This window comes from Urocitellus parryii, chromosome 5 (assembly GCF_045843805.1).
Source record: "Urocitellus parryii isolate mUroPar1 chromosome 5, mUroPar1.hap1, whole genome shotgun sequence".
In the NCBI taxonomy this organism is placed as follows: domain Eukaryota; kingdom Metazoa; phylum Chordata; class Mammalia; order Rodentia; family Sciuridae; genus Urocitellus; species Urocitellus parryii.
The window spans coordinates 155,959,395-156,224,343 of record NC_135535.1 but is presented as its reverse complement, the minus strand read 5'-3'; the positions used below and the strand labels follow the sequence as shown (position 1 = coordinate 156,224,343).

General features: G+C 35.5%; 3 protein-coding genes, 1 non-coding gene and 1 pseudogene across 9 annotated transcripts; 2 read left to right on the top strand and 3 right to left on the bottom strand.

Annotated features, from left to right (window-relative positions):
• The first annotated feature begins 29,387 nt into the window (after window positions 1-29,387).
• On the top strand, window positions 29,388-144,966 carry Herc4 (HECT and RLD domain containing E3 ubiquitin protein ligase 4). 5 transcript variants are annotated; one of them, XM_077799307.1, is made up of 26 exons: window positions 29,388-29,516; window positions 30,986-31,016; window positions 31,481-31,784; window positions 54,395-54,554; window positions 66,646-66,722; window positions 70,190-70,411; window positions 71,562-71,653; window positions 74,490-74,620; window positions 92,759-92,919; window positions 98,863-98,939; window positions 99,620-99,744; window positions 101,385-101,444; window positions 101,560-101,671; window positions 102,155-102,344; window positions 103,712-103,884; window positions 114,404-114,523; window positions 121,553-121,576; window positions 123,849-123,947; window positions 125,359-125,526; window positions 125,754-125,897; window positions 132,498-132,664; window positions 133,329-133,395; window positions 135,676-135,758; window positions 139,687-139,870; window positions 142,615-142,717; window positions 144,322-144,966. In XM_077799307.1, the coding sequence occupies exons 3-26, from the start codon at window positions 31,559-31,561 to the stop codon at window positions 144,528-144,530; spliced, it is 3,174 nt and encodes a 1,057-aa protein (XP_077655433.1). In that variant the 5' UTR covers window positions 29,388-29,516; window positions 30,986-31,016; window positions 31,481-31,558; the 3' UTR covers window positions 144,531-144,966. The 5 variants fall into 5 exon arrangements, 4 of the variants coding, with proteins under 4 accessions (XP_077655433.1, XP_077655432.1, XP_026250439.1 ...); XM_077799306.1 differs by having other exon boundaries at window positions 29,388-29,709; XM_026394654.2 differs by having other exon boundaries at window positions 29,388-29,725.
• A 4,837-nt stretch (window positions 144,967-149,803) lies between these two features.
• Window positions 149,804-177,723, bottom strand: Sirt1 (sirtuin 1). 2 transcript variants are annotated; one of them, XM_026394652.2, is made up of 9 exons: window positions 177,265-177,723; window positions 175,145-175,261; window positions 172,557-172,798; window positions 169,622-169,774; window positions 157,394-157,541; window positions 156,606-156,685; window positions 155,732-155,918; window positions 152,757-153,305; window positions 149,804-150,430 (listed from the first exon to the last, which is right to left on the bottom strand). In XM_026394652.2, the coding sequence occupies exons 1-9, from the start codon at window positions 177,674-177,676 to the stop codon at window positions 150,102-150,104; spliced, it is 2,217 nt and encodes a 738-aa protein (XP_026250437.1). In that variant the 5' UTR covers window positions 177,677-177,723; the 3' UTR covers window positions 149,804-150,101. The 2 variants fall into 2 exon arrangements, with proteins under 2 accessions (XP_026250437.1, XP_026250438.1); XM_026394653.2 differs by lacking the exons at window positions 169,622-169,774; window positions 172,557-172,798; window positions 175,145-175,261; window positions 177,265-177,723 and adding an exon at window positions 158,036-158,130.
• On the bottom strand, window positions 167,146-167,255 carry LOC113187038 (U6 spliceosomal RNA). The gene has a single exon (XR_003301375.2). It is a non-coding gene; the product is annotated as a U6 spliceosomal RNA (small nuclear RNA).
• A 6,454-nt stretch (window positions 177,724-184,177) lies between the features above and the next one.
• Window positions 184,178-184,944, bottom strand: LOC113187017 (histone deacetylase complex subunit SAP18 pseudogene; annotated as a pseudogene).
• Window positions 184,945-219,846: 34,902 nt separating this feature from the next.
• Dnajc12 (DnaJ heat shock protein family (Hsp40) member C12) lies at window positions 219,847-263,952 on the top strand. The gene is made up of 5 exons (XM_026394657.2): window positions 219,847-220,088; window positions 230,736-230,814; window positions 244,188-244,327; window positions 255,069-255,273; window positions 261,658-263,952. Exons 1-5 carry the CDS (start codon window positions 220,011-220,013, stop codon window positions 261,750-261,752), a joined length of 597 nt encoding a protein of 198 aa, XP_026250442.2. The 5' UTR covers window positions 219,847-220,010; the 3' UTR covers window positions 261,753-263,952.
• Window positions 263,953-264,949: the final 997 nt, after the last annotated feature.

The following is a 264,949-nucleotide window of genomic DNA, read 5'->3' as shown; positions in this document are numbered from 1 at the left end:
AAAAAAAAAAAAAAAAAGGACAACAATCTATGAAGTGGGTACTGTTAAAATTCTCATTTTACATATAAGAACTCAGGGCTGGAAAGAGGTTAAAAACTTTCCCAAAGTGGGCTGGGGTTATAGTTCAGTTGGTAGAATCCTTGCCTCACATGCGCAAGGCCCTGGGTTTAATCTTCCCAATACTACAAAAAAAAAAAAAAAAAAAAACCTTTCCCAAAGTCACATAGCAAGTAGGTGCCCGAGTCAGAATTTAGCCCTGAGTCTAATGTTGTGCTGCAAATATTTAAATGCATTTATAAAAAAAATAAGGATAAAAGTGGATATAAAACATACTCCCTCTTGAGTAAGTATTTCCAAAGGAACACTTTAGGACTTTTCAGTTTTTAATTTCTCTGATCAAAATCAATCCTGGAATTCTTTGGTATGACAAAACAACAAAAAATAAGAGAAAATTTAGGAGAGACAAAAAAGGCAAATATACTTTTTCTGTGATATTTTACCTGGGAGTGTGACTTGCTATACAGACAAGCATCAGGCATTAATACTCTAAGGTAGGACACCGGAAGGCAGTATGAATGCTTTTGAAGACTTTTTTGTTTGTTTGTTTCTGTTTATTACAGTCATTGTGCTGAAACAATTTAAGAGCTTCATTCATTTGAAACTAGATTTAAATGCCTTAAATGTTATTTCTGAGCAAATCAACACAGGGCAGTAATGTTTTTGAAAGTTAGGGTTAGGAAAATGAGTTTGAATTCTCCTTTCATAATGTTAGTTAGCATGGAATATGCCAGTGTGCCAGGCTCTAGGTGATTTCACTCAGATTCTATTTTTGGGCTGCACAGACATCTCAGAAAGCTGAAAACAAAATTCAGGCGTTCTTACTCATGATCAAATAATCACACCAACGCTAATAATGTGAGGAAAAGGAAAAGGAAACTAACTTTTCTTGCAGGTATACTCTGGGGTGGGGAGTAGCCTGAGTTATTCTTATTTAATTCCCGAAATCCTGCAAAGTACTGTTATCTGTATGATATTGGGAAGAAATTAGGTTTAACGAAGTGTAGCTTTCCCAAAGGCACCAACCAGTGGGCTGCAAAGCTGGGTGGATTCAAACTTAGGTCTTCTAGTTTAGAAGACTTAGATCTTGTAATTTACTTTCTTTTCATTGATCCCCACTACCTTCTCATAAAAACTAATTAATCATTCAGTTCAGTAAAAAAATCAGAAATAACACCGGGCATGGTGGCACACGCCTGTAATCCTAGCGGCTTGGGAGGCTAAGGCAGGAGGATCACGAGTTCAAAGCTAGTCTCAGCAAAAGCGAGGCACTAAGCAACTCAATGAGACTCTGTCACTAACTAAAACCAAAATAGGGCTGACATTATTACTTTGGTTTTATGGAGTTGGTGTCTATTTGACAAAAACAAGAAGAGACCAGAAGAATAGCATATGACCAAGCCTAGAGTCATTTTCACAAGGAAGACTCAATAAAATTAGTTGACTGAAACAGCAAGAGCTAACACACATTTTTGAGAAGTCATCATCTTATTACATACAATGTGTCACAAAATTTGCAAATACCAAACGGAATGAACTTGTTGCCAAGGAGGGAAGTGTACAGAGTAAAATCTTGGAGAAGGTAAGTTGTGAAAAATTCAAAAGGAATTTGTAGTTTAGATCCCTATCCATGCTCACATTTCTTTCTTTTCTTTTTCTTTTTCTTTTTTTTTTTTACTTGTTGGTATTTTCTTGATTTAGCAAACTTCCTATTGAATAAAGGCAGCATACCTTAATGTAGGAGATGTGCAAAATCTTTTTGTTTTGCTTTTTAAACATCCATTCTATTCATCTTCAAATTGTTCTTCATTCCAATTTGGGAATGAGTTATTTAAAGTCTAGTCTAAACAAAGTCTCCTAGTCCAAGGTAATTGCTATGTGTGTTAATGTCTTAGAGCTCTTTTTCTTTCATCTTCTAGCCTAGGCAGTAAGCTTTAATTCAAAGTGTGAGTGATAGTGTCACTAAAAGGGATAAATAAGCAGACAACATTACAGAAAATATTTATTTATTTATTTGGTATTCGGAACTGAACCCAGGGACGCTTAACCACTGAGTCACATTCCCAGCTCTTTTTATTTTTAATTTTGAGCCAAGTCCCCGCGAAGTTGCTGAGGATCTCATTAAATTGCCAAGGCTGGCTTCAAACTTCTGATCCTCTTGTCTCAGTCTCCCAAATCACTGGGATTAAAGGTGTGTGCCACCATGCCCAGCTGTTACAGAAAATTTAAACACAGAAATTTATCAAGTGTAAAGTGAGATCGAAATAAATCTTTTTTTAAATAGTCTACTGGGCTGAAAATATTGTACAAATTTTAATCAAGATTAACAACTCAGCAAAAGTGAGGCGCTAGGCAACTCAGCGAGACCCTGTCTCTAAATAAAATAGAAAAAAGGGCTGGGGATATGACTCAGTGGTTGAGTTTAATCCCCAGTACCCTCCCCTCCAAAAAAAAAAAAAAGAATAACAAAAGACACATTGAAATATCACACTATATCCCACAAATATATGTAATTATTATGTGTCAATTAATTTTTAAAATTTTTTTAATTTTAAAAAAGAATAAGAATAAGAAAAACCTTGGTATAATCCACAATGCAATCATCCCAAACCTATAAAATAGAAACAATCTTTCTGGTCTTATTGGCTGCTCTTCTGCTCAAATCCTTATCTCCAATCCAAAAGTTCCACCACCTATTTCCTTGTCTTCTCTTTTCCCTATGCCTTTGTTCATTATTTCTTTCACTTATTGTGTCAACAACAAGTAGTTGTAATATTTCTTATATTGTTGAATTAAACTAACTTCTCATTTGTATATTTATGGGGTGTTTTTTTGTTAGGTCTTTTTTTTTTTTTTTGGTACCAGAGATTGAACCCAGAGGTGCTTTATTACTGAGGCCCGTCCCAGTCCATTTTATGCTTTATTTTGAGATGGGATCTCGCTGAGTTGCTTAATGCCTCGATAAATTGCTGAGGCTGGCTTTGAACTTGAGATCCTCCTGCCTCAGCCTCCTGAGTTGCTGGGATTACAGGCATGCACCACTTTACCCAGCTGTATATTTGTTTTTCTACCAAACTAGATAAACTCTTTGAGAATCAGAGCTATAAAAAAAATTTTAGACAGACAATTCTAATCTCAAGGCATGTCATAAAGTAGGCATGTTATAAATACTTGTCTGTGGCATACCATAAAAATTATGTATAAATTGTTGAGTAGTCCTAAATTATTCTCTCAATTCAATGCATATTTACTTAACTTTTAATTGTGTCCAGAAGAGAGCAAACCAAAATTAACATTGATTGAATTATCATTAATGTTATGATACTATCAAGAATTACCATCAGAAATACCATCAAGAATTAAATCAAGGTGCTGGAGATGTAGCTCAGTGGTAGAGTGCTTGCCTAGCATGTGCAAAGCCCTGGTTTTGATCCACAGCAAAACACACACACACACACACACACACACACACACACATACAAATAATAATAATAATCATCATCATAATCATCAAGCTGGTTGAGATGACACAAGCCTGTGTAATCCTACTACTCAGGAGGCTGAGACACGATGATTGCAAACTTGAGGCTAGTTTGGGCAATTTGGTGAGAGGTTATCTCAAAAATAAAGTAAGAAGGGTTCAGGATGTAGCTCCATGATAATGAGTTTGCTCAGCATGTACAAGCCCTGGATTCAATCCCAGGTACTGGGGGTGGGAGGGCGGTGTGGAAACTATTGCTAGGCATGGTGGCACATGCCTATAATCCCAGTGGCTCTAGAGGCTGAGGTAGGAGGATCTCCAGTTCAAAGCCAGTTTCAGCAATTTAATCAGACCCTGTCTCTGAATAAAAAATAAAAAGGGCCAGGGATGTGGTTCAGTGGTTAAGAGCCTCTGGGTTCCATCCCTGGTATTAAAAAAAAAAAAGTATTAAGTCAAATGAGGACAGAGCCTAAAAAGATTGGATATTCACTGCACACCAGTGAAGAACTAACTGTGTATACTTTTGGCTCAATGGATATTTACAATTCCTGAGATAATTGGAAAGGTGGATCCTTGTTTCAGAAAAGGCTTGGTGCTTTTTACCTTTTTTCCCCCTGTGGTACTGGGCCTAGGCATGCTAGGCAAGCATCCTACTACCACTGAGTTCCATTCTCAGTTGGTGCTGGTTATCATGCACACATTGCTGAAGAGTTCTTCTAAAGGGGTCCTATAAGAGTACTTTCACATCTTTGCATCCTCATGAACTAGCTTTCTACTATTTTTCCTGACCACCTTTCTACAACCTTATGTTTTATCTCAAGGACTTTCTCTCCACCCCCAAAAGATCATACTCATATTTTGCTTCTATTGCTATTTCTCTTGAATTTTATACTTCATGACCCTAATTCCACAGGTGATGGACAGGGCTCTGTTCATTCGCATGTACTGGATTATGGGATCCCAGATCAAGCCAGCACTGAGCTTTCTGTTTGCCTAGAAATAAAGAATATACTTATCACACACATAATATTCTATATTTCAATTAAGATTTCAACCATTTGTAACCAGGCACTGTGGTGCATGCCTGTAATCCCAGTGACTTGGGAGGCTGAAGTAGGAGGATCACAAGTTTGAGACCAGCCTCAGCAACTTATTGAGGTCCTAAGCAACTTAGCGAGAACCTGTCTCAAAATAAAAAATACAACAAGGGGTGAGGATGTTACTCAGGGTTTAAGCACCCCTGGGTTCAACCTCTAGTACTAAAACAAAACAAAAAATTATTTCAACCATTTGACTGATTTCATATTGTACTTACTTCCTATAAAGCAGATAAACACAATGAATTACTTAGCTGTAGCTGACCCCAGCCAAGTTTCCACATCAAAACCAAGCCTTGTTGTTTGTATTTAATATGTAATTTAACTTAATTCAACAACCCAAGAAGTATAGATCATTATCTTCATTATCTCCATTTTATGGAGTATAAAACTGAAAAGATTATATGCTACTGTGGTTTTTGTGAACTTGGTGATCTGAAAAAGTCTCAGGAAGTCCACCTTGAGATTGTCCAAGGTATACTGTGTCATTATCCTCTTTTTATGGAGGAGGAAACTAAAGATCAGAGAAGAAATTTGCACAAAGCCACTCAGAGCTGTGATTCACAGCCAAGGCCCATGTGAGACTGAAGTCCAAGCTGTTCTCTCCTACACCACGCCACCTTTCAGATGCATCCATGCTCATTAGTATTCAATTTAGAATCAATTTTTTTGTGTGTGGGGGGCGGGCCCCTCAGAAGAGGTAGAGTAACAGGAAAGAGAGACATCTTGTTATATTGGGATTATGTTGATTTGGTAACTCTCTTCAAAGTGCTTCCAAGTCCTTGGAAATTCAGATGATTTACTACCCCTGACTGGTCAAAGAAATAAAAGAACCAAAGTAACAATAAATAACAGGTAATCCTTGCCATGTATCTCTATCTGCAAATTATTACGCATAGTAAACTCAGGCATGAGAGACCATATGGCTAATATATTTTCAGTAGACATCTGGTTAGCATGTCATTTTAAAAGTTATTTATGGGGCTGGAGTTGCAGCTCAGTGGTAGAGCGTTTGCCTAGCATGTGTGAGGCACTAGTTCAATTCTCAGCACCATGTATAAATAAATAAATAAATAAAAATGAATAAAGAACCATTGACAACTAAAAAAATTTTTTAAAAGTTATTTACAATCATGTGTTGATTATTATAGTCCAATAAAAGCAACAACAAGCTGAGCATAGTAGCTAATGCCTATGGTTCCAGCAAAGTTCAGGAGCTCAAGGCCGGCCTAGGTAGGCAACATAGAAAAGCTGCATCTTAATAAAACACAACAACAATAACAAAGCAACATTAGGTCCTTGAGTTTGATCTTTTCAATGATTATTTTGTATGTAGGAAAAGTTAAGCACTAGAAGAGTGCTGGCCTTGAACTTGAGATCCTTTTGCCCGAGCCTCTTGAGTGGGATTATAGGTGTGTGCCACCATACCCAGCATTACTTGCTTCTTAATTTTCCATGAATGGTAGGTAGAAAGAATCTTATTACTATATTAACAGATATGACTGGACTGCCTATTTGCTGATTGTTCACTATGTTTGTGTTGGGATAGAGGGTTGAATGGTTTTATTTTATTTTATTCTCTCTTCTCTATTAATTTAGAAAGCAAAGAACAGAGGATGTTTCCAAACCCTGATAATGTCTAACTCAAAATAACAAAAAGAAGCAGATGAGCTAAAAGTCATAGTAAAATCAAGACCTTGAAGGTCCTAACATTCAGAATAATGCTCATAAATCAAATTTAAGTAATTTACATCATCTATTTTGGAAACAAATAACAACAACGAGCTATATAGGAAGATGTTAAAATAAGAAATTTAAAAATGCTATAATTAGGCAGATAATAACTGTACTTGGAATTGGATTCCAACTCTAACACTTTTTTTTTTTAACCAGGGATTAAACTCAGGGTGCTTAACCACTGAGCCACATTTCCAACTCTTCTTTCTTTATTTTCTAATTGCTCTGAGTTGCTTAGGGCCTTGCTAAGTTGCTGAGACTGGCTTTGAATTTGCACTCCTCCTTCCTCTGCCTCCCAAGTCGCTGGGATTACAGGTGTGTGCCATTGTGCCCCACTCCAACTCTGCCACTTATTATCTGAGAAACTTTAAGCAAGTTATTGAAACTCTATGTCTACACTTGCTCATCTCTAAAAAAGAGGAGCCAGAATTATGAGCCTGCAGTCCCAGCACTGGGGAAGCTGAGACAGGGGAGTCACTTGAGCTCAGAAGTTCTCTACTAGCCAGAGCAATGTAGCGAGACCCCAACATCCCATCAAAAAATAAATAAGACTAGTAGCTGTCTCTTAGGAATGCTGTAAGAATTAAGTGAGTTAATGTGCTCAGAACAATGTCCGGCTTCTGGCAAGTAGTCAATAAATTCTAACCACCATTATTTCCATCATTATTCTTCTAAAAATGTTTTTTTAAATAAACACCATTTGTACACAGTTGCGCTGAGCTGTAAACTTAAGGAAAGGCCAAAGGCTGAATGGGCCTCCTAGACTGATGACTCAGTCCCAACAGCAGTTCAGGTTTCCCGACTGATTCAGTCCTTGGCTTCTTTCCTGAGACTGACAACAAGAATGTCAATTAGTGCCAAGAGTGATGAGTTTTTGTAACATGGGGTGCTGTCCATTAGAGATGTGAAATAGATCACTTACATCTTGTATAGAACACTGAGAGTGATCTACCAAGTTCAGATTCAACCCAATGACATATAGGTAACATGCTTCTTGTTAACCATGCTCCTGAACCATCTGCTTCTGAATTCTAAATTCTCAACTCACTCACTGCCAATGGGCTAAACATAGCTAAAGGATTTAAATTATAATTTGATCTGACAACCCAGGTATCAAACAAGACTTCTTCAGCCAAATAAGTAGAGTGGTGACAAATATCAGAACAGTATATCTACTCTACAGTATGTGCTTTATGACAAGAAAATAATAATTGAGGGTATTGGTGAATATCTATCTTATTTCTCATCTAATCTAAAAAAAATGATGTCAACATAAGTATGGTATTTAACACAGACCAACAAAGCTATTGCTAAGGTTAAGTGATTTAGAGGAGAGAAATCTAGGAAAATGGGAAATATCTTAGTCTTTCTGTGATCCTGAATTGTCTAATAGATTAATGTTGAATACATACTAACATCCCATGTGGAATAAGACAAGGTAAATTTAGACCTAATAAGGAAACACTCCTAATGATAATGATGGTGAACTGGGGCAGATATTAAATACAAAGAACAATGATGACACATTATTTACATGATGAAGTGTTAACATTGTGTTTGAAAAAATGTTTTATTGGTTTGTTTTTATTAGCTATTTCTCATCAGAATCCTGTCAACAGATGTGCTTTAATACTCATGTTTTACCTATGAGGAAACTGACATATGAAAATAACAATTAGAGTTACGTGGACATTCAATACCAGAAAAAATTTTAGGAGTTTTTATTTGCATAACTGGGATTTAGTGGCTCACACCTGTAATCCTAGGGTCTCAGGAGCCTGAGGTGGGAAGATTTCGAATTAAGGCCAGCTTCAGCAATTTAGCAAGATACTCAGCAACTTAGTGAGACCATGTTTCAAAATAAAAAGGGCTGGAGATGGAGTTCAGGAGGAGAGTGTCCCTGAACCCATCCCCAGAAACACCAGAAATACGATAACAAAAACAAAAACACCAGAGGTATTATTGAGTAGACCATAGTTTATCTTTTAAGTTGTGGTAAATGTGATTTGTGCCTACATACCTAGAATGATATGATTTAGGAATTATTAGAAGTATTAGTTGATTTTTGTTGTTGTTATTGTTGCTAGAGATTGGACCTAGGGACACTTTACCACTGAACTGCAGTCCCAGCTCTTTTTATTCTTTGACTGAGGGTCTTGCCAGGTTGCTCAGGCTGGTCTTGAACTTGTGATCCTCCTGCCTCAGCCTCCTGAGTCACTGGGATTATAGGTGTGTGCCACCAGGCCCAGCTCAATTGATTTGTATACATTATCACTTATCCATCCAATTTATACCAAAAGATGAGATGTCTTGGCATCATAACTCCATTTTGATTCAATTTTGCAAGCAAAGATACTGATCAAAAATCTATTTTAGAATATCGGGATGCATAGTGGTAGTAAGCTTGTGTAGCATGTGTGAGGCCCTATGATCCCAAGTAACACACACACACACACACACACACACACACACACACACAATCTCTTTTAAATTTTATTTTCTGATAACACATTTTTTCCATTTTGGCTTGTGGTAAGATAAAATTTACCATTTTAACCATTCTTCAGTGTATGGATTGGCATTAAGTATGTTCATACTGTTATGCTACCAATCATCTCCAGAACTGTTTTCATCTTGCAAAACTGAAACTCTATACCCATAGAACAGAAATTCTCCAAACCTCTCATCCCCCTAACCCTGGCTTTCATCATTCCTCTTTCTGTCCCAATGAATTTGACTACTCTTAACTCTATATAACCTATTCTCAATAAACATTAAATAATATTTAATTTCTTCAATTATTCACTTCTGTTCTGTCTCTAAAGTGTTGGTAAGGCACTGTCTTCAGGGTCCACAAAAGACTAGTCCTGGGTGCTCTGAGTTTGTTAAGTTGTGAAATGGCAGGTACTTCAAATGGGTGTAAGGGGAACTTTGGGTATTTGGTTTAGGATTGGCTCTCTCATCTTGCCAGTGCTGGGATGCTTCTGCAAACTATGATGAGAAAGAATTATTCATATGCACTGACTTTCACGTCTTCCATCTTTCAGTTACAAATACCCAGTTTCTGTTTTCTTTGAATGTGTTTAAATGTAAGACCTAGTAAGATTATTTCAGAGAAGCATAATTTACACATCACGAGGAAAATTTTGTGATAAAACACTGTTAGCCAGGGGCTGGGAATATAGCTCAGTGATAGAACATTGTGCCAGGCCCTCAGTTTGATCCCCAGGGGGGAAAATTACTTCTAGCTACATTTTTAGAACATGGTTTTGTCAATTTCTAATTTCTCTAATACTTGAGAAAAATACAATGAACCTCAGCAAGACCAAAAGCACTGGTTCTTAATCTTTTCAAGGATGAGGACTCCTTTTCCAACATTAAAAAAATATGTGGCTCTCTCAAGTGATGATAATTGTTATTTTTTAAAAATCCACCAATTTGGAAAATACCTAATGACAAAAAGAAACCATAAATTTAATACTTATTACTTCAAACATATTTGTATTTCATTGATTGTAACACTATCAAACAATATTATTTATTCTGTTTTCAGATAATCCTTAATGTACACATGGATTTTTGGATCCATTATAATTACTTCATGGTTCTCCAGGGTTCTTCCTCACAAGTTAGAAATCACAGATCAAAGGGAAAAAGCAGGTTTCAGCCCCAACTGTCTTCTCACTAGCTGTGCAATCTTGGGCAAATCATTCTATATACTTTAGTTACCTCATCTTTTCAGGGACTGCAAAATGAAGGAAATCTTTGTTTTGCTAACATTAGGAAACAACAATGAGTACAAAATTGAGATAATATATAACATTTAAAATCTAAATGTGATATACAAAATACAGTGAGATATATAATTGAATTGGATATTGTAGAAAACACAGAGAAGCATCATAGAGCCCTCCTACACTCTGAAAATTAAAGTAGAAAATCAAAATATAATGAATAATACATGTAAATTTAGGTACTTTAAGAAAACAGCACATGTGTGCAAACCTATAATCCCAGTGGCTAGGAGGCTGAGGTAGTATGATCACAAGTTCAAAGCCAGCCTCAGCAATTTAGCTCAGCAAATTAGTTACGGTTTACGTGAAAGCCATTTAAAATTAGAATTCTGGCTGAAGCAATATTCTCTTGGGAATTTGGTTAATGTAAGTGCTTAAAATAACTGGATCACTTTTTAAGAATGTTTGGAGGAAAAAAAAACACTTACATTTCTAAGTTTGGAAAGCTGAAAACCAGCAAGTGGAACTGGGTAATTTCATCAAGTAATTACAAGCTATAAATTCTTATGACAGGTAACCAAATGGACTTCTCTAAGAAGTAATCTTATAATTCAATGTATAACATTTAGCATGAAATAAACACAAGGCAGGTGTTTCTTGGAGAACTTGCCATAAAATATTTCCACAGTATAAACAATGGGTATGACATTTGACCTATGATCTGGTGTTATTCTATTCCTCTCCTCTCCTCTCTCTCTTTTTCTCTCTCGGTACTGGGGATTAAATCCAGGGTGCTTTTTACTTACCCTTTTTACTTTTTACTTTGAGATGATAGGGTCTCACTGAGTTGCTTAGAACCTTGCTTAATTGCAGGCTGGGGATGTGGCTCAAGCGGTAGCGCGCTCGCCTGGCATGCGTGCAGCCTGGGTTCGATCCTCAGCACCACATACAAAACAAAGATGTTGTGTCCGCTGATAACTAAAAAATAAACATTAAAATTCTCTCTCACTCTCTTTAAAAAAAAAAAAGAACCTTGATAAATTGCTGAGGCTGGTTTTGAATTTGCAATCCTCCTGCCTCAATTCAGTCTCCTGAGTCATTGGGATATATAGGCATATGCCACCATGCCTGTCTCAGTGTTACTATTTCTAATCTGGAGATGTAGATAAATTGAGGACCAGAGAAAATAAATAAGTTATTTAAGACCATAATTGTTATCAATTCAAACTTGAAATTATAATTATGTGCCACCTGGTCTAGCATACGAAACTATTTTCTATGGCCTTTATGAAATAATATCACGGTTATATAATGTGCATATCCATGACTGTATCTCCCCTTTCTGTTTTTATAAGCACTTACTTATTGAGCAATCAAAGGATTCTACTAGGTTAAGATTTTCTTTAAATCTGCTCTTTAAGTTTTATAATATGAATAATGCTTAGGAAGGACAGAAATATGGCCATTTACTAAGAGTCTAATACCTGTCTACTGTCTAGATACACTATATCTTACTTCATTTATTATTCACTAAAATGTCAGAATGTATACCATATACATTCTTTATAAATGCATATACTTCATTCCATCAAGTTGTATCAAAGATTATCATCAAATAAAAGTCATCATTATTGCAAATAACTTATTAATCATTTAATCACATATAACATTGACTTGCCACTAAAACTAAATAATGTTAGAGTAATGGTTGTTAAGTATTCACAAAAAATGAAGAAATGGAGGCAATAATGGTTCCCCTTTAGGATGAATCAACAGGTGATACTACAATAGAAGAGGTTTCTCTTTTCTCTTGCCAACACTTGTTATTTTATTTTTTTTAATTTTTAAAATATTTATTTTTAGTTGTAGTTGGACACAATACCTTTATTTTATTTATTTATTTTTATGTGGTGCTGAGAATCGAACCCAGGGCCTCACACATGCTAGGTGAGTGTTCTACTGCTGAGCCACAACCTCAGCCCCACTTGTTACTTTAAAAAGAAAAAGAACCACAAAAGACTACTGTATAATTCCATTTGTATGAAATGCCTAGGATAGGCAAATCTACAGAAGCAGAAAGTAAATTAGTGGTCGCCCAGGGCTGTAGGTGGGAAGATACAGGAGGAAAAGAGTGACAGAGATTTGGAGAGAGTAGTGGGTGATGAAATGTTCTAAAATTGATTGTGGCAATTTTTTTGCACAACTCTGATAGTATTCTAAAATCCACCAGGGTGTATATTCTAAATAGGTGAGTTGTATGGAAGGTGAATTATATCTCAATAAAGTTATTATTTTTAATTCTAAATTTCTGCCATTCAATTTCATAATCTCTCACCTGCAACCCACGAAGGCGATGGAATTGGGGTTCCTCTATGTGAGATAGGCTAGCTGAGGAATAAAAGCTAATGAAGGGAAAATCACAGTACATGGGAAGTAATTTGTTAAAGCAGGGGTAGGACGGCTGGTCAGTCTTAGGGATGGAGCTTCCACCCTGGAAAGAAAGCGAGCTGGGTCCTGCACTTGCTTTATTTATATGGTGGGAACATCAAAGCTTTTAGATGGAATGTTCTTTGCCAAATAAGGTAGAGGATGGGCTGTCCAGTTCCCAGTGGGTTACTCTGGAGCTCCTAGAGCTGTCTCATTAGTAGAGTGGGTCAGAGATCTTATGCCCTGGGCAGTCTGATACACATGGGAAAGCTGGGATCATTCCCAAGGGGAGACCTAAGTCCCCCATGGCTCAGTACCCTCAAGTAGCTTTACAGGAGGCTTCCCCCAATAATCCCTTCAGATTAACCCAGTGAGTATCAAGAACCCCATTTTGGGGGAGGGGGTACAAGGAATTGAACTCAAGGGCACTTAACCAGTGAGTCACATCCCTAGCCCTTTTTATTATTTTGAGACAGGGTCTCACTAAATTGCTGAGCCTGGCTAAATTGCTGAGGCTGACTTTCAACTTGAGTTCCTACTGTCTCAGCCTCCAGAGCTGCTGGGATTATAGGTAGGCACCACCATGCCTGGCCCTTTTTTTTTTTTTTTTCTTTTTAAATTGGTACATCTCAAATATAAAGAATGGTGGGTTTCATTGTGGCAATGTTCACATTTACATAAAAACAATTTGATCAACTTTACTCCCCGATACCCTCTTTCCTCCTGAGAAACCCTCTTGATATCCAAAAGGGTTTTAACATTAACAAGTTTTAACTTCAAAAACCAAAAGGTAAACTGGGCATGGTTATGCACCCATGTAGTCCCCAGTGATTTGGAAAATTGAGGCAGGAGAATAGCAAGTTTGAAGCCAGTAACTCTAAAATTAAGCAAAATTAAATAAAAAGATCTGGGGATGTTGTTCAGTGGTAAAGCACCCCTGGGTTCAATCCCCAGTAACAAAAAAAAAAAAAAAAGGCAATAAAAAATGAATTCCAGCTCAGGAGACAGAAACTTATAGAAGTAATGGAGAGGGACTGTGGCTATAGCTCAGAGGTAGATCACTTGCCTAGCATGAACAAGCATGTCCTGGGTTCAATCCCCAGCAGCAGAAAAACAACAACAACAAAAACCAATAGAGAATGATGGAAGAATACCCTGATGGGATGGTTCATATAAAATCAACCATTATAACTTTATCAAATAATATCAGAAAATTCTAATGCTTCACAGGAGTTTATCATCTGTTCCCAATTAATTCAACTGCTTTGTACTTCATCTATGAAAAAAACCCACTGTTGCCCATTGAGTCCTATTTGTTTTATCTCTAATCTTCCTTTCTGGCTCTGCAGTATCTCATCCTTTTCCTCTAATCATTTGCTGGTGCCCCTTATTCCTCTTTCCCATGTGATTTTACATATTTTCTGACATCACCCCTATTTATTCCAGCACTTGAAGCAGTACTTACATACCCCAAAGAACTCCAATTTAATGAGCTGTATGAATGAATACCATGGGTAAGGATGCATATAATTCTTTTTTGCTCTCTTAACTGTCAGATTCCTGGAGGCATCTCTTTACTGGGCAATATTCAATCTTTGAATTCTCTGGACATTCCTTTAAGAAATCTCTTGCTTTGCCTCTCAAGTTGAGCTCTGAGAGTGGGCCTTACCTGGCACAAACAGCAGTGGAGCTCCAAAGGCTAAGGAAGTTTCCACAGGGACTCCCGGCCCCTCACCTCATTTGTTGAGGGCAATGGGAAGGCTGCCGTGGCTGTCCCTTCCTGGGCTTGCCCATCCTTCTAATTTTAGGCTGCTTCCTCATGCTGCTGCCATGGGTATCAAAGCATGTGGCTCCCCTTGGAGGAGCTATTTTCTCCTATGAGCCTCACTTGTTTGTTTCCAACTTCTCTCTCTCTCCTTTCAGCCCCCCTCTGTGGGGCTGAGCTATCTCTTTATTTCTCCCCTACTCCTTCCCATTAAACCCAGGAACTTGCACATGCTAGGCAAGTGCTCTTGCACTGAACTACATCCCCAGCAACTTTTTACATTTTATTTTATTTTATTTATTTTTTGGTACTGGGGATCCAACACAGGGGCACTCAACTACTAAGCCACATCTCTAGACCTATTTTGTATATTATTTAGAGACAGGGCCTCACTGAGTTGCTTAGCATCTCGCCATTGCTGAGGCTGGCTTTGAACTCCTGATCCCCCGTCTCAGCCTCCCGAGCCTCTGGGATTACAGGTGTGCCACATTTTATTTTGAGAGTTTCGATAAATTGTTGAGGCTGGCCTGAAACTTGAAATCATCCTGCCTCAGCCTTCCAAGTAGCTGGGATTACAGGCCTATGCCACTCATGTCTGACTGTGTAGAATTATTTCATACTTAAAAATTAAAAAAGAAAATCTTTCAGGGCCTGGGAATGTGATTCAGTGGTAGAGTGCCTGCTTAGCCTGTGCAAGAACCTGGGTCTCATCCCCAGCTCCAAACAAAAACAAAACAACAACAGACAAAATAAAACAAAAACAAACAAACAAAAAACCCTTTCAGAATTATACTCAGTCTGATCTGAATTTACCTTCAAATCCAAGAGATCAAGGGAAAATTTTTACATTCGATTTTTTTTTTTTTTTTTTTTGGTACCAGGGATTGAACTCAGGGGCGCTTAACCACTGAGCTACATCCTCAGCCCTTTTTTATTTTTTATTTTGAGACAAGTTCTCACTAAGTTGCTTAGGGCCTTGCTAAATTGCTGAGACTGACTTTGTACTTGTGATCTTCCTGCCTCAGCCTCCCAAACACTGGGATTATAGGCATGCACCACCGTGTCCTGCTTCACATTACATTTTATTTGTACCTGCTGAAAGCTAGAGTTCCAGATCATGTTTATCTAACAAATTTACTGGATTCCTATTACGGTTAATATGTTGTCCTAGGTCACAGAGATGCAATGATGAGCAAGGTAGACATGTATTTCACTGATGAAATCTTTTTTTAAAAAATGTTTTAGTTATAGATGGACACAATACCTTTATTTTGACTTATTGATTTTTTTTAATGTGGTGCCAAAGATCGAACCCAGTGCCCCACACATGCTAGGCAAGTGCTCTACTGCTGAGCTACAACCCTAGCCTCTCACTGATGAAATCTTGATAACAGATTTAATAATTTCTACTATGTTCTGTGTCCTCTATTAAAATCTCGAAATAGGGGCTCAGGTTGTAGCTCAATGGTAAAGCACTTGCCTAGCATATGTGAGACATTGGGTTTTATCCTCAGTACCACATAAAATAAATAAATTGGGAGCAGTGGTACACACCTGTAATCCCAGCAGCTAGGGAGGCTGAGATAGGAGGATCTCAAGTTCATAGCTAGCCTCAGCAAAAGCAAGGTGCTGAGAAAGTCAGTGAGATCCTAAATAAAATACAAAATAGGGCTGGGGATGTGGCTCAGTGGTTGAGTGCCCTGAGTTCAATCCCTGGTACCCAAAATAAACGAACAAATAAAATAAAGATACCGTGTCTATCTACAACTAAAAATAAAATTAAAAAGATTTGGCATATAGTTAGACTTGGTAGTGCATGCCTGTAATCCCAGCTTGGGAGACTGAGTCAGAAGGACTGAAAGTTTGAGGCCAGCCTCAGCAATTTAGCAAAAACCTATCTTACAATAAAAAATAAATAGGTTGGGGATATAGTCAGGTGGTAAAGCACCCCTGGGTTCAATACCTAGTACTAGAAGAAGAAATAAAAGAAAAAGAAGAAAGAAAACAATCTTGAAATATTAAAATCATGAGTAGAGCCTCTTTCCTCAGAGAGGTCACAGGTATTTCAATACATAGAGTGTGATTCAGAGAAACAGGTCTTATAAATTCCTGTTGAAATTTAGCGCTGTGAAAATGAACAGATTCACTTATTCAGTTAATCAGTCAAAATAGACTTGAGGTGTTCTTTGAAAATGTTATCCTGCTAGACACTGGAGGTAATAAACAAAAATACATATGCTATAGATCCCTCCCTTAGAAAGACTACAATGTAAACAAGAAACAATTGTTCAATTCACAAAAAATTAATGGATGTTTAGTAAATATGTGTCAATTGTTTGTGTGTGCGTGCAACACTAAGAATTGAAACCAGAGGAGCTCTATCATTGAGCTTAATTCCAGCCCTTTTTATTTTGGGACAAGGTCTTGCCAGTTTGCTGAGGATCTTGTTAAACTGCCTAGGTTGGTCTTGAATTTGCAATCCTCCTGCCTCAGCCTCCCAATTTGCTGGGATTACAGATGTGTGCCACTGTGCCCAGCATGTTCACAGTCTTCCCTAAGGTCTTCTTAATTATCTTTTTCCCTGGAAATATATATATATATATATATATTTATATATATAAATATATATATATATATATATATAAATATATATATATATAATATATATATATATTTTTTTTTTTTTTTTTTTTTTTGGTACCAGGAATTAAACTCAGGGGTACTCCACCACTGAGCTACATCCCAGCCCTATTTTGTATTTTATTTAGAGACAGGGTCTCACTGAGTTGCTTAGTGCCTTGCCTTTGCTAAGGCTGGCTTTGAACTCATGATCCTCCTATCTCAGCCTCTGGAGCCACCAGGATTACAAGCAAGCACCACTGCGCCTGGCTCTAGAAATATTTTTGAAAGATTTTTATAAACTAAATAAAGTTTGCTAATAATTTATTTCTCATATTTTAGTAATTAAAAATAAAAAATGGGGCTGGGGATGTGGCTCAAGCTGTAGCGCGCTCGTCTGGCATGTGTGCGGCCCGGGTTCGATCCTCAGCACCACATACAAACAATGATGTTGTTGTGTCCGCCGATAACTAAAAAATAAATATTAAAAATTCTCTCTCTCTCTCCCCCTTAAAACTCTCTCTTTAAAAAAAAATAATAAAAAAAATAAAAAATGGGGTGCTGGAGTTGTGGCTCAGTGGTAGAGTGCTCACCTAGCACGTGTGAGGCCCTGGCTTTGATCCTCAGCACAACATAAAAATAAATAAATAAAACAAAGGTATTAAAAAATAAAAAAAATTTCCAGCTAGAGCTTCTGACAAATATGAAACAACTTGTATTCACTTATTCTTAGGGAAACATATCTAAAAAGATCCAAGTTCCTTACCTTCAGCTAGCAATCCAGTGATGGAGAATATAGGCAATTGATTATGCTGCAATGTGGTAAGCTCTATAGCAGAGGATGGCACCAAAGAGGAGGGTGTTTCATAATTGGCACAGATAGGGCAAGTCTTCATAAAGGAAGGACTGCTTAAGTGAGTATTGAAAAATTAGAATCTTATTAGGTTGAAGAGGCAATATGAACATGTAAGGCAATGGGGTGAGAATTGGGGTTGTATACCTACAATCCCAGCAACTTGGGAGGCTAAGGCAGGAAGATTTTAAATTCAAGGCCAGCCTTAGCAACTTAAAGGGATGTGGTTGCTGGGGCTGTAGTTCATTGGTAGAGCACTTCTGGGTTCAATCCCCAGTAACTTCTCCCAAAGATATTTTTAAAAAATGTAGGGAGATGAGAAAAAGTGTACTTGATAATTCATAAAACACGGATAATTTGTGATTTGGGGAATGTGGTCAGGGATAAGGTTGTAGAGGAGGATAAAGACTTGATTATGAAGGACTTTGAATGCTGATGATAAAGATTTTAAAGAACTATGATCAAATCAGCATTTAAGAAAGATCATCTCAGTGACTGGGAGGTGAACCCAAGAGTCAAGACTATAGGTAGCTGGGGCAGAAATTCAGGGTTGAATTAATGACAACCTGAACTGAGACCATGGCAGGAGAGATGAGGGTTGAAATAATTAAAATCCAAAAGCAAAAGCATACATTGTCTTCATATATTATTGATATAAACAAAAAGTTGTTTATTAATTTAAAGGATCTAAATATGCAAGTGCAGTAGACAATATGGAAGCTCTATGCAATATTTTGAGATTTTCCTTTATACCCCCCTGAACATTTTGTTATTCTATGGAGACAGAGGAATTGAAAAACCTAGAGAAAGCATTCTAGGATTTCAAAGTACAGATGATGACTATCAAGATAACAAGACATTTGGAAAGAGTAGTTGGGAAGAGATCCTGAGTAAAAATGAGTTACAAAACCCCAAGATTCACTGAGTAAAATTATTTTGACCTCTATATGTGTTCAATACACTTTGGAGTAAACTTGGTATATACTATACCATATACTTGAAAAAATACCAGAATGATGTTCAATGTTATGTTAGCAGTATGCATCTCTTGGGTGGTATTTTTATTGTTATTTTCTTCTTTATACTTTATTAAGTTGTTAACAATAAGCATTAATATCTTTAAATAAAAGCTATTTTAATGTTTGAAAATGGGAATTCCCTGAACTAAGCAAATTGAAATTTAAAACAGAAGAATTTTATACCAAATAAGAGAAACCATTTTACCCAGTCTATTGGTAACTGAGTGAGAAAAGGATAGGATGTTTCACACTTACTATAGATTAATTTCAGTATATAATTAAATTATCTGACTTGCAATACTTTTAAAAAATGCTTCAAACTAAGAATAATTCTAACAGGTACAATTCCATAAGATTTTTAAAAATATATAGTTTTTAGACATTGATGGACCTGTATTTTATATGTGGCACTGAGAATCGAACACAATGCCTTAACATATGCTAGGTAGTTAAGGGCTCTACCAGTGAGCACAACCCCAGCCCAACCATAGGACTTTTATTTTATTGTGAACACCTGTCAGACTTGTGAATGGGAGCAATTTGAAAGCTACTGTTTAGAATTTAGCTTGCTGGGTAATACTTTCTTTTAAAGGTTGAACAGATGAAGTTTTGTGTTGTTTGTTAAAAGGAAACTGTACATGATACTTCAATTTACTTCTTAAGATTCCATGTTTACAAAGAGTAATGTTTCTTGTTTGGCTTCATATATATTTACATATATATATATACACACACACACACATACATATTTTAAAAACATCTTGGATTATGTAGTGTTTTTCTTGGGCAAGCATTTCTGTCATTTTCAATATGGTTAAACTGTATTTAGTCAACATGGAGGTGGCAACTATAATTTATCTTCTAGGAACATTCTGTCCTTCTAGTGACTACTGCTCAATTGTTCCTTCAGGCTATCAGATCTTACAGCAAGATTATAAGAACACATTTTAAAAACTCTAATAAAAACTGTCCATAAAAATGTCAGTGCTTTATTTATTTCTGGATACCAGCTATTAGGACAAAAAAAGCACAAGTAACAGTAAACATATTTTTCCAAAAAAAGCATAAGTAACAATAAACATTTTTTTAAAAAATTGCATTTAATATGCATAAAAATATCTGTATGCTAAAGGCAACTAACAGTTGGCTCTATAAACATAGAATGTATAGTTAACAAGAAAAATTCTGGGGGATGGGACTAAAAAGTTTTTCTATTTCTTTGCTTTTATGGTCCTTTGTTTTGCTTTCATAAAATTTTCAATGCTTAACTAAGAATTTGAATGTGTCAATTCTATTTATAAAAAAGTGATGATCAAATAAGATGCTTAGCAAGGCTGTTTCCTTTATAACATTATTTTGAAAGTTATTAATAAAGGATTCAATAGATGAAGGTATACATGCTCTGGCTAATTTCTGTTAAAAAAAAAAAAAAGCAATACTGGGGCTGGGGATGTGGCTCAGTGGTAAAGCACTTGCCTGGCATGCAGGAGTGCCTGGGTTCCATCCCCAACACTGGAGAAAGGGAAAAAAGCAATATTGTTAATTTTACAAAGACTTGTAGTTACAATTAATTTCATTCCTGATCCTATTTGATGGCAGAGAGGCATGCCATTTAAAAAATATACATTAAAAATAAAGGGAGCTGGGGGCTGGGGATGTGGCTCAAGCAATAGCGCTCTCGCCTGGCATGTGCAGGGTGCTGGGTTCGATCCTCAGCACCACATAAAAATAAAGATGTTATGTCCACTGAAAACTAAAAATATCAATAAATAAAATTTTAAAAAAAGGGAGCTGGTAATTTAGCTTTGTGGTGGAATGCTTGCCTAGCATTCAAGAGGCTTTGGGTTTGATCCTCAGCACTTGGAAAAAAAGGAAGAATAAAAAATGAAAATATACATAAACATTCTTCCCAGACTGTATATATCTGACAGCTAATTAGAACTTTCCCACTTCAACTATCTTTTTGGTTCTGGGGTTTGATCCCAGGGCACATACACATAATCACTGAGCTATACTTCCACCAGCCTCCAACTTCAAATATCTTTTTTGAAAGGTCTCATGACTTTTATGAAAGTGTGACTGATTAGCTCTAAAATTTGAGATTCCTCCTTATTATTGCCATCTTAATTTTTTTTAAAAGAAAACACATACATTTAAAAGATTCACAGTAGGCGCAGTGGTGCATGCTTGTTGTCCTAGTGTCTCAATTGGTTGAGGCAGGAGGATTGCCAGTTTGATGCCAACCTCAGCAATTTAATGAGCCCCTGTCTCAAAATAAAAAAGGCAGGGGCTGTAACTCAGTGGTAAAGTGCCCCTGGATTCAATATCAAATAGCCAAATAAATAAATGGATTCATATAAGTCTGGATCCCACACTTAATATTCTATTACTTTAGTAATGCTCAGTATTAATTAGAACTCATAGAATCCTCATGATTACTGTGAGATAGTTAATTTGAAAGTATATTTTTTTCATGCAGTTTTATTCTTTACTGCCATTAAAAACAAAGTAGTTTGAGAACATTTTCTGATGAGAAAGAGTAGTAACTAGAGCAATCGCATTATGATTTCAAATGCATGAATACATCCCCACATACTGGTCAAGGTCCACATTACATGTGATTTTTCAAGTTTATGTCTGTTTTAATGTCATTTCAATTCCTGTAATTAGAGGATGGAAAACAAACACAAATAATCACAGAGTAATAAAAAGAGAGCATTTAAACATATTTCTAATATTCAAAATTGAAAGATACTATTGTCTTATACTGAGACACTGAGAAGGAAACTGAAGCCAGAAAATAAATTTGGAGTGACAAAGGAGGTTGGGATGATTGTGAGAGTGAAAGTTGAGAAGGATTCCTACAGTTAATGCTCAGAATTATTATTATTTATGTTTAGATTAAGTGACATATTTCATAGCATATAATATAATCAATACAATTCTTTTGCTTGCATATATTAAAATAAAGGCCCATATATTCCATTCTGCTTTCTCGTTTATGTGGCAGGAGAGTTATTTCTCCTGTTTCACTTATTCCTGGGACTGGCCCATACCCATCAAGCGTAACAGTAAAAATATTTTTTATTTTTTTTGTTGTAGATGGACAGAACACTTTTATTTATTTTTATGTGGTGCTTTTGAGGATTGAACCCAGTGCTTCACACATGCTAGGCAAGAACTCTGCTACTGAACTACAACCCCAGCCCCTGAAAAGATTTTTTATTGATAAAATTCAGAAGAAAGATGAAAAAAAAACTGCTATGGGCAGAATTATATCCCCATAGAACTCATATGCTAAAATCCTATCCCCCAGTACCTTGGAAAGTGACTATAGTTGGAGATAGATCATTTAAAGAAGCAATTAAGGCAAAATGAGGTCACAAGAATAGGCCATAATCCAATATGACTGATGACTTTATAAGGAAAAAGACAGGGTTAGGACACAGAGAACACACAGACCAAAGGAAGACCTCTTGAACACACAGTGAGGAGGTGGCCATTTACAAGCCTAGGGTAGAGACCTTTAGAAAAAAATCAAACAGACTAACATCTTGATCTTGGACTTCTGGACTCCAGAACCATGAGGAAATAAATCACTTTATTTAAGTTGCCCCTCTGTGGTGTTTTGTTATGGCTGCCATAGCAAATTAACACAGAAACACATTGTTGATTTTTTTAAACTTAAAGACAAAACAGAACATTTGGCTGGACACAGTAGCATATGTAATTCTGGTAATTCCACAGGCTGAAGCAGGAGTATTGTAAGTTTGAGACCAGTAGGACAATTTGGCAAGACCCTGTCTCAGAATTAAAAATAAAAGGCATGGGGGGTGTGTGTGTGGTTTGGTGGTAGAAGGTCCCTAGGTTCAATCCCCAGTACCAGAAAATAACAACAACAAAAAACAAAACACTTGATTTTTCTTAGTCAAAACTTATCTGTAAATATCACTACTATTCATCAATTGCACAAGTCAAAAAGTTACCATATTATAACCTTGTTGATCCTATCCCAAAAATGTGTTCTGAATCTACCATCTTCATTTCCATTATTACCATCTTAGTCTCCACCATTATTATCTCCCATTTGGATTTTTGCAAAAGCCTTCTAAATAACTTCTTCCATTTTCACTCTTCTAATTCAGCAATCCTGTCCTGTTCAGCATCAGAAGTTATCTGTTCTCTTAGCATATACACTAACTATCCTGCTTGGAATAGAACTCTTGGGCATGCCTACTTGATCCATCCTATTTCCAAGCATATTTAGTATACCTGTGCTTGACCTCCACTAATTTTCTCAGTTCCTAGAAAATGTCAAGTTCTTTTCTGCCTCAAGGGCTTCATTTGTTCCCCTTACCTACAGGGTTTTCTCATCTCTTCATAGTGCTTGATCCTTCTTTCCTTATTTTCATATTTAATGGCAACTCCTCCACTGAGACCTTCACTGCCCATCCTATTTCAAGGATTCACTATTCTCATTTCTACTCTCTTTTTTTTTGTATTACAACTTATAATATACTTTTTCTTGCCCACCTGATTGATTTTGTCTGTCTCTACTAAAATCGGAGAGCAGCACAGCTTAAGTGCTCAGTAAAAACTTGTTGAACGAATCTGGTGAAACATTCGCCTTGTGTATGTTTTAGGCTGATGCCATAATGCTAGAAAAAAAGCCAAGAAAAAAGATAACCTTGGAATTTTAAAGACAGGATGAAAAGAAGGAAACTCTCCAGATTAGAGGGACTCATTGAGGGACCAAACAAGATATGGCTGAACAATTCCTTAATTGAATAGACCTAAACTTGGAAAGCAGGAATGGATAAAAGAGACTAGAGGAGACTTTCCAGTTGCACACTCAAGATGGAACCTGTGATGTGACAATTGGTGACAAGTTCTTTTGTATGCTTAACAAATGTCCAAAATTCCAGGCTAAAAAGATTATCTACAGGCAGAAGATATATAGATAATGTTGGTCTTCCACTCATCTGAAGAGATTTTCAAAATATATTTACCCCATAGGTCACCAGAAGGTAGGTGAGAGTCCACATTAAGGTTACAGAAAATTAGGAAAATGGAAGAACAGATATGACTTCTTTTTTTTTTTAATATTTTTTAGTTGTTGATAGACCTTTATTTACTTATTTATATGTGGTGTGAGGCACCCAGTGCCTCACACATGCTAGCAAGTGGTCTCTACTGCTGAACTACAACTCCAGTCCTCAGATATGACTTCTTGACAAAGGATTGTAGTGGGTTGAATAGTGTTCCTCTCCAATGTCCACTTGGAAATTCAGAATATGACTTTATTTTGAAATGCTTTTGCAGATTTTTCTTTGCAAATTATGGCTTTAAAGATGAAATTAAGTTATAGATCTAAATTAGGCAGACCCTAAATCCAAAGACTGGTGTCCTTATAAGGGAAAGGAGAGGCAGATCATAGAAACACAGGGAAGAAGCCTGTATGAAACTGGAAGTTTTAGTTATACTGCCCAAGGCAAAGGATGCCATAGCCATCAAAACCTAGAAGGATCAAGGAAAGATTTTTTTCTAAAACCCTTGGAGGGCATATGGCACTACCGACATCTTGATTTTCAACATCTGGACTTAAGAACTGTGAGAAATATTTCTATTGTTATAAGTGACCCAATTTGTGAGAGCAGCCCTAGGAAGTTAAAACACAAAAATCAAAAGAAAATCAAGGAGTAATTTAATTTTTGTGCCATTTATTTGTTCCGTTCCTTCAGTGGTACAAATAAACCCAAATTTGCAATCTTAGATACTTAGCCCTAAAATGTTTGCCGTTTCTCAAACTATGTTTATCAAAACAGAAACTTCTAATCCACTCTAGGGGACCAAATAATTTGGTATGTAATTGATAAAATGGGGATCCTCCAAGCATTAATATTTTAAAAGTTTCATAAAAAATGAATAGCTTGACTTAAACCATATATAAACACGGATATATATTTTGCAGATGAAAGGAATATTTGATTAGCTAAAATTTCTACATTGAATTTTAGGTGAATATAATAATTATGTACTTCTACATTTTGAACCTATTTTGTTTTGGAAGCAAATAATATTTCTCTTACCAATGACATTTCATTTTATATCCAGGACTGAACCCAGTGGACTGAACTCACGTTTTCACTAAGCTACATCCCCATTTTTTACATTTTTATTCTTTATTTTGAGACAGAATTTAAGTTGCTGAGGGTCTTCCTAAACTGCTGAGGTTGGCCTCTAACTTAAATCTTCCTGCCTCAGTCTCCTGAGTCTCTGGGATTACAGGCCATTGTGCCTAGCTATCATTGCAATTTTAAAACCATAAGATTAATATTGTTTATAGACATTTGGAAAATAGAGAAAAAACCTGCTCCAATCTCCAATGTAATGATTTCTACTATTTTAGCACATTTCTTTTTCTTTCTTTTCTTTTTTTTTTGTGGTATTGGGGATTGGATTGATGGGTATTCTATCACTGATACACCCCTAGTCACTTTTCTTTTTTCTTTTTTGGTATTGGGGATTGAACCCAGGAGCATTTTACCTTTGAGCCAGGATCTTTCTAAATTGCTTAGAGCCTCACTAAATTGCTGATGCTGGCCATGAATTTACAATCTTCCAGTCTCAGCTACCAGTCATGGGGTTACATGCCTATCACCTGCTCAGCCCTAGACCTGCCCCTGTACTCCCCTGCAGGCCTCAGTTTTTTTTTTTTTGTTTGTTTTTTACCAGTCTTTAAATTGCCAGGCTGTCTTCAAATTTGCAGTCCTCCTGCCTCAGCCCTCCAAGTGGTTGAGATTAAAGGCATATGCCACTGTGACTGGGTTCTTTTGCATTTTTTAAAAAAACATGGCTACAAGTAGGACATATAATTTTGTAGCCTCATTAAAAAATTGAATCATATACATTTTGTATTTGTATTTAAAATCACAATTTTATCAGCCACATATCAAAATTTGCTTATTCAGTTCCCTAATATTGTAATTCAGGTTGCTTTTCATTTTTGCTATTTGAAATAATGCTACAATAAAAATCTTATTCATATTTTTGTTTGCTGCCTTTTTGTTTTTATCTCTCCTAATAGAATTGAGAGGGTGTCATATACTTGATGCTCAATAAAATTTTGTTAAATGCATCTTCTATTTTGTTAGGCTGGAACTCAGAAGTGATATAATACAGGTAAACAGTTTACTTGTGCAATATCTCACAATAAATATTGTTATTATCATGAAAAATATTAAGGAAAAATTTTTGGCTCTTAAAATATACTGTCAAATATATTATTTATTAAAAGAATTGTGATAATTTACAATGCTATCAGCACCATTAATTAATTCACTATTTCTTTTTTGTTGTTGTTGTTACCAGAGAATTGAACCCAGGGGTGCTTTACTACTGAGCCACATCCTCAACCCTTTTTATTTTTTGAGATAAGCTCTCATTAAGTTGTTTAAAGAGGGTCTAGGGCTGAGCAGGTGATGCGCATGTAAATTGCTGAGACCGGCCTTGAATTTATAATCCTCCTCCCTCAGCTTCCTGAGCCACTGGGTAACAGGTGTGGACCACCATGCCTGGCTAATTCAACATTTCTTGAGGACATACTGTAGTCCAGGAACAGTTCAAGATACTAAAGGACAGAGCCCTGAACAAAATAGACAAAATTCCTGCATTTATGGAATTTTCAGTATAGTGTAGGAGACAAAGTTATACATCTATTTACATAATATACAGAATATAATGTATGGATTAAATGTAATTGCTCATCTATTTCTTATTTATCTATATGTTACAACTAATAAATGTAATGTTGTACAGTTATGTGTTATATAATAAAAATGTCATATGACTAAGAAGGAAAATAAAGCAGGATAAGGTAACAGGGAACAAGAAAGTGATTTTCTTGTGCAGGTTGATCAGGGAAGTTTGTGAGTAGAGACCTGAATGAAGTGAGACAAGATACAGCAGGAACAGTATGGGTGGATGGAAATGAACAAGAACAGTGAGACAAGAATAAATAACTCTTTCAACGATCTCTCAACCATCTGAACATTATCTTTTTAATTTGAAAATGGTCTGTAAAAAAATCACTGTACTCATAAAAAAAAAAAAAAAAGAAACGAAACTCCTATACTCTTGTTCTAATTTTTTCCCCCTGGTACTATGGAATGCATTTCCCAATATTTTCTTACCACTTCTAGTTTGGGAGAGACTACTAGTAATGGTAAAAGCTAGCATTTACAAGATTCTTGACATGTACAAGGCACTACATGTGATTTTATTATTGTCTTTTGCACTATTGGGAATTGTACCCAGCTACATTTTACTACTGAGTATCCACGGACCTTTTGATTTTTTGAGACAAGGTTTCACTAAATTGCCCAGGCTGTCCTCAAACTTGCTATCCTCCTGCCTAAGCTTCCCAAGTAACTGGGATTATAAGTGGGGCCATTGAGCCTATCATTTTATCTTATTAAATTCACACAACAATCCACTTAGATACGTACTATTAACATAGGAATTATGACTAAGTAATTTTCTGAAATGCAGAACGTAAGTAAATGTGTTTGGGGAGCTAGAAGGATAGAAGTCTGAATTGAGTTGTAAGGTTTAGGCTCTGAATCCAGATAAACCAACACTAGCTATAGTCCCAGCTATTCTGGAGGTGGAAGCTGGACAATCTCAAGTTTGAAACCTGACTGGGTAACACAGGCAATAGTGAGACTGAAAACAAAGTCCCACAAGAAAAGAGGCTGTTAAGATAAGAATAAAGTATGTTTTGTGGGTAGTCCCTCCATTCCTAATGTTGAAATTACACTTTCTTTGCTAAGCATCTTTTTTATACTTATTTTTGTAACATACTGTTATCAGTTAAATTGGTTCCTCCACAGGTTTAACCTAACCTCAGGTACCTGTGAGTGTGCCTTTATTGGGAAACAAGGTCTTTGTAGACGCAATCAAGTTATAAGCTCATAATGGATTATAGGGTGGATCCTATCCAATAGCTGGTATCCTTATAGAAAGAGGGATATTGGGACTCAGAGGCACAGAGGAAACACCAAGAGAAGATGGAGGCAGGATTAAAGCGATGCTTCCACAAATACTGTCAAGAAAACTAGAAGAGGCATGGGAAAACTTTTCTACCTGAAACTCCAAGAGGGAACCACCCAGCTGTCACTTTTTGTTCTTCTGATCTCCAGAACTGTGAGACAATAAATACTGCTGTTTTAATATACTGATTTGTGGTAATTTGTTATAGCAGCCCCAGGAAACTAACACATATTTAAACATATTCTAATATAGACACTTCGTAGTTTGAAATATATTTCTCAGTAAAAGATATACAGCCTTGTGGATTCCTTCTAGGTTCTCAACATTCACTCTAAAGTCACAAGTCTTGGTAAATCTTAACTTCAAAATGCCTTGTTGCAAGTTCTCCAGTTTTAAAAGCGATTGTAGCCACTCCCCTGGTTATCCTTTGTTCGAAAGGCCTGTGTATCCTTGAGCATACATCTCTCGTTAATCATTTAAACTTGAGGCACAGGGATGATTTGCATGAGATTTTGTTGGTCTTCCTCCTTTCAGGACTGACGCTGATCAGATTACCAGTTACCAAGTTTCCTCAACTATTTCCTCCTAAGGATAAAAGAAAGTTGATAGCGGTATTAATGGTTTCTCAGGAAGAGAGTTTGCCATTTTTCTTGATTATTGTCGGCTTACCTTTTCTCCCCCACTCAGGTCTCTCTATGTTGCCCAGACCGATTTCCAACTGGACTCAAAGAATCTTCCTGCCTCAGCCTCCTGAGCGTGGGATTGGCTCTACATATACATATACAAGGCACTTGTACAGGCGCAGGCCACCATATCTGGTTCTGAACAAATCCTTTTTTCTTGCCGTCCACTCCATAGGACCTTTTCATGTTGTGAGTAAATGGCCTCGGTTTTGGTAACAAGATGGTGTTAACACTGGCCCGTGAAAGCCAGCTTTTTTGAAGCAGGAACTCTAGCTCTATGCCTTATTTACTTTTCCGATTGAGCTCTCCCAGGGAGAACTCAAAAAGTCTGAGCCAACGCTATATCAGGAACCTGAATTGGTGGTGTTGACATTTAACGCGATAAGTTTCAGCCATTGCTATCAATATATCTCCCATCTTCAGATTAGCTCTAATAGAGTCTAGACCCGTCCGCCTTTATATAAAATGCAACCCCATGGGGTTGCATCTGATTATTCAAAATCTCCTTAGGGAAGGGGAAAGGCAGAATAAAACAACGAAAATACTAATGTGAAGCAGAAAGACTAAAGAGTTTTTTTTTTTTCATAAAATGGCCCTTGTGCACGCAGAGCGTTAATAAAAACACATACACCTTCTCTTGTCTTCACAAACTCCAGCTTCTGTATTTGGCGCTTTTCCCATTAGTCAAAGGAACGCAAAGCTGCCCACCGCGCAGGCGCATGTGTATCCTAGAAGGGTTCTGGCGCAGGCGCGCGTGCAGGGAAGTGGGCGGGCTCGCGCGCGTGCTCCGCGGTTCACTTCCGGCAGGCCCCTCCCCCTCCCCCGCGTAGCCACCTCCTCCTCTCCCTTCTCTCTGGCCTCTCCCTCAACTCTCCACCCCTTACGCTCTCCTCCCTGCTCGCTTTCAGTTCTTCCCCTCCCGCTCCATCCGGGTCGCTGACGGCTGTCTCCGGACTGGACAGTGGTGGCGGCTGCTTTTCTCTGAGGAACCTGGTAAAGTTTCACAGGGACCTGACAGGGGAGCAGCGGAGCAGCGGCCCGAAGCCGGAGGAGCCTTGGTGATCGCCGCCACTGGCTGAAAGAGGGTCCCAGGAGCTGGAGACGTGCTTTAGCAGCCGTGCAGCCTCGCTATTTGGGGAGGGGCCGTCCTCGGTCGCCTTGGGCTTTCCCTGCCCTGAGGGGCCGGGTGAGTCGTTGCCCGGGTGGGTTCGGGGGGCGTGTGGTGGCGTTAGGGAGGGGGCAGGCTGGGCTGGGCGGATACAGGCCGGCCTGGCGAAGGGCGCTTTCTCAGCGCTTCCTGGGGGTGAGGGGCGGGGGGTGAGGGAAGGGTCGGTGCTCCGTGGCCCTGGGGCTGGAATGTCGCACCTCCCTGGGGAAGACCTCCTTTGGGTTGAGGCCGCCGGGTCCCCGGACTGGTCTACTGGCCTCTGCGTCTGGGAAGCTGCGGTAGTTGACTGGTCGGTCCGCGAGGTTGGGAGTGTGCAGACGATTTCCCTTCCCCGACCCGCGTGAGCTGGTGTAGGTGCCTGTTAAGGGAAAGGATGGGAGTAAACTGCTTCTCATTCTCCTACCTGTTGCTGGAGAGAGAACGCTTTTCCCGTATCCCTTTAGGACTTTTAAGAGAAAAGAGTGGCTAAATCTAGTCGCGCTGAAATCGAGGATATTTTCCCGTCCTCCTCTTAAAACAAACGGGGGGGCAAAAATACGGGAAGACAGTGCAGAACTCTCGGTAACTGTAGAGTTCTGATGCCCCAAAAGAATGAAATCAAACTTCTTTTAATGGATGGGTCATGGAATGGGACACCTTCGGCACTTGCTAGCCGTAATGTGGAAAAATTGGGTTTTGAAACTTTGAAGTTTTGGTGTAAGAAATGTAGGTGATTACAACAGGAATAATGTAGTAGTACCGGTATTATTTAATAACGTAGTGCATTTGAAAATCTGTGCAGGTTTAAACTAAGTAGACTATTTGTTATTTATTTCTTTGCAAGCGAAGAAATATTCAGTCAATGTACTGGAAAGTTCTACAGATTTCGCCACCAAACTATCAGTGTCCCAGCCCCCATTTCTATTCTTGAAAAATCAGCAGTCCTGGTGGGGTGATTTTACAATTATTTTCCCCCGTCTCCAAATAGTTGTCCCAGAGGTACACATACACATAGACGTGGATTGCCCAGGGAGAATTTTTGAGTCAACTGCCGCTCCTAATAGAAAATGTTGAATTTTAGGGAGGTCTTGATATTGAAATTGCTCATTTATTATAATCACATTAGTTTAGTGTTTAATTTGCAGTGAGGTTGGAATGTTAGTATTTTGACTAAGATCTCTGGAGGTGATTGTTTTAAAGTTAGGGCTTAATAGAATTCTAATTTTTTGTATGGCCTATTAGTATGAATAACTGAAAGTCATTTGAATTATCGGAAACTTAAATTTTTCCATTATTGGTTTTATTTCTTTTACAGAAAAGAACTTCAGTTTTCTGTTGATGTGGAGGTAGGTGTTGTATTATTTAATTATGGTATGATTTGAGGAAGATTGCAAGGTTATGCTTCTGCAGTTGGCTGTATACTTGACTTTGGAGGGGCATTAGAAAGACGTCTTATTTCCTGCTCTTATTGAAATTATTTAAAGTAAAAACAAATAACTGATTAATTTCATCCACAGTTATTTTCATAAGTTTAATCTATCACAAGGCAACAGAAAGCCAAAACCAGTTAGTGTTTTAAATTTTGCAAAGAGTCATAGAAAGTGACGAATTTTCCCAAAGCATTTTTGTATGGTGCATTTAAAAGTAAAACAACTAATTGGTTTTAGAAGCTAAATGATACTTATGTAGCATAGTTTAAAATGTCTAGTGTTTACTGTATAGTGATTATTGTAGCCTATCACTTGATTAAAGAGCAGTTATATATCTTGTTTCCTTTTGAAGTCATGTTAACTTTTTTCTGTCTCCTCAGACATAGGGTACCTCCAACTTACCAGTGTTTCAGAAGTGAGTTTTGTATTGAAACTGGAAGACCAAAATAATTACAAGCATGTTGTGCTGGGGAAATGCATCTTTTGGACAACTAGGTTTGGGTGGAATTGATGAAGAAATTGTATTAGAGCCCAGAAAAAGTGACTTTTTTGTAAATAAAAAGGTCCGGGATGTAGGATGTGGACTCAGACATACTGTATTTGTTCTGGATGATGGAACTGTGTATACGTGTGGATGTAATGATCTAGGACAGCTAGGCCATGAAAAATCCAGAAAAAAACCAGGTAAGTGGAAACATTTTCATTTGCTATTTCTAATAATTATTTTTAAGTTTGAAGTATTGTATTTCTGTAGCCTTAAATCTATATTCTTTGTCAAACTTTAAAAGCAAAGCAGGAGTTAATTATATCCTTGACATTTGCTTGCTTCTTTTTGGTTTCTTTTTTTACTGTTATTATAAACCTTTATAGTATGGTGTGTAAAAAGTGAAATAGAGAAAACCAGCCTGCAGTGTATATACATCTTCTTTGGTATAAAGGTATATAGAACTCTTTAATAAGCTCAGTCTCCCTTAACAGATTTTAATTTTGTAATTTATTTTGATGTTTTTGTATATCTGGGGGGGGGGACCCCATAAGATAATTTTATTTGGTTTAATCAGAAGTATCATTTTTACTACCATAATTAGCTACTTTCAAGTATCAATGCTGTCTATGATGATTTCATGAATATGAGGTATTCTGAGTTTTCAGTAGCTGATCAAGCAGAATTTAAAATAATTTTTTTAAGAAAATGAGAAATTTGAGGAATTTGATAACATTTCATGTTCTGTTTTCCTGGATATCTTAAATATTTCCATATTTAGGAATATTACTATGTTTTGCTTTTGATTATAACAAAAGTTACTATCTTAAGGTGGTAAGAATGCAACTATATTGACTTGGTTTTTTTAGACTTTAGCAGTAATGACACTTAAGTATTTTCTATTTTCTATGGCAGTTATTTTTTATAAGTTCACTTTTTAAGTGGTTTCTGTTGTTAGTTACTTTTGAGAGTTAATACAGTTATAATATATTTAGGCACCTTTCAGCTTTCATATCATCTCAACACCATGCCAAACTTCAATCTTCCGATAATGAAAATTGTAAATAATGTAGTTTTTTATCCTTTGTGGTGAGGGTCTTAATCTCTCTTGTCTCTTCTGCTTTAATTTGTAATTTAGTTTTAATGAATGATAATGGTACTTAATGTAGTTGGTTTAATTATTGTAGAACTCAAGGTAAATGGTAAGTTCCTTGTTTCTCACTAAGAATATTTCATGGAATCTTACCAGATTTTCATAATTTCAGGCATTGAGGTGTCACTTGGTAGAAATGAATGAATGGTACTTTCTGATAATGGCTTTGATTTTTATCTGTGCTGTAGAGGCTAATGGGCCCTTTACTTTTTTTGTTTAGCTTTGGAATGTTGCCTCAGATTGAAATTTTCATGGTATTGGGACTTCTGCTGTTCTTTGTATTTACCATGCTCCATAGAAATAACTGAACTTTGTATATCTATAATTTTGGAAAGAATGGAGGGCAAGTAGAAAATACAAAGCCAGCACATAAAAATTGTCAATACAGTTACTGCAGTTTTCTAAGATTAAGAAGATTTAATGTTATTAAACACTTGTTCTGCGTCCAGGACAAGGGTAGACACTATATGCATAGCATGATGATAATGCCTGAAATAGCTTCTAACTTTATAGGTGAGATTCTGAGAAACTTAACTAGCCACTTCTTTGTGGTCTTATTGACATTGTATTGATTGCATCGTGACATCTATATCATCCTATACTTTCATCCTGAAGAATTATGTGATAATACGAAGTTAGGAGTATGGATTTCCTTAACTTAGGAAACCTCTTTAGGATTACCTCATTGTTGTCCAGGGTATGTACCACAGTCTGGAATAGAAACATGATAAAATGAGCTTTTTCTTTCAGAAATTGAGCCTGGGTTGGGAGTTAAAAGCAAACATAAATGAAACAACTGGATAGAATTAAAATTTTAAATGATGTGCTGAATACTTTCAGTTCAGGAAATTTAAATAATGAGAAATGTCACTGTGGGATAGAATTAAAATAAGATTTCAGGGAGAAAATGAGGGCTTAAGTTTAATATTGTCAACAATAGCTGAAAAATAAGTCTGGTATGATGGTGCATGTGCATGCCTATAATCTTAGTGGCTGGGGGAGGGAGGCATGAGGAACAAAAGTTTGAGGCCAGCCTCAGCAAGAGGCCCTAAGCAACTTGGTGAGACCCTGTCTCAGTAAAAAAATAAAAAGGTTGGGGATGTGCCTCAGAGGTTAAGCACCCCTGGATTCAATCCTGGGCACATCCCACCCCCAAAAAAAAATAAAAGTCTGGAGCTGAAATTGCTTAGTTTTATACAGGGAGGATTCTGATCCTGAAGAAAGTCTTTTATTATTAGAAGTCCTGGTTCAGTGATGATATATTGAAGTATTCTTAGGGTTCAGAGGTAGGAAAAAGTGAAAGTTCAAGGACAGTTGATTGTGATAGGGATTTCATTTTTTAACCTCAGTCTTGGTTTAAGCTGCTTTAGTAGTAAATTTTAATGTTTTTAACTAAATTACGTGTTTGAAATAATTCCTAAATGTGCCCCTTTCCTAATCCTTATTTAAATTTATGAGTTCGAGGAATGGATTAGAAGATAAGAAGTTGTTGGATCTTACTGGATTTTAAAGTCTTCTAGTAATTGAACAGTCTGGTTGTATTTCTAGGATCATGTAGTAAGTAAGCATGGTTCATTTCATCAGAGCTTTAAATTTGTCAGAGAAATCAGAAAGAATGGAACTAAGAATTATTTCTAACATAGTTTGACTTTATAACAAATATCCTATAACTAATAAGGAGTGAAAGAGAAAGAGTAAACCTCATTAATGATAAGTTGTTCTTGAGTCACAATAATTTACTAGAGTACTTGGCCTTATAGTTTAGTAAGTAGATTTGGCCTGTGGTCTGTTAGGAGAGTGTTTCCATTCTGGACATTTTCTGATCCACATAGAAAAGTTTTAACTGATTTATTATACTAAGAATGTAGATTAAGTTCACATTCATCTCATTTCTCTTGTACGTGTATTCCCCTTGCTATGACTACTAGCTTTTTCTGAATTACTTACAGAGAGAGACTTTCTGTTTCATTTACATGTATTTTTCCTGTGTAAGAACTTTTTTGGGGGAGGTGGGGAGTGTTAGGGCCTATATTCAGAACTTTCTAATTAATCTTTTTAAGCTAGTGTCTCAATTTCCTTTTCCTTTTTAATTTTTTTTTTTTTAAGTACTGTCTAAATTTCTTTTCTTCTTTTTTTGTACTGGGAATTGAACCTAGGGACACTCTACCACTGAGCTATATCCTCATTTTATTTTTTATTTTGAGACAGAGTCTTCTAAGGTGTTGCTAGTCTACTAGATGCCAAAGTTGTCCTCGAATTTGTGATTTTGTGATCCTTTTATCTCAGGTTCCCAAGTCTCTGGGATTACATGCATGAGCCACTGTGCATCTTGGTTTCTTTATCTTTTTCTTTTGGTACTGGGGATTGAACACTGGTACTTTACCACTGAGCTACATTCCTAGCCCTTTTTATTTTTATTTTGTGATGGATCTTACTAAGTTGCCCAGGCTGGCCTCAAACTTAACAATCTTTCTGCCATTCTCCTGCCTCAGCCTCCCAAATCCCTGTGATTGTAGGTGTGTGCCACCATGCCCTGCTGTGCCCCTCAATTTCTTAATTCATAACAAGTAAAAAATTTAACTTTCAGCAAGCCATATAAGTCCATTTAAATGAATTGTTTTTATACTTTCTTCCAAATTCACTTCTGAAAATTTTAAGAAAATTTGTAGGAAGTATACTTAACAAGTTTCTTTATGGAGTATATATATCCAGTCATAGCCATAACTTGGTGACAATGGTCCTAAATGTTTTGTACATCTATTTCCATTTATTTCATTTTAGAAGTGATATTAAACTTTTATGACCATAATTTGTAAATGCTGTGTCATAATTCTATTTCAGTAGTTTTTTGTGCTTTGCAGAGTTCTTTCAGATGGTTTATCTCATTTAATTCTCTCAATAGTCTTTTAGGTAGTGCAAGTGTTGTGTTGCTCATTTTACAGAAGAGGAAACTAAAGTTAAAAAAAATTGAGACTAACAACAGGGTTACTAGACTAGCAGATATTAAGACACCACTCTAAATCCTGTAGTTTTACTTTTATCCACAAAGATTTTATCCTGCCATAGTGAAAAGGTAGAATATTTGTTCACCTAGGAAGAAAATAGTTGTCATTGATATTTTAAAGTAATTCTGAAGGTAGGAAAAAAATTTTTTAATTACTATTTTGTAACTAAGATTATACAATTAAGACACCATGTTCTATTACCCCTTGTTGCATAAATTCAAGTCATTTTAAGAACCACATAAGATTGAGAGTTGTTTTCAAGATGTAATATCGTGCCATCACAAACTAAAAATCCAAGTATGTATAGTTTATTCTTGGATGGAAGACTAACTTGATTAGCGAAGCCAGCAGTAGGTAAAGTTTTGAATAATGTGATAAAATTAATTATAGTTTATACTTAGCATTTATAGAAGATAAAAGATAATGAATATTGATTCTGTTTCCTATATTACTGTAACAGTAATTTCTGTTGATCAGTCCAGTAATTAAATCTCACAGCAGTAATAACTTTCTGCCTTCATTTTCTGTTCTGTTCTTTCTATTCACAAAACAAAAATCTGCAAATCAACTGTTCTATAAAATACAGTTGAATTAAAAAGTATAAGCATGGGAAATTATTTACTGGAGAGTGGGTTAAAAAATATCAACTATTTCTTACTGAACCAAAGTATATAAAACCAAAGAAATTCATTATGTTTTATAACTTATAAATTTCACAATATCTTCTAAGGAAGAGAAAGGTGTAGGTGATATGATGACTTGAAAAAAAGTAATTACTGGGGTCAGGACTGCAGGCTTGCTTTGGACACTCGAGAAACATTAGTAGGCAAGAATCTGTCAAGTGTAGGGAAAAGAAAAACCCATAATGCAAACAGATACTACTGTTAGAGAGATGTATAATAATACTTTACTTTGTGTAGGACCCTACATCTGAGGAATTTCAAGAGCATTACACAATAATTCATGGTTCCTTTCAAAATGCTTGTGACACAATTTGCAAGAATTATCCTCATCTTAGGGGATAAATTTACGGAGAAATGGCAGCACAAGTTGGTAAGTAACTTGTCGAATAGCAGGTGACTGGTGAACAGCTGTAAATTGAGTCTGAAAGTTAAACCTACCAGTCCTCCTACCTTATTCTAAATTATACTTATGTTTAGAATTATTTGAGGCAGATCAAATATTAATGCACAGGTTGTTTTCCTTGCCATTTTGCTTGATGGCCTATCAAAATAAATTGTTGAGATGATAGCATTATGGTCATGACTCTGTATGGTATGAGGAATACTGAATTTAGGTGCTGAGAATCAAACCCAGGGCTTCTTGCACATGAAGTAGGTACTCTACCAATGAGCTACATCCCTCAGCCCAAGAATATTTAGATAAAACATAAACTTACTGTGGTAACATCTAGTCTTTTCTCATTTCTCTTATGTGCGTATTTCCCTTTGTTGTCTTAACTGCTACGCTGTTAAGCTTTTTGTCCAAGGTCTATAGAAATTGCTGTGCAGGATTGATTTGGTGGCTGACATTGGAACTTGGATTTGTCACTTATGTTGTATCAAGGCTATCATGTATATATATTTATCTGTCTTTGGGATGTATTGATTTGGTGATGCTTTATGAAACTCAAACCAAACAAAAAATAGTAATAACAGTAGATGCCTGATCTGAGCAGATTTTAACAACTGGCGCTTCTTTAGATGGTTTTCTCTTTGTGTTTTTGTAGGATTGGATGTGAATCACTTTCCTTAATAACAGGAATATCATAGATTTCTGTTTCAGGGTTTAGGCAGTTATCAAGGATTCTTGTTGGAAGGGACAGCCTAGGTGGTCCAGTGTCCATCATCTTAGGAGGTTCTTAGCATTCCATGTCCTTAGTATGTTATATGAATGTATTGCTGTTAAGTTCATTCTCACAAACCCCATTTATTTTTAAAATTACTTTTTTAAACTATAAAACATATTAGTACTTGGATGACATATTAAAAAACTTACAGAGGACATGTACTCAATGAACTCATAGATTAAAATTGTGTTAGTAAAATGGATAGTGTTTATGAAGAAACCACATAATGAGCCCATGGCTTGTTTCATTTCTGCTTCTCTGGGCTTGTTTTTCATGTTGATGGAATTAAAAAGCAGTAATTTTAAGATATTAATGAATTATAACAGTTTTTTATGTGCATTAAAGGCTATACTGTATAATCAATGTACAAAAATTTATTCAAGTTACTATAGGCAAAAGAAATTTCTATCATTCTTTAAACCGTATGTTATATATGTGTGTGTGTGTGTGTGTGTGTGTGTGTGTGTGTGTGTATATATATATATATATATATAAATATAATTTTTTTTTAATCTGCGTATACTCTTTTGTCTTTTTAGCACAGTAGGATTTCAGTTTAGCCTTCCTTGATGGTGAGGAAAATATTCTGGAAGCCTTTAGTAATGTTTTCCACAAATTAATTGGAACAGTCCTAATTAATTTTATTTTTAAATTTTTTTGCAATGCTGGAGATTGAACCATAAGGACTTAAGCTTGCTAGGCAAGTGCTCTACATGTGTGCTGCATCTCCAGTTCTACTTTCTTATTAATATCAAGTTTAGCCTCATTTTATTCCTTTGCTCTAGGTGTCATTATTCTGAAATACACATTTTTAGGTTTTTTTTTTAATAATTTTTTGTTTTTATTATAAAAGTATAACATGTTCTTCTTGCCTAGTATACCCTGGGTTGGTTCCTTAGTACCACAATCAAGTCAAAACAAAACAAAACAAATAAAAATAGTTCATGTTTGTGATAGAAAAATTGGAAAACATTTGAATATAAAAATTGACCCTAATGCCATCATGCATAGATAATAAAATTTTGGGACCTTTTCTATACTCATGTTTCTGATTATAGTCTGAGAGTGTGTAATTCTAATGCAACTTTTTTTAAATAAAAAGTATTTTTTCAATTTTCAAATATCATTGAGGGATATTGTGAATGATCATTTAACATTTCATTACTTAGATATACCAAAAATGGGTTTCTTTAATTTATTTTCAAATTTTTGTTATAAGTAATGCTGCCATGAATGTATATATTAATTTAGTGTTTATTTGCATCTGTTTATTTCTTTAGGAAAGAAAGTCTTAATTTTAGCTAGTCTAGAAGAAACAATAACTGAATTTAATTTAATGTATGTATGTGTTGCTAGGGATTGAATCCCAGGATCTTATGCATGCTAGCTAAGTGTTCTGTCACTGAGTTACTTCCTTGGCCCTGTTTGAGATAGGTGTTGCTAAATTGTCCAAGCTGGTCTTGAATTTGCGATTTTTCTGCCTCAGTCTCATTGCTGGGCTTATATATGTGCATCACCATGCCCCTTAACATGCCAGGCATGGTGGCACATACCTGTAGTCTCAGTGACTTGGAAGGCTCAAATAGGAGGATCTCAAGTTCAGGCCAGTCTGGGCCACATAGTGAGAACCTGTCTTAAAATAAGCAGGGTTGGGGATGTAGTACCTCAGGTTCAATACTCAGTACAGGGTGAGGGGAGGGAGGTAAAAAAGACAAAATTGAGGTCAGATTATAGAATTAAATTTAGGAGCTTGAATTTAATTTGGTTAATATCCACATAGATAGTTGGTCATGGGAATTAATATGGGTTACAAAAGGAAGGATTAGAAAGGAGAGAATTTGGGGTAAAGAAATTAGGCTGTGATAGTAGTCCTTCAAAACAAGAAAGGAGCAGGTGAATGGAGGGAGATTTGGGAAGCAGAAAGAATGGACAGGTTTTGATTTAAAAGTGAGTAGTAAGATGGGTGATGTGGTTCACGCCTTTAATCTCCTGACTTGGGAGGTTTGAACTGTGCTTCAAAGCCAGCTTCAGCAGTTTTAGCAAGGCCCTAAGTAACTTAATGAGACCCTGTTTCAAAATAAAATATAAAAAGGCTGGGATGTGGCTCAGTGGCTAAATGCCCCTGGGTTCGATCCTTGCTATAAAAAGAAAAGGAAAAAAGAATAGTAAGTGTTAAGAACCAGATATGATTCCAGGTGTAATCATTAATAAAAATGAGAATCCAGGAAGAGAAGAAATATGAACTAGTTTTATTTTAGGAGGGGAGAGAAGATTCTGGTGACTAAATTTTGTTGTAAATTTGGTAGCAATATTCAGTAGGTAGTAAGGAATTTAGTACCATATGTGAGGAGAATATTAGGGCTAAAGGCACAAAATATTTCATTTCCAGTTTTGCTTTTCAAGTTTGGAGTAGGCTAACAATTCCAATTGTAGATTTCTCTCCTTGATCCAGTGTATCAAGTAACTAATAATCCATTAACAATATTTAATTTTGCGCTTTTGAGAAGCTGTTAAAAATGCCTGGCAAATAGGATGTCTTTGTAAATTTAAGGTTACCTGAATTATTGCCTTTTATGCTTCATCTGTTTTGCAATTTTTATATACAGATGAATGAAAATGTCGGTTTGCCAGGTGCCTTCTGATATGATCATTTGGTTTTTGTTAATAGGTTTATTTGCTTATTCTTTAATGGATACAACCTGTTAATTACTATGTTTGCATTACTTCCAGGTTTTTCTAGGGAAAAAAGCTTTTTGAAGTTACAAACATAGATACAAGTTGTTTTGGTTGACTAATAGAAATAATTTTAACTATAAATTGGATATGTGCTGGCAGTTTAAGCAAGATCTCTTGGGAAATATGTTCTCTGAGGCAGTGCTATTTTTGTGATAGGGAAATGGAAGGCAGGGAAGGAATAGGCTATAAAAGAGGTCCTAAGGAGCAGCATTAGGAGTAATCCGAAAACAACTGGAAAAAAGTGTTTTATTTCACCTGTTAGTTATTAGAAGTCTGATTTTGTTAATTTTAAGGATGGCATGATGAGAATAAAGTAGAGCTAAGATTGCTTCCTACAGTTGATTCCATCTATTTACAGATAGTGCAAGTATACTTTCTGATCCAAGGATAACTCGACTGTGGATTTCATAACCAGGCTCTCTTAACAGGAATGAACTTTATGAATTTTTCAAGAGTAATTAGGTAAAATGCTGATTGGGTGTTACCAGAACATAGGTTTATTCAGTTCAAAAGTTGAGTTAGTCCCTTTAACTGTGAATAAGGAGGAAAGTGTGTATATTTAGAAGTTGGTATGAGAAGAAATATACAAACCGTAGTATCGGAGAAAAATTTAGTAATTAATTATTATTTATAATATTGAGAAACTATACTGCTGATATTAAGAAACATGTCAGGTACTATGATGAATTAATTATATCCTATCTAAAAGTCTTATAACCCTTGCAAAGTATGCATTTGCGCAGATTTATTTATCTATTTATTTATTTATTTATAGTACTGGAAATTGAACCCAGGAATGCTTTACCACTAAGCTATAACCCCAGTCCTTTTTATTTTTTAATTTCAAGAGAGGGTCTCACAAAGTTATTGAGACTGGCCTCAAATTTTCCATCCTCCTTCCTCAGCTTCCGGAGTCACTGGGATTATAAGCATGTACCACCACACCCAGCTTTATTTGCTCAGTTTTATAGGTGAGGAATATAATACTTTGATAGTTTATGTAACTCATCCAAAGTTAAAATTAACACTTAGTAGAAACAATAGGAAGTTATATGGAAGTTGCTGGGAAAACTCTGAAAAATAGAGCAGTAATACGTTAAATTCAATATCAACATGTTTTAATTTTAAAACTGTAATAGTTAAAAATTATTCCAAATAGATGTATTAAACCAACAACCAAATATTAAAGCTAAGACATAAACCTATATCACCTTAAATCAATAGGGAATAGATTTAGGTGGGCACTATTCAGTAAATGGAATTGGAATGTAGGAATGACATCTAGAGAATAAAAATTCTGGGTTAATTTCTCATTCCATGTACATATTTAGATAAATTCCCAATAAGCCAAATATTTAAATGTAAAGACTAATAAAAGTACTAGAAGAAAACAGACAAATTTATTTTGGGGTCAGGGAAGCCTTTCTAACTAAAATGCGAATAGACATAAAAAAAACTAAACTATTATTATAAAAGAAAAATAATAAGCTAAGCTGAAATTACTGTATACAAAGTTAAAAAGACAATTAGAAGGACATTGATGACTTTTGTTAAAGAAGTAAAGCAGTCTTGGAAACTAATGGGATAAAAACAACCCAATAGCAAAATGGACAAAGGATGACTTTTGTTAAAGAAGTAAGCAGTCCTGGAAACTAATGGGATAAAAACAACCCAATAGCAAAATGGACAAAGGATATGAAACAGGCAGTTTTACAGAAAGGAGATACAATTTTTTTCTTTTATTTTTCCATTTTTTATTGGTACGTTATTATAGATAATGGATATGTTATGCTATGTTTATACATGCACATAACATAATTTGATCAGTCTCACCCCCTAGTACTTTCCCTTTCCCTCCACTCTTCTTCCCCTTGTCTGCTTGCTGTACTCTAAAAATATTTTTTTTTTTTTTTTTTGGAGAGAGAGAGAGAGAGAGAGAGAGAGAATTTTTAATATTTATTTATTTTTTAGTTCTCGGCGGACACAACATCTTTGTTGGTATGTGGTGCTGAGGATCGAACCCGGGCCGCACGCATGCTAGGCGAGCGCGCTACCGCTTGAGCCACATCCCCAGCCCTAAAAATATTTTTAATTTTTAATTTTTTGATTTTTATATTTTTGGTACCGGGGATTGAACCCATGGGTGCTTAATCACCAAGCCACATCCCCAGCATTTTTTATTTTGTCACAGGGCCTCACTAAATTGCTTAAGAGTTTTGCTAAACTGCTGAGGCTGTTCTGGAATTTGTGATCCTCCTGCCTAGGCCTCCAGAGCTGCTGGAATTATAGACAAGGACCACCACGCCCAGCTACTAATGGTTTTTTAATGAGTACAGTTTAACCTCATTCACATTAAGAGACTTAAGGTAACCATTGTTTCCATATATGAGGTTAACAGAAATCCTTAGTTTTAAAAGAACACTGTCAGAATTGTCAGTATACAAGTATTTATATGTTTGTGTTAATGTAAATTGAGAAATTGTAAAATAACACGTACTACAACATTGTTTATAATGACAAGACATTAGAAACAATCTTAATGTCTTTTTGGAATTGGTAAAATAAATTATGGTCCACCTAATCAGTGTAATGCTGTCTAAGTTTTGAAAAGGATGAAAGAGTTCTTGGACTGACACAGGAAGAATTCTCATATACATTAAAAAGAGCAAAGTGTGGAACATTGTATAGAAAACTGTATTTTGGGTAAGTCAAAAAGAAAAGTATACATTTATATTTATTTAGATACATTAAATAAAAACTCTGGAAGGATACATATAATTAATAACTGGTTACTATTGGTGGAGAGATAGGAAAAAAATTGAGAACTATGTTGATGGAGGACATAAATGAATTACTATCAATATATATATATTTTATTTCATTTATTTACTTTTTTTGTAAGGGGTGGGTCTGGAATTAAAGTGCTTATATACAAATCCTGCTCTTTTGCTTTTTAGGTTTGTTATCTTTTAGCATATTGCTTATTCTCTGTGTGCCTATGTGTCCTCCTCTGTAAAATTAGGATAATCGTACTAACTCCTAGGGTGGTTGTAAGGATTAAGATAGCATGATAGTACAAAGAATAATGTCTGGCATATGGTAAGTATTCAATAAATGTTTCCTTTAAAAAAAAAGAAGCTATTGGAGTGAGAATTTAAATTTAGGTGTGCCATATACTAAAAACAGTATTATTATATTTACCTAATGCCTGTTATATATAGAAACAATGCCTGTTCAGTATAGACTATGCTATTTACATGCTTGCCACTAGATAGACAATGCCTGTCTTTTCATTCAGTAGCTATAGTTCAGGCTTTTACTCAACAAACAAGTTCCAGGCATGAAAGAACTTTGCATTTAGAGTTTAAATACCTTAATTGAGTTATTTTTCAAAGATTATACCAAATTAAAACAAACAAACAAACTTGTGATGGTATTTTGGAGCAAGGCTTTACCTTCAGACTTAAAAAATGATACAGAACAAGAAAAGATGCCATTTTTCTTGTGAGAAGAACATAAGTAATGGAAATTAGGTTGGTTATTGATTTTAATAGATTATTTCATGATGACTAATTATAAAGTATGGTTGGTGTGCTGATATTTTCAGGTACATGGGTACTGAATACACTTTTAAACCCAGCCCTGCCCCTCCCAAAATGTTGAATTGACCTTAAAATTTAAAATAAATGCATTTGCTGGGTACAGTGGCCACTTTGGGAAGCTGAGGCAGGAGGATCTCAAGTTCAAGGCCAGCTTCTGCAACTTAGCGAGACTGTGTCTCAAAATGAAAAGGACAGGATGTAGCTCAATGGTAAGGTGCTTGGGGGGCAAGCATTATATTTAATAAATAAATGCATTAATTAATTAATTAAATAAATGCATTTGATTACACCTTCTTACTCTTAATTTGCATTTGTAGTTATTTCCATATGAATCTAAGTAAATTTTTTGCTTTGTGTGTGAATTTATTAATACAGACTGGGAGAAATTTAAACATCAAGAAAATAAAAAAGATAGTTATAAATGAAATTAAAATTAATAAATTTGGAGAACAAATAAGGAACATTTGAAATAGAAACCATTGTGAGAAATGGAAAAGATAATGAAAACCATCTAGGTTCTCCAGTCTCCTTCTCTTCAAAACTGCAAAAACAACTTATCTTTCGGGTGTTAGATCAGTGGTAGAACTCTTGCCTAGCATGTGTGAGGTCCTAGATTTGAACCCAGTACTAATATAAAATAACAACAAAAAAGTCACTCATCCTTTTTTGTTTTTGTTGTTAGTGCTTCTTGAACTCACCTAGGTTTAAACCTTAGATTCACTTTGTGGTCTGCTTCTTTGCCTATAACGCCAACATTAAATCAATTGCTAAAATGTTATCACTTATTTTCTTAGTAACTCTTTTGTTTTTATTATTTTTGCAAATGGTTAACTCTGAATTCGAGCTAGTTGAACTCTTGGGCCCTATCTCTGTCTAATATTCTTTGTTTTCATTCTACTTATATCATTTGTAGTCTATGCAAAAAATGTGGCAACAGTTCTGATTTCCCTGCTCCAATTTATCCTTCTTATTATTCCAAGTTAGTCTTTCTTATGGCATATTTTCATTTCTGTCTCTTGAAATTTCTCAGTTAAAATACCATCTCCTTTATACTACCTAGTCACTCTTATAAGTACTTAAAAGAAAAAATAAACAATGACCTATGTATTTATAAAATAAGCATATTATGAAAACAAGTTATTAAAACATAATCTTATATTTGCATATTAGCAAAAGGCTGTCAGGTCAGTAAATAGGGAAATGTTTATAACTGTGTTTTTCTGTGAATTAGGCATGGGGCACACTCATGGTATTATGAGGATTAAATTATTAGTCTTTAGTACTGTACTAGCACATAATCTATATGTATGTTAACTGTCTTTTGTAAATAGAATATGTAATAGGAGTTTGAACTTGTGAATATATCAGTTGTGAATTTCATAATTCAGATGTTTCTCCATATAAAGTTTTTTTAAAATTTTTGCTGTAAACTAACATATGTAAGTTATTTTAAATTAACTTTAAATTAAAATTTTTTTGTGGTGCTGGGGATCATGCCTTGTGCATGCTAGGCAAGTGCTCTACCACTGAACCATACCATTCTCCCCTAACTTTAAATTTTATAAGGAAATTTATTAAAATATTTTTTTGGGTATGGGTCATGCCATTCCAAATTACTTTTGGTAACTATTGGTAATTTCAGAGAACAGAAGTTTTCATTTAATTTTTGAGATTTTAGTTTTCCTTTAATTCTGAATTTGTTTTGCAGTATAGCTTATGGTCATTATAAGCTGAATATTAGAGGTTCTTTCAAATGTGTCAAATAATTTTTACTTCATCTCACTTAAACAATATTTTTTTTCCTTTTCAGTAACAGAAAAATTTGAGTATTCAGTGAAATATCTTTTGTTAATTTGTTTTTGAAATAAAATTAGCAATATGATTCTTCAAGGGAAAATAAATCTGACTATACTCCTTTTTTTATCTATAGAAAATAAGACTGTGTGTAACATCTTTTTTTAAAAAAATGGAATTTAGTAATACTTCAAATTTCATGATGGTATCTTGTGAACCTTAAAAGTTAAAATTTTTAGATGTGAATCTTAAGGGCACTTTACATTGCTCCATTTGGAGTTTTGAGTTGTTCAGAGAGAAAGGAAGAGGATATCTATTTTTAGCAACTATTGAGGCATGGTAGGATAAGATTTTGAAACTTACTGTCTGGCAGAATTAAGCTCTGAACACCTCAAAAAAACCAAACCAAACCAAAACAAAGCAAAACAAAAAAACATAACATAGGTATTTAACAAAGTATATTCTTTTGACTTTTAGTGTTGTAGTTATCATCAAGATGGTTGTTTGTTACTATTCATAGCAATAATGTTTTCTATATCCCCATAATTTGAATATAGAATCAACAGTGTCTTTGATTATTGTTCATACATTGTTGGAGTTTAGAGTCCCTCCTCCTTTCTTTGTGCAAGTGTTCTACCTGTAGCTCATCAAGATAATTTCTTTTCCTTCTTTTTTTTTCCCTTGCTTTGCTGGGGATTCAATCCAGAGCTTAACACGTTAGGCAAGTGCTATAGCACTGAGCTGTACCCCCAGCCCCAGAGAGTTTTTTGTTTGTTTGTTTTTAATTAAAAAACAAAACAAACAACCAAAATATCCCTAGGACTTCATGAAATTTATTGATTACACTAAGTTAAGATTAACTATGGACTATGGACTAACTATGGATAGTCCCTGTTTAATGAACTGATTATGTTTTTAGAAAACTTTGGCTTGATTTCCTCTTAATTTTTTCAGATTTTATTGTGTATATTTGAAGTTTACAACATGATATTTTGAGTTACATAGAGTATCTATCTATCTATCTATCTATCTATAGAAATTAACCTACCTATCTCACGTAGTTACTTTTTGTGTATGACAAAGAGAAGTTAAAAATCCACTTAACAAAAATCCTTAATATAATAGAATTTTTATTACCTTTAGTCCTTATTTGGTACATATAATCTCTAGACTTTTCTTCTTTCTACCTATCTGCTGTTATATCCTTTAACCTACATCTCCCTATCTACCTCTTCCATGGTAATCTCTTTCATTCTCTTGTGTTTTAAGCCCTGTTTTTGTAAAAAAAGAAGTTATTCCCACATGTAAGTGAGATTGTGACATGTTTTCTGTGTCTGGCTTATTTCATTTGGCATAATGTCCTCTAGGTCTGTCCATATTGAGGTAAATGGGATAACTGCATAACAGCTTTTTTGAGGTCAAATAATATTCATTGTGTGTTTGTGTGTGTGTGTATGAGTGTATGTGTGTGTGTGTGTGTTCCATTTTTAAAAATCTGCTTGTCAGTAGGCATTTAGGATTTTTCCATATCATAATGATTATTGTGAATAATGCTGCAGTAAACATGAGGGTGTAGATATCTTTATGAGGTGATTTCATCTCTTTTGGGTATTTTCAAAGAAGAGGTATTTCTAGATCATACAATAGGTACATTTTAAAAATTTCTTCAGCAACCTTCTTATTGTTTTCCATAATGCTCGTACCATATATATTCCTACCGACAATAAATAGAATGCACTTTTCTTCACACCCTTGCCAACATTTGTTATTTTATTTTTCAAAAATATTTTTTAATTGTTGATGGACCTTTATTTTATTTATTTGTATGTGGTGCTTAGAATTATACCCAGTGCCTCACACATGCAAAGTAAGTGCTCTACCACTGAGCTACAACCCCAGCCCCATTTTTTTTTTTTTTTAAATAATATCCACCTGTACAGGAGTGAAGTGATGTTGCGGAGTGATTTTAATTGCATTTCCTGTATGATTAGTCATCTTCAACACCTTTTCATTATATCTGTTAGCCATTTTTGTGTCATCTTTGGAGAAATATCTGTTCAAGTACTTTTCCCATTTTTAGTCAGGTTATTGGTTTTTCTGCTTTTGAGTTGTAAGAGTTCTTTATAAAATTGTGATCTTAACTGTCTATCAGATATGTGATTTGCAATTATTTCTCCCAGTCCATGTTTTTGATTGTATCCTTTGCAGTGCAGAAGTTTTATAGTTAGATATAGTCTCATTTACTTATATTTGTTTCTGTAGTATGAATTTTTGGTATGATGTCAAATTCAATATCAAGGAATTTTTCTCTTCTAGGAGTTTTTTTTTAGGGGGTTAGAAGGGTTGGACTCAGGGATAGTCAACCACTGAGCCACATCACCAGTCCTGTTTTGTATTTTATTTAGAGACAGAGTCTCACTGTCTCTAAATAAAATAGCTTAGCACTTCATTGTTGCTGAGGCTGGCTTTGAACTTGCAATCCTCTAGCCTCAGCCTCCCAAGCTGCTAGGATTACAGGTGTATGCTACCGTGCCCAGCTCTTTTAGGAGTTTTATGGTTTCAGTACTTATATCTCTTACACCATTTTGACTTGTTTTTTCTGTGTGGTATAAAATAAGGCTCCAATTTTATTCTTTTACATGTAGAAATCCAGTTTTCCCTCCACCATTTATCAGAGATGTCTGTTCCTTTAGGTCTTCTTGGTGGCCTTGTTAAGAATTGGTTGACTGTGTATGTTTGGATTTATTTATGGGTTCTCTGTTCCGTAGGTTTATGTTTCTATGCCAGAACCATACTGTTTTGATTGCTATAGTTTTGTAACAATTTTTCCCCAGGTGTTAGGTTTGAACCCATGGGCACTTTACTACTAAGCTACAGCCCTCCACACCCCCTTTTAAATTAATTAATTAATTAGGTATATATAACAGAATGCATTTTGATTCATTGTACACAATTGCAGCACAGCTTTTCATTTCTTTGGTTGTACATGATATAGTGTTACACCATATTTTCAGTCATACATGTACCTAGGGTAATGATGTCCATCTCATTCCACCATCTTTCCTGCTCCCATGTCCCCTCCCTCCCTTTTGCACAAAGTTCCTCCATTTTTCCCATATCCCCCTCCCCCATTTATGGATCAGCATCCACTTATTAGAACATTCGGCCCACTTTTGTTTATTATTATTATTTTTTCAGTATAAAATACTCATTTTTATTTTATTTCTTTATCCATTTACTTATTTTGTGGTGCTGGGAATTGGACTCAGGGCCTTGTGCATGCTAGGTAAGCATGCTACCACTGATGGCCAAGTTGCAGAGCCTGGCCTCACACTTGTGATCCTCAAGTCTCATTCTCCAAGTAGCTGGGATTATAGGTGTGCACCACAGTGCCTGATTGGTAATGTAATTTTAAATCAGAAAGTGTGATGCTACCAACTTTGTTTTTTCTTTTTCAGTATTATTTTGACATTTATGTGTATGTCTTCATATGAATTTTAAGGTTGTTTCTTCTATTTCTGTAAAGAATGCCACTGGATTTTGGTTAAGGATTTCTTTTGATAGTATGGGCATTCTTTTCTATTAATATGGGATATTTTTCTGTTTATTTTTTCTATGTTCAGTTTTTTTTTAATCAGTGTTTTATATTTCAATGGACAATTTTTTTTACTTCCTTGGTTAAATTCTGTGGCATTTTATTAATAATTTTGATGCTACCATAAATGGGATTGTTTTCTTGATTTCTTTTTCAACTAGGTCATTTTGGGGGGGCGAATATTGGGGATTGAACCCAGGGGTGCTTAACCACTGAACCATATCCCCAGACCTTTTTATTTTGAGACAGGGCCCTGCTAAGTTGCTGAGCCTGGCTTTGAACTTGCGATCCTCCTGCCTTAGCCTCCCAAGTTGCTGGAATTATAGGCATGTACCACCATGCCTGTCTTCATTATTCAGCTAGGTCATAATCATTTTAAAAAAAATTTGTTTTAGTACTAGGGATTGAACCCAGATGTACTTCGCTTACTAAGCTACTTTTCCAGCCCTTTTTATTTTGAGATAGGTGCTTGATAAATTGCCTAGGGCCTTACTAAGTTGCTAGTGCTGGCCTCAAACTTGTGATACTTCTGCCTTTGTCTTCCAAGTTGCTGGGATTGCAGGCATGTACCACTGAGCCTGGCTTAGGTCATTATTTTTGTATAGAAATGGTGCTGATTTTTGTATCCTTCAACTGGACTGGGTCATTTATTATGTCTTAATGGGGGTTTTGGTTTTTTTGTTTTGTTTTGTTTTGTTTGTATGATTTTTTGGGGGGGGGTTCTACATGTAGAATCAAATCATCTGCAAATAAAGATGTTTAACTTCTTCCTTTCCAATATGGATACCTTTTAATTCTTCTAATCTTATTTCTTTTCCTAGTTTTTGAATTTCTGAAGCAGTTATCTGTTTTCAAAGTTGGTATCGGTAATTTAATGGGGCTAGTATTCTGGAAGAACAAAAATTGTTTTGGCTTTTTTAGTATGCAGAAAAGGATATTGAGCTCAGAACAGTTCAAAAGTGGAAATATTGATTTTTAATACGTTGTTTTAAGTATTTCTCTAAGGCTCTAATTTTAAAAAGTATTTTAAAATTTTAATTTAATTTCTGAGTGTTAGAGCTCAAACCTAGAGCCTCACACATGCTATGGAAGTGCTCTACCACTGAGTTTATACCCATAGCCCAAATGTTTTTAAAATTAAATTGTTTTGAATAGGCAGTATATTCACAGGTTCAGATCAAAGTAAAATATATTGAGAAGCTTTTGCATTTGACTGTTAAAATTTCCCCTCTGCCTGTATCCTCTATAGAACTGTCTTTGTTAATTTTTAAATTTATCTTTCCAAAGTTTCTTCATGTAGACATAAGCAAATATATATTCTTATTCCTCCTTACCTTATACAAAAAAAAAAAAAGCAAATTGTGTATTCTCTGTTGACATCTTGCCACCCCTATCTTGTTAATATACCCTGGGAGAGCTTTCCATATCAGAATGCAAAGTAAAGTTTGCATTACTTTAGTATACCCTACCAGTATACTATTCAATGTGTACATGGAATCCTTTTACGGATATTTAGAAAATTTTTAGGCTTTTACTCTTATGTAGTGTTGCAAATTAAATTAAATTGTTTTGAATAGGCAGTGTATTCACATGCATTCGCACATACTCATGTTCAGTGTATCTGTAGAATAAATTCCTGAACATGGAATTATTAGGTGGAAAGGGAAAACTCCTGTTTTGTTAGATAATGCCATGGCTGTTTTCTCCATAGAAGTTGTTTTGTTTTGTACTCCCACTAACAGTATGCAACTGTGCCTTTTCCAGAAGTGAAAACTGGTACCTAGGTATGTGGTTCTTTTTTTTTTTTTTTTTTAAATAAGCCTTATTTTATAGCAATTTTAGGTTCACAGCAACATTGAATGTTCTCAATTCCCCTATACCCAAACCCATACATGGATTACCTCTTCACCATTGATATTGTGCATCACAATGTGCATTTGTTAAAATCAATAAACCTACATCAACATGTTGTTATCACTAAATTCCATAGTTTACTCTTCGTGTGACTTATTCTAAGGGTTTTAACAAGCATATAATGGTGTGTATCCACCATTGCAGTATCATGAGGTATAGTTTTGACTGCCCTAAAAATACTCAGGGCTCTACCTGTTCATCCCTTCCTTGCCCAAACTTTGGCAGTCAGTCTTTTTACTGTCTCCATAGTTTTGCCTTTTCCAGAATGTCATCTATTTGGAATCTCATGGTATGTGGTCTTTTCAGATTAGTTTCTTTCACTTAGCAATATGTATTTTAAGTTTCTTACATATCTTTTTGTGGCTTGATAGCCCATTCGTTTTTAACATTGAATAATATTCAATTTTCAGGCTGTACCAATTTTGTTATCCATTTAACTAGTGAAGGTCATGCTTGTATGCTTCCAAGTCTCAGAAATTATGATTAAAGCTGCTATAAACATCCATGTGTGGACATAGTTAAGTACCAAGGAATGCGATTGTTGGAATACAGGATCATGTATTTGATTATAGTTTGTAAGAATCCACCAAATTATCTTCCAATTACACTGAGCTATATCCCCAACCCTTTTTATTTCTTATATTGAGACAAGAGCTTGCCTAGTTGCTAAGGGTCTCACTAAATTGTTGAGATTGGCCCCCACCGATGAGAGAACTCAAGTTGTTTCATATCCTTGCCAGCATTTGGTGTTGTCAGTGTTATAGATTTTGGCCATTCTAATAGGTGTGTAATTTGTTATCTTCTTGTTTTAATTTGCAATGCCCAGATGGCATCCAGTATTGTGCCATCTGATCTTATGCCTACTTGCCATCTGTACATCTTCCTTGGTGAGATAGATACCTGTCTGAATCTTTTGCTATTTTGTAATTGAGTTGGTTTGTATTCTTAACTGTTGAATTTCAAAAATTCTGTGTATATTTTGGATAAATCCTTTATCAACTGTCTTTGTAAATATTTTCCTCTGCTCTGGGACTTACCTCATTCTGTTGATAAAACTTTATTGATGGTTAGCCCATATAGAAAAGTATATTTTTGGCTTTTCAGTGTAGTTTGAATGTATATTTCTTTCATTAGTGAAGTTGAACAATTTTGATATGATTAAGTGCTGTTTCTATTTTTCTGTGAACTTTCATTCAGTTCACATCTTTTACCCACTGATGTAAATTATGAATCTTTTTTTTTTTTTTTGCCTCTCAGAAGTCTTTAAAAATTGTGGAGGTTAGTTTTGCCCAGATGAGAAACATTTTTCCCCTCATTTTTTAAAATCTGGTTCTCAACTTTGCTTTTATATTTAGTTTTGCTATAACAAGTAATTTTAATTCCCTCAAATTGGATACATGGGAATCTCTTCTCTTCAGCTAATGATCTAGCTTAAGAATTATTGCCTTCCAAAAGTCTTCCTAATGTTTTTAAGGATAACATAAGTATCTGTTGTTCCTATTGTCTTTTTTCTGTCTTACCATTAACTATATCCTTATTTCACCTGTTTATGCACAAATTGTAAACTCCTTGAGGATCAGAACTGTTTTATTCATTTTTGTGTATTTAGTGTCTGAAGCACTCGAAGTAGAAAACAATGTTAATATTTGATATAAATGATTGTTCTTTTTTTTCTGGACTTTGATTTTTGTAGCCATTGCTATCTAATTTAAATACTCTTACTTTGTTATTGATGAACATTAGTCTTACCTGTCTTTTTTTTTTTTTTTTGCTACTTCCTTTTAGGGTTGTTCTGGAGAGAAATTGATTTATTTTGGGAGCCTTTGTGAGATATAAGATCTTTTCTAAGTTTCACTTTTTTATTCATAATTAGATTTGTAGGAGTGTTTTGATGGAAGCAGATCCAAGTCCTTTTTCTTTCTTCATTTTTTTTTTTTTGTGGTGGTGGTGGTAGGGAAACCGGTGTTTTATATCTTTTTTTCCTTTTTTGTGTTTCTACAATGTAATTTTATAAAAACATTTAGATTACATACAAAAATGAGATTAAGTGTAAGCTTTCAGTTATTAACTTAATACTTTAAGGTAAGTGACTACAATAATAAATCATTATAGAGTTGTGCAGTTTCTTAGAGGAGATATCTAGGGCTAACCTCTCACGACAAAAATGAAAATTTTAGTAATCTAGAAACAATTTGAATTTCTCTACATGAAAGAATGTGAACCTCCTGTTGCAGTTTTTTCCATTATTGAATTGCTACATTTGTAAATGGAGCTAAAATGTGCCAAGAAACCCTAATTGATCCAGTTTTAATCACTTTTGACACTAGGCTTTTAGTTTACTGAAATCAGTAATTATAAATTTCTTACTAAACTAAAAAATATTAATTTAAATGGTATTTTTAAAAACCCCAAGTGTTTTAATGGTACTAGTGAAACACTCACAAACATTGCACATCTCAAGGAAACTAAGGAGACTAGAGAAACAATTTCCATACTGATAATGTCAGTGGCTGGCTCCTTTACAGTCTGTTGAAGTCCAATATTTTAAATGAATTTCTGGCTTAAAACTTGAACACATTTTAACCACATATGGAGTTTCATATTTGTTGATGTTAAAATGGCAGTCCACAAAAGAACCTATCAGTTATGATCATGTTGCCTTTCTGTTCTTTACTCAGCATATCCAACAGATGCCCTTTTTTTTAAATGAGATATGTAAAGAAGTTATTTTTCATTCAAAAATTACCAATTCATATAACATTAATTTCAGAATCATTTCACTGCAGTGTCTGTATGGTATGTGTGGGTCAATTATGGTTTTATTGTTAAAATCAAACAGCCAAGTTGTTTAAATGATTCTTTTTTTTACTTGGACCCTTCTTTTATTGATAATGGTTTTGAATAGAGTGTACATTATGAGAGAATCTTTATGAACTCTTCTTGACATTATATATCCACTCAGAAAATTATCTGTATTTTACCACAACAATTATTACACATGGAGCATGAATTTGTTAGATTTTTCAAAATAACTGATTATTTTTAGTGTGTATTTAAACGTTACCTTAGCTTTTTTTAAATGTAAAATGAAGATTGAATATATTATCATTGGAAGTTCAAAATTAGAATGTAACATCTCTCTTCTTGACTTCTGTTCTGTAGAGCAGGTTGTTGCCCTGGATGCCCAAAATATCGTAGCTGTTTCATGTGGAGAAGCTCATACTTTAGCACTTAATGACAAGGGCCAGGTGTATGCTTGGGGTCTCGATTCTGATGGACAACTTGGCCTACTAGGATCAGAGGAATGTATCAGAGTACCCAGGTAACAAAGGTGACCACAAAGAGGTCCTTAATCTTTTAAAATGTGTTTGTTTATTTAAATCATTCTGCTTACTGTGAGCATGTAAGCATTGTCATCTAATTATTTCTTTCCTTTGAATCCTTTAAGAATTTTCTAGGTAAATTAAATTTGAGTTGACCTATTTAATTTGGGCTGAACTATTCAGCTACTATTTAAAATATATTCTTATATTCTTCACATTCAACAGATTTTATGTTCATAAAGAAAAGGGACAGGGAATTCCTACTTTAAAATAACTTTTATCTTAGTAGCACAGACTGATTGAAGCTAAATATACTGTCTTGAATATCCCAGCTGATGAAATATTTACTAAATATCAGTTGGTTCATGATACTCATTTTTTCAGTGTGGTTTTTATTGACTATGGCAGCCTAAACTTGCTTATTATAAAAAGAATTTGCTTTCCACTTTTTTGTTTTACTTAACAGTGATCACAATTTAATTTATATTATTAACGTAGAATTGCAGAATTATTTCACAATTTAAAAATGATGCCTGATCAGTATTATAGTCTTACAGAATTGTATAGAACATAATCATTTTTTTAATATTAAAAACTGAGCATAAACAAATCTAGATAAAAATATAAAGATTTTAAAAGAAGTATTTATTTCTTAAGATACCTAAGTATACTAACTTGTACTTAGATTTTTATATTATACAAATTCTGGTCTCTTTAAACCCTTTTGTTCTTTGGTGGTAATAGTTTTAGGGACAAAAGAACTCTCCAGGGAACCCCAAGATATTCTAATAACTATTTTTAGATTTATTCTAGGTAAAAAAGAAAATTTTTTTTCTTTTTTTGCACACATTTATGTGTTCTATTTTTGACATTGATAAGGTTTGTTTTGATTTAAGGAAAATTTTGTGATAGGACTGGGGATGTAGCTCAGTGGTAAAGCACTAGCCTAGGAGGTCTGAGGCCCTGGGTTCAATCCCCAGTGCATCAAAAAGAAAAAAAAAAAGGTTGCAACTACTAGGGTAAAGTAGAACACAGGAGAAGATATATTTCAGAACAGGAATTTGCAGTTTGAAATTTAATGCTTGTTCTATTATTGAACTATCCATTGAGACATTTGGATACATCATATTCATATGTTTTCCTTAATCAACATATAACCAAATCCTGCAAAACTCCTCAAATTTGGTTCCTGTTGTTTCTTCTGCAATAACAACTAAATAACGTAATTCCCAGTTTGCTTATGATGTCCCTTAATGATGGTGCTGTTGGGAGAAGAATATTTTTCCTTAAGCTGAGTAAATTAAATTTCTTCAGACAGTTTAGTTTTGACTTCTTTCAGAAAATGGTAATTTTTAACTAGATGGTTATTGACTAGATAATATAGAGCAACCATAGAAACAGTGACCTTAAATTTAACCTACCCTTTACTACTTTCATTGCTTCTTCCAAGTAATTTTTATAGAACAGGATTTTTAAGATAAGTTTTAAAAAATATTTGTATTTTTCAGATGAAAAAGGACTTATATATTAATCATCTTAATTGATTCATGGCAGAGCTTTCTAGTTTCCCTTATTTTTACTCTACCAGTTGCATAATCCTCATTTTGTTGTGGTTCACTTCTGGCATTTCAGTACTATGTAGGTGAAATAGTAAACAGAAAGAAAGGTAATTAAAAGGAGATAGTTTTATTGTGTGAGAATTTTATTTGATTTTGCAGTGCTGGAGATCAAACTCAAGACCTCATGCATGTTAGTCAAGGACTCTACTACTGAGCCACCTGAAAAAGAACTGAGTTTTTTGTTGTTGTTGTTTAAATATCTGATTTTGTATGTTAAACATCTGTATTAGGTATTATACTGTTTATCCTTCTCAGGTTTTCAAATTTTTATGTATTGGATCTGATTTGTATGAATATATATACATAGTTTTCACTGATTCTATGTTTTATAAAAGATTACCAGAGATTTTCTTTTTAATTTTAGTACCAAATCATTTTTTAGATATAAGACTTTTTCTAAGTGCCATCGTACTTAAACCAGTTTTGTAAGTTTCATACACATTATCTATAAGGGGATTTCTAAAAATTAGTGTTGATAAATTTTCATATGAACAATCAGAAAACTGAAGATTCACATTAGGCTATTTCTCCTCCCCCTCCACTACAGGGATTGAATCCAGGGACTCATGAATGCTAGGGAAGCCCTGTACCACTGAGCTACATCTCTACCCCTTTTTTTTTATTTTGAGAGTGACTCACTAAGTTGCCCAAGCTGATCTTGAACTTGCTACCCTGCTGCCTCAGCCTCATGAAAAGCTGGGATTACAGGTGTGTGCCACCATACCTGGCAGGATATTACTTTCTTGACACAATTTTGGTTTGTTTTTTGGCTTGGTGCTGGTGATTGTTCTCAAGGCCTCATGTGTGATGGTCAAGTGCTTTACCACTGGGCTACATTTCCAGCCCCCAAAACCATTTTCATGCTTGCAGATAAGAACATGAAAATTAAGCAAAATTAAGCAACATTTCAAAATTAAAGAATGTGACAATAATAAATAGGTTATATCTGAAATTCTTACTAGTTGGCTAATTTTTTCCTACTTATAATTTTGTGTGGTTTTGAAGTCACTACTATTTGGGGAAGGTGTGGAATTAGTCAATTATATCATCTATAGATTTGATTTCTGGCTAGATTTTTTTTAAAAAAATGGAGAACATAATACTTGTATATAGAAAAAAGCTTAAATTTAACTTTACCTTCCTTCCTTTCTTTCTTTCTTTTTTTTTTTTTTTTAGGGGGGAGAGGTACTAAATATTTAACCCAGGGGCACTTTGTCACTGAGCTATATTCCCAGTCCTTTTTATATTTTATTTTGAGACAGTCTCATTAAATTGCAGAGGCTGGTCTTTTAAGTCCAGTCTCTCAGACTTTCAGCAAAAAATTATAGCAGAATGATAGTAATGATAATCCTCATGAGTATATAAAACTATTTCTGGACTAATTAAACGTTAAAATTGTCATCTTGTTCAAAAATTTTATTTTCTTGACTCTTTTAAATATTTTATATCTTTGCCTGATTTTAATATTTGAAAATTCAGAAACACTTTAGATTAAAGGGAAAAATTGTTTTTTTGTTTTGTTTTGGCATACTGGGGATTGAGCCTGCCTTTTGTATGCTAGGTAAGGTACCATTTAGCTATTCCCACAGTCCAGTGTATATCTTAATGATAGAAACTAGATTAGTTGTTAGTCTAAATTTTTCAAAGTTGAAAAAAAGTTGGTGTTAAGGTTTAAAAAAATTTTTTGACAATCTGGGAATTGAACACAGGGCATCAGATATTTCTTCTGTTCCTCAGATACACCTTCTCTAGCCCCAACGTTAAGATTTTTCTTAAACCTAAAATTACTAGGAAAGTTGCCTGAGAAAAAGAAAATTGTTCATTTGTGTAATTTTGTAGATGGAGACAATACCTTTATTTTACTTATTCATTTTTGTGTGGTGCTGAGAATCTAACCCAGTGCCTCACACATGCTAGGCAAGTTCTCTAACCACTGAGCTACAACCCCAGTTCCCCCCCCCCCCCCCCGCCCCAGTCATGTGTTTTATGGGAAAAATATTTAATGCTTTGGTTCCTCAACTTTTAAAATTTTTTTCCTTTTTTGATACTAGGGGTTGAATTCAGGGCCGCGCTCCACCTGAGTTCTACCTTTGACATTCCCAACCCTTTTATTTGAGAAAAGATCTTACAAAGTTTCCTGGGCTGGCCTTAAACTTGTGATCAGTCTCAGTCTCCTGAACCACTAGGATTATAGGCATGTGCTACCCGGTCCTCCTGGCTCAGCCTCCCAAGCTGCCAGGATTATAGGTGTGCACTACTGTGCCTGGCTTCTTCAACATTTTAATAATATAATGTAGAACTTTGTACTAGTCTTTGTTAGCAGTGGTTGGAATTTTGTCTTTAGAAACCCAGCTAGTAGCAATGTTTAGTTGCTGTCTATATTGCCATTGTACAACCGTTGGACAAATGGAAAAATACGGCAGTACTAAACATATTAAGTATGCTAGAGCATATTGTCATATTTAGCAAACTGTCAAGAAAATTTTACTTTGGACCAAGATGGCAATTCAGATGTGTTTAATAAATCCAAAAATACCCATACCCCAAGACAAGGATGTATAAATCTGATTTCTAAGATTTAATCTTTTCTTTAAAATTTCAAACCACTTCAAAATTCATTCAATAATTCACTCAGTTCTTTACAGTAGATTATTTTAGTGATATCATTTAAAATGTTTGATGTGCTCTAAGCTTTAGTTACTTGAAATTTATAAGCAGTATAAAATATTTGCTCTAGAGGTCTGAGTTCTTAATGTCTTTTCAGAGATGATTATTTGGGAATCTTCATGTTGTGTGTTTGCATACATATGTATACATTTAGACTTATTTATAAATTTTATTATTTTATTTTCCTATTAAGTGCATTTAACTTCTTTTGAAAATTGAAAACATTAAGCATATCTTTTGTCCTTGATAAAGAATTTTTTAAAAGTTTATTTTTAAAATCAATACATAGAAACAAAATTGTACATATTAATGAGGTATTGCGGTGTTTTGGTACGTTAGGTTAACCATTTCTCCCCAAACATTTATCACTTCTTTATGGCAGAAACATTAAAATCCTTCTAGGTTTTTTCTTTTTTCTTTCTTTCTTTTTTTTTTAATGTATGTGTGTGGTGCTGGGGTTTGTAAACTAGGGCCTTGTGCATGCTGGGCAAATGCTCTACCACTGAGCTAATCCTCAGCCCCTCTTTTTAGCTTTTTGAGATAGACATTATATAGTTACTATCTATGATTACTCTACTATCCAGTAACACACTGAAACTATAATGTACTCATTGACCAACCTTTCCCAATTCTTCTATTTCCTCTTATTTCCCCAGTCTGTAACCATCAGTCTACTTCTCAATTTCTATGAAATCAGCTTTTTATATTCCACATGAGTGAATCATGAAATACTTGTCTTTCTATGCCTGGCTTACTTTATTTAACATTAATGATCTCCAGTTCCATTCATATTTTCACAGATAACAGGATTTCCTTCCTCTTTTTTTAAATAGCTGAATCGTATTCCATTGTGTGTATGTACTACCTTTTCTTTATTCATTAGCTGATGGACACTTAGAATATTTCACTTCCTTGGCTGTTGTGATAACCCTTAGACATAATGATTTAATTTCCTTTGGATATATACCCAGAAGTAGGATTGTTGGATTATGTGATAGTTCATTTTTAAAATTTTTAAATCCTTATTGCTTTTCATAATGGCTATACTAATTTGCATGTATACCAACAGTGTGCAAGTGTTCACCTTATTCCACATCCTTGTCAGTACTTCTCATTTCAATAATAGTCATTTTAAAAAATATTTTTTAGTTGTTGATGGACCTTTATTTTATTTATTTGTATGTGGTGCTGAGAATTGAACCCAACGTGTCATACATGCTAGGCAAGTGTGCTACCACTGAGCCAGAACCCCAGCCCCGATACTCATTCTTAATAAAGTGAGGTGATGGCTCATTGTGGTTTTGATTTCCTTTTCCCTGATGATTAGTGAGTTGAGCTTTTTTTTTTTTTTACATAAGTGGTGGTCATTTTTAAGTCTTCTTATCTATTGCCTGTTTTTAAATCAGGTTATTTGCCTTTGAATTTTATATGTTCTGGGTAGTAACCCTTTGTCAGATATTTTCTCCCATTCCAGTGTCCTAAAGCATTTTCCCTATGTTTTCTTATATAGTACTATATTATATTGGGTTTTATATTTAAGTATTTTTAAATGTTTTTATTTGTGCAGTATAGTTATCTGTGAGAGAGGATTTCATTTAATATAATCATACATGCATGGATTATGGTTAAATCTTTAACTCATTTTGAGTTGATCCCCCTCACCGTAACTGGTGAGATAGAGGGCTAGTCAGTCTCATTCTTTTGCATGTGGATGTCCAATTTTTTTAGCACCTATTTAATGAAAAGTCTTTTTGTTTAATGTATATTTTTAGCACCTTTGTTGAATGTTGATTGTAGCTTTCTATCCTGCTTCATTGGCCTCTGTGTCTGTTTTATGTCAGAAACATGCTATTGGGATTATTATGGCTTTGTTTGTAATATACTTTGACAATAGGTAGTGTAATAGCTCCTTTTTTGTTGCTTTTGCTGAAGATTGCTTTGCTATTTGTTTTTGTTTTTGTTGTTCCATACACATTTTAGCTTTTTTTAAAAAGTTCTTTGAAGAATGTCATTGATATTTTGATATAATGAATGCATAGATCACTTTGAATGGCCTGGAGATTTTAACAATATTTTGTTTTTTCCTCAATCATGAATTCAAATGTCCTTAACTTTGTGGGGGGGGGCAGGGAATGGAATTGCTTTCTTGATACCCATTTCAGGTAGTTTGTTGGCATGTATAGCAGTGCTACTGTTTTTATTTTTTAATTTTTTTTTCTGGTACTAGGGATGGAACCCAGGGGTTCTCTCCCACTGAGAGACATTCCCAGCTCTCTTATAATTTCTACTTTTTATTTTTCATTTTGAGACAGGGTCTTGCTAAGTTGCTGAGCCTGGCCTCAAACTTGTAATTCTGTGCCTTAGCTTCCCCAGTCTCTGGGATTAAAGGTGTGTGCCACCATGCCCAGCTAGCACTACTGATTTTTATATGTTGATTTTGTATCCTGCAACTTTGCTGAATTCTTTAATTATAATAGTTTCTTGTTGGACTCCTTGGAGGTCTTTATATCATAAGATCATGTCGTCTACAGTTACAAATTGACTTCCTTCTTTCCAATTTGGATGCCTCTATTTCTTTCTCTTGCCTGATTGTTCTGGCTAGAATTTCTAGTACTATTGTTGAGTAAAAGTGGTGAAAAGAGGGCATCCTTGTTTTGAGTTCTTAGTAAGCTTTCAGGTTTTCTATATTCAGTATAATGATAGTTTGTTTTTGTTTTTTGGTGCCGTGCTGTGGATCAAACACAGGGTCTTGTGCATATACAAGGCAAGTACTGTACCACTTAGTTATATCCTGAGCCCAGCTTTTTATACATGATCTTTATTATACTGAGGTATGTTTTTTCCATATCTCTTAGATTTAACAATTTTATCATGAAGGGATGTTGGATTTTATCAAATGAGTTCTCTGCATCTATTGAGATGATCATATAGCTTTTGTCCTTCTTTCTGTTAATGTGGTATATCACATTTATCAAATTGTATATGTTGACCCTGTCTTGCATCCCTGGGATGAATCTTTTTGATGTGCCGTTATCTTCAGTTTGTTAATATTTTGTTGAGGATTTTTTCATCTATGCTCCTCAAAGTTATTGTCCTGTAGTATTTTTGTTATTGTTGTTGTGTCCGTGTCTGATTTTAGTGTCAGGGTAATGTGTATTTGGATTAATTCCCTTCTCTTCAAATTTTTGGAATAATTTAAGAATTGTTGGGATGTAGTTTAGTGATACAGAGCTATCTAGCATGCATTAGTCCCTGAGTTCAGTCCCCAGCACTGCCATAAAAAAACAAAAACAAAAAAACAAGAATTGGCAGTAGTTTACTCACCAGTGAAACCATCTGTTCCTGGCTTTCCTTTCTGGGAGACTTTTCTTTTGGGCGTGCTAAGGATTGAACCCAGGGCCCTGCCCCTGCTTGGCAAGCACTCTACCACTGTGTTCCAGCCCTACTGATTGAATATCAGTACTTGTTATTGATCTGTTCAGGTTTTCTGTCTTCATGGTTTAATCTTGGTAAGCTGTATGTATCCAAGAATTTGTCCATTTCTGCTAGGTTATCGAATTTTGTTGGTAAAGACTCATTCATAATAATCTCTTTTGAGCCACTGAGTTGTAATGTCTCCCTTTTTTTTTTTTTTTTTAAATTTGTCTTCTCTTTGTTATTTTGACTAAGGGTTTGTTAGCTTTGTTTTTTTCAAAAAACCAATTCTTCATTTTTTTTTATTATCTCTGCTCAGCCTTTTTTTTTTTTTTTTTTAAGTTTTAGATGGGCACAGTACCTTTATCTTACTTATTTATTTTTATATGGTGTTGAGGATTGAACCCAGTGCCTCACACATGCTAGGCAAGCACTTCACCACAGAGCTACAACCCTGGCCCAGCTTTTTTTTTTTTACCCCTCTTGTTCTTAATGTGTAAGATGCAATGATGGGTTATTTGAGTTCTTCTGCTTTTTAAATATAGATGTTGATTGCTTAAAAACTCACCTTTTAGTACTGTTTTTATTGTCTTACATAGATTTTGACATGTTGTGTTTTGATTTTCATTTGTTTAAAGAGATTTTTGATTTCTGTCTTGTTGTTCAAGAATAAATTGTGCACTGGGAATATAGTTCAGTGGTAGAGTGCTTGCCTAGTATGTGCAAGGCCCCGGATTCAATCCCCCATGTTGCATCCCACCCCGAAAAGTTCCTTAATTTCTGTGTGTTTATATAGGTTCCAAATTATTTTACTTCATACATGTTTTCCAGTGCATTATAATTGTACATAATGTTGGGATTTATTTTTACTTGTTTGAGTTTTTAAAGTTTTTCTGGTTATTGATTTCTAGGTGTTTGTTTGTTTATTTTTGTTTTTGGTACCAGGGATTGAACCCAAGGGCACTTAACCACTGAGTCACATCCACAGCCCTCTTTTGCATTTTATTTAGAGACAGGGTCTCACTAAGTTGTTTAGGCCCTTGCTAAGTTTCTGAGGTAGCTTTGACCTTGTAGTCTTCCTGTCTCAGCCTCTTGAGCTGCTGGGATTACAGGTATATGCCACCGTGCTTAGCTTGATTTCGGTTTTGAAAAAAAAAAATTGAGACCTGTTTTATAGCCAATTATATAATCTGCTCTGTAAGCTGTTCCACCTAGTGATAAGAAGAATGTATTCTGAATGTGTTGTTTGGAATGTCCTGTAGAAGTCTTTTAGGTCTGGTCCATTTGGTCTGTGGTGCAATTTAATTCTGCTCTTTCTCTGTTGACTTTTTGTCTGAATGAGATATCCGTTGTGTGGGATAATAAAGTCCCTTACTATTATTTTATTGGAGTCTGTCTTTCCCTTTTAATACTTGATTTACATTTAGTGCCCCTATATTGTGCACATATATATTTAGAATCATTATTTCCTCTTGATGAGTTGACACCTTTATCATTGTACAATGACTTTCTTTGCCTCTATTGCTTTTGATTTAAAGTCTGTTTTTATCTGATAGGATTATGGCTGCTGCTCCTTCTGGATTTAATTTGTGTAATATCTTACTATATTCCCTTACTTTCATTGTATGTGTGTCCTCTGAGGTAAAGTTTTTTTTTTTTTTTTTACAAACATTTAATTGGGTTTTATTTTTTCCTTTTTTTAAAAAAATCCATTCAATCACTTTGTATCTTTTAATTGGAGAATTTTTTATCATTGACATTGAAGGTAGTTATTGATAGGTGGCAAGATCTTAGTACAACCATATTGTAATTTGTTTTCTGGTGTTACTGTAGTTCTTTTTCTTTTTCTTTTTTTTTTTGCTTTCTTACTCTTACAGTTTTCCTTTGTGATTTTGTCATTTACTCTGGTAGTATGTTTTGATTCCTTATTAATTGTGTTTGTCTCTGCAGATTTTTGTGGATACCATAAGGCTTACAAAAAAAATCTTTTGATATAGCAACTATGCTGAAATAATAGCACCTTAACAAGATTGTAAAGATAAAAACAACAACAAAACAAAAAACCACTACTAAAAAATACTACACTTGACTCCATTCCTCTGCACATTTTGAATTTTTCATATCTCATTTTACATCTTTATTTATTGACATTAATATGGTCATTATGGTTTTGGTTTTCATCTTCATATTAAAAATATGAAAAGTTTACTTGTGATGAATTCTGTAACATTCTGTTGTGATTAAGTATTTTCTAATTTGTTATCTGTGAAAAAATGGAACTTGGGAAAACAATGTAGTAAATTGTTACCACTCAGTATAATTTTTTTTAATTTCTGAAAGCTGAGGAAACAAAGCAGATCCCTATCTCTGTTGTTAGTGTTTAATAATCTACTGGAAGATGAAAGGAGATACTTTTTTCTTCAACATAGTAATGCCACAGTAGAATGTATTTCTTTGTGTAATATGTACTCAAGAAATTAGCATTTGTGGGCTGGAGATGTGGCTCAGCGGTAGCGCGCTCGCCTGGCATGCGTGCGGCCCGGGTTCGATCCTCAGCACCACATACCAACAAAGATGTTGTGTCCGCCGAGAACTAAAAAAAAAATATATATATATTAAAAAAATTCTCTCTCTCTCTCTCTCTCTCTCTCTCTCTCTCTCTCTCTCTCTCTCTCACTCTCTCTTTAAAAAAAAAAAAAAGAAATTAGCATTTGTGTTATAGGGCAGTATTTTGGAAAGGAGAGTCACTGAGTTTAAATTACTTTGCAAATTTAGAAGATTTTTGGTAAACTTTATGACTAATTTAATACTAAAGCTTCTAAGACTTTACAGATTCATTTATCCTTTAACAGTGCATTCCTTACATAGTATTTGCCAAGCACTATGGTAGGTATTAGGGATTCTAATGCATATAAGTTACATAGTCGGCCTTTATGGAACTTATTATTTAGCAGAGGAGATTAACATTAAATGAATACTATGTACACTGGTAATTAGTAATAACATGCTGTGAAGAAGAAAAGCATAGTGTTTTATGAGAATGTAGTATTTTGAAATGTTTGGTTTTGCAAGTTCAAGTAGATAACTGAAATAGTTTTTTCCCCAAAATATTAAATATAGTGAACAGATGAATGAAAGATGTGTTTAGTGCACATAATAATAGTAAGTTTACTATTTACTAAGAATAAACGGCATAGTTGTAATTTCCATGTTTTTTCATTCCTAATTCTTTCTGCATTACCAGTGTTTAATTTTGCTATTGAAAAAAAAAAAGCATTTTATTACATTTGAAAATTTGAAGGTACGTTGGATCCTGCTAATTTGTTGGATTCTGCTAAATTTTAGCACTACAGACTCTCAAGCTTTGTAGTTAAGAACATAAATCCACTAAATAAAAATATATCTAATAAAACAATATGGAATTAGAGTAACTCTCCTTTTTCCTGCTCACAATTTGATTTGCTGAAGCTGCTTCCCGAAAATCATGGGTATCGACACTCTATTCAGAACTTGCTCTGGACTCTCATTTGGCAGAATCAGGTCAGATGGCAGTATCAGGTAAAGGGAAATAAGAAACATGTTTTTTTTTTTTTTTTTCTCCCCACCCCCCCTTTTTTTCCTTGAAAGCATTCACTCAGGAAAAACAGAAAGACCAGGAAAGGGGGAAGTATTATATAACATGATTTGGGATGGTTTGAAGCACAAGGTTAATAGATAACTTGTAGTGTTTTTTTTTTTTTCCTCCCCCAGTTAGCCTTTAGAATTGCATTGCAATTAAGCAAACATTAGAAAGAGAGGTGGGATTATAGAAGTATTAGAACAAAACACAGATGACAGACAGAAAATATGATTTAACATATCCGTGATAATCATAAATGTGAGTTAATTTAATTTCCCTAGTAAGAAAGTTAGATGTCACTGATTGATTGATATGTAAACAAAAGGATGACCTAAAAGGAATAGATTTCATAATTTGTGAATTGGTAGAAAATATGATAGGAATCCTTATTGGTTCTAAGGAATCTAATAGAGAAGAACATGTATTAAACTAGACCAAACACCAATTTAAATCATGTACATTTATTTTACAAATATATTGCCTAGTTTCTGAATTGTCAGAGCACTATGAAGAGTATTTGACATGTGAACATTGTTCACTTTGCTTAAGTATTTTCTTTGAGGGTTTTTTCTTTCATAGCTTTTGCTTTTTTTATATTTAGATCTTGATTACTGATTTTTTTTAATATAAATTTTTTGGTAAATTGGCCTTAATTGAGGTCAGTATGAAACCCTGCACATAGTACGTATTCAGTAAATAGCATGAGTAAGTGACATTCAAGATCCATTTGTTAAATGGAATGAATTGATCCTGCTCTTTCTTCTTTTCTAGAAATATTAAAAGTTTGTCAGATATCCAGATAGTACAGGTTGCTTGCGGTTACTATCATTCACTTGCACTTTCTAAAGGTAAGCATTGTTTTTATTTTCTTCCAATTTATTACTGATGCTTTGAGCAGAAAGGGCTCTGACTTTTTAATCTTTTCCAAGATTGTCCTGGTTCTTCTTGATCCTTTTCATCCAATATAAATTTTAGTATTAGCTTGTCAGTTTTTTTAGACAAAGAACTTGATGGAATTTTGATATTTTGTTGTCTGTAAATGAATTTGAGAAAAATCTTTACAGTATTGAGTCTTGGGATATTGAATATCTCTCTGTTTTTTAAGTCTTTTAACATTTTTCTTAGTATTTTGTTTTATGTGGAGAGATCTTATACGTTGTTGTTTAATTAGTTTTTTTTTAACCTTTGTATAATTTATTTTTATGTGGTGCTGAGGATTGAACCCAGTGCCTCATATGTGCTAGGCAAGCACTCTACCACTAAGCCAGCACCCCAGCCTAGATTTTTTTTCCCTCTTAGGTATGCATTTTTTTTCTGTTTGTGAATGGTGTCGTTTTTAGTTGTTTATTATAGTGATGAAATTTATTTTTGTTTTTAACTTTTCACTTCATAATTAAAAACTATTTTTTCATAGCTGGGAAAGAATGGCCTCCAATCTCATTTTAAGCTCACAGATAAACTTTTTGTGACTAAAAGTAGAGAAAGTATTTAAACATACTGTTAGCTTTGTGTTCCTGTTTTACTAATTTTTTAAAAAAAATATTTTTTTAGTTGTTGATAGGCTTTATTCATTTATATGTGGTGCTGAGAATCACACATGCCAGGCAAGTGTACTACCACTGAGCCATAGCCCCTGCTCTTTTACTGATTTAATTTAATCTTTATATTCCAGCTGAGAACTAGGACATAGGTTAGTAAAGAACCTGCCATTCTTTTTCTTTTCTTTTTTAAGACCATTTATGAAAATAAGTTCCTGGGTCTTTTTTTTAATCATCATCATTATATTATTAAATTAAGTGAATGTCTAGGGTGAGCTACTATGAATAAAACACTGGGATAGAATTGTGAGGAAACAAACAAACCAAGACAGTTTTAATATTTTAATATCTAAAGTATAGTGGGAGAGGCAGATATCCAAATAGTTTGAGGAAGGAAAAAAATAGTTAATATTTTGATCAAGATAGAAGTAAAATCCTTTGAGGTAAATAAAAAGTCATTGGTTCTGATTAATAGAATGGTAGCATAAAGAGAAGATTGCTATTTGGTATGAGTCTTCAAAGATAAATAGAATATAAGAAATATAGAATTATTAAGTGGTTGGGGTGTTGACAAAGTAAAGACATACTAGTAAAGACATGGAGCCAAGAAGGTGTTGTAATTGAGTATTGGCATATGGTTTTATGAATTGTGAAGGTTATAGGAGATATATTTCAGTTGAGGCTGAAATACAAACAAAAATGTATTACAAAAAAGGACCTTTAATGTTGTATTAAGGAATTTGGATTTCTGTAGGCATCAAGGAACGAGGCATCTCTGTATTCTTTGCTGTTGCTCTGCTGCCTTCTTTTTTGATATTTTGGTAGTTAGATCCAGCATATATTTGGACCCCAAGAATATACAAATGAGGGCAGTTTTCCATCTTGACCTTGTGTTTTTTTTTTTTTTTTTTTTGGTATGTGTGTGTCTTACACAACTTTTTGCTTTAGCTAGTATCACATTCATCTAACAATTTGTTGAACATTTAGTGTGAACTAGGTACACTGTAGTATATGGTGATAGGCAATACATAGGCCCTCATGATACAGCCATACAATGATACATACTACCATAGGGTTGTAAAAAAAAAAAAAAAAAAAAGTTTGAAGTATCTAGAACATTTAATAGGGAGGACTGTCCTTAATCTGGGTAATCAGGGAATGAAGACTTCTCCTGATAGAAAGTAGAAGGGTACCAGATAAAGATGAGGGGAAGGTTTAAACAGAGGGAACAACAAATGTGTGAGGAGCAGCTATTGAAAAATTCAAAGGAAGACAACTAGGATTGGAGTACAGTGAGTGAAGGAAAGTATGAAATGAGATTGGAAACATGTAGATCATACAAAGCCTTACATTCTTCAAAGTGTTGTCCCCAAAGCAATTAGTAAACACCAAATTTTTTTTCCAGGCAAACAAAATTACCAAATCTGCCTTTTTATAATATTGCTATCCAAATATGTAAATGTCTTCTTGTATGCATATAGAACATTTCTGAGAGGCTGAGAGGACTTACTAGTAAAAGGTAGAAATAGTTGTCTTAGAAGAAGAATTTAGGGACTTAAGTTATGGAGGGAAGCTTACTTTTTTTAAAATTTGATACTGGGACTTGAACCCCAGGGTCTCTTTACCTCTGAGCTACATTTCCAGTCCTTTTTCCAGTTTTTATTTTGAGACAAGATCTAAGTTGCTTAGGGCCTCATGTAAGTTGCTAAGGCTGTCTGAAAGTTATGATCCTCCTGCCTCAGCCTCCCCAGTTGTTGGAACTATAGGCACATGCTGCTGTACCTCATAGATGCTTGCTTTTTTAAGTGTGTACGATTTTGTAGTAGGAATTTTTTTAAAAATGCTTGTGTACTGTGCTTGGGTTGTGACTCAGTGGTAGAGCATTTGCCTAGCACTTGAGGCACTGGGTTTAATCCTCAGCACCACGTATAAACACGTATAAACAAACAAAAAAATAAATATTTTTGCACTGAAGCACTTAACTAGTTTAATGCCAGTTGTTGGTTTAATAAAGATAAAAAGATGTCTGAAGTTATGAAATAGTCTGGCACTGGGGGAGTAAAACAAACTGGGGAAATTTACATAACCAGGTACAATGGTGAAGAACAGATCTGTCATTTTTCTTTAGAAAGGAAATTATATATAATCTATTGATATGGATATGTATAAGAGAGGAGGGATTATTAATGATGGTTCCCTAGTGTGTTACTGAATAAGTTACTATGTTATTTACTGAAACAGGTGTGGAAGATAGAGTGGAGATCATGAATTCAGTTTGGAACATGCTGAGTTAGAAGTGCATTTGACATATCCAAGTATGAACGTCAGGTCAACACTGGGTTATATGGATTTTGCTCAGGAGAGATTTGGGCTAATGATAGATTTTGAATGTGATCAGCATACAATTGATAACTGAAGTTTTGAGCTTTAGATGAGTACCTCTTGGGAGATATTGAGGAATATTAAAATAGAAGAATATTAAAAAGAGCTAGCTATTGTGAAGGATCGTAAGGACAAGATTATCCTTACTTAGATAATTCTCAATCGGTGTAATTAATCAAAATAAAATGTAAAATGTTCTTATAGATAATACTCTAGGTAGTAAAAATATTTTTTATGTTTATATGAAATAAACCTAAATGCTACAAAGATCATGAATGTTTCCATCTACTGAGAGGAGTAATGTCCCCAAATAGCAGATGATCTTCAAATCAATTTTTTTTGTATGTTAATAATAATTTTGTGATTTTGTTATTTGTTTTATTTTTGTTTTACAGCAAGCGAAGTTTTTTGTTGGGGACAGAATAAATATGGCCAGTTGGGTTTAGGCATTGAATGTAAAAAGCAAGCTTCACCACAATTGATTAAGTCTTTGCTTGGAATTCCGTTCATGCAAGTTGCAGCTGGAGGAGCCCATAGTTTTGTACTTACCCTTTCTGGAGCTATCTTTGGATGGGGACGCAACAAATTTGGTCAGCTAGGTCTTAATGATGAAAATGGTAGGTTCTCATTATAGTTCAAATGTACTTTTTAAAAGACATGCTCTTTCGAGTTGAATGATTTTTATTGTGTCAGAGAAAAATGTGTTCATATTTTCAGAGGATAAGACTGATATGTTAATTTAAAAATATCTTTTGATAGCATTTTGAAGGAATGGTGGGAGGCCAAAAAAAAAGGTTTTATTGTAAATTATAGAAATTATATCTGAGCAACATTTTTGGATGTTCCTTAAAAGACAGTTGAAGAGCATTCCTTCAAATTGGTAATTAGCATGTTTCATTATTGGCCACCATCAATTGAAAGAAGCCGTAAAATTATTTTGAGAAGGGGCTGGGTGCTTGCCAGAATACTGCCCCTCGAGAAAGGAAAACAAAACAAAAACTTCTGTAACCTGAAGTTTTAAATCTGTATTTCAGAGAAATACTTACATGATCTGGGTCAGTTAAATTAATTTTTTGGTTGCTTTCTCTTCTGACAGCGATACTAGAGTCTTGACAATAAAATACTTTGAATCATAAGAAATTTTAACTATCTTAAACAATCAGGATCTTGGATGTGATTTTTCATAACTGCAGTTGATTAGCCAATATGGTACATAACAAAAATGGTAATTTCATAAAGTTCAGCATAATTGTGATGACTGAAATGTACAAAAGTGAGTTTTTGATCGAGTAACAACAATGATAAACAAATAATATTCTCAAAGAATTAACTAATAAATCTATATAAGAAAAATGTGCCATGATACAATAGTATATATCATTACTGCTACAAAAATAGCAGAAAATAGAGTTTTCAATCTACTAAGTAGAATCCTGTGAGCATAATCACAAGGTAAATATATAAAGAATGATGTGTATATAGAAAATTAGAAGCAGTTAAATAAATTTTTTAACTTCCTTGATTGCTCAGTCTTGTGCTTATTGGCATATAGGTTGCTGTTAAGTATTTAAATCCTTACTTTATCACAGTGTAATGGGTAGATAGGCCTGGGAACCTAAGTTTGTAGGCTCGTACTGTAAAATCATTGACTCATAGTTAAAATTATTCAGTCATCACTGTGTTGAGCTTGGGAAGCTGTATAGAAAACACATTTAAAAGAATTTCAATTTAAAGAATATTGTTAACATCTCTTATTGGAATTTTCAGATAGGTATGTTCCTAATTTACTAAAGTCACTAAGATCTCAGAAAATAGTTTATATTTGTTGCGGAGAAGATCATACAGCTGCGCTAACCAAGGTATTGTACTCCTAAAACTTTATTATTACTCATAATAGTTCTTTCATAATTAGTGAATGTTTCATGATATTTATATTAAAACTTTAGGTTGAAATTGATGTTTCAAAAATAACTAGTAAAAAGACCTAGGTTATTATTTATTCTTAAAAACAATTTGCATTAATTTTCAGTCTTAACATTATAAAATATGAATTATGATATACTTCTTACATGTTATGTATATTGTGTTTCTCAACAGTTACATGAAATAACTGGTTGAATAATATTTTTGAAAAAATTATCCCATTTTAGTTCATCAGAATTGCCATGCTATGTGTATCAGTCCCATTTATATTACATAGCTTTATCTAATTTGAAGTTACCTTCTATTTACTTATAAACATTTTAGAACATGTAGTAGAGGAAACTTAATTTCTGTTATTTATAGCCTGAGTATTGGACAATTATAGTGAACTTTCAACACAGTTTGTCTATGGCTTTAACATTTTCATCTCTCAATTTCTTGGGTGTGTGCCAATTCACTATTAGTACTGCTTAGTTTTCTAGTGTCTCAAGTTAAATGAAAATGAAAATATTCAGGCTGCAGATGTAGCTCAGTGTTAGAGTTCTTCCCCAGCATGAGAGAGCACCAATCCCCAGCATCAAAACCCAAAGCAACAGCAAAAAACTCCATTCTATTAACCTTAACTGAAAAAGTATTTATTATAGTCATTCATGTGAACATAAAGAATTTGGCAAGGTTTTCATTGACTAAATTAGAAAATGGTGTTTTTATTTCTTTATGTTTGTCCTGCAAGTAGATAAAATTAAGAAGGAAATTATCTTTTAATAGACTTTTAAAATTCTGTACTTTTATTCTCTCATATTGAGAATTTTGGCATGACAAAGATTGTTTTTAGTCATTGTCAAATTTAGTGAATTTTAAAAAATGACCAATTATAGAAGTTAATGTTTAAATATTTAATCTTACTTGCTGTTAGTAAGGAAGTCTTTACTGTAAGTACTTACCAATCCTGTTATGTTTTGTTGTTTTTTTATCATGCAAATTACAATTGTAATTACTAAAGTCATATTTTTAATCACTTTGTTTTATAAATTTTAGTCATTCTGTCTTTGATATTTGAAAGAAATAATTCTATATAGAAATAACAAAAATATTTTGTGTCAAAATATGTTTCATATGGTATCTAATTTTGTGTGGTAATTTGTAATAGACTAATAATACTTTTCAGATTGAATCTATCGAATAACCATTTACTATCCCAGGATAGTAACTGTATCCATTGAAAGTTTTAAAAAATGTTTTCTACCAATCTTCTGCATTTATCTTTCAGAAGACAATAATTGGTGATATTTGTTTACTAGAATTTTTGGCATACATTATTTTAAAGAAAACTAGATTTTAAAATTCCAAAAGTAAATATTTATTTTCCTTTAAGTTAGAGTATATGCCTCATATCTATATATCTTCTACTTTTGTTGAAGAATTTCTTGTGCATAGATTAGCATTGCTTTATGAAGCAGCTTCCTTATGTAAATACCTACATTAGGCTAACTGCATTAAGGTTTAAAAGCTGATTTTTAAAATACAATAAATGGAAAGACATGTAGTATTAGTGAGTATGGAGATACCACCAAAACATTCAGATTTTTTAAAGTTCATTTGCAAATTAATTATGTAAATCACATATAAATATGCCTTTTGACGTAGCAATCCCACTTTTAAGAATCTACCCCAGAAAATGAAATTTTACATCAAAGGTCATAGTTTTGCTATTAAAACAATTCTGCAATAGCACACCTGTAATCCCAGCTAGGTAGGAGACTGAGGCAGAAGGATAATATGTTTGAAGCCATCCTGGGCAACTTTGTGAGAACTTGTCTGAAAATAGATATTAAAAAGGACTGAGCTACAACTCAGTTGTGGAGTAGTTGCCTAGTATCCATGAGGCTCCAGGAATGAGCCCCATTACTGCAAAAAGCAAAAATTCAAAACAAAGCATGGCCTGGGTTTTAGATGACTTAAGAAGTTAGTATTAATTTTGTGAGTGTGGTAATAGTATTAAGATTCTGTATTTTTGTTAGAGACTTGAGCCATCAAATATATATACACTTTGATGTGGGAATTGACTTGATGACCACAATTTACTTCAAAGCATTCCAGTGCTTTTTAAAATTTTCACATAAAGTACTTCTCAAAAAGGTAAAGAGGAGGCATAAATATAATAAGATGTCCATTCTTTTGCCAGTTACTTTTGCCAGTTAGTGTAACTGAGCGGTGGCTGTATAATAATTGTATTTTCTTTCTACTTTTGTACATTTGGTGCTTTCTATAAATTTTAAAAAGAAAAAAAATTGTTTATAAAGAACATTTACATTGCACTATCTGCTTAAAATCACTATTTGTGCACTCTGGTTGCATGTACTTTATGCAGAGATTTATTTTCAAAGCATAATTAGCTTGCAAAATTTTATTATGGTACTATCTTTAGGTATATGTGAAATTTTATAAATGTGTACTTCAAATTCAAGAATATAATGAGGTTAAAGGCAATTCAAATAAGTAATCATTTAGCAAAAAAATCAGCAACAACAAAAAATCCCCAAAACATTAAGTCTTTCAATGTAAAATATGTGAAAATTATATACTTTTTGGACTGGAATTCTCTTATTTTGAAGACATTTTTTCTTCAATGAATCATCTATTAACTGTTAAATTTTGAAGACAATTATAAGAGACAAAATTGAGTCCATATTTAATATCAGCTTATTTTTCTGAAAATCAGTTATTTTATTGATTTAGGCCTTCTAATAAATGGTTTTGTCTTTTTTTTAGGAAGGTGGAGTGTTTACTTTTGGAGCTGGAGGATATGGTCAGTTGGGTCATAACTCTACCAGTCATGAAATAAACCCAAGGAAAGTTTTTGAACTTATGGGAAGCATCGTCACTCAGATTGCTTGTGGAAGGTAAGGTGTTCTAGAAAAGAGCATTTTGGTCGTGATGCTGTTATTATTTAGGGTTTGTTTAGTAAATTGTTTTAGGTATCTAATAATCTGAAATGAAACATTTCCTGCTAAATGCTTAATTTGCTGCTAAGGAATCATCAGTATAGGAAAACCATCTTTTATGTAGTGGTTATAATTTTTTTTTTTTTTTTTTAAGGGAGTGCTCTCCTTTTTTTCATAGTGGCTGTATCATCTTATATTTCCACCAATAGTGCACAGGTTTCCATTTTCTTCATATTCTTAATAACACTTGTTAGTTATTTGTTCTTTTTGGTTATACATGACAGTAGAATATATTTTGACATACATACATGGAGAATAACTTCCCACTTTAGTGATTATACATGATATGGTGTTACTCTGGTCGCGTATTCATATTTGAATATAGGAAAGTTATGTCTGATTCATTCTACAGTCTTTCCCATTTCTCCCCTTTCCTTCCTCCCACTCCCCCAGTTGTTTTTTGTTTTTTGTTTTTCCAAGTAGCCACCCTGGTAGGTGTGAGGTGGTATGTCAGTGTGGTTTTTCTTTGCATTTCTCTGATGTTTAGTGATGCTGAGTATCTTTTCATGTGCTTACTGACTATATGTACACCTTTGGGGAAATGTTTGTCCAAATTCTATTCCCATTTTTGAACCTAGGTTTGGATTTTGTTTAAAAGTTCTGTATTCTAGATGTTAATCCTCTCTCATGATTCAGAGCTATTTTCTTCTTTTTTGGGGGGGGGTTGCCCTTGTATTATGTTGATAGCGTCTCCTCCCATCCCTTTGGCTAAATTGTTTCCTTATTATCTTGTGTGTGTGTGTGTGTGTGTGTGAGAGTGAGAGAGAGAGAGAAGATAAACTTTGTTTTTATTCATCTATCTATTTATCTATTTATTTAATAGATTATGACAGTGGAATGCATTACAATTCTTTTTTTTTCCTTCTCAGTTTGGGTTTTTATTTATGTATTTATTTTTTAATACATGACAGCGGAATGCATTACAATTCTTTGTGTGTGTGTGTGTATGTGTGTGTGTGTGTGTGTGTGCTGGGGATTGAACTCAGGGCCTTGTGCATGCAAAGCAAGCACTCTACCAATTGAGCTATACCCCAGCCCCTACAATTCTTATTACACATATAGAGCACAGTTTTTCATATCTGGTATATAAAGTATGTTCATGCCAATTCATGTCTTTATACATGTATTTTGTGGGTTTTTTTTGCATTACAATTCTTATTACACATATATACCACAAATTTTCATATTTCTGTTTGTATATAAAGTGTGTTGACACCCAGTTGAGTCTTCATACGTGTACTTTGGATAATGATGCCCATCATATTCTACCATCCTTGCTAATCCCCTGCCCCCTCCATTTCCTTCCCACCCCTCTTCCCTATCTAGAATTCATCTAATCCTCTCATTCTCCCCCTCCCTACTGTGCTATGAGTCAGCCTCCTTATATCAGAGAAAACATTCAGGATTTGTTTTTACAATTCTTATTATACATATTGAGCACTGTTTTTCATATCTCTGGTTGTATACTATTATCTTTACAGTATATATTTTATGAGGGTGTTGCTGTATTGTCTGGGCTGACTCCAGGTTTCTGTCCTCAACTTCTTGAGTAGATAGGTACGGGCATGCACCCCTACACCTAATAATGTCTTTTTTTTTTTTTTTAAATCTTGCTTTCTTTCTTTATTTATTTATTTATATGTGGTGCTGAGGATCAAACTCCTTGCCTCACATGTGCTAGGCAAGCACTGTACCTCTGAGCCACAACCTAATAGTGTCTTTTGGTGCACAAAATTTTTTAGTTTTCATGAAGTCCTGTTCATCTACTTTGTTCTTTTGTTGCCTGGGTCTTTTGTGTCATATCCAAGAAATGATCACCAAATCCAGTTTTGCACTGTTTCCTTCTAAGTTTTATAAGTTTACCTTTTAGATTTAGATGGATGACTCATTAGAATTTAATTTTTGTGTGTGGTATAAAATAAGGGTTCACCTTCATTCTTCAGTATGTAGATGTCTAATTTTCCCTGACCATTTATATAAAAAAGAATGTTCTTTCCCCCAGTGAATGTTTGTGGCATACTTGTTAAAAATCATTTGAACATATTAAGCTAGAATTTATTTCTGGGATGTCTATTCTGCTCCATTGGTTTATATGCCAGCACACTCTGTTTTCATTACTAGACCTTTGTAATAAATTTTGAAATCAGGAAGTGTGAATTCACCAGTTTTTTTATATTTTTTTCAAAATCATCTTAACTAATTGCAGTCTCTTGATGCCATAGGAATTTTAGGGTGGGCTTTTCTAATTCTGCAAAAAAAATTGGAATTTTAATAGTATTTATACAGACTCTGAACATTGCTTTGTGTGTCATAAACATATCTTAATACGGTCTTCTGTCCAGGAACATGGTATGCTTATTTTTTTAAGCTTTCATTCTGCTGCTTTGCAGAACTTTCTTTATTGTAACAGATGGTTTGTGTGTGTGTGTGCACACTTTAGTGTGTTCTACATATACAGTGATTTCATCTACCTCACATATAATTTTACTTCTCCCTTTCCAGTTTTCCTTTTATTTACTGTCAAATTGTTCTGGCTTGAACATCAGGACTGTGTTGAATAGAAGTAGTGAAAGAGAGCATCTTTACCTTGTTTGTGATCTTAGAGAAGATCACAATCTTTGATCATTGAATATGATGTTCACTGTTAGGCCCCCCCGACCCCCACATTTTTTATTGGTGCATTATAGTTTTACATATTTATGGGATTTGTCATTACATATATGATTATGCACACAATATTATAATATAATTTGGCCAGCATCACTCCCCAGCACTTACTCTTCTGTTCTCCATCTCGCCAATTCCATGGTTCCTTTCTTTTACTAATCTCTCTTTGATTTTTAGGAGATCCACTTCCACCTTTCTTTTACTTTTTCCTCTCAAGCTTCCACATATGAAAGAAAATACACAATCTTCTGAGTTTGACTTATTTTACTTGACATGATGGTTTTTAGTTCCGTCCATTTTCCTGCAAATTTCATGATTTCATTTTTCTTTATGGCTGAATAAAATTCTATTGTATATGTACGACATTTTCTTTTATCTATTCATGGATACCTAGGCTGGTTCCATAGTTTGGCAATTGTAAATTGTGCTGCTACAAACATGGGTGTGCATGTATCATGTAGTAAGATGATTTTAATTCTTTAAAATAAATACTGAGGAGTGCTATAGCTGAGTTATATTGTGGTTCCATGCCTAGTTTTTTGAGGATTCTTTATACTGATTTCCATAGTGATTGTACTAATTGAGTCTTACCAACAGTGTAAAAGTGTTTCTTATTCTCCACATCTTCTTTAACATTTATTGTTATTTGTATTCTGTATTCTTGATGATTGCTATTCTTATTGGCCTGAGATAGTGTTGATTTGCATTTCTCTAGTTGCTAATTTTGTTGAACATTTTTTCAGGTATATCTTCTTTTGAGAATTGCCTGTTAAATTCATTTGCCCATTTATTAATTGGGCATTTGATTTTTTTTGATGTAAAGTTTTTGAACTCTTTATGCATTCTAGATATTTGTCCTCTGTGTCAGAACAATAGCTCGCAAGGATTTTCTCTCATTCTGAAGATTTTCTCTTGACATTCCTAATTGTTTTCTTTAGTCTGTGCAGAAGCTTTTTAACTTGATGCCATCCCATTTGTTAACTCTTGACATCATTTCCTTAGTTTTAGGGGTCTTATTGAGAAATTCAATGACTGTGTCTAAAAATTGGAATGTTGACCCTACATTTTCTTCTAGGAGTTGGATAGTTCCTGGTTTAATTCCACCGTCTTTGATCCATTTGTCGTTGATTCTTGTGCAAGGCAAGAGATAGGGTCTAGTTTTATTCTTCTATATATGGATGATCAGTTGCCCCAGCACCATTTGTTTAAAAAAAGGCTGTCTTTTCTCTATAGTGTTTTTGGCACCTTTGTTAGGGATCAGATTACTATAGCTGTGTATTTGTCTCTTTACCTTTATTCTGTACCATTTGTCTGTATGTTTGTTTCTGTGCCAGTACTGTGTAGTTTTTGTTTCTGTAGCTCTGTAGTATATTTTAAAGTCATGTGTTGTGATACCTCCAGTATTACTTTTTTGGCTTAGAATTGCTTTTGCTCTTATGTGTTTCTTATTTTTTCTAATGAATTTTAGACCTTTTTTTCTAGTTTTATGAAGCATGTTGTTGGTATTTTGATGGGGATTGCATTGAATCGGTATATTGCTTTTGGTAGTATGGCAATTTTAACAATATTAATTCTGCCCATTCATGAACATGGGAGATCTTCAGTCTTCTGAGGTTTTCTTCAGTGTTCTGTAGGTTTTTTTAGCAGGGGGAGGGGTGGGATTTAGCAACAATTTATTGGATAAAACACCTGGACCTGGGTCCTGCGCAAGATGTTATGGGCGGATCTGGGCTGGGCCTGGGCTCCCTCCTTAGTCTGCTAGTGTGAACCTTTTACGGAGGCTGGGCTCCAGCTGATGCCTGCTGGTGGAGGGATGGACTTTATCATCATTCAAAAGAGTATTTGTTCAGTCTCCATATGTTCATATGGTTTCTTTAAGGGTTTGTCATATTTATTTATAATTTCATTCCATTGTGATCTGATAAGATTTAAGGAATTGTACCAGTGTTTTGTATTTGCTAAGAGTTGCTTTGTGGCGTAAACATATGGTCTGTTTTGGAGAAGGTTTCATGAGCTTTTGAGATTAAAATGTATTAAGCTTTTGTTGGATGGAATATTCTGTAGATGTCTGTTAGGTCCATTTGATTTATAATATTTTTCAGGTACAGAGATTCTTTACTGGGTTTATGTCTGGATGACCTATCTAAGGGTGAGAGAAGTGTTTTGAATTCACCCAGTATTATTGTACTGGTGTCAGATATATCTGAGACTTTTGAGTGTTCTCTCTTTTATGTAATTAGTTATACCCATGTTTGGGACATAAATATTTGTTATTGTTTTATCTAGTTGGATTGTTCCCTTTACCAATATGAAGTGAACATGTTTGTCTCTTCTGATGAATTTTGGTGTGAAATCTGCTTTATCCAATATGAGAGTAGCTATTTTGGCTTGTTTGGGCGTTCCATTTTCATGATATATCAATTTTCATCCTTTTACTTTCAGTTTGTGACTGTCTTTGCTTCTAAGTTGCATATCTTGCAAACAAATAGTTGGGTCTATTTTTTAAATCTATTCTGCCAACCTGTGTCTTTTATTTGGAGGGTTAAGACCATTTGCATTCACTGTTATATTAGAGAGATGTTTATTAATTCCTGCCATTTTGGTTTATTTATCATGTTTAATTTTGTCCTATTTTTCACTTGCTTAGCTACCCTTCCAATGAAATTTGTTCTTTTGTGAGCTCTGATGTTTGGTTTTTATTTCATTTGTGTTCAGTATTTCTTACTGCAATGCTGATTCCATAGCCATAAATTCTTCTAGTTTCTTTTCATCTTGGAAGGTTTTTATTTCATCTTTTATTTTTGAAGGATAGTTATGTTGTATGTAGCAGTCTTAGTTGATAGTTATTTTCTCTCAGGATTTGGAATATATTGTTCCAAGCCCTTCTGGCTTGTCCAGTTCATGCTGAGAAATCTGAATTGATTTTGATTGACTTGCTTCTAAATGTGACCTAATAGTTTTCTCTTGAGGATTTTAAAATTTTGTCCTTGTTCTGTATGTTAGGGATTTTATTATGATCTGTTGTGGTTCTTTTTAGATCTTGTCTCTTTGGGGTTCTGAATGCCTCTTGTATCTGTATGGTCCATCTAATTCTGAAGGTTTGGAAAATTTTCTGTTAATATTTCCCTGAAGAGTTTGTCCATTTCATTAGCCCAAATCTCACAACCTTCCTAAATTCCAGTGATTCTTAAATTTCATCTATTAATGTTGTCCCAGAGTTCTCATATAGTCTGATCACAGTTTCTCTCTCTCCCTCTTTCGAATACTGTCCGAATGTTTATTGCTGGCCACTGTGTCTTCCAGCTCTGAGATTCTGTCTTCAGTATGGACTACTCCGTTGGAGAGACTTTCAGCTGAACATTTTATTTGAATTATTGTGTCTTTCATTCATTTCCAATATTTCTGTTTGGTTCTTTTTCAATATTTCTATCTCCTTATTGAATTTCTCATTCATATTCTGTACTTTCTTTTTTTTTAATTTTTGTAGATGTAGATGGACAGCATGCCTTTATTTTATTTATGTTTGTATGTGGTGCTAAGGTTTGAACCCAGTGCCTCACACATACTAGCCAAGCACTCTGCCACTGAGCCACAGCCACAATCCCTGTACTGACTTTAACTCGGTGATTTTTCTCTGTTCCCTTGGAATTTATTGATCATTTTTATAATGATTCTTTGAATATCTTATCTGATATTTTCTCAACTTGGTCTCACTGAGTTGCTTAGACCTTGCTGTTGTTGAGACTGTCTTTGAACTCATGATCCTCCTGTCTCAGCCTCCTTAGCTGCTGGGATTACAGGTGTGTGCCACCGCACCTGGCTTGGCACAGTTTTTACTTGCTGTAGTGTCCTAGAGTAATCTACATTGAGACCCATTTGTAGGTGTGATATCCAAAGTCTTTGTTTATTTCTGTTTTTGCTATAGCTGTAGCATTGGCTATCTGTAGGTCAGACCTGGTGGCCCACCCCTAGACATTTGTACTTGGGGCCTGGTTGTCAGTTTGGGTTTGTCTCTTCTGTTTTTTTTTTTTTTTTAAGTATAGCTGAAGAACGAGTATCATTAATTTGTGTGTGAAGCAAGGTGCGCCGACTTCATTGAGTTCAGCAGAAGAGTTACTACCTTGTGAACTTGTGATATCCCTGTAGGTTTCAGTACTTCATAGAGTAGGGGTAAACAATCAATAGCAATAACTAATGCAAACAACATATGACATTAAACTAAATACTTGGTTCCTATCATAATATCTACAATGTTAATTGCCACAAAAAACAAATGGTAGGGGCAGCAGTTGCCAACAGCAAACACAGTAAAAACAGCAAAAACAGTAAGTAACCATTAACTATCTAGCATGAAAGCAAATAGCAGGTGTCAACTATAGTCATCCATAGGAACAGTATTAATGGTGGGGGCAGGAGTTATATAAATCAATTAGTGCTAAAAGTGGTAAGAATACAGTTAATTAACAGAAAAGAAAATGAGACAGAATGGTAGAAAAGAGTTTATAATTGCAGAAAGTGATAACAAAAATGCAGAAAACAGCATTTGATGGTTATAAGGAAGTAGAAAAAATACAAGTAACAAAGTGAAGGGTGAGCGAAAGAATAATAGAATTTGGCTATTACCATAAGAAGAGAGAGGTAAACAAGAGAAAGAGACAAATAAAAACAATAGAAAACAAAATCAAAATATACTAATCAAAAATCCTAATCCTCAAAAGACAAAGCAAAGAAAAATAATTAGTTTTAAAAATGCTAAAAACAAGGAAAAAACAAAAAACATGTAATATATATCTATTAACCAATCAGCACAGCAACACACACACAAAAATAAAAAAGAAAAAGAAAATAGATTCTTAATGAAAAATTAAGGAATCATTTCCACTGAGGTGGTCAAAAATAGTGGACAAGAATAGATGGTCACTGTGCCTTACTTTCTTTCCATTTCTTCTTCAGCTGTGTACTTAGAGTGAGAACAAGGATTGAACATTATTAACCCCTTCCTCTTTTTGTGGTGCTCACCAAGTTTCTACTTGGAGTGATATAAGACCATAGCTGTTTCAAATAATTCTCAGTTCCTCTTCTCCCAGTATGAGGTAGGATGAAAGGGATAGGATAAAAGGGATGGGAAGTATTGTCAGGTGGTGTTTTATCTACAGAGACCAGATGGATGCACTCCCAGGGTGAGTCTGCTGCAGAAATTTTTTTTTTTTTTGAACCAGGGATTGAACTCAGAGGCACTTAACCAATGAGCCCTATTTTGTGTTTTATTTTGAGACAGGGTCTCAACTGAGTTGCTTAGCACTTCATCATTGCTGAGGCTGATTTTGAACTTGCAATCCTCCTGCCTCAACCTCCGAGCCACTGGGCAAATTGTGGCAGCTGCAGTAAAACAGGCTTTAGATGCCAGAGACATTAATGAACAAGGGCAAATTGTGGCAGCTGCAGTAAAACAGGCTTTAGATGCCAGAGACATTAATGAACAAGGGCAAATTGTGGCAGCTGCAGTAAAACAGGCTTTAGATGCCAGAGACATTAATGAACAAGGGCAAATTGTGGCAGCTGCAGTAAAACAGGCTTTAGATGCCGGGCCAAGAACATGCTACAATTGTCAACAAGCAGGACATTTTAAAAGGAATTGCCCCATAGGAGGAGGGTTTAACAATACTAGGTATCAAAGGAATAGAATACCGGGTATTTGCCCACGATGCCGTAGAGGGAGACATTGGGCTAATGAATGCCGTTCTCAAACCACCATAGAGGGTACTCCATTATCAAAAAACGAGCAAGGACAAGGTTTTTATCCACAATATCGTGGACAAAGGCATCAGGCTCCGTTGCCAAAAAACGGACAGGGGGCCCCAATGCTCCGGGGCCCCAAACCACAAATATACGGAGCTCTGGAGGAACCCAGCAACCCCAGCAACCCCATCAGGGTAGTGCCCAGGGCATCAGATCCCTCGTCAGACAGACTAGAGGGAGCGCAGGGTTGGACATCTGCGCCTCCGTCAAATCAGTACTAACTCCAGAGATGGGAGTTCAAATCATTCCCACAGGGGTGAAAGGACCTCTTCCCAAAGGAACAGTAGGCTTATTATTGGGACGCAGCTCTTCTACTCTAAAAGGACTTTTGATAAGTCCTGGAGTAATTGATCCCGATTATGAAGGTGAAATAAAAATCATAGCCAGTTCTCCAAAAGGTATATCAGTAATGTCACCAGGAGATAGAATAGCACAGTTACTAATAATACCATGCCTACATGATAAATTTTCCAGTCATGCTGTAGAAAGAGGTTCCAAGGGATTAGGCTCCACAGGTGTAGATTGGGCTATGCTTTCTTTAAATTTAGATTCTCGCCCCATGCTAAAACTAAATATTCAAGGACATGAATTTAATGGGTTACTGGATACAGGTGCAGACCTTAGCATTATCTCTCGTCAAGAATGGCCAAAACATTGGCCATTACAACAAGCCACTCAAACGCTTCGAGGCCTAGGAGTGGCGAATAATCCCGATAAAAGTGCAATGGTATTAGATTGGAAGGATCCTGAAGGATGTGAAGGAACTATACAGCCATATGTATTGGATCATCTTCCTATAAATTTATGGGGACGAGATGTCTTAGATCAATTAGGTTTAACATTAACAAATAATATCAATCAAAATGCACCCACTATTATGGCTAGACAAGGTTTTAGGAAAGGAAAAAGATTAGAAAAACAAGAACAAGGTATAGCAGCACCAATACAAATAAATCAAGGAACAGACAGACATGGGTTGGATTTTCACAAAGGGCCACTGAGACAATAAAAATTACCTGGAAATCAGAAAGACCAGTATGGGTTCCTCAGTGGCCCTTGACTAAAGAAAAGATACAAGTAGCCCATGATCTGGTCAAACAACAATTAGTGGAAGGACATATACAACCTTCTGTATCTCCCCATAATACTCCCATTTTTGTCATCAAAAAGAAATCTGGTAAATGGAGATTATTGCAAGATTTAAGAGCCATTAATAATGAAATGGTCATTATGGGACCTGCTCAATCGGGGATTCCTCAGTTGTCTGCTTTGCCAAAAACTTGGTATGTTTTAGTTATAGATATTAAAGATTGTTTTTTTTCAATTCCAATTCATCCTGAGGATAGTCCACGTTTTGCATTTACTATCCCTGCACTAAATCATGAAGGTCCTGATCAGAGATATGAATGGAAAGTACTCCCTCAAGGGATGGCTAACAGCCCAACTATGTGTCAAATTTATGTTAACAAAGTAATCCAGCCACTTAGAAATCAAAATCCTGAGCTACAAATATTTCACTATATGGATGACATATTATTAGCACACAAAGCTAAAAACACATTGCTAGAATGTTATGCCACACTTACAAACTTATTAAAAAATTATAATCTAGAGATAGCAATAGATAAAGTACAATTAAATTTTCCAATTAATTATTTGGGAGTTCTATTATCCTCAACCATGGTCCGTCCACCAAAAATTCAAATACGAGTAGATCAACTCAAATCACTTAATGACTTTCAAAAGTTATTAGGAGACATAAATTGGATAAGGCCTTATCTAGGTATTCCAACAGGAGAATTGGGACCTTTATTTGATATCCTAAAAGGTCCATCAGATCCAAATTCACCCCGAATGTTGACGCCTGAAGCAAGAAAGGCATTAAAAATCATTGAAACATATATGGAAAATATGCATTTGGATAGAATTGATATAAGTTTGCCTTTATTATTTATTGTACTATCAACAAAAAATATTCCTACAGGAGTATTTTGGCAAGAAGGTCCATTATTATGGATACATTTATCTTATTCTCCTAACACTATTCTTACTAGGTATCCTGAGGCTGTAGGACAATTAATACTCAAAGGAATAAAAACAGCAAAGGCAGTGTTTGGAATTTCTCCTAATAAAATTATTACTCCATATACTATGAATCAAATTGATGAATTAGCTAATGAGTTAAATACTTGGGCAATAATCATGTGCAAATCTAATGTTTCATTTGATAACCACTTACCATCTAATCCTTTATTGTCTTTTTGGTCATTGCATCCTGTAATTTTTCCAAAAATGACAAGAAAAACACCTATCATTGTTGAGAGCCACAGCCAAAGGGGCCCCAGCAAACTTCCAGCTGCCAGCAAACTTCCAGCTGCCGGCTGATGATTGGCTCACAGTGGCCCCAGCAACATCTAGCTGATTGGCTCCTCTGCGGTGATGTTCATTGGGCTGTTTCCCTGCCCTTCAAGCTGCCAGCTGATGATTGGCTCACAGTGGCCCCAGCAACATCTAGCTGATTGGCTCCTCTGCAGTCATGTTCATTGGGCTGTTTCCCTGCCCTTCAAGCTGCCAGCTGATGATTGGCTCACAGTGGCCCCAGCAACATCTAGCTGATTGGCTCCTCTGCGGTCATGTTCATTGGGCTGTTTCCCTGCCCTTCAGACTACGGAACTGCTCATTGGGGGACTTCTTTGGCTCCGCCCACGCGACCTAGCCAATCGGCCTCAAGAGCAGGAGGATTGGGGGAGGTGGTGGTTGGTGTGTGGGAGAGGCTTGTGGAAGCCGGTGGTGGCAGTTGGGCTCTGAGGGTTTTTCCTGAGGAGCTGTTTTGTTTGGCGTTTGTAGTTTTAAAAATAAAGTTTGTTTCTTTTGACAAGTGGCTCCTGAATTGTGCCCAGCCAGACTGCGGCATTATTTTTTTTTTTTATGAGCGCTCAATCATATATGATATATGGACATATGTACATTCAAACATATAACACAAAACACAAGTGTGCACACATAATATAATACATACAACACATAACATAATAGTAAAGGCCTTATAACTTTTTACAGGTGAAATCTCCATTGCAATGTTTAAAAACTCAATAGTCAAAAAAGAAAACAAATAGAACTGATCAGCAAAACATTAACCTAGGTCTGTATGAGCTCAAAAAACAAAATAGAACTTCATGATATGGGAAAGGGCAATAATAAAACAGATATTGAAAAAAGCATCCTGGTTCTGTCGCAGATGTAAGGATAGCCAAATTGGAGTTTTGGATATCAGCTATTATTGATTTGAGCCAAATCATCTTCTTTTTGGTCTGTAGAATTCGCTTTAGTTAATCTCTCTGGAATCCAAATTGGCCGCTGTTCTCCCTGTGGAAACACACAAACAGACCCCCGACTTGGTGCTGATAACGCCAAGGTCGCGGGTTCGTTCCCCGTACGGGCCACCAAATGCCGCAGTCTGGCTGGGCACAATTCAGGAGCCACTTGTCAAAAGAAACAAACTTTATTTTTAAAACTACAAACGCCAAACAAAACAGCTCCTCAGGAAAAACCCTCAGAGCCCAACTGCCACCACCGGCTTCCACAAGCCTCTCCCACACACCAACCACCACCTCCCCCAATCCTCCTGCTCTTGAGGCCGATTGGCTAGGTCGCGTGGGCGGAGCCAAAGAAGTCCCCCAATGAGCAGTTCCGTAGTCTGAAGGGCAGGGAAACAGCCCAATGAACATGACCGCAGAGGAGCCAATCAGCTAGATGTTGCTGGGGCCACTGTGAGCCAATCATCAGCTGGCAGCTTGAAGGGCAGGGAAACAGCCCAATGAACATGACTGCAGAGGAGCCAATCAGCTAGATGTTGCTGGGGCCACTGTGAGCCAATCATCAGCTGGCAGCTTGAAGGGCAGGGAAACAGCCCAATGAACATCACCGCAGAGGAGCCAATCAGCTAGATGTTGCTGGGGCCACTGTGAGCCAATCATCAGCCGGCAGCTGGAAGTTTGCTGGCAGCTGGAAGTTTGCTGGGGCCCCTTTGGCTGTGGCTCTCAACAGTGCGCCACAATGCCTTGCTCTGCTGCAGAATTCTATGAGGGGAATTCTGTGGTGGGGCTTAGGTCTAATCAGGCCTCAGGTGTTTTGTTGGGTGGTGTCTGCTCTGGAGAGATGTGATCAACATATCCCTAGGGCTTGGTGATTGCTGATATCTGCTGGGAGTCTGGATCTCTGGAGCCTCCCAAGGATTCTTCTCCTAGAGTATGAGCACCAGTCTTTCAACCCTTTCCCAGGCTTAGTTCCTGAGTGTATTCACACCTACCTGTTCAAATTCCTGACCCTGTTTCAGCTGGTTGTGTTATCTGCCAGACTCAAAGCGAAGCAAATTGGGCTTCCTTTGCTTTTCCAACTTGAATCTTCCTGGGCAATACATTATCTGTACCTGTTTTGTTTCTGTTCTGTGAGGTACACCCCAGGCCACACAATAGGTGCTTGCCAGGACAGTATAGGCATGTTTGCTAAGATCTTCCGGTTTCCACAGCAGCAGCTGCAGTATGGCTGCTGCAGGATGGCTCTTGCCTCAGCTCTCCATGTCCATTTGGGAAACACTGGGCACTTTTTAACCACCAGTACATGGTGCAGCCTCTGAATCCACTAAGGGCAGACTGCCTTTCTGATATCAGGTTTCTCCGTACTGTTACTGTTCTCTCTGTGCTGAAGCAGCATAGCTACTGCTACCGCTGCTGCTGGCTAATGTGATTTTTCTTCTTTGTTTAAAGTACCCAAATTTCTGAGTCTCTTAAGACACTGTGTCCCATATTGAGTTTTAGTGAAATCCTGCATTCACCCTCCTCTCTGAGAAGCAGTACTCCTTCTGCTTGAATCCTGAGCCACAGAGCAATGAGGAATGCAACTTTCCTCTAGCCCCTACCTTCGACAGTCCACCATTGGGTTTTCTTTTGACTTTCCTTATTTTGGGTAGTTTTTCCTCCTTCCCAGTTTGTCAGGTTTTTGTTGTTTTGTTTATTTTATTGTTTAAGTTTGTCAAGTGCTCTTTCTGTAGCTATTTGAATTATAATGTGTTGTTTTTCTCCTTCATTCTGTTAATAAGGTATACCACATTGTTTTTCTCCATTTTGAACCATCCTTGCATTCTAGGAGTAAATCTTGTTTGGTCATGGTGTATAATCGTCTTAATGTGCTGGTGTTTTTTATTGAAGATTTTATTGTACTTTATTGAAGGTTTTGTTTGTCTTCTGCAGTACTAGGGATTGAACACAGGAGATCCCCTGCCCTTTGTATTTTTTATCTTAAGACAGGATATCACTTTTTTGCTGAGGCTGTCTTAGAACTTGAAAGTCGCCTGCATCATCTCTCACATCGCTGGAGTTACAGACGTTCACCACTGTTCCAAACTATTGAGTTAACAAGGAATAATGATCTATAGTTTTCTTGTAGTCTTTGGCTTTGTTATGAGGACGGTGCTGACCTCATTGAATTAGTTAGGAGATGTTTGGAGAAATCTGAGAAGGATCCCCCCCCCCCAAAATATCCAATCTCAGATGCTCTGTTTAAGCAACAAAAAAAACATTCTCAGACATTCATAATAACCCTTTCTGTCACATTACTTTTTTTTTTTTTTAGTTTATATTTTTTTCTGTTAACAGAGCCTTCCTTGCCCCTTTCCTGTGATGTTAGGGATCCTGCTGAAGGCCTTGTATATGCCAGGCATGTGCTACTGAGCCACGCCTCAAGCCCTGTCCTGGTCTCTTTGGGTTATTTGCATGAAATATTTTTTCTAGCCTTTTCATTTTCAGTTAGTTTATGTTTCAGATCTAAAATGAGTATCTTGAAGAGAATGTGTATAGCCACATGTAACAGCAATGTTCTAGTCTTAATGGTCCACATGTATGATATAGTCCAAAAGATTATGATAGAACTAAAAAAATTGCTTTGTCACCTGTAACAGTATAGCCATCAAGACATGAAGCATAATAAATTATTCCTGTGTTTGTGGTGATACTTGTGTAAACAAATCTGTTGCACTGCCAGTCATATAGAAATATAGCACATACAATTATGTATAGTATGTAAGACTATACAACTATGTGGCTTATGTATTTACTATGAGTTCTATAGTATAGTGTGCTCCTATTATTTATTAAGTAAAAATATTTAATGAAAAAAACTATGCCATGTTACTCTAGCAGGAGCCTCATACATCTCATGTTTACTGAACCTCTTGGTTTTGTCATCTTTCTATTGTGCTTGATTTAATTTTTGTTCGTTATGACTCCTATGTGTACAAAATCCACTGCAACTATTGAATGAATGACCTGGAAAAAAATATAAGTAAGGACTACAAAAATGGAAATTCAGTGATGGCTCTTCCTTGTAGTCAGACATAACCAATTCCATCATAACTATGATTTTTGAAGAACAGGGACAAAGTGATAGCAGTGGGATATTAAGTGAAATCATGCAGGTACAGAAAGACAAATTGTACATGCTCTCATATGAAAACTAAAAATGTTGACCTTATAGAGGACTAGAATAGTGGTTACTAGAGGCTAGGAAGGGTAGAGGTAAGGGGAAGTAGGAAAGAGTTGATAAATGAGGGGGGTGGAAACATACAATTAGGAAGTTTAAGTCTTGTATTCTTTAACATAGTGAGGTGATTAGTGATTAATTTATTATATATTTCAAGAAACTGTTTTGTGAATGCTTACAATACAGAAATAATAAATGGTTGAGATGATAGATATACTCATTTCCATGTTTAATGTATTTAATGTGTTGTATGTATGTGTCAAAATAGCATACTGTACCCAATCACTACATATGATCATTATGTGTCTGTTTAAAAAAAGAATAAAGGACTAGAAGTTGTTAAGGATCTGCTTCATTAAACACAAAAAGATTAATAGAAATTTAAAAAGTGTATGTATTTGTGATTGGAGAAACATCTAATGACCTGGATTGAAGACCAAACACAGAAGCATAACTCTCTCAGCACCATGAGGATCATGAGTGAAGCAAAGTTTGTTTGTATTACTGAAAGAAAAGGCTAGACCTGACTATAATAAATTTATTTCTAGCTCTGTGTGGTTTACATTATTCAATCATCATTATTTATTACGTCACGTGAAAGTAGTTAAGTGTGAGTGCTGATGTGAAGGCAGCTGAAGAATTTTTTGCAACTCTAGATAATTTGGTTATACAAGAAAATTACAATCCTGTACCTTTCCTTGGGTGTGTAATTGTGACTTATATCCCTCCATATATGTGGTTGCTTTTGAATGTCCTAGACCTCCCAACAGGGGAAGAAGGAAAAAAGTGAAGGAAGGATAAAAGGGGTGAGGGGAAGAAGAAAGAAAAGAAAAGACTGCACCAGCCTTATAAGTCTTCAGCCAGAATGAGAAGGGTACAACAATAGCTATCTACCTTTCTGCATCTTGGCAGTCAGAAATGATAATAAGTGATCAAAACTCTATTCCCAGTATCTGGATAAGGTCCTTATTGCCCACCCAGGCACCTGTAAGCTATTCCTGGAACATGTTCATTGATGTGTGATGCAGAGAAGCCAGATGAGTAGCTACTGCTGTGCTGAGAGCTGAGATTTCCTTGAATTAGCTACAATTTTCCATCTAACCCATCTCCAAGAAGTTGCAAGCTTCGAATAGGCTAAATAATTCAAAAATGGGTATATCAGATAGACTCTGCCAGTGTAATTGTTACGTAGGTGGGAAAACAGATTCTTGGTGTGTCCTAGGCTATCATTTTCTTAGAATTCTCCTGTCTAGCTACAGTTTTGAAAATCCTTCACCCTCCTGCTCTATCATGCCACTGTTGCCATAAATTAAGTACTGTATGTACTTGCAACTTGAATACCATCCCCTTACTAAACTCCTACTAATAACTTATTTATGTATATAATCATATCTGTTAATCAGTTTGGTTGTTTCTTTCCGTTTTTTTTACTTAACATTTATATAATTGTCTTGCCTTAATGTGTTGGTTGGGACACTAGTATAATGTTAACTAGAAGTTCTGAAGATAAAAGAAACATCATGTCCTGTTTCTTTGTGGGAAAGCTTCCAGTATTTCACAATTGTTTGTTACAAGATTTTTGTAGATAACCTTTATCAGATTAAGAAACTTTCCTTTATTACTACTTTTTATTGTGAACAGATGCTAAGTTCTCAGCTTATTTCAGGATGATTATGATTTTTCCCTTTTAATCTGTTAAATTTCTATAAATTATGGCAAATTATGTTAATGAAATTTTCTAGTAAACAGCTTTGTTTTTCTGGAGTAACTGATTTGGTTATCAAGTTTAGTCTGACAAATTGAGAAATGTATCCTTATTTTCTATTTTTTAAAAGTAAAACCAAAAGGTTGGTAGAACTTGTCATTAAAGCCAGCTGGGCTTGACATTTTTGTTTTTAAAAATATAAAGACATTCTTTTATTTCTTTGGCTTCAAAGGTTGCTTTTGTTATTTCTTCTTAAGTCAGTTATTTGGAAGTAGTGTTTTTTTCTAAGAATTTTAACTTTTTAGTTAAATTTTAAGCTCACTAAACATTTTATGTCTGAGCTGGGTACAGAGAGGCACATGCCTATAATCCTAGTGACTTGGGAGACTGAGGCAGGAGGATTACAAGTTCAAGACCAACCTCAGCTACTTAGCAAGGCTCTCAGCAATTTATGAGACCCTGTCTAAAAAAATAAAAAGGGCTACATAACAGTTACACTGGCAGAGTCTATCTGATATACCCATTTTTGAATTATGTGGCTCAGTGGTAAAGTGCCTCTGGATTAAATCCTCAGTACCAAAACCAGCAAAATAAAAAGGTAGGATATATTTTGGGAAGAGCCAACATTTGTTTAATTCTGCTCTAGAAGAATAGGAATGACTAAGTGAAAGACTACAGAAATAATGGTTGAGAATTTTCCAGACCTGACTAAAGACATAAAACCCAAGACCATAAGGCCTACTTAACAATATTTAACTTATTTGTAAACATAGTTAAAATATCAGAGTTGTACAGATTCGTGAAGAGTACATTGGTTTTCATTCTGTAGTTTCTTAAGTTTGTTTTGACCATAGTACCTCCATAGGGGTCTGGAGTAATAAATATATTGATGGGTTTCCTTAGAAGAAGGAAACATTATTGCTGTTGTGATGGATGCCAGATTACTTGCTTAGTTCTTAGCCTAAAACTTTTTTTGAGTGGTGCCCAAAGACAAACAGGGAAAGTGGAGGAAGGACCTCCTTGGACATCTTAGTTGGATGCTACTCCTGTGCCGAATCATCTGTTGTAAGGGATTTTAGTATAAACCTTTGAACATTTAAAATTTGAATATTTTAAACTTGAGCATTTTCTGAACCATGCTTCTGCAACCTACCTGTGTGATACTGAATTGATTTGTTATAGATTAAGGTTGTTGATATTGTACAAAAGTTTTATAACAATTGTTTTTATTTATTTTTGAAGAGAAAAATTAATTTCAGTTATTATATTTTTCTTAATGTAAATTGTTTGGAATGTAATACTAAGTCTGAGGTTTTCTATCATTTTAGGCAGCATACTTCTGCTTTTGTCCCTTCATCGGGACGAATTTATTCTTTTGGTCTTGGTGGTAATGGGCAGCTGGGAACTGGTTCAACAAGCAACAGGAAAAGTCCTTTCACTGTAAAAGGAAATTGGTTTCCATATAATGGGCAATGTTCGCTAGATAGTGGTAAGTAATATATTACAGCTGTGTTACACATACTAAGGTTTTCAATAAAATGTTGTTCTTAAGTGATGAAGCTTTTTATGTTTTTAAGTTAAAATAGCAAGTTTAAGAACAATGCATATGGTTGCTTAATTTGTTTATTATATATAGTTAAGGAAATTCTTGATAAAGTAAAAGTGGTTTCTAGAAGGTGGGTCATATAAGAACTAAGTGGTGGCTAGAAATCAATGAGACGGAGTTTTTGTTTTTAAATTGGTAAAGTTAAAAATAACTAAACTAACCAACTTAACCATTTTTAAGTTCAACAGTATACAATTACTAAATACATTAATATTTTATATAATCGTTCTCCAGGACTCTTCATCTTGTAGAATTAAAGCTCTGTGTCCATTAAACACCAGCTCTTTATTACACCCCCACCACTATCATTGTGCTTTCTTTCTCTGAATTAGATTTGACTCTTAATGGAATGGAATCATATGGTATTGTTTTTTTCTAACTGGTTTACTTAGCATAATGTTATCAAGGTTCATCCATGTTGTAGCATGTGTCAGAATTTTTTATTTTTGAAGACTTAATGTTCCATTTTATGTTTATATCACATCTAATTTTACTTATAGGCTTTACTTATTTCCACCATTTAGGCTATTGTGAATAATACTGTTGTGAACATGGGTGTACAAATATCTGAGATTCTGCTTTTAATTATTTTGGGTGTACACAGGAATTTAAATTGTATATCAGAAACTAATTTTTTAAAGTTTAAAGTATATAAGTCTACCTATTCAAGATAGTAAATTTTTAATTTTCTTTTTATTCCCTTTTTGTTTTAGCCAAATGTGTATTTCTTTATTTTTATTTCTCTTTTTGCAGTAGATCTGGGTTTTCTTATTGACATATAATATGAAATATTAGAAATATTTGATGCTATTTTTGCATTCATTTGGTTACATGCTATAATGAAGATGTACTTCCTTTTTATGTTTTCTTTACCATCCTAAATTGTTGAACCCAGTGTCCCACGAATGTGAGGCAAGCACTCTACCACTGAGCCACAACCCCAGCCCTCTTTTAAAGATCTTAATAATCAGATATGGTCACACTCTGAGGTATTGGGAGTTAGGATTTTAGATGTGAACTTTTTTTTTTTTTTTTTTTTTTTTTTTTTTAACCAGGGATCAAACACTGAGCCACATCCCTAGCTCTATTTTGTATTTTATTTAGAGACAGGGTCTCACAGAGTTGCTTAGTGCCTCGCCTTTGCTGAGGCTGGCTTTGAACTCGTGATCCTCCCTCCTCAGCCTTCCAAATGGCTGGGATTACAGGCATGTGCCACCATGCCCACTAGATGTGAACTTTTTGTGGAGACAATTCAGCACATCACAGGAAGGCAAAAATCAGTGTGAGAGGAAATTTGCACATTTCATTAAGATACATACAACCACAGTCCATTTGCTGTACAGGGGCAGAGAGATAAGGAAAGTACTGGGAGATGAGATTGTTTAAATTACGTAATGTCATGTATGAATATGGAATAATGATCCCACTATTATGTGTAATTATAATGCCCCTATTAAAAATAAATTAAAAACTTAATGGAAAAAAATGGTTTTAGATTTAGAAATCAAATTCCAGTTAAAACTTTCAAAGTAGATGGGCAGACCTGAAGTAGGTGAAATGATTTTTACCTTTACAAAATTTCTTGTTTTTCTTTTGTTTCCTGTCTTATTTCATATTCTCTTTCTTTCTTGAAACAATAGTAATTAAATGGTTTTGCAAAAAAACAGTTAATAACTGAAGTATGAATTATAAAGGAAAAAATAATCATGGGTACTTAAAAAATTGTACTTGCTTACCTTTTTTACTAAAGTGACAATAAAATGGTTCAAAAAATACATAATATGGTTGAAAGTAATTTTAGCACTCTCATAAGTGAAAAACTTTGTTGTTTTCCTCCTTAAATAGTGAAAAGCAACATGAAGCATAGGAAATTATTCTAGTAAGACAGAATATGTGCTACCTAGAAGATTCCACAAAAGTGTACAACAACATTTTATAGGCATGTATCGGTAAAAAAACAAAACAAAACAAAAAACAGACTTCATGAAATTTGCTAAAATTTTAAACCATTTTAAAATCTTAGAGTCACATATAAACTCTAAGGCAAATAAAATCCAGTTACCTAATTGTGTTTTTAAACTTTTATGTTCTAGAAAAAAGTGATACTTTGGCTTTGTGAGTGTTCATGAGGCCAAAATAGTCTCTGTATTTTTAAGTTTTCTGGTTGTAGATGTATACAATGCCTTTGGTGCTGAGGATCGAACTTAGTGTCTTACATGTGCCAGGCAAGTGCTCCACACTGAGTCACAACCCCAGCCCCAAAGATGTTTTTTATGTTAACATGTAGTGAATTCATTATTGATGATCTTCAAATAAATCAGTATTAAAATTTTTTTTAAGTTGCAATATGTTTAAGTATTAATGGTTTCAGCTTACATAAATAAAAGCCATTTGGGATACTGAATTAAGTCCTAAGGGAGTAGGTTGTTTCAGAGACCATCAAAATGCCCCCTTTTCTTTTTAAAAAATTTCTGCAGTACTGGAGATTGAAACTGGGTACTCTACCACTGAGGTGTACCTCAACCTTTTTGGTTTTTTTGAGACAGGGTGCCTCTGAGTTGCCCAGACTGGGCTTGAACTTGTGAACCTCTTGTGTCATTGGAATTACAGGCATGTGTCACAGTGCCTGACCAAAGCTGTTCTCTTTTTGGGCTTGAGGTGTTGCTCATTGGAGCACATTCTAAGATTACATGAGGCCCTGGATTTGATTCCTAGCTCTTCAAAGAAAAAAAGAACTGTTTGTTTGTTTGTTTCAAAAGTTTATAGTTTTCTCTGATAGTAAATTTTGAAAAGTGTAAGGAGAGAATGAATTAGCCCTTCTAAATGTGGCATCATATACTATAAAACTAAGAGTTAAATCAGATTATTGGTACACATGTAGACATTCAGTGAATCCTTGTATATGTGTTATATGTTGGACTTATTTCAAGTTCAAACTCCAGTTCAATGGCTGTTTGGAGTAAGTGTCAAACAACAGTTTGGGGATAGAGGTAAAGTGCCATAATTGTTTAGATTGTGTGTTGTAGTGGAGGGAGGAAATGCCTTTTCATTAAGACAAGGCATCACTAAATTTAGAAAATGAGGAAAAATTACTCAATACATGAAAATAGCAGGGACAGAAAAGTCAAGTCAGGTCCTAATCTCACAGTTTACATTAAAATATATTTGGGCTGGGGTTGTGGCTGAGAGGTAAAAGTGCTCACCTGGCATGTGCAAGGTCCAGGGTTCGATCCTTAGCACCACATACAAATAAATAAATAAAATAAAGGTATTGTGTCCAACTACCACTAAAAAATATTAAAAAATAAATATAATATAATCAAGAGTAAAGTTCTTTTGTTGTTTTGTGGAACCCAGGGGCTTTCATTAGCCATCAGTACCATTGTACCATCAATAGCTACCATTGAACTACATCTCCAGTTCTTTTTCATTTTTTATTTTGAGATTGGATCTGACAAAGTTACTGAGGTTGGCTTTAAAGTTGGGGTCATCCTGCCTCAGTATGGGTATATTAGTTTGTTTTTGCACCTCTGTGAACGAAAGAACCTAACAGGAACAACTTAGAGGAGGGAACATTTTTTTGGAGCTCACCATTTCAGAGGTCTCAGTCCATAGACAGCCAAAGATAGCAAGGCTGAAGAGCAGGTTGGAGAAAAACACCTCATAGTGGCTTTGGGGACAGAGGAAAGGAGGGGAAGAGAGAAAGGGGAAAGGGCCAGGTCACAGGGAAGATGGATCTTTCCAGGGCATTCCCCCAGTAACCCATCTCTTTCATCTCCTCCCTACTTGCCTACAGTTATCAACCAGTCAGTCCCATTCAAACTAGGATGGACTGATTATGTTACAGCTCTTAAATTCCAGTCATTTCAACTTTAAACATTACTACATTAACAAAGGAGCTTTTAGAAAAAAAAGTTTGTAATAATTACAACCTAAGGTTAGTATCGTAAATATCAAAAGTGTTTTTTCATGTTGATGAGGAAGACATTGAAATATTCAGCAGATAAATAAGACATTAATAAGATACCCAATAGATAAAGGAAATTAATGTTAATAAAAAATACAGAAATTTATTACCTCTTTAGTATCAAAGAAATGCAAATTTAAAAAACAAATGGATAGTTAATAAATGCACATGATTGTGTACTAACATTCCCTTTCCTATTACAGGGTTACTGTATAGTAGATTGGGGGAAGCTAATTGTCCAGCTAAAATATGAAGAAATAATGGAGCCTATATTACCATTTTAAACGCACAATGAATTAATGTTCTAAGCATTGAGCACGAGTGCTTCCAGGAATCACAAAAAAAGGAACTGAACCAGACATTGTGTTTCCTGATGGAAGAATACCCCCAAACCCCCAGTATAGTAGTTTTACTGAAATAAGGTGTGATTGAAGCCTTTTTTTTTTTTTTTTAGAGAGAGGGAGAGAGAGAGAGAATTTTTTTTTTAATATTTATTTTTTAGTTTTCGACTGACACAACATCTTTGTTTGTATGTGATGCTGAGGATCAAACCCGGGCTGCACGCATGCCAGGCGAGTGTGCTACCGCTTGAGCCACATCCCCCAGTAATATTGGGAGAAACCATAAATATAGTCAGCAAATCCAATCTCCAGCAAGTTGTACATGATAAATGACTAGATTTCTCAGACTTTTTGGAGTAACAGTTGGAAGGAAATTAAGGAAACTAATTTCTAGTGCCTAACCTAGCTCCTATCCCGTTCATGTATTCTAGATTAGTTATCCATCTTCTAGGGAATTTTTAGTGGGCAGAATCACTTAGGGACAAATAAGCAACATATTAATAAATCTTTTTGGGAAAGGAACAATTTCATGTATACTTGTGAGAATGATGTGATTTTTTTAAATTAAACAATCAGCTTAATCTGTTCTTGAAATATATTTTGGTCATAGGGCATTCTTGTGACTTGTGAAAACTTTTTTATTAATGTTTTGAACTCTGAAGCTTTTATTACTATGTGCTAAGCTAGATGAAATTTATTTTATATTGTTTATTCATATTGCCAAATATTCACTTAGTTATTTTACAAATGAAACACTTTACTTGATAGTAGGGAATAATAAAGAAACTTAAGATGTGGTCCTTGAAGAGAATTTGTAATTCTGTGTAGCAGGTATGGTAACTAATAATATAAGGTGAAGAAATAGAAAACTAAAGAGATGGAGGTCATGTATTATATTTAGAAATAACTAGCTTTAATTTATAGTAGCTGTGTGTCATCTTTTAAGCAGATAAATTGAAAGAGGAACTGATTTTGCATTATGAAGTATTCACTCAAGTTTTAATTTTTACTATGTGTATATATGTGTGTGTGTACACAGCGCGCACACACACACACACACACACACATAGATAGATTTTCTAGTTGTCAATGGACCTTTATTTTTTATTATGTATATGTGGTGCTGAGAATCGAACCCAATACCTCACACATGCTAGGCAAACACTCTACTACTGAGCCACAACCCCAGCTGAGTATCCTTTGTTTAATTTTAAGCTATCTTGCAGCTTTCATTCTGTTTTTATATTATCTTTAGTTTAAATTGAAATGTAATGAGGTAGACTAATTCTTGCATGTATGCCAGAAGGATGAATTGTAAACTTATTAAATGCTGCTTATGCTTGTGGAATCATTAAACATTCATCCTTTGGTCTGTCTCATCTTCAGAGCAATCAGAATATTTCATGAGTGGGAGGTCTAATTAAATTAGATGAGTATGACAAATTCAGTAGTAATGTGATGTTCTGGAAAATATGTTGTGTTTTGGATTCTAATTTTTACATTTTATTTGTATTATAGATTCTGAAGAATATTTCTGTGTAAAAAGAATTTTCTCAGGTGGAGATCAAAGCTTTTCACATTACTCTAGTCCCCAGGTAATAATAGTCATGTAAATTATTTAACTACATAATTAAAAAAAATTTTTTTTCATTTGTTCTTCTTAGTTATACATGACAGTAGAATATATTTTGACATACTATACATACACAGAGTTGTATATGATGTGGAGTTAACATTGGTTGTATATTTATATAGAAGAACATAGGAATGTAATGTCCAATTTATTCATATGAATGTAATGTCCAATTTATTCTAATGTCTTTCCTATTCTCATCCCCTCTCCCTTCCCTTCATTCCCTTTTGTCTAATCCAGTGAACTTCTGTTCTCCCTTTCCCTCTTGTTGTGTGTTAGCATTCACATATGAGATCATTTGGGATTTGTTTTTTTGGGGATTGGCTTATTTCACTTGGCATGATAGTCTCCAGTTCCATCCATTTACCAGCAAATGCCAAAATTTCATTCTTTTATGGCTGTAGCTCAATAATTTCGAGGAAGTTTTAAAACACTTTATGTTCTTTACATGTTACAGAGTAATTGCTTTAATTTTTATCCAAGTCTACAAAATTTATATTTTTATCTATAAGCTAAATTTTTTGTTTCATGTGTTTACTGGAGATTAACTTTTGTTAAAAAAAATATAATAGGAGGTTCTTAGATTTGAATTATAGATAACACCCCTTCCCTTTGACTAATCTCCTTAATTTTATAATTTAGACTTGTGGGCCACCAGATGACTTCAGATGTCCAGATCCTTCAAAGCAGATCTGGACAGTGAATGAAGCCCTGATTCAAAAATGGCTAAGCTATCCCTCTGGAAGGTTTCCTGTGGAGATAGCCAAGTAAGGAAAGCATATTACCTACACAAAGACAAACGCAACTTCTCAACCTTGTGGTAGAGTAACCTTTACTGGGAATTTTCATTTCAGTTTTAATTTCATTGAAGTTCACTCACTGCATGGTTTATATGTATAAAAATTTAAATATTTATAATTTTCATAATGAGTATTTTTTTAAGAATTTAAACTTTGTTTATTGTTTATTTGTTTTTTTATGTGGTGCTGAAGATTGAACTCGGGGCCTCACCCATCCCTAGGCAAGCACTCTACTACTGAGCTACAACCACAGCCCATAATGAATCTTTTTAAAGATCTCATTTAAATTTGTACAAGTTTCAATTCTACCGTAGATATGTTAAATGATAAACTGTGGAATTAGCTATTTTGGGATTTGAAATATGTCCCCTTTGACGACATAATAATCACTCTTAATTTTTATACTCTCTGAAAGACTTGAATACTCCTTTTTTCTTGAATATTGTGCTTATAAATTAATTTGTCTAGTAGCGGTCAATGACAGACCTCTGTTATTTGGTCAGTGTACTGCCCTGGTCCCATGAGATTATAATGGAGCTAAAAAATTTCTGTTGTCTAGTGACATTGTAGCTGTCATAACACAATGCATCACTTGTGTTTGTGGTGATGTTGGTGTAAACACTGCATTGCCAGTTACGTACAAGTATAGCACATTTACTTATGTACAGTGGATAATAACTTGATAATAAATGACTGTTATTAGTGTATATGTTTACTATACTGTGCCTTTTATTGTTACTTTAGAGTTTACAGTACAACACTATGTTATGCTACATTGTCAGCAGTTTCATACATCTTGTATTTGCTGAGTATCTAGAGTGCATCACTCTTTCTTGTGCTTTATTTAATCTTGAGTGGTTTTGTCAATCATAGTCCTAAGAGCAATAGGCTATGGATATACACTATATAGCCTAGGTATGTAGTAGGCTATGATGAATTGTTGAATGCCCCATTTCTCAGAACATGCCCTTTTGTTAAATGATGTATGACTATTTAAGCTGTTTTGTTATTTTAGATGTCTAAAAATTTTCTGAAAATCCCAGTGTAGGCCTGAAAAATAGCACCCACGGTTACCAAATATCCAGGGTTATCCAGTGACCAAGATTATCATTATACCATGTAGAATTTTACAAATTAAATGTGCATGCTTAAAAAAAACACTTAAGAACATTGGCCAGGGACAGTGGCATATACCTTCAATTCAAGCTACTCTGGAGGATAAGGCAGGAGGATTGTAAACTTGAGGCCAGCAGGGAAGTTCAGGGAGATCCTATATCAAAAGAACTAGGGAGTGGAATTCATGCTTAGCACAGGTGAGGCCCTGGGTTCAAACCCCAGTTTTGCAAAAAATAATGTAAGAATATCATATTTGTTTGATAAATTAGAAGATGAAAAGCACATTTGAGAAAATTAGGGCATACGATTATACCTTTTCAAACATTACATAATCTTCAGTAAGTTACATAATTCTGATTCATTTTAATTGGGTGTTGTTTAGAGGAGTACTCTGTACCGTTAAATATTAGATTGACTGTTCATTTTCATTTCTGTAAAAAATGACAAACAAAAATCATTTTTTGTGACTTTTAAAAAAAATTTCTTTTTAGTGAGATAGATGGAACATTTTCTTCATCTGGTTGCCTAAATGGAAGTTTTCTAGCTGTTAGGTAAGTGGCAATTCCTTAGTTTGCTGAAACTTTTTAAATTCTTTGTATTAAATATATATTATGGTGAATGATGTTAAAAAAGTTTTTTTTTTATTGTCATTTTTTTCTTCTTTAGCAATGATGATCACTATAGAACAGGTACCAGGTTTCCAGGGGTTGATATGAATGCTGCTAGGCTTTTGTTCCACAAACTTATACAACCTGATCATCCTCAGATATCTCAACAGGTTTGTTATTAAAGTATTTCATTTTTATAATATTTAGCTGAGGTTTTGATTCCATGTTATTTTATGTGTTGTAACCTAATTAACTTCACTGTTTCATGGACTCCTTATGATGTCCTTCATGTAATTTTATTACATGCACTAATAGAAAAATTCAAATTGGACTTCATTTTATAGCATTTGTAATTTCGCTGTGAGAGATCTGTGTATCTTTCCAAATGTTAATAGATTCTGAATTAATATCATTGTTTTGGTTGAGTCTGTTTATGATTATAGAGGTAGAATATTTATTATACTTTCACACAAGATTTTTAAAGTTATCTTGGCAGTGCTTAGGCATTAATTTTCATTGTGCTCCATGGTACATTTATTGTATGATATTGTCTTATCTTTTTATTTCTTCACCTTTTCATGTTTGCTATAATACCATTTTTTTAAGTGAATTCATTTTAAATGAAGTAGGTTTTACTTTTTGTCAAAATATAGGTGGCAGCTAGTTTGGAAAAGAATCTTATACCTAAACTGACTAGCTCATTACCTGATGTTGAAGCATTGAGGTTTTATCTTACTCTACCAGAATGTCCTCTGATGAGTGATTCCAACAATTTCACAACAATAGCAATTCCCTTTGGTACAGCTCTTGTGAACCTAGAAAAGGCACCACTGAAAGTACTCGGTAAGAATTTCAGTATTTTTTCTTTTGAAACCTTTTCTCTTTAAATGAAAAATGCTGATAAGTTCTTTTTGCTGTTTGACATTTTGCTACCTTTCTTTTTTGACATAGTTCTACAGGGAAAAATAAAGCTATTTTTCCTTTTGTCGATTTTTTTTCCTAGTCATTTGCTTCTAATTGTTGGAGTTGCTGAAAGCAAAACTTGATAGATACAGAATTTTAATTAAACATAACAGCAGAATTGGTATCAAGAAAGAAAAATTGTTATCTTTATTTCTCTCCCTCATTGCCTTGAGAGTGATCTTGCTATTAAAGAAGTAAACGAGGAAGAAACAATTAAAACTGAATAAACATGGGTTTTATATCATCCTTGAACCCTGATGGTCAACCCTTTGCCTCATGTTTTCTTTGCTTGCTGATTTCCTAATGTTTGATTTTATTTTTCTGCTTGTAGACAAGATTTTATTCCTCATCTAATCTAGCAGTTCTGTCTCTATTTGCTGTTTTTTTTTTTTTTTTGGCCTAACCTTTTCTCACTTTAATCTTTCTAAATTATATGGATTTCATTTCTGACTCCTAATCTTTATAGTTTGCTTGCTACATTTAATCCATTGCTTTCCTTTCTGATAGTATTTGCTAAATATATGGAGTGGAAATAAATGAGTAATAAGTACAAGAGCTTTTAAGATGGCGGGTGAGCAGAGGAAGCAACAAGCAAGGGATGGAATACTGGAATCTGAGGAAATTAGGTAGTAATAGAAGAGTGAAGCAGGAATTCATATTATTTCCCTATTTCAGAAGATTTCTTTTTCCCTACTTGATTCATGAGATTGTAATATTTATAGTTAGGAACAACAAATTGTGAATGTGGAAAACGACATACATGTTACAACTTTACATTATTAAGTTTCCAGGAGTTTCTTGCATTGTAAAATTGGTGCTATACAACATTTCAGCTTTATAGTAAGCTGAGAGAGAAAATGTGGAAAGATCCATAAATATTAGAGCAAAATCATTTTAAACATCAAAATTCTGATAATAAAAACACTGTAATAACTGGTTTTAATATTAGTTACAGATATATGGTGGATTTTAAAACATAATGTAGGAAACCAATAGTGTAAATTCATAGGCTTTTTATACTTTATTTTTTCTTTGAGCACTTTTATGGACAGTATATTTTAACTTGGTGGTGTTTGGGTTGGGGGGTGTTGGACACTGTAGACATGTTATATAAAATATTGCTATGTGCACCTTCTTGGAATTTTCAAAGGGTTAAAGAATCCCTGCTTTAGAAGAAAGTCAGTATGGTTTTGAAAATTGTGAATTTTTTTATTCATTTTATTTGCATGTTCACCCTTTAATAACAGAAAACTGGTGGTCAATACTTGAACCTCCACTATTCTTCAAGATAGTAGAACTTTTTAAGGAAGTTGTGGTACATCTTTTGAAACTCTACAAGATCGGCATTCCCCCTTCTGAAAGAAGAATTTTCAACAGTTTTCTTCATACTGCATTAAAGGTTTTAGAAATATTACATAGGGTATGTCCAATAGTTCCTTTATTTTTCTCTTTTCCCATTCCTACTAACAGATTGATAATGTTCATTTTAACATTAATATATTACATATTTAGATTGGCATAAAATATAAAAATTTGGAAACATTTGTAGTTTGTTTTAAATGAAATAGTATATCTGTACTTCAGAGTTTTGGTCTTACTTCAATAGGCATTTATAAATAACTTGTTTATAGTTGGGCAGAACAATAGCATACTAATGAATTAGAATTCTTATATTTTTCTTGTGAAGAACATAATTTGTTTAATAATACTTTTTTTGTTAGTTATAAGTGGTTCTCATATGAAAAAGAGTGGGCCTAGTTCTTTTTATGAATATTTAAGCTTATGGTTCTTTTGCTATTAGATACTAAAGGCCTCAAAGTAGAATGTTTCATTTGAAACAAATGACTAATTTGAAATTGGAACCATATGTAATTCATTAATTTGCCTATTGTTCTTTCCTGCCCTTCTTCCCAGTGTAAGAAATAGTACCCTTTACACTTGTAGCAGTACAGTTATATGAAGAAGTAGAATCTCAGCTGTTTCATTAAAGATGGATTTGAGTCATCCCTGACAGTTGGTAGGTATATCTTTGTTATGCCATTTGGTATTTTTGAGTTATTATTTATATGAGACATGACCTAAGGGAGAAGCATTTGTTTCTAGCCTATAGAGTGACTGAAAACCTCAGATGAATCTTTAATCTTTAGTTTCTTTTCCTTAACAGCTTCTTTGTATTTCCAGATTCTTCTTGCCTAGTGATGAGGTAAATAATAAGGGGATAAAGGAGATAGTCCTTTTGTTCTCTGTAAGAAAAAAGCCTTATGGATAATTTATTTTCCTTTTTATTCTTTTAGTGAAGCTCCCGAGTATTTTTCTCAACTGCTTAACTTTCTGAACTTTTTCCTTTTTTAGTATGTCTGAGATTCCTAGAGAAAACTAATTTCTCATTATAATTAAAGAAATGAAAGCCATTTCTTTCCTAGAGAACAGGTCATTGCCCAGAACACAGCTTTCTTGCAGCATATCAGGGTCTGGGTCTGCAGCAAACTGCTGTAATGAGGATACTCTTAACTTCATGGGATGGGTCTCTCCCTTTCCATATACCTTTTGCCTAGGATTCAAGACATTAATTAGATTTTTTTTTTCTTTCCTCTGAGCAACTTCTTCCTACTATATCCGCAAACCATTTCTTTTCAGGTGGACCTATTCATAAGTGATTACTCAGTCTGTTTGTCTTCGTTGTTTACTCATCTTTATTCCCCCTTTTAAAGATACTATTTTTCCTTAGCTGTGGCTTTTTCCACAAGAAAAAGAGAAGGGAGGATCAGGGGAGGAAATCAAACATTTTGTCTTTCATAACTACAGAAGGGACTTGAATAAGTAACTTATTTGCCTAGCTCAGAAACCTCAATCTCTACCAAGGAAGAAAGATACAGAGTTCTATTTCTAAAGGCTTTTTTTTGGCGGGGGGGGGGGGGGGGGGTAAGATTAAAATCTGGAGTCAGGCAGCACTTTATTCCATGGAATAGAATAAGTATTCCTCAGTAACCTTTTTGATGGAACCCATATTAGGATTCCGTTTTTTGTTAGGTTAATTTTCCCTTCACCTTCAACTAACATTTATTGCTTACTAACAATGTCCAGAATTGGAACCTCTTCTGTGTGAGCACTTTGTATATATTACTCATTTAACTTTTGAAAACCCCATAGTGTTGGTATTTTGCCCATTTTTAGATTGGAAAATGAATCTAAACATTAAAGATCATGAACCATTGAGTAGCACAATTGAAATATAAATCCGTATCTACTTCCAGTGTCCCTGCTGGATCCAATGTTTCTCTGTGTTAGCATATACAGTAACATGTTTAGGAAGGGGATTTGCTTTTATGTTAAACCTCTCAATCTTCTGGATGGCAGATACTATGGTATTATGTTATGGGAGCTGGATTAGGAATCAGAAGATCAAGGTTTTAATCCTTTTTTATGCTGCTTCATACCAGTGTGATTTTTGAACAAGTATTTCTCTTCATCATATATGTAAATGAACAGTTATATACAAAGTAATTAAAATACCAACCCCAATAGTTTTCTAGGATTGATGTATGGTTTAAATATTATATGTATGTTGTTGTACATTCCAAAGTCAGTGATTTCATTATCACACATCACTATTTGGGTGGAAAACCACTTATTTTGATTGATTTATTGGGTTAAAAGGAAAATGGGTTCTTGTTATTAAATACTTTAAAGCAGAATAATACTGGTTGAATCAGAGTCTTTCTCTCTCCACCCCCCCTCCCTCTCCCTCTCCCTCTCCCTCTCCCTCCCCCCACCCTCTGTCTTTGGTATTGGGGATTGACCCCAGGGATGCTTTGCTATTGAGCTATATTCCCACCCCTTTTTATATTTTGAGACAGGGTCTCACTAAGATGCTGATGCTGGCCTCAAAGTTGTAATCCTCCTGCCTCAGCTTCCTGAATTGCTGTGATTGCAGTTGTGTGCTACCATGCCTGGCTGGGATGAATCTCTTAAGCATCTCCTTCTGGATGTCCTTAATGCAGTCAGTTAGTTATCTTTTACCTCTTACTTTAGAGAAAACTTGGCTTCATCCTATTCTACCATAAATAAATACCTATGGATAATTAGCCACCAGGGATGATTTATTTTCATCTTTAAAGAAACCCAAGTTACTTATCAGAAACTTTTTTTTTAAGACACTCTCTGACAACCGTATACATTATGTTTGACAACCGTATACATTCTTCTTTCTGCTCCATGGTTAAGAATTAGGGAAAAATTCCATTGTTTCCTTCTTGACCTAACCCTGGAGCAGGATTAGAAACTAGAAACTGCATATTGTGTTTCCTGTTCATTATAGGTTATGTGGATGTTCTTGTTCCTCCCATATGTCATGTCCTTTGGAAAGCTTTTGAATTAAAAATCATTTCCTGTGCTCCAAATGGCATCATAAGAAAAATACCTTTGGTACCTGCTGTCAGGAATGGACATATCAGAAATAAGTTTACTGGCAAGTAATTGTGTTATTTCTGAGTTTTCACACAGGACATTGTAGTGATACTAGTATGACAAAAGAAAAGCCTTATACTATCTGTCCAGCTTAGTTGCTATATATTGTGCTGATCTTCTAAATCAGTGATTTTTTTTCAAACTTTTTTTTTCTTTTGCAAGGACCTCTTAAATAATATATGTACTCAATATACCACCCCTGAACTGAAGTTTGTAAACCAGGATTCTAAATTGTAATAAAAATAAAAGTATTATAATAAAACATATACAGATTTTATGTATTTTAAGTAGTAATTCTGAATGTATAGATTGTTTTGAACTTCTGCCATGTGATCTCTTCTGTTTTTATTTTGTGAATATTTATTGAGTGCCTACTGTATGCTTATTATTATATTAGATAATAGGGATGCAATGATAACTAAAAGATGTGATTTCTGCCCTTGTTGAGCTTATAAAATCAAGGGGAGTTGTACATATACAAGTAAATAAACATTTATGGTATACATGGTAAGTGCTTGATTAGGAAAAATGTAGGTTGCTAACTCTGAATGGTTAAGGAAGACTTCTTGGGGCAAAGGATGTCTTGTTAATCATCTACCTATAGATTTTTATTCTATTTTTTGAAACTCTTGATTTTTATGTGTTAATTTGTAATGTATGTCTTCTGGGATTAATCTTATGTTCCATATCTGATTTTCCTATTTTAAAAGCAGTGTTAATTAGTTTTCTCTTTAGTTATCAAATCAGTGGATCTGAATTAACTACCAGCCAGAAGCTTTTCACAAGTCTTAAGTTTGAAATTAATCTGTTTTTGAAGCAAACCTGTTTTTTTCATCATTAATTTTAATTCTAGTATATTAGCATTTCTCTTAAGAAAACTTACATAGCCAATATCCACAAGATATGCAGACTGCCAATTACAGCATAGTTTCTTTCCTTTTAGGATAAAATATTAAAATATTAAGGATAAAATATATATACTAGTTCAATGGAACGTGAATGATCCAGGGTCATTAAATTTTAGAGTGACTAATGTGATTTAAATGTGATTAGAAGCATATATTTATAAATTTGAATATGGGGAGGGAAACCATCGTGTTTTGTATAATTGTGGGGGGTCTTATTTTTATTTTTTTGAAAAGGAGTTTGGCTAATGATTTTAGTTATTTAAAGCAAAATACTAAAACCTCTAGGGCCTGATAGTAAATATTTTATGCTTTGCAAGACATACAGTTTTTGTGTCTCAACTCTGCTGTAGACAGCATGTAAGTGGATGGGTATGGATGTTTTTCAGTAAAACATTATTTATGAAAACAGTGGGTGATATGTAGGCCACAAATGGTTGTTTGCTGAACTCTTGCTCTACGATGAAGATTTTGATCATAAAGTAGGTGCCTTTGTTTTATTTGAAAAACCAGTGATAGAAGTTTCACTCTAGTCTCTTTCTTCCAGATGAGTACCTTAGCCACAGTAAAAAATTAGTCAAAACAGTGAACAAAAAAAAAGCTCAAAGTGCTTTTGTCACCGAATAGAGTGGTGACAAAAATCAACTTTGTACTAAAAATAGTATTATTAAGTCTGTTCTTAAATTGGGTTATCTGTACTTAAAAGAGTAAGCCAAAGAAGCAACCATTTTAAACATTCATAAAAAGAAGAAATGTGCTAAATATATATTATATGCATTTATATATGCAGATATGGACATATTTTAGCAATTAGAGAGTATGAATTAAGAATGCATTGTATGAGAGATGCTAATATATTTCAGTCATAGATTGTGTACTTATTATGAAACACTCAGCTTCAGCCCCCAGCATTGAGGGTATGGGGAACGCTTGATGTTAGAGAGGCTTGTGACTCTTCTTTATGTGACCTAGGTTGACTTGATTGAATTCTAAGTCTTAGTATACTCATCTATATGATAATAATAATAGTTTCTATTTCATGGGATTATTTACATGAGTTTGGGTACAGAAGATGTATTTCATAATGACAGCTATCATTATTGGAACATAAAGTTTGAGTGAATTTCAAGTAAAGTTTAATTTCATTCAAAATTTTAGCTTGCCATCTTGATATGAAGGGTAAAGACCTGACATTCCTCCTACCCTCTCCAGGCAGGAAGTGGTAGTGGTATAAGGTATATGTGTTCTTATTTTCCTTTGGACTTCAGAACAAAAGGTTGAAAAACATGGAAATTTTATAAGCTGTTCTCTTTACCAAAAACTTGGACAACACATTTCAATAAAAATGCAATAAAAATGCATAGACATACAGATGGGTAAACTATATACATATTTCTTATTTGTCCAAATGTTCTTTTCATATTTATTGAGCTCTGTTTGGACACTGGCATTGTCTGGTTAGATTTACACCTCTACTAGATAATTTCTTTGGTTCCTGTTCAGACATTGCTTAGTTGATTTAGTTAGTATGTATGTGAATTTCGGGAAAAAAAATGTAAAGTTGCTTTTGTTATTTCCCATAGGAAACTCAGCTAGTTTAGTTTGATGTTAGATCAACTTTCTTTATTTCTTTTGATAATTTATTTTTCTTTTCCTGAGTAAAACATCTCTCATGTTAGTATTTGAATCATTGTTTTACTCCTTACCTCACTTTAAGCTGCTAATACCACAGTGAGGTAAGGAGTAAAACAAAATGATTCAAATACTAACATGAATCATTTTGCTGTCTCCTTTAAGGAAAAGGGTGCTCAGTTAGGTCTTTGAGGTAAATTTTTCTCTTGAGCGATTTTGATACCCTCCAATTACTTAAAAACAGTTTGATACCAAATTCCTTATCCTTCCCAGCTCCTACTCTTGCCCCACCAAGATTGACTTCTTTCCTGGCCTGTGTAATTGTATGTGTATTACCAGCTTCCGCTGCCCCTTTATTGAAGGGTTAAAATATTAAAGTTGTCTTTAACCCTTCACTTGACTTTTCTATTCATTTAACTACCATCACTTCTCCATTTTTAAAAATTTATTTATTTATTTGGTATTGGGGGTTGAGGCAGGGGCATTCACCACACTGAGTTATGTCTTTGGTCCTTTTTCTGTTTTTTACTTTGAGACAGGGTTTCACTAAATTACTGAGGCTGGCCTCGAACTTATAATCTTCTTGCCTCAGTCTCCCCAGTAGTTGGAATTATAGGAATGTGCCATCACACCTGGCTTCCATTCATTCTATCACTTGACTCAAACCTTATTTCCCCATGTATTGGTTCTTGCCACAATATGCTCTACAACAAACATGCCCAAACTCAATGAATAGTGAGCATTTATTCTAATTCTTACTAGAGTGGACTGTGTTTTGGCCTGAAACCTAGACTGTTTAGCTCATCCTAGCTTCTTGCAGCACTTTTGGTCCAGTTTTGAACCATGTAGTTTTCCTGTTCCGTGGACCAGCAGTTCATCTGTGGCAAATATATATAAATTTTGTCTCCTTTAGTTCATGTTATTCTCTGCCTAAAATGGTCTCCATCAAACTTTACTTCTTGACATCCTTTTTATTTTCCCTCTTCATTTATTTATATTTCATTTTATTTCAAGTTAGTATTTTGTAATAAAATATTAAAAGACAAATAAATTAACATCTGTATGCTTCCTTTCTAGATTTAGCAGTTAACTTGCTGTCAAATTTGTTTTTCTCTATTATATATACATTTTCATAAATCATTTTAAAGTATAAAGCAGATATCACCCTTTAATACTTCAGCATTTGCTAAGAATACAGGCATTTTTCTAAAAATAGTGATATCATTCAAGGAATTTATAGTCCTAGAATATCATCTATCCAGGGATATTTAAATTTTCTCATTTGTAATAAGTTTTTTTCAATCAATTGTTTAAAAACTAGAGTCTGGTTAATTTCATTGTTTGCATTTGTTTATTCAATCTTGTTATGCTCTTTTCCAATCCACAAGCGTGTATATATCTCTTCATTTGTTTAGGTCTCTTTATTTTCTCTCAACAATGTATTGTAGTTTTCAGAGGTCTTTTACATTTTTTAAAAAGTCACTCCTAAGCTGAGCGTGGTAGTATATACCTATAATCCTAAACACCTGAGAGACCGAGGCAGTAAAATCGCAAGTTTGAGGCCAGCCTTGTTAACTTAGTATGAGACCATCTCAAAATAAAAAGTAAAAAAGGGTAAAGGTTGTAGCTGGGTGGTAAAGTACTGTGGTACTGCAAATACATAAATAATTTAAATATATAAATAATCCCCAGTATTGCAAATACATAAATAATTTAAAAATTAAAAATTATTTGTAAATGTTTTATGTTCTTGACTGTATTGTAAATAATTGTTTTTATTTTCAGTTGCTTATTGCTAGTATGGAGATATTCAGTTGAATTTTTGAATATTGAATTTTCACCCTGTGGTATGGTTAAATAATTATTTCCTTATAGATTGATTTGAATTTGAGCACACAGTCATGTTATCTTCTTGCCATATATATATTTTGTGGGGGGAGATGGTTGGATTCTGCTCCATCCACCCCAACCCTTACCATAATTACCAGGGATTCTAATACAATATGAATTACTGATTACAGTGGTCATCCTTGCCTATTTCCCATATCTTTGAAATAATTAAATACTTTACCTGTATTTCGAATACTTTAACTGTAGGGGTTTTGTTTTTTGATTTTTGGTAGGTGGCTTTGACTGTTTGAAGAAGTTTCCTTCTGTTCTGGTTTGCTGGATGTGTTTATTATGAATGCATAATATTGAATTTTATCAGATGCTTTTTCTGCATCAAGATGGTTAAATCATCCTTGCCCTATAGAAATGAATTCCACTTTAGCATTATGTGTTATACTTTATTGTTGGATTTAATTTGCTAATATTTTGTGACACACTGTCTATGTTCATGAGGGATGTTGATCAGTAATTTTTATTTCTCCTATTGTCAGTTTTTGCTTTCAAAGTTATTCTGGCTTCAAAAAATGAATTAAGAAATGATCCCTCTTAAATAAAGAAAATATTGATATTATTTGTTCCTGACATGTTTGGTAGAGGACCAGTAGTTTAGCTTAGTAGTAGAGGCTTGCCTAGCATACATACGCCTTGGGTTTGATCCCCAGCACTGAAAGAAAAAAAAAAAAACTGATTCACTAGTGAAATCATATTGGTTCTAGAGTTTTCTTTCAGGAAAATTTTATATTAAAATATAGGGCATTTCTTCTTCAGTCAGTTTTTTGTTGTTGTTGTTTTAATATTTTTTTAGTTGTAGTTGGGCACAATATCTTTATTTTATTTATTTATTTTTATGTGATAAGATCTTTTTTATGCCTGATAGTAGTAATTTGTGTCTCCTCTTTTTGTCAGTCTGGCCAGAGGCATATCATCTTTTGTAAAAACCTATTTACTTTTTTTCCTCTGTTTTCTGTTTTCTCTTTCATTGATTTATGTTTTCTTTCACTTGATTTGTCCTTAATTTTTTTTTTTTTTTTTATGTCCTGCTTTACCAGCAACCCACAAATTTTGGTATGTTTTAGTTTTCAGTTCAAAATATTTTCCCAATATTCTTATCTTCTGGTTTCATCATCTGGGTCATCTCTGAATCTGACTCTGTTGATTGTTTTGTTTCTAGACACTTTTTGTTTTGTTCTTTGTTTACTTGCTTTTTGGTATGTTTCATAAGTTTGAGCTGCAATAAAGTACGAGCTGAAGTAAATTCAAAGCCTGTAAATGGGTATACCTGGTCTTTCTGGCTATTAGTGTGGCAATTAAGTCAGTCTAATCAGGAGTTAAGCTGGAATTGAGTATTTATTTGTTTGTTTGTTTGTTTGTTTGTTTGTTTATTTTAGTTACTGTAATTGCACCACAAGCCTCAGATTCCCCAGATACTGCTTTGGGTTTAGAGTAAAAGTGGGTGTTAAAGAGTTCTTTTCTAGTTCTGCTTGCCTGCTCCATAGAGGGATTTCTCTTCTCACTCTTCTCCCTCATCAGTAGTATACTTGAGTTGATTGTTACTTGGTGCTTTCAAGATTGATAGAGGGGAGGGGAAAGAAAGTCTTCTTTTTCTTGCTCTTATTTAAATTATGTGTACCTGAATCTTAAGATGGGACTTAAGAGTTGTGCCCCTCTTCCCTCTAGGAGCCAGATTCTTCTTTGCATCTTTAGTGTGTCTTGTGTGGAAGTAAGGTTATGAGGAATTTCCAAATATATTTTTTCTTACCGATTTTTAATTCCATTATGGACAGGGAACATATTTTATATACTTTGGATTGCTTTCTTTTGTTTGTTGGAGGGTATCTTCCCCACCCCGAAGTCTCACCATATGTATTCATGTTTTAAGAGTTTGCCAAAGAGGTGAGGGGAAACTACATGCAGATTTGGGGGCTTTCCCCTCTGGATTCCTTTCTATGATTTTTTTTCCTTCCTCATTCTCTGGCCAGGCCAGCAGTCCCTATCTCTCTGACGTATGTATGGCTCCTCTCTGGTAAGATGTCTGTTTTCTGCCTGATCTCTTATCTCCTACTGCTCATGCTGATTTGGGAGTAAAATATGTTTTCTGTAGGTAATTAATTGTTTCCATGCCCTTTTTTTTTTTTTTTTTTTGCCTTATTTGGGCTGCTCTCCAGTATTTTTATATATTTGCTTTATTATATATGGTCCAGAGTTTGTAAATTGTTTTTGTCAGATGGATTAATTACAAATTATTCTGCCATATCTACCCCCAGAATTCCTCTACTCTCGTTTAATTTGAAACAACTCTCTCCTTTCTATCCCCATTATCTTGACTTTTTACAAGTCCTGGCAAATAGTAAAAGTCCCACAATCTGGATTTCTCTGGTTGTTTTTTCATGGATGTAATTCCTTACATCTCCTCTGAACTGGAATTTAGATCACAAGAGTTGATTAAATTCAAGTTTTCTTTTCCTTTTTTGCACTATTATTAGAAACACAGCATTTAATTATCCCAGTATTGTTAATGATTACTTTGATCGCTTGGTTAAGGTCATTCTCTACATTGTAAAGAGTTATTTCTCCCTTTGTAATTATCAGGTAATCTGTGGGGTGATAATCTGTACCCTCTTCATTTTTCACATCTTATCTATATGTCACCACTTAAAGTTTATTCTAATGAGATGTTAGATAGATTATGACACTTAACAAGCATTAGCTATTAGTACTGTTATTTAAGTCCCTTACTCTAACCTGAAGTCCTTATAGTTTCTAGTTTATTCTAATATACCTTAATTATATATATTTTGTTCCATCTTATGGTTATAAAGATATTTACATCCCTCTTTTCTATTAGTTTTGTGTACTGAATACAGTTGTCACATCTATGAATATGGTAGCACTTAACTAGCATATTGCATATAGTAGGCACTCAGTAATTATTTTTTTACAGGAAGTGAAAATTAGCTAAGAAATCACCAAAGGCTTTTTCTAATTAAACATTTTTCAGTCTCTGTCATTGATTTTAAACTTAATTATACTTTTTTTTTTTTTTAGGTAAATGAGAAGGCAGGACAGATTATACAGTATGATAAATTTTATATCCATGAAGTACAAGAATTGATAGACATAAGGAATGATTATATCAATTGGGTCCAGCAGCAGGCCTATGGAATGGTATGTTTCCCATGCATTGTGTGATTTCATTTTTGTATGTCATTTGCTCTAATATGAAAGTAACGAGTGTTTTTGAAACACTCAAGTTTTTTCAGAGCTTATTTTTCAAATAAAAACACATTACAGTGGAGTAGCTATATTTGTAAGCAAACATCCTCCTCTTCTACCAAAGACAAAACAGAGACAGATTACATTTTTCTAAAGAAAAATGCAAATGTGACATGAATTTTCAACTCTTATTTGTTTTCTATGAGCTTCTTGTTTCTCTAATGCTGAGAATACTAGAGTCTCTGATAATAGAACTCTAAGAAGGTGTTATTGTTGTGGGACCAGTGCTTCAAAATCAGAAGAAAACTCTAGGATTCTGTTTTCGATTTTTCCTTTTATGTGTTTAATTTTATTTTAGATTATTTATGTATATTCATATATTGCATACTTCTTTGCATCTAGCTAAGTGTTTAATAAATAGTGTTCCATTAAAATAGTAGCTTAACTTTATAAAACTTTAATTAGGCACATGTAATTTTAATTTAGAAATGGGTAAATAGCTAGATACAAAGAAGCTTTAATATTTATGTTTACTAGCCATTTTAATATACTTGAAGTCAACTTTTCTGCTTCCAGAGCAGGTAATTTGTATCCAGTGGTTATAGAAGTGGTTTTTGTTGCTTGCTGGGCACCACCTATAAGCTTTTGTATTAAACATTCTTGGCAGTTTATTCACCAGCAATTCTGGTAGTGTCTGGAATGTGTCAGGTAGAGATTTTTTAAAAAGGACAGTACTTTTTGAACTTGGTTTGCATGTTATTTTTAGGATACTCTCACTTTTAAGAATTAAAACACTGGTAGAACATCTCTCCTTTCCTTGGTACTTGACTAGGAGAGACTCATTGGGTTTTTGTTTGTTTGTTTGTTTTCTTCTCTAGAATCACTGGAAGATGAGATCAGGTTTATGGCCATTTTTTAGATTTAGATCTATTTATTTGTCATTCAACAAATACTTATTGAGAATCTCCTGTGTAAGAGGTACTAACTATTTGAAATACATTGGTAAACCAGACACATAAGGGCCCAAGTTTTCATGGAACTCATAATCTAATGGGCAAGATTAACATTAATCAAAGCAAAAAATATCAGTGAATAATATATACTATGCAGAGAATTAAAATCAAGGGAACATTGTGAAGAATATTTTTGAGGTTGGGCCATCAGAAAATACTTGTCTGCCAAAGTATGAGTAATAGTCTGATGAGAAGGATCAACTTTGTTAGATCAGAGTAGGGAGAATTTCAAGAAAATGAAAATCTAGTGGAAAACAATAGGTGCGAATAAACTTAACATGTTTAAAAGACAAAGTCAGTATATACAGCTAAAATATTGGGTGAAGGGGAGTCAGAGAAATGAAAAGAGACCAGATCATGAAGAGTTTAGTAAATTGGGATTAGGAATTGGAATTTTATCTAATAAAATTTACTATGATAAATCATTGGTAAGCAGTGGGAAGTATAATCTGATTTATATTTTTGATCATTTCATGGGCAGTGTAGAGAATGAAGTATGGGAAATAGGGCAAAAGTGGGAGACCAGTGAAAAGGCTATTTTAGAAAACTAGGGGAGAGAGAATGGTGGGTTTGACTAAAATAGCAGTTGTGTAGACTAAAGAAGGAAATGGATTTGGAATACTTCTTGAAGGTAAATGGGACAAGTGTCAGGACAAAAATCACTGATAAATTGGCTATAAGGTGAGGAAAGAAGAGAAATCTACTAGGGGATTAAAAAGGAGTGGCAGGTGAGGTAGGAGAAAAAATAGGAGTGTTTTGAAAACCAAAACTAAAAAGTAATGAGAGCCTGTGTTGAATGCTGCTCAGAAAGAGAACAAAACTGTAGAATTAAGCAGTGAATTTGGTTACAAGGTTATTAGTAATCTTGATAATGGCATTCTAGAGTTGGGGTATTGCTAAAAAAGAAAATTGGAATATAGAAAGCAGTATCAACAACCATGGGAAGGTCTGCTTTGAAGATGAGCAAAAAAGTCAACTGGTACCTGGAAGGGATAGTTTTTTAAACAAGAAAATAACTAACCTCAGAAAAGTTTTGAACAAGTATTTCCTTTTTCCTTTCCTATTTTAATAAAATCTCTACCCTAGGCAAAACTCTTCTTTCAAAGCACCTGTGAGAGAAGTAGAAATAACTTATTTCTTGAGTTTTTTAACCTTTCCTCAGCAAGACTTGTTTGGGGGCTCATATTTTATCTTTGAATATACTGAAATGGCATTCTACAGGACATAACAGATGCTTAACTACAGTGTAAAAGTAATTAAATTTGTTTACCACTGAGAAAAATTGTTGCCCATGATATACTACGTAGGGCACCATAGGTCTTTGAACAGCATTTTTGAAGCTGTAGTGACAAACCTTTTTAGAGAAAAACAACTTCTTAAGAAGCCCTATGTTTACTTACATATTTGTATGATTATCTTAAATAAATATTTACACACATTAAACTAGTTCTAAACTCTATTCCTAAGCTCTTAAAAGAACTATAAAATCATAACAAATTTATAACTGTAAATAACACTACATATTTTTATTTCAAATTAATTTGATGTGGAGAATTATTATCTTCTGATTAGGAATTCCAGCTCACAACATAAACATTGGTAGAAAGCAGTGTAATCTAAGAGTGTCTAAGTTCAAATTCTACCTAAGCATTCATTCAGTTCTGTGTCCATCATCTGATTTCTTTAAGGTAATAGTACCTACTATATATATATATATATATACAGTTGAGATAAGTGACCTGATCTCTCTGAAGTATTTAAGGTAGTTCCTGGCATATAGTTAAGTCTTACTAAATGGTGCTTATTACTACTGGCAGGCTGACACAGGTTGTTCATTTGGCAGTAGTCTTTTTTTGAAGTGTCTGATAACTGTCCTCTTGCTGCATTTTTGTGTCTGTACAATAAAGAAACATTTGCCTTTAGAATGAGATGTGATATTCATTTGTCTTTTCTTCATAGATTGCATCATTTAAGTATAAAGTCTTACACAATTACATCTTGTTGGATGATAGAACCATTGCAGGCATTGAAATTTCATGCAGTACTGGCTTTTTATAATTCTGGGATGTTTATAATATTTATAGGATATAAGTTTAAAGGATATATATTTATAGGATATAAATTGTCTTAGTTTTAAGTTTGACTAAAATTTTTTGTTATTGATCCAAAAAACCACTAAATTTAAAACCATCCCAGAGCACTCATAAACTCTCTAAGCATATATCTCCTGGGCATCTACAAACCCAGTTTGAGAAACCATGTCTTGGAAACACTGAGAAAAATTGTTGCCCATGACATACTACCTAGGGCACCATAGGTCTTTGAGCAGCCAAGATCACTGTGAATTATATCACTTGTCCTTTAACCAAAATTTATATCTGTTAATATAAATCATAAACAACATGCATTTGACCAAGTTAATAGAAATGATACCTGTGATACTTTTTTTTTAAAGTAATTGTACTGTGGGGAAAAGGTATTGTTTGAATGTTCACTTTTCAGTTTGATAGTTCTGTCATCCAAATTCACTGTAGTATATAGTGATAGTGATTATCATATCAAATTGAATTTCATTAGGGAGCTATTTCAGCACTACTGTTTTCCGATAAGAGCAAGGCATTAAGGTCTACCTTTTTGTTCCTGGGTCCTCTTTGCCTTCTCATTCTCTTAAATCTATTATATGGTTAACATACTTGAGAATTACCCACACACTTTTCCTTCTCTCCATTTACTGACAGACATGAATTTAAATAGGTGGTTGTGGCAGTGAAAGCTTGTTCTTTATTTAATTTTCAAAGTGGATTTAATAGAAATCAGAATCCAGAATCCATGACTTTGGTTTGTTTTGATCTCTCTTTGGGAATGAAGGACTGACAACCTACTTTAAAGGTCTTCATACAATTTTTAAATAATTTTTTAATCTATAGTATGACATCTGACCTCAGAGAACTACTTTTTTTTGAGAGTGCAACATACTTTAACACAGAACTCTTAATGATCTCTCTTTCCAAATAAGATTATACTTTCATTACTAGTCTTAATACTGGGTTGAATGCCATGTTGACCCTATAAATCAAGTTTTAAAGAATCTGTTTTGTGATAATATAGTGTATATGTATTTGAATATACATATGAATATCTATACATATGTGCACATATGTACTTACGTACTTATACACACAAATTTGTGTACTGTTACAGTTATGGTCTTGAAATAATTTCATTGCTTCAGTGAGAAAAAGTTTAAAATATTCTTTGATAGAACATAATGACGAACAATAGTAAGAAACTTGTTTCTCTTAGTAACCATTTTATTATGTATGCATACACACATCTTGTATATGTTAAATATAATAAAATTTATTTTTAAAGTCATAATTTTATATACATATATAAATATAAAGCTTTATCTTGTGCTAAATACTACAAGAAAATTATTTTGTCTTTATGCCATAATTTGTTGGGATTCTCCCCCCCCCCCATTACCTTTCTTTTCCAGTCAAGGACTTTTAAGAATCCATCAAGAATCCATTATGATTCCTAAATCTTAATAACTAAGTTCTTGACTTTCCTTAAACAGGTTGATCATCGTTAATTTCAGAATCCAAAGATGCTCAAAAAGTTTTGGACTTTGGAGTACTTTGGATTTTGGACTCTCAAATTAGGTTTACTCAATCAGTAAAGTGTATGCAATATTCCCAAATCTGGTCCCAAACATTTCAGCTAAGGGATATGTCCTTTTGTTTTGCTGAGATTTCCTAATTTTCCACCTCATCCCCTTCCATTCTCCTGTCCTATCTAGTCTGTGGTTTTGTTCCCAAGGTTCTGATTTTGATGTGTGAAAATACACAATTGGGTTCCTTTGCTTTTTATCTCCCTCTGCTTGTGACCCTTTGGCAACATAAAAGGAGCATGTATGTTTTGTCTTTTTCTCTTTTTTTATCTTCTGCTATTTGATGGTTTTTCTCTACTTCCTTGATTCTGTACTGACTTGCACATCTCATACCCTCATTTAACTTTGCTCTTCAATTGCTTATGAAAACACCTTCATTAGTAGGTAACTACCAAACTCTGCCATTTTTCTTCCCCTTTTATACATTTCATTACTATACATGCATATCAATATATAGCAAATAAAAATTGACACATTCAGCATAAAATATAGAAGGGTCTAAATTGGGTCTATCATGTTTGAATTACAGTGAGATTCAAGTTGTTTTTTTAAGATTTATTTTTTTTCAAAAACTGGAATATACTTAGGTGAGACACGTACCAGATCCAAATGACTTTAGACTTTGTTTTGTTTTGTACCAGAGATTGAACTCAGGAGAGCTTAACCACTGAGCCACATCTCTAGCCCCCCCCCCCTTTTTTTGGTACCAGGAATCTAATTCAGGGGCACTTGACCACTGAGCAACATTCCCAGCCCTATTTTGTATTTTATTTAAAGACAGGTCTCAGTAAGTTGCTTAGCGCCTCGCCATTGCTGAGGCTGGCTTTGAACTCGAGATCCTCCTGTTTTAGCCTCCAGAGCCCCTGGGATTATGGGCATGTGCTACTTCGCCCATCCTTTAGCCCTTTAAAAGTTGCCGAGGCTGGCTTTGAACTTGCATTCCTCCTGCCTCAGCCTCCCAAATCGTTAGGATTATAGGTGTGTGTTCTGCACCCAACTGCCTTGGACCATTTGTACTAACAAAAATAATGGGTAAATTTGTGAGAATTTTAGCCTTTGATACCACATAATATATGTCACAAATCTTACTTATTCAATATTAATGGTGCTATGCCTGAATCATCACTGTATTTGTGCTATGGAATTAAGTTGTTGCATATTGTCTGTGGATAGCTGCTGAAATAGCAACATGACCTGCTCACCAGCAAAATAAATAAAAAGATAGACTTGTGGAACAGCTGAATAGAGGAGCTTTGGGAAGATATACCAGTATTTAACTTGCCTAGGTTGAGTTTCTTCCCCCTTTAATAAAATAAGGATGTTGACTAAAGTATATTTGTACTCCCTTGTAGCTGTAGTATTTCCCAGAAAAATCCATCATTTACAACACTAATGTTTATTTTGCTTTTTTTAAAGCTCCCTTATCATTTTTAAAGACATTAATGTGTTGCAGGAATTCTTGGAGTGATCATAATGTCATATTCTTGCTCTATGCATTAGATCATCAAACATAATTTAGAAACATTTATTTCTCTTTTGACTGCCAAGACCACCCTTTTTATTTGAGTTGCCTTAATGTTCAGTATTTTTTCTTTATATCGTCTCAGAGTAATTCTGTATTATGCCCCTTTTTACAAAAACTAAAATAAAAAATCATTGATGTTTAAAGCATCCTTAGTGAAGTCCAGTTTAGATCATGAAATCCTAACACTTCATCTGTGTTTGGTTTTTTAAAATACATAATATAAAATATCTTGTTTTTTTTAACATTCAATAAATACCTCAAGATAAAAAAAAATCTTGTATTTTTTTTAACTTGTTTTTGGCAAATAAAAACGAGTGGTGGCTTATTATCCTTCAGGTTGTCTCCATGTAGCATTTTAATGTGTTAAACACTTGACTTTGTCCAGATTAACCAAGGCTTTTAAAGTCAGAGATATTTTCTCAGTAAAGAATCTGAGCCATAAAATTATTTCTTCAAGATGATATCAGGTTTAGGACTAGTTTCCTTGTTCTACCTAAATTCTACAAATGGGGATACTTATTTGCTGAAACCAAATTTTATTATATTCAGGCTTTGATAATTTTAGGATCACAGGATACCTAAAACAAACTGTTACACTTACATAAGGGGCATATAGGAAGGGTAAGTTTTGTTGTAGATGTATTTTCTACCTTGTTAATTCAATATTCAACTGTAGCAAAGCATATGAAATGCTACTTTGAATAGAAGTAAATTTGGACACTAATATTGCTCTTTCCTCATTATTGTTGCATTCTGCACTGCTGTTTTAGGATGTCAGCCATGGATTAACTGAGGTAAGTTTGGTGTAATAGTCTTGTGTTCAGAATAGATACACTGTTTTTCCAAAGATTGCCCTTTGTGTGATTTAAAAAAAAAAAAGTGTGTGTGTGTATGTGTTTTTAAAAGTTGTCTATACAGATTGTTCTGTATAACATTTCAGAAGAATTTTCTGAATATTTAAACTTACTTTAGTTAACATTACTCTGCATGATGCCTTTCAATAAGATTGCTTTAAAAAATAGTTGCTCTTCTCCTTATCTTCCAGTAAAATGCAATGTGCCCTTAGGGAGGAAAAAAAACTTTTAAAATTTGCCAAGTGGCTACCTAATAAAGCAAAGAATACTTTAGAGATGTAAAATGATTATTTCTAAAACTAATAATTGATATTTGAAATGGTCACTAAATTAAACTTTGAATAATCATCTTTTTTACTTTGTTTCATGTATTTTCTTAATGTATCAAGTTTGACTTAAGTAATCAGTAGCCCTGAACCACCTTTTAACTCTTGGGAACATTATAGCACTTCTTTTCTCTGTTATAGATGTTAGGTTTTGCTTTGCTTTTTTGTTTATTTATTTGATAGTCTTTTCCCAGCATTTGAACCAACGAAGTACTTTGAGTTAGATTGAAATTACAGGTTTGATATTGTTTGCTTCCTCATTCTCAAACAGAAGTACATAAATCAGTTGAAAACAGGGCTGGAAATACAGCTCAATGGTAGGGTGCTTGCCTGGCATGCACAAAACCCTGAGTTCCATCCTAGCACTGCAAAACAAAAAAGAGAAAAAGGAAGTTATTTTGAAGCCAAAGGGCACTTTAGAAATATCTAAATCTTTTTGAGTTTCAGAGAAGTAAAATGACTCCATGATCTGTAGCTAAGTTAAAACAAATACAGGATAGAGGCAAACTTTGTCACATACAAATATTGAAGAGTGATCATTGACTGTAAAATGCATGTAACTTAGCATGTGTCTTATATATTGAGAACAAAGTTGAAAGTGATTAGACAATATTTGATTAGTTTGGTTTGGGTGGCCCAAGGTGAGAGAGAGAAATAAAAATAATACAGATATAGGATAGGAAAGAGCTGGAAACAGTATTATTTTAAGAATTGTTAGGCTGGGCACAGTGGGGCACACCTGTAATTCCAGTGGCTCTGGAGGCTGAGGCAAGAGGATTGCAAGTTCAGAGCCAGCCTTAGCAAAAGTGAGGTGCTGTAAGCCAACTCAGTGAGTCCCTATCTTTAAGTAACATTCAAAATAAAGCTGGGGATGTGGCTCAGTGGTTAGGGGCCCCCAAGTTCAATTCCTGGTTACACCTCTGCCCCCCAAAAAAAGAATGGTCAGAAAAATTGGGAATGTTTAGCACAGAATAAAGACAATTGAGGGAAAGCATGGTTAGAACCTCAAATATTTAAACCATGTACACTTGCCTACAGAGGCAAAACAAAAGCAAGTGATATATAGAAATACAGGTTCAGACAATATAAAGAACTTTCTAGTCACTTAAAAAGAAGGGTATTGTTTCATATTCTTTTTTGAAAGCCTCATAGCAGAGATTATCTCAGGGCTGACACAAAAATATTACCTTGTTGGTTAGATGGTAGAAATAGTCATCCTTTAACTGCGAGAATGTGTGACTGCTGATTATAATTCTTTGTATTTTTATGTACTGTTAGAATAGCATTCAGTCACTGTGTTAGGATAAATAAATGTAAAGTGTCTTAATGCCTGTTAATGGTACTCTGAGATCAGCTCTCATAACTTTAACAGCCAACAGAATAATAACACTAATGAAAAATTATCTTGAATGTTAAATGTGTGAAAATGTTCTTTGGTTCATAATTTTGGCAATGCCACTCACTATGTATCTGCTATATGAAGGATGGGGTGATTAATTTTCTGTGGCTTCAGTTGCTAGGATAGTTGTCTTAACATGTTAGAGCTGGACATAGTATTTAACATGGAAGCTCTCAATTGTAGAATAAACCTAATTCATTGAAACTTAGAGTTAACATATGCTAAGTAAAAGATACTTGTTATTTATGATTTTACAGGCTCTTAACTATATAGTTACCTCCTAAAATTAGGAATTAGACTTATTCAAGTAATTTATGTAATTATCAGTAAAAATTCTATATTCAGAAATAAGCAACGTTTTCTTCGTAATTCCCGAACTAGATGACTAAATAAACCAAGAATGTGATCATCTTTACAAGATATTACAGCACCCACAGTAAATATATCGCAAATCACTTGAACTAATATATTAATTTTTTATTTCCAGTTGGCAGATATCCCTGTTACAATCTGTACATATCCATTTGTATTTGATGCCCAAGCAAAAACTACTCTGTTACAAACAGATGCAGTTTTACAGATGCAGGTAAAATATTGTATAATAATCTGATTTGACAATATTTTAAAAATTGTTTCTGTGATGTTTTTAAAAAATAAATATTTGATACTTGCTCATAATCAGTAATCTTCGGGGACATTTGATAACATTGTAGTGTGTCATTTACAGAGTACCTTGAGTAGCTAGCCAGAAAGAAGACTTGTGTACCTATGAGAACTACTTACAAAAAAGTGCTCTGATGGAGATAGAATAATTTATCCTTAAAAGATTATATGTCATTTTTTTCATTATATAAATATGTAATTTTTCTTACTAGTTTACTTGATATTGTTAACTTGTTTCAAAATCTTTGTTCTCTGTCATTTATATACATAGTAAAAAATATAAATAACTAGAGATGAGTTGATATTCAAGTGGGAAGCATCTGTTTACTTGTTAGGAGGATATGAAATTTCCTTGAATAAAGTTTTAGTAATAAAATCTTTTCCTGAGGTTGGTAATCGTAATCTTTTATTCCGCTCTCCTGTTTCTTTCTTCCTGATTTTTCCTGTTTTTGAGCATTTTTTTCATTCCTAATGAAGATTTTTAGTTTATATTACATTTAATTTTAGTTTACATTATGACTTTGAAGAGTTACAGTAGATTTGCTTTATCACTTGTAAATAAAAAAGATGTTGAATTTACTCAGGTATAGAATATATGACTATAAATGCTAAGGATTAAGGAAACTATTTAAAAAGAGATTTGAACATTTAATATTCTAAAAAGACTTTTAAAAAATCAAAAACACCCAAATTTTTATTCTTTTCAGATAAATGCATTTGTTTTTCTAAGCCCTTCCAAACATTTTAATAATAAATAGTAGGGATTATTTTAGAGATGTGCTCATTTTCATCACCAGATAAAATATTTTGTAGGGTTGTATATATTAACAGCTAGTAAACCAGTATTTTTTTTAAAAAATTCTTTCTTAAAATAAGTTAATGACTTGTGCTTTAAATATGGTATATTTTGTTTTAGAACAAGATACAATGTACTTCCTTGGCCAAATTGTTTTATAGTCTCTTTAAAGGTTTGTTTTATTCTGGGTTTGTTTTTTTTTTTTTTCTTCTCTCTCCATCCTGACCCTGCAGTTATTATTTTACATCTTTAGGAAAAAACAGTGCTCAGATTTAGCAATATTCGTATAGTTCTGTGCTTGCTTACCTTAATAATTTTGTGAGTTCTGCATTAATATAAAAAATTTCAAAAGGGTATGCTTTATGGTCAGTTTACTAAATTCTTATGCTATAACTAGATGCTGTGTGAATTCAATAATTTAGGAATTATTCCTGAAATTATAGCATACCATCTAACTGATAGGTAGATGTTAGCCTATACAGTCACAGTAGCTTCTTCATAGCATTGCTATTAAAATTTTTAATCTTTTGTTTTCTAGATGGCTATTGACCAGGCCCACAGACAGAACGTCTCTTCTCTTTTTCTCCCAGTGATTGAATCTGTGAATCCCTGCTTAATTCTAGTGGTGCGTAGAGAAAATATTGTAGGAGATGCAATGGAAGTCCTTAGGAAAACAAAGAACATAGATTATAAAAAGCCACTCAAGGTAATTTGCCAGATTCTTTTGTGTAATTGGGACTTTTATTTAGAAGCTGTTTCAAGTTTTCTTGTTTTTAGTGTATCTTTGAGACTTAATAAATAAAATAATTACAAAATGTATAAAAACCTGTAAATTGCTGAACTCTTATTAGTAATATATAGCATGTTACAAGGCCTCCACAATTTACCATATTTTCTTACAGTTTATTCAGTGTTTGCATTTTGCTATTTTAGGTTATATTTGTTGGAGAAGATGCTGTGGATGCAGGAGGGGTACGCAAAGAATTTTTTTTGCTCATCATGAGGGAATTATTGGATCCTAAATATGGCATGTTTAGATATTATGAAGATTCCAGGCTCATTTGGTTTTCAGATAAGGTAAAATATCCAACCATCTAATTTACTACTTTGTATATATGCGTAGATTAATCAAATTACCCCAGAAACAGTTATTACTGAATTCCTGACATATTTTGTTCAGAGATCTGCTTTAATACAGTTTGAAAAATTTTAAACCATTAGATTAAGAGTTGTCAAACACATTAATGCTTACCACGTATGTCAGATTACACAAAATTTAATAAGGAATGGTCACCCTGAAAGTAATGTTGACCTTTTCCTTCTGTTTACTTCAGTTTGGAAATTGAATCATAATTTTTAGAATAACTTTTCTTCTGGGAAGAGCTAATTTATCATCAGAAGTTATTTATGTTTCTTTTTGGGAAGAGTTGGCAAACTATGGTATATGAGCCAAAAATCTTGCCACCATATATTTTTGTAGGTAAAGTCACACTCATTTACCTATTATCTGTGTCTGCTTTTGAGCTATAACAACAGAAGAGTTCAGCAGTTATAACCCAACAGAGCCTAAAATAATTACATTTGGCTCTTTTCAGAAAAAAAATTTGCTGACTTATGATTAAGTAAAATGAATGGTTTAGTTTGCCACAGCTCAGTTAAAAGGTATTTTAATTGAATATTTATGTCATTTATAAAAATCTTTATTATTTAGTTTTTCTTTCACTGGCTGTCTTTTGTGATAATAACAGTCATTGATGCTCAGTACCTTAGCTTTAATTTGTTAGAGGTTGCAAATATTGCTACTGTGATTCTAATATTTCTTTTTTATTTCCTAGTTTGGATATTTCTTTATAGAGAATTTTCCCTACACTGTTTGATTCCTTAGTTCCAGTAGGTTGAGTTGATTCTCAAGTTGGTATGGAAAAGGGTTCTATTTAGTTACTAATCTTTTAAAAGAATAAGTCTGGGGGCTGGTGTTGTGGCTCAGTGGTAGAGCGCCTGCCTAGCATGTGTGAGGTACTGGGTTCGGTTCTCAACACCACATATAAATAAATAAAATAAAGATCCATTGACAACTAAACAATATTAAAAAAAAATAAGTCTGTTCATTAGGGATCTCAGTGTTGATAATTCATTTTTTGGTTTATTTTCAAGTACTACTTTGTTTTCATGGATTTCAATATATTTGGTATTTTTTAATACATTGTATGTTATTTTTATTAATGCTCATATTTTCCTGTCTTTGTCCATGAAGAGTCATCAAATTGTTGCTTAGTTCCCTTGAAGTAATTTTAGTACTTCTCGGCAGCCCCTTGATGCAGGGTGTACTTGTTGGACAAGCTGTTCCAGACTTACACATTTATTATCTAACAATACTGCCAATATTATGATTAGCGAAAATATTTTTTTAAATTGTTCTTTTTGTCCTTATCCTATGTGCTAATAGATACACAGCTAAATAATGTTTTGATATCACTTGAAATTCTTATATACTGGTTATTCCACCAATAAAAACATTTAAATTAACTTGTGTTTTATTTTCAGGGATTCCTTGTTTAATTTAGTTTAGAAGAATATAAAATATTTATTTAGTTCCAAAGTTAAATCTATAAAATAAGATATTAAAGAAGTTAAAATTTAACTTATTTACTCCCTATAAACTAGTTTAAAACTATAACTTAGTTTTAAAATAAATTTTGTGAATTAGCCCTTCTTTTTAACAAATAAAAGTAGGCTGCAATATATTATATACCAAAGTCAGTTTTATTGTTTTGTCTATGGTCATGTAAGCTGTTGTCGTTGCTGAAACCTAGGTGAAGGATATGTGGAAACTCCAGTATTGCAATTCTTGAATCTTTAAAGTGTTTTAAAATTGGTATTTTTAAAAATCAGGGTATAGTGTACATATTTTATCAAGAAGAGACCTTTTAGCTTGGTATGGTGGCACATGCCAGTACTCAAGAGGATTTGACAGTAAAATTGACTAGTTCAAGGCTGGCTTAGGCAACATAATGAGACCCTGTCTCAAAATAAAACTTTAAAAAGAGCTGAGTTTAGCTCAGTGGTAGAGTGCTTTCCTAGCATGCACAGATCCTGGGTTCATTTCCAAGTACTGCTAAGTAAATAAACAATTTGGGTGGGAGATTGTAGCATGTTTGCATGTTGTGATTAATTACTGAGAAAGAAACACTGCTGTCAATTGTAGGAGCAAGATCCTTTAGTTGCAAAGAAAGGATAGGTTTATGTAGTAGCGGAGGATTGACTATAATTAGATATATAGATCTGTATTAGGAGGGAAGGCTCAAGAGGGGTTGGGGGAGAGTGTGGGAGAGAGAGAGTGTATGTGTGTGTGTGTGAGTGTACAGATGACTTGATAATTTTGATAGGAGGTTGTCAAAATTCTTGGAACTGATTCTGGTTTACAATGAAATAATACACAGAGTCTTTAAAGAGTTAAGATACAGAAAATGTATAGAAGATTTGAGGAAGGAGAAGGTGTGAAGTTATCCTGAAGGAATGGAAAAATAAGTTAACCATATAAATAAATGTAGGATTAGACTGGCAATCTTCAAGACTCACTTGAAGCTTAATGTTACTAAATTTAAAATGAAACCAGTTTGCATGGATAGAGGTAAAGACAAAGACTGTTGATTTGAACAAGGTTGTGGTTTTTAGCAAGTGAGTATGACAAAAGAGAATGATTATATTAATGTATCATGGAATTTAAGCTTTAAGAGGACTTGATGTGGAGATAATATCAGTAAGTAATTGTTGAAGTCAATAGCTTGTAGATATTGGTAGAATCAAATTGTAAGGGGAACTGAGAAAGTTAGAGGTAGTGATAAATTAGAGAAAGCTTGCATTTGAGATTTGGAGTGTTCCATGTAACCATGGGAATGAGATGTGATGAAGACATGATTATTAGAAATAAAAGCAAGTCTGGGATCTAAGAAGCTACTGTGTGTAATTGCTGATGTTTCAATCTCCTGTTGTACCCTCTAGCTGAAAGATTTGTAAATTTTGTTGATCTTTTAGTTAGAAGAAACAACTTCTGGCTTTCTTGCTTCTATGTATTTACCTATTCTATATATTTTATCTCCACTTTAATCTTTTATTTTTATTTTCTTTCTTCTACAGATTGTTCTTCCTAGCTCCTTAGGATGTAAAGTTAGTTGTTAACTTGAGGTTCTTTTTTAAGTTATTTACAATTAATTCCTTCTAAACACTGCTTTCTTTGTATCCCATAAGTTTTCAAATATTATATTTTCATCTTTCTAGTCTAAGTATTTTTTAATTTTCTTTTTGATTTCTTCTTTGTTGGTTGTTTTAAAGAGTGTATTGCTTAATTTCCACATTTTTCAACTTCCCAGATTTCCTTCTGATACTAATTTCTAATTTCATTGCACTGTGGTTGGAGATTTTTTAAAAATCATTCTAGTCTTTTTTAAATTATTGAGATTTGTTTTCTGACACAATATATTGTTTAGCCTGGAGAGTGTTCCATGTACACTTTTAAAGAATGTGTATTCTAGCTGGGCGTGGTGGCATAGGCCTGTAATCCTAATGGCTCTGAGGGTCGGGCATTCAAGACCAGCCTCAGCAACTTAGTAAGGTACTAAGCAACTCAGTGAGAACCTGATACAAAATAGGGCTGCGGATGTGGCTCAGTGGTTGAGTGCCCCTGAGTTTAATCCCCAGTACTCCCCGGCCCCCACCAAAAAAAAAAGAATGTGTATTCTTCTATATTGGGTAGAGTGTTTTATGTATGTCTGTTAGGTCTCAATTTATAATATTTTTCTTTTTTCTTTTTTTCCTGACTTATCTGTCTAGCTGTTTTAGTCATTATTGCAAGTGGGATCTTTTTTTTTTTTTTTTTTTTTTTTTTGAGAGAGAGAGAGAGAATTTTTCAATATTTAGTTATTTATTTTAGTTTTCGGCAGACACGACATCTTTGTTTGTATGTGGTGCTGAAGATCGAACCCGGGCCGCACGCATGCCAGGCGAGCACGCTACCGCTTGAGCCATATCCCCAGCCCCTGCAAGTGGGATCTTAAAGCCACTGACTCTAATTATAGAATAACATTTCTCCCTTCAGTGTATTTTGTAGTTGTGTTGTTAATACATGTTTGTAGTTGTTACAACTTCTTGATGAATTCTTTTCTCAGCATGCCTTTGTTTTTTCTAACAATTTTGTCTGGTATTAGTCTATTTTGTCTATTATTAGCATATTCACTCCAACTCTGTTTTATTAATATCATGAAATATCTTTCTTCCAAGCTTTCATTTTCATTTTACATGTATCTGTGGATCTAAGATAAGTCAGTAGACCGTATATAGTTGGATCTTGTTTGTTTAAAACATTCTGCCAGTCTTTGATTGCAGAGTTTAATCATTTACATTTAAAGTAATTGATAAAGAAATGCTTTTATTTTGCTCTTTTTTAATATATATCATACGTTTTTCTGTTAATTCCTCTATTACTGCCCTTTTGGTGTTTGTTTTTTTATGTACTTACTTTGATTTCCTGCTTATTTCCTTTTCTGTTTAGTTATTTTCTTACTATTGCCTTGGAGTTATAATTAACATCTTAAATTTATAATAGTTTATATTTATCTATATAGCTACCTTTGCCAGAATTCTTTTTCTATGACTTTGTATTACTGTGATGCATCCTTTCATCAGCCTGATGAAGATTTTAGCATTTCTTGTAGGAAGTTACACTAAGCTACATCTCCAGCCTTTTTATTTCATTTATTTATCTTAGAAACAGGGTCTTGCTAAATTGTGAAACTGGTCTCAAACATGCAGTCCTTCCTGCCTCAATGTCCTGAGTCTCTGGGATTATAGGAATGCACCATCACATCCTGGCATTCCACTATTTTTTGACAATCATGGTTTTTGGTGGGAAATCCCCCCAAAATAAGTGGGCTTAGTACAAGAAATTTCATGAGTTCAATATCATTAATAGTGAAAAATGTATACTAAAGTAAATTGTCATTTTAAAACCCATGACAAAAAAAGCATTTGTTGTGTATATAGTATGTATGACATTGTGTATATATAGTATGTATGACATTGTGTATATATAGTATGTATGACATTGTATATGTAGTATGTATGTGTGACATTTTTCTGGACTGAAGTGGCAGAAGAAACTAGAACAGAATAATTAGTAAATGTTTTAACTATCTTTTGAATTAGAAATTCTTCCTTAAGAAGCAAAGCTATGTGTGGTAGTATGTGCCAGTAGTCATAGTTACTTTGGAAGCTGAGGTAGGAGGATAAATTAAATCCATGAATTTGAGACCAGTCTGGGCAACAAAACAAGACCCCTTTCAGTAAAAAAGGATGCTCTTGCCCTACCCCAGTTTTTCTGATGCTGAGAATTTAACACTTTTTGAGTGTCGCTAAATTGCCTGAGCTGGCCTTGACTTATGATCTTATGCCCTCGCCTCCTGACTAATTGGGATTGCTGTTGTGTGTTATCATGCATGACTATTTGTCTTTAAAAACACTGAGGCTAGCTAGTGACTGAACTAGGTCTATAACCCAAGTCTAATTTAAAAAAAAAAAATTATTCTCTTAATCATTCTTTTCACAGAATTTTTTATGTGTATATTTTACTTCTTTGAGCATGAGGGGAAAAAAGTACTTTCAGGTTTCTTTTTGTTTTGTTTTTGCAATGCTGGGATTGAACCCAGGGATGTTTTACCACTGAAATATATCGCATCCCATTTGTATTTTTTATTTTGAGACAGGGTCTTGCTGAGTTGAGGCTGGTCTCAAACTTCCCATTTTCCTTGCCTCAGCCTCCCTAGTTGCTGGGATTATAGGTGTGCCTCCCAGTTAGACTTTGATTAATTGATTTTTTTAAGCTTTGTTTTAATCTATATTTTCAACTATAGTAAAATAGCTGATTTAGCAAATCATCATACTTTTTGCATGATGTAATGTGCAACTATTAAAAACCATGTTCTGGAAGAACATTTAATGAATGACATAAGAAAATACTCATGGGTAATTGGAAAAATGAAATAAAAGTTTGAATATAGTGTTTTTAAATTATTTTTCTGAATTTATAGTAGATGGAAATATTTTAGTAACATACATATTAATGGATTCAGAGTGATGATTTTGTATGCATATATACTGGTCAGATACACCCTCCCCTACCCCATGCATCCACCTCTCCCTCTTTCAACTTTCAGGTTGCCTAGATTGCAGATATATTTTCTTTTTTGTGTTTTTTTTTTCAAATAATATGTATTTTTTTTAAATCAGGAAAAAAAAATTATAGTGCCCATTTTACCTTTAATTTAGTGTTGCTTTTTTTTTTTTTTTTTAAATAGTGCTGAGAATCAAACCCAGGGTTACGCAGGGTTTTGCCCATGCCAGACAAATGTCCTACCACTGAACTATATACATTCCCAGACTAATTACTTCATGACATGGAACTGCCCCCCCCAAAAAAAATTAAAAAAACAGTTGTGAAGTCATATATATATATATAAGTTGTAGAGAACTTTTAATAGTAATATTATGCCATGGAGATACTAATGCAATGTTTGAAATTTTTTTCTTGTTCATTACTTTTTCTTCTATTTGTAATCAGAAGAAAATTTAATGTTTTAACTTGGAAGATAAGTCTAACCTTTTTTTCCTTATATTTGTTATTAGACATTTGAAGACAGTGATTTGTTCCACTTGATTGGTGTTATCTGTGGATTAGCTATTTATAATTTCACTATTGTGGACCTCCATTTTCCTTTGGCTTTATATAAGAAACTCCTGAAAAAGAAACCATCCCTTGATGATTTGAAGGAACTAATGCCTGATGTTGGGAGGTTAGTTGTAAAAAAGTATCAGGAGTAGGATTTGGGAGATAAGAAATGGGAAATGTACAGAAAATTTTCCTTCTAGGATTAATATTGTTGTTTCTATTAAATTTCTGAAATAAATTGCATTCTAAATAAATGAATATACATCCTATTACCAAAATCAAAATTTTCTACCTTAAAGACTAATCTTCAGTATGAAGACTAAATTTTTCAGTGAATGTCTGAAGTTTTGTCTTCAGTGCTTGATTTTTAGTGTTTTAAAAGTACTTTACATATATCAGATAATAAATGTATGAAGATAGTGTTTTCTGAGAGTGGTTAAATAATTTATTTGGACCTCTGATTATACCCTCATTTCTACTTTGAACAGATAAAATTTTTTCAAATTTATTACATAAAATAGAGTAAAAATTACATATAAATAAGAACAAATGCTGAAAATGGGTTGATACATGGTCATTTTATTCAGAGGAAGAAAGAAAACCTGTTTTTTCCCCCATCGTTATTTGTAAGTTTGATAGTGTGCATACTCTGTTCTGAAACAAATGTAAAAATACAAATTAATGAAAGGATTTTATCAAAAGGGAATGAGAAATACGTACTTATGCAAACAAAATAGTCAAAATACTTAATGATATTTTACCTTAAAGAAATATACATTGTTTTACAGAAGTATGCAACAATTATTGGATTATCCAGAAGATGATATAGAGGAAACATTTTGTCTAAATTTTACGGTAAGATGAAAAACATAAATTAGTCTGATTATTCATCATCCCTTTTATTTAACAGCTTTGCCTTGTAGTTTCATTTTGAAGATGCGACTCTTAATCTTTTAGCTAACATTTATTGAGCATTTGCTATGTGCTAGACACAATATATATGTTGTTCCATTTTATCCTCAATAATCCTGTGAGGTTAATATCATCCTATTTTACAGATGAAGGAAGCTAAAATTAATAATTATATATTAGAGTGGGTACTCAAATCCAGCTATGTGACTTCAAACCTTATGTACTTTATTATTATGCTGAAATGGTGGAGCACTCCTGTAATCTCAGCAACTGGGGAGGCATAGGCAGGAAGATCAGAAGTTTGAGGTCAGGGGCTGGGTTGTGGCTCAGCGATAGAGTGCTTGCCTCGCATGTGGAAGGCCCTGGGTTCGATCCTCAACACCACATAAAAATAAATAAAATAAAGGTATTGTGTCCAACTACAGCTAAAAACAATATTTAAAAAAAAGTTTGAGGTCAGCCTGGGTCTTGGGGATGTAGCTCAGTAGGGATAGCATTTTCATAGCAAGCTCAAGGCCCCTTTAATCTCCAGTACCACAAAAAAAAAAAAAAAAAAGGCAAAAGATCCTTATCCAAGTGTTTGTTTTTGAATCTGTGATTCTGCATTTACAGAGAAGCAAGAGGTTATTGTAATGTGAATAACCTTGCAACTTAAAAGATTAATTTCCCCAGATATATCTCTTTCTGTTTTCTTGCTCGTTTTGTCTAACTCACTGTTGGATGAGTTAGTATGATATGTATGCAAATTCATTGCAGTGTTATTTGGAAATGAAATTGCAAACTGTGTAAAAGATGCAAAATTTTATGAAGTTAGCAAAAAGGGATGTTGAATGGCTGATCTAGTCACATACTAAGCCATTGACAAATGAGAATCTGCCAAAAATAGACCAGTTGGCAATTAAAGAAGAGAAAATCAGCAAGGATGATGATAAGGCACTTCAGAAGGGAACATTTAATAAATATTGTGAATTTCACACTTGAAAAAATGGTAAAGCCTTCAGTCTATTTTTAATTTTTTTTCATACATATTTTTTATTTCAGACTAGAAACCTGATTCTCAGCATAGCTTCCCAAAAATACCCATAATAAGATGCCATGTTACACAACTGTCTACTAGCTGCATGATATCAGGAACATTCTATATCGCGCTCACCTGGCATGTGCGGGGCGCTGGGTTCGATCCTCAGCACCACATACAAATAAAATAACGATGTTGTGTTCACCAAAAAAATACATATATTAAAAAATTCTCTCTTAAAAAAAAAAGAACAATGGGAAAACTTCCATTGTATCTCTCCATTAATGCCAAATTATATTACACAGAATTGTTTCATATACCTTTGATTTTTTTTTTAAGCCTCTTGGCATACATATTTAGAACTTGATGTTTACTCTATTTATCCATGTATTAAATTGATGTATTAGTCTGAAATCCTGCTCCCCTCTGGTCTTTCAGAATACTGCCCATCCTTCTTTCTACAAGTTTTAGGTAAAATTAAACTTTCCTTCCTGTGTGGTCTGGTAAAATTTTGTTTTATGGCATTATTTTATTGTAATGATTGTTTATATATCACATTTTCTTCTTTTTTATTAGATGGTAAACTTTAGAGCAGAGATGTGTTCATTTCTTACTTATCATTCCTTTTCTACCATAGTATTTTTACAATTGCTAGATTTTCATAAAAGAGGATAATATTCAAAAAAAGGAGTAAAGGAAGGATATAGAAGTGGGAATGGCAATGTTTGTTTAAAAAATAATTAGACAAGTATGAGAAATAAAAGTTGCAAAATAGCCAAACACCTGTGATTAAATATATTTTGCAGATAGAGTAATATGGGAGAATAGTAGTAATGTGGGAAGAATGCATAGCTCTTCTAAGCTGAATACATTCTGATAGTTTGATTCAGTCACTCTTCTAAGGAAAATATCCTAATTTTCTACTATGTTCTAAATATTTTGTTCACAATATATTCTGTTTCCTGTGCTTAAGTAACCAAACATTTGATAATTTATAATTAGTCATAGTAAGATATCAAAATACTAGAGTATGAAAATTCCTAGTTGTGGCTTTAAGCAGAATTCATAAATAAGTGATGGTGCAGAATTTTGTCTCAAAATTATTAGTTATATCTATGAGACAAAAGGAAGAATATAATAGTAGATTATTAAAATACTAAGTTTTGAGTCTGACATTTACTTTTTTTAAAAATTTAAATTAATAGATCACAGTTGAAAACTTTGGTGCAACAGAAGTGAAAGAGCTGGTTCTAAATGGTGCAGACACAGCTGTTAACAAACAAAATCGGTAAGTGAATTATAGCAGCATCAGTGGGAGTGATTAAAATTGCAGGGCTTTCCTTCCCCTCCCCCCCCCCCAACATGTCACAACCCTTAGTTTTTACTCAGGTAAAACTTGGACTGTTTAATGAAGAACTAATATGCCTCTGCTCCTGAAATGCCCTTAAGACATCAAAAAAGGAATGAAAAGATCATAAATTAAAAAAAAAAAAAGAAAAAGAAAAGTGAGAGGAGATTGTAGCAAATGCAGTTTTGGAAGCCAGAAAATAGTGCTTAGTTAAGATTGCAAACCAGGGCTGGGGTGAGCACTTGCCTCGCACGTGTGAGGCCCTGGGTTCGATCCCCTGCACCACATAACAATCTACAACGAAAAAATAAAGATTGCAAACCCAGAAAGCTGCAATGTAGAATGGAGCGGAATTGCTAAGAAGACTACCAGTTCATGTTGTAGAACAAAGGCCCAAGCACTAAGAGTAAAAAACATCCTTTTGCAAAATGCATGGAGTTTGTAAACTATTTTTAAAAGAAGCAGTTAGAAACCTTTCCCTTAACACATCCAGTAACCTGGCAAATGTCCTTCTCTAGCTTATGCAGGAGATTAGAAATATACCTTTTAGAGACATTCAACTGAAGGGACTGTGGTTTGAGATACCTAGGCATAGCTATGGGAAAGGAGCTGAACTGAAAATAGGGAGATGACGTGAAATTCTACAGCTCCCTCTTTCTTGACCCTTTGTATTAGATCTTTTTCTGAAGAAACTGCCTATGTTTTATATGTGAATGACTAGCCAGTGAGTAGACATTTAAGGAAGGACCAAAACAGTTAAAAAGAATGGCAAGGAACAGGAACAATGCAGAATAAAGAATAAACTTCAAAAGAAACTGAAGTCAGTATCTTCAAGGTGCCAACATCCAGATGGATTCTTTTAAAAACTGAGAGGAAAAATTTATTGGAAGAAATGGAATGAATTAAATTTGTCAAAGAAAATGGTACCCAGAAACTTCCCAGAACTGAAGTTTGGGAAGCCTTTCAAGATTGAAAGCAGGGGAAGTAGGAAAATAAGACACATACCAAGGCAAAATATACAAACTAAATCCTTCCAGGGGAGAAAAAAGCAGACGACATACAAAGAATTAGGAATCAGAATATCATCAGACTTATAAGAACAACACTAGGAAACTAGAAAATTTAAATTCTGGGAGAAAAAGCATTTTAATTCTATATTCAAATTATCATATATGTCATTATATATAAACATTTTCATATGTGCACATTCTCATAGAACCTACTTCTGATGCCTCCATCTCAGATATGTTGTACCAACCAAAATAAGTAATTAAACCAGGATAGAGAAAGGTACAGGATACAGTATAAGAGAGAGGCAAAGAGGATTCTTTTGAAGGAACAAAAGCTGTGTAGAAGTTTCTCAAAGAGTTAACAATCTGGGTTAGAGCAAGAGTTTGAAGGAAATTAGGAGAAAAATCCAACTGATGCTACCTGATATATTTGAATGATTATGGAGGAAATTGACAATTGTTTTGGAGAAGTTAGGGATAAAGTAGCACATGAAGGAACACATTATAATTTTTGTTTTAAGAAAAGGTAAACACAGGCTGGGGTTATGGCTCAGTGGTAGAGCACTCAGCACGTGCAAGGCCCTGGGTTCGAGCCTCAGCACCACATATAAATAAATAAAAGTGTTGTGTCCAACTACAACTAAAAAATTTTTAAAAACTACATATAAAAAAAAGAAAAGGTAAACAGAATACCCTGCTGCTCAATTATGAATAATATTTGTAATTATAAAAGTGTTAATAGTGAATACTGAACCAAAATCATTATAAAATGAGAATTTTGGGGGAGGAAAAATAAGAGCAGAGCAATTAAGTAAAAAGTAAATCTTTACCTTTCCTAATAGGTTTTCAGTTCATTATATAACATTTAAGATTGAAAAATCAAAGAATAACACTAGAACTATGTTGGCAGATGCTTGAAGATAAATATCAAAAGGAATAGCAAGAAAGAGTTAACAAGACCGATATTGGCTTCAAATAGCAGGAATTCCTGGTAGATAAATGCAGGACAGAAAGCACTTTGTTTTCTTCTATTTTGTCTTTAGACAAAGTTAACAGTGGGTTTGGCTAGGGACATGATCCAAACATTGTAATCCTGTGTTGAGAGCCACAGCGGAAGGGGCCCCAGCAAACTTCCAGCTGATTGGCTTCTCTGCAGTGATGCTCATTGGGCTGTTTCCCTGCCCTTTCAGACCACGGAGCTGCTCATTGGGGGACTCTTTTGGCTCCGCCCATGGGACCCAGCCAATCGGCCTCAAGAGCAGGAGGAGTGGGGGATAGAGAGGCTTGTGGGAAGCTGGTGGTGGCAGTTCCGCTCTGAGGGAATTCCTGAAGAGCTCCTGTGGTGCAGCATGTCATACTTCTGCTTGATAAGTGGCTCTTGATTGTGCCCAGCCAGACTGTGGCAATCCTGACTTGATTACTTAGAAGCTGTGTGACTTTAAATAGATAGTTGATATCTCCATACCTCAGTCTTCTTTTCTGTAAAATAGAATACTCAATTATATGTACTTCATGGGGTTATTTTGAGGTTTAGGTGAGGCAATAATTTTAAAATAGGACCTATCTAGCACATGTATGTGCTCAGTAAATGTTGGCTATTAGAATTATTACTACCAATAATACACTATGCATATGTCTTACCTTGTAAAATAAAACTGTTGTTAAAATTAATTAAAAATTTTGAAGCACTTCTAGCTTTTTTTTTAAGTTTTTGAGAAACTTTGATTTAGATTTTTTTCCTGCTTTTAAAAAGTTCCTGAAAATTATTTCATGTATATTATTGAGAAATTAATATAAGAATTTTGACAAAAAGTATGTAAAATTATTTAGCCTTTTGTGCTTGAGGGTATAATTAGTATAGATGAAATTTAACTTTCTAAATGGATGGATTGTAAATTATGCCTTACCTAATTAACTTTTTTCTCATCTGACTCTAATATTGTATCCTATTGGTTTTTCCTTAGGCCCACCAGATTTTATTTTACAATGGCCTCCTTTAGCCAGTTTTTCTGCTACTTATAAATTTAGTTTGGGATGGATAAGAATATTTGTAGATGCTTAAATTTACTCATATTCCCATTTACAGAAACATTATTATTTGCAAGACAAGGATATGAAATACTGAAATCATTCTCCAGTGCCTGTTCTCATTATTTGTTTAACTGAATTGCTTCATAAAAATATTTGTGAATAGCAAAACAAAACAAATTGATTAAAATTTTTTGTTATTCTAGTTACTGGATAAAGAAATTTCCCTTTTTTCTGTACAGTATTTTTTGTATCCTAAGAGACAGAAGACAATCAACTGTGTATGTGTGTCTGTATACTGCACATACATTTAAAGAAAAATAAACTTATAGTCTTTTAATGATTATCCTAAAAGAATATTTAATACCTGCTACTTGGTGGTTGTTTTTGAAAATAAATTTTTGTTCAGATTCCTTGGAGTCCACTCCAAGGAGAAAGACTCCTCTGTCAAATAATCTGAGTCCCAAAGCTCTCATTTTTTCACCACACAATATTTGTAACAGATCACTCTTTTAGGAATGCATGTGAGGTGATACTACAAATTTTCATTAATTTGTGACTTTTGAAATTATTTTGTTAGCCATTTATATCATTCTGTTAATTAGCAAATGATATTTTTCTATTAGGAATAGTCTAAGAACTATGAATGCTTCATGGGTATATCTTAATTTTTAATAGATTTATTTATAATAACTTTGTCCCCTTTGAGTCAGTCCTGTTCATATTTTTTCTGTTTTATATAGTTAAGTAGCAAAAGGCATAGGAGCACAGTTTTAATCAGACTATGTTATAAGTGATTTTTATGCATGTATGTATTTTTTTATTTCTAGGCAGGAGTTTGTTGATGCTTATGTGGATTACATATTCAATAAATCAGTGGCTTCCTTATTTGATGCCTTTCACGCTGGCTTTCATAAGGTCTGTGGAGGAAAAGTTCTTCTGCTTTTCCAGCCTAATGAACTACAATCGATGGTTATTGGAAATACAAATTATGATTGGAAAGAACTGGAAAAGGTAGGAAAAAAACAAATCTATGACATTATTTAAATGGAAAGACCAAGACCATGGCTTATTTGTAAAAGTCCTGCCCTTTTAGTTTCCATTTTTATACAATTACTTCATTTTTATAGGGACACTCTACTGTTTTTGCTCCACAATGAATATTGAACTGTTTTTGAATTGAGGGTAGCAGTTTTATATTTTGTGGGTTTGATGGTAGAGATAGAGAAAAATGTCATCTGGACCACAGGCAGAATAGAAGCCCCAGACAAAATGGTGGGTTTTCATTCTGCCTCAGTGTCGGGAAACCATTGTGAAAAGCATTTGCAATGCATAAGATTTTTTTCTCTGATTAATCTCAGTGTTTACTTTTTTGCAGAGAAATAATGAGTATGATCTTCATTTCTGGTGCCTTATTTTTAGGGAGAAAATTAGGAAAGTTTAATTTTCTTCTCTAAGTAATTCTCAAGTATTTCTTCAGTTAACATTTAGTAAAATTGCTAGATTAGGTCAGCTTTAAGAAATAAGGTTATGGGCTGGGGTTGTGGCTCAGTGGTGGAGTGCTTGCCTAGCATGTGTGAGGCTCTGGGTTCAATCTTCAGCCCCACATAAAAATACATAAATAAAGATATTGTGTCCAACTACAACTAAAAATTTAAAAAAACAAAATAAGGTTAACAATTATTTTGCTAATTAATATAGCCTCCTCTGATATAATTTTTGCAGTTTGGCAGTTAACACGTATTTGCTATATGATCTAGCAATCCTAATCCCAAGTATTATGTTCATCTAAAAATCTGTAAGAGGGAAGTAGGGAATTCTTGTTTAATGGTCACACAGAGTTTCAGTTTTAAAAGATGAAAAGAAGTTTAGATATGGATGGTGGTGGTGATTGCACAACAGTGAATTACTTAATGTTACTGAACTGTATATTTACAGATGGTTAAGATGTAAGTGGATACATGCATTTCTTGCAGTTTTAAAATATATGGCTTTTTTTAACTCAGTTAAAAAAATGGGAAGATAGTTTAACCAGGAAATCAGCATTCCCCCATACAATTTAGAGGTATAAGAGTGATCTTCAGTCATCCACCTCTCTTTCTTCATCCCCACTGACATGTTCATAATCTAACTTCAAACAAGTTAATAAATTTAACATCCCTTAGAAATCAAGTTATTTTCTCAAATTGTTTGGAAGTACATTTATTATTCTGCACATTTGGAAAATCAAGAATTCAGTGATTGAGATAGTCATAGCTACAAATAGCAAGAGCCCAAAATTCAAGAAACCCATTAGCAAATATTTATTAAGCCTCTAATGAGGTCCTATGCAAGAGATTGGGGAGATGATAGTCAATAATATTGCTACATAGTCTTTGCCCTCTGATAAGGAAGCTAACTACTTTTAACTGAGTTGTGATGAATACAAGGGGAGAGTAGGGGTTTAGTGAATGGCACATATGGAGGAACTTAACCATGCTTGTTAAATGTGGAAAAGAGTCTCATTAGATGGGAAATTCTGCAAGGTAAGTCAGGACTTCATTCACTGGAATTTCCCCACAGCCCAAAACTTTTAACTAAAACTCATTATAAATCAGTTGAATAAATCAGTGATTGAACTAGGTGACATTTTAATCTGAGCCTTAAAAAATAAGTAGAAATTGTTGAAGAAGTCTTTTCTATATTGCCTATGCCTAAGGGAACAGTATGTCCAAAAATAACATTTGTCAAGCATGGTGGCACATGCCTATAATCCTAGAAACTCGGGAGGCTAAGGCAGCAAGAGGGTTGCAAGTTCAAAGCCAGACTCAGCAACTTATCAGAGACCCTGTATTAAAATAAAAAAGGACTTGGGTGGTGGCTCAGTGGTTAAGTACCTGTGGGTTCAATCCCTATTATTTAAAAAAGAAAAAAAACCTTGAAAACAAGAACAGAGAAAACATTATTTTACATAGTTTGTGTCAGGAATGGTTTAGCTAGATAGTTTGGCTCCGGGATTTCTGATGATGGTATAGTCACAATATTGACTGGCGCCACTGCCATCCAAAGGCTTGATAAAGGATATTCATTTCAACAAGGATACATAGTCATATATGGCTGTTGGCACCATAATGATGTCTGTCCATAGTAGGGCTATTTGAATGTCTTCATGAAATGTTCCCCCATAAGTGTGATCTGAAAGAGTGACTGAAGCCACAGAGGGTTATCTAACCTGATAAGCCATACATTTTTCATATCAAGTTCCCTAATGATTACATAGGTCAGGCCCATTCAATGTGGAATGTGGTGTAGTACACAAGAACATGAATACCAGGAGGCTTATTGAGGACCATCTTTGAAACTACCACAGAAAATTATTAGTGTTGCTCTTAGTAGCATTTTTGTAAAGGAGAAATACAATGTAAAAATAACATGACTTCTATTCAGGAGTAAAAGAAAATTTTTTAATTATAGGTAATTTCCATGTTGGAAATTCAATAATCCTTGAACATTATTTTAGTATTTCTAGTTTATCCTTATTCACATAATTAGTCCTATCTTGTTTTTGGAAGAGGTTTCTGGTGGTTCATCTGTTTTTCTTTCTCCTGGAATATAAGAGTGTCAAATTGCAAAATGCCCAGGAAATGTTGGGTAATCATCTGCATTGCACATTTTAAATTCCTGCACCATGGTGTCTTTATGGGCTAAGGAATTCAATTTGCCAAATTAAGACAAAACTAATATTCCTTAATCCTAATAAGAGGTTATATTGTTTTTAGAATACAGAATACAAAGGGGAGTATTGGGCAGAACATCCTACGATAAAAATTTTTTGGGAAGTATTTCATGAATTACCATTGGAAAAGAAAAAACAATTCCTGTGTAAGTATTTCTAGTTTCATATTTTATGAGGTGGGAATCTTAATATTAAACTAATTCTCATAGAATATTGACTGATTCTCTTTGGATTAGATTTTTTTTTCATAGTATTTTTCTAAAAATCTTAAATTGGAATAATTTTTACTTTAAAATATGAACTATCATCTTAATTGCTTGTTTTCTTTTATCTCAAAGGCCAAGTTCAGTTTGCCTCCAAAATATTGTTGGTTTTTAGAAAAAAAAAAAAACAGGAATTGGGGCTGGGGTTGTGGCTTAGAGGCAGAGCACTTGTCTATCTCTTGCACATGTGAGGCACTGGGCTTGGTCCTCAGCACCACATAAAAATAAATAAACAAAATAAAAGACATTGTATCCATCTGTAACTAAAATTTAAAAATAAAAACCAGGAATCAAAATAAACTGGGATTGTAGAATCCTTTTAGATTTCTAAAAAGATCTTTAGACAATCTAGCTCTTTTCTGTGTTTGCTCTTTTCTTTTTCTCTTTGATTCCACATTTCTGGGAATTTCTGTAGAAAGTATCTTTTTTTTTTTTTTCTTTCTCCAGACCTTAGTTCCTTCATCTACAGCCTCATGTCTGTTGTGTTTTTCATCTTGTTAAAATCTGAGTCCAATTGAAGTTTGACCTTTTTCGGGGGGAGTAGTACTGGGGATTGAATCCCGGGGCACTTTACCACTGAGGTACATCCTTATCTCTTCTTATTTTTTTGAGACAGAGTCTCGCTAAGTTGTTGAGGGTTTTGCTAAATTGCCAAGTCTAGCCTCAAACTTGGTGATCCTTCTGCCTGCCTCAGTCTCTCAAGTCATTGGGATTACAAGTGTACACCACTGTGCCCGGCCCTATTTTAAAAAGTTGTCAGAATTTATGTTCTCAATCAGTGACATTCCTTTAGTATTCCCTGCTATTGCCAAGAACATTTTGGCTATCTTTTCTTGATATCTTTTCTTTCTTGAGAATTGCCAAATGTCAGGGTGAATCTTGCTTGATGCATCCTGTATCATAAGGATAGTAAATTATTATTCTTTGGAAAAACAATTTGAGTTTTGGCTCACTGTTAACAATTTTCTATCAAAAGTAACAGGAACAAATAGAGAAGGGTATGTTTTTGTTTTTGTTTTAACTGCGTTTTGGGCTGGGCCTGGGGTTCGGCGGTAGCACACTTGCCTGGCATGTGTGAGGCACTAGGTTCCATTCTCAGCACCAAACATAGACAAACAAGTAAAGGTCTATCAACAACTTTAAAAATATATTTTTTAAAAAACCTGCATTTTTATTTGGCTTTTTAACTAATTCTAAATGGCTTTTCCCAAAAGAAGGTCAGTAACAGTAGTCATTAATGTTTCAAAGAATGTCAATAGTAGTAGTCATTAATTCATCAAATGTTTATTGAACACTTTCTGTATACCAATATTAAGATTACACTTTTAAAGGAAAAAAAAGTGTATAGGTGGGTAATTAGTATGCATTTTGAAAATCTTCCACAAATTCTGGAAGCAGATGTTCACATAAAGTTGTGCTATAGAACTGCACTAGGTATTCTTAGCTACTATATGCTGTTGTGTGAATGATTTTTTTTCCCCCGGCAGTGTTTTTGACAGGTAGCGATCGCATTCCTATTCTTGGTATGAAGAGTCTGAAACTAGTCATCCAGTCAACAGGAGGTGGTGAGGAATATCTCCCAGTTTCCCACACCTGTTTTAATCTTCTAGATCTTCCAAAATATTCAGAAAAAGAAACTCTACGCCGTAAACTGATCCAAGCTATTGATCACAATGAAGGCTTCAGTTTAATATAACTTCAGAGTATTTAGTTTAGTGCATAAGCATTAAACTACTTGTGTTTTTCTTGTGGTGATGAATTCAGCAACGTGTCAGGTACTATTATAATTCCTACTTGCAAAATGTTTAATGCTATGAGTATTCATGAAAGCCAAAAAATATTAAAAGAAAAATGAACTGTTAATATTAAACTTATTGTACAGAACCATGAATTTTTCCCCATCTTCCTCATGAACATACAAATATTGTGAATACATTAAAGTTTTACTAACATAAATTTTAAGAGTTTGCATATTTCAAGAATGATCTGTGAGTGCATGGAAATGTTGCTTAATTTTTCTTCAATCACTGGGTGGAAAGCCTTTAACTTTGGCCTGAAATAGTCATTTGATTATTTTTCCATTTTGTAAATAATGTTAAGTTTTGTAATAAAATAGTTATGTTCTGATACCAGTACAGTTTCTATGGTTGTAATTGAACTAAGCTGACTCTTAAAGGTTAAAAATTATGAATTAATCTTATCTGAGCTGGGCATATATATAAAACTCAGTGTTAGAGCACTTGCCTAGCATGTGTGAGGCCCTAGGTTCCATTGCCATTACACTTTTTTTTATTTTAAGCATGTTTCTAACACAGTGTGATTTTTTTTTTTTTTTCCTAGAATAAATGTCTGTGCAAACTTGAGTTTACAGATAGGAGTTATACTAAAAAACTTGTAGTTCTGCCCTCTTGAGAATCTTGAGATGCTGATAGATGGGAGGTTATCAAAAAGCTTATTTATATTTAGAAATGGAAGAACTTTGTCTCTATAGTTGCCATAGAGAAACTTTGGCTAGTAAGAAAACCAGTCACTGGATTTTTAGCTTCCAAAATTATTGATTCTGTGGGTTAGTATTTAGTCAGAATTTTTAGTACTTGAGAACTATTTCCTTGAATTTTCAGAAACAAATCTTTTTATGGTGCTGATGCTTAGTTATCTCATGTCATTAAATTGTAAAAGCGAGTTGAGTTGATGCAATACATGTGACTTTCTGCTATAATGCAAATATTTATTTTTTAAATTTATAGAAATATGCCGTGAAAACTGTTTAATAAAGAATTTATTGGTTTGATATTTAAACTTTCAGTGGTTCTCGTAAGATTCAAAATTCTTCAAAAAGTGGGCTCTCAGGGAGTTTATTACATTTGAATTGTTCCTATTCCTTTATATTTGTTTGATAGAGGTCCAGTCTCTTTATCTGTAATTCCAAAATAAAAAGACGCTGAAAATTTTTTTACATTTTATAACAGACCTATCAGAACTGTTGGCTATTTATACTATTCACCAATTGGGACTAGGAACCCCTGCAGAGTACTGCATATTTGCTAAAATTCATAATTCCAAAATACAGACAAGCACAAGGGCTTCAGTAAGGAATCACGGACCCATACTTTTCAGAAGTTTAACTTTAAAAAAATACAAAAAACTATAGGTGTCTTTTATAGGTAAAGCACTGAAAAACAATATTCTTAAGGTGATTTCCTTGAGATGGCATTCTTTCCTATGGGAATTTTTCCGTGTACCTGGTAATATTACCATTTCTCTGCACCCATTCCTTGAGGGTGGTGATTTTCCAAATGCAAACTATGTGTCAGGTGCTTTTTTCATTAGTAACCTTTGTATGCTATGAAGCTCATCTGTGAAAAAGCAGCCACTTTGGATTAACATTGAGTTCTGTATCAAGAACACTGAAGTTTATCTGTGATCACACCTGTACAAAGCTTAACTTGGGTAAGTGATAACTTTTTTCTCCCTCAGTTATAGTCTATAATATAGCAGCTTTAACAACAAGAGATTCATGATTAAACAATATGCCACTGAAGATTTTTCAAATTGCTATTTGTTTTATAAAATTAGGAAAAATCTCCTTTGCTTTGTAAATCAGAGTAGCAGGTAGGTAAATATTGAATTTGTTGTCATAGACTGGTTATTGAGTTAGCTAAACTTGAAAATACTTTTCTCTGTACACAGATGTCAGGGTGGGCCTTCTTACAGGATCCATTTATATAGTTTGTAGTATCAATGTTTCCTAACAAGATTTTTGCCCTTTTACTGTTTAGTTTAGCAAAAGGTCCAGAATCAAAGTGAAATTATACCATGAAGACCATGGGTAAACTTGTCTGAAGGCAAGGTTGAATATTTCCTCTTCTGAGCCCCTGCTCCAGCCCTTGTGCATTTTGGCCATCCAAAGCTCCTTGTGATAGTTTCACTCACCTCCTCTGCTGAAGAATTCACATATCAAAAAAAAAAGAATTCACATATCCTTAGCTCCTTGCGCTTGCCAATGTTTGCTTATAAGCCCAATCCTCTCCCTCTCCTGGTGCTGAGAATTGAACCCAATGCTTCACACATGCCAGGCAAGCACTCTACCACTGAGCCACAGTCCCAGCTCTCAAATTTTATTTCAGAAAACAAATGGAGCAGACAGGCTTATTTTGTGAGAATATTTCCTTTTCAGACTGACCTTAGAAATGAGTGTTAAAAGTCAGAAAGGCTGGGGTAGGGTCATAGCTCAGTGGTATAGTACTTTCCTAGCATGATTGTATGAGGCACTGGTGTTTGATTCTCAGCACTGCACTGTTTGTTAACGGACCTTTTTTTTTTTTATTTACAAAAAAAAAAAAAAAAAACTTTAACACAATAACTTGATTTTTTAATGTCAGTTCTATTTCTTTGTTTCTCAACTGACTATATTTTTGAACTACCTGGGGGTGCTTTTTAGTACAAGCCCTGCTTTGTGTCAGTTAAATATGTATTCATATTCCTAGGAGGGGAGGAGTTCTAAACTTCCTCAGGTGAGTATTAATTACTGGTCTAAAAAGGAAACCATTTCTTCATCACTGAAGTATCCTACTTTGAGTTTAAGGCTGAGTGGCGTATTTAGATCTTTGTCCATTTGGTTTACACACACTCCTAGCTTATAGGTTTAGGAGTTGAGACTTGTTTCAAATAAAACTGCACTAAGAAAAAAAAAAATCCGTCGTATTTCTTTCAAAATAGGGTATTACTATCAAGTGAAAGAGTATATACAGAAACTAAAATAGCTGTATAGTGTTAACAGCTTAAACCAGGTATTGCTAAGTCATTGATACTTTCCAATCTGTGCATATGTGGAATGTCAGGGATTAATAGGGGATTAAAGCTAATTTCTCTAGGGCTGACAGAACAAGGACACTATTTTTGTTAAATCTGCCTAGCAAGTTGTCTGGGGAGGAAGGTATGACACCTGAGAACAGGAAACTGCCAGTCAAGTCTTTATTCATTACATGCATTCTAATGCGCATTTTTCAGCCTCTTAAATTTAAGTACTGTCTCAAAAACTTCAATGGATTGGACTAAGAAGGTTCCTTGGTAAGCCTCAAAAGTTGATGTGGGCTATTGGGCATGATGCCTAGAATCCCACTTGGAAGCTAAGGCAGCTTTTGAAGGATAACTTTGAGCCTAGGAGTTTGAGGGAAGCCTAAAAAGTTTTAGGACAAACCACTTCTTGGGGAGGCGGTAACTGGGCATTGAATCCAGGGGCACTCGACCACTGAGTCGGGTTCACACACACCTCACTTTTGCTTTTGAACTCTCAATTCTCCTGCCTCACAAGCTGCTGGGATTACAGGTCTGTGCCACCACTATGCCTTAGACAACAGTTGAAATACTAACTTTTGGTGATAGTACAATCAAGCACAATCAGTACGGGGCTGTCATACTATTATAAATTGGCAGGCAGCATCTAATACATACAGTCTTCAAAGCTGTATAAATCCTGCAAAATTTAAAAATGTTATATAACTTATAAACAATGTAAATTAACAGGAAAAAAGTCAAATGACAATTTTAATAGACTTTAAAACAGTGTACAAGTATAAAACACTGGTTTTGTATTTCAAAAGTTGGAGGAAGATATCCAGTCATTAAACAGTCTACAAAACATATGCCAGTAGATTACATAAAAGACTATGTACAATATAAAAAGAGCTGAAAACAGTCTTCACTGTAAAAATAATTTAAAACAAATTTTTCAATTTAAAATATCATCTATAAGCACAAACACATCATGCAAATGGAAAACTAAATATACTGCATTCTTTAGTGTAGCCAAATAAGTTCAGATTGAGACATCTTTTAGGTAGGGAAATGGCCATTCAATATAATTTTCTATTCTGGCAGTAATGGTCCTAGCTGGGTATTTTATTCATAAAGAACAGCTATGTTTCAAACCCTCTTTATTGTAATAAATACTAAACCAACATAAGAATATAATTTGGGGGTAATGTTCAAAAAAAAGTTCTGGAAAATAAATGTTTTCTGTGACTTTATAAAATAGGAGAAGCTTCTGTAGTTGAAAAGTTGATCTCTAGTTTTAAGGCAGGCTAAGCTTTTAAATAATGTTAACTAGTTTTTTATTCATTAACTATTCTGCTATTACAAGTTAAAGGTTCCTCCCCATAATACCAGGCTAGCAGTTTGGTATTCATTACACCAAATCCTCCCAACAGGAGACATGTACTTTCTGGCTGAGTTGTTATTAACATCTTATTACTTTGGAACTGTAATCAGGGACCTGTTGTTTTCTTCATTGATGGAAAAACAGCAGTCCAGAATATTACACTCTCCCCAGTAGAAGTACCATTATTACAGATTCAGAAAGGCTTTGCATATTCACATCTTGGCAGTTTAATACTTGTGGAAAAGGATCAATGCCAGCTCTACCACAGTGATAGGTACTTAAACAACAATGGCAAATATTTCAAAACTAAGGAGAATCCAGGCAGGCACTATTGTTTCTAGAGCAACTGAAACATTTCCAAAGCATTCATTTGGTTTTTTTTTTTGTTTTGTTTTATGAGCCAATATAGACGTCACTACATGTCTGTAGGAAGTACAAAAGCCATCTTCAATTGAACAATAAATACAATACTCCTGAAACTCTTAGCACCAAAGTCTTACTTTGAAAAAGTAATGACAACTGAGTGCTCTCCCAAATACTTCTGACTTTCTACTTACATTGCATGTCATTTTTTAATTTTAAAAAAGTTAGCTGCCATAAGTCTTGGAAAATGCCAGTGTTTAAAAATAGGTAATTGTGCTAAAGAATCAAAAGTTCAGCAGAACAGATATTTTGAGGACTTCAAACCATTCAATGTTACAAAGAAAAGTGTGAAATAACCATTCTTTGGTCTAGATAAGCTGTTCCCTTTACATTAATTTAACATTCCAATGGCTTTTTGAAAACTTTAAAATGTTGAAACTCACTAGGCAAAAACAAAATTATACATACATACAGATGTATCATACAAATGAAACTTTAAAAGAAAGTCATGACCAACAGCTGACTAAAGATACTTAGTACCTTTCTTTAAAAAGTTAGTGTTGAGTGTACAAGTACAGGAATGGAAGTTAAAAAATTATCCATGAAAAAAAAATCTACTTGACCAGTCTATAAATAAACCTTCTGTTTTCCTTGCTCTATTGAGTTCACAAGTAAACATTCATTTTGACATGCTAAAGTTCCTAATGCTGGTGGAACAATTCCTGTACCTGGACAATTATTACATTATGATTTGTTTGCTGGATAGTTAATGTCTGTTACTTCCTGTTTTATGGATATAGCTTCATTAACTGCCTCTCGATCGCCTCCATCAGCTGCAAATCCAGTTCCTCCAGCTCTTTCCGAAACATCAGCATCATCTTCCAGGCCATTGTAGAATTCTTCAATTTCACTTTCATCTTCCATGGGTTCTTCTAAACTTGGACTCTGACATGTACCACTATCACTGTTACTGCCACAAGAACTAGAGGATAAGACGTCATCTTCAGAGTCTGAATATACTTCAGCGCCATGGAAAATGTAACGATTTGGTGGTAAAAACAGGTATTGATTACCTGAAATATAGTAATAAATGAAATGTTAGACTTAATTCAGTCTAGTTGGACAGTCTGGAGTCCAGTGTAGGTTCTCTCTGCCTTTTATCACCAGACTTTATAATTTTGTTTTAAAGCAAGAACTGTGAGTCCTGGATTGAAATACTAGTTCTTTGTACAGGTAGCTGTTTCTTCATGTGGAGAATGAAATAATTTTAATCCTGATTTAAAAATGAAAAAAGAGAAATCATTCAACAATTCCTTTTTAAGAAATTTGAAATTAGATGCCTAATTCAAATTCATTAAATGAAATACTTTTTTAGAAGTATTTCATCTAACATTTCCATTTAACTTTTTTCCAGCCTGCTACTTAATATACTGTGAATATCTTCCTCTCCCCACCATTCAGAATGCAGTTCTTAGATACTGGCATTGATAGCCCCACCGCCCAGTCTAAGAAACCTGTACTTTTTTTTTAGTGCTCAGGATTGAACCCAGGGCCCCCAGAATCTGAGAGTCCTGTAGATATAGGTTAATGACGACAACAAGAAGCTCATTTCCTCCCCTTAAGCCATGGACACTAGGTCAAGAAGAACTCCTTAAGATGTGTGGGGGTTTGTTTTTATTTTGTTTGGAGATGGATAGAATGATCTTTTATGTGGTGCTAAGGCTCTAACCCAGTGCTTCTGCTAGGCAAATGCTGCTCTGCCACTGAACCATAACCCAGAAGTGATATGACAGTCTGCTACATATTGTGAAAAACACTTGTCACTATTAATTTTCATGGTTGGAGTAGGAAGTCAAGTACTTTTATTCCAGTGGCAAGACAGAAAACCCCTAGCAGCACTTGGGTCATGTTCAGTGTTTAAAAAAAAAAATTAAAAATAGTGACCAGGAAGCATTTTATGTGCAAAAGGAGGCTTTTGTCTGCTCTTGTGAATTAAATGGTAGGAAACAAGGAGCCTTTAAATGGGTCCCAGCATATGATTATATTACACTTGTTTCTATAATTTTAGCTCATGATTTAAAAACATTATATTCTGCCCTAGCCTCACTGAAGAACTGGGGAAGTACTAGTTACCAAGACTCTACTTCTAGTAAAATCAAGTATAATTCCTGGGCAAAGAGTTATATATGACCACGAATCTGGCAAAAGATCTTCAAGGAAAATTCCAGTGCTAGACTTCTATTTTAATACTCTACTAAAAAATTAGCCTTCTAGCCGGGTGTGGTAGCACATGCCTGTAATCCGTAGGTAGGTAGGCTGAGATAGGAGGATCTCAGTTCAGCAACTCAGTGAGACCCTGTCTCTACAAGGGCTGAGGATATGGCTCCTTGGTTAAGCACCCCTGGGTTCAATCCCCTGGTATAATCTAATCTCCAAGTAGAACCTACTTTTTGTTAACTCTGATCTGCCTCAGCATCATTTATAATTTATAGGGAAAAGGCCCCAAAACAACTTCAGGTGAACTAAAAATTTACGTACAACTAGAACACAATCTCCATACCATCAACAAGTTTTATGTAAACATATATTATGTTTGAAGGTGTGCAAAACTGTTAGGCCTAAGTTAAAGCAGATATCTATTTTTACATTGATTAAATTATGACCTTCCCATGTGTGCTGCTTCTACTAAAACATCACCCTTCAAAAAGCAGCTTTTCTCACGTGTCAAAAGGATAGATGCTATTCCTGATATTCAGTGGAGAAGAATCATGATATGTTTTCCAGATCTGAGACTGTACATTGTAGTGGTTAAGAGAGCAGCCTCCGAGGTGAAAGACCTGAAATACAATCTGGCTCTGTGTGCACTTCCTAGTTGTTACCTTGTATGATGTTGCACATAATCCTCTTGGTCTTCCATTTTCCCACCTGAAACAGGGAAGTAATAATACTTCCTACCTCATGAGTTGTTAGTTTAAAATTAAATGTTAGATATGTGTATGAAGCAACTGACCCACATTAAGCATACAAACAAATCATTTCTACCAGTTATAGAGTTTTCAGTGGCAGAGTATATAATATAAACCTATTCTCAATATTTATCTTCCATTTTTCTTCCCATCTCCTGGAGAAACAACATATAGCATACCATTAAAAGCAAACACTCTTCACTCTTTCCTGTATTATGTAAGATACCGCTATATTTACCCGTCTGTGACTTCTGAACTTCACACAATTTTCAATTCAACTATGGAAAGCTACCCAAATCAGGGTTGGGGATTCAGCTCAGCAGCGAAACACTTGGAGCTTCCCCAATCAACTAACCTGCCAAAACTGCTAGTTTGTCCCACAAAACAAAAAAAAAGCTTTATAATAATCATACTTTCCAACAAAGTTTCTTACCATCAAGCCGCTTACTAATCTGTTCTTTTGCAAGTCTGTTGGGCCAGCACTTTCTCACTGTTTCAGCAACTGAAGTTCTTTCACCTTTCTCACCAGTATTGGAACCAACATCTTTCAAATCTGGATTTTCCACATTAACACACTCAACATTTCTAGTAGAAGTCTGCACTTCCTGTGATTTTTCTTCCACACAACTCTTTGATTCAGATACATCCAAATCATCATTAGTCTTCCCTGTTTGGTTTAAAAGTGTCACTGAAGAATCTGGTGGTGAAGTTCTTTCTGGTGAACTTGATTCTTCTGAAATATTTAGAGGTGTTGGTGGTAACTCTGATAAATGGACCAACTCTTTTTGTGTTCGTGGAGGTTTTTCGGTAATTTCTGAAAGCTTTACAGGGTTACAGCAAAGTTTGGCGTATTCACCACCTAACCTATGACACAATTCATTAATTATGACATCACAGTCTCCAAGAAGTTCTACATCAAAATGCAGATGAGGCAGAGGTTCCCTATTAATTAATATCTGAGGCACTTCGTGTGGTATGGAACCTAAAAACAGGGTAAAAAGAAAGTTAGGAATTGAAGGTGAGCTAATAAAACCATAACAAATGCATCCTGCAAAAAAAAAAAAAAAAAAAGCCTGAATTCCAAATGATACCCTCCACTGATACTTGAAAAGTCATTAAGTCATTACATTTCATCAAAAAGTTATCGTGGGCTGGGGTTGTGGCTCAGCAGTAGAGTGCTTCTAGAGCCTTAGTTCAATCCTCAGCACCACATTAAAATAAAGGTATTGTGTCCAACTAAAAAGTAAAAAAAAGATATCGAACAAGTGAGAAGCATTAAAGCATCCCAGTTTCTGATCTTGCCAGGTTGGTTACCTCTGAGCAATCTTGTAACTTTCCATTCTGACCTCAATTTCCTTCTCTGTAGAGAATGGGAATAATGTCATTACTTAATTCTTGGCACATAGGTGTTTAGGTTACGTTGTAGCTCCTGATACAAAGGTTAAAAGCCATACAGACATATTCTACACTACTTACCAGAAACTTTTTTTACATTTTCAAAAAACCATATTTGCCTATTACCCCACAGGCACAAGCCTGTAATCCTAGCGTCTTGGTAGGCTGAGACAGGAGAATTCCAAGTTCAAAGCCAGCCTCAGCAATTCAACAAGGCCCTAAACAATTTAGTAAGACCCTATTTCACTAAATTTTAAAAAGTGGGACTGAGGGCTAGGGTTATAGCTCAGTAGTAGAGTGCTCATCTTGCATATGGAAGGCAGTGGGCTTGGTCCTCAGCACCACATAAAAATAAACATTAAAAAAAAAAAAAGCTGGGCTGAGGTTGTGGCTTAGTGGTAGAGCACTTGCCTTGCATGCATGGTGCACTGGGTTCAATCCCCAGCACCACATTAAAAAAACTAAATAAACAAGGGTATTGTGTGTATCTACAACATTTTTTTTTTTAAAGGCACAGGAGGATAGCTGAGGATGTGGCTCAGTGGTTAAGTGCCCCTGGGTTCAATCCCTGGTACCAAAAATAAATAAATAAAGCATTTAAGGCAGAGAAACCCAGGTATGGTAACTTGGGCCTATAGTTCCAACTATTTGGGAAGGTAAGGCAGGAAGATCACTTGAGCCCAAGAGTTCAAAAACAGCCCAAGTAAGAAAGTAAGAACCCTATTTTTTAAAAGAAAAGAAAAAAACTGGGCTAGATGTGTAACTCACTCAGTGGTTGAGTGCCTACTAAACATGCATCAATCCCAAGGCCACAAAAGAATGGGGAGCTTACACTACTAAATTACGTTCATTTAATCACAAATCACCTATATTCTACTGCACAAAGATTTCACAGCTATTTAGGAAAGACTGAATTAAGTGATAAAGCCACCAGATGTAAGACAAATACAGAATTAAGGAGTTTGACTCATGTTTCTTGTGTTTACCTATTTGATTTACTGATATAAAACCATTTAATTCTCTGTTTTGGCGTCTGATTGTCTGCTCTTGTCCTCCCATTTATAAAAAGACATATCTGATGTATTTGAAATATCCTTCTCATTTCCCTAGCTTCATTACAGGAGAGAAAGAAGGTAGTATGAAAGCATGTTAAAGAAACTTCCCAAGAATAATAGGGTCTTGAATTACATGGAAACATTGTTAAACACATACACACACTCCTTGGGTTTATGTAAGCTAGAGCCATGTACTACCATTATGACGTGCCATGACTGTCATTACTACAAGAAGAGACTTATCATCTTGAATCCCTAAATTCTATCTTACACAAGTATATTACCCTTCTAATAAGTTGTGCATTTGAAAAATGTGAAATGTCAAAAACTGTAATATCATGGGCTGGGGTTGTGACTCAGTGGCAGAGTGTTTGCCTAGCATGTGTGAGACACTGGGTTCGATGCTCAGCACCACATATAAATAAATAAAGGTCCATTGACAACTTAAAAAATACTTAAGAAAAAAACTAATATCAATACAAATAATTTCTTAAGTTTATGTAAACAAATCAAAACTAAACTCTGCCACATTAAACACATTGCATTAAAAAGTCTTAAGTTGAAGCTGGGTGTGGAACAGTGGCACATACCTAGAAATCCCACCTACTCTTTAGTCTGAGGCAGGAGGATCACAAGTTTGAGGCTGGCCTCTGCAACTTAGAAACTCTGTCTCAAAAAAACTAGAAATATACCTCACTCAGTGCATTTTCCCTTCATCTGGATTTTCCATGAGTAAGAACTAGAATTTAGTATTCCTTCTGTTTTGACATCCCCTGGCCCTCATTAAATATCATTTGCAATAACCCCCATAAACAAAAATATCATCTAAAAAAATATAGCTTAGCTCTTTACCACTTTCTAAATAGGAAAGTGGTAAGATCACTAGAACCTATTATACAGATCCATAACCTGTGGTATCATATGCAGAAAAATTCCTCCAAAACCATCACTAACTTACTTGGAATTAGTGCTACTGGTCTTACTTTCAGGGAAGACCCAATAACAATAAGGAGATCGACTTCGTCTTTGTCATACTTCATGGCTCTATGAAACTGTTCTGGTAAATTTTCACCAAAAAAGACAATCTCTGGTTTCATGATAGCAAGTGGTTCATCAGCTGGGCACCTAGGACATCGAGGAACTACCTGCATGTTCCAGATATGGGTTGAGATAAAGTGAAAGAAAGTTCCAAGTTAGTAGTAGTCAATATTTCCACACTTTTTTAAAAATGCATTTCAGAATTATCATAGAAAACAGAAAAGCTGTAGGAAAATTGGATACAATCTAAATGTCAATTTTAAGTTTACTGATACACAATGAAACATTTTCCTGTATTTTTTCACAGTATTTTTATGAGGATTACCACAACTCCTTTAAAGGATCCAAATCTGACATCACTAAAAAGGAGAGAAAGGAGAAAAACTAACATAGCAGCTTCTTACTTGTGACCTGGGTTTTTATTTTAGGCTTATATAACAAAGGAGCCAATTTAATGATTTCAAGGTATTATTGTATTTCATTAGAATTCCCAATGGCAACACTCTTCCTGGACATTTCCCTGTCTCATAAATATTTTGCAGTGGGGCTGGGGATGTGGCTCAAGCGGTAGCGCGCTTGCCTGGCATGCGTGCGGCCTGGGTTCGATCCTCAGCACCACATACAAAGAGGTTGTGTCTGCCAAAAATTAAAAAAATATTAAAAAATTCTCTGTCTCTCTCTCTCACTTCTCTCTTTGAAAAAAAAAAAATATTTTGCAGTGGCGGAGGATACTGGTGGCTAAGGAAGAACAGATCAGAGATGAGCACATTCCTAAAATGTGGGTGATTAATTACCTGATTAAAAATATCTCCTCGTACAGCTTCACAGTCAACTTTATATTTACAAATCAGGCAAGATGCTGTTGCAAAGGAACCTAGAATCAACCAACATGTATATGGTTTATTAAAGTAATATGTTTCTTAAACATAAAGTTTAACACAACAATTTTAAGAGATTCCACATGGAAATTTAGAGAAAATGAAAAAAATACACGTAATGCATGGAGACAATTCAATCCTCAGCTGTGAAACACAGGTGTAACTGTGTCTTCTAAAACTAACTCTACCAGTGCTAAAACTCTTCAGGATATTAAGGTTCCAATTTTAATATCTTAGTTCACAGATGTGTTTTAGAAACTTTACAGAAACAATCTCATGTTACTGCAATATCTTCTAAAATGAAAAGTATATTAATATTGGTTGGGCACAGTGGCACACGCCTATAATCCCAGTGACTTGGGAGGTTGAGATGTGAGAATCAAAACTTCAAGGCCAGTCTCAGCAACTTAGCAAGGCCCAGACTCAAAATAAATTTTTAAAAAAGGGCTAAGGATGCAGCTCAGTGGTAAAGCACCTCTGGGTTCAATTCCCAGTACCAAAAAAAAAAAAAAAGTATTACTATTTGGTATTATACTTCTGATTTCATTATTTTGCATTCTATTTTTTTTAGATTATCTTCAACTAATCAGATAACATGTTAATGATGTTTAAACTCTCATTACTGGAGGGCAGCTTGCTTTCTAATGCTGTTTTTTCCTAAGAAACTAAATAAATTACCAAAAGCCATTTTGAAGTTTACTAACCATGACATTGAATTATCCTTTGGATTCCTGCAACCTGTTCCAAGGTATCTATATTCTGAGTATAGTTGCGAAGTAGTTTTCCTTCCTTATCTGACAAGGCTATGAATTTGTGACATAGAGATGGTTGGAACTGTCCAGGATATATTTCCTACATAATGCAAAAGATAGAAAAAGCTAATGTTAATAAAATAACTATAACTGGCATCCTGCTTAGGTTTAACAAAAAACTACCATTGATAATTCCCCATATATAATTTTAAAACAAAATACATGAACATTTTAAAGCATCTTGATGGATGCAACACACACCTAGAAAAAGGATTTTTGCTGTAATATGTATAAAACTCAGCAATTAGTGAACTTGGCCCCTTGAAGAAATGATCAGGTTGACCCATAAACATCACTAATAAATGACTCCTTAGGATATCAAATTCTTGCTGGCTGCAAATTCAGATTTTTGTTTAAGGAAAAAGGGGAAAAGTTTACACTGAAATTACAGATATCAAAAGTACGGTGACTTTTTAAAAAACTAAAAAGAGGGCTCTGTCAACATACGAATATTTAAAAAATTTTTTTTTGATTCATCATTCATTATAAATATCAACCTGTTGGAAGTTTAAAGCTAAAGTTTTAATTCCTTACCAAAATTGTTTTCCTTCCACTGCACAGGCACATACTGGTATAGTATAGAGTTGCTCATGAATGCTGAGTTGCTGGATTTTGTGTGTGTGTTTTTCCCCCCAAATAATGCTTCAATGCTGTTTCTTCTTTAAAAACAAAGAATTCAGATATACACATGGCAAAAAGATCAGAGAAAAAGTATCAATTTTGGTCCTCCCAACTTTTGACAGTGTTTTTATTCAATTTCATTTAGTAAGTGACTATGGCAAAGGAAGTTTCTTCTCTACTTTTTCTTTAAAGTAGTAGCACTATCATCTACTTACTTCCTTACCATTCATTACAGGCTCTAACCCATTATAATGCTAGCCAAAAAAAACAAAAAAAAACAAAAACTAGACACAACCATACATCCATCAATAGGGAACTGGTTGTGTAAATATAGCACATCCATAACAGTGGAATATGCAGCCATAAAAAACGAGGGAGACCTAGATGCACTGACCTGGAAAATGGCCCATAACATGTAGGGGGGAAAAAAAAAAAGTTAGTCACCAGTGTGTATAGTTTTGTTTTGTTGTTAACTGAACAAAAATGAAAATTTATGTATATATAGATAGGTCCATAAGAACAAGCCAGGAAGAATACAAACAAGTTGTAAAAAGAGTTGGGGTAATTTTCACTTCTGACATTATACCAAAAATGCTTAATCATGAGATTACAGATAACTATTTTTTACCTATTTCACATCTCAAATTTTAAAAACACTTTGCCATTCAACAAAAGAATACCTTCTAGATAAAACTTAATACACTTTTCCCATGATGGTAAGTATATGTATATGTCCATATGCTGCTAAAAATCTATTATACAAAAATCCAAAATGTTTGCCTTTCAAATGTTTCAAAAAAAATTCAAGAATAACTATTTGCAAAGAAAGAAATGAATAACTGCAATTTAAAAAAACAAAATGCATATAAGAAGTAGCAGCAAAAGAAGAGTTTACTAATAGAAGACTAAATATAATGGTATAGCACAACTCAGTAGTATTCCATGTTCTGGATGTTCTGGAATACTAATGAGTTGTGCTATACCATCATCTCCTACCCAGGATACTTTGTTTTATTGCCTTTACACTCAGAAAATTAAATATTGTAGCACTAAAGTACCTTCTGGGAAGATCTTTTAGCATATTTTGACCAATATTGAAAAAGGCTAGGAACAGATAAAATAGAATCTCTATAAAGCAGTAGGCAGATTGATAAAAGCATGCCAAACACAGAACAGGAAGGACGACTAACTCCGGGGCACAGTCAGAAGACAGGAGTTCTTCTAAGATTCTAAAATTGTATCTATCCTCCTTGAATTAACTATATGTCTTAACCTCTTTCAAAGGTGAAAGTAAGGAATGCAATATGTGTGGAATGCTAGATTTCACATATATACTAGTTTCCCCTTCTTGTCCAACGTGTTCAAGATAATTTTCAGCCCTTAAAGTTATGAAACAATTCCTATTACTAAGGATAATTTATGAAAAACTTTTATTTTATAATCCTACATTTTACATGTGAAAACCTTAATGATGAGTCTTAGCTTTATTTTCTTTCTAATATGAAGAGGACCATGTCAATTTAAATATAGTATTCAACTATAAAGAATATAATCAAATTATTTAGGACTATTTTAACAGAAACCAGTTCTAAGATAAGACTCTTAATTTGAGAAGTTTGCTGAAAACTAAATGGTCTATAATTTTTAGATAGGATACGGATTAACTCTTTCACATTAGAAGTATTACATGAGGGCTGGGGATGTGGCTCAAGCGGTAGCGCACTCGCCTGGCATGCGTGCGGCCCGGGTTCGATCCTCAGCACCACATACAAAGATGTTGTGTCCACCGATAAAATAAAAAATAAATAAATAAATATTAAAATTCTCTCTCTCTCCCTCTCTCTTAAAAAAAAAAAAAAAAGAAGAAGTATTACATGATAGCCAGCCTTGTTCTAAGCAAGTCCTTTTAAGGAACCAGTCATGAGGGTTGGGCCACTCTTGAGGAGATCAAAGGTTTAAGGTAAAAAAGGGAGCCTTTTTATGAAAAGACACAAATAACCCAGGATTAGCCACCAACCAATGTGGTCAAAGCTAAAGCTCAGAACTACCTATGGAATTGCAGCGTTTTCCTGGGAAAATAATGGCTTTCCTCCAGTGATGCGCTCTGCTTTTAACCTCAGGTTTCTAACAATACAAATAAAAGACCAAAACACAACTGTAATCACGGCCCCTGAAAACTAAAAAGACTCTTCGAAGTCTTAAGAGTTTATAAATCAGAGGAAGGCACACTGTTGAAAGAAAAGTAAAAAAGATTAAAGTAGTAACACCATCATCTACTTCCTTTCCATTCGTTACAGGCTCTAACCCATTATAATGCTAGCCAAAAAGAACTAGACAAACTAGCCAAAAAATTCTCCAGTTAAGGAGAATACTCATTATCTTATTTCACTCATTCTGTAAAATCACCCAAATAGACTACTCAATCTTTTTTTTAAATATTTTCAGTTGTAGATGGACACAATACCTTTATTGATTATTTTTTTAATATTTTTATGTGATGCTGAGGATCGAACCCAGTGCCTCACACATGCTAGGCAAGGGCTATACTGCTGAGCCACAGCCCCAATCCCACTACTTAGTATCTTAATCAGTACTTAATACCCTAACCCTAACCTGACAAATTCAACTGCTGTGCCAGTACACTGGCTCACGGTAATCCCAACAACTTGGGCTGAAGCAGAAGGATCACAAGTTCAAAACCAGCCTCGGCATTTGCCAGTAATGGATGGAGCTGGAGAATATGAGGCTAAGTGAAATAAGCCAATACCAAAGATGTTTTCTCTGATGTGCAGATGCTAATTTACAGTCAAGGGAGAGGGGCACTAGGGAATAGATCAGATAGAAGGGAGTGAACAGAAAGTAGGGTATCTGGGGATAGGAATGATAGAATGCATCAGACATAATTACCCTATGTGCATATGATTACACAATCTGTATAACTACATCACACACAAGAATGAGAAGTTATACTCCATTTATGAGAGATGCGTCAAAGCATCTTACTATCACGTATAACTAACTAGAATATAGAAAATGAACACTGTACCATTTAAAAAAAAAAACAGTCTCAGCAACTTATCAACACAGTAACTCAGCAAGACAATGTCTCTAAATAAAATAGAAAAAATGGGCTAAGGATGTAACTAAGTGGCTAAGCGCCTCTGGGTTCAATCCATGGTACCAAGTTTGGTTCCTTTAGGAATCTTTGTTGAGCATACATGTGTACACAGGACCACAGACAGTGAATATTTTAGGTATTAGACCATATGGTTTATGTGTATATGGTCTCTGTCACTACACAAGCTCTCCTTTATAATGCAAAAGTAGCTATAGATAATATATGAGAATGGTTGTGTTCCAATAAAACTTCATGTACAATGACATCAGAATTTCATGGAAGTTCAAACTCCATGAAATATTCTTTTGACTTTTTCCCCAGCAATTTAAAACCTCATCGTTAGCTGGGGAGGCAGTAGGGGGAAGATATTGGTCCATGGACACAAAATCTCAGAAAGGGAGAATGAGTTCACCAATATCTATTGTACAACATGGAGACTATAATTAGTAACAAGTGTATTATATACTTGAAAACTGCTGAGTGTAGATTGTGAATGTTCTTATCCAAAAATAAGTATGTGAATGTTATTTAGTTTGATTTAGCCATTCCATACGGAAAAAATATATCAAAACATGTTGTACACTATAAATACAATTTTCTTTTTTTTTTTTTTTTTTAAAGAGAGAGTGAGAGAGGGGAGAGAGAGAGAGAGAAAGAGAATTTTTAATATTTATTTATTTTTTTTAGTTCTCGGCGGACACAACATTTTTGTTGGTATGTGGTGCTGAGGATCGAACCCGGGCCGCACGCATGCCAGGCGAGCGCGCTACCGCTGAGCCACATCTCCAGCCCTATAAATACAATTTTCATTTGCCTATTTACATGAATAATAATATATCACTTTAATAAGCAGTGGGTGAAATCTGATCTGATCATACATTATAATTTTTAAAAAGCTGACATAAAAAGTAGGGTAACTTCTGTCCTAACCTAACACAAAGGAATTCCAATTAATGAAACTATTAGCTACTATTTAATGAAATTTTAGTATATACTTAGGTTTAATAAGCCCTTATATTTTGTATTTATAATTCCACACACAAAATTCAGGGCCGGGTTTTTACACTTTAAAAGGTTAAAGAAAAATAATATGTCAGAGACCCTATGTGACCCATAAAGCAGGGCACATATTTACTATCTGACCCTTTGTGGAAAGTTTGCTGACCCTGTTCTAGACATATATTCTTTTTTTTTTAGTTATAGATGGACACAATGTCTCTATTTTATTTATTTACTTTTATGTGGTGCTGAGGACCCAAGCCAGTGCCTCACACATTAGATAGGCAAGTGTTCTACCACTGACCTACAGCCCCAGCCCATATATTCCCATTTTACAAATGAAAACAAAAACAAAACAAAGAAATAATTTATCAATTTGGTAACAGGAACCATAAGTAGCAGAGTTAGCATTTACACCTAGTTTCAATACAAAAGTCCTGTTCTTAACTGCCTTTCCAATTTTATGCTTCAGCCTCAAATTTTCTATTTTTTCTTTTGGATTAAGCACCATTTTTCTTAGGTTACAAACCAGTCTAATTGAGCAAGACTAGTTTGGTAAGTCCACCTTATTTTGCTCAATTTCATAGGATTACTACAGGCTGGAATTCCACTAACCCGAACATAAAAACACTCTTCAAAAAAACATATTCCCTAAAATCAGTATGAAAAGAAAAGCCCCTTGGGCTGAGGACATAGCTCAGTTGGTAGAGTGCTTGCCTAGCATGCACAAGTAAGTCCCTGGGTTCAATTCCCAGCTCCCACCAAAAAAAGAAAAGCCCTTGAAATGGGGGGAAAAATGGCTAAGAACAAAAAAATAATTAGAAGATACACACAGGACCAGAAGTAAAAGTAGTCATCCATACTAATTAAAACAGAATACTAAGGGCTAGTGGTATAGCTGGGGAGTGGGGTGAGAAGAATGCATGAAGTTCTAGGTAAAAATCTAGGGCCAATAAGTAAATAATAAAGATAAAACAACAGGGGCTGGGGTTGTAGCTTAGTGGTAGAGTGCTTGCCTAGCACGTGTGAGGCACTTGGTTCGATTCTCATATAAATAAGTGAGTAAATAAATAAATAAAGGTACATCGACCACTAAAAAAAATATTAAAAAAAAAAGATAAAACAAAAGACAAGAACATTAACATGCTAATGTGTTACCTATTATACATTTATAATTTCAAACCTGCTAAACAACCCTAGATTAAAAAAAAAATCTCTAATACCCACTGTTAAGAGACTCATTACATTATGTACAACTTGAAGACAAACTACTATACAGCCCCCACCCACCTCCCCCATGAGATGTATCTGTTAAGTACCATTTATTTCCAAGAATACTAAGCAAGAAGCTTAGCATGGTGGCACACTCCTCTAATTCCAGCTACTCAGGGAGGCCGATCACAAATTTGAGGCCAGCCACAGTCAACTTAGCAAGAGCCTATCTCAAAATAAAAATAAAAACGACTGGGATAGCTCTGTGGTAGAGCACTGCAGAGTTCAATCTCCCAGAACTGAAAAAATAAATAATAACACGTTAGACTGGCAGTGTTGCTCAGTGGTACAGCACTTGCCTACCACAGACAAGGCGCTGGATTCCATCCCTAGAATGACCAAAAGAAAAAAAAGTTAATACTTATAATGTATTCTGGGGTTTTTTTTGAGGGGGTCAAGGGATGTAATAGGGACATGCTAAGTCAACCTTCTCACATATGTGTGATGAAAGTGTATTTTAGGGCTGGGGATGTGGCTCAAGCGGTAGCGCACTCGCCTGGCACGCCTGTGGCCTGGGTTCGATCCTCAGCACCACATACAAACAAAGATGTTGTGTCTGCTGAAAACTAAAAAATAAATAAATAAATATTAAAAAAAAAAAAAAGAAAGTGTATTTTATTTCAACCTTTTCTGGTAGAAATGTATCTAAAGCTAAGGAAAAAAATGAACTTGCAATTTCTCTCTCAGGAATTTATCTTAAGAACAATGGCAATATACCAAAAAAGATAACTGTAGCAACACTATTTGGATGTCCTAAATATGCACTTTCAGAATTATAGTATACCTACTGATCATCGTTATATAACATTAAAAAGTATTTATGCTGGGCATGGTAGTACACACCTGTAATTCCAGTTACTCAACTGGCTCAGGCAGGAAGACTGGGCCACTTAGTAAGACTCTGTAGGCAAGACTGGGCCACTTAGTAAGACTCTGTCTCAAAAAAATAAAAAGGACTGGGGATATAGCTGAGTGGTAAAGTTTGGTACTGGGTTTAATCCGTAATACCAAAAAGGAAAAAATAAAAGTATTCCAGTGTCTGACAGAAGAGTTTGTAGAAAATCCAGAGCAGTTCAGAGAACCGCTTTTATAAAGGTGTAATATAATATACAACTCTAAGTACTACAATGACACTTATATATACATGTAACATGTACATGAGTATTAACATTATCTTCAGATGAATGAAACTACAGCGACTACATTTTTCTTTTGCTTGCATTCTTTGACTTTTTAGGTAATGAGCTTCTTTTAAAACTCAATTTGGGGGCTGGGGATGTGGCTCAAGCGGTAGCGCGCTCACCTGGCATGCGTGCGGCCCGGGTTCGATCCTCCAGCACCACATACAAACAAAGATGTTGTGTCCGCCAATAACTAATAAATAAATAAATATTAAAAAAAAAAAAAAAAAAAAAACTCAATTTGGGGGCTGGGGATGTGGCTCAAGTGGTAGCGCGCTCGCCTGGCATGCGTGCGGCCTGGGTTCGATCCTCACCACCACATACAAACAAATGTTGTGTCTGCCGAAAAACTAAGAAATAAATATTAAAATTCTCTCTCACTGGGCTGGGGATATGGCTCAAGCGGTAGCACTCTTGCCTGGCATGCGTGCAGCCCGGGTTCGATCCTCAGCACCACATACCAACAAAGATGTTGTGTCCGCCGATAACTGAAAAATAAATATTAAAATTCTCTCTCTCTCCTCTCTCCCTCTCTCTTTAAATAAATAAATAAATAAATAAAATTCTCTCTCACTCTCTCTCACTCTTTAAAAAAAAAAAAAACAACTCAACTTGGGGCTGGGGTATACTTCAGTGGTTAAGCGTTTGTCCAGCAAGCATAAGAGCTTTGATCCCTAGGGCCACCAATAATAAAAATATTAAAACTCCTTTATCTTTATAACTATATGATCTGATAAGTTTGCATCTTATCAAATATAAAATAACACATTTTTGGAATGAGGTTCATAAAAATTTAGATCATATTTCTTCCTCTAGCTTTTCCTGAACTTCAATCACTTCAAGGAAAGAACAATCACTGAATATTTATAACTATGACCACAACTCATCAATTTAAGTTCTTAGTCAGGTGTGGTAGTGCATAACTGTAATCTCAGCAACCTGGGAGGTTGAGAAAGGAGGAGCACAAGTTCAAGGCCAGCCTCAGAACTTAGGCACTGCCTCAAAATAAAAACAAAAGGGAAAAGTAAAAAAAAAGAAAAAGACTGGAGAGCTAGCTCAGCTACAAAGTGCCCCTCAGTTAAATTCCTAGCATGACTTAAAAACCCTAAGTTCTTATTAAGCAGAAGAATAAGACCATGGTTGAGAATATAACTATCACTTTAAAACTAGCCTTAACTATTCTTGTACAAAAGAATTCAAAATGGTACCACATGGAAACATACTATAATATGCTGATGCTAAATGGCAGCAATTTTGCAGGGGACACTGACCCTTTCTACCATACATTTTTAAATGTCAAGTCTGGTAGCAGAGGTGTTTACAGCATTTAGTGGGTGGAAGCCAGCAATGCTGCTAAACACTTTGAGACCCAGTAAAGCTCCCATAGCAAAGAATTATCCAGTCCAATGTTAATAGTGCTGAGTTGGCAGAGCAAGCACATGGCATGCACAAGAGGTCCTGGGTTCAATTTCCAGAACCAAAAAGAAACAAACAACAACCAAAAAACCCCACTCTTAATGGACCAGTAACCTTTTCAACATACCTCTCCTTTACATTCCCAATATCAGTGAAATCTAAATTTCTTCTCAATAATCACATACAACCAATGGCTTAATTTGGTGTAGAAATTATCTTTCTTCCAAAATATCTAAATTTCACCAGTATTTCCTTTATTCATGGCTTCATACTAAATTCATTTTCACTCATAACTAGCAAAACTCACAAGCCATTTTATGAACTTTCCATCTAGTTATAGTGACCAGCAGAAAAGCTGAAGTTAGGCTGAGCTACAGCTCAGTGGTAGAGTACTTGCTAGCATAAGAAAGGCCCTGAATTCTATACACATACACAAAAGTGGTTGTTCTTTGTTCTTGGAAGGTTTAGGAATCTTTATTTGCATATTCTCCATTATCTGGGTACTGTCCTGCATTCCTTGTTGTTTCTCCTAATTCTTTTCCTAGTTATTTTTAGACCCAAATTAACTCATATTGTCTCTCCTACCTATATTATTAAGTACTACTGCCGTAAGCAGATGCTTTCTTCCTAATGTGAGAATTAAATACAAAGAATTATATATGAATAATAATTAAAGATTAGTTTAATTAGCTCTTAACATAAATGAAAACAAAAAAGCAATCAAGCAAATTTTTATATAAATGGTATTAGAAATAATTTTAAAGACAAATGAAAAATGTTGACCTTTTCTCCTCCCAAGTAATATAAAATCTGCAAGGCAATAGTGCTTAAGAACTACTTTAACACATTTAGTGGGTTTTTTCCCCCATTCATAGAACTTTTACTCCACTTGCATGAAGTGAATACATGTGTTCCTAACAATTACGCTTAGATTGTTCATGAAAATTTCTTAAGGCATTAAACAAAGCTAGCCATCATCTCAAGTTATTTCCCTGTAACTATTTTTTAGCATGTTAGAGAAGTATCGAGAAATATACATATGTGTGGAAGGCTTCATGAATTTGCATGTCTTCCTTGCTCAAGGGCCATGATAATCTTCTCTGTAACATTCCAATTTTAGTGTATGTGCTACAAGAGAAGCAAGCACTAACTAGTGTGCCTTTTCTGTTGTAACTTTTATTTCTATTTTCCTTTATGCTTTCTCTAGATTTCTATTAAAATTTTAAAAGTTTTAGGATTGTCTTTATCAGGGTAATTATTTCTACAGCTTTTCATATGTTAAAGTTAATTTAAACTTAAGATAAGGTCTTACTATGTTGACCAGGCTGATCTAGAACTCCTGGGCTCAAGCAATCCTGCTTCAGCCTCCAGAAATATGAGCTATAGCACCCAATTTGGTTCCCACATTTTCCTAAGTGTCAGTTTACCACATTGGAAAAAAGCACATAAAAATCTGCTTTTTAAGGGCTGAGGCTGTAGCTCAGTGGTAAAGTGCTTACCTTGCGTGTGTGAGGAACTGGGATCAATCCTCACCACCACATTAAAAACAAAGATTTTTTTAAAAATCTGCTCTTAAAATAACTGAACTCTTAATTTTAGATATCTAACTGCACTGTATAAGTAAAGTAGGAAATTTATCTTCATGGGATAGTTTAAAAAGCCAACAAGAGTTAATTTTGGAAATATAGAAATACCCACCCCCCAATTTAACAGCAAAAATCTTGGGACCATTATAGAAAATTCAGTAGTAAATTAAGTTTTTATAATGAGATCTAAGATCAAAGTAATTTCTAGTTACCTGCTGGCCTTCTAGAAGTACAAAGGTCTACTAATTAGACCTGCTATAATGCCAATATCCTAGGTCCAAATCAAGAGATCTATAATTACGTGATCTTTCCTTGGTCTTCAAAACCATGCTGTAGTCCACTAGCACTAATAGATTAAAACAGTGCATCTTCACTAATCTGTAATATTTTGTAATGAACAACCAAGTGTCTGCTCTAAAGGTCAGATATAGATGACCACCATTATTGCTGATACATGAAGTAAAAAGTTTGAAATTTGGGGGCTGGGGTTGTAGCTCAGTGGTTGAGCGCTTGCCTCGCATGCGTGAGGCACTGGGTTCGATCCTCAGCACCACATTAAATAAATAAATAAATAAATAAAACAAAGATATTTTTTTAAAAAGTTTGAAATTTTGGTAAGTTTCAAATTAAGTTTGAAGGATTCAAATACTCTTGACTGCCTGAAAATTTTTCAAATACAGCTTAAATCATATATATGAACTTTTAATATGATAAATGTATTCTAATATACATTTGATGTACTACACTGGGACAAAACAAACTTTTATTCTTTAAAGATAGGGACCAATTTAAATTAACACCCATTGTTTTGAATTAGAAGGATTTTTCTTATAGTAATGTAAATATTTATTATGGTTTAAAAGTATATGAATACACCCTTAAAAATTCAGGTTTACTTATTTAATTTCTGGATTCACTGAAAAATAGTCTCTTTCAAAAAGGCCCTTTTGAATGTACATCCAACTTTAATCATCTTTATCCATAAGACCAAACTACAGGAGGAAAAACCCATGTTTTCTAATGTCTAAAATCTTTTAGGCATGGTATAATGATTAAACTTTATAGCAGAGCTACACAAGAGATATATAAATTTTCTAGTAATCACATTAAAGTGAAAATTTTAAATATATTTTACTTTACCCATTATTGATTCCATATAATCAATATCTGTTAGTATTTAATAAATGAAATTAACAAAAATTTTATTTTTCTGAACCAAGGTCTCTAAAATCCAGTATGTCTTCAGTACTTCATGCTTCAACTACTCAACAGCTACATGCAGTAGTAGTGGCTTCTGGACTAAACAGAGTGATTCTAGAGACCAATTTATTGACAAAAATGCAATCTCAGAATCTTCTCCACCCTTAATTACAAATGATTTTTTAGGCTACTACAAAACATACCAGAGTAAGCTGAGCACAGTGGCAGATGCTTATAATTTCACCATTCAGGAGGCTGAGGCAAAAGGATATCAAGTTGGAGGCTAGACTCTGCAACTCAGACCCCAACTCAAAAAATTAAAAGGGCTAGGGATGTAGTTCAGTGGTAGAGAGCTTGCCTATTATGCACAAAGCCCTGGGTTCTATCCCCAGTGACACACACACAAAAGTAGATGTTATAATCTTCATGACTCAATAAGAAATACTGAATGTCAAAATAGTTACATCACTTCTATAGAGTCTATGAACTCCCAAAGAGAAGCCCAGACCGTGAATAAAGTACATATTTAAAGTTAAAAAATAAGATAGTCTTTTCTGGAAAGTAAACTCAATACTAAAATAAAGAAAACTCCTGACTAATCTTACATCACCATAGTAATAGCATCACTTAACAGACAATGCATTCAGAAAGCGTAAAAACCCTATACATGAACAAAATACTTTTTCATGAGAGGCCACCAAATAAGCAATAAGAAAGTTAGTAGTACCTTTGCAAACTTGAAGAACGGTCTTGGATCTTTTCTGAAATATTCAATATCAAACATTGCTTGAGGATCTGGAAGATCAGGGAAGTCTACTGCAAGACGAGCATAAATACCATCTCTTGACCTGAAGTCAGGTATTCCACATGAAACAGATACCTGAAATATGCATGGCATAATTTGTACAATTAACTCTTCTACCTTTATAATTAGTAGCTCTCTTACCATATAATTTTAGAGGAGAGCTGAAAAATAAAGTTTTGGTTTGAAATATTTTGGGGAGAACAGAAATACCACCTTACCCTGATTTCAAATAAAAGTAATAACACCCAAATAAATGAGTCTAATTAAAACTGCCACATATTCTGTTTTTAATGGTGATAATAAGGAATTTTAAATCAGGATAATTTTAAACCTTTAAGCATTTAATGAACAAATTAAAGCAATTACAATCTGACTGAAAAGGGAATAAACCAATTCAATCATTTAACTAGAAAGCAGGCAAGAATTTCTACCACAATTATTTCCCAAGAAATCGCTCTTATATGGTCAATATCCTACTACCCTCAAGAATATTAAATTCCTATGTTTTCTTTAAAAATTATTTTGCAACCACGCATGATGCCATGATCCCAGAGACTCGTAAGGCTAGGGCAAAAGGATTTCAAATTTGAGACCAGCCTCAGAAATTTAGGAAGATCGTCTAAAAATAAAAAAAATAAAATAAAGAACTGGGGTTATAACTCGGTTTTAACACATCCCTGGGGTTCAATCCCCCATACCACAAAAAATAAACTATGTTGCCAGATGGGCATGGTGGTGTACCCTTGTAGTGCCAGCTACATAGTAGGCTGAGGATAGCTTAAGCTCAGGAGTTTTAGACCAGCCTGGGCAACACAGTCAGACCCCATCTCAAAAACTAAATAAAAAACTACATCGCATTATATTTCAGCTCCTAATTTTTTAAAATATTTTTTAATTGTTGATGGACCTTTATTTTATTCATTTATTTATATGTGGTGCTGAGAATTGAACCCAGTGCCTCACACATGGGAGGCAAGTGCTCTCCAACTGAGCCACAACCACAGCCCGCTCCTAATTTTTAAAAAATAGATTTAGACACTATGCTTATTCTACAAATAAACCCTGACATTTCAAACAGAGGATTCAAAACTTTTACACACACACACACACACACACACTCATTTGGTACTGAGGATTGAACCTATTGGCAATTTTACTACTGTGCTACATCACCAATCCTTTTTTTAAAATTAATTATTCTAAGAAAGGTCTTGCTAAATTTTTTAGGCCAGCCTTGAACTAGTAATACTCTTGCCTCAACCTCTTAAGTCATTGGAATTATAGGCATGTGCCACAGCAGCACTATGCTAAAATTTTAATTTTACTGGAGTTGACTTCACCTTGACCTTAGAGTAAAACAAACTTATCAAAATCACATATGTGGGGCTGGGGACGTGGCTCAAGCGGTAGCGCACTCGCCTGGCATGTGTGTGGCCCAGGTTTCATCCTCAGCACCACATACAAAGATGTGTCCACTGATAACTGAAAAATAAATATTAAAAATTTTTTAAAAATCACATCTGTGAACAAAATCTAACTATCCTGGGACTTGAATGTAGCTCAGTGGCAGAGCACATGCTTACCATGTTTAAGGCTCAATCCCCAGCAACAAGAACTTAACCAGCTGGGGCACGGTGGCACTCGCCTGTAATTCCAACAGCTCAGGAGGCTGAGGCAGAAGGATTACAAGTAAAAAGTTAACCTCAGCAACTTGGCAAGGCCCTAAGCAACTTAGCAAAACCCTTTCTCAAAATTAAAAAAAAAAAAAAGGGTGAGGGTAGGGGGTGGGAGGGCAAGGCTGGGGATGTGGCTCAGTGGTAAAGCATCCCTGGGTTCAATCCCTAATACCAAAAAAAAGTTAACTATTCTTGATATTATTTAATAACAATCGTTCACAACTAAAAATGATAGAAAACTCACACCTATAATCCCAGCAATTTGGGAGGCTGAGGCAGGAGGATCATGAGTTCAAAACCAGCCTCAGCAACTTAGTGAGGCCCTAAGCAACCTAGCAACACCCTGTCTCTAAAATATAAAAAAAAGGGCTGGGGATGTGGCCCAGTGGTTAAGTGCCCTGGGTTCAATCCCCAATACCAAAAAAAAAAGAAAGAAAGAAAGAAAAAGAAAACAGGACTGAATTTTACTCCTACAGTTGCTCTGGTTGCTAACACACAATGTACTCTATTCAACACATAATACATAACGGTCTTAGGTAAAGTCAAATGAAAAATGTCAAATTACCACAATCCTACAATAGTAGAGCACATGACTTATGTGTGAAGCCCTGGTCAAACCCCAGTACTGCTAAATAAATAAACATATATAAATGTAAATAAAATTAAAAATGACCTGCCCCCCCACCAAAAAAAAATCACCATAATCCTATCATTTTCAAATGACAAAAAGACAGGAATCTGTTACCTTTCCAACACTAAGTTTTTCATTTGTGAATATCAATTACATTTCTGATTTCTCCATGAAGACTGACCAAATAAACAGCATCTCCACCTAGACCCTGACTTACTATAACAAAAGCAGAATCACAATTCCCTGCATCTCCCTGAAGAGCTGTGGTATAATACAGGCCAAAAAAAAATCTTGCCTTAACTCCCATTACCTACTGTGCCATAGATAGAAGCAAATATTTTTTAAAGGCTGTTAGAGAGATTTTTCAGAGTCTTTTCTCAAAAACTGAACCAATTTAGCAACTGCACTGCACTCAGATTTTGGCAGTTTCCAAACATCCATTCTAATTAAGGATGAATTCTTCTAAACCAGAAAAAAAGTTCCTTAATTAGAAAAAAAATAAGATAAAACCACCTCTTCCTTTTATAGGTGTTTTATACATCTTACATACCCCAGCTCCAGTTAGAACTATTATTTTTTTGCACTCTTGCAGTAATTTCACAGCATCTTCAATTGTATTAATATCTTTTCTTTTTTTCCTTTTTGGTGGTTCTGAGAGGATATTAATAACAATCTGCCACAGTGTCATATCATCCAATTCAGGTGGAGGAATTGTTTCCGGTAGTAAATCTTTAAGAATTGTTCGAGGATCTGTGCCAATCATGAGATGTTGCTGAACAAAAGTATATGGACCTATGTTAAGAAGAAAAAGATTCAGGTCAAATCTACTTCCAAGAAACTTAAAAAAACTCAATTTTCTGAAATAATGCATTAGTAATCTCTAAGGTTATTTTGCAAAGAAAGAAAATGCAACTTATTTTCTTCTCAAGATACCCTTAATGCTATATACCAATGAGATTAAGAAGATCTTAACCTATAAATATGTATTTCAAGAGTCAAACTGAGGGACGGAGAGGGTCCAGTGGTAGAACATATGGTTTAGCACATACCAGGCCCTAGGTTCAAACCCCAGCATCAAAAAAATTTTAAGATGAATTAACTGTAAGTTTTTATGGTTAAAATCTAAAATCATTCACTATAACTTATAACAAAACCATTTACAAAGTTGTTCTATAAATCATTATAGAAAAGACTCTACCAATCCTAAAAGTCCATGTTATTTATCAGGGACATAGAAAAAAAAAGTCTAGGCTATAGTTGTAGCTCAGTGTTAGAACACCTGCCTAGCATATGAGGCACTGGGTTCAATCCTCAGGACCACATAAAATAAATAAATAAATTAAAGTATTGTGTCCATCTACACAATAATTGTATTTATTTAAAAATAAATAAAAATGTTTTTAAAAATCTGTATGTAAATAACATTTTTTAAAATTTTTCCATTATCAACCTTCAATTTGATCTTTACCAGTCTCCCAAGATGACTCATACAATGTTTATGTTTTTTAAATATTAATTATTCTTTCACCCTGAAGTTGCTCAGATCAGATTCCTAGCTTGAGAAAATAAACAATATCAACATTAAAAAGGAACTAACTAGTCATCACTATGTTTAGTCAAGGCATCTGAAAAAGCTAGAGTACCAAAATTTTTTAAAAATCACCTTTTAAGATGGTTATATTACATCTTTGGTATAAAAATCTGATATTGCAGGGCTGGGGGCATAGCTCAGTGGTAGAACATTTACCTAGCATGTGCAAAACTCTGGGTTTAATCCCCAACAAGAGGCAGGGGGAGAAGGAAAGACAACTTTCCCATTCTCTAATTTTGTAAATACTTACTAAGCACAATCTATGTATAAAGCATCATACCTACATTGACACAACAGTAGTTAAAGAAACTCAAAAACCCCTGCCTGGGAGTGGAACCACCATTTGACCCAGCCGACCTCTCTCCTCAATCTATACCCAAAGAACTTAAAAAGAGCATACTATAGGGACAAAGCCACATCAATGTTTATAGCAGCACATTTCACAATAGCTAAAATGTGGAGCCAACCTAGATGCCCTTCAATAGATGAAGGGATTAAAAAAAAAAAAAGAGGCATATATATACACAATGAAATTTTACTCAGCAATAAAAGAGAATAAAACCATGGCATCTGCAGGTAAATGGATGGAGTTAAAAAAAAGATAATGCCAAGTGAAGTTAGCTAATCCCAAAAAAACAAATTCTGAATGTTTTCTTTGATATAAGGAGGCTGATTCATAGTGGGATAGGGAGATGGAGCATGGGAGGAATAGACAAACTCTAGATAGGGCAGAGGGGTGGGAAGGGTAAGGGAGGGGGCATGGGGTTAGAAATGATGGTGAAATGTAATGATCATTATTATCCAATGTACATGAATAAAGACATGAATTGGTGTGAATATACTTTGTATACAACCAGAGATATGAAAAATCGTGCTCTATATGTGTATATATGTAATCGTGCTCTATATGTGTATATGTGTAATAAGAATTATAATGCATTCCACTGTTATATAATTTATATATATATATATATATATATATATATATATATGTATGTATATATCTCCTGCCTCTGTGGAGCTCGTATTCAAGCACAAGAAGCATCATTGAAAACACCAGGTTTAGAACTTGTTAAAACCTGTTAAGTGGGTTGGGAGTATAGCTCAGTTGGTAGAGTGCTTGCCTTGCATGCACAAGGCCCTGGGATTCCCAGTACCACAAACAAAAAACCCTGTTAAGTGATATTATGAAAAAGTAAAAAGGAGATGTAAAGTGAGGAAGAAAGAAACTAACTAAAGGAAGAGCATTCCACAAAGAAGATACAAGTAGGTTTAAGAAGGACTTAGCTATTAGAGAAATAGCATAAGTTAACTTTCATTGGCCTAAGCTGCTTGGAAACAATAACTGAGGACTGGGGGTTTACAGGTCTGTGGTAAAGCATTTGCCTAACCATACACAGGTTTGATCTTAGCACAGCAAAACAAAAACTTGCCATATAACCACGTACCTAAAAAGCTCACCAGTTAAAAGGCAGAGAATTAAAAGTTGGTATAAAAGAAAATACAGAAAGAAAAATATATTCCAAAGCTGCACAGCTCTACTATACCTATCCGTGGCCTTGGAGTCCAATCACTAGAGCTTGCGTGTGAAGCTCTATCATCCTCATCACTTTCACAGGAATGAAAACCATTGGTGATAATTTCATCACTAAACAGAAGATTATCTGCAAAAGAAATCAAAAGTAATTTAAGGATGCTGAAACAATTTGCATCTAAAATGTATGAAGACCCATAATGATTATGATGCAATCATTCTCATAGAATAAAACATTTAACACTCACAATGAATGTATTTAAAAACGTCTGTGGGGTCAACCTGCACCATTTATAGGAGCAGTTTTCTCATCCTTTGAGATTCTGTTCAGAATCTAAGTTTCAGCCCATCTAAATCTAGAAGTTAAGTATACTTTTCAAAGTATACTTCAAAAAAAAAAAAAAAAAAAAAAAGTCAGATGTGGTGGCAAATGCCTGTAATCCCAGACTCTGGAGGCTAAGGCAGAAGGATCACAAGTTCCAGACCAGGCTGAGCAACTTAGCCAGCCCCTAAGCAACTTAGACCCTGTCTCAAAAAAACAAAAAGGGCTGAAGACGTGGGATGTGGCTCAGTGGTTAAGCACCCTTGAGTTCAAACTCTGGTACCAAAAAAGAAAAAAAAAAAAAAAAAAGGAAAGAGGGTTTAGAGTGCTTGTCTCATATGCACAAGGCCCTGGGTTCAATCCCCAGCACCACAAAAAAAAAAAAAAAAGAAAGAACAAGAAATACTAGGTGACAGTACTGACCAAATTCTATTGTTATATCATGTGCATGTACAAACATGTAAAATTGTATCCCACCATTTTTATAATTATAATGCACCAATAAAAAGATGAGCCAAAAAAGGAAAATAAAATAAATGTTTTAAAAACCAAAATAGGAAAAAAGTAGGTTGGGGTATAGCTCAGTGGTGGAGTTACTTGGGTAGATATCCCACAATATAAAGAAATAAAAATAATAATAATGTAGTTAAACTGAATTTATCAGTCACAAAGGAATTCAATAAATTTGTAAAAAGAGATTTACCCAAATGTCATAGAAATCACAGGGTTGTATTTTAAGAAATAAAATCTAGGAAAAACATCTAAAAGAAAAAAACAGATTTACACAAAAGTGCCACTCTAGTGACAAACCCCCTCACTCCCTGAAGTTTGCACTTTTATATAACACTAAACATACTAAACTGTGCATTACTCTTCCCTATTCAGTTGTTTCTTGAAATCAAAGGCTGTTTTACCAGTCCCTAATGCACAGGTTCTTTTTCACATGTGGCCAAATGGGCTTACTAGATGGACCTGACACAAAATAAAACAAAGACCCACACCTACCCAGGGCAGAAACTCATGAGATCACAAATACGAAACCCTCACCTCAAGGATGACATAATGCAATACACCACCTCTGGCTTCAGAATACCAAAATTATGTCAATTTGTGTTTCGGAATTACTATGTACAAAAGTATTACACTAAACCTAAAACCACTATAAGAAATGTTTGGAAGAAAAATAATATTCATAAAAGTATTCTAAAAGTACTATCACTCTCCTGTGCCCACTGTCAACAGCATCACAGAGTGTAATGACTTTGAAAATAGGCATGTTCCTTAAATATCAGAGGCTTTTTAAGAAACACCTTTGCTCTTTTAAAATCTCAAACTTTTTAAGGTGAAAACCAGTGACCCTCAAAAACATAGCACAGGTGTCAGTCAGCTTGCAAAAAGCAATTGCAAAAAGGTCGATTGACCGGACAGCCAGAAGTTGCAGACTTCAGTGTACTTGAAGGGGGGGAAGAATAAAAACCTTTAACAAAAGCAATATGGTAAGAGGGTAGGAGAGAAGCAAAAAAGTTATTTTAGAAACAACTGCGAGAGCCTGCAGACCTGGCGACTGCGCAAAGCAGCCCAGGCGGGCCGCGGACTGAGTGAAGGGAGGGAGCAAGTCGGCGCACAGCTCCCGCAGCACGGCCCACAGCCCTTAAGGGCGCAGGCAAGCGGAGGGCGGTAGTGGAGAAGGGGACGCCGCGGAGCCAGCCACGAGCCCCCCGCCCGCCCCAAAGACCCCCAACCTGACGCTAGGAGGGGCCCCAGAGAGGGAAAGGGGGATGCGCAGTCCCGGTCGCCCGCGCCCTGCGCACCTCGGTACCCAATCGCCGCCGCCGCCGCCTCTTCCTCCTCCTCGCCCTCCTCGTCGTCGTCGTCGTAGAAGTCGTCGGCCGGCGGCGGCTCCCGGGATAGGCCCTGCAGGCCCGGCCCATTGTCTCCTTCTCCGGCCGCTGCCGTTGCCTGGGCCTCTCGCTCCCCACCCGCCGCTGCCGCCTCCCGCCACAGCGCCGCCGCAGCCGCCGGGCAGCCCGCGGCCGCCGGTGGCACCTCTCGCTCCGGGGCCGCCCCACTGGGCTCGCCCAGGCTCCGCCCGAGGCCAGGACCTTCTCTCCGCGGCCTCTTGCGGAGCGGCTCTCCGGCGGGCGGCGATGCGGCCTCCCTCTCGGCCGCCGCTGCCGAGGGGGAGCCGCCGGGCTGAAGGGCGAGCGCCGCCTCGTCCGCCATCTTCCAACTGCCTCTCTGGCCCTCCTCCCTCGCCTCCTCTGCTCCCGCTCGACGCGCGGCACTGGCGCCCCCGCGGCTTGGGCTGCGGGAGATTTAAACCCCGTCACGTGACCCGCCCCCTCGCCGCCCCCGCCCTCCCGCCACTCCCGCCACCCACGCGGGCCGGACCACAACACCGCGGGTCACGTGGCGGGCGGAGGCCCGGGCGTCTTCGGCTCTGCTGGGGCCGGGAGGAAGCGCGGCCTGGCCTGCCTCCGGCCCCACCCCTCGGTAGCCGGCGTGTGGTGCAGCCAAACTCGCCCCTTGGCGGCTTTTCAACTTCTCTTTCAAACCGTCCTCAAATCACTACCCCGGAGTGTCTGAAGTCAGGGTTCACACTGCGAGTTCCACTTCTGCCTGAAGTGGACACCTTGCCCGTTGTAGTCATGTGTAGATTTAGCTAAGGGTTAAAACGGCCCCCGAGAGGAGATAAGGAGTGAAACTGGCTGCAGCTTAGGTTCCAGAAATATGTTGGATAGTGGGTCGGTTTTGTTAAAAGTGTAGGAAGTAGAGGCGAGAGGGCACAGCTTCTGCCCCAGGGTCCTCACACCATTCTGACAAGTCTCCTTTAGCACATTTTTCTCCTTAGTCAATTGCTTTTTCCCTCTGTCACTTGTGGGGTGGTATGAATTGTCGGATCCTTAAAGGCATTTGTCCCCCTGGAAAGACCTTTGGCCTGGGGGTTGGGATTAGCCAGCCTGCTTTCTGGCCTCAGAATTGGCCCCAAATTGTGGGTGAATCCCCACCTCTGAGACGGTTATCTCACATGAATAATTACTGTGGTAGTGTAGGCTTAAGCAGGAGGATTGCAAGTTTGATGCTGGCCTGAACAACTTATGGAAGTCTCAAAAATAAGAGGGCTGGGGATGTAGTTCAATGATAGCCCCTAGGTTCAATCCCCAGTACCTGCTTCAAAGTGTAATGGATCAAATGGGATAGCATGGGAAAGAGCACAGAAAGAACAGGACTTGACCCCTATGCGCATCTGTTTGGTTTATGTTTGTGGTCCATTCTTTTTCTGAACCCATTTTTTTCTCATCTCTAAATTGACAATACTCCTTTTAAAGGGTTATGTGGTAATTAAATGAGATAACTAGGCTGTATAGTGAGGAATACAAAATTCAGAAACCTGAATTCTGGGCCTCTGTCAACTCCATAGCTAGCCTTAACTAAAGACCTTATTACACATGATAGATCTTTAGCCAGTGCTTGGTATGGCATAGGTCTGGAGTGCTGCATTTTATGCACGTATGGGGCCTCTCCAAGTTTATAGTACAGCATTCCTTAAATTTAACATGGGCCCTGACTTTATTGTACCAATTACCTGGGTCCCCTTAGGCAATCAATTTAAGCTCTGTTTCTTCAAAAAAAGAATTTTGGAAACATATCTAAGTTCCCATCTACATCTAAAAGTATCTCAAGTAAGACTTGAGACTCTCCCCTTACAACTAGTTACTTTTCCCTTCTGAAAGTGATTATCTCTCATTCTAGAATCCTTAAAATCATATTTGAAGTCTTCCTCTAACCAAAGACCAAATCCTATTGTCTTTCCTTCCTTTTTACACTCTTGCTGATTCCTGACTACACAGGCATGCCTCCTCCTGGCTGATCTATTTGGCCCAGTTTTCTGTCTACTGTGTGTATTTTATCTTACAAAATATTTCATGAATGGATTTTCAACCACAGTAGTGGACTGTACTGTATGAAATTTTGATAGCCTGTGTCCCATCAAAGTAGAAACAAAATTCCTCCTAGCTTTCTTAAGAAAAGGATGTCTGTAAGCTTATATATCCTGTTGCATATTATTATGTGTCAAACTTGCCTTGACCACCTTATTAATACACTCTGAATTAAGCTTCTCACATTGTAGGCCACTTGTGGTGTTTGTGAATTATAAGAAATACTATATGATCAATATAATTTTTAGTGTGCTGAAAGTTCAGAGTTGCAGTATGCATGCAGGTAAGATAAATGAGAGAGAAATTTTATTCAGAAAACAAAAAATTCCCAACTACACATCTGGTCTACCAGTCGTTACACACAACTTACCTGAATCTCAAGTCATTTTCTGATCTTTAGTTTGCAGTCACATTCATTTTTTTTTTCAGATATCCTCTCAAACTTGCCTTGACCACCTGATAATTATTTTTAGCATTAATACACTCTGAAATAAGCTTCTCACATTGTAGACTATTTTTTTTTAATGAGGAAGCTCTTCAAGTTCTTATACATAGGACAAATATTCCTGGACTCTAAATGATAAAGATTCCCAAAGGAATGAGTGGCCAAGTTTTTATCAGCAAGGTTAAGTTGCAAAGTAGCATATAGGCAATTATTTTCAAACGTTGGTTTTAGCAACAGAATCCTTTTTTTTTTTTTTTTTTTTTTTGGTACTGCTAGGGTTTGAACTCAGAGACACTCAAACACTTAGCCACATCCTCAGCCCTATTTTGTATTTTATTTAGAGACAGGGTCTCACTGAGTTGCTTAGCACTTTGCCATTGTTGAGGCTGGCTTTGAATTCTATCCTCCTTCCTCAGCCTCTTGAGCCTCTGGTATTACAGGTGTGCACCACCTGGCCCAGCTGTTGGAGACCTTAACTCTATTGTATAGTATAGGTACATTTCTTTTAATATTAAAAAGAATCCCAGGAATCAATAAGAAAAAGAGTGATAGCCCAGTTGAAAATGAAGAGCTCAGACTGACCACACCTGCACACCTGACTCTAAAATCTTTTTTTCCACTGGGTGTGGCTCAGTGGTAGAGCCTATGCCTAGCATGCACAAGGCCCTGGGTTCCATCCCTAGCACTACCACTCCCGCAAAAAAAATATATATATATATGTATATTTTTTTCAATTACACCAAATTTTTGTGAATAAATATTAGTTATTACTAGAATAAGATAGTTTCTGCATCAGTTAGCTCTGAAATACCTTACCCATGTATGTAAATGGACATAAATGGAAGGAATTTTGTTATATTGATGTCATCTAATTCTTTGAACTTTCTAGTATTATACCACAATTCACTTTGCTTTCAAAAAGCACTTTTGATGAATTTCTAGCTAACAATTTGATTAGTTTCTCCTTTTCAAAAGGATTTGTTAGTTGTGAGAGTCACTTTCTCATTTTATGGGAAGTTCATCTCAACTTACCAACAAACTACTAATCGTATACAGTTTTCTTCTAACAGAGGCACCTTTTTAAAGAAAGTTTTAGGACTATTAAATATTGTTAAATTCAATACAACACTTTTTTTTTTTTTTTAGAGAGAGAATTTTTTAGTTTTCGGCGGACACAACATCTTTATTTTTATGTGGTGCTGAGGATGGAACCCAGTGCCCCATGCATGCCATGCGAGCGCGTTTCCGCTTGAGCCACATCCCCAGCCCTCAATACAACACTTTTAATAAACTTACCAAGTACTTTGAATATGTTTTTCTCAAAACCTTGAAGTTCCAGCAGAATATTGTAGCACATACCTGTAATACTCAGAAGGCTGAGGAAGGAGGGTTGAAAGTTCAGTGGCCAGTTTCAGCAACTTAAACCTTGTGACAAAATAAAATGAAAAACAGGGCTGAAATGTAGCTTAGCAATAAAGTATGCCTGGGTTAAATCCTTAGTACCACAAACAAAGCCTTGAAGTTGCAGATTTAGCTTCACTAATGAATACTACAATGAAGTCCAGTAGAAATATAATTACATATGATTACAATTTTTCTTTTATTTTGATATGAGGAATTGAATTCTGAGGTGCTTTACCACTGAGCCTCATCCCCAGCCCTTTTTAAAATTCTGTTACAGGGTCTCACTAAATTATTTAGGGCCTTACTGAGTTATTGAGGCTGGCTTTGAATTTGTAATCCTCCTGCCTCAACCTCCCAGGTCACCAGAATTGCAGACTGGCACCATCACATCCACCTAATTATAATTTTTCTATTAGCCACACTAAAAATGTTAGCAACAGGGCTGGGGAGTGTAGCTCAGTGGTCTTGTCTAACATGTTCAAGGCCATAGATTTTATTCCCAGCACTGAAAAAAAGTTTGAAACACTTGAAATTAATTTTATAAAGCATTTCACTTGGATAGATATATAAAAATCATAATTCAACATGTAATCAGCATTATAAAATTTATGCTAGTAAATTTTGGTTTATAAATTAAAATTTTATTTCTTCAATTATGTTAGCCACGCTTAAAGAGCTCAGGAGCCACACATGGCTAATGGCTACTGTTTGGACAGTGTAGGTACAGAAAATGTCCACCATTTACTCTAACCAGAGTTAGTCTTCATTAACCTAATTATCAAAATTACATTTGAGAGCTGGATATATAACTCAGTAGTAGAGTGCCTAGCATGCTCAAGGCCTTGAGTTTGAACCCCAGCCCTGAAAATTAAAAAAAAAAAAAAAATTAAAGGATGTATCACATAAAATAGATTGTTTTTAAACAGTCAAATAAGGTTAAAACAACTTTGGTTTAATATAAATCTGATTAATTTTGTTTCTGCAGTACTAGAGACTGAACCAGAGGCACTTGACCACTGAGCTACATCACAGTTCTTTTTTTTTTTTTTTCAAAGAGAGAGAGAGAGAGTTTTTAAATATTTATTTATTTATTTTAGTTTTCAGCAGACACAACATCTTTGTTTATATGTGGTGCTGAGGATCAAACCCAGGCCGCACGCATGCCAGGCAAGCACGCTACCCCTTGAGCCACATCCCCAGCCCTCCTCAGGATTCTTGCTCCCTAGTGTGCATATACTCTATTATCCCCTGACCTTGAATGTGGGCAGTACCTCTGAATATGATGAGATAGACACTTCTTTAATTAGATTATGCAGTTGGCTCTCCATATCAGCCCTCTGAGACTTCAAGTTCTGCATCAATAGATTCAGCTAACAATGGATCTAAAGTATTGAGCATGTGTCTATATTGAACATGTACAGACTTTTTTGTCATTACTTGCTAAACAATATAGTATACCAAATATTTATGTAGTATTTACATTGTATTAGGTATTAAGATAATTCAGAGATTATTTAAAATATATAGGAGGATGTGCAGGTTATATGCAAATACTATGCCATTTCATATAAGGCTCTTGTGAATCTGACAATTTTGATATCCCCAGGGTTTAACCCAATCCTCCACAGGTATAGAGGGATGACAGTATTATATAGAACTGTTTTAGAACACTCAAGAGAGTCTCTGGTTAACTCTTTTTTTTTTTTTTTTTTTTGGGCAAACCAGCTAAACCACTTTATTTTAAAACTAGTGAGAAAATAACATGAATTAACAGGAGAGCCCTTGTAAGATAAGAGATCACACCATATGAAAAAATTGGCTTCTGAAGGTCCTTAATGTGGTTCCCACCCTTTGGATCTAAATAGTAAATCATCCCCCCTTTCATGTCCCAGAAACAGGAAGATAATCATGGCTATTCTCCAAAAGGTTAGTAACTCAGGTCCATCTAGCCTGAATGAATATATAAGCTAAGGGTTTGGAGTAAGCTACAGCAAAAAACCACTAAGATCTAGTCATCTGAAATTCTGGACTCACTGTAACAGGGACACCAATCTGACAGAATCAGATTTTAAATGACTATTTTGTATGCACAAGATAAAACTCACTTTACTGAGACTACTTGCACATTTTTAGCACTTTTATCATTTGGGGATTTCAATTTTCTACTGTCAGACTAAAAATAACTAGGCTTTCTACACATTTTTATCTAGTTCATAAACTTCAAAATGAGAAACAATGCATTAAGATAATTTTCCAGTTTTAACTAAGTTCTTTTTTTTCTGGCTAATAACCAGTATTTATTGTTTCTAATCCACCAACCACTATCCTAGGTCTTTTTTTAACTTTCATAACCCTATAGACTAGTATCTCCATTGAAAACCACCACCAGCTGCCCCCCCCCACTTGACTCAAGTAATTCATCTAAGGTTGCAGAGCTACTGGTACAATCAGAATTCAAATGCTTTGTACATTGGTCTTAATCACTGTGTTATAATGCCTCTCAAATCATACACTAGCCCCCAGCACAGGATGTGTAAGAGGTTCTTTTTTTGTCCCTTTCTCAGTTTTTCAGATCTTAAAGATATTGGCTCCTGCCTTCAAAATGTCCTAGCCTCCATTTTAAAGCATATAAATCCTCACCATAACACTATTCTTTAGCACCCAAACCAAGGCAGGCCATGTCTTCCAACACAATTCCTTCAACTTGCTGAAGCTCATACCATTCCAAAAAGCCTCTGCTGCCTCATTGTCTTAGGTCATTTTTCTAACTGCATACTCTAGTCTACAGCCCAAACTCATGCTAAATTTCATAATCTCAGTATTTTTATTCTTCACCTTTGGGAATAGCCGCCTGCACTACTTTGTATAAACTTCATAAGAGATGAAACCCTATTCCCATGCCTCCATTGACTTTCACATTCAGACTGATTGTACATATATATTTTACAGTTGTACACATAATGCTAAGAGCACTTTTCTTCATATTTTACAGAGGCGTGAAACATACAGACTTTCTATTAATATCTATACCCATAGTATATCCAAATCTAACTCCTAAATAGATGCATTACAATTTGTTTAGAATTTAAAGGCTTAATGGCAAAAATCAGGGGAGGAAAGAGTATGTAAGTTTATTTTACATAACTGGCTGAAAAATAAATTTGAGAGATAGTAAATATAATTTAATATGGTCTCATACGCCCTGAAGGAGGCCGTGCTCGATTTGGAGGGGTAATGGCTATGTCCAAATAATCGCCTATCTGGAACTTCTGCGACTGCAAGGTCATGGAATCGTCAGTCCCCTTTCTGCCAGACATGGTGCTGCCAATCTCCTTAACTCGATAGCCAGGTCTTTTAAGATCCATAAAAACAATTGCAAAATTGAAGTGTGTTCCCTTCTTTCTAGCTTCTGGGTAAACTTCTTTTACTAAACTAGTTAGTTCTTTCAAAGTTGCATCCATCCAAGTATAGATCTGCAGCTCGCTGGAGGGTACGTTTCCGCGGGAGAATTCATCCATTCGGTGGTGGCGGCCGTTATTGGTGGTGAAGACTCGCAACAGCAGCGGGCATGTCTTCTCGCGGTCAATTGGCTTCTCTGGCTCTTTCTTAATTTCCTCCTGGGTTACGGGGGATTCCACCGCCATCTTCCTTCTTCGGCCCGCGAGACGCTCGCCCTGACCTCCGACCCCCGCAGCGAGCATGAGCACCTCTGGTTAAGATGCTATGCTGTGAGAGTGCTTGTGAGAACACTTCATAGCAAAGAACTGAAAGTACATCTCGCAGCTGAGAGCAGATGGCTTACAGCCAGTGAACAAACTGTGACCTCAGTCCGACAACCACAGGCGCTAAATTGTGCCAACTACCAGTAAAGCTTAAAAGATGACCCCAAGCCCCAAATTAGACTGAAATCTGAGACTACACCTTGACTGCAGCCTGTGAGACCCCATTAAAAGACTCAGTTCAACTCTGTTGAGATTCCTGACTCCTGGAAACTGAAATAATAAATGTGTCTTTTTTGAGTCACTAAGTTCCTGGTTCCTGGTAATGTGCCAAGCAAAACAGAAAACAAATATGAATGGGTTGTAGTAAGTAAACAAATGTTTTGATATGATTTGATAAAGCATGTTCTAGCTAATATTGAATAATCCACACAAACTCTAAATAAGTGTTTACTAATGGTTTTTATTCAGTGTCAAAAACTTGAAAAATGTGGTACTCCCAAGGAGATTTTACAGTTACATTTAAAAGAATCAGTATAATGTATCTGGACTGTATCAGTTACTCAATTGTGTTTTTCCATTCAGTGACACATCATAGGATTAATATTGTAAAGAAAGAGAATATGAAAACTTAAATTCTTTTTTTTTTTTTGGTACTGGAAATAAAACCAAGTGGGGTTTAACCACTGAGCCACATCCCCAGCCATATGTATGTATGTATGTATGTCTATGTGTGTGGGTATACACACACACACACACACACACACACACACACACGTTTATATTATTTAGAGACAGGGTCTCACTAACCAACCAGTTAGTGAACAGAAAATGTCTGGGAAGGGCAGAAAGTTCTAAGAGGATTAATGTTAAAGGGCCATTTCCATTGACTTGGAGGCATCTTAGAATTGTCATATGTGGACATTGTCACACTGAAGTAACATTCAAGATGGAGGTGGGTCATGACTTTTCTTTGTAAACTGGACAAGAGTTGTTGTGAAGGGGAAATGGGGAAGAATAATTTGGGTCATGGCATGAGAGGGTACATATTGAAATTTAAAGTGTGAAAGTAGAATTTCTTTCTTTTTTTAATATTTGTTTTTTAGTTGTAGATGGACACAATACCTTTATTTTATTTTAAATGTGGTGCTGAGGATCGAACCCAGGGCCTTGCACATGCTAGGCAAGCGCTCTACCGCTGAGCCACAATCCCAGCCCTGAAAGTAGAATTCCTTAAAATTAGTTTTTAGAATTTGTTAAAATTCTACACACCTACACATCCCCTAAAAATCATCAATTCTCTAGTTTGAAGACCTTGGTCCTACAATATGTATTTCTTCGGGTTAACAAGTATATCTTATTGTTTTTATTCATGTCCCATCCTTCCCTCTTTTAACACCAGATATGGCATATAATAGACCCTCAGTAAACACAGCCTCCAGGTGGGTGGGTACAGGGAGATTGCCAGAAATAGGATTCCTCTGCCTGCACAGGGCTGGATAACCTGTAATCATATCTTGGCTTCCTAATTCTCCATTAAAGTCATTTCCTATCAGCCATCTTTTGTCACTTTATTACTTTAGAAAGGCAGATTACATGTGAAATAATCCATTTCCCTCCAACAGTTCTAAATTCAACGAAGATTTATGGAACCTTGTGTAAAAACTCTGAGGGTTTTTTTGTAGTATGTATGTGGGGAGAAGTGAGATTCAGAGATAAGAGGCAGCAGATTCCTGAGGTTCAAGAACTAATAATCCAGATGGGCAAATAATTTCACAGACATAAAATTTGGCCATAGGACCATTCATTTTAAACAAGGGTCCTGAAGATCTCACAATTCAAACTTCATAAATTTTAAGATTAATTTGGACAAAGAACTGTGGCAAAGTGATTTCTGTTTAGAAGCTAAAGTATCAACGATATTTACAATGAACTCCCAGTCTCGAAATCATGGAATTCTTGACGATTTTTTTCCCTCCAGTGCTGGGAATCAAACTCAGGGCTTTGTGCATTCTAGATAAGCCCTCTACCACTAAACTCCAGCCCCGGAGTCTTAATGAATTTTTTAATCTGGGAAATTTACATTAGTTCAAAATTTACACATTTAACCTTCTTATAATGCAGATTCTCAAATGTGTGTCTGCCTTGTCCAAGGAAGAAAAGCACTGTTATATTAAATGTTTTCAGGAATCCCCTTATTCTGTAAATTAAAAAGCGGTACTTGGAGTTCTCTGATGTCATTTAGCCTAGTGTCCTGAACTCGATAGGTAGACAACAAATGAGTATTGCCATGAACTCACTCTCAAGGTGCAGCATACATGTGTGGAAATCAGTTTTAGAAAAACCTAAACAGGTCAAGAGAGACTTTTAAGGAGAAGGGGTGCCTGTGTGTGTGTGTCGCGCGTTTTGTGTCGCGCGTTTTGTAAATTAAGGGACCTTTAAAATTAGAAAAAGAACAAAACGGGATGGAAGGAGACAACTTTGCTTTGCCTGAGGCTAGAACACAGGCTGAGTATGGCCTTGGGATTTTCATTTCCCCTACACCCAGTTCAGCTTTTAGGGCAAAGAGGGGAGAAGGGGCACTTGTTCTTCCCTCCTTGGTTGGTTCTTCCCCTCTCAAACTCAAGGAAACTGCACAAGGGAAGACACAAAACCCGAACTGAACTGTAAGAGGGCTGATCTGAAAACACACAAAAGCCAACCCAGGGCATTGCCGAGGGACTGATTTGCAGGAGGATGGTCTTCCCAGTGTGACAGGGGTTCACTTGATGCTTTGCCTGTTTCCCTTGTGGCTTCGAAACTTACTTGTCTTTTTTCTTTTTCCCAATCTTCTTCTCCCTGAACTTCTTCATCCTGATCTCTCCTCCCTAATCTCCTTTTCTCTGAATCACCTCTATCCTGGTAGAATCACAGCCTTTGGGATAGGAGTTCCTGTTTTTCTCCTTTTCTCAAAACCATGTCCTAGTTAAAAGATTGGCATCAGGGACAAGGACCGAACTTTTGGCATCCTGAGCAGCAGATCTCCATTTCAGTTGAGAGCAGGAGAGGGGATACGTAGAGAAGCAGAATGATTCTAGGTCAGAGTTCGGGCCCATGAGTGATTTGAAGGTTGAGAAGGAACCAAAATTAAAATTGAAATGTAGGATCTTAAATTTTATTTTAAACGGTGTGATAGAAGTTTCTAGAGTTCTAGAGCAAAAATGCTCAGTCAATCTTTGAAGGGCACCATAGTAAAGACCAAAGAATGGAATTTTCAGGGTAGTCAGGTGTTCAATAAGTTCTAACCTTGACTTGTTATTAAAATCTTTTGGGGTATTTGTAAAAATCCTGATGCTGAGGTTGACTGCATTGAAATCTCTAATATAACCCTGGTTATATTTTAAAACTGTTCCTCAGCTTATTCCAATGGGCAGTGCAGGCTGCTCTTGGAGGAAATGAGGAGGCCCACCTCTTGCCTTCCAGGCAAATACTTACAACATTCAAATTAGTGTATCCTGAGTCAAACTACTTGATGTTCTCCAGTTTAAGTACTCAAGGTTAGGACTTAATTGGTATTTTCAGTCTATATTCCACAAGAATTAAGAGGGGTCCTGGGAATTAAACTAACCCTAACCCTGGGGCACTTTACCAAGGAGACCTATCCCCCAGTCCTTTTTAATTTTAATTTTGAGAGAAGGTCTCACAAAATTGCTTAGAACCTTGTTAAATTGCTGAGGCTGGCCTTGAACTTGTGATCCCCTGCCTCAGGCTCTCAAATCACTGGGATTAAAGTGTATGCCACTGTACACCTCCCCCCCCCATCATGCCCAAGTCCTTTTTATTTTTATTTTCAGACTGGGTCTTGCTAAATTGCAGAGGCTGACCTTGAACTTGTGATCTTTCTGCCTCAGCCTTCTGTTATGCTCGAATTTGGGACCCCCAAAAGACCACCAGAGACTAAGATCAATGTAAGCAGCACAGAGGTATTTATTGTGAGCTAACTCCGTCCTCCGCATGCACACAGCAACTGGTGACCTGAGAGGCCCCGAGCCCAGGGTTTGCAGCAGTTTTATACATTCTTTGGGGAAGGCAGGGACCCCCACATACATCATAGCATCTCTTAGCAAATCATCACACACCGCGGGAAAATCAAAAAACAACTCTAAAACATGATTAGCGGGGCAGGGGATGTGGCTCAAGTGGTAGCACGCTCGCCTGGCATGCGTGTGGCCCGGGTTCGATCCTCAGCACCACATACAAAGATGTTGTGTCCTCCGAGAACTAAAAAATAAATATTAAAAAATTCTCTCTCTCTCTCTCTCTCTCACTCTCTCTTTAAAAATAAATTTTTAAATATTAAAATTCTCTCTCTGTGGGTTTTTCCAAGGACAAGGCTTTGCTCTGAGGTAGAGGCTGGTTTTTCACTTCCACATCTTATTGCTGGGCAAAGAGGGGAAAAGGGGCAGGCACCACAATGCTTGGCTAGCTCCCTATCTTTTCTTTCTTTCTTTCTTTCTCTCTCTCTCTCTCTCCTCTCTCTCTTTTTCTTTTGGTGGTGCTGGGGATTGAACCAAGGGCCTTGTGTATGCAAGGCAAGCACTCTACCAATTGAGCTATATCCCCAGCCCCTGCCCCCTTAATTTTTAATTGGAGTAAAAGGAGCAGTGAGATGCTTTACTATGGACTTGCATTTTTATTAATTTTTTGTTTTGTTTTGTTTTTTTGAGATAGGGAGGCATTGAATCCCTAGGCTCAAATGATCCTCCTGCCTCTGCCTCCTAAGGAGCTGAGATCCTTGCCCAGCTTGGTGGGTTTTGATAATGACCACACCCATGTAACCATCACCCCAGTCAAGATATAGAATTTCCCAGCTGGGTACAGTGGCACATGCCTACAATCCCATCAGCTCCGGAGGCTGAGACAGGAGGATGGCAAGTTCAAAACCAGCCTCAGCAAAAGCAAGGTGCTAAGCCACTCATTGAGATCCTGTATACAAAACAGGGCTGGGAATGTGGCTCAGTGGTCCTATGCCTCTGAGTTCAATCCCTGGTATCCCCCACCTCCTGTGCAAAAAAAAAAAAAAAAAAAAGATATAGAATTTTCCATCAACCCATAATGTTTCTTCATGCCCTTTATTAGTTAATCTTTAGTCTCCACTTCCCCCTAAAGACAACCACTCTTCTGGTTTCTATTTTTATAGATCAACTTTGCCTGTTAATGAATGAACTTCATTAAAATTTAATTACACGAATCACAAGCTACACATTTTCACAGTGATTTTTTTTTTTGTGTGTGTGTGTGTGTGTGTGTGTCTGTGACAGGGTATGGAGGTGCACAGTGGTCTTTTTAAAGACACAAAAAATATTATGTTAGTTCTTGTTGAAAACCTTATAACGGCTCCCTATTACTGTTGGAATGAAATCTAGACCTCTCCCTGAGGCCAGGGAGGCCTTACCTCTCTTTTAAAATAATTATCTATTCTTGTCATATTTTTCAATGTGATAATATACATAACAGAATTTACTATTTTAGCCAGGCATATAGTATCTATAGTCCCAGATACTAAAGAGGTGAGGCAAGAGGATCACTTGGGCCCATGGGTTCAAGACCAGCTGGGCAACAACATAGAGAGACCCCATCTCAAAAAAAATTTACTGTTTTAACCATTGTTAAGAGCATTTGTATGTTGTGCAAACATCACTGTCAGGTTGGTGGTGGTGACTTAGGACAAAGCAGCCCGCGCAGGAAAGAAATATCAGACAGGCGCCTTCAGAAATGCCTATCAATCAGCGGGATCTCCTGATTAATGCCTGTCAATCAGCAGGACCCCTTGGCCAATTCTGGATTTCAGACAGTTCCCCCAACCAACTCCAGCACGACAAGGGACTCTAAAAACACCTTTTCCAGGGGCTGGGGATGTGGCTCAAATGGTAATGCACTTGCCTAGCATGTGTGAGGCACTGGGTTAGATCCTCAGCACCACAAAAGTATAAAATAAAGACATTGTGTCCACCTATAACTAAAAATAAGTATTTAAAAAGACAAAAAAATAAATAAAATAAAGATATTGTGTCCACCTAAAACTTATATATATATATACCTTTTCCTGTCCCAAACTCTTCCCTTTTTAAATCTGCCTCCTTTGGTCACCGCCCACCTTGCCTGATCTCACAATCACTACTGTACATTCCTAGGACCTGTCATCATTCCAGAAAGAAGTAGTGTACTCCTTAAACAATAACTTTCTATTCTTCCTTCCCCACAACCTATTATAACCTCTATTGTACTTTCTGTCTCTGTGAATTTGCCACTATGACCATACAATACTTGTTCTTTTATGTCTGGCTTATTTCACTTAGCATAATGCCTTCAGGATTTACCCTGTAACCCGTATCAGAATCCTACTCTTTTTTAAGGCCAAGTAATATTCCATTGTGTGTTTATACTACCACATTTTGTTTAACCATTTTACCTAACAACATCTGGAGCTTTTTCACATTGAGCTTTTGTGAATAATGCTGATTTTGTCATTGTGAGAACATCATAGAGTGTATTTATGCAGATTGAATTGGTATGCAGTAAAGGTGAGCTGTACCAGACTGCTGCCAGTGTAACATGACACACTTTTTTTATAGTAAGCTTTAAAAAAAACAAGTAGAAGGACTACATTTCAAAATAATGATAAAAGTATAGTAGGTACATAAATCAGTAACATGGCCATTTATCATCCTTACCAAGTGTTACATATTATACATAATTGCATATGTCATATTTCCATATGACTGGCAGTACAGTAGGCTTGTTTATGCCACTCATCACCACAAACATGAGAAATACATTGAACTATTATGTTAAGACAGCCATGATATTAGTAGATGATAGGGATTTTTCAGCTTGATTTTAATCTTATAGGACCACCATTATATTTGTGGCCTGTCATTGATAGAAACATTGATAGGTGGTATATGACTGTTATGGTAATTTAATTTTTTAAATTATTATTATTATTGTTAAAGAGAGAGAGAGAGAGAGAGAGAGAGAGAGAGAGAGAGAGAGAGAGAGAGAGAGAGAGAATTTTAATATTTATTTTTTAGTTCTCGGCGGATACAACATCTTTGTTGGTATGTGGTGCTGAGGATCGAACCTGGGCCGCACGCATGCCAGGCGAGCGAGCTACCGCTTGAGCCACATCCCTCCCACTTCACCCACAAGGAAGGGTATGGCCCTCTTTCTTTCACCACCATATCCCAGTCCCTAGATCAGAGACTGAAACATGTTTGGTGCTAAATAAAAATTTATTAAAATAAATGGGCAAAATGGTTTAATTCTTTAACATATTGTCTCAGAAAAATGATAAGAGGAATAGAGAAGAAAGGCAATAAGATGTAGGTGGTAGGTACCGATGGAGAACTGCTCCTTTTTTGACTTTGAGTAGCAAAAAAGAAGAATAAATGCTACATACAATGACAGAACAGTTGGAAGTGGGTGAAGATAACCTGGTTTGGTGGCTTTTCTGGAACTCAGCTACCTCATCTTTAAAATGTGGGAGCAGGAAAAAAATATGGGAGCAGTCTTGAAGTTTTCATTCATACTGCCTCATTCCTGTTCAGCATTGAAAACAAATGGAGTTGTTTTCCATAGTTATAATCACTGGGGATCACGACCAGCATTTGTCAGTTCAGAACACTAGGAAGGCTAAATGTCCTGCAATGTTTGAGACAGTCCTGCATCTTATATCATCCAAATACCAGTGTTGAGAAACATTCATAATAGTATTCCATGAGTCTATTGTGCACGGCCTGTGGTTCCCCACATTGTCATACTTCATAGGTACTTAAGTTACCTCATTGAGACAAATTACCTATAAGTCAAACTAAAAGAACTCAAGAGTAGATAGAATATCAGGGTATAATTCATATCTGTAGTATATATTTCATAGAATCTATGTAGAAACCATCATATTTCTTAATCTTTGTCGTAGGCTCATTTCTGTTGCTATAACAAATACTACAGACTGTATCATTTATAAAGAATAAAGGTTTGTTCAGCTCATCCTACTTGAGACTGGGAAATCCAAGGCCAGGGGCTACAGTGGTGAGGGCCTTCTTCCTAATGGCATGCTCTGTAGAGTCTCCAAGTGGTGCAGGGCATCACATGGTGAGGAAGTGCATAAGAGTCAAAGCTGCTGGGCACAGTAGTGCACACCTGTAATCCCAGGAACTAAGGAGGCTGAGGCAGAAAGAGCAGAAATTCAAGGCCAGCCTTAGCAACTTAGTGAGGTCCTAAGTAACTTAGCGAGACCCTGTCTCAAATGAAAAATAAAAAGGGCTGGGGATGTGGTTCAGTGGTTAAGTGCCCCAGAGTTCAATCCCCAGTACCGAGAGAGAGAGAGAGAGAGAGAGAGAGAGAGAGAGAGAGAGAGAGAGAGAGAGTCAGTCTAAGCCAAAGCTGGCACTTATAACAGAACCACTCTCAAGATAACCCATTAACCCATTAATCTAAGAAGAGATTAATGTATACTTCATGAAGGCAGACCCCCTCAAGATCCAATCACCTCTTAAGGACTCCATCTCTTAATACCTTACAATGGGAATTAAACTTCAACATGAGTTTTGGTGAAGATATTCAAACCATAGTGTACCCTTTCCATTTTTCTTACATAGTTTTTTTTTTCCTAGTTTTTCTGTTTAAAATTATTCTTGTTTGGTTTTTGCAGTGCTGGGGATTGAACCCAGGACCTTGCATGTAGCTGAGCTATTACCCAAAGCCCCAAGAGCATACTACTTTCATTTATTTATTTATTTATTTATGGATACCAGGTATTGAACTCAAGGGTTTTAACCACTGAGCCATATACCCAGCCCTTTTTATTTTTATTTTTAGTTGTTGATGGACTTTATTTTCTTTTCTTATTTTTATGTGGTGCTGAGGATTGAACCCAGTGCCTCATGCATGCTAGTCGAGCACGCTACCACTGAGCCACAACCCCAGTCCCCCCTTTTTATTTTTTATTTAGAAAGGGTCTCACTGAGTTGCATAGGGACTCACTAAGTTGTTGAGGCTGGCTTTGAACCTGCAATCCTCCTGCCTCAGCCTCCCAAGCTGCTGGGATTACAGATATGCACCACAAGCATACTAGTTTTAAATGAGTTTAAATAATTAAGACACTTTGACTCTATTTTTCTTCCTTAGTAGATATGTAGGTAGGAGTCAATCTTCATTTGAGAAACAAGGCTCAAAGCAGAGCAGCATCAAGATTACACTGAGACCCTTCCTGTAGTATAGTTGATATTTTTATTGTTTATTTTTATTTTTGGGTGCTTATGATCAAATCCAGTACCTTCTCTGCATCTAGGATAGTGCTCTACCATCCAGCTATATTCCTAGCCCACAGATGATATTTTTTAGTATTGGGTTTCCTAGTTTTACCCATCAGATTTGACCTTTATAGTAATGAAGGAGACTATATTTGCTCAGTGTGGTCTCATCTTCATATACTCGAAGGTCCTTGCCTACTCTAAGATGCTATGTCATTTCAAGAAAACATGGAGGAAACAACACAAATTTCCATCGACTGATGTGTAGATAAATACGGCAGGTCTCAAAGAAGACGTACAAATGGCCGCAAAGAGTATGGAAAAAAAAATGTTCAACATCACAAATCATCAGGGAAACGCAAATCAAAACCACAATGAGATATCATCTTACCCATGTTAGAATGGATATCATCAAAAACACAAAATATAACAAATTCTGGTGAGGGTGTGGCAGAAAGGGAAACTCATGTGTTGTTGTTGGGAATATAAATTAGTACAGCCAGGGGAGCTGGGGTTGTGGCTCAGTGCTAGAGCGCTTGCCTGGCATATGTGAGGCACTGGATTCGATCCTCAGCCCCACAGAAAAATAAATAAATAGAATAAAGGTATGAAAAAATTTAAAAAATAGTAAAGCCATTATGGAAAACAGTATGTAGTTTCCTCAAAATACCAACAACAGAATTATCATATAATACAGCAGTTGAAATGTATGTATCCAAAAGAAAACAAAATAATCTTATCAAATATATACCTGCACTCCCATGTTTCTGCTGCACTATTCACAATATCCAAGATATGGAATCTGCCAAGATGCCCATTGACAGATGAATGGATAAAGAAAATCATATACACAATCATTCTCTCTCTCTCTCTCTCTCTCTCTCTCTCTCTCTCTCTCTCTCTCTCTCACACACACACACACACATACACAAGATGAAACATTATTCACCCTTAAGAAATATGAAATCCTGTCATTTGCAGCAACAGAGATGGAACTGAGGACATCATTTTAAGAGAAATAAGTCAGGCATAGAAAGACAGATACCACATTTTCACTAATTTGTGGAAGCTTTTTAGGTGTCTCATAGAATTAGAGAGTAAAATGGTGGTCAGTAGAAGCTAGGTAGAATAGGGAAGCTAGGTAGAATACAAGTACCAAAATAAAGTTAGAGAGGAATAATTAGTTCTAGTGTTCTTTAGTGCAATAGACTATGATCTTCAACAATTTATTATATATTTCAAAATAACTACAGAAGAATCCAAAGGGTTTTCGTTTTGTTTTGTTTTGTTTTTGGTACCAGGGATTGAACCTAGGGGTACTTAACCATTGAGCCACATTCCCAGCCCACTTTTTTTTTTTTTTTTTTTTTATTTAGAGACAGAGTCTCCCTGAGTTGTTTAGAGCCTCATTAAGTTTTTCAGGCTGGCTTTGAACTTGAGTTTCACCTGCTTCAGCCCCCGAGCTGTTGGGATTACAGGCGTGTGCCATTGTGCCCAGCCTCCAAAGGTTCCTAACACATAAAATGATAAATATTTGAAATGGAAATTCTAATTACCCTGATTTGATCATTTCACACTGTCTACATGTATCAAATTGTCATACTGCACCCCAAAAATTTGTGCAAATTTTATGCCAAATTAAAAAGTAGACTAGGAATAGAGCTCAGTGTCAGAGAGCTTGCCTCGAATGCACAAGCCCTGGGTGACCCCAGCACCACATGCACATAAAAGGTTGAAAAAAATTAGTGTTTTTTGGGCTGGGGATGTGGCTCAAGCGGTAGCGCGCTCGCCTGGCATGCGTGTGGCCCGGGTTCGATCCTCAGCACCACATACCAACAAAGATGTTGTGTCCGCTGAGAACTAAAAAAAATAAATATTAAAAAAAATTCAAAAAAATTAGTGTTTTAAATATTCCTTCTGTGTGTGGATTTCCAATTAAAACTGAATTACAGTTTTCCTTTTAAGGCTTAGGAATCCAAAATGGCTGAGCTACTTTCCCAATGTTTTCTATCACTTTACCTATATGTCTTCTGTCTTTACTATGTCTTTTACTTAAAGTGTTACAAATATGTTTTTTTGAGAAAATACTCAAATATTTAGACTCTTTCTTTCTTCTTCTTCTTTTTTTTTTTTTTTTTTTTTGATATTGGGAACTAAACTCAGGGACGCTTAACCACCAAGTCACATCCCCAACATTTTTTTTTTTTTAATTTAACACAATGCTCTTCAATTCATTGTACACAAATGGAGCACATTTTTTACTTCTCTGGTTGTACCCAAAGTAGGGTCATAGCATTTGTGCAATCATACATGTACCTAAGGTAATGATGTCCATCTCATTCCACCATCTTTCCTACCTCCATCCCCCATGCTCCTTCCCCTGTCCCCTTTGCCCCAAACAATGTTCCTCCACTCATCTCATGCTCTCCTCCCTTTAGTATCCATTTATCAGAGAAAATATTTGGCCTTTGGTATTTTGGGATTGACTTACTTCGCTTAGCATGATATTCTCTAACTCCATCCAATCACCTGCAATGCCATAATTTTATTCTCTTTTATTGCTGAGTAATATTCCATTGTGTATATATACTACAGTTTCTTTATCCACATCCATTGAAGGGCATCTAGGTTGGTTCCACAGTTTGGCTATTGTGAATTGTGCTGCTATGTACATTGATGTGGCCACATCCTTGTAGTATGCTGTTTTTAAGTCTTTTGGTTATAGACAGAGGAGTGGGATAGCTGGATCAAATGGTGGTTCCATTCCAAGTTTTCTAAGGAATCTCTATACTGTTTGTCAGATTGGCTTCACCAATTTGCAGTCCCACTAGCAATGTGTGAGTGTGACTTTTTCCCCCCATCCCTGCCAACACTTATTGTCGCTTGTATTCTTGATAACTGCCATTCTAACTGGAGTGAGATAAAATATTAGTTTTAATTTGCATTTCTCTAGTTGCTAGAGATGTTGAACATTTTATCATATATTTGTTGATTGCTTGTATATCTTCTATGAGAAGTGTCTGTTCAGCTCCTTAGCCCATTTATTGACTGGGTTATTTGTTTTTTTGGTGTTAAGTTTTTTGAGTTCTTTATATATCCTGGAGATTAGTGCTCTATCTGATGAGTGTGTGGCAAAAATTTGCTCCTAAAATGTAGGTTCTCTCTACACCTCATTGATTGTTTCTTTTGATGAGAAAAAATTTTTTAGTTTGATTCCATCCTGTTTATTGATTCTTGATTTTATTTTTTGTGCTTTAGGAATCTTGTTAAGGAAGTTGGGGCCTAATCCCACATATGAAGATTTGGGCCTACTTTTTCTTCTATTAGGCATAGGATCTCTGGTGTAATTCCTAGGTCCTTGATCCACTTTGAGTTAATTTTTGTGCATGGTAAGAGATAGGGGTTTAGTTTCGTTTTGCTGCATATGGATTTCTAGTTTTCCAAGCACCATTCGTTGAAGAGGCCATATTTTCTCCAATGTGAGTTTCTGGAGCCTTTGTCTAGTATAAGATAACTGTATTTATGTGGGTTTGTCTCTGTATCTTCTATTCTGTACCATTGGTCTACATCTCTATTTTGGTGCCAATATCATGCCATTTTTGTTATTGTAGCTTTGTAATATAGTTTAAAGTCTGGTATTGTGATGCCTCCTGCTTCACTCTTCTTGGTAAGGATTGCTTTGGCTATTCTGGGGCTCTTAATTTTCCAAATGAATTTCATGATTGTTTTTTCTATATCTATAAGGAATGATGTTGGGATTTTAATTGGAATCGCATTGAATCTATACCGTGCTTTGGGTAGTTATAGCCATTTTGACAATATTAATTCTGCCTATCCAGGAACATGGGAGATCTTTCCATCTTCTAAGGTCTTCTTCAATCTGTTTAGTGTTCTCTAGTTTTCATTGTAGAAGTCTTTCACCTCTTTTGTTAACTTGATTCCCAAGTTGTTTTTTCTTTTTTTTTTTTTTTTAGGCTATTGTGAATGGGGTAGTTTTCCTAATTTCTCTTTCAGAGGATTCATCACTGATGTATAGAAATCCTTTTGATTTATGGGTATTGATTTTATATCCTGCTACTTTGCCTAATTAATTTATTAATTCTAGAAATTTTCTGGTGGAGTGTTTTGGATCTTCTTAGAATCATGTTGTTGGCAAATAATGATAGTTTGAGTTCTTATCTTCCTATTTGTATCCCTTTAATTTCTTTCATTTATCTAATTGCTCTGGCTTGAGTTTCAAGAACCATGTTGAATAGAAGTGGTGAAAGAGGGCATCCCTGTCTTGTTCTAGTTTTAGTAGGAATGTTTCCAATATTTCTCCACTTAGAATGATTATGGCCTTGGGTTTAGCATAGATAGCTTTTACAATGTTGGGGTATGTTCCTCCTATCCCTAGTTTTTCTGTTTTGAACATGAAAGGTTGCTGTATTTTGTCAAATGCTTTCTCTGCATCAATTGATATAATCATATGATTCTTATCTTTTAAGTCTATTGATGTGATGAATTACATTTATTGATTTCTGTATGTTGAACCAACTTTGCATCCCTGGGATGAACCCCACTTGATTACGGTGTGCAATTCTTTTTTTTTTTTTGGACTGGGGATTGAACTCAGGGGCACTCAACCACTGAGCCACATCCCCAGCCCTTTTTTGTATTTTATTTAGAGACAGGGTCTCACTAAGTTCCTTAGCACCTTGCTTTTGCTGAGGTTGGTGTGATGATGGCCTTAGGCATGAGCCTAAGCAACTCCATTTTAAAAATTCCAGTTTGAAACCCACTGTCTCACCAGGCACACCCACAGAGCCCTCCAGTGTGGCCACAAACAAGTTACTTCCCCTTACCCGGATAAACAGAGTGAAGCACCTGGCAGGCTGTCCTCGCCTGATAAGAGGGAAAGGCGAGAAGATCAGGGTGGAGACCACCGGATCAGAATTTTCTGACCCCAGAGTAAATGATGTCATGGAGAAATATGGTGGTAGCTGATAAGGATTGAAAGGCGGGGTCAAAATCCTCCAAATTTAGTATAAATAATAGAGGTGATGAACAGGGATTCAGCCAGCTGAAACAAGGATGCACTGGAGCTGGAGAGCCTGATGAGGATCTGACTCCCATCACTTGTCATGGTTCCTGATCCTCTGTGTGATCCTCACTGCTCTCACACTCAACTGCCTTGTCTGGACCTTGGTGAGAGCCATAACTTCTCCCTACCACCCTCTCCTCAACCGGTGGTCCACTACATGCCAGGAAAATCCTGTCTTGGTTCCGGACTTGGTCACCGCGGTCTAAGTGAGTGTGCATCTGCTGGACGTAAAGCCTAAGGCTTAAGATTTTTGAACTTAGCATGCAGAGGAAATGTCTGTCTTTGGCCTATCATGATTAAGTGTGTTTTGCAGTGCTTAGAATTAATCTAGAATTGTCTGCTGTGAATTGATTATGTCTATTGCAGTGCCTAGCATTAGGATTGTCGTTTTCTTAATAAAGAATCTATAGAGTGAAATTGTATTGAGTAAATTGAGTGAATAAAGCATCTAAAGGGGCAGAAGCGCGTGGACATTCCTTATTTCTCCCCTTGACCTCATACATCACAATTTTGCCCCCTCTTGACCGTTGGCTTTGAATTTACAATCTTCCTGCGTCAGCCTCCCAAGCTGCTAGGATTACAGGCATGTGCCTCTGAGCCCGGCTATGGTGCACAATTTTTAAATATTGCTTTTGTATTTGATTTGCCAGAATTTATGGAGAATTTTTGCATCTATGTTCATCAGGGATATTGGTCTGAAATTTTTCTTTCCTTGATGTATCTCTGTCCGGTTTGGGTATCAGGATGATACTAGCCTCATAGAATGAATTTGGAAAGGTTCCCTCCTTTTCTATTTCATGGAATGATTTGAGGAGTATTGGTATTAATTCTTCTTTGTAGGTTTTGTAGAACTCAGCTGTGAATCCGTCCGGTCCCAGGCTCTTCTTGGTTGGTAGACTTTTGATGTAGTCTTCTACTTCCTTGCTTGAATTTGATCTGTTTAAATTGTGTATGTCCTCCTGGTTCAATTTGGGGATCATATGCCTCTAGAAATTTGTTGGTGTCTTTGAGGTTTTCAACTTTACTGGAGTATAAATTTTCAAAGTAATTTCTAATTGTCTTCTGTATTTCAATAGTGTCTGTCATGATATTTCCTTTTTCATCACGAATTTTAGTAATTTGAGTTTTTTCTCTCCTTATTTTCGTTAGGGTGGCTAAAGGTTTTGTCAATTTTATTTATTTTCTCAAAGAACCAGCTTTTTGTTTTGTCAATTTTTTAATTGTTTCTTTCGTTTCAATTTCATTGATTTCAGCCCTGATTTTTATATTTTCTGTCTTTTTCTACTTTGGGTGTTGGTTTGTTCTTCTTTTTCTAGGACTTTGGGCTATAAAGTGCTAGGTAGCTTATTTGTTAACTTTTTCTTTTTTTAAATGAATAAGCTTAATGCAATGAACTTTTCTCTAGCACTGCCTTCATAGTGTCCCAGAGATTTTGATATATCAGAATTTTCACTTACCTCTAAGAAGTTTTTGTATTGCCTCCCTGATGTCTTCTGTTGTCGTGGGCCAGCCATGGACTGTGTGTGTGTGTGAGCTATCAGCATGAGCACATGAGTGGACTGGACTGACATTGCCTCTCTGGGCTGGCGACATATGTGTCCTTTTCGATTACTCTGCCTATGATCCCCACACAGCACCTGAGATGGGTGTGGCCTTCCAAGATGTCAGTCAATCTGCTGACTACAAGACATCACCAAGCTAGACTCAACCCCCTGAAACCTGACCCTTTGCCTTATATGGAAAGAACATATATAAGAATAAAGAATTCAAGTGGTCTCTCTTTTTCTTGCTTGCCTTGCCCCCTTTGTGGGAGCTGGGTAAAAGAAGCCATCATAGAACCAAAAAAAAAAAAAATATATTTTTTTCTGTCTTTGATTATTTTGTGCCAGCCCAGTTTACTCGGAGTGACCCTGATTGATTTAGCCGTGTGCTGTGGAATTCTGTTATCCATGCATCATTAGCCGTGTGCTGTGGAATTCTGTTATCCATGCATCATTCAGTAGTGTATTATTTAGTCTCCAGGTGTTGGAGTAGCTTCTATTTTTAATTTCATCATTTATATCTGATTTTATCCCATTATGGTCAGATAGATTGCAGGGTACTATCTCTATTTTTTTGTATTTGCTAAGACTTGCTTTGTGGCCTAACATATGATCTATTTTGGAGAAGGATCCATGTGCTGCTGAGAAAAAAGTGCATTTGCTTGTTGAGGGATGGAATATTCTGTATATGTCTGTAAAGTCTAAATTATTAGTTGTTTATTGAGTTCTATAGTTTCTTTATTTAGTTTTTGTTTGGCAGATCTATCCAGTGGTGAGAGAGGTGTGTTAAAGTCACCCAAGATTACTGTGTTGTGGTCAATTTGACTCTTGAACTTGAGAAGAATTTGTTTGATGCACATAGCTGTACCATTGTTTGGGGCATAGATATTTATGATTGTTATGTATAAATCCCTTAAGCAGTATGAAATGTCCTACTTTATCTCTTTTCGATAACTTTGGTTTGAAGTTCACTTTATTTGATATGAGGATGGAAACCCCTGCTTGTTTACATGGTCCATGTAAGTGGTATATTGTTTTCCCACCCTTTTACTTTCATTCGGTGGACGTCTTTTCCTTGAGTCTTTTGAAGGTAGCATGTTGTTGGGTCTTTTTTTTTTTTAATCCAATCTGTCAGTCTATGTCATATGTGTGTGTGTGTGTGTGTGTGTGTGTGTGGTGCTGGGGATTGAACCCAGGGCCTTTGCATATGAGGCAAGCACTCTGCCAACTGAGCTATATCCCCAGCCCGTCTATGTCTTTTAATTGATGGGTATAGGCCATTCAGGGTTATTATTGAAATGTGTTTCGTATTCCTGATCATTTTGGTTTAGTTTTGGTTTTTAACTTCACTTGGTTTCTCTTTGATTGGCCTTTCCTTTAGTGTAGTTCCTCCCTTTGCAGATTTTCATTGTTGTTTTTCATTTCCTCCTCATGGAATATTTTGCTGAGAATGTTGTGTAGTACAGGCTTTCTTGCTATAAATTCTTTTAACTTTTTTTTTTTTATCATGGAATGCTTTTATTTCATCATCAAATCTGAAACTTAATTTTGCTAGATATAAGATTCTGGGTTGGCATTCATTTTCTTTCAGAGCTTGGTATATGTTGCTCCAAGATCTACTGGTCTTGAGGGTCTGCCTGGGCTGAAAAATCTGCTGAGATCTGAATCGATTTCCCCCTATATGTAATCTGATTCCTCTCTCCTGCAGCCTTTAAAATTCTATTCTTATTCTGTATGCAGGTCATTTTCATTATAATGTGCCTTGGTGTAGATTTGTTATAATTTTGTACATTTGGTGCCCTATAAGCCTCTTGTATTTGATTTTCCAATTCATTCTTCATTTTGGGGGAATTTTCTGAGATTATTTCATTGAAAAGATTGTACATTCCTTTGGTTTGAAACTCTGTGCCTTCCTCTATCCAGATATATCTTAGTTTTTTTTATATTATCCCATAATTCTTGGATGTTCTGTTCATGGTTTCTTACCATCTTCACTGTGTGGTCAAGTTTGATTTCCTGATTCTGATTATATATTTTGTCTTCATTGTCTGAGGTCCTGTCTTCCAAGTGATCTAGTCTGTTGGTGATGCTTTCTATTGAGTTTTTTATTTGGTTTATTGTTTCTATTTTTTTCCCCTCAAAATCTCTAGCTCTTTCTTGGAGTAATCTTTTGTTATCTGTATTTGATGTCTTATCTCTTTGTTGAAGTGATCAATTTTTGCCTGTATTTGCGCACTTAGATGATTCTTTAATTTGCAGATCATTTTAATCATGTACATTCTGAACCCCTTCTCTGTCACTTCATCTACTGTGCTGTCAATGGATTCTAATGTTACAGTATCTTGTTTGTTTGGGGAACCTTTCCCCCTTGTTTTTTCATGTTGCTTATGAGTCTTCTTCTCTTACAGTGCGGATCTCAGGTGTTGCAGTTTCTATTCTATAATCCTGCGGGACAGGCATACCTTACCTTTAATGGTGATATCAGTGTTTACCACACCCAATGCAACTAATATGCAGCCATAAATCAATTAGTTTCTATTTAGACATAGTTTGCTGCTATAAATAGAAATGACAGGCAGGGTTATCTTCTACCATATAGCCAGTAGGTTCACGTAAGGTTTTACAATTTCTATTGGTGGACAGTGTGTGTGTGTGTGTGTGTGTGTGTGTGTAGAGTGTGATGTTTATGAGGTAGGATGTGAGAACATAGAGGTATTCAATTATAGGACAAGTGGAAGGGGACTCAACAGAAGTTGGCTGTTATTAGGAGAAAAAAAGAGAGAGAGGCAGCCCCATGCAAGGCTCCCTGTTGCCTCTGCCACGGGGTGGTGTCTGTTAGCACACCTAGTAGGCACGTTGCTGTTGGGTTACAGGCCTCAGTTGGAGTCCCAAGATGGAATCTGCCCTAACTAAACATGGCAGTGGAGGTGGCAGTGGAAGTAACCCAAGATGGAGGTGGAGGTGAGAGGGGCTGGAAGGATGGGCTATGTGGTGGCATTGGGCGGCCTGTTGGGTGATGGCACACTGTAGCATGTGGTGCTGCAATGGTCAGCTGCCTCCTGGCTCTGTTCCTTGTCCCACAGTAGAGATTACCATGTGGAAAGGGTTATAGTGGTGGTAGTGTGTCCCAAGATGAAGGTGGTTTGGGTGTGCAGTCACATATTGGTGGATAGGGAACCGCAGCGCAGGTGTGGTGCTCCTCTTTGCAGGGGTGCAGTGTTTCCTGGCTCTGCGTGAGGCAGATTGCGGTGGGTGAGGTCCTGGCTCTGGGTGAGCCCAGCCCTTTTTTATATTTTATTAGAGACAGGGTCTCCCTGAATTTCTCAGGGCCTCACTAAGTTGCTGAGGCTGGGTTTGAACTCCCAAACCTCCTGCTTCAGCCTCCCAAGTTGCTGGGATTACAGCTGTGCGCCACTGTGGCTCCTGGATTACAATTTTTCTAACATTTAAATATATTAAATATAAAGTTCAAATATTTAAATATTTTCAAACTTTTAAATGTTTTGGTGTCGGTTGTGTAAGTATTTTCTTGCTGTTTAAATTTGGATAAAGTATACCTTCAGTCTTAGAGGTTGTCAGAAAGTTGAAGAGTTTAGCCTCTGCCTTTGGAGGTGGTCAGGACATTTTGAAAGGAGTTGCTCTTTTTTTTTTTTTTTAAATATTGTCTAGTTGTCAATGGATCTTTATTTATTTATATGTGGTGCTGAGAATCGAACCCAGTGCCTCACACATGCTAGGCAAGTGCTCTACCACTGCGCCACAACCCCAGCCCCTTTATGTTTGTTTTTGATTTGAGGTTTGTGGGTCTTGTTGTGTTGCCCAGGCTGAGTTCAGACTGAAGACCTCCTGATTCAGACTCCTAAATAGCTGGGATTATAGGCACTCACCGCTGTGCCTGGTGGGAATTCTTCTTTTTATAGGTGAAATTAAACAGAGCAATAAATAAAACCCCAACTATTTGACTGTGGTGATGGTTGTGAATAAAAAACATTGTTGTATACTTTAAGTGGTATGTGAATTAGCCAGGCATGGTAGTACACATGGCTAGGGAGGCTGAGGCAGGAGGATTGCAAGTTCAAAGCCAGCTTCAGAAATTTAGTGAGGTCCTAGGTAACTTGGTGAGACCTTGTCTCTAAATAAAAATATAAAAATGGCTGGAGATGTGGATCAGTGCTTAAGCAACCCTGTGTTCGATCCCTGGTGTACACACACACACACTCACACATACACACATACACACATACACACATACACACATATACATAGGTACACATATAAATATAAAAATATATACTGTTTATAAGTCTATATTAAAATATAGAAAATATATACACATAAATAAATAAATGGTATGTGAATCATTATACATCAATAAAGCTAATTTAAAATGTGAAAAGGCATTCAGCTTTATATATATGTAGAAAAATGAAAAAAAAATCAGAATAACATTTTTCATCCATTAGATTGGCAAACATAAAATATCTATAATACTCATGGGTAAGGGTGTGGGAAATGGGTGTTCTTTTATACCATTGGTGTGATTATAAATTGAGACAACCTTCTTGAAAGCAAGTTTGGTAAGATTCTTTTTTTTTGTGTACTGGGAATTGAATGCAGGAATGCTTAACCAATGAGCCACATCTCTCGCCCTTTCATTTTTTATTTTGAGACAAGGTCTTGCTACCTTGCTCAGGGCCTCCTAAATTGCTGAACCTGGCCTTGAATTTGTGATCCTTCTGTTCTAGCCTTCCCAGTTGGTGGGATTACAGGCCTGCACCATCACGACTGGTGGTAAGAATCTTTTACACATATCTTTTACTTTAGACATTCTACTGCCAGGAATTTATTCTCCTGTACATTTATCAAGCATGAAAGTTATTACTGCAACATTGTTTACAATAAGAAAAACTGAAAATAACCAACAGACCATCAGTAAAGAATCGAGTAAAATAAATTATAAATTTATATAAATCTTAAAAGCTGTTCAGCTATTCTATTTAAAGAATGAAGGTGCGGAACAGTATACATACTATGTTGCTATAAGAATAAGATAATGTTTTTGAGTACAGGATATACAAAAACTAATATAAATGGTTACCTGATTGAGGGGAAACTAGATGGGAGATGAAAGTGGATATGAGATTTTTTTCACTGAGGACCTTTTATATTATTTTATTTTTATTATTAATTAATTAATTGATTAATTTTTGTTACTAGTGATTGAATTCAGGGACACTTAAGCACTGAGCTACATTCTCAGCCCTTTATTTTATTAGAGACAGTGTCTCTCTGAGTTGCTTAGGGCCTCAATAAGTTGCTGAGGCTGAGTTTGAACACAATCCTCCCTCCTCAGCCTCCCCTAGTTGCTGGGATTACAGGCATGTGCCAACGCTCCTAACTTTACTTTATTTTTGAGTCATGTAAATGTTTAACCTAAAGAGTCAAATAAACTAAGAGTATGATTAACAAAATATTAAAACTTATCCATGTATAATAAAACAGTCACAGAATAGTATTTACAGCAGTCTTTCATTTTTCCTATTGAAAAAAAACTTTTGAGTTCTTTAAATTTTTTTTTTTTTTTTTAGTTGTAGATGGACACGATACCTTTAGTTGTTTATTTTTATGTGATGTTGAGGATTGAACTCAGTGCCTCACATGTGCTAGGCAAGCGCTCTACCACTGAGCTACACCCCCAGCCCTTGAGTTCTTAATTCATGTTCGGGACCTTAAAGATATGGAAGTAAACAAGGCAGCCAAGCCTCCTATTCTCATGGAGGTTTTGATAGTGACTAAACAAACAAGAATATAAACAAACAAGGTAATTTCAAACAGTGATGATGAGTGACTTGACAGAAATCATGAAAGACATTTCTGTGGAACTGACACATGCACTGACACCTCAGTGAGGAGGTTCTGGGAGAAGAGAGGGGTCCAGGAAGACAATGTAGTGAGTGCAAAGGTCCTGAGGCTGAAAAAGCTTGGTGAGTTTGAAGATCTGGGATATAGTCTGCATAGCAGGCACAGAGTGGTAAGATGAAGTCAGAACGGTAGTTGGAGGATAAATCATGAGTATAAGTAAAAGGATAAATATGTTTGTATGTACACTGAAACTATTGGGAAGGATAAAAGCAGCTGTATAAATAGGAATTGGAGATGAGGGTCAGTAGAACTCTTTAGATTTTTTTTTCTTTTGTTTTTAGACATACGACAGTAGAGTGTATTCTGACTTGGAGTCAACTTATTCTAATTAAGATCCCATACATGTGGTTGTGCATGGATGTAGAGTTTCACAGGTGCTATATTCATATATGAACATAGGAAAGTCATGTCCAATTCACTCTATTGTCTTTCCTATTCCTAACCCCACTCTCTTCCCTTCATTCCCCTTTGTCTAATCCACTGAACTATTCTTCCCCAGCCCTTTCCTTTAGTTTTCTTTTTTTTTGAGAGAGAGAGAATTTTAATATTTATTTTTTAGTTCTCGGTGGACACAACATCTCTGTCTGTATGTGGTGCTGAGGATCGAACCCGGCTGCACGCATGCCAGGCCAGCGCGCTACCGCTTGAGCCACATCCCCAGCCCCTCCTTTAGTTTTCTTTGAGTAAGGTTTGGATTTAAAAATATTTTAAAACATTTACGATTAGTCTGTAATGTCAGGGACTTTGGAGGCTGATGCAGGAGGAGTGCAAGTTTGAGCCTAGCTTCACCAATTTAGTGAGATCCTGTCTCAAAAAAATAAGAATTGGGGATGTAACTCAGTGGTAGAGAACCTCTGGGTTTAATCCCCAGTACTTTTCACATATACAGCATACAAACACACACACAACTCATGAGATAATAAATATGGTTCAAGGAAAAAAAATTGCGAGTATTGAACAGGAATCAAGAAAAGTAAATACAATACTGTACCTAAAAGCACGATGATTCCTTTGGTTCTAGTCCCTCTAGTGGTGATCATGAGGTAGTGCTGGTGACTCTGACCAAGCACAAGCATCTTGTAATGAGAACTAAGTGGATAGGGTGGTGGTCAGTTTTAAAGCTTAGCCTGCCTGAGGTTCTGGATCCAATCCCAGAAACCCACCAAAATATGTAATTGAACTCTGAAATATTCAGAAGAAGTTTCAATTCTTGAAATCATCTGATTTTAGACCATATGCATTAAACTTGCCAAATGATGGATGGAGAAAAACTGAAAAATCACTATAGTGATCCTTACAGACACAGAGTAGACATCATGAAACAGGTACCAGCAAAGTCTTTAGTTTTTACAATTCAAACATCAAGAAAACTCCCCAGTACGATTGTCTTGAAACTTAATGACTTAAATACTCTGGCCCTGGTCACCATCTCTTCTGAGCTTTTCTCAGGTCTATACTGTTTTGTCTTCTCTTCACCTGGACAAAACTACTTCTTCCTCCCTTCTTGGTCATATCTCCTCTTCTGTGTGGTTTCCCCAACAACTCTTTCATTCTCTCCTTAACTCACCCCTTAGCACCTGTCAACCAGGATAACAATAGCTGATATTTATGGAGCTATTATTACATACTAGATACCACATGTTATCCTGTTCAATCCTCAAATCAATCCTGTGAGGAAGGGGCTATTATTATCCCCTGTATAAATGGAAAAGTGCAATCTGAGGCACAAGATCATTAAGTAGGACCCCACAGCGGTTAATCTGGGATTTGAATCTGATTTTAGACCATATGCATTTAACCAGTACATTATCCTTGAGTATATATATTTTTTTGCTACTTGGATAGCTATTGAATATATATTTGCATACATACATATGAGAAGTGTAAATTCACATGTCTATAAGGGGGCCAGAATGTGAGTGCAGAGAACTTGACATTTTGAATTGATCTGTGGCTCACAAGTTCAGTCTTGTGTCTCTTTAATTGCAATGCAAGTTCCTTATGGGAAGAACCACTAAAATAGATTCATTTTATACCCCCACAGCATATACCACGTTCTCAAGCAACTTTTGCCTAGCCACTAGTGTGCTCATGAATATTACTCTATATTTATATTTCACTCCCTTTTGCCAGACATTTATTTGGCAAGCTGGGTTTTCACAGAATCATATAGTATCTTTGAATTTATCACTGAATTAAATGGATTCTCTAAATTTACCAGAGAGGACGAAACCTACGACATAAAAAGAATTCATTATAAGTAATTGTTTTTTTAAAAATATATATTTTTTAGCTGTTGATGGATCTTTATTTTATTTATTTATATTCGGTGCTGAGAATTGATCCCAGGGCCTCACATATGCTAGGCAAGCACTCTACTACTGAACTACAACCCCAGCCCTCATTGTTTTTATTCTATTAATATTTTCCATCAAATTAATATCCTAGGTCTAGGTGACACCTTGCTCTACATTAGAATCACTCTAGGGAGCTCTAAAAAAATACCCACATCCCACCCTGAGATTTCTTTTTAATTGGTGTTCAGGAAGGTCTTAGCACATAAGTGTTAATGCAGCTTCGGAGTGATTCCAATACTTTTCCTCATATTTTTTACTGGTGCATTATAATTGTACATAATGGTGGGATTCATTGTTACCTATTCTTACATGCAACCTAATATAACAATATAATTTGGTCATTATCATTCCCTAGGATTTCCCTTTTCCCTCCCCTACTCCTGTCCCTTTCCTCTACTCTGCTGATCTCCCTTCTATTTTCATGAGATCCAACCCTCCCCACAACTTTCTTTTCCTTTGTCCTCTCTAGTTTCCACATATGAGAGAAAACATACAACCCCTGACTTTCCGAGTTTGGCTTATTTCACTTAACACAGTGTTTGTTCTCAAGTTCAACCATTTCCCATAAATGACATTTCATTCTTTATGGCTGAATAAAACTCTGTTGTAAATATATACCATATTTTCTTTTCTTTTTTTTAAAGAAAGAGAGAGAGAGAGAGAGAGAGAGAGAGAATTTTTTTAATATATTGTTTTTTAGTTTTCGGCGGACACAACATTTTTGTTTGTATGTGGTGCTGAGGATCGAACCTGGGCCGCATGCATGCCAGGCAAGCGTGCTACCGCTTGAGCCACATCCCCAGCCCTATACCATATTTTCTTTATCCACTCATTCATTGATGTACACCTATGCTAGTTTCATAGCTTGGCTATTGTAAATCTGGCTGCTATAAAAAATGGATATGCAAACAAAAAATATGGGTATGCATGTATTGCTACACTATGATGACCTTAACTCTTTAGAAGAAATACCAAGGACTGGTAAAGCTGGGTCATCTGGTGGTTCCAAGGAATAATTCCAAATACTTACATAGTGCTGGATATGCAGCTCAGGGGTAGAGTGCTTGCCTAGTATGCGGAAGGCCCTGGGCTTAGTCCCCAACACTGTAAAAAGGAAAGAAATAAACTCAATAGATACTTACAAAGTTTGCTATGCAAGTGACATATATTTTGCTGTGATAGGAACAATATGGAATTTACTTTCCCTCCCCATGAGGATGTTTTGCCACTCCACATATGTGAGTGATTGGTCTCAACTCTTAGACTTTAGAATATATATAAACCCAGGATTTTGACAGACACTGAAAACTTAGGCTGTGGCAAGGTTACTTTCTATCAGCCTTTGAGGCCATTCTGGTGCCTTGCCCTGCAATACTAGCGTCCCTTTCTAGAATGAAGGGACCTTGTAGGTCTCTGCTGCACTGGTCAATTCATTTCTCTTGAGACCCTCTTGTAGGACGGTAAGCCTCAAAGTTTGATTAAATTTTAAATCCACAGAGAACTACTTCCATCCTACTTGAGCAACTAGACTTTAATAATTGGGTGAAATTGAAACTTATCATTCTACGGTTAATTTACCTCATCTATTGAGTGAATTCCTTGTGACATTTGTTCTTATTTTCCCTCTTTAAGCATTGTGAAAAAAACCCATCTATTTGTATGGGAATACACTATATGGTTCATAAAATCATGTCCTTATTTTAATCATACAAAGTACTAAGTGATTATAAAGTACAGTCAGAGGACCACTGGTCTAGGTTCTTGGAATCAGGACTCATAGGATCAGGGAATCACATATCTTAACTGTTATCTCATGAGTAATCGTATCCAGACTCATGCCTTTAAGTAATTATTTACCTGTAACTATCTTCATTATCTGATTACTACCTGACTACTAATATACTCCACCACAATTCTGGTTGAGAAGAAAAAAAAAATAGGGGGATATTTAAGTGCTTGTTTCCTAGTCATTCTCAAAGAATTTCATTCTAACTCTTTCAAATAAATCTGTTAAATAGAAGACCCAAAGTAATAATTTTGTGAATTGTTCCTTTACTAACAGATGGTGTATTAACCACTTTTCTATATACAATAACAAATTAAGGGGGTGGTGGTAGTAAAATGCATGTTTAGGATGCCATGGGCTTGATTTCCCTCTATCTCCCCCAACACGAATTTTTAAAAATTGGAAACACATAGTAAAAGTTCATAAAGAATAAAAAAGCATCCAGTATAGTTTATCTCCAGTTTCTGTACTCAGCCCGTCTGGTCCCCACCCCCATAAAAATAACTACTCTTATGGGTTTCTTATATATTCTTCCAGAAATATTATTATTTTTATTATTTATTTTGGGCAGTGCTGGGGATCAAACCCCGGGCTATATGCATACTAGACAAGTACTCTACCATGAAGTTACACTCCCAGTCCTTCCCGAGATATTATTATCATAATAATAGTTTAAATTTTTTGGCTTCAAATAGGAATCTTTAGTCCCTTACCTTTTTTTTTTTTTAAATAGTCTTTAGTTGTAGATGGACACAATACATTTATTTATTTTTTATGTGGTACTGAGGATTGAACCCAGGGTTTCACACATGGGAGACAAGTGCTCTACCACTGAGCCACAATCCCAGACCCCCTCATCTCCTTTCTGACAGATCTTTTAATATCTGAGAGTAAAGGTACTAAGGTTAGAGGTAAATAATGATTGCACATGTGTTAGAGGCTGAAAAGATCTCAGACATCACTCACTCTGGCCCTTGCTATTCCAAGTGTGGTCCCTAGATAAGCATGAACTTCACTTGGGTGCTTGTTAGAAATCACAGACATTACCCAGACATCGTGAAGCAAAATTTGCATCTTTTTTCTTAAGTACTGGGGATCAAACCAGGGCCTTGAACACACTATGCAAGCACTCTACCACTGAGCTACATTCCCAGCTAAAAGCTGTATCTTAACCAGATCTCTAGGTGATTTAGGGGCACTTTAAAGTTTGAGAATTACTCTTTTGGTCCAATATCCTTCACAAATCAAGAAGACATGGCGCAGCAAGGAGTCAGTGGAGATCTAATACTGGAAATCAGGTCTCCTGACACTTTGTCTAGTGCATTTTGTACCATGCCAAAATTTGCCAGATAATATGATGCAGTGTTTTTTTTTTTTAATTTTTAAAAATTTGTTCTAATTAGTTATACATGACAGCATTGTGACACATCATACATAAATGGAGTATAACTTCTTATTTGTCTGGTAGTCCATGATGTAGAGTTACACAGGTACACATATGCACATAGGGTGCTATAGTGTTTTATTCACTTTCTTTACCACGGACTTTGAAGTCACACATGGCAGGGTTTAAACCCTATCTTTACCACTGGCATATAATTGGAGAGTTTTAAAATTTATAGGAGGCCATTGATTTGGTCTGATTTTCTTCTCAAGGCTTAACAGATGAAATCAAAATGGGATTACTCCTGCTGAAGTTCAACATCACCAAGCTAAAATTAAGTCTTTTTATCTGATTGATTCTGGAAACTCAGTCCTTGTCTCTGTTCCGATAAAAAAGAAAAAAAGTTTCACCGATTTGCTAACAAAGGAAAAACACAGAGGATTCCTACCCAAGAGGCTGTAATTTTTCCTGCCAGGGGGAACACCAGGCTTTAAAAAGAGGAACATGACTTGGGAGGCTGAAGCAGGAGGATTGCCAAGTTTGAGGTTAGTGTCAGCAATGTTAGTGAGACTGTCTCAAAGAAGAAAAAGGTCTGGGGAGGGCTGGGGTTGTGGCTCAGTGGTAAAGTGCTTGCCTAGCACGTGTGAGGCACTGGGTTTGATCCCCAGCACTACACTAAAACAAATAAATAAATAAATAAAGGTATTGTGTCATCTACAACTGAAAAAAAAAAAAAAAGGTTTGGGGATGTAGCTCAGGGGTAAAGCTTCCCTGGGTTCAATTCCTGGTACCAAAACAAAACCAAAACCAAATAAAAAAAGAATGTAAGAGCTGGGATACGAATGTTATCAGTAGATATAATTGATAAGTTAGTTCCAGGGGGTATCCTGGAGAGAGTCATTGCTCCAGTTCCCGGGTTTGGAGTTTCTTTATTCTTGTGGGCAGTGATATTCTTTAGGCAGTGAAGCATGCCTTAGTTTAGCCTGGGACAGGGAAAAAAAATACTAGCTTGTTTCCCTTGCTTTTAGGAATGGGGAGAGGGAAAGGAAGAAAAGGGCGGAATTGCCAGTTTTAAAATAAGCAACCGTTGGACAGGCAGCAAGGTTTATACTCAAAGCATGAGGTGGATCCCCATTCTATCACCTTCCAAGACATCAGGGGAGAGGAAGCCAGGAGACAGGGAGAGAACATAGCCAAATCCCCAAATTGGACCCGTGTTAGCTAGCATAATTAGGAAATAAGTTCCCTCTGCTTTAACCTTTACAGAGAAAGCAACTTCGAAACCACCCATCAGCTTTTTGTTCTGTTTCTGCTTTTCTCAGCCTTTTTCTGCCCATAAAGCCATCCTGCTCAGCTCATCTGAACTGAGTTGTTGCTTGATTCTAGAACTGCGGACAAGTCAATTAAGACCCCTTAAGCTACATTTATTGTAACTTTGTCTTTTGACAGGTGGTTATTATACTCCCTATTGTTACTGTTTAAAAATGAATAAAACTGGGGCTGGGGGTGGAGCTCAGTGGTACAAGACGGTGCCTAGCATGCCTGAGGCCCCGGGTTAGAACCCTTGCATCACACATACAAAAATGAACCAACCCCCCCCCCCAAAAAAAAATTTTTTTTTTTTAGAGCAGTTTAGGTTCACAACATAATGGAGTGGAAAGTACAGAGTTCCCAGACACCCCGTCTCCCCAACTCCACAAAAAACCCTATTATTAACATCCTGTGCACTATGATTAGTCTTAACAATGGGATTAATAGCATTTGTCATCACACCTGATTACAACTTCCAACTAGTCCAACAATCTTTGAAGACTACTTATAAATCCTTTTTTATGTTTGACTTAACAGAACTTTTCAACACATTCTATTCTTGGATCGGGACGCTTTTTTGCTTTCGCAAGACAGCGAGGATCTTATTCCCTGTTTTACAAAATGGAGGGACAGAAGCCTAGGGCATGTAAGGTCCTGGAAAGGCGGTTTTCTTTCCAATGGACCTTGAGCTCGAACGGATCAGTAGCCTCTGAAGAGCAGGCTGAGGGCCGGGCGCTAAGTCGCATCCAGCCCTGGTCACCGAGCGCCCAGGGGTCTCCAGCATTCCAGGCTGTGAGGGGGTGGGGGGCGCTGTGTTGTGGGAAACCAGGACGAAGGGTTGCAGGTACCGTCTCTGGAATTTGGGTTTGCGCCTGGGAAACTAGAATGTGTCAGAACGGCCAAGGGAAGGCGTCAGTGCCATTCTGCACGACAGAGACCCAGCGCGAGGCTGGAGAGAAACGCCGGCCCGCAGAGGGCGCTGTCTGGGTGAACGGACTCTGAGGGCGGCGCAAGGCCCCCTAGGGGTTGGCTAATATTCTGTCCTCGCTCAAAGATTCTGGGCCTTGCAGCCTCTTAGCTCCCAGCCTTTCTTTCTTTCCTTTGAGATGTTTCTCTTACCATCTCCAGACTACGAATTTCAAGTAAATACAGAACTTGCCGAGGAGCCCTGGAGACCTAAGCAATGGCACGTTCCCCCGTCGCCCCTTCGGCGCCATTCCCGCTGTGCCTTGTGGGAGTTGTAGTCCTAGGACGGGCGATGCTTCCTGCCCCCTCGTCGTTTTTTTCCATGTACTTTGTGAATGTTTTTATGAACTACAATTAAACTTTCACTCAAAGCTGCATGATTTGGCGTTTCGTTATGTGATGTGCTAAAGTTTCATCAGGATCAATCTTGTGCTCTCAATTAATTTAATGAAATTAATTAATGGTGTTTAAGATAAACCCTATTCAAGGAATGTGGAGTAGAGTTCAGGGTTCTTTCATCGCTCTATATAATTCCAGGCAATAATGGGAGGGTTTATTTAAGTTGGTGCCGAGTATCCAACTTATGCCAGGTAAGTCCTCTACCACTGAGCTACACCAGCAGCCCCCATTTCATTCTTCTTTGTCAACTGCGCAGTGTACTGTGAGCTTCAAAGGGTGAGTTAGTTGGCCAACGACGCAGCCAACCCGAAATGCAAAATGCGCTATAAAATCAAAGCAGACCAAAGAAGTCCTTGAAACAGGCTCTCTGAATGGTCATCTCTACTAAGTAAGTAAGTTGCTATGTGACCTTTGGCAATTTGTAGCTTTTACTGATTGCTTCTTACTGTTTCTTATACCCCAGTTGATTCAAATGTATGATATGTCAAGATCATTGTATTGTCATGAGCAACTAATAAAAAAATAAATGTAGATGAATAAAAAGAATAAACTGTAAATCTTCGATGACCCCAGAGTGAGTTATAACCTCTAGTAATAACACATCATATTTTGGAGTATACAATTTCTCATATTTTATAAATGTGCACACAATGTATATTCGTAACACAGGAACCATACTATATGTACTTTTAAAGTTTACTTATTTATTTGTGTTACTAGGGATTGAACACAGGGGCACTTAATCACTGAGCCACATCCCCAGCCCTTTTTTTATATTTTATTTAGGAACAGGGTCTCTGAGTTGTTATGGTCTTGCTAAGTTGCTAAGACTGGCCTGGAACTTGTGACCCTCCTGCTTCAGCCTGCTGATTCACTGGGATTACAGATGTACACCAGTGTATTTGCTTATATTTAAATTTAAAAGAGGCTGAGCATGTAGATCCATGAAAGAGTGTGTGCTTAGCACAGGGAAGGCCCAGGGTTCAATTCCCATCAACAAAAAATGAAAATAAACATAGTTTCTTTTTTATACTTTTAATCAAGGTATAATTTATACTTAATAAGGTAAATAAGTCTCAGTGCTCAGTGAACTTTACATAGTACAGACTGTTTTGTGATTTTTTTTTCTCTCTTAAAAACAGAATGTGAACATTTTCTAGAAATTGTATTGTTTCTACAATGGTTAAAATTGTTTCATAGTGCTGGGCACAGTGGCTGGGGAGGCTGAGGCAAGAGGATCGAGAGTTCCAAGCCAGCCTCAGCAACTTCGAGGCACTAAGCTACTCAGACCCTAAATAAAATACAAATAGGGCTGGGGATGTGGCTCAGTAGTTGAGTGCCCCTCAACTACTGAGGGGTGGTACCCTTCCCCCCACCGCGAAATGACTTCATAGTATGTTACTATATGTGACGTTATTTATATGATTGCTGGACATTTCTTTTTTTTTTTCTCAAAAACTTTTACTGTGGTAACTGTATCTTGGTTAAGATAACCATCATTATTGCTATATCTGCACATTTTCTTGATTATAATATTTGAATAAATTCCTGGGTATGGAATTGCTTAACAAAGATCATGTAAAGCCCTTTTAACTTTTTTTTTGTGTGTGTGATTGGGAATCGAACCCAGCGGTACTTAACCACTGAACTGCATCCCAGACCATTATATTTATTTTGAGACTAAATTGTCCAGACTGGCCTGAAATTTATAATCTTCCTGCTTCAGCCTCCTGAGTTGCTTGGATTATAGACATGTACTACCTAAAACTCTTTAATTTATGACCTACCAATTTCCATTTCAGAAAGAATGTACAAATTTTTTCTGCAGTTGTTGAGCACGTCTGTAAATCTACTAACTTCAGTATTCAGAATGAGAACATGATGGTCTAGGAAGAATCGTCCATGAGTTAATAACATCTGCTTTACCAAAATTCCTTTCATAAATATCTTTTATTGTTCCTGTTCTTCAGAACAACATGAAAGCATTGTCCTGACTCTTCTCAAGAACCACACTTTGGCCAGGCACAGACTGTTTCTTGGCAGGCCTGTAATCTCAGCAACTTGGAGGAGAAGACAGGAGGATCACAAGTTCTAGGCCAGTGTCAGCAACTTCACCAGAACCTTTCTCAACATAAAAAAGCCTGGGATGTAGCACAGTGGTAGAGTACCCCTGGTTTTATCCCCAGTACAAAATAAAATAAAATTAAAAACAAAACAAAACAAAACAAAACAAAAGAACAACACTTCTTTCTTTCCTTTCTGGTCAGAGTTTTGTCTTTGAGGTATTTCACATCATCTTTTTTGGTGTGTGCAGGGGGTGGGGGGTAGGGGCGTGGGTGACTGCTAGGGATCAAATCCAGGGCCTCACTCATACTAGAGAAGTACTTTACCACTAAGCCCTCTTTTATTTATTTATTTTTAATTGCAGTAAGATACGTATCATGCCAAAATTGTCATTTAACTTTCTTTTTGAGGTATAGGGAATTGAACCCAGGGGGACTTTGTCCCTGAGTTACATTCCCACCCCTTTAAAATTTTTTTTTTTTTTTTTTTGAGACAGAGTTTTACTAGATTGGCTCAAGCTTGCCTTGAACTTGCAATCCTCTTGCTTCCCGAGTCACTGGGATTACAGGTGTGTGCCACCACACCATCCTTTCAACCTTTATTTGTTCATTTGTTTTGGTACTGGGAATTGAATCCAAGGGTGCTCTACCAGTGAGCTTCATCCCCAGCTGTTTGTTTTTCTTAATTTCTTTTGAAACACTTCTCACTAAGTTGCTGAGGGTCTCACTGAATCGTTGAGGCTGGCCTTGGATTTGTGATCCTCCTGCCTTAGTCTTCCAAGTGGCTGAGCTCATTGCCACTGTATCTGACTTCATTTGACCATTTTTAAGTGTGCAGTTCAGTGGCATTAAGTACATTTACATTGTTGTGAAGCTATTCATATCATCCATCTTCAGAACTTTTTTCATCTTCCCATACTGAAACTCTGTGCCCACTTAAAAAAATGACCCCATTTACCTCTCTCCCTACCCCCTAGTGACATCTACTTCAGTCTCCATGAACTCAGTTACTATAGATACCTCAAATAAATGGAACAAGGCAGTATTTGTCATTTTGCTTTCACTATGAAGCATAATGTCTTTAAGTTTCAGAATTTCTTTTTAAGCCTTTCAAGGTTGATTAATATTCCATATATATATATGTATGTTTGTGTTTGTTGTTGTTGCTGGTGGTGGTGGTGGTGCCACTGCTGGAGTTGAACCCAGGGTTCCCTGCGTGCTAGGCAAAGCACTCTACCACTGAGCTACATCCCCATCCCCTCCATATTTTGTTTACTCATCTCTTGATGAACATATAGGTTGTCTTCACCTTTTACCTATTATGAATAATGCCGTGAGTTGTGTGTCTATACTCAGAAGTGAAATGGCTGGAGCATGTGGTAGTTCTATGTTTAATTTTGGGGAGACCACCATGTTGTTTTTCAAAGCAGCAATTTCACATCATGTAAAGGACAGCTATCAGTGATTCTGATTAAGATTTCGTGATACCCAAACAGAAATCCAGATACCTCAAGGGATGTGGAAAAATTTCCAAAACAAGAAGTAATTGCAGTTTGTTTTAAAATCTCAAACAGAACTTTTGGGAAGAGAGCATAGATAATGAAAGATTAGTAACAATGGTGCTTTCAGTTCTTATTCCCGCTTCTCTTCAGAAATAAACCTTAAATAAGATTTGTACAGGTGGGCTAGATGAAACAGTATTTTTTATTCTAAAGTTATAACTTATGGGGTGATTTGAATCGTTAAGGCAAGCTGGGTGCAGTGGCACATACCTATAATCCTAACTACTGGGGAGGCTGAGGCAGGAGGATTGTAAATTCAAGGCCAGCCTTAGCAACTAAGTAAGGATAAACCTGTACAGTGGATCTATGCCTGACTACTCACCTCTGAATCCCAGGGTGAGGCTGCCTTTCCAATGGACAAAATGAATTGAGATACAAGTTTGCTAGATCCACTCTGTACACCCGAACCTGGAGAAAGCCAGCCCAGGACAAATGGTGCAACAATCTGACTCAGGTTATCATATAATTTTCCTTCTTACTGTCCTATTTCCTGTGTAGAACAAAACACTATTTTAAATAACCCTGTTTCTGCTTAGTTTATCCTTTCTCTTTCTCTATCAGAAGGAAACCTCTAGAGTATGGGGGTGTATCTCAGTGGAAAAGCCCTTACCTAGCATTCACAGGTCATGAGTCTCACCCCCAGCAGCCCCTTTCCCACCCCCCCCCCAAAAAAAAATTCTACATGAATCAAGAATTTGTGTGAGCATAAAATAGGTCCTCAAAAAATATTTATTGAATGAGTATTATTAAACAAATGAGAGCTTGCTACCCTAGTTTTTATTTTCTTCCACTCTAAGATTATTGTAAAAATTACCTTTTTTGTTTGTTTGTTTTTGTTCCGGGGATGGAATCCAGGACATGGAGCATACTGGGTAAGTGTTATACACTCTCTAGCCGCCCCTCCCCACCCCATTACAAAATGTTCTAAATATGCAAAATACTCATTTCTCATCTAATAAATCCTAAAATTTTGCTACATTGTTTCAAATTTTCTTCTGTTTCTTAAAAAAGAAGAAGAAAAGATAAAAATATATAGAAAAAGACAAGGTGACCGATTTGTGGAATTACAAAAAAGGTTATTACTAACACATAAGATTCATCTTATGTGTTGATCTCACCACTTCAGAAACTACAGATCCCAGGCAGCACTGCAGCGCCAAGCGTGTGGTCTATTCTTTTTTCCTCAGCAAATGGCCAATGAGAGGTAGTGTTTACAAAGGTCTAGACTGACTTCTGGTGTATTGACTGTGATCAGTCTTAAAGCTAGCTTTTGCTGTTTGGAACGTGCCTTCATCATTCAGAGTTAAAGAGGGTTTTCCTATTAATTTGAAGCTCATCGTGTCTATTGTTTCTGAGAGAAGCTGATTTACTGGTCTAAATGGATGCAATACTGAATTACAGGTTGGACGATAGTGAAGATTACTACACATTACTGGGATGTGATGAACTCTCTTCGGTAAGACTGTGAATAATGCTGCTGTTTCTCACAGTATTTCAAGTTTTCATTTAAGATGTTAATTTCGAACTTTTAGCTACATTGTCTGAAATCCTAATCATGTATCACCTTAAAGCACTTTAACTTAAAGAATGTTAAAGATTTAACTGCATGTTGGGTCTTGTATAGTATTTCATGGCAATTATATGGAAACCTCTGATCAAATACTGTTTGTATATTTTCTGGCTAATGGTCATACATTCTATTTTACAATGTGCTAAAAATACATATTAAAAATTTGATGTAATTGCTGATGTTTTAGAGTATACACTAAGCTATACCTTTATTGTAGCATTTCATGTTATAATTGAAATGAAATGTAATTTTCTGGTTAATCAATTATTTTTTAAAAACATGTATTTTATGATCATTTAAATTATAAATCAGGAATCATTGTTTTATATTAATATCTCGAATTGTGTGACAGAAATTACTTTTGGAAAGCATGGTTTCTGAAACAAAACATGTATGCATGAAACATGCATGAAAAACTGTTAAAGCATGTTAAGGAGTGTTCCAGCACTTCTTTATTAAAGCAAAATATTTTAAATTTAAATATAAAAGCAAATGTTTTGTTATTTATTCTTGTTTCATAAAATCAAGAGTTTTGTTTTGAGAATAAAGTGCAATATTAGACATAAAGAACTAAAATCTCTTTTCTTGTCACAGTGAGGAAGTTATCTTAGGTAATGTAAAATTAGAAAACACAGGGAGAAAACAAATTATAATGCTCTTTTAGTTACATATTTTTCTTGAAGAGTACTATGCTATTCTTGTTTATGTTGGTGGCAATTTGCTTATCGCAATTTATAAAGTTTATTACTAATTTTATCATGTTTCTCATCCAGTTTGGATTATACTGTTAGAAAATAAATTTTGAAGGAATTTTAAAAAATTAAAGTAACATAATTTAACTTGAGAAGTTTTATAATTTGGATTTTTAAAAATATGTGACAGATTATAAAGTCAAAGTCATTATAGTCTCACAATGAACCTCTTGATATGGTCAGTCAATCTTTGGTAGCTAGGCTATTGCTTTCCTGAGGAGTATTAGTTTTAGACTCACAAGAAATGATTCCATGATTTATTTATAGAATTTATAACAGTTTCATTTCATGATTTCCAGTTTAAGTCATACTTCTTTCTATGTACCATGACATGTATTAAAGGAAAATAAAAGCATTATTTCTTTTCTGGATATATTTTCCTGATCTGTCAATGGTGTAGCATTTCTAGGTAACTTTTTTTTTTTTGTATCAGATTTTATGCAAGCATCCTGCTACTTAGCTACATTCCCAACTCCCAGGCCTGTTTTTTTTTTTTTTAATTTTATTTTTAAATAGGCCTTATTAAATTGCCCAGGCTGGCCTCAAACTTGCATCCTGCCTTAGCCTCTTGAGTAGCTAGGATTTCAGGGGTGCACCATCATACCTGGCTCATTTACTTTTAATGACATGACCTGTTACAATTTCCTTACTTCTTTGTGTCTTCTTTGTGTATGCATGATTTGCTCTATACTCCACTTTTTTTTTTTTTTTTTTGGCGGGGGAGGGTCCTGGGATTGAACCTAGGGTCACTTTACCACCGAATTGCCTAGCCATTTTTATTTTTTATTTTGAGACAGAGTCTTGCTAAGTTGCCCAGGATGGCCTCAAACTTTTAATCCTCCTGTCTCAGCTTTCTAGTAGCTTCTCCCTCACTTTTTATTTTCAATGGATGTCCTTCCCATTAAAAAGTTTTATGCCATTTTTAATTTAATGTGACATTTTCTTAACTTGATTTGTACTGGATGAATTTCCTTCACTTAAAATATTACTTGATTTAGCGCTCTAAAATTAATCAGAACACTTCATACCAAAATGATTTCAAAGAAAATTGGTATTTTGATTTTACTTTTAATAATTAAATTGATCTACCCACATAATTTTTTTTTCTTTTTGGGGGTTGTTGTGTTGTGCTGAGGATTGAACCCAGGACTTTGTGCATGCAAGACAAGCACTGTACCAACTGAGCTATATCCCCAGTCCCCCCAACATAATTTTTTTTTTTTTTTTTTTTTGCACTGGGGATTGAACTCAGGGGCATTTGACCACTGAGCCTCATCTCTAGCCCTATTTTGTATTTTATTTAGAGACAGGGTCTCACTGAGTTGCTTAGCACCTGAACTAAATTGCTGAAGCTGGCTTTGAACTCACTATCCTCCTGTCTCAGCCTCTGGAGCCACTGGGATTACAGGTGTGCTCCACCATAATGGTCCAAATAATGTTTTGATTTGATTTATAGTTCTTACTATTTAAAACTTGTGTTGAAAATTAATTATATCCAAAGTTAAGTTTGCCTATTTTCCAATGGTTCTAGAACAGTAATTGTGAATCACATGTGTGAGGCCACAACAGCCCTCCCTTGGATACTTTTAAAAATCATCCTTTACAAATTAAAAATATAATCTTGATAATAAGCAATGAGACTAATTTCCTACTTTACCTTATGTATGATTATATATAAATCAGGGGAAATTTCCATGCTGTTGTGTTGAAAACAACATCTTTCCAATGTTAAAATAATATTCTGAAGTCTGATCTCTGATCAGCCAGCCTTTTCTCCATATGTGGGATTTGACAGGAAAGATACATGGTATGAAACCCTCTGAAGTATTGATACATACATACTTTGTACCACACTAGGTACAAAGTATCTTTCCTGATGAGGATCTTATTTAGTTCTTACTTGTTCTTATATATTTGGTCACTATTTGGGCAGTAATGCTAAAAAGGCTTCATGACTCCAAGATTTCATGGACTTGAAAATTGAGTAAAAACCTGATAAATTGAAACATCTATTTGTTTTTCTTATTGACTTCATACTTCCTGGGTTTGAATTTTGACCTCTCCCACTTATAACTGTGTGACCTGGAGAAACTTACTTTTCTATGCCTCAGTTTCCTAACTTGAAAATGGGCATCAATAGTACCCACTTTATAGAGTTGTGGAGATTGAGATATGATTCATACAAAATGCTTGGTACAGTGCCTGATACAGAGTAGTAGGTTGTTGTAGGTGTGGTTGTGGCCATTGTTTTGAACTCATAGGGATATTGTGAACGTGGAGCTTTGTAAATTTATCTTATTCTAGAGGCTGCATTATTTTTAAAATGTCTTTTTTTTTCAGATTTCTTATTAGGTCTGGGTGAGAGCCTGGGAATCTGCATTTAGATATGTATCTGTAGCTGGGCATGGTGGCAAACGCCTGTAATCCCAGGGGCTGGGGAGGCCGAGGCAGGAGGATCGAGAGTTCAAAGCCAGCCTCAGCAACAGCCAGGCAATTAGCAACTCAGTGAGACCCTGTTTCTAAATAAAATACAAAATAGGGCTGGGGATGTGGCTCACTGGTTAAGCACCACTGGGTTCAATCCCTGGTACAAAGAAAACAAAAACAAAACAAAACGAAACAAAAACCTAGCAGGCAGATTTAGCTTAAGAGCTACTGTCAGTCAATCCTTGATCTAAATTATGTCTTACCTAATTTCATAAATTTTCCTATTAATGTCCATTTTCTGGTCCAGGATCTAAGCCAAGATCCCTTATAACACTAAATTGTCCTGTTTCCTTAGCTTCCTCCAATTTGAAATTTTTCTTACTTTATCTTTTATAACCTGGACATTTTGAAGAGTACTCATCAGTATATTCAGTAGAATATACTTCAATTTAGTTTTATATGATAACTTTTGAGGATTAGATTGAGATTATGCATTTTTTTTGGAATCTATACCATGGCAGTGATGTTGTACCTTTGTTGTTTATTGACTGTGATCATTTGGTTAATATGGTGTCAGATCTCTTCTGCTAGGTTTCTATGGTAGGGTTATAATTTTTCCTTTTGTAATTATCAGTTATCTTGGGGTTAGATGATTTGACACTGTACTCTTTCCCCTCAAACTTTCACCCTGAGTTGATATCTTCTGGTGGATTTTGATCATGATACTAATGACTATGTCATTTGCCTAATGGTGACTTTCTATTTCCCTCATTTAATTTACATTTATTAGTTAGAATTCTTCTGTAAGGCCAAATTATTTTTTTTTAATTTATTATTTTTAGATATACATGACAATAGAGTGTATCTTGACATTATACATACGTGGAGTATAACTTCTCATTCTTCTGTTTGTACATGATGTGGAGTTACTCTGGTCATGTATTCATACACGAACATGGGAAATTTATGTCTGATTCATTCTACTATTCTTTCCTGCTGAGAGCCACAGCCGAGTCTGTATGGCCCCTGGCATTTTGCCAACAGTATTGATTGACAGGCAAGGCGTTAATATCCGCCTCTGCCGCTACTTTTGAGTTCTAGCGCTAATTTTGAGTTCTCGCGCTATTTTTAGTTCTCACGGGGATTCCCCGGGAGTTCCCATTGGTTGTCGAAGTGCAGGAGGAGGGTTTTCCCGGATAGTAATTTCCGGCTGGGGGTTGCTGGAGGAGCCTCCTGGCTTTTCGGGAGGATTCCCCAGGAGCGTGTGTGAGGTTTTTTCTTGCAGTAGAAAAAATAAAATTTGTTCCTGCTTTAGTGGCTCGTGATTTGTGCCCAGCCAGACTGCGGCACTTTCCTATTCCCATGTAAGGTTAATTTTTTTCTTCTCCATTTATTCAATTTATTTAATGGGTTGTTATTATATTTTAAGGGCAATAACCCAAATGACTAACATTATTTATTTTGTGGTTCAAATTGTTGCTATGGTTCATGTTTTAATTAATTTCCATTTGATTGGAATGTATAAGAGGGTCTTTCATTTGTTTCAGGGATATTGCTAATATCTGGAGTTTTGTGAGTAAAATTCAGTTTCAAAATGAGTGAATTGAAATAATACTAATTAACTCACTTATTAAAACGAGTCCTCCATTCTATAGCACATTCTGTAGCAAACGGATTTCCATCACTAGAATCAGTTCATCCTTTTAAGAAAGCTTTTCTACTATAATGATGTTACTTAAAGAACATCTGTCAGTCTATAATCAGGTAATCATTGAACACTTTTTTATTTAATTTTTTTTTTCTAATTAGTTATACATGACAGTAGAATACATATTGACCCATTGCACACAAATGGAGCATAACGTCTCATTCCTCTGGCTGTACATGTTCCTGAGTCACACCGGTAGTGTAATCATACATGTACATGTATATAGGGTAATCATGTCTGTCTCATTCTACCATCCTTCCCATTCTCGCTGCCCCACCCTTCCCCTCACTCTCCTCTGCACAATCCAAAGTTCCTTCATTCTTTCTTACCAGTTGAACACTTTTTATTGGGCTAGTACTAGAAGTGATAGCAAAGGGGTGGTGGTAGGTGGGAAATAACTTAGAACAAAATAAAACAAAAAGATGAGATATGGTGCCAGAGTGTAAGGAAGTTGTCAATATCGTTGAGGAACTAAAGCTAACGCACAGGAAAAAAAATTGTGAACAATTAAGGACTGAGCTGTGTGATACCATCCATAAGCACAACAAGAATTAAAGAAAGATTTCAGGGAAGAGCTGGGGCCAAAATGGTCCTAGAAGGCCATAATTTAGGTGCACAGAGAGACAAAAGGCATTAGTGTGGCTAGGGAAACTTGGATTCATCAAGTGGGAATCAAATTAGTCTCCATTGCATACTAGAGTATTCCTTGTATAAACCAAAACATTTTGATAACAGGATGTGGAAATAAGCTTCTAAGTTTAGAAATTTAAGTTCTAAAGTTGATATATGCTCACTAAGGAAATGAGGAGTACAAAAAATCGCAAAGAAAACGTTAACCTAAATGTTTAACATTTTGGAGTATGACTTATGCATGTTAACTCTGATATAGTAGGATAGTTTGTTTTGGACACCCTTTATTTATCTCCTGGCCTCCACACCCTATGTGCCTAGTGCCAAATGCAGTACACAGACAGCTGAAGCATTGTGCATGTTATATCTATGTATGTATGGAAACACATGCATATTTGTATTTATATGAGTATTTTTATATGTGTTTAGATTTCTGGATCTGCTACTTACTAGCTTTGTGATCTTGGGGAAAATTACTTTATCTATGTATTTTAGTCAGTTTTTTCACTTCTGTGACTAAAGGATCTGACCAATTTTAGGGGAGAAATACTTTATTTAAGAACTCACAGTTTCAGAGGTTTTAGTCCCTAGGCAGCTGGTGCATTCCTCAGGGCTCAGGTGAGGCAGGACATCGTGGCAGGAGGGGGTGGCAGAGGGAACCAGCTCACATGATGATCAGAGAGCAGAGAGAGAGGTCTCCACTTGCCAGATACAAATATATACCCCATGGCCATGCCCCAAATTAACTACTCCAGCCACACCCCACCTTCCTCCAGTTACCACTAAGTTAATCTCATCAGGGGTTAATTCACTTATTAGGTTAAGGCTGTAACCCAATCATTTCTTTCCAAACCTTCTTGCATCATCTCACAAATGAGCTTTTGGGGGACATCACATCGACACCATAAACCTGTCTGTTTCCTCATCTGAAGAATGGGAATAATAATAGTATTCACTTCATATAGTTGTGAGAATTAAATGAGACACTACATGTAAAGTGTTTAGAACAATGCTTGGCACATAGTAAATTTCAATAAATCTTAGTATAATTGTTTTATATACATACATATATATATATAATAATCCTATTAAATATAACTTTTCTGGATTTATATTGCATATAATGCCTGTACCTTCCATTTTTTGGAAACATATATTTTATTTACTTATTTTTATGTGGTGCTGAGCCCAGTGCCTCACATGTGCTAGTCAAGCGCTTGACCACTGAACTACAACCTCAGCCTGTAGCTTCCATTTTCTTATAAAATCATACAATTTTTTTCAAGTTGTTAAAACTCTACTACTACAAGATATATATATATATTTGCAGTGCTGGGAATTCAGTTGAGCTTTACCATTGAGCTATATTCCCAGTTATTTATTTGTTTATTTTTAAATTTGAGACAGGGTCTTTCTAAATTGTTTGAGATTGACTTTGAACTTGCACTGCTCATGCCTTAACCTCCTGAGTTGTTAGGATTAAGGCATGTGTCACTACGTCTGGCTCCCAAGATGATATTTTTATGTCTGCAAAGTATTCCAGAGCCTATAGTTAGGTTACAATTAATTTTTAACAAATATCTTATTATCAGACATATAGGTTGTTTAAAATTATATTTTATTTCTTGAACCTTCTTGTAAATTCTTTTACCACTTCTGATAATCTCTTTAGATGAATTTCTAGAGTTAGAATTGTTGGATCAAAGAATAGGAATAAACTAAAGGAATAGGAATAAACTAAAGTGTGTGTGTGTGTGTGTGTGTGTGTGTGTGTAGTATTATCCCAATTGCTTTCCTGAGAGTTTGTACCTACTTATGTCCTCACCAGGACATCATGAGTGTTCATTTATTTGTACCTTCAGAAACAGTGGTCATTATCTCCCTTTAGCGGCTTGATTTATTTGATTACGAGTGAAGTTGAACGTTTTTTTCTATGTTTACTGGCCAACAGAATAGGCAATTTTCCAGATCATTGGACATTGGATCAGGAAAGCAGGAATCAGTCAGTGGACCTTGACATAGAGTGCATCAGCTGTCTGTGGCCTGCATTTGGCACTGGGCACATGGGGTATAGAGGCCAGGAGTTAAATAAAGGGTGTCCAAAACAAACTATCCTACTATATCAGTTTACCCAGAGCTAGCCCTACAGAAGGTCTGTGTTTAAAATAATGAAGTTATTAAAGATATAGGCTGTTTTTTTAAAAAAATATTTTATTAGTTGTTGATGGACCTTTATTTATTTATATGTGGTACTGAGAATGGAACTCATGCCTCATACATACTAGGCAAGCGCTCTACCACTGAGTTATAATCCCAGACCCATGGGCTGTACTTAATTTAACAAAAAAATTTGGCAAAATCCAGAAAGGATAAAGAAAAAAAAATAACAATTTTACATGTTAGCACTACTGATAATTTACCATTTGCTTCTATTAACTCATACTAGAATGTTTTCTAATGGGTTATGAATTACAAAAAAATAAAACAACAGCCACAAAAACCAAACTTTCTGTTTTTGATGGGTATCATTTTATCTATTTATGTTATTTAAAAACTCCAAGAGGGCTGGGGCTATAGCTTACTGGCAGATTGCTTGCCTAGCATGCGCGAGGCACTGGGTTTGATCCTCAGCACCACATAAAAATTAACAAATAAAATAAAGGCATTCTGTCTATCTACAACTACAAAAAATATCTAAAAAAACCCCTCCAAGATATGTACATCAATATGTGTAAAATGTATATTTTGAAGAATATAATCTATAGTCTTGGGGGAAGAGGGGTATAAGAACTTTTACTTTCTATTCTGTATTGACAAAAATTTTTTCAGAGAGAATTTTAATTTATAAATTACTTAGTAATTTAAACATGCTTACTACTATGCTCTTTAGAATCCTTTCTTTTTCTTCCCTTCCTTTCCCTTCCCATTCCTTCCTCAATCCTTCCTCTCCCTCCCTGCCTGCCTGCCTACTTTCCTTCCTTGTGCTGATTGAATCCAGAGGCTTGAACATGTTAAGTTTGTAATCTACCACTGAACTACACCCCTACCCAGAATATTTAATATTTTAAAAATTTAAAAATAAACCTAATTCTCAATTTTATTTTTTATATAAACAGGTTATGGTTTCTGATGGTTAAAGGGAGCACATAAAAAGAAGAAACTCACAATTAATTAAAGTTCGTAACAGGAAGTCTAATCCTTTTCTGCTATTCCAAGGGGTTCTCAGTAGAAGCTTAACAAGGAAAAGAACAGGATTAGTCAGGGCTTTCTACATATGTCTATCTTACAGAGTGTGACTTTGACTGTAAAAGTAAAGGTATATTTTTAAAAATTGATTAAGGATGACATAGAGCTGATAAGAAAGAATGTGTTTCTCCTTTGAATCTTATGACAATTTTGAGCTGAGTTGCCCAAGAATTTATTTCTTAAGAGGTTAATTTGATTAATAGTTCAATTATATTGAACCAAATCATAGTTTCCTAAGCCTGAAGATTTCAGGCATATAAAATGATGATTTAAATGATAGGATTTAAAGTCCAACTGCTTTGTTAACAAAATAACTCAGTTTTTTCCTCTTTCTTTCTTTCTTTTTTTTTTTTTTTGTACTAAGGATTGAACTCAGGGGCACTCAATCACTTAGCCCCCCCCCCCTTTTTGTGTATTTTTTTATTTAGAAACAGATTTTACTGAGTTGCTTAGAGCCTTGCTAAGTTGCTAAGGGTGGCTTTGAACTCCTGATCCTCCTGCCTCAGCCTCCTCACCTGCTGGGATTACAGGCATATGCCACTGTGCCTGGCTAATAACTCAGTTGTAAAAGAAATTAGACGAATGACTTTGGACAAGTTACTTAATCACTGATATTTAATAATGGTATTTTATTGAGTTCTTAATGATCAGGTTTTATGTTATTACTCAAAAGTATACAAAAGTTATATTCTTTTATATTATCAATCTGATGTAAAGAGAAGGAGACCTAGATACATGGAAGTTGTGTAACTTGCCTAAAATCTCTCATTAGAACTGGGATTTAAAACAAAGCAATAAGATTCCAGAGCTGCATTACTGCTGTTGTCTCCTGCTGCTGTTATTGCAATTATGATTAATAAATGCAAGTCTTAATAATTCACAATAGAGAATAAACAGGAAAGTAAAATAGAATCAAATCATGGAGGGCCCTCATTTTAGCTTGGGCTAAAATTTTTGTTTTCCCAATCATTAACCAATCTGCTAATTGGCAACAAAATTATCAGTTTTAGATTATGTCCTTTTTCTTTCAGTTGTAAAATTCTCTTTTTCTTGGAGGTGGGCTGCTGGGGATTGAACCCCATGACATTGCAAATTGTGAAATTCTTTGTAAAAAGGAAAAGGGGTGGATTGGGGATGTAACTTAGTGATAAAAAGTTTGCCTAGCAAGTACAAGGCCCTGAGTTTGATACCCAGCATGGCAGAAAAAAAAATTGGTAGCAATTATATATTCTTCAAAGAAACTTAACTGACTACTTTGGACATTTAAATATATTGAGTTCATAAGTGTTTTGGGCCATCATTTAAAAACAGAATCAAGTTAAATTTCCGCTACCACAATATATAATAATACGTATTTCTATTTGAATGGGGGATTTTTATTGATGTTCTCTGAATTTTGTTATTGAAGAAATATTTCTTATACTTAAAAAAAGTCAAATTAGAAATGTAAGGATCAAAATAAAAAGTTGAGCCATGCAGAGTGGGCCTGGCAGTGCACATTTAAAACACCAGCTACTTGGGAGTCTGGGGCAGGAGGATTGCAAGCTCAAGGAGTTACAAAACCCTGTCTTGAAGTAAAGTTTTAAAAAGGGATGGATCATAGTTGCTTAGTTGCTTGCCTAGCATGCACAAGCCTCTGGGTTCAATCCCCAGTACTTTGTAAGTAAATAAGTACAAACAAATAGTTGGCTGTTTGAGGACTGATGCCCACGGCTTCCTTCATGCCATGTAAATTGTTCTGCTTATTTTTACCACTGATTTTTGTTTTAGGTTGAACAAATCCTGGCAGAATTTAAGGTCAGGGCTCTGGAATGTCACCCCGACAAGCATCCTGAAAACTCCAAAGCTGGTAAGTATTCAATAACAGCTATTTCTGAAGAAAATTAGTAGCATAGTAACTTAATTTTCTTTTATCTATTATGCTCAAAGTTATTCTTTTGTTCAATGCCAAAGGTTGTTTTTACTTTGGAATGGTAGGAAGGGAGAGGACTGCGAAAGATCTTTTCTAATAGCAGTTGCTTAACATCCATTCTTCTTTCTGCTCTGATGTACTGCTTGGTAGTTTAACAATTGTCTAGTTCATGCTGTATTTCACCAGGTAAGGAGTGTTAACAGTACTTGAGCATGTTTGTCACCAGGTGGTTGTCTTGACAAGAACCCTTTGTGCTTTCTTCATTTGGGGGGACCTGAATATGTTCATATATCCTTAATTTTTCCTTTATTGCCAGCATGTTAATATCATTTAAATATACTATTATAGATTGAAAAAAATACAACAAACCAATGATCCTTCTGTATAGCCTGTCTCCTTACTGCTTCCCTATCTTTCTTCTTCTCTTCAGAGCCAAACTTTTAATTTTGATCTTTGCATTTCTAGTATTACTTTTTAACTGTAAGAAATAATTTTTTAATGATAAAATTCAGAGAACAGCAATAAAAGCTCCTATTCAACAGTAATATGGACTTTGAGAGCTTGTTTGGAGGTTCTAGCAGGGGAACGCAGCTACTCGTACATCCTTGACCAAAGAAGAGTCCTCCTCTATTGGGGAAGGTTGTCTTCTTCGATTGACTGCTCAGTGGTAATATGGATTATTAATTTCCCATTTACCCCACTCTGACTTTCTCCCTGTCTTACTCAGAAATGGATCAGGAACTTCCTATTTGCCAAATTTAAGTTATTTTTAGTTTGTATCTTTTCTGAGCCTGGATCAGAACTTGACACTGTTGACCATACCTTTTTTCTTCTCCTTTCTTTTGAGGGACTGGGTACTGAACATGGCGGCCTGGGCATGCTAGGCAAGCACTCTGCCTCTAACCTACATCCCCAGCCTATACTTCCTTCCTGAAATACTCTTTCCCCTCAACTACCAGGATGACATGTACTTGTAGTTTTCTTCCAGTTTTTTGGGCTGATTTTTCCTGTTTCTTTTATGATTCCTTCTCTGCTGCCCTAAGATTCCCTTTTCAGCTGTCTGCTCAGCTTACTCTTGACTTGAGCCTTGTCATGGCTCCCAAATTTGTCCTTAACCCTGTTCTTGCTCCTCTCTTCAGACTGTAGAGACTTTCTTGGAAATTTCAATTTCAAAGTTATCTTGTCAAAAACTGAACTCATTATTCTCCTCTTATTCCCTCAGAATTCTTGCTTATTTTTCTGTTTCTTCATCTCAATGAATGAAACCACCATCCATTCATTTGGCCAAGCAGAAATGACATCTTTTGGGCTGGGAGTGTGGTAAAATGGATTTGACTCCCAGTACCTGAAACAAAGCAAAACAATAACAACAACAAAAAACCCTCATCTCCTTCTTTTCCTTCACATCCATATATGGTTGATTACCAAATGCCGTTGATTTACCTTTCATGTCTCTCTCCCTGTGTCCTCCTCCCTTCATCTTCATGCCATTACCATTTGATATAGGGACAAGCCACTCTCATTTCATGCCTGGATCCCTCTAGGCATTCCTTTAACTACTTCATTCTGCAGATAGTGATTTTTCTCTTTTTAATACATCATATTTCACAATTTGATTCAAGTGGGTTATGAACTCCCAATTTTACCCCGTATACAGATTGCTGAATCACATCAGTTACCCTTCCATTGATTGACAAATTGCCTTTCTAGTGTCTGATGTATTCTGCTGTCTGTCCTATTCTCTACTATCCCCCCTCCCCTCCCCTCCCCTCCCCTCCCCTTTTCTCTCTCTACCCCTTCTACTGTAAATCATTTCTTCGATTTGTATTATCTTGTCTTACCCCTCCTTTCCTCTTATATGTCCTTATGTATAACCCTGAGGATCGCCTTCCATTTCCATGCGATTTCCCTTCTCACTCCCTTTCCCTCCCACCTCTCATCCCTGTTTAATGTACATCTTCTTCTCAAGCTCTTCGTCCCTACCCTGTCCTTGTTTACTCCCCTTATATCAAAGGGGTCATTTGGTATTTGTTTTTTAAAGATTGACTAGCTTCACTTAGCATAATCTGCTCTAATGCCATCCATTTCCCTCCAAATTCTATGATTTTGTCATTTTTTAATGCAGAGTAATACTCCATTGTGTATAAATGCCACATTTTTTTTTATCCATTCATCTATTGAAGGGCATCTAGGCTGATTCCACAATCTTGCTATCGTGAATTGTGCTGCTATGAACATCGATGTAGCAGTGTCCCTGTAGCATGCTCTTATTAGGTCTTTAGGGAATAGACCGAGAAGGGGAATAGCTGGGTCAAATGGTGGTTCCATTCCCAGCTTTCCAAGAAATCTCCATACTGCTTTCCAAATTGGCTGCACCAATTTGCAGTCCCACCAGCAATGAACAAGAGTGCCCTTTTCCCCGCATCCTCTCCAGCACTTATTGTTGTTTGACTTCCTAATGGCTGCCAATCTTACTGGAGTGAGATGGTATCTTAGGGTAGTTTTGATTTGCATTTCTCTGACTGCTAGAGATGGTGAGCATTTTTTCATGTACTTATTGATTGATTGCATGTCCTCCTCTGAGAAGTGTCTGTTCAGGTCCTTGGCCCATTTATTGATTGGGTTATTTGTAATCTTATTGTCTAATTTTTTGAGTTCTTTGTATATTCTGGTTATTAGGGCTCTATCTGAAGTGTGTGGAGTAAAGATTTGTTCCCAGGATGTAGGCTCCCTGTTTATCTCTCTTATTGTTTCTTTTGCTGAGAAAAAACTTTTTAGTTTGAGTAAGTCCCATTTGTTGATTCTAGTTGTTAACTCTTGCGCTATGGGTGTCTTATTGAGGAATTTGGGGCCCGATCCCACAGTATGTAGATCATAACCAACTTTTTTTTCTATCAGATGCCGTGTCTCTGATTTAATATCAAGCTCCTTGATCCATTTTGAGTTAACTTTTGTGCATGGCGAGAGATAGGGATTCAGCTTCTTTTTGATGCAAATGGATTTCCAGTTTTCCCAGCACCATTTGTTAAAGATGCTATCCTTCCTCCATTGCATGCTTTTAGCCCCTTTATCAAATATAAGATAGTTGTAGTTTTGTGGATTGGTTACTGTGTCCTCTATTCTGTACCATTGGATTCTTAATATGCCCTATTATTTCTACTCTTCAGATCACCATGCCTGCTGGCTTCTCCCTGGAATATCCACAAGGCCTGTACACTCCCCTGCCCCAGGGTTGCTTGATTAGGTCATGCTCTTGTGTTAGGTCTTAGCTTAGCCATCACTTCCTCTGGGAATTCCTGTGTGCCCTGGCTACCTAGAGCACCCATATGTTTGCTTATTAGTTATTCTGAAAGCTCAGTGAGGCAGACCCCCTGCTTGTCTCCTTCACAGTGGTATATCCTCTATCTAGCATAGCTCCTGCAGCAGAGGGCACCTACTCAGCATAATTTCTTGACTTAGTGAATGAATGAATGAATGCATGAACATTTCTCTAGGAGACATTAACTATCCCTTTGAACTGGAGTTAATGTTAAGATGTTCTGGCATGAAATCACAAAAACTTGATAAACATTTTAAAACAACCACTACTCCAGGTTATTTTTTAACTGGGTTCTTTTCCAGTGAAGCATGACTCTGAGTTGTTTTTCTGTGCCTGACAAACAATATGTGATGAATCACTGTTCAATATCACTGTTTCTAGTTGCCATAGTGACGGGGATTTTCATGTATGGGCTGCCTGAGGCTTCTTGTTCAGAAACACTGAACTGTGTAAATATTGTTTAAAATGAAAAGGTACACAGACATCAATATCTTCTCTTGTTGGGCCTGCAGATGATATATGATTCAATCTTTGAGATTGTTTTTTAACCTGTTTAAGCATTCTTTTTTTTTTCAGTTTGGATTAATATAACTCTCTGAAAATTAAAGTGATTCTTTGCAAACTTGGAGAAAGAATAAGGTTGCTGATAAAAAATATTTTAAAATGTTAAAAAAAATTCACCCAGATAATGAATTTTAGCTTGACAGAAATTCAGAATATAATGGGCAGATTTCAAAATGTATCTAATTATGGGAAAGAGTTATCCTGTAGAGAATCTGTATGCAGGAGAAATTTGAATACACATCTTTTTGGTGTATTAAATGTAGCCTCCCCATTGCCATTATTGATTTGTTAGCATGATAAAGTAGTAGATAGTACCACAATCTGGTTTGTTAGGATTTCTCCTGTCTACCACTTATGAGCTAGTTGACTTTGGACGACCTCTCTGAACCTCAGCATATGCATAGATAAAATGGGTAGATTAATAGTATATTGCTTCATATATCTACTGTGAATATCAAAAGAGGTATCCAGCACATGGAAAGTACTCTGGAAATGTTGGCAATTATGATTCAGTGGATTTTCTTTTCTTGTTCTTAAGTAGCAGTGCAGTATTTTTTAAAAATGAGAGAGGTTTTTTGTTTTGTTTTGTTTTTTTGTTGTTAGTAATCATTGGATCTTCCTCTTAATCATTTAAAAAAAAAATCCAAATCTAAGCCCTTTAGAAATTCCTTCCTCTCGCCAGATGTGTGTGATGTATGCAGGATTAGTTGTGCTATAGAAATGTTGTCACTGAGCTTAAAAGCTCCTTACTGTTGCTCATTGCCAGCTCCTTATATGTGCAAGAGTCATTGTTTCAAATCAATACTTTATTAACTTCCTTTTTAAATAAATATTTTGTTTTTAGTTGTAGTTGGACACCATACCTTTATTTTTGTTTATTTGTTTTTATGTGGTGCTGAGAATTGAACCCAGCATCTTGCACATGCTAGGCGAGTGCTCTACTGCTGACCCACAACCCCAGCCCCTATTAATTTCTTTTTGTCCATGAAAAAAGGTTTCAGAATAAACTAAGTACCTATGAAATGATATCTTTGTTACTGATGTACAAACTTCAAAGACATTTGGATATTTAAAAAAGGGGAGAAATTTGTCTGTTGCTAACTGCTATCTTTTAATATCTCAGTGTTTTCCTACAGTGGCATCCTTTTTATTTGCTTTCTCCCTTGTTATAGCTTGGATGTTGAATGTTACCCAAAGGCCCATATGTTAAAAGCTTGGTCTCTAGTGTTGTGCTATTGGGAGCTGACGGAACCTTTAGAGGTGGGGCCTAGTGGGAGAACTTTAGGTCATTGACTGTGGGACCCTGACCCCTTCATCCTCTTTTTGTATCTTGGCCATGAGGCAAGTGGATTTGATCCACTGTGTACTCCCACCTTGATATGCTGTTTTGCCACAGGTCTAAAGCAATGGGGTCAATTGATCATGGGCTCTAACCTTCAAAACTGTGAGTTGAGGGGCTGGGATTGTGGCTCAGTGGTAGAGCGCTCGCCTCCCACGTGAGAGGCTCTGGGTTTGATCCTCAGCACCACATAAAAATAAATAAATAAATAAGCAAATAAATAAATAAATAAATAAAGGTATTGTGTCCAACTACAACTAAAAAATAAATATTAAAAAAAACTGAGTTGAAATAAGCATTTTTTTCTTTATATGTTATAAATAATGTTGAAAGGGAAAGTCTATTACTATTTGGTCTCTCAGAGAACCATTATTAACAATAGAAATATTTTTTCATAGATTTTTTTCAAAGTAATTCTGACATCATATTATTATTTCTCATGTAATTATAAATAGAATACAGTTAAATGTGGTTATAGTAATACAAATTCTTTCATGAAATATGTATTGAAAAGAATTTGTATATTTTCAAAGTAGGCTAGCTAGTTAAATCAGAATGTCTATCAAAGGGTTCCAGCATTATTTGCTACACTAAACTCATAAAATGAAATCTCACTTCCCAGAACTGGTAAATGTTTATATTGTGTCATTCATTCAATTAGCTGATACATTCAAGGACAAATATAAACCCAAAGTCATTTTTATTAAATGTAGTAAAGAGGATGGGACATGAAAAAGGCCACATAACAGAAAAGATAAGGTCCCTTTTGTTTTCTGCTTATCCACTGTTGCTGAGGGATTGATATCAGAATAATTCTAAGTGGACTTCTTTCGTTCTGGGATATCTGGTGAGGCTGACGGTAATGTACAAAGACAAAGTGACTCACAGTTAAAAATGTAAATGTTTACAACTACTGCACTAGTAGTAGCTGGCATGTGTATCCTTGGTGATAATTTAATAGGCTTTTTATTCCTGTTGGAAAAAGTGACATCAGATTCATATATTGGAACATTTACATTTCCATTAGCAACAAGAAGGATTGCTCACTAGGGATGCTTTTTATTAGTTTGTTTTCCTGTAGTTTTCAATTGCCCCCATCTTTAGGATATTTCTTTTAATCTATTAATTGCTGATGCCTCCAGGGGTGATATTAACCATTCTAATAAAATGGTTAGTGCTTGGAAACAGCCTGTGCTGACCAGCTTCTGAACAGCATCCTGGAGGTGTCTTTCTGTGTCAGGCTGTAGCTTAGGATGATAGCAGACACTTGGAGTGGTTTGTCAGCATGGTGGGGGCTTAGGAAAACAGCTTTATTTTTTTACTAACTAGAATTCAGAAATAGATCAGAGTTTTCACAATTGATGTGGAGGTGTTGTAGGTACTAACTCTATATTTGCCCCAATATTTTTCTGATTCAGAGGCTCTTGGCTACTTTTCACTAGGTATTTTTAAGCACTTTCAAAGTAACTTTAATTGTATGATACTATTAAAATATTCCTAATTCATGAAATATTTTGAAAATTTATGTTATTTCTTTGGTGCCTGGAGCTCAGATAATAGCGTTGTAAGACCATTTTCATATGCATGCTGAAGATAGGAAGCACGTGTTCATTTGTTCATTCAACTGATCCTTTCTGAGCACCTACTATACTGCTCCAGTAGAAGGGATGCAACAGAGAACAAAACAGACAAGTCTTTGCCTTAATGGAGTTTATATTATGGTAGAAAAGAGAAATCATAAGCAAATAATATTGGGAGTAAGTGTGAAGAAAAGTGTAGACCATAAAATGAAAGTGTAGAGATAAAGGAGTGTGGTGCTGAAGATTTTTTCTCTGTTTCTACTTTTTTTTTTAATGGATGCATTTTTAAAAAATATTTATTTTTTAGTTGAAGTTGGACACAATGCTTTTATTTTATTTATTTATTTTTATGTGATGCTGAGGATCAAACCCAGGGCCTCACATGTGCTAGGTGAGCATTCTACTGCTGAGCCACAACCCCAGCCCCCATGGATGTGCAATAACTATACATAATTCATTGTGACATATTTGTATATGAACATAATATAACAATATAATTTGGTCAAAATCATTCCCCAGTATTTTCCCTTTCTCTACCCTCTTCCCTCCCTGTGGCCCCTTTCCCTCGACTTTACTGATCTCCCTTTGATTTTCATGAAACCCCCCCTCCCTGATCCTTCTTTTGCTCTCTATCTTCCCCATATAAGAAAAGACATACAACTGTCAACTTTCTGAGTTTGGCTTATTTCACTTACCATAATGCTCTTGAGTTCCAACTATTTTCCTACAAATGATGTAATTTTATTTTTCTTTATGGCTGAATAAAACTCCATTGTGTATATATGCTACATTTTCTTTATTCATTCATCCATTGATGGACACCTAGGCTGGTTCTATAATTTAGTTCTTGTGAGCTGCTATAAATATGGGTATGCATGTATCATTGTAGTGTGCTGACTTTAATTCTTTAGGATAAATACCAAGGAATAGTATAGCTGGGTCAAATGGTGGTTCCATTTTTAGTCTTTTGAGGAACCTCCATACTGATTTCCATAGTGTTTGAATTAATTTACAATCCCCCAAAATAGTTTTAAAAAATGTTCCTTTTTCCCCTACATCTTCTCCAACATTTATTAGTGTTTATATTCTTGGTGGCTGCCATTCTAAGTAGAGTGAGATGAAATCTCAATGTAGTTTTGATTTGCATTTCCCTAATTGCTAAAGAAGTTGAACTTTTTGTGGGGTACCGGGGATTGGACTCAGAGGTGCTCAACCACTGAGTCGAGTACCACTGAGTCACATCGTCAGCCCTATTTTGTATTTTAATTAGAGACAGGGTCTCACTGAGTTGCTTAGCACCTTGCTTTTGCTGAGGCTGGCCTTGAACTTGTGATCCTTCTGCTTCAGCCTCCTAAGCTGCTGGGCTTACAGGTGTGAGCCACCACGCATGGCAATGAAGTTGAACTTTAAAAAAATATTTTTGCCATTGTATTTCGTCTTTTGAGAAGTATCTGTTTGGTTCATTTACCCATTTATTAATTAGGAGGGTTTTTTTTTGGTGGTAAATTTTTTGAGTTATTTATATATTCCAGATATTAATCCTCTCTCAGAAGAGTAGGTAGCAAAATTTTCTGGCAATCTGTAGGTTATCTCTTCATATCTTCATATTCTTTTTTCTTTTCTTTTTTTTTCTTTTTTTCTTTTTTTTTTTTATACCAGGGATTGAACTCAGGAGCACTTGACCAGTCCTATTTTTGTATTTTATTTAGAGACAGAGTCTCACTGAGTTGCTTAGCATCTCAGTGCTGGCTTTGAACTCGTGATCCTCCTAGCTCAGCCTCTGGAGCTGCTGGGATTACAGGCGTGCACCACCGTGCACCACTTCCTGCATATTCTTAATTGTTTCCTTTGCTGTGCAGAAGCTTTTTAATTTGATGCCATTCCATTTGTCAATTCTTAGTATTATTTTCTGAACTTTAGTAGTACCATTGAGGAAGCCATTGCATGAAACTGTATGTTGGAGTGTTGTCTGTATATTTCCTTCTAGGAGATGCAAAGTTTCTGGTCTAATTCCTAGGTCTTTCACCCATTTTGAGTTGACTTTTGTGCAGGATGAGGGATAGGGATCTAATCTTATTCTTCCACATGTACAAAACCAGTTTCCCCATGGTGCTAGGGATAGAGTGCAGGTGCTTACGCATGCTAACACATGCCCTACCACTAAATTACATCTCCAGCTCTACAGTCTCGGTATTATTAATGAATGATGAGATTGAAGAAGAATTTGGGGATCAGAGGACAAAAAATATTGCAGGAAAACGGAAGGAGCAGAAAGGTGGTCAAGTGTGGCCCGGAGAGCACAGGCTAGAAGCCTGGCATGCTTGGGTTTGAACCATGGCTCCATTGTTTGAAACTTTGGGACTTGGAACAAGTTACCTTAATCTCCTGTAGCCTTAGATTCTGTAAGATGGGGATAATCATAATAATATCAAACTCATAAAGTTTTTTTTAATGGAAAACTGTGACCATGCTAGGCCCAGCACAGGGTCTCACACAGAGTAGAAGCTTATAAATGATAATTGTGGTCATGACAATGTTTTCTATTTATAATTTTATGTTTGGCCCTTTCACAAGTTGTCTTGTGTGGTTTCAGGTAGTTTTAGAATAATTTCATTTAAAAAATTTTCATACAGTAAAATTGACTTTTTGGCACACAGTTTTATTAGTTTTAACACCTGTATAGAATCATGTAATCAGCATCATAATCAGGATACAAAACTTTCATCACCTCTACAGATAATTTTTAATTATTATTTTTATTGGTGTATATAATTGTATATAATAGGAGATTCATGATGCTGTATTTGTCTCTGCACGTAACATAATTTGATCAGTCGTATTTCCCAGTGCCTTCCCTTTTCCTCCCTTCCTCCCTACCCTTGATCTGTTTGCTCTACTTTGCTGATTTCCTTTTTGTTTATTATTATTTTAATCAGTGCATTATAATCATATATGTAAGTGGGATTTATTGTGGTATATTCATACATAAACACAGCGTAATTTGGTAGATTTCATTCCCCAGTACTTCCCCATGCCTTCCCCTTTTCCCTCCTTCTCAGTCCTCTTTCTCTACTCTATTGTCTCCCTTCTATTTTTGTGAGATCCTTTGTGTGTGTGTGTGTGTGTGTGTGTATAACATGGGGTATCTTTCCGTTTATACACACACACACACACACACACACACACATATACACAGAAAGGTTTTATTTGTGTTGCTTAAAAAATTTATATATATATGTATTTTAAGCAACACAAATAATTGTACACCACAGATATAATTCACATACTATAAATCCACCTTTTAAGGTACGTTTCAGTGGTTTTTAGCATATTCAATGTTATGCAACCATTGCTACTGTCTAATTTCAGAACATTTCATCACAAGAAGAAACCTCATACTTGGAGGGAAGCAGTCACTTCCCATTCCTAGTAGCTACTAATCCACTTTATTTTGAATATTTCATATAAATAAGAATCATACAATATGTAGTCTTTTGTGATTGGTTTCCTACATTTATTTATCCATGTTGTAGCACATATCAATTATTTCATTTCTTTTTTAAATTGATGAATGATAATTCCTTAATATTATTTATGTAGTTATACCATTTTTTTATGTGTGTTTTATGGTGCTGGGGATTGAACCCTTAGCTTTGTGCATGTGAGGCAAGCACTCTACCAACTGAGCTATATCCCCAGCCCAGATATACCACATTTTGCTTATCGATTTGTCAGTTAATAAACATTTGGGATGTTCCATCTTTTGGCCTTTATGAATAATGCTGCTATCATAAGCCAGTATTTGCATGGATGAATGCTTTAATTTCTCACCATATATACCTAGGATTTAAATTGTTGGGTTATATGGTGAATCTGCTTAACATTTTGAGGAATTGAGAAACTGATTTTCAAAGTTGCTACACCATTTTGAATTCCAGTCTGCCATGTATGAGTGTTCCTATTTCTTTATATCCTATCCTGTTCAGTGGTAGGATGCTTGCCAGTTGTTATCATCATTCTATTTTAGCCATCCTGATAGGTGTAAAGTGCTACTGTACTGTGGTTTTGATTTCTATCTTCTTGAAATTGATGCTGAGTGTCTTTTCATATGTTTATTGGCTATTTGTGTATCTTATTTGAAGAAATGTCTAAACCTTTTACCCATTTTGTTATTGAGTCATCTTATTAATGAGTTGTAAGAGTTCTTTACAAATTTTAGATATAAGTACCATATCAGATCTATGATTTGCCAATATTTTTTCCTATTCTATGGGTTGTCTTTTTACTTTATTGATGATACTCTTTTTCTTTGTGCTGGGATTGAACCTGAGTTATTGTACATGCTAGGCAAATGCTCTATCACTGTGCTATTCCTATTCATTTTTTTTTTTTTAGACAGGGTCTCACTAAGTTGCCCAGGGTGGCTTTGAACTTGGGATCCTACCTAGCCTCTCCAGTAGCTAGGATTGTAGGCATATATCCCCACATCCAGCATTGATGGTACTCTTTGAAGCACACAGTTTTAATTTTGATGTATTTCGCTTAATTTATTTTTGTCATTGTTGTTTTTATTGTTGCTTATGCTTTTGGTGTCATTTGTAAGGAGCCATGCCTAATCTAAGGTCACAAAATTTACTCCTAGGGATTTTCTGAAGAGTTGTATAGTGTTAACTCTTACTTTTCAATCTGTAATCCATTTTAAGTTCAAAAAATTTATATATGGTTTTAATAAGGATGCAAATTCAGTTTTATATGTGGCTATCTAGTTGTTCAGAACCATTTGCTGAGAAGACTGTTCTTTCCCAACTGAATCAATTGACTGGGGGCTGGGATTGTGGTTCAGTGGTAGGGTGCTTGCCTAGCACATGTGAGGGCCTGGGTTTGATCCTCAGCACCACATAAAAATAAATAAATAAATTAAGGGCATTGTGTCCAACTACAACTAAAAAATAAATATTAAAAAGCCCAATTGACTATATGTTAGGTTTTATTTCTGGATTCCCAGTTCTATTGCATTTATCTACACTTCTATCCTCAAGTCACAATAATTCTTTTCTCATTACTGAACTTTGAGGAAATTTTGAAATTAAGAAGTATGAGTCCTCCAACTTTGTTCTTATTTTTCAAGATTGTTGGAGCTATTCTGAGTTTCTTACATTTACATATTTTAAGATTTTAGTACTAGTTTGTCAATTTCTGTACAAAAAGTAAATGGGATTTCAATAGAAGTTGTTGAATCTGTAGATCAATTTGGGGAATATTACCACTTTGGCAATATCAAATCTTCCAATTCAGGAACATGGGGTATCTTTTTTTTTTTTTTAAGAGAGAGAGAGAAAGAGAGAGAGAGAGAATTTTAATATTTATTTTTTAGTTTTCGGCAGACACAACATCTTTGTTTGTATGTGGTGCTGAGGATCGAACTCGGGCCGCACACATGCCAGGCGAGCACGCTACCGCTTGAGCCACATCCCCAGCCCCCCATGGGGTATCTTTCCTTTTATTTGGATCTTCTTTAATTTCCTTCAACAGATTGTGTTGTTTTCAGTATGTTTCTGCACTTCTTTTGTTAAAAATTTTTCTGAGTGTTTTTATTCTTTTCGATGCTGTTATAAAATGGAATTGTTTCCTTAATTTTTTTTCAGATTGTTCATTGCTAATGTGTAGAAACAATTGATTTTTGTATATCAAGCTTGTTTTGTGTCCTGCTCTATGTGAAGTTTTAACTTTACAGGGATTGAGTAGCGGTGGTGGGGGCAATAGAGACTTTGGAAGTATTTCCAACAGGGCCATGAAACGTTTCTCTTGCATGCCATCTAGTCACACAGGTCAGTGACAAAGCTACTACTTACTGAACACCTACAACATTATTTACTGTACTCAAAGCTTCCCAATAGTTTTCCATTGCTCTGATGACAAAACAAAATGAAACACAAAAACAAACAAACACAAAACTAGAATCCTTAGCATGACATTGAAGGCTCAGGATAACTAGGCTTTTGTTCAGTGCTCGACGACCCCATCCCTCACTGTTCTTCTTCTGGCCCTGTGTCCTTTAGCCTCATTGACAATTTCAACTTTCTCTAAATTATCATTACCATGTTTCTTCCTGCCTTAAACCTTCATTCATACTGTCCCTGTTGCTTGGTCACTACTTCCCACTAACATCCTGGTAGACAGAATTCTATTTTCCCAATGTTTGTGAATTTCTGTCTCTTCTGCTAATACTGTCTGTTATTCACAACTGTGTTGTCCTCACCTCAGACAGTACCTGGAAAATGTAAAGACAGTGGATAAGCTGTGTGTCAGGCATTTTATATACTTGATCTCCCTTGTCTTTATGATACACTTTATAAATGAGGAAACTAAAGCTGAACTACGTAAACTAGCCTTAGATCATATAACTAGTAAATGGCAGAGCAGTGATTCTAGAAAGATCTTCTGATGGTTTGAATTTTAAACTAGCCCTTCCAAGAAAGAAGTTCTCATTTCTTGATTTGTTTTCCAGTGGAGACTTTTCAGAAACTGCAGAAGGCAAAAGAGATTCTGACCAATGAAGAGAGTCGAGCCCGCTATGACCATTGGAGAAGGAGCCAGATATCGATGCCATTCCATCAGTGGGAAACTTTGGCTGACTCGGTGAAAATGGTGGGTTTCTCTCTGGGGGGTGATGTAGATCTGTGAGGCTCAGGCTACTCATGGATTAAACTCATGAGTTATCTTAAAGAGTTGTTATGGTTTGGGTATGAAATATTCCCCAAGGACTCATGTGCTGAAGATTCGGTCCTCATTGCAGCAATGTTCAGGGCTTTTGGAAAGTGGTTGAATCATGTGGTCAACCACTCATCAGGGCATTAATCTGTTAAATGCTGAATGGACACCTGGGAAGTTGTGGAAACTGAAGGTAGGTGAGGCTCTGTTGGAGGAGGTAGGTCACTGGGGATGTGTATATCTCATTCCTGTTTCCTTCCTTTCTGTCTGTCTGGCTGCTTTCCAGCAGAGCTGCCTTAGAGCCAGCTAAGCAAGAGCTGAAACCTCTGAAACTGTGAACTAAAATAAAGCCTTCCTCCTTTAAGTTGTTTATATCAGGTATTTTGGTCATAATGATGAAGAGCTTGTTAACCCAAGACTCAATAGGCAATAGGATGGAGAAGACCAAAAAGTTGGTAGGGTCTGTGTTTAACTCAGTGCTTACGAAATCCTGAGAGAGGAAATTCAGAACAGAGGCAATGAATCAGAGCCAGAAGAGCCCGTGACTACATTTTTCAGTCTCTTTGGCTGTTTGTTTCAGTATATAAACTTCCTGTTATCATTTACACTTCATTTTATGAGTTCTAATAAATGTGCTTCTAAAGTTGTTCATATATTGAATTTCGAACCATTGCAAATTCATTTCTACCATCTTTTTTGTTCATAAATCCATTAAAAAAGAAAAAAAGGGATCCCTTTAGTCAGAGAGAACTGTAAGTTATTCTTATCGAATTCTGATTAAACCATTGTGTTACTTTTCTTCATACCATTAAAAAAAACTACATATCAAAACAATCACAGAATAAGAAGGGCTGCGGGTGTAACTCAGTGGTAGAGCTCATGCTTAGCATGTGCAAAGCCCTGAGTTCAATCCCCAGTACACTAATAATTAAATAAATCACTGTAATTACTCTTATGTACTTATTTTGTTTACATTGATCTTTATATTATAAAGCAATGCAATTAAAATTTTTATTATTTCAGGCATCAATTATTATCCAGGTTCTTCTAATTGGAATACTCCTGTGACTTGAGACTTTAAATATAGAAATTACTTTACAGGCAAGTTTTTAGGGACATTTGTTAGAATTAGTCTATAAAGTGATTCATATCTCTTAAATTATAGCCCTTTAGGGTTATATTTAGATTTTCTTTATAGTTTTTATTTTAAGACGATTGAAGAAAATATTTTTTATATAAAAGGCTTATAAGACTAAGGCAAGGTCTTTCAAATAACTCGGAGAAATTAATGCAAAACTCTCAAAGTATTTAGTTAAAACCACTCTATATAAAATGTTAACTTTTTTTCATCTCAGAATGAAATGTATAGACCTATGAATTTGTTTAAGGTGGGTTAATTATTTATGAGAAACTAACATATGCTTATTGTATATATACATAAAATAACTAGGGGAACCTTTCAAAAAAAGTGGCTTAACTTCACTTATTCAGAACTAAGGTTTTTCTCTTTTTCACTATTTATATCCAAGGTTGCTTATTAACACTAGCTAAGTAAACATTATTCTACTAACTCTGATTATTTTCAGTCTCTTAAGTATGAAACTCTTAACTGCAACTGAATTAGTCTCCCTTGATATTCTAAACCCTTCTGGTCCTATAGATCATTTTTCTTCACAATCCATTCAACTGTCACTTAATTTTTAACAGCTGATATCAACTTAGCTGTGGATTTTTCAAAACTCTTCTCTAAATTTCCACTTTAATTATGTTGCCAAAGTCTTTCTATTTAATACTAATTTCTTGTCTCCAAATGCATTATTTCTTCTTTGAGTTTGGCTTAACCATGAACTGTTGGAGATCTTTCAGTAATTAAATTTTAGATGTTACTGGCTATGTCATTTATCTTCTCTGCAAAGATGAAGTAGAATGCTAGGCTGGCCTTTGGTTTCAGATTTATTTTTATTGATGGTACAAAAATGATGAGATGTGTATCTCTCTGCTTTTAAATCAGCAGTGATTTCTTTTTTCTCTTATGATCTTTTTTGTTTGGTTGAAAGCTGGTTGTTTCTGAATTCCTTTTGTTCTTTACCTCAGTGGACTTGGAATTCCTATACTCAATTTTTATCTGATGTGGAGTTTCACTGTTGTTGTATTCATATATGAACATAGGAAAAGACAGTAGAATGAATTGGACATAACTGTCCTATGTTCATATATGAATATACCAATAGTGAAATACTACCATTAAGAATGGGATCCTAATTAGTGTAAGTTATACTCCATGTATGTATAATATGTCAAAATACACTATTGTCAAGTATATCTAAAAGAACAAATTTTAAAAAATAAATAATATAAAAGAATAAAATGAAATCTTGGTGTTATATATATAAAAAAAGACCCTGTCTCAAAATAATTTTCAAAAGCTAAAAAAATTACATAATATGTTTATATCCATATGTATATACACACATACATAGTGTATATACACATATTAACACTAGATGAATAAATGTTAATAGCTAAATATATATGGCTAATTACATATATATTATACTTATGTATGGATATTTATGTCCATTAATTAATTAATTAATTTTAGGAAGGAAAAGTTTATCTGGGGTTCACAGTTTCAGAGGTCTCAGTCCATAGAAGGCTGGCTCCATTTTGGGGGGTTTGAGGTCAGGCAGAACATCATGGCAAAAGTTTATGGTGGAGTAGAGTGGTTCAGAACATGATGATCAGGAAGCAGAGAGAACTCTCCTCACCAGGACAAAATATAATCCCCAAAGGCATGCCCCTGATGGCCCACCTCCTCCAGGCACACACTACCTGCCTTTAATTCTACCCAGCTAATCCCTATGAGGAGATTAATTCACTGATTGGATTAAAGCTCTCATAATCTGATTATTTCACCTCTAAACTTTCTTGAATCGTTTACACATGAGCTTTGCAGGGGGGTACTTAATATCTAACAAAAACACATGCAAATGGCTACAACCACTTTAAAAAACTTAATTAATTCAACTATCTGTACATCACTCAGTAGACTTTCTGTAATTTTCTTTTTGTTCTAACCCTAAAAGGTTAGGAGTGATTGATGCATGGGAGAGCCTCATCTCTTTCTGTAAATTTTTTGTTGTTGTTGAGACTGGCCTTATACTCCCAGGCTGAAGTGATCCTCCTACCTCTGCATTCTTAGTACTGGAACTATAGATATGGTCTCTCTCTGGTGCTGAGGATCAAACTCAGGGCTTTGTACATGTTAGGCAAACATGCTACCACTGAGCTACACCCTCAGCTTGATAGAATATCTGTCACATTTTAATTGTTGCTTTTTCTCTGTGTGTATTTCATTTGTTTATCCTTTTACATTCATACTCTGGAGAAATTAATAAATAATGATTATCAATTGTTCATCACCTAATAGAATTTTGTCTATCCTTTTGTAGATAAACATTACCATTAGGGTTTTAGGTTATAGGCTTTACTTATGCCATTCTGACAATAAAATAGTTATAACTTTAGGATTTGAATTTCAGATGACTTGCCCTGCACATATTATAGATTGTTAAATCTCATAAAATGTCTTTCCTCTGGTGGTCAATCTTGTGTTAACTGCCTTTTATTTAAGCAGGATAATCACTGTGGAAGGAAAAGCATTGGTTGAGAGCAATATTTGTCCTCACACCTACAATGTAGGACAAATTCCAAGGTATTTTTTTGCAGCATAACACACAGGATCATGTCTCAGTTCTCTCCTTCGGGAGAATGCCTCAAATGAGCCATAGGTGTGACGAACTTCCACTACCCACAAGCGATAAAACTGTAACTACTATCCCTCCTATATTCCAAGTCTCTGTCACTTCACTAGCCATTTATTTCTCTTTTCATTTTCTAGAAGTTCCTCCTGATAATTTCATTTGTAAAAAATATTTTAAGAATTCACCTAGATCAATTAATACTTTTGAAATTTAAATGGAGATATATGGAGTTGGTTTTAAACAGGGTTGAGGGTGAGAGTTTTAGTAATCTAGGCCTTTGGGACCCTGGAAACTTGAAAACAGATTTTGTAGCTCAGAAATTTAGAGAATTTCATCTTTGTCATTCAGGATATGGATAGCTCTTTTTCTCTCTTGCTCCAAAATAGATGGCAGATTGGCTTTAGGAAGGCTGCTGGCGAATGACTGTAGTGAAGCCACAATCAAAATAAAGCTCTGAGAAAAATTCTCATAAGCTGTTAAAATTGTTCCATGCCACATCAATTGCTATAAATTTTATAGAAGCTATTAGAAACACATTTTGGTGAACTGATCATTTGACAAATTGATTGTTTCTGGGAGGGCATTTTGGGGCTTCCTGTCACCTTCACACGGACCTATTTGTCTATTGATTGTTTCTGGGGTCTCAGCTGGGTGAGGTGTCTTTGGGATGAGTCCAGTTGGCCACAGACTACCAGGGAAGCTTCCTACTATGTCCACATGGCTACAGTTTCTCCAGCCAGATGGGAAACAGTGTGCAATTCAACACCTTCTGGGACTGTTCAACAGGCAATCTGTCCTAATTGGATGTTTTCCAAAAGCAGGTCAGGAATCACCAAGCAAGTAAAAAATTCACTCAAAGTGATCCAGGAAAAAAAAAATAACCAATTTTGTACAGTTATTCAGCTGAGCTATGACATCTGAGTCAATTGTTTCTTTTTTCTATTTGTCCCAGTGTTTAATGGCATGTAGGTTAAAATTTTATTTGCCAGTGTTGACCAAGGTCTAGAGTGTGAGAAAATGATAGGGAGGGAGGGGGAAAGAAAGGGGAGGGGGAGATAGATAGTTTCATTAAGGAAAACAGGTGAACAGGTTAATTTTGAAGGCAGAATAACAACATATCAGACCAGTTTTTCATATCTCAGGACTGGTGACCTTTGTCCATAGGCTTGGTTTCTGTTTTATGTTAGTTCATTCCATGCATACACTGACTCTCAGTCTTGTCCATTTAATTATTTTGCTGTACAGACTCTTCTTCTTCTACTCTTTTTAAGTCTCTATCAATTGCTTTCATTTAATATTTTTATTGACACTCATTCTATTTAAATGAATCATTCTAGCTAGGTGCAGTGGCACACACCTATAATCCTAGCATCTTGGGAGGCTAAGGCAGGAGGATCAGAAGTTTGAGGCCAGCCTCAGCAATTTAGCAAGGCCCTAAGCAACACAGCGAGACCCTATCTTAAAAAAAAAAAAAAAAAGCTGGGGATGTAGCTCAGTGGTGAAGCACCTCTGGGTTTAATCTCCAGTACGCACATCCCACCATAATGTTGTTATGTCCATCCAATACCCTAGTGGAGCTGAGAAATAGACTTTACGTGCAGAAATGAGTGATTTGCAGGCTATCTGTTCCAATAGCCCAGGCTGTTTAGCATCACTCTTGCATTCATCCCTGATTGTACAAAAAGCACCAGAAGCACTTGTAAATGAGGTTAGATATAGTTTGGATCTTTTTCCCACATATTTCTATAATTGGGATTAGCAGACACAGGGATCTGATGATAAAATATTTTAATCTATCTTACTCGTAAAGGGAAGAAGACAAGTCTCATAATACCTTTTTACTGAGGACTTTCAAATCACTTATTATAAGTGAGTCATTATAGATCATAGGCATTTTGATTTTAAGAGAGAAACATCATGTACAGGCCACTTGGCCAACTTATGATACTTACAGATCACATTTCCAGCTGTCTGTGCCCTGAGTGCTTCAATTTCTTATTCTCTGTTTTTCAATAACCTGTCTAATATCCTTTCCCCTCTTTCAGAGGAAGCCACTGGCTGGCTTTTTCTATTCAATGCACATGAAAAAAACCAAAGCAACCCAATAACAAATCCAAAACACCAAAGCCAAGTGACTCTTTTTTTTTTTTTAACATTGGTTGAGGCCATTATTTCTTTAAAATAAACTTTGTTTTTGAAATCAAACCTACAGAGAAATGCATAATACCTGCATTTACAAGTTAGCACTGGTTGTGAAGTGTTTACTTGGTAACCATCCCAACACATACTGTTGGCATCCAGTGGCTTCCTCCTTTTTACAATTATAATTACACATCTTAATTTTCAAATCTAGTTTTTTTCTAATTATATATATGTATATGTTCGTATATTCATATATGTATATATTATTCTCACATAAAGTTTGGAAAATGCTAAAATAAAATAAATAAACTTACAATCCTGCTTATGCAGGCATAACCCCAGTTAACATTTTATTTTTATTATTTTTTTAATAAATATTTATTATATTTTTAGGTGTAGATGGACACAACACAATGCCTTTATTTTTATGTGGTGCTGAGGATCGAACCCGGGTCCCGCCCGTGCTAGGCGAGTGCTCTACCGCTGAGCCACAATCCCAGCCCCAACATTTTATTTTTTTAATTTAAATTTTTTTTGTGAATGGTCAGAATGCCTTTATTTTATTTGTTTATTTTTATGTGGTGCTAAGGATTGAACCCAGTGCCTCACACATGCCAGGCAGTGCTCTGCCACTGAGCCACAGCCCCTGCCTCCCAGTTAACCTTTAAAAAAAATTTTTTTTAGATGTTGATTGACCTTTATTTTGTTCATTTATTTATATGCGGTGCTGAGAATTGAACCCAGTGCTTCACACATGCAAGGCAACTGCTCTGCCACTGAGCCCTAACCCCAGCCCACCAGTTAACCTTTTGGTGCATTTCCTTCCATTTTTTTCCCCCTTTGAGTGTGAGAGTTGATTACACTGAATAATGGCAATGACTGTTTTATAAGTGGTTCTTGGATCTTGGATCTTGACATTGATTAGTCTTGGATTGAATTTATATGGGGAAAAGAATTCTTAGAGTTAAGAAGAGATAAGCTGAAAGTGAACAAATGACTTATTTGACTGGATTAGGACAGAAGGTTTGAATATACTTATGGTTTGAAGTTGTATGGAATGATATATTGTTCTTTATCTATATATTTTATCTATATTCATATTATATGCATATGTATCTGCATATCTATTTCTGTCTATATTTGAATATATTCATCTATCGTGCGTGTGTGTGTGTGTATGTGTATGTGTGTGTGTGTGTGTGTGTGTGTGTGTGTGTGTGTGGTGCTGGGGATTGAACCCAGGGCCCCACACATGCTAGGCAAGTGCTCTACCACTGAACTAACATCCCTTGCCCTTCATCTATCTTGTAAAGTTGTTGAGATCATGCTATTTATGATGATTTTATCCTGTTTCATTAATATCACATCATTATCACATCATAAACTCCAAATTTATAAAAACAAATAAAAACAGAATTAAAAGACTCCAAGAAGGCATTTTACCCTTTTGCACTTGCCCTTTCTTTTTGATGAGGTCATTATGGCTCCTGCTTGTAAGGCTAGTACTAGTCCTCCTGAGACAGGTGGTAAGAAATTGTGGTATCTGTCAAGCCCTTATTAAAAGGTGGCTCATACTTTCCAGGAATAAGTACACCAAGATGAAAAGCAAGATGCCCCTCATGTCAGGGGACATCAGAGGAGACAGCTCCTTCTGTGGTCTGTGGCACAGCTTTTATTTATTTATTTATTTATTTATTTATTTATTTATTTATTTATTTATTTAAGAGAGAGAGAGAGAGAGAGAGAGAGAGAGAGAGAGAGAGAGAGAGAGAATTTTTTAGTTCTTGGCAGACACAACATCTTTGTTGGTATGTGGTGCTGAGGATCGAACCCGGGCCGCACGCATGCCAGGCAAGCACGCTACCCCTTGAGCCACATCCCCAGCCCTGTGGGACAGTTTTTAAATGTTACAACTTCTGAGTTTATTCAATAAGTATTGGAGATGCGCGGTGGTGCACGCCTGTAATCCCAGCCACTCCGGTAGTAAACAAAGGTAGTGTGCTAGGCCAGGAATAGCTTCCTGCTATATTCAAATGATTTTTTCAAGAATCAGCAAAGCTCATTATTTTGGTGTATGCTAGGGCTAATTATTTAACTTGACATATTCTTAAAATAAGAAATTTGTAATTTTTCAAATTTTTTCAGTGCCAAGGATCAATCTTTATACATATTAGGTAAATACTTTATTTAAATATTTTAAATTTGGGGACTGAGCTACACTCCCAGTCCCCAAATTTAAAATATTTTAATAGGAAATGCACATGTAGGACGAAAAATGTAAAAGGTACAAAAGGACATATATAAAATACCTCTGTCTCATACTTTCATTTCTTAGTACCTGACCTAGCAAAATTTTCTATCAGAAGACTCATTTTTGATTTCTCTTCCTCAACAACTCACCAAAAGCAGCCAGAGCTATGTAGATACAATTACATAATTAAATCACTGAGCAAAGAACCACCACCAAGTATATTGAATACAATGGTAGGATATCAGGTTTCTAGGGACAGTTTTCTAGGGTTTGTTTCCTTCTGTCTAAAAGTATAAAAGTTATACTGGAAGCCAATGGACAATGCCCAACACTGCTGATATGCAGATCCTGATTTTTTAATTTATAAATTTAAAATATAATAAAATTAATATGCCATTGTTAAAAGTCAGAATAGTATAATAAGATATTTAATTAAAAAAATGAGTCTTCTTTTATTCCAGGCCCAGTTCTACTCCCGTCTCCCAGAAATAGCCCCCCTTGTAATTCCTTGTGCTTCCTTTCAGAAATCTTCCATGTAATGTGCATAAACACTTTTACATCATCCTTTTAAGAAAACAAATGAAGATGTATTTAAGAAGTTCTTGTTATCTGAGGGTAACTGGACTTGGAAAAAAATTTCACCTAAAGTAAACCCACTTAAAATTAGGATCACTGTTCATAGTAAACATTGATTGAAATCCTGCTTTCTGTCATGAATTTTATTAAAAAGAGATGTATAATCCAGAATTTTAATATTTGCCAAATCTGCATTGATCATGGCTAGGTGGGAGGATCACAACAGTACATGTGGCAATAGCAGTGTCTCTTAGTACATTTCATGATGCTTCTTAGTAGAATATCTGAGATTGGGTCATTTATTCAGAATAAATTTTTATTTTGTGCAGTTCTGAAGGCTAGGAAGTTCAAGGTCCCGAGGCTTACCCTGGAGAGGGTCTGCTTGCTGTATTATCCCATGGCAGAAGTAGAAGGGCAAGAGAGAATGAGAACGCAAGAGGGAGACCCACTTGCTTTCATAACAAACCTACTCTTGAGATAACAATGTTAATCCATTCATGAAGGCTTTGCCTAATTACCTCTTACTGGTCCCATCTCTTAACACCATTGCACTGGGGATTAAGTTACCAACATATTGCCAGGTGCAGTGGCACATGCCTGTAATCCCAGCAATTTGGGAGTCTGCGGCAGGAGGATCCTAAGTTCAAATCCAGACTCAGCAATATAGAGAGGCCCTAAGCAACTCAGGAAGACTCTGTCTCTAAATAAAATATAAAAAAGAGCTGGGGATAGGGCTCAGTGGTTAAGCACCTCTGAGTTCAATCGTTGGTACAAAAAAAAAAAAAAGTTTCCAACATATGAAATTTGGAGGACACATTAAACCCCAGCAAGTAGGTACAATAGTAGTAGTTACAATAGTAGTTAATTGAATCTCTTCTTGGCTCTATTCTCTCTCTTTTTATTTTTTTAGTAAAATATACATAACATAAAATTCACCATTTTAATCATTTTAAAGTATACAATTCCAGTGCATTAACTATGTCTACAATGTCATTCATCCATTGCCACTTTCTAGTTAACAAAACCTTTTCATTACCCCAAAAGGAAATCTATTAGCTTCCTATTTCCCTTTCCTTCCAGTCCCTGATAACTACTAATGTGCTTTCTGTCTCTATAAGTTAGTCTGTTCTGAATATTTCATATAAGTAGAATCATACAATATGGGACCTTTTTGATATGGCTTTCACTTAGTATGTTCTCAGAGCTCATACATTATAGCACATATTAGTACTTCATTCCATTTTATGACTAATATTTTATTTTGTGTGTATACCACCATTTTTGTTTATCTACTCTTCAGTCGATGAACATTTGGGTTGTCTCCATCTTTTGCCTACTGTGAATAGTGCTCCTATGCACGTTTGTGTACAAATTTTTTTTTTGAACATCTGTTTTCAATTATTTTGGGTCTATATCTATGAATGGAATTGCTGGGTCATATAGTAATTCTGTGTTTAATTTTCTGAGGGACACTTCATTATTATTATTTAATGATGCTGGGAATTGAACCCAGGAGTATCTACCACTGAGCTACATCTTTAGCCCTTTTTATTTTGATTTTGAGATAGTGTCTAAGTTGACCAGGCTGACCTGAACTTGTGATCCTCTGTCTCAGCCTTCCCAGTAGCTGGGATTACAATTGTGTGTACACAATTGTTGTATTGAATTGTTGATTGAATCTCTCTATTGTTGGTGGCTTTGCTGTGTATCATGATATGACTTCTTGTATTGTTACTCTTCAAACTAGCAGGAATCACTCAATTATTATTTGGGGATTAATTAGTATCTGGATTAATCATGAATATCTGGTTTATTGGGTCAAGTCAATTTGTTCTGTTAATTGGTACTATAATGGTAGGTCAGGTGTTATACATATTGAACTTTAAATATAGAAAGCCATATGATATTGACTTATTATTTATGTGTCTGCTTTTAATTAATTTAGTCAATGCATTGGGCTGTCAAAAGTAAAAAAGACCTGATGCTGGAAGAAGCTGAGCAGACTCAGATCAGCAAGACTAAAAATGAAGAATGGGGTGAGCAAAGAGAAATAAAGAAAGAGGAACTGGGTTCAACCACAGAGAAAATGAAGCAAAAAGCACCCGAGTCCCTGGAGAAGTCAAACTCTCCACAAAATCCAGAGTCTCCAAGTAAGTCCTATCATTATATCTTTGCAGAACATAGTAGGTCTGAAACTGGAGAGCTTGGTTTACATTGCATTTATTCTAAACCGTTTCCAATCTGTACAGTAGTTCCAAACTTAAGGATTGGTTTAGTATCTCAAAAGATACTTAGCATTGATACATAAAGTGGAAAGTACATAAATTCCTCCAAAGGAGACTTTCTCATAGTGTCTTTTGCTTTAATGAAATAACACCAGCTAACATTTATTGCATGTTCACTATGTGCAGGAACATTCTTTATATATACATATATTACTTTATATCATCATCTCATTTTAGTTGGCATGTATTAACTTACTAATCCTCACTACAAATTTGGGAGCCTTGTGCTATTATTAGTATCTCATTTTTATGAGAGAACTAGCCCAGAGAAGTTGAGTAATTTGCTCAAGACTATACAGCCTGTATGTGAAGGGGTTTGAACCAAGGTAGATTGGCTTCAGAGTCTGTATTCCAAGGCACTGCACTATTCTGAGATGGTACCTCATTTCTAAGTAGCCCTATAACCAGTACAAATCACTTATAGAGCCACTGAAGCAAGGTATTGCAGAAGTTTAACTGCTGGCTCCCAAGCTGCGGTATCTGAGCTCACAGTCTAACTCTACTACTTATTAACTGTATTTCCTGGCAAAAGAAATTTAATTTCCCTAGACCTCAGTTTCCTCATCTATAAAAAGGAATTATAATAATACCTTCTCATGAAATAATGCTAGGTGAAGTTAGCCAATCCCCCCAAAACAAACTCTGAACGTTCTCTGATATAAGTTGACTGACCCATAACGGGGTAGGGAGGAGGAGCATGGGAGGAACAGACAAACTCTAGATAGGGCAGAGGGGTGGGAGGGGAAGGGAGAGGGCAGGGGTTTAGCAAGGATGGTGGAATGTGATAGACATCACTATCCAAAGTACATGTATGAAGAAATGAATTGGTGTGAACATACTATACAGAGAGATGAAAAATTGTGCTCTTTATGTGTAATAAGAATTGTAATGCATTCCACTGTCATGAATTTAAAAAATAAAATCAATTAAAAAAATACCTTCTCATGAAGTTACCATGGAGATTAAATGGGGAGATCTATGCACAGTGATTTGCCTATTATAGGCTTTGAGTAAATGTTAACTATCATTATTGTGTCTTTGTCTATCTAGCCATCCAACTGTATTAACTATTTTAGGTATGTTATATACACACACACTGTAATTATCTCAAATCCTTACATGTTGATTCTCCGGGTTATGATGCAATATCCCATTAAAATTTGGCCTTTAAGCCAGGTGTGGTGGCACACGTCTGTAATGCCAGTGGCTTGGGAGGCTGAGGCAGGAGGACCGAGAGTTCAAAGCCAGCCTCAGCAAAAGAGAGGTGCTAAGCAACTCAGTGAGATCCTGTCTCTAAATAAAATTCAAAATGGGGCTGGGGATGTGGCTCAGTGGTCAAGTACCCCTGAGTTCAACCCAGTACCAAAAAAAAAAAAAAAAAAAAAAAAGCCTTTAAGCAGAAGATTCTTGAACACTCTTGAATCTTTGAATACTGACTGGTATAAAAAGAAATAATTAAATAGCTTGTGGTAAATGATAATATTTCCAGAAATAGTTACTTTAAATTTTTCTTTGGGAGAACTTTTACATTCTCTGTACTTGCTGAAATGAGGATTCTTTGCGTTTGATTCCGATGTCTCAGCTTGTTATCAAGAGATCTCTGTAAAGTAGGCATGTTGATTGCATCAACCTCACAATTAGAAATAGTTATAATATAGTTATAATATAACAAACTTGATCAAAGCAGAACCTGATTTCACAAACCTGTGTTTTTTAAAAAAATTTTTAGTTGTAGATGGACACAATACCTTTATTTTATTTATTTATTCTTATGTGATGCTGAGGATGGAACCCAGGGCCTCACATGCCAGGTGAGTGCTCCACCACTGAGCCACAACCCCAGCCCACAAACCTGTGTTTTAAGCAAGCACATGTATACAAACATACCACCTTCCCGCATACACATAGAGAAACAAATGAGCAAATATCTTTTCTTTCAGACCTGTAATGTTCAATTTTGTGCATCCAGAAGCCCTGGATCTTTCCATTTCAGATTCAGACTTAGACTGCATTTACCCACCAGAATGGGGTGAGGAGGTTGGACATTTCAGGAAACTCAAGCATGATGCTGAGGAACCACTTGAGTCTCTCAAGAATTCTAGGAAATTTTCTTTTTTAAAAAAATCAAGTAATATAAGCCTATTGTAAAAAGTTCAAAGAATCACCGATAAGTAATAACTTCGAGTTTCCCCCAGTCTGCTGACTTCCTCCGCTTCTACATCCTGAAGTAACTGATGTGGATGCTCAGGCATGTCTCCTACACTGTTCTCTATGCTAATACAAGTGTATGTAAGTACATGCACTTTTATAAAATTTTTAAAAATAAAGAAGGTGTCATACTTTGTATGAGTGTTTATATTGCACAGTGTTCAGAAGTGCAGACTTTGGAACTAGATCCCAGTTTCCCACTGATGAGTTGTATGACCTTGGGGAAACTGGTTAACCCCTCACTGTCTGAGTTTTCTTATCAATATAATGGTTGAAATATTAGTGTTTACCTTGTAAGGTTTTCTTGAGGAGTGACAAATTTAATATATGTAAAGTATTTAGAATAGTGCCAAGCACTTGGTAAGTGCCATTATTAGTGTTAGCTCTTATCATTATGGGACTTTTTCTTAGATCCTTATGTCCCTAATGGATTTGCTCTTCTTAACAGCTGATAATATTCCACAGTGTAGATATATAATAATTTACTCATAACAAATTATGAGGACAGTTTTGATGACCTCATATTGTGAAGTATATATACTTATTGTGGTTGAAGAAAAAAAATGGAGGGGATAAGGATCATTGTTCTGAGAAGTTGTTGTTGGAGAAGAATGATGAAATTCTGCCAAAGGCTGCATTTATCAGTATTTTCTTTTTTTTCTTAATTTCTTTTAGTTGTTGATAGACCTTTATTTCATTTATTTACTTACATGTGATGCTGAGACTTGAACCCAGTGCCTCACACATGCTAGGCAAGTGCTCTACACTGAGCCACAACCCCAGCCCTATCAGTATTTTCTTTTTTAATTTTTTTAGAGAATTTTTAAATATTTATTTTTTTAGTTTTCAGCGGACACAACATCTTTGTTTGTATGTGATGCTGAGGATTGAACCTGGGCAGCACGCATGCCAGGCAAGTGCGCTACCGCTTGAGCCACATCCCCAGCCCCAGTATTTTCTTAATCTCTTATTGGTTTAAGAGATTATTGGTTCTTCAGAGCCTTGGAGTTGGAGTTTTATGTATAAAAGTGCAGTTGTATGATTATTTATAATTTCATTATGCTGCAGTGTAAATTTTTATAATATCAGCATTTAAGAAATTATTATGTCAGCTTTATCAAACCTTAAGTGGCTTCTCATATGTTACTTTTCAGCATGTTTGTTAATATCTGCAAGCAGTGCTTGATATTTACCTTTAAGTTTTCCTTATGATGCTTATTCCATGATGAACTGCCACCAATAGTCCCCATTGCATTCTGACTCTTCATGCGTTAGACCATGTATAAGTTGTATAAGACAATTTCACTTTTTCTTTTAAAATTTGCTGTGCATATGTCTTTTGATAATTACAATTCTAAAATCAAATAGTTTCGTGTAACATTCTGGAATGATAACAAAAAAATTCAACGCAGATGCTGTTCGCATGTCACCATATCCCTGGGTACCTACCTGCTCAGGCATTGCCAACACTATGCTCTCTACCACAAATACTGACACCACCAGAGGACTTTCCCTAGCAATGGAGCCTGCCTGGCAGCAAATGAGCAAGTAATAACTGCCAGGGAATCAACACCCTTTGGATGTAGCCATCAGGCAATGGATGGGACTGGGAGGCTGAGTTCCTCAGCTCCTTTATCCTTCATTTAGAATAACTCTAAGGGTTTTTATATTGTTTCCCCAGGATTCCCCAGTGGGATCAGCTCTGGTCATTTAGGGCAATAACTTGTTTGATAATGTTTACAGTTTTGGTTCCCTTTCCCATTTCCTTACCAGGGTGTCCTAGAATCAATTCCTACATTATTAACTTTGGTTTGAATTCTTGCCTGCGTGTCATTTTTAGGGGAACCTAAACCTGAAACTATGTCTTTCTAAAACTACAAAAATGACACTTGTTTACTGTAGAAGAAAATACAGTCAAACAAAGAGAAAAAAATAGTAACTTGTAATCTTATCACCCAGAAAATATCTATAAGAGTTTGCTTTATTTTCATTTATATTTGTATACCTAAAACTAATAAGATAATGCTATGTATATTTTGTGAGTTTTTTGAGAGTTATAGGTTGTCAGAAATAATTTCCTTTTTCCTCAAATGGAAAGTCTTTGGATTTTTAAAAAGTCTTTGATTCTAATTTGTTATATATGACAGCAGAATGCATTACAATTCATATTACACATATAGAGCACAATTTTTCACATCTCTGGTTGTATATTCACACCATTCATGTCTTCATACAAATACTTAGGATAATGATATCTGGGTTTATTTTGTAAGATAATTGTTTTAAAAGTACACACAAATCCTCTTTTCCTGATATAAACACTGTAAACTATTCTGTGTGTATTTTTTTCCTGACTCAACATTTTAAAATATCAACAGAACTATATTTGACACATTATTCTGTAAACTGCTTTTTTTTTTTTTTTTAAATTGGTACTACCAGGGCCTCATGCATGCTAGGCAAGTGTTCTACAATCAAGCCTCATTGCAGGCCCTATTTTTAAAATTTTGAGACAGGATCTCACTAGGTTTTTCAACTTGGATGTGAACTTGTGATCCTCTTGCTTAGCCTCCTGAGTCACTGGGATTACAGGTGTGCCACCAATGCCTGGCTTGTAAACTGTTTTTTTTTTTTTTATTAGCAATAAACATAAAAAAGGCACAAAAGCATACTTTTTATTGAAGAAAATAAGAAAGTCCAGATAAATTTAGATATTATAAAAATGAAAATTACATCTATTCTAACTATTCAGGGAGAAATACTGATAATATTTGGTGTTAACATTTCCCTTTTAGAGTTTTAAAAAATTTTACATTAATACCTATGTAAATAATGGATTAGAAAATGAGATCATCTCATATAAACTGTTTTCTAATTATCTGTCACTTACAAATATTCCACGAGAATTTGTTTATGATAATAAATATTTTAAACAATTGTCAGGGTTGGGGTTATAGCTCATTGGTAGAACTCATGCTTAGCATGTGTAAGACCCTGGTTCAAAAAAATTGTTAATGACTATATTAAAGCCTTTTAATCAACTTTCTATTGCTGAAGATTTTTGAATTGTGAATGCTTCTTGAATTAAAAAAAATATATAGGGCTGGGATATAGCTTAGTGGTATAACACTTGCCTAGCATGTGTATGCCCTGGGTTCAAATGCTAGTACAGGAAAAAAATATAAATGTTATCATCATAAATATTCTTATATTTTAGCCCTTGGGGATATCCATTATTATTTCCTTAGGATGTAGAATTTTTAGAAATAGAATTATTGGGCAAATAGTTTATACATCTTAACAAGTCTGATAAATAATGACAAATTGCCTTCCTGAAGATTTTTGTTTGTTGGTAACAGGGATTGAACTCAGAGGTACTTGACCACTGAGCCACATCCCCAGCCTTTTTTTTTGTATTTTATTTAGAGACAGGGTCTCACTGAGTTGCTTAGCACCTCACTGTTACTGAAGCTGGTTTGGAACTGGCGATTCTCCTGTCTCAGCCTCTGGAGCCAATGGGATTACAGACGTGCACCACCATGCCTGGCCTTCCTGAGGAGTTTTATCAATTTATACTTCTTCCAGTAGAGAAGGACAATAACCTTTTCTTCAGTTTTCAACAATGTTGTTTATTGAAATTAAAAAAAATCTCATTACCCTGGAATTCAATTGCTTATATTTCCAGGGATACTTTACCATTGACCTTTCACTTTTTGAAAAGTTTTTGAAAGTTGTGTGAAATTTGTTTAATCTTTGTAAGTGACTTGTTTAAATTCCCATTACTGGAGAGGATAACTATTAATCATTTAAACATGTGATGTCCTCGGACATGTATGTTGTAATTCCTGTTCATAAGAATTTCAGTCTGCTTAAATTAATCTGCTTCTGTAAAATATTAATGACTCATACTGACTACTTACCCTACATATGTTGCAGTGAAATCTTATCTCCTTGCTGTTTACCATTATAGATAAATGGTCTTTACCTTTTTCTTTTCCTACCTCACTCTGATTTTAACTATTGCTTTTCTCTCTTCTAAAGGTTTCTCAGATGTGAACTCTTGGCACCTTCGTTTCCGCTGGTCGGGGGATGCTCCCTCAGAACTCCTGAGGAAGTTCAGAAACTATGAAATATGAAATGCCCTTGCTCCATAGAAGAGGGAGAGCAGGATGTTGCCTGTACTGCCAACATGCAGTCTTCATTCATATCTTAACAATGTCATGTTTATGAATCACTTATGACTGACTGATTCCTCCATCTTTGAACCCATTCTCACAATGTGTTTTGTTATTGTTGTTGTTTGTATTTTTTTGGTGCAGGTGATTGAACCCATGGTCTAGGGGACTGAACCCACTCTTTACCACTATGCTATATCCCCAGATATAAAATGTGTTCAGTGAGAAATTTTTAGAAGACTAATTTATTTCAAAATTTGAATAAATTAAGGCTCTTAGATCCAAGTAGGTTGTATTATTATGTGTTCTTCTTTTAATACTATTTATAGAATTCTATTTGAAAATCAATCTCAGTATTTAAATATTTCATTGATATACCATGATCTCTATTAGTGCTGGATGTACAAAAAATGTTTTCTCTTTTTTTTTGGGGGGGGGTACCAGGGATTTAACTCAGGAGCACTCGACCACTGAGCCATATCCTCAGTCCTCTTTTGTATTTTATTTAGAGACAGGGTCTCACTGAATTGTTCAGTGCCTCGATTTTTGCTGAGGCTGGCTTTGAACTCTAGATTCTCCTGTCTCAGCCTCCTGAGTCAATGGGATTACAGGCGTGCATCACTGTGCCCTGCTGTTTTCTGACTCTTGACTTAAAAAATGAAATGTGAAATATACTTGTCTAAACTCCATGGAGTGAAATAAATAATTTCCCCAAAGTTCCTAGATGCATTCACCATTCAACTCTATTTTAAAAATAATTTAATAGAAGGGAAACTAGCAGAGTAGAGGAAAGGGACCAGGAGAAGAGAGGAAGGGAGGGAAAGGGGACATTCTGGGGAATGGTATTAGCTGAATTACACTGTTATATTGTGTGAATATGTAACAACAAATGCCACTATTGTGCATAATTATACCAGTAAAAATATGGAAAACAAATAAAAGCAATTAGCAAAGGGACAGTTCAAAAAATTTGAATAGTTATTTTTACTTGAATAATTCTGAATTTGAAAGGTTATGATTTGAAGGAATGTTATTTTTACAAGGTTTCTTGTGTTACGTAAGTGAGTGACAAATTTATAAATTATGTTCTAACTATGAAAATAGGTCTGTCAGGTAGCAGGATCTTATTAAGTTAGATGTAATCTATGTTCTTTACTTTTTGAACAAATGAATGAAAAATTCAGAAGAAAAAGATTTTAGAGTTGGGTTTCCTTCGTCAATGACAGAGTTTTCACTGATATACAGCAAAATAAAAAAAATAAGAACATAGCAAGTGCTATGGTCTGTATGTTTATGTCCTCTCTCTCCCCAAATTCATATGTTGAAAAACTATCCCTCAACTCTGTGATGGTTTTAGAAGATGGGGACTTTGGAAGTTCATTAGGTCTTGAAGGCAGAGCTTTCACAAATGAGATTAGTGCTCTTATAAAAGAGGAGAGAAAAGAGAAACAGCTAGATAGATTCCGTGAGTCCCTTCTAGTATAGCCAGAAAGCACCAACTGTGAACCAAAAAATGGGTCATTACCAAACACTTAATTAGCATTGATCTTAGACTTTCAGTCTCTAGAACTGTGGGAAATAGATTTCTGTTGTTTATAAATTACCCATATTATGCTTTTTGTTATGGCACCTTGATAGCAAGGCTTGTTACCAGTGAAGGCCCCTTTTGGCTGCTGCACAGTATGCCAATCACTGAAACAATGAGTTTTGCAAAATAGAATTTATTCCCAAGGCAACCAAGCACTGAGTTGAGAGATCCAAGTCTCAAATCTGCTTCTTTGAGGATAGGGTTTAGGTATATTTTGGGGCTAAAGAAACAGGGTTGTAGGGGAAAGTGATTGGAGGTGATAAGTGGTTTGTTCATGCATAATAAAATTTCATGGCTCTTCCTGGGATGCATATTCAGAAAATGGAGACATTGGCATGATCTGACCATAGTTTTTGATTTCCTAAGGTCAAAAGATGATCCATCAGACATTTGCACAGGACCAAGTGAAGAGTCAGTCAGTGGTTTCAACAAAAGTGGCCTTTAAGTCCCTGAGAAGTAATCTAGGTAACTATTATCATCACAAAACTAGTGGGAAATTAATAATATATTGCTCAGCTGCATGACCTCCAAAATCGATGATTTTTAGTTGTAGGTGAACACAATACCTTTATTTTATTTATTTTATTTTTATGTGGTGCTGAGGATCAAATCCAGTGCCTGACACTTGCAAGGCATAAATTGGTGATTTTTTAAAGTCAACTAGAAGTAAGGAACTAAAAATAAGTGAGGCTAGAAATTTCCTTCAAGTTTTCCCTGGTTTCAGGCTGTCTGCTTTTCAGAAATGATATCTTTCCTACTACTGTGGTTTAAAATGTGTACTTTTATGAAATAGTGTCAAGAGTATATTGTATTAGTTTGCAAGGCCTGTCATGGTAAAATACCACAGACTAGATGACTTAAAACATTTCTCACATTTTGGGAGGGTAGATATCCAGGATCAAGATATTGGCACATTCGTTATTTTTCTGAGGCTACTCTTGGCTTGCAGATGGCCACTTTCTTGAGAGAGAAAAGTAAACAAGGCTGTGCTTAATCTTGTCAACAGTTGGGAAATGAATCTGTAACAAAAACAGAGTGGCACACTCACATGGCCTTTTCTCCATGCGTGCACGTTCCTGGTGTCATTCTCTTCTCTTATATAGACACCAATCATATGGGATAATGATCCAACCTCATGATCTCATTTTAACTTATTTACATCTTTAAAGAAGTTATCTCTAAATAAGATTTCATTTGGAGGAACTGGGGGTTGGAACATCAATGTCAATTTTAGGAGAATACAATTAAATTCATAGAAGAGGTAAAAACTTGTTATTTTTTGTGGTGCTGGTAATTGAACCCACAACTTTATGCATGTAAGGCAAACACTCTACCAATTGAGCTGTATCCCCAACCCTTGATTTCTTGTTTTAAGGTAGGGTCTTGCTGAGATTTCTAGGCTGGTCTGGAGCTTGTGATCCTCCAAGAGACTGGGATTTAGGTGTGTGCCGCTGTGCTCAGCAAAAAAAAAAAAAAAATTGTTTTTTAAAAAACTAGTATAACCTTGTATTGGTTTAATTTTATTTTAATTTTTAGCTGTTTTATTAAATCCAAAAGTCATAGTTTAGAG

Coding starts and splice junctions, on each gene's coding strand:
- Herc4 (XM_077799307.1), top strand. CDS start 31,559: ATGTTGTGCTGGGGAAATGCATCTTTTGGACAACTAGGTTTGGGTGGA. Junction 98,940..99,619: donor CACATTACTCTAGTCCCCAG/GTAATAATAGTC, acceptor TTTATAATTTAG/ACTTGTGGGCCACCAGATGA. Junction 125,527..125,753: donor ATTATAAAAAGCCACTCAAG/GTAATTTGCCAG, acceptor TTGCTATTTTAG/GTTATATTTGTTGGAGAAGA.
- Sirt1 (XM_026394652.2), bottom strand. CDS start 177,676: ATGGCGGACGAGGCGGCGCTCGCCCTTCAGCCCGGCGGCTCCCCCTCG. Junction 153,306..155,731: donor ACCAGTAGCACTAATTCCAA/GTAAGTTAGTGA, acceptor CCCTGTTTTTAG/GTTCCATACCACACGAAGTG. Junction 150,431..152,756: donor GATTAGTAAGCGGCTTGATG/GTAAGAAACTTT, acceptor ACTATATTTCAG/GTAATCAATACCTGTTTTTA.
- Dnajc12 (XM_026394657.2), top strand. CDS start 220,011: ATGGATGCAATACTGAATTACAGGTTGGACGATAGTGAAGATTACTAC. Junction 230,815..244,187: donor TCCTGAAAACTCCAAAGCTG/GTAAGTATTCAA, acceptor TTTGTTTTCCAG/TGGAGACTTTTCAGAAACTG. Junction 244,328..255,068: donor TGGCTGACTCGGTGAAAATG/GTGGGTTTCTCT, acceptor TAATTAATTTAG/TCAATGCATTGGGCTGTCAA.